Source organism: Grampus griseus (genome assembly GCF_964374135.1).
Source record: "Grampus griseus genome assembly, chromosome: 2".
Taxonomy (NCBI): Eukaryota; Metazoa; Chordata; class Mammalia; order Artiodactyla; family Delphinidae; genus Grampus; species Grampus griseus.
Window position 1 is genome coordinate 124,174,331 of NC_139018.1, and position 288,358 is coordinate 124,462,688.

General features: G+C 39.9%; 1 protein-coding gene across 2 annotated transcripts; it reads right to left on the minus strand.

Annotated features, from left to right (window-relative positions):
* Positions 1–1,107: 1,107 nt before the first annotated feature.
* Positions 1,108–233,431, minus strand: GABRB3 (gamma-aminobutyric acid type A receptor subunit beta3; the record flags this gene model as incomplete). 2 transcript variants are annotated; one of them, XM_082648678.1, is made up of 9 exons in its annotated part: positions 1,108–1,449; positions 9,764–10,008; positions 15,864–16,016; positions 34,017–34,154; positions 36,757–36,839; positions 78,232–78,452; positions 232,120–232,187; positions 232,403–232,494; positions 233,292–233,431. In XM_082648678.1, the coding sequence occupies 9 exons, from the start codon at positions 233,429–233,431 to the stop codon at positions 1,108–1,110; spliced, it is 1,482 nt and encodes a 493-aa protein (XP_082504804.1). The 2 variants fall into 2 exon arrangements, with proteins under 2 accessions (XP_082504804.1, XP_082504805.1); XM_082648679.1 differs by lacking the exon at positions 233,292–233,431 and adding an exon at positions 232,623–232,702.
* Between the last annotated feature and the right edge of the window lie 54,927 nt (positions 233,432–288,358).

Here is a 288,358-nt window from a genome sequence, read left to right on the forward strand (position 1 = left end):
TAGTTACATCACAGAAAGAAAATATGACATTGCATGCTGCCATGATAGCAAGAGTAAGAAAGAAAATCTTGGTAAATATACATATATATGCATATTATGCAAATATATTTGATATTAACATACAATGTTATGAGTGATTGATAACTTAAAGACAAGGGGGAAATTCATCTTAGATGGTTTTACTTTAGAGTAACAAATAACCTGAGACGTCTAAGCTTTCCGTTAGATACCAGGCCTAGAAATCCATAAGAGATGTAGAGCACGTGTTCACTAACTGAAATGTCAACTCAACTTTGCCAAAATGTGCTGCCGTGTCCCACATGATGCGGAAGCTGGATCCACTCCAAGTGAGCAGAGAAATACACTGTACAGCAGAGTACTTACAATGAGATGCCATCCATCCCCGATGGGCTTTCAAAAGATGGACGTGCAGACATCAATGTGGGCTCTACCTATGTTTAAGAAACAGGTGAGCACATACCAGAGGCTCACCCCACCCATGGAACCGTACAGAAAAAGTCTGCCCCACGAAAACAAATCCCATTGCCAAGAAAGCCGAAAAGCCTTCACTTAATAAACTGAAAGAGAGGGTATGAAGTGTGACTGGTTTTAAACTAGCAATACCACTGTATGAGTTTTCGAAGAATAACTAAGTTTCTTCCTGATTTTTAAACTAAAACATCTAACTAATGATAGTAAAAGACACATTTTGGGATGATATTGTGTTTCGCGCCCTCATTCTCAAGGCATAATATTTAGACGATGCTTGTCCCTTTCAATTAAAAAAGAAAAAACTATGACTTTCTTTAATATGCATCCTGTGTTAAATTGTCCATAGCTGCAAAATGTATATATGTATGTGTATTTGTTTGACATACACATGGGTACTTACACCTGTGTGTATAAACATATACACATACATCCTCATATACACGTGTATTTTATATATATGCTGAGAAAGTTCACATATATATACAATTGCGTATGTATATATGTGTGTGTCTGTGTGTGTGTGTGTCTGTGTGTGTACAGGTATAAAAACTTGACAGGCAGAGTAATATTTCACTCAGTGTTAAATGAAGTCTTTGAAAAATCAAGTACAGTCACTCAGTTAACATAGTACAGCCAGTAAACTAAGTTGAAAAGAGAAAAAGTGAATGGAAACACGATCCGGGACCATCTGTCTATGGCATTCACATCGGTTAGATCAGGGATTTTAATTTTGAGCTGTGAAGACCTCCTCCGTAGATGGGTCTTCTTGTGCGGGATGCTTCTGTCCCCCATGTGTCGCCCATGCCCTTCCCGAGGCATGCTCTGTTTCCTGTACTGGATTCCTGAGTTGTCAAAGGATATTGCTGAATTCCTGGTATCACCAATGCCACCTGTGACCTCATTCATTTCATTGTGAACCTCTAGCGATGTTAACAGAATATTTCCATGAGCATCCACCTAATTGGAAGAAAACACACATTGTTAGACAGCTAGCATAGCATGCCAATAAACCTAATTTCTACATACAAACCCAGGACAGACTTACGTCATGCAGCCATGTCACATATAGTATGAGAAATTGCACATCTGTCAAAGCCAGCACTCTAGTTTAGTGGAAAGTGTCATTTTGTGGGCTTAACTGCAGGTTAGAGTTTTGATTTCCTTGATTTAAAAATTCTCATGTAGAAAATTAGATAAAATAAGGGGGCCCTTTTCAAATTGAAATTCCACATTATGGGTACAAGTCCTTATTGAAGACAAAATTAAAGTACAAATGTCTTTCAAGATGTTAACAGGTATTATAACCATTTTTCACAACTATACACTGGATAGAAACTATACTCTCCCATTCTTCTTTGGAAGCTGATTTGTCTCCTTTTCTGATGGTACAAAAATATCCAAATTACCATGAAGAAACAAGCGAGTCCTGTGATGAATGGACACACCTAATGACCTTGGTGGATTAGATAAAGACCCCCACCCAAATACGATCTCCCCACTCAATTCCGCTCCTGGCAGGAGACCTCCTTTTTAAGAGCTATATTTAAGATAGGCTAAAGTCCTTTCTTACATCGGAGCCAAACTTTAAAATAACATTTTATTCTGTGCTAAATACAGCTTCAGACCTTTCATGATGACGCCAATGGTCCATTTTACTTTTTGGTCTGCCACTAAACTTTCATGGAGCATGCCTGAGGCTAGGCCTTAAGGTAGATGTACAGGAGGTGAGGTTGGGAGAGAAGACTCCCAAAGAAGAGTAGGGGCCCGTGCAGATCTCTGAGTGGTGCTTGGACTGCAGGTAGGATGGCCCCAGACACCAAGGTTGTCTAGACACAGGAAGGGCTGCCAACATCCTGGGGCCACTCAGGCTCTGGCACAAAGGCACAAAAAAAGACTCAGAGGTGCCCTCCCCACCCCTCCTTGGTTTGAGAATACCACTCAACTACGCTTGGGGAAGGAAAGGTGTGGTCATCAGGATGTCACCCCTTTCTCCTCAGACCTTTGAGTATGTTATGCAAAAGGGACTTTGCAAACATAATTAAGGTCATGGACCTTAAAATAGAGAGAGTAGCCTAGATTATCCAAGTGGGCCCAATCTAATCACATGAGACCTTAAAAGCAGAGAACTTTCTCCAGCTCGAAGCAGAAGAGAACGTCTGAAAGATGTGGCAGAAATTGAAAGCCAGGAGAATTTGAAGCATGAGGACTGGATTCACCCTTGATTGAGAACTTCAGGGAAGGCCTGAGAAGAAAGGGGCAGCCTCTAGGAGAAAAGATGGGCCCTGGCCAACAGCCAGCAAGGCAATGGGGACCTCAGTCCTACAACCACAAGGAACCATGGTACCCACTGAGTTGGCCCCACTATACCCAGACTTCTGACTGACCCAACTGTGGGATAACATTTGGGTGTTGTTTTAAGTGTTAAGTTTGTGTGGCTGTAATCAAAACTACTACAGGACACAAAAGGGAAGATTTCAGAGGGGTGATGAATTTGAACTGGGCCTCAAGAATGAGTAGAAATTTCTCAGGCAAAAAGCCAGAAAAACATACATACAAAGCCTTGAAGAGTGGCTGAAGTATTTTGAGAAGGGCAAACTAGTGGGACTCAAGTCCTGGAGAGAATGGATGCACACGCTCAACTCCTGGCCCATGCTCAGCTGGAGATAGAGGAGGTGGCTGTCATTCTCATCCCTGTCAGCGTCTACCTATCACCTTATCATTACAGGAAAGAAAACCTGGTGATGAATGGGAAGCAGATGAGAGTCAAGCCATTAAAGGAATTTCACCTTTACCCTTTAGGTAATGAGAAATAAAAGTGATTTCTAAGTGAAATAGTGACACATTTCTGAAACCCAACTTAAGTGGCAGAATAAAGAATAAATGATGGATTTGAAGGGAGAAAGTGAAGAGACAGACCCTAGTTGGTGTGCACCGCACTGGTCTCTGTTCCTTGAGGGCAGTCTGGGAGCGAAATGCCAGGAGGTGGTAACTGCTCCCCGCCAGCCACTGAAACCCATCCCAGCATTTCCTCTAGACCACGCAGGACACTCAGCAATGCTTCACCACCACCTGGTCATTTCTGCATCTCTGCAGTTAAGAAGGTGGGAAAGGAGTGGAGAGAGAGTTACTCATCACCCTACTCCCACCCAGCCTCCTGGCCCTTCCCGAGCTCCCTGAAGAAATACTCGCAATGTGGACTCAGGGTGAAGCAGCTGGCCCACGTTAGCCTGGGTTGGGCTCAATGTTCCTGCGTGATGAATGAGAAGGGCCAAGGTGGGATGGACTGTGGTCTACGGTCTCCTGAGAATGGAAGACAGCCCACCTGGGGGTGCCGGGAGACACGAATAGACCAAGATAATACCATTCGTATTAGGGAGAAGGCTTTTCATGGAGACCCATTCTTGGGGAAGGAGCAGAGCACTGCCAGAAGAAAATTAAAGTTTTATTATTTTTTTATTCTAAAATGGAGGTTAAAATTCTAATGGGGCTTGTATCTCAAAAGTACCAGGAATAGTAGACCTTTGTAAGGACTTGTGTTCTGTATCTGTTCTTTTCATCGTCTCTCCCTGGAATGATTGGCAGTAAAATCCGTACAACAAAAAGTCTATTTTCCTGTTTGGGGGATCAGTGAGGCATCCATCCGGTGGTTTGGAGCTGAGTCATGTGGGAGGAGCAGCCCAACAGGTAAATGAAGGTGTGGCTGAAACAGGAGGAGACAGCAAAGGAAAGGCCAGCAAGGGACTGGGCAGTAGCATGTCCTCCGTAGAAACCACCTAGGAACTGGGGGTGTGCTGGGGCCACCGGAAGACATCACCTTCCCTAAGAAGGGGGTGGTCTGGACCTGCTTCGGAAGTTGTGGGCAGTTGGCCCTAAGGCAACAAGGAGGTGAGGGTGATGGGCAGATTAGCTGGCCTTTACTGAAATGCACGGAGGAGTAAGAGAAGGTCCTTGCCCTCAAGGGGTGGAACAGGTGAGAGCTTCAAATAATCAGCAAATGCATTTTAGAAGGTACTGCCTATTGCCCTTAAAGCACATTTTAAAATACATGCCAACAATTCCATCTCTTTTCTAGTTATCAAAAATGCCATAATATGCAAATCTCCTTTTATCAAAATCTAGGGGATTATGATGAATGACTTTGTAGAACAAAATACCAATAAAGGAATGTCTACTATTAAAGAAGGAAAGGAGTATTCTGTGATACGTTTATTAGGTAGAACTTTGATGGTTCTAATGACGCAGAATTTCACCTGGCTTTAAAGGTATGTTTATGTATTTTATACATAGTAGCGTGAAGTAATAACCTATAAGGGAAAAGAATCTGGAAAAGATTCTTATGTATGTATACATTCATATTTGCATGTATAACTGAATCACTGTACAGTATACCTGAAACTTACACGATATTGTAAATCAACTATACGTCAATAAAATTTTTTAAAAAAGATATAGTTCTAATTAGAAAAAAAAAAAAGGTACATTTATGAACCTTCCCCCCCTTCCCACTAGAAGAGTGAGAAAACATGTGGCTTCAGTGGAACCAAACAGATGACAAACACTACTCATTCATGGACACACATTCCCTGAGCACTTACCACATCCAGCCCCAGTGTCCACCTTTTGGTAGATGCAAAGAATGGGATGCTGTCTAGGACAGAAGGCACAGTGGCCACATGAAATGTGACCTGCTATCTATCTCCGAAGCACAGAGCATGTGCCCTGGAGGTTAGAAGAACAGGGACAAGTCCACCTGCTTGGAGTGGGGATTGTCAGAGGCAGGGTGGGAACAAGTGGTAGACAAAATCAGGAAAACATCATAGAGAAGAGCATCTGGGTTAGGTCTTGAAGGAGGGGAGATGTGGACAAAAAAGAGAGGGATTCTGGGAAGAGGGAATCAAAGGCAAAGAGATAATAAGGTGTATGGTGATTTCAGGAAGCCCACAGGGAGAGTGAAAAAAACATAAGAAGTAAGGTCAACTGGATGTTGAGTTGATTTTTCAAGATTTAATGACAAATCTGTAAGAATCAGTATCCTGTCTTCCCTTATCGCTTGTGGCCAGTTTTGTGCATTTGGAAAAGAACTTCGGAGGGTGGGTCTAAGTCTGCACTCTTGGATTCCAGTGAAGGAAACCCACCCTGAGGGAAGCTGAACCTGATGTTGTCAATGTTTACAAAGTTGGGGTGCCAGGGTGCTCTGACACCGGTGGCTGCCTCAAAGCTGTTTGAGAACCAATATGGTTGCATCGCTCCATTTCAGAGTGGGGTGAACAGCTACAATGGAACAATCATGTCAAAAGGAACTTGAACATATACATGGAATTAATAAGAATTTAGAGTAAATTAGTTTGGCTGCTTTTGACATAGTTTTACATTTGCATAGTTTTCATTTAAACGTGAACCAGTGTGTAGAAAATTTACACTGAAACTACTAGAAGGTATTTTTTTCTGCAAGAATTAAAGGGTTACTAAAATCTTTTAAATCTTAGAAACCAAACATTTTAAACAAATATTTCCAGAAGAGATGCTAATCTTTTCCTATCATCTAGAATTTAAATCTTAAAACAGATGGGATTGTAAAAATGTCCTGTATAGAATGACAGTGATGACTTGTAATTTCTGAAGCATTTCATGAATGCTACTTATTTTGAGGAGTTTGTCTCATATCTACTATAATTAGATTCATTGATTTCAATGTAGTTTTTCTTCCCGCTTCAAAACTTGGACAGGCAGAAACATTCAGAGATGAAAAACATCTCATGTGGAATGTATCCTAGAGGGATTTTCACTTTTTCCATGAATCTGTCACCAGATTGGCACACTGTTGACGTCTCATTCTCTACTAACCTTCAATCTTCAAAATGAGTAAAATACTCTAGTTTCAGGAAAATAAGGAACTATTTATCATGTGAGAAATGAAATCTTGCTCTTTAGTAAGAGGAATGATGTCAAGCCTGCAGCTCTGATTCCTTGGCAAGACTTTCTGCCACTTCATGAAATTCAAATACCGTTTGGTCAACTTGCAAAATATCACAAGGCTTGTAACCATAATACATGCATTACAACCAAAGACTAACTCTTGGGTATAGAAACAACTCAGGAACAAACAGAGGTTAAGCACAAATAAATTAAGGTCAGGATTTTCATTGCACCACTGATCTGAGGATAAACTAAGTGACTATGTGAACACTGCCACTAAGTTAAAATAGAGTTGAATCACTAAATTTAAGGAAAATCTACTCATGGTCCGACATTAGGTTCAATAGCGTCATGGTCACGTTGGTGGCCTGCAGAGCCCCTGAGGACACCACCCTGAGATCTCTTACAGGACACAAGCAAAGACAATGACAGTACAAGTCCTTGTTGTCACCCAGTGTCCATCAGTCCAAGAAAAGCTTCAGCCCCCGAGCCTCTTGGCTCCCAACTATGACAGAGGGGCTCCTTGAGGCCATTGCTGGCCATACTGATAAACAATCCCAAGAGATATCACTGAAAATGAATGAGTGAATAATTGTAATTACAAAGAACTCTTGAAACTGTTGGCCTCTGCATAGTGCCATTTCTGTTTTGCATTAAATTTTTTATTCTTTACTTTAATTCATTCGGATCATGTGATATGAACTTTTGGGAGGTGCATTTCTACTTTAAAATTATCACTAAATTCTTAGGTGTGGTCAGCAACAATATTTTAAAATTGAAGTACAGTTGATTTACAATGTTTCAGTTAGATAGCGAAGTGATTCAGTTTTATATATATATACACATATATATGTATATACATACACTCTTTTCCATTATATGTTATTACAAGCTATTGAATATAGTTCCCTGTGCTATACAGGGTCCTGGTGGTTTATTTATTTTACATATATTAGTGTGTATCTGTTAATCCCAAATTCCCAATTTATCCCTCCCCTCACTTTCCCCTTTGGTATCTGTACGTTTCTTTTCTATGTTTGTGAGTCTATTTCTATTTTGGAAATATGATCATTTTATCATCTTTTTTTTTTTTAGATTCCACATATAAATGATATGATATTTGACTTTATCTGTTTGATTTACTTCACTTAGTATGATACTCTTGGGTCCATCCATGTTGCTGCAAATGGCATTATTTCATTCTTTTTTATGACTGAGTAATATTGCATTGTATATATGTACCACATCTTTATCCATTCATCTGTCGACAGGCACTTGGGTTGTTTTCATGTTTTGGCCATTGTGAATATAGCTGCTATGAACACTTGGGTGCATGTATCTTTTCGAATTAGAGTTTTCATCTTTTCCAAATATATGCCCAGGAGTGGGATTGCAGAATCATATGGTAACTCTATTTTTGGTTTCTTAAGGAACCTCCATACTGTTCATCATAGTGGCTGTACCAATTTACATTCCCACTAGCAGTGTAGCAGGGTTCCCTTTTCTCCACACCTTCTCCAGCATTTGTTGTTTGTAGATTTTTTGATGATGGCCATTCTGACCAGTATGAGGTGATAACTCTTAGTTTTGATTTGTGTTTCTCTAATAATTAGTGATGTTGAGCATCTTTTCATGTGCCTGTTTGCCATCTAGTCAGCAACAGCTTTTAATGCTTACCTTTAAGAGCATCAAATATGCATTTAAAACTAGCATACATACATTTGTATGTCTGAGCTGATGTCTACAATTACAGATTTTTAAAAATATGAACATGCAAAGGCTTTAAGAAAACTGCTGGGAAAACAGATACAAATTTTCAGAAAAGCAAACAGTAAAAATGGACTCATGAATTTTCCTCTGCATCTGATTTATAATATATTATTTCTACAGTCTGCTTAATTTCGTCTGTGGATTTAGAGATTTGGGGGATTTTGTTTCCTTTTGTTTTAAATTTTAAGCTTCACACTCAAAAAGATATTTCTGTAGCAAAACAATTTAACCTTTCTAAAGAGTGTCATTTAGAAGAAAGGAAATAAAATTTAAATCTGTTTAAATTATGAGGGAATTTGGAAAAACAGCATTGTATGTGTCTGCGTGTCTGTGTAATGGAAAAAATAATGATGTGATGAATTCTAGTTTCCTTGGAAACAGTATTACCAAAGTATACTGTGTATGCATAATAGGATGTGGACTAATTTAGAAACACACCAGTATGGTGCTAAGTATAGTTTCCAGTAAGAAATTCAGGGTCATGTTGCCTGTGGAAGCCTGATTTTATTCACAGATCCTAGTTTCTCTGACCAAGTCTATTTATGTGTTGCTGAAAGGATAGGAGCCATTTATAGCCATTTACCTTCATTCATTCATGAACATCCAGGGACCTATTCTGGGCCACTGGTGGGCCACAGGCACAGCACTCCTCCAGGGAGCGTCTGCACCCCTGGGAGAGGCTTGGGCCGGCAATGCACCAAGAACACCAGAAAGAACAAGGAAACCTCACGAGCTTGAGAAATAAGTATGTTTAGTAAGAAGAATTTAAAAGTGAAGAAATATAGGAACAAGTCCAGTATGTAAACGGGTGGAGGTATATTTTTGAGGACTTGAAGGGATGCAAGAGGTAAAAGGATAAAGATAAAAATTTTATAGAAATGACAATGTGCTTTCACTAAAATAGTATTTATAATTGCAATAACATATTCCTTTTATTAAAAAAATAAACCGAAATGACATCTAACTGCAAAGTTTGTAATTGGAAGGATGTAAGCGTGAGATGAGGAGGGCTGGAGAGGGACCTGATTGGTGCCCTCTCTCTGGGTTCAGAGCCCATGGGTCCTAGAGCAGCTCCCTGATTGGCCGCTGCTGTCCTGGGCTGCTTGCCTGGCATTTTGCAGAACACAGCCAGCAGGGCTGGGCCAGGGCAGATGCACGAGAGCCCTGGGACAGTGCACTGCTCCTGCCCTGCACTAGGGACCCTGAACCAGGGCAGATGAGAGAGGGGGCTGTCCACACCGTGCAAAGAACAACAGCATGCTGGCTATCACATTTGTAATTTGACCACTGAAGGAAAACTGCAACATTGTTGAAAATGCTTTTGACTGTCAAGTTTGGGCCCCACACCCCAGAGATCCATTCATTCCTATATCTTTCCTTTTCTTTTCACAGGAAACTGGCAAGTTTTTGGCTTCTCCAACTTCTGCACCAATTTTGCTTTTCTATAAAATTCAGTGACTTGCAGACGCCACCTTTCAGGCTACAATCAACAAGCCTGCATCACTCCTACTCAAAGGCCATGATGCCGCGGGGTCTGCAGGTCTGGGAAAGGCAGAGTGGGGGCGGCCGAGGCCGAGAGGCCTACCCGGTTGCTGTCACCCTTTGAACGGTCATTCTTTGCCTTGGCGGTCTTTTCCGCAAGCTTCTTCTGCCTTTGAGGGCCTCTTCCAAAGAAAATGTAGTTGACAAAGGCATACTCCAGAAGGGCCAGAAACACAAAGACAAAGCAGCCCATGAGGTACATGTCAATGGCTTTGACATAGGGGATTTTGGGCAACGTCTCCCGAAGATGTGTGTTGATGGTCGTCATGGTCAGCACGGTGGTGATCCCTGTAAAAGAAATGGGAGCGTGAGAGGCTGCAGGTCCACCGCTCAGTTCCTCACTTTTCACTTTCCTGCTTTATTTTCTCAAACAGTGTGAAGTAGTTGAAAATCACGGTTGAATATTGTTGGGTGATCGAAACACTACAGAATATAGAACACACAGTTTGGGCGGCAGGTCACACCTCAGGCTGGGGAGTTAACATCTCTTCCCACCCTGCGCCACCTGGGAGGTGCCTCCCACTGCACCTGGCCCGTGGACGGAGGTGGATGGAGAGGGGTTGGGGACAAGGCAGAGGCTGCCCTGCATGAAAGCTGTAAGAAATGAAAATAAACCTGGAATTTATCATAAAACACTAAGTGTCTGGGTGAGAAGCTTCTGGGAAGAAAATGAATCTGGGGAATCTAGGAAGGCCATGTGTGGCCACTAGTGAAGAAAATGATTCTTACCACAAGGCCTTAAAGCAAGGGGAATGAGGCAATGACTTAAAGCTGCTAAGGACGGGAACCAGTCCTTAGCTCAGAGAGGGAATGTTCGAGTGTAGCTCCGGAGAACAGATTACCTCACATAGCAACTTCCCACCCCAGCTAAGAAAGAGGCTAATAAGCTGTGCAGCACATGTTGGCTGTGGGCAAGGGCTAAGATTTTACCCAAAGTATAGGATCTTACCATGCTCTGGGGCAAGTGGCCAGATCTCTGTTGGTATTTTTTTTTTTGTTAAATGTCATTATTTTGTATTCTTTAGATAGTATCAGGTGAAAAATACCATTTTTCCCTAAGGGAGCTCAGTTTAGTCTCTAAAAACATGTAAGGACCATATTTTGTAATTCTCCCATAGCAGTGGGCATGTTCTTGGTGTATAAAGATTCCATATGGGATGATCTGAAGCCACAGAGAGCAGGGGACCCATTGGCTCATGACATGACCAGAGCTGCTGAGCTGAATGAAGCTACATGTGTGGGAATGAACTGCATCACTCACTTCTCAGTGGCACGGGCATTACTGCAGCTGACTTGCTCTCTTTGAGACAGTACTTTTGAAATATTAAGAAGTCTCAAAAAAGTAAGGCAGCTCCAAAGAGCCAACTCTTTTCTACCCATTTGACTGGTACCATGGAATGTGATTACTCATGTGTCTTCCAGGACCCAAAGGAGAGGGTCATTGCCACATGTGGACTTCTCTCAAGGAGACTTGCAAGGTGAGAGCTTCAGTCATGGTCCTTCAGCCGTAGTAACCCAGAAAACCAATGATGTCCCCTAGACCAGCAGGCGGTGCAAGCCCAAGAGGCTGACCACCCAGACACATGGTCCCACCAGACCACTTCTCTGACCCCACTGGACCCCCACTCAACTCTCCGGGGAAGGGGCTGGGTTTGTTAAGCGTTTTAGTCTGATGCCCTCTGGACTCCCATCCCATTCTTGGATGAGTGCCAGAGTGTAGGGCTCCCCTCACTAGTGACTACCTGGAGAAGAGGGAAGAGAGCCCAGGCTTCCATCCCACACATGCTGAGCTGCTGTTAGCAGGAGATGAGGGAAGCGAGGAGCAGAGAACCTATTTTCATGTCTGACTGCAAACAAGAGCTGACGATGAATATATGGAAGTCAAAGATGTCAGGATATTTTAAGACTCGCCTTTAACATAAAATTCAGGTGTACCTGGGGACTTTTAAGATTTGAAAATGGCAATGGGATAATTATAGTTTACAAGGAAGTGCAAAAACACCATGCAGATGCTACAAAATTAGCTGTTCTCACTATTATTCAAAAATTTTGTAATGTTGTTGCCACAACTTATTTTTTTCTTTCCAAATGGACTTTGGAAAGTGCTCTGCTTTAGTCGTTGCTTTGGCTCTCCAGTTGATTATTCTGAGTGGATGTGTATAACATAGGCCTCAGCAGATGTCCCCAGAAAATGGGCTAAAGTAACACAAAACAGGGACGGCCAGCACATGTCAACGAGAACTCAGTCTGGCAAAGGCGAGGAAAATGGGCAAGGACGCTGGCTTCAGGCCCATCAGTGCCAGCTCAAGGAGTCCCTTAAGAGTAAGGTTTTGTGGTGAGTGTTCCCTGGCTTTCCAGCTTGGGATCACATGACCTCTTAGCTTGAAAGGCCATGCATTCTCTAATTCTTTGTATCATTTTCCTTCCTATCAAGATAACCGTGGAGAGTGGTGGATGCGGTGGTTCACGGCCTGGATAGTAGAACCACATGGCGCAGGCCAAAAGCCCTGCTCCACCACGTACCAGCAGCAGGACCTGAATGAGCTTGATAGGTCCACAACTGTTGTCTAAATGTGTTGTGAAGTCTAAACACCACGGTGATGGGATAACAGTAACTGGCATTGTTAACACTCGCCAACAACAGATGTTATCATTATCAGCATCACAGAAAAATACATTTTCTGGTAGCCTCCAGTTTCTTGGCAGGAGACCCAGATCCGGCAGCCTCTCTTTGAACTTCTAATCTCTAAAGGGGACCCCATCCAAAGGCAGAATGGGAGACTGAGTGGTGCCTTCTGTGTTCTTCATACATTTACCAAGCTGTTGTCTTGCTAACTATTAGCCTCAAATTATTTCTCATTTATATTAAGGAAATATTATGCTTGAAAAACTGCATTTATAAAGAAGGTTGTGAAATAAAAATATAATTTATATCATTTAATCAAAAGATATTTAATTTTTCTTCTTTGTGACCTAAATAATGTGACAAATTATTTTAGTGTAAATTTTCACTTTCAGAAGGACCAATACTATTATTCACTGATAAGTGGACTTCAGGATTTTTGAGGATGACCATGTAATTACAACTCCCAACTTTGTAGTCTGGCGGCTTCTAACACTAACAGTTCAACGGATGTGGGGGTCAGATCCTGGGCAGAAGAAGCATAAGATCCTGAAGCACACAGAGCATCTGTGCAGCACAACTGGGTGAAGAACCAGCGTTTCCCTTCTCAGAGGAGACAACCCCTGACAATTCCAGGTCTAACAGTGCCCTGAGCTGGAGGGACATGCCAAGGAGGTCTTCACTGAGCACCCTTCTGTGCAGACCCACACCTCTCAGACCTCATTTAGAAGTGGGGAGAACTCACCACTGTGCAATCATTCAGGATGAAGGCAAACAGCACTCTAAATATTTCAAAGGGTGTAGTTCATGACAAGACACATGAAGTGAGCTGGGGGAGGGGGAGTTCTCCAGTCAAAGCCCCCCAAACCATGGCTATATCCTCTCCAAGAGGCACTGAGCACATTAGTATCTTAAAGGTTCTGAGAGATTCCTTAAAGAATGGTTAATAATAATTCTTGCTGAGCTTTTAAAAAAATCTATATTTTTACAATGTAATAGACCAAAGAACCCTTCTGTGTATTGTCTATTGACACTGTAGAAATCACGTGTAGTGGTTAAGGGCCCTGAAGTCAGACAAACTGGATTAAAATCTTTCTTCTGACACTTAATATTATCTGACTTTGCACCAGTTATGTAGCTTCTCTGCACCTCACTCCCTTCTCTGTAAAATGGGAACGATAACCCTGCCTATCATGCTATGGATCTTCTGCACCATGGATCAGGTAACCACTTTCCAATGACCTTGCACAGAACTTAGAACCTGAGTATTTGGTAAGTTTCAGCCTTAATGATTGTTGTTGTTGTTGCTGTTATTTAGGGTTCATTACCCGATGATACACTTTTCCTTAACCAATTGGAGTTGCCGTGCTGTCACTTCCCAAGTCCTGCAGGCCCAGGCTCAGAGACCATGTCTTATGCAGAAGCTGGGAGACAAGGAGTGAGAGGACTGGGGTCCCACGCTGAGAGCGGGACCTGCTGGACATCAATCTGGCCAGACACTGCAACCTGGAGATCCCAGCTGCCTTCTCGACCTCCAGGCCTCAGGTCCACCCCAACACTGGCAAATGCCTTCAATTCTGCCTCCCAGACTTCTGATATCCATCAGAACCTGCACACCTCCAGTGGTAACGCCTTAGCCAGTCTGGACAGACCACTCCTCTGTCCCAGCAAAACATGAAGCATGTTCATGTTTTCATGAACATGAAAACATCCCAGAAGCATGATTGAGGTTTATAGTAACAATACTGAGTTGACAAGAAAAAGTGGAGTCTACTTTCATATGCTGTAATGAGGCTATGTTGACTCTAATCCACTCCAGATAGATTATCTATTTAATATTGTGGAAGACGATGTTTACAATTTAGGAGCTATAGAATTTGGATCATCCAGAAAATTGAGAAATTTGCATTTTCAGTACACCTCTCTTCTGATGATGCCAGATAATTCTGGTTCTTTGGTACTCATATTTCTCTAATTATCTCAAAAATAACAGAGTCTCTGAGGCAGATTCCCTGGAAGCTCAGGAAGCTTCAGCTTCTGATCTTCTCTAATACAGGCCTCTTACAGGCTCGGGAGGGGTTCCGGAAATTCTGTATTTATGTATTTTATATTCTTTTCCTTAAAGAGAGCTCCTGAAGTTGTATAAGCTAGCAGCTCCACAAAATTTGGATCTGCCCTAGCAAATTCATTTTAGCTGTGAATTTTCCAGGTGAGAAGAGAAAATAGTTTAACAAAGAGCAATCTAGTAACATAACAAAAAAGGCAAAACCTACAGAAAGGACTGATGTTACAGGGTAACCTCTGCAGGTGGTAAAAAATCCTGAAGGTTTTTTCGAGAGATTTTTCCTTTACCAAGCCCATCAGAAATAGATTAACAGCACTTCTGATTTTTTGATACCTTATTCTGCTCAAAGTGTTTTTACATTCACCTAATACTTTAGAGGTAACTACCTAAGTTTCTTAAGTCACTGTTAAATGTTATTTCATTAGAAAAAAATAAGTCACTGTTAAATGTTATTTCATGAGAAAAGAAATCTAATCTTGAATCAGTGAGAGTCACCTGTCTTTGCGTCTAAACCAGACGTCCACTTACACACATGTACACACATTCTCCTGGAAGCATGATGCTAAGCAACTTATATTCCTGGGAAGAGATGGTAAATAGAAAAAGTAAGAAAGAGGGACAACCAGATCCCTGAATTCTTATGCTTCTCTGCAGGCTTACCAGCAGATGTGTTGTAATTCTTTCCCATCAGTTTTGAAAGGTATTATTGATGACTTCACTCCCAGGAATTAAATTCAACCCTACCCAAAGAAGGGATAAACTGGACAATTGCTCTTCAGCTCTAAAAGCTCAGTACTTACCTCAAATGTATTTAAATAATTATTTTGTCCATGCAGTTTCATAATAATTAGTTCAGTAGAAAATAATTTTTCTGAAAATATAAGCCTTCCCTTAATAATTAAAAAATATTAGAAATCATACTGGAACATAAAATGTATATTGTACATCAGCTAATAATCCATTTGTCAAGTGACCAATGGCCAGAAGAGATCACTAGAGTTCTTGGGAACCACTCAGAATTTAATATCACATTTTAATGCTCATTAATTTGTGTAATTCCAATTATATGGTATAACATTTGACTGTTTTTCTAACTTAAAAAAGAATGCACACAATTAATCAAGTCTTCTTTCTGGGCCATAGAATAATTTTGAACAGGAGATGTTAATCCTTGCTTTAAAATTAGTGTCAAAAATAGTTTTATTATGCAAATATTCGGCAAGCATATTTTCCCTTTCATAGGCATGAAAATTCACATTTGAGCCTTATAATTAAATTAACACATCAAGAGAATCATGCATGAAATTAGTGTTTCAAGATAAAAAGTGACTATATGGGCAAGACTGGTGTCATGATGTCAAAAAATTGTAGTTGAACTATAGTCTTTGAACTCCCTTAATATTGTAATGATATGGTGACTTTACATTTTAGGTATCATTTAAAAATAGTACATACCAAGGGCAACTCTAGCCGCAGATGCATCATAATTGATCCAGAAGGACACCCATGAGAGAATTGTAATTAGGATAGAGGGCATGTAGGTCTGGAGAATGAAGTATCCAATGTTTCTCTTCAACCGAAAGCTCAGTGAGAGCCGAGGGTAGGCACCTATAGTAAACAGACAGGAGTTACACTGGAGATCAGACACAGCAAAGAGTTTGCTTTGACTTCTAGGGGTCAACAGCATGCATTTGAAAAGTCCAGAACGGAGGGGTGGTCCACAACCATGTAATCTGCCTCCGTGCGCCTAATGGTACCCATCAAGAACTTGGGAGAGGAATGATTTTCAGTCTATGTATGAGGTCATGACGAGGATACTCTTCTAAGGTTAAATACTCAGCTGAGAACTGTCCCTGAGAAAACTTTGGGGGAAGGCTTTAGCTTAGAACACAGAATAGTGCCAAATATCTCATTTAGTTTTCAACTAATGGTCCCCTTCTTCTCCATTGTAGATAGGGGAGATTTGGCTCAAGGCTTTACTGAGCAAAATGGTTTTTATCAGTCATCCCCTGTCAGTCCATCTAGAGCAACAGTGCACAGATGTTTGAGGCACTGACCCTGGAACACCTGGGATAGCTCAGGGACCCCCACCCGAGAGCTGGAGAGGCACAGAGGGCAGGAGTATACTCTGAGATGCTCTGCTCCAACCACAGGAAAGGCATCAAGGAGAGCTGAGGAGAAGCACCCAGTCTGCTTTCCTGTATTTGAATCCCAGTGCTAACCTCCTGATGTGCACATCCCACTTAGACAGCCTTGAACCCCACCACCACTGCCAGTGCAGAGAAAAAAGTCCACTGCTTATGCCACCTATAGCTATATATTTGCCTTTTCTGTTTGATTTTGTTTTTCTTGGAGCAAGGCAAGTGTGGCTTCCATTTCCTCCTGTCCATTTCAACAGCCCACTTTATCAGTTTCAAACTTCTCAGCTCTTAATTTTCTGGACTCAATTGAGGTCGCTGGAAAGTCAACCTTCTCTAATCATCAACCTTCTCTAATCATCAACTTCCTTCTCTAATCATCAACTTCCCTCCTGCCTTCACTTATGGGTGGTGCTCTGTTCCTGAAATTCTTCCACCCAAAGCTTCAGGAGGCCTCACTTTTCTTGTCTTCCTCCTACTCCAAGCCTGACAGGCTCCTGTTCTCCTCCTGCCTCAAAGTATATGCATTTTCCTGACTTTACTCCACATCCCTTTCTGGTTTTGTCCCTATATTCTATACCTTTTCCAGTTTGATTTATTCGTATGACTGTTCTACGTAGTAGATGAAAGACTTTAACCTCTAGGCTCTTACTTTAGCATCAACCACATTTTCAGCCAAATTATATAAAGGAGAAAAGAAATCGCCTAATGGACCCAGCATTTAAAAGCTGACAATCTGGAAATTTCCTCCAATCTTTTATGTGCCTGTGTGTGTATAGTTTCTTTTATATAACTCTGATCAAATGCATATATTGTATTGTCACCATAGCATAAACACTTTCATCCTTATTACAAATTACTTATAAATACAATTTTAAAGTTCTCCTAATTTTCCATCAAATACATACACATGTATTCTATAGTTTATAAATACATTTTCCTGAATGCAATAAATTTAGGGTACTGCCATTTTTACAAAACGTAAGTAATATTCTTAGGGATACCTTTGAGCAGAGTCCTTTCATTATGTTTAAACTTACTGCCTTAGGATGAATGTGCCAAAAGAGGAATTGCTAAGCCAAGGCTGAAGGCTTTTGATACATATTCCCAAATTACTTTGCAAAAGAACCACACAAGCATACATGCCACTATGAGTATTTTATAGAAGTGCCTATCTCATTTTGTAAACATAACAATATTGCATAATATTTCTTTTCTTTTCTTTTTTTTTTTTTGTGGTACGCGGGCCTCTCACTGTTGTGGTCTTTCCCATTGCGGAACACAGGCTCCGTACACGCAGGCTCAGTGGCCATGGCTTACGGGCCTAGCCGCTCCGCGGCATGTGGGATCTTCCCGGGCCGGGGCACGAACCCATGTCCCCTGCATCGGCAGGCGGACTCTCAACCACTGTGCCACCAGGGAAGCCCCATAATATTTCTTAAAAATAACTTTTGTTAATTTCCTTGGGAAAATGTGTCCTTTCAATCACTTTCTTTAATTGATCACTTCCTAAATGTTTGTTTTTCCCCTGATTTTAACTTTATAAATAATCTAATTACACTATTCATTCATTTTTCCCATTTTTTTGTTCCTCTTACTGTTTTTACCTATTCATTAAAGTTCTTTTAATACTAATACTTGCTTGTATCCTCTGCAAGCATTTTCCCAGTTATTTGTTTAAAAACCTGAATTGGGTAAAGTGGGGGACATATAAAAACAAGTTTTTTATGTAGTTGAGTCTATCCATTTTATTTTTTTCCCTGTGATTTTTAAAACCTGTTTTTAGGTTTAGATAAGTTCACAATAGAGAGCTAACCACAAACTTATTTTGAGGGTTGGCAATTTGATATGAAGTGAACATGCATGTTGTTGGTTTTTGTTCCACAAACAACTAACCAAGTTTTCCAACACCTCTATGAAATAAAGCTTCTGCTGACATAGATTTGATACACTCTGTTGTTTTATAGTACATTCCATGTCTATGGACATGGACATGGACATGTCCATAGACATGATGTGCCCATGAACCAAGTCAGAGCCCTGCCTGGGCTTTAACACCTCTGGGTCCCCGGTCCCATATGTTTCACAAGCACAGTCATCCCGTATTCAACAACTTCTAAGGCTTCACATAAAGGTTAAAATAGTCATCCGGGAATTTTAGCTTCTCCAAAATGTTTTCCCAATTTAACATTAGTTTTATTTTCCACCATGTCTCTGCATTAAGCATAACATTTTCTAGCCAAGAAGTATCCTCATTGCCTCAAAATAATTGTTCATATTTCTTGCCTCTGCTGATTCACACCCACTGTTCTCCCCTTAAGAAATGTCTTCTTTTAACCATACTTCAAGGCCTTGGTCAAATGCCACATCTTCCATAAATCCTTTCTTTTTCTTCACTCCAAGTGTAAGTAATTACCCTCTTATTTTCTTTCCTCTTTAAAGTTATAATTATTAATATTTACCAAGGTAAGATCTTCCTTAGTAAGCTGTACATACCCCTAGGCAGAGTTTGTGAGGTACTGTATTTTTCATATACTGTCATGCCTAGCTAAACGTCTAAACCATCTCTGTCTATTAATAAATGCATCTGTGTACTGAGAGAAAGAAAGCAGGCATATTTGGTTTATTTATGTGACTCTTTAGCAAGTTTAATACTCAAAACAGTCAGTAACTCTATTAAATATTAGTTTGAAATCCCATAGCAACTTCAACATTTTTTTAATAAATTTATTTTATTTATTTATCTATTTATTTTGGCTGCGTTGGGTCTTTGCTGCTGTGCACGGGCTTTCTCTAGTTGCGGTGAGTGGGGGCTACTCTTTGCTGCAGTGTGCGGGCTTCTCATTGCGGTGGCTTCTCTTGCTGTGAAGCACAGTATCCAGGCACACGGGCTTCAGTAGCTGTGGCACATGGGCTCAGTAGTTGTGGCACACGGGCCCTAGAGCACAGGCTCAGTAGTTGTGGCGCACGGGCTTAGATGCTCCTTGGCATGTGGGATCTTCCCGGACCAGAGCTTGAACCCGTGTCCCCTGCATTGGCAGGCAGATTCTTAATCACTGCACCACCAGGGAAGCCCACAACTTCAACATTTTTACTGAAGTAACTTCAAAATCAGATCTTAGTTTGCAGTTTCATGGCAATCTTATGCCTTTACTTGTCATTTGCTATTCTATGCTCCAAATATTTGTCACTATATCCACTCTACTTGGAATTGTTTGATTCCATCAGGATAGACTGGCTCATGTTGTAGTAGCAAAAGACCCCTCAAATCTCAGTAGCTTTACAACAAAGATTGTTTTTTCTTTCTTGTGCTCCATAGTCACTTAGCTTCCTCTATCTGGAAGACAGCTGGACACTGTGGAAGAGGTGCCACACATACTTCCCATCACATTTCATTGTCCAGAGCAAGTCTCACTGTCAATCTTTATGTGTAAGACAGTTCAGTCCTCTCCCAGGGAAGTGCAACAAATATTTTTTGAATGATAATGCAATCTACCATATTCCCCAACTTTCCATTTTCTGAGTCAACTTTCTTAACTTTTTCCAAAATGCATCTTCTTTAGGGAAACTGTTCCCTACAAGGCAAATATTGATACTTATGCAATGAAGTACAACTGATACTCTTTTGAGAATACTTGCCCCAGGCAACATGGGGACCAATGATCCAATTGCATAGTGAAACACTTGGAAGGTCATTAGTGACCCTGAGAAAGGGAATATTACTCAGATTTCAAAACTATGTATTCACCAAGGCACTCATTAACACAGAACATAGAATTAAGAAAATATACTATTTTCTTATGTATTCTTTTAGTAAATACATTCTATTTCTTAAATGTGAAATATACCTTCAAATCAACAAAATTTTTAGGCATTCACCATGTGCTGCCCCCCCAATCCCAATCTCCTAATCCCACAGGTGGGAATGTTAGTGGAGGAAAAACAAAGATGAATAAGAGGATAGTCTATGCTCTCAACTAGCTCCTAATCTGTCAGAGAGACTCATACAGAACTGGCCTCTGTAAACCGCAGGTAAGGGCTACCCTGGATATTCTTAGGCACACGTTTAAGAAAGGTTTCATGGTATCTAAACTGAGATACTACTGGTTGAATAAGAGTCTTTACGGGCAGAGAAGCAGAATAGCCTTCAAGGTAAAAGATCCACCAGGGCCAAATGAAGAAAAGCCTTTCAAGATACCATGAGACAGAGACCTCAGAATGTTAATAAACACAAGAATCTTCAGAGGTGTCAAGACCAATTCTTCTAGGCAAAGACTTTTGCCATTTGGTGTGCATCCTCAAGAACACATATAGTCTTTGTGTAGCTCTGTTAGATAAAGTCCTGACACTGGTACAACAGATGTCCTGATGTATCCTATATGTATGGAGAAACTCCTCAAATGATCATAATAAGTGGCTTTAAAGTTCAGAAGTAGTGAGTCAGCTGCACCAAGACATAACCTTCAAAAGAGCAATAGAAGCTTACAAATTACAACAGAAAGGCACAGAAGCCCTAAAGTCTGTGTGCCAATGCAGATGTGGTCAGGTCCACAAGTAGATGCTGAGTAAAAAGACAAAGGTACAGTCCCTAAATACAAGTGCATTGTTCTGGTTCAGGGCTTCCTTGGTAAAACTATCTATCGAAGATGCTGATCTCAACCCTTTCTCCCCAGATGCACTAAAAGTTGAGGCCAGAAACAAGGCTCTGGATCTCTCATCCAGCCTCAATTAATAGCACTTTCTAAGGCTTTAATATTGTTGAAGAACTCATAAAAATGTGGATGCAGAGTATCATGTCACCTTTGCGGAGTGATAAGAGCCACTCAAATGTATCTATAAAGTAACAAGCTGATTTTTTAGCAACTGCAGCAGAGCTGGCCTATGTACATATACCTGTCCCTCTCCACGGCGGCCACCGTGGGGGCTCTGTCACAATGGCCTAGGAAGCTTTGTGAGCTTGGTGCTGTTCTTGGGGTCTTTATGACGCTGTCTCATTTAATATCTACCTTTTTTACTTTATAATACAACCTAAAGTTCAGAATGGTGTTCCTAACTTTCTCACCTGCATTGCTAGTCACCTTAATTATGTTCAAAAATTCCATAAAGGAAAGGAGATATATGAAATAGGAAAGAGAGAAAGAGGAAAAACAAAACTTTTTCAAAGACTGTCTCAACCAGGCAATGATTCTCTTTCTGATCCTCCACAGTAAAGCCAGAATGTTCTATCCTATGACTCTGAAGCAAAGAGCAGGGGCATCTGAGTGATCCAGTTTCAGGCTCCGGGTTTATTTGGGATATTCCTTTAGGAAGCTGGCTACCCTCTCAGACCCTTAGTTTCCTTGTGTGTAAAATTAGGGCAAGAATATCACAAGTGAAAAAAGAAAAAATATAAATCATACTCCATTGATTATAAACTATTATTCTGCAAAGGAAACCATCAAGAAAATGAAAATACAGTCCACAGAAAGGGAGAAAATATTTGCAAATCATGTATCTGATGAAGAACTTATATCTAGAATATATAAAGAAGGTTTACAAAAAATACAAACAGCCCAATTTAAAAATGGGCAAAGGACTTGAATAGATATATCTCCAAAGAAGAAATTTACAGTGTCTAGTAAGTACATAAAAGATGCTCAGCATCTTACTCATTAAGGGAATGCAAGTCAAAAACACAATGAGATGCCATTTCATACTATTAGGATGACTACAATAAAAAAGAGAGACAATAACACATGTTGGTAAGGATGTGGATAAATTAGAACCCTCATGATTGCTTATAGAACTTAAATGGTACAGCCACTTTAAAAAACAGTTTGGCAGTTCCTCAAAAGCTTAAACATAGTTATCATATGACCCAGCAGTTGCAATCCTAAGTACATATGTAATGCAAATGACAACTTATGTCCACAGAAAAACGTGTGCATGAATGTTCATAGCAGCTTTATTCCTGATGATCAAAAGGTGGAAACAGCCCAACATTCATCAACTTTATGTATGGTTAAACAAAAAATGATATAGTCATACAATGGAATAATATTCAGCAATAAAAAGGAATGAAGTATCGATAAATGCCACAACAAGGATGAACCTTGAAAACATCATGCTGAGTGAAAGAAGCCAGACATATAGGACCATATAGTGTATGATTACATTCACATGAAATGTACAGGATAGGTAAAACCATAGAAACAGAAATTAGATTAGTGGTTACCCAGGGTTAGGGTTGGCAGATTGGGGGAAATGGGGAGTGACTGCTAATGAGTACAGGGTTTCTGGGGTGATTAAAATATTTGGAAATTGATTGTGGTCATGATTACAAAACTCTGTAAATACACTAAAAACAATTGAATTATATACTTTAAATGCTTAAATTTTATGGTATGTAAATTACATTTTAATAACTCTGTCATAAGAAAAAGAATACCTACTATGTGTACTTTACTGGAAATTAAATGCTTAATTCATTTATATCAAGTACCAAACATACTATCTGGCTGCAAATACACACTCAATAAAAGCAAGTTCCTTCTTCCTTTCCTTTCTCTCCTCTGTGGTGACTTCTGTGCTCAAGATTCTGTAATCTAAGCATTTTTACCACTGAGCATATTTTAAAAATTGTGTGGAAGTCTTAAAAGCAATTCCAAAAGATGAAGATAGACGAGAGTTAGTTTTGCAAAGGAGGTGTGGGACAATGAATTTCTGAGGAAATCTGGCTTCTGTAGTGAGACATTTTTCATAGGTCAGGAGCCCTTAAAGGGAAATGATTTCATAGCAATAAGATGAGATAGTTAAGCTCTCCTTTGGCACTGAGAGAATAAGTTTGCTCTAGTTCTGCCATTTTGCACTGAGAGATTAGTAGTATTTGGCTAGTAAGCACAGGTGACTTGTCTCTAAGTATCCTTCTAAAAACAGTCGATGGGGAAAAAAGAATGGGAATTTGTCTCTGGAATTTAAAAGACAATGAGATATAGATGATAATTCCTTCTTCTAACCTTTCATATAATATTGGCTCTAGACCAATAGTAGATGTTATTTAGAGACCCAATGAGTAATAATTTGATCACAGGGCTTTACTTTAGGAAAAAACTAAAGCACAGAGTTCACGAATGGACTCTAGAGAAAATTAAGTGAATGTATTAAGGGTGTGACATGCAGACTTTTAAAAATTTTGTAATTTGTTTCACAATCATAATTGAAAAGCAAAATAGTATTTTGAAAGTTGATTTTTGAAGAATAGAAAATTCAGGTATCTTAACAGAAATGTATCATCATCATTTATTTTTAGATTCTTTTCTTTTTCTTTCTTCTAATCTTGGCAGAAGTATTTTGAAATGAAGTCAGAATGTATCAGTCCAAATGTACCCCGGAAAAAAAGGAGAGAAATAAAAACATCACATAATTAAAGAGGCATATTAAGTAACTTGTTCTCCATGAATTTACCAAAAAATCTCAGTCTTTTGGCTCAAAGAAAATGAAAAAGTTAGGAGTAAATTTCAGATTTGGCAAAAACCATATATACCAAAGTTTGTGGGTCAGCAGAAGTACATTCAAGACGAGTACAAAAGCTGAAGTCCCAATGAAGTGATCCCATGTCCAGAGTGATATTTAAAGGGCTCTTTGATTGTTAGCTGGATATGCTTGTTGAAATAAATTTAACACAGTATTTCTTTTAACCTAATCCTCTTACTATCTGCCATTGAAGTGCTTTGCTCACATTTTCACAGCTTTGTATTGCTGCAACCAAGGACCCAGATCTCCTGACTTTGAGCTTTACAGCACTTTCCTCAGTAGTACACTATTATGGATAAGTGTTTCCTCTCTATAATGTTGTCAGAAAAATACAGAATTAAATGATTTATATTTACTGAATTGTGATTATAAAAAATGTATCCCAAATTTTCTTTTTTACTCTCATGTAATTAATAGTCCAAGCTAAATAAGAATTAAATATTGAAACAACTGTAAATTTTTCTGAAAAAATAAAGAGGAGTGAAAAATAAGCTATGGTGTTTGAGTATTGTGGAATAGGTAACCCTTCTATTGGAAACAACTGGGAAAAATGGACAAAACTTAAATACATCTCCTTAGAGGCACTGGAGTGATAACAAGCCAGTAAGAATCTGGGCTAAGGTTTGGGAGAAAAAGTAAACTGGGAGAGGTGAGCTCCATGGTTCAGATAGCTGTAGTTTCTATAACAGAAAGATGAGAAGCTAAGTAGAACATCTGACAGACTCATGGAACAAAGGGAGCAAAAACGAGATAGACACCATCAAATAGGGATTCCAAAGAGCTCTGTCCAAGATGTAAAGATAAATTACAAGGATTCAAGCATGCACAAGGAATGAATCTGAACTCAGCATTACCCAAATCCCAGAAAGCAAATGAAGCTTGTTCTGGATTGCTAATGCCTCTAGATGCCTGATAGAGGCAAGCATAAATTCTCTCTGAAGAAAGAAAACATCATCATAGATTTTGAATTACATCTATAATTTTCCCATGTACAACACTAGCAGATTAGACACAGATGAAGAAAGAATTGTTGAACTGAAAGATAAACCAGAAGAAAATTTCCAGAGTGAAGCATGAAGAGAAAATAAAAAATTCAGAAAGCAAGGTGAAGATACAGTGACAAGACAGAAGATATAGTGACAAGATCCAATGTTGGAATTGTCAGAATTGAAATTGGAACCCTCGAAGGAGAAAAGCAGAGAGAAAATGGAGGAAAAGCAATCGTGGCTAACAGAGCTCTAAAACTGCTGAAAGACCTCAAGCCAAAGATTCAAGAAGATCTACAAACTCCAAGAAGAATAATTAGAGAGAAAATTATATCTTGGTACATCATAAGTGCCAGTGAAATCAAAACAAAGAGAAAAATTATAAAAGGATCTGGAGGGGGAGGAAAAACAGATTAATTTGAAAGTAGCACCAAGTAGACCAACAACTGTCTTCTCAATGGAAACAACGGACACCAGGGAAAATGAAGTCATATCTTCAAATGGAAAAGGAAAAAATGCAAGCCTATCTTTCTGTAACCAGCAAATTTATCCTATAAGAATAAATATGATATAAAGTCATACACAGGTTTTTTTTTTTAAAAAAAAAAACCCTAGAAGAAATTTGACCAGGAGGCTCATACTAAAGAAAATATTTTAAAAATATTCTTCTTTAGGCAGAAGGAAACATTCACAGATAGACTTGGTGGTAAAGGAAAGAATGAATAACAAAGAAGACAGGATTATTTATAATTACATCTAAGTGAAAATTTCCTGCATCTAATAACAATAATAATATGGTACAGGGTTTAAAATATATATAAAATTATAATACATAATGACAATAGCATATATAAGTCAGAATGAGGAAATATGGAATCCAAATGTACAAAGGCCCCTCCAGTGCTCAGGAATAGGTAAAAATACCATCTCAGATAAATTCATAGAGGTAATAAAACTTTAGCAAGGTTGTTCAATACAAAATCATTGTGTTCTTATATACCAGCAACAAATAAGAAATTATGTTAAGAAAATTTTACCATCTATAATAACATCAGAAAATATCAAACATATAGAAAAGTTTAACAAAGATGTACAAGTTTTCTACACAGAAAACTCTAAATGTTATTGAGACAAATTAAAGAAGACCAAAATGAGAGATAAAATATATACAGATTGAAAGAATTATAACAAGGTCACTTTTCACTAACTTAACTAATACATTCCCAATAAAAAGCCAAAGCATTTTTTAAATGAAAATTAATGATCTGATTATAAAAGTTTTATGGAAATGTAAAGGGCCAAAAATAATCATCAATAGTAAATAAAAAGAAAGGGAAGGAAGGATCTGCTCTACTTAAAAGCTACAGCAATCCACACAGTGAGGGAAGTGTACAAAGATGGATAAATAAACCCATGGCACAGAATACAAAGTCCAAAAACAGATCCATGCACATACAAACAATTTATGACAAAGGTGTTGCTGCAAGCACAATGATGCTGTGGAAGATAATGAAACTTTCACACCTTTCACCAAAAACTGAATTCCAGGTGGACTGTAGGTCTCAATGTAAAAAGTACATTTTTGTAACACATTATAACCTGTATAAGTTTGCATCCAGAATTTATAAATAACTCCAATAAATTATTGACAGGAAATTCACATAAAAAAACTTGCATAGGTAATTCACAAAAGAGGATCTCCAAAGAGCCATTAGGGAAAGGTGCTCAGTCCCACTAGCACTCAGAGGAATGGAAGTTAAAACCACAAGACATCACCCAACACCCGACAGGTGACTTCCATGTGAAATATTAGCAAGGTCGTTGTGGGGCAAAAGGAACACTCAGGCATTACTGCTATGAATGTAAGTTAGTAAAACCACTTTGGAAAACAGGTTGGCATAATCATTAAGCTTGAACATTCACAATTACACTTTTAAGCATATTCTCAACATTTATGTGAGCATTTATTCACAAAAAAACAAGTACAAGAATGTTCACAGTGGCATTACTCATAAATCTCCACCTGCAGTAGACTGGAAAAATAAATTGTGGTGTATTTACACAGTAGTACAGCAAGGAAAATAAATGAACCATAGCGATACTGATGGATTTCACAAACATAATGTTCAATTAAAGAAGGTAGTCACAAAATAATTTAAACTCTACTATCCCATTCAATAAAGTTCAAAAATACAAAATTAACTATACTGTAACAAGATAGTGGTTTCCTTTGAGAAGGAGGGATGTAAAGAAATTAGGAGAGGTCATAGTGTGTATCTTGGGAGTGCCCACAGCATTCTACTTTTTGACCTGATTTTCCTTTTTTACACGATTTTCATTTTCTGATAATTCACTTAGTACTATATTTATATTTTAAATACTTTTCTGTATGTACACATACAGAAAAGTTATAAAGATTATACTTAAAGTCATAAAAATCTATAAGTCTTTGTATTAAAAATAAAGCATGAGAAAAATTCTAAACCTTCCTAGGAGTGTCTTGCTTTAATTAATTACATTCTTTTAGAAGGTCCACCAACTTCTGTTTGACAATTCACGTAAAATTTTCACATATTTCTTAATGAATTGAGATCTGTTTGCTTTAAGGTCATTCAACTTGATATTTCTGGCACATCCCAAGTACTTCAGTAACACATGTATATTTATTATGTTTAACTAAGCAGAAATTAGATAAAAGAATGAAAGTATTTCCTTTATTGAGATTCTGCTTGAGTCACTGGCTTAATTTCAGTAAGCAGAAAATAATGATATAATACTTGCTTTGCTAAGTTTTTCTGAAAGACGTTTTCAAACCCCAACATTTAAATAATTATGGCTTGCCTATCTAGAACAGGTTTAAAAGCTAAGTTCAGTAAAAATTTCTTACACAATTCCCAAAGCTTGTATAGAAGGACAATATCTTTTCAGGTTTCAATCAAAAGATTTCAAAGACTAATCTCAACTTGCACTTATTTTTAAAAATACATTTTCAGTAGTTTCTGAAATTCAACCATAAACCACTAATGAGTCATAGAGAACTAGATCACACTTTAAAGTAGAAATCTGTGAACTGCAGTAAAAACATACTTTATTTGTAGGGTTAAAGCAGAAATGAAACATCAGGTAATCTCACATCTAGGTGACAGCAAGCTGCTCCCTTCTTTCATTATTTCTCTTTAATCTGGTCTCCTTTCTCCTTCTTGGAAAGTCTTCCCCATGTGTGTTTTCAGGTTTGGCTTAATTCTATAGACTGTAGGTGCTAAAGAATGATCTGAGTATTCACTTTATAAACTCTTTTCTTAAAAAATATAGCTCTGAATCAAGAAGGAATATTGGTAATAGATTCAGGACTTTCCAAGAAATCCAGTGGATTTAAATAGTCAATGAGATACCACGGATCTAATGAAAGATTTCTTTTTTCTCTTCTCTGTTTGACTTTCAAGCAGAATCTGTAATTGAGGTTTTGGTATTTTGTGGGAATCCTGAACATATGGTTATGAACAAATGAATTAATTCAGAAGATTTTAAATGAATGCCAGATATATAAGAGAGTGAGAGTAATAACATACGACAATTGATAGAGGAATGATACAGTCAGACTGTGACTCGAAGCTTTTCAAAGGAAAAGGATAATTGGCAGAGATGCTCAAGGAAGGCCAATCAGAGATGTTGGTGTTTCAACTGTCCATTGATGAATGTACTGGATATGAATAGAAAAAAGAGGAAGAGAATACATCAAATGTGGGCTGTAATAGGAGCAAAAGTCTTTAGGCAGCATGCAGGAGTGAGTGGAGGAGAGAAGAAGAGATGACTGCAGCAACTAAAACAAAGCTTTGTGTTGGGGATGTTTATGAGCTAAACTGAAGAGGAGAGGTTAGAGCTAGATGTGGATCCACAGTGAAGGAGACTGGATTCCTTGCTGCTGCAGGCAAAGGCAAGTCATCACAGGTTCTGGAGCTGAAAAGTGGCTTCATGAAAACAGTGTTGCATGACCACTATTTACAATAGCCAAGACATGGAAGCAACCTAAATGTCCATCTGTCCACAGATGAATGGATCAAGAAGACATGGTAATCTATCTATCTATAGATATCTATCTATATATATATATCTACACACACACACACACACACACACACACACACACACACACAATGGAATATTACTCAGCCATAAAGAAGAATGAAATAATGCCATTTTCAGCAACCTAGACCTAGAGATTATCATACTAAATGAAGTCAGACAGAGAAAGGCAAACACCATATGATATAACTTACATGTGGTATCTACAATATGATACAAGTGAACTTATTTACAAAACAGAAATAGACTTACAGACATAGAAAACACACTTATGGTTACTAAAGTGGAAAGGGGGTAAGGGAGGGACTAATTAGGAGTCTGGGATTAACAGATACACACTACTACATACAGTCCTACTGTATAGCACAGGGAACTATATTCAATATCCTGTAATGAGCCATAATGGAAAAAAATATGAAAAAGTATAAATATATAACTGAATCACTTTGCTGTACACCAGAAACTAACACAACATAGTAAATCAACTATACGTCAATAAAAAAAGCAAACAGTGTTGCATGGCTACTAATTTGCCAGCAAAATGCAGGATGGACTGGAAGGCAGAGGCACATTTCTTGCCATGAAGGATTTCTGGACATTGGATGAATCAATTCTAGGTCTCTGGGTTAAGAATTTGGAGGCCTCCAATCCCGACATCCGTTTTAGAAACTTGCATAAAAGCACTGCTCATCAAGAATGTACAGCCCATAGGGACTTCCCTGGTGGCACAGTGGTTAAGAATCCACCTGCCAATGCAGGGCACACGGGTTTGAGTCCTGCTCCGGGAAGATCCCACATGCCGTGGCACAACTAAGCCCATGCACCACAACTACTGAGCCTGCGCTCTAGAGCCCGCGTGCCTAGAGCCTGTGCTCCGCAACAAGAGAAGCCACTGCAATGAGAAGCCCACGCACTGCAACGAAAATAGTCCCCCACTGGCCGCAACTAGAGAAAGCCTGCGTGTAGCAACAAAGACCCAACGCAACCAAAAATAAATAAATAAATTAATTAATTAAATTAAAAAAAAAGAATGTACAGCCCATTAATACTGGAAAGTAAGGGAAGGAATGACACAGATGCCGTGGACAGGCACAGTAGATATTGTTTGTCATCCCAACAGCTACACGCTGTGTAACAACACTTATAACATTAATATATAAAAGTATGGAAAATAATCATTTAAATAAAGCATAAATATATTAGTTTTTAAAATCTTTGTCAAAAAAATATATCAGGGTTTCCTATTTGTCAGGAACCTTGTGGATTAATTTCTGTCCTTTCTAGCTTTACTGTGTAAATTTGGTCAAATCATTATCATTCTTGAACATCAGTTTTCCTATACTTTAACTTGGGCTAATTTGTCAAGTACCAGTCTCCCAGGGACATTAGTGAAAAATCTCGAACACAAGGTGCTATGAATTATAACGTAGCACGCCATTGTTATTGTTAGAAATCACAGTGAGTAATAAAGTTTTACTTCATTTTCTTTTGAGTTGTAAGGGGATCGAAATATTTTTTCCAAATCCTATTTGCTGAGTCATGGCAGAAATGGAATAATTATTATTGAGGTGAATTAACTCAGTTATTTCTTTAAAATGCACTCATGGAACAAAGTTCCCTCCTTCTAGGCAAAGGCATACTTAATTTCCTCCCCAGGTACAAAGAGGTTTTATGTGGATTTTTCTTTTTAAAACATCATATTTTAGTACATTAAATATTTGAACATATAATGTTATTAATTTATATAGTATCTCTTTTGCAGAAACAATTCATTTGATTAGGGTTGAATACATACTTAGTAATGACAGTCAAACTTCCTCTTGTAATTCAACAACCATGCAGTTTTCAAACTATTGAGTGGGCTAGATGCTGGGATATGTATTAGGGATACAAATATGAACCCCAAACAAGCCCTATTCTTAAGAAACCCTCAGACAAGCACTTAGGAGTCAGTTACATCATGCTCAATAATCCAGGAGAATAATGTCATACATTTTCTAATATTTAAAGCTCTGGGCAGCCACTGGAGTGTCTATTCTCAGACTCCTCAAAATATGTCTCATTCCTGGACCCACGCAATTTAATTAATGAAAGCTAATCAGTGCTCACCCTATTCTAGGCTCTTTATTTATACTAACTCATGTAATCCTCTACAATCCTACCAAATAGACATTATCAATGTCCTCTTTTTCTCAGAGAGATCACCATGGGTCACCCTGCTAGAAGGTTCCAGAGTCTGGACTTAAGCTCTGGCAGTTCTGGCTCCAGGGTATGAGTCTTTAAACCTTGTACATACTGTTTCTTGAACTCGAGCTCTCTTATTGTGGTTCAATTCCCGCTAAACACCCCACTAGGTAAGAGGCTACCTGATGTCATCCGGGGCACACTGCTGAATGCTTGCAGGCTGTGAGCAGTCCCACTGGACCAGACACTCCCTGCTCCCTCTCTGACCCAGGGTTCAGTCCCATGCCTAGTTCATGCCAGCCATTGAGTGAATATTCACGACTCCTTTTGTATGTATTCCCTGCCCTGCAGCCTGCAACCTCATGTTACCCAGGAGACGGATTAGGACTCTACGCCTTGGGAAACCACAGCAAGACGCCATTCACAAGGTCCTCAAAGAGGCAGGACAAGGGAGAGGTGGGCCAGCCACAGAATTTCGCTTGCATGACCCTGAGAAGAAGCATCTCCAGAAACCTCCAGAGTGTTGTGTCTTTCCTAATCCCCTTTCTGAGAATCCTCTTTCAGGCTACAGAATCCTTCAGTCCAGTTTACTGATTGAAATCTCATTAACTCAGAACACTTGTGTAAAGGAAAATAAATTAGTATAATATTTAATTTTGAAATAGTTTTGTAACAATGTGGCTTATGACCTTTTTACATAAGTAAGCAAATTAGAATAATTTTAAAGCGCAGGGTCTTTGAAGGATGGGAGGTTTATAACTGACTGATACGGAGCTCCTGGTGACACCCTGCGAATGCAGAAACTCGGTGAGCACAGAAAAGAGGACTCAACACTGCATTCTGAGGGCATGATCTTGTGTATCTTCTCCAGATGTGTTTAGGATATGTTCTGCCATACACATAGTTAAAAGAAAGACAGAGACTGCACCTAGAAAAAAGTGGCTCCAGTGCTTTTGAGCAAGAGGATTCAGGAAGGCCATTCTATGTGGTTGCAGTTTCCCATGGAAGCACCACACCCTCCACAGACGCCTCATCAGGCTTTCAAGGAGGGTGCATGAAAATGCAATAAAAGGGCCTCCTGGCAGTGCCCTAACAGCCCTATCTGCAATCTTCTAGACAAAGGCAGGCATGGGCAGGACTCCTACACCAAGACAAGACTATCCCTGCGTTCTGAGCAGACCTCTGCTCACATCATTTGGAGCATGGAACAGTTTGAAATCCAGTTTTAAAAGCAATAAATCATTTTCTGCAACACATCACAGGGCAATTTTCTTGGTTGTGGAAACTATTCCTTAATGATAAGCCCATGTGCCTTTTGGCCTCACCACCCACCCAAGGTGAGCACCTCCATGCGTACTCTACAGAGACTGCAAGCACATTTGCAGGACGTCTTGCAACACAGGAGAAGGTGGCACCGCCATGAAGATGGACCTTAAACATTCAGGCTTCTGTCTCTACTTGCACGTCCCTTCGTTCTTGAGGCTGAGGTAGAGAGGAGAGAAACTGGCCCAGTGCGGACTGGCTGCATGTCCGCAGCATGGCAGGCATCCCACGAGGAGGGGACGGGGAGTGGGGTCAGCCGTGCCCAGGACAGGCCTCTCTTATGAGAGGGGTCTCCTTGAAGTCGCAGGCACTGGTGGTCAGTGAAGCACTGAAGGAATGCAGAGCTGTCACCTAAGCCAACCTGGGGAGGCAGTGTGTGGGCAGAGCAGGGGCCAAACCTTCACAGAGGAAGAGCATTTCGATTAAGCTGAAGAATGAGTAGAAGGTGGCCAGGTGAAGAGATTCAAGGTTGCCATGGGTCACAGGCATTCAAGCTAGAGGCTACAGGCAGAGAGTGCAGGCCGCAGGCTTCATGAATGCTGGCACAGAACCAGGGCTAACCACCACCCACTTGGTGTGGTTTAAGCTACATTGTCAGGAGAAAGCCAAGATGGGAGATCCCAGCTCTGCCTTCTTGAGAATTCTCCACCCAGAGTTTGTGGTCTTTAGAATACCCTACACTTTACAGAGCGCTTTTGTTTATTCTCTCAGCTACAGCACAGCATTCAGTAAGAACACCGAGAAAGCACTTCCCATTGTGAGAGACATGGTTGGAACTTAATAAAACCTCAGCAAGTTCAGACAGGAGAGTAGAAGATAACTACTCTGTCTTTGGACAGTTGAAACAAAGATGACAATGAAACCCAGGCCAGGACAGCCTCCCAGATGATATTAGGAGCAGATGACCATGTCTGAAGAGGCGTCAGTAACTGCAGGTGCCCAGGTTCCTGGACCAGGGCTGACTGCCAGCCCAGAAGTGGGGAGAAGGTCTCTTACTTTTGACAGCACAGCACTTGCCTCCTCAGGTCTTCCTCCCTCTCCTTCCTTCCTGCCTCCAAGGCCATCAGTGGCCTCTTGTCTGCCCAGAATGAAAGTTGCTTATGTTATCAAACAAGGGTTGGTTAAATTCACCCTCAGTCTTTTAACTTTTCAATAACCAGTACAGAGAGCATCTCCTGGTCAGGTGCTCCTTCCTACCCATCAAAGCTTATCCATCCCCTCTAGATACAGAGAAAAGGGTAGAGAAAATGATGAAATATTGATGATAGTCCTTTTTTGGTTGACTCAGCACTGTGAATCAGCAGCAGGGTATTTCACAATGATAGCATCATGGCCAGGCAGCCAGTATCTTTCCAGGGAGTATGAGGGGATGCAGGACTCACCTGTGGCAAAGACAACATTCCTGGAGACCAGACGATGCTCCACAATGGAGAACTGTGGGAGCTCAATTCTCTCCACTCCAGTAACAGCCTTATCACCACCGCGCCAGTAAAATTCAATGTCATCTGTGGTGTAGCCATCTGCCAGGAGAGAGAAGCAAGGACATGGCAGAAATGAAGCATTAGTTTGTCTAAAGAAACTGTCACTAATAAATGGAAGTAACAGCTTGCCCATGTTTGAAGTAAATTTGTTTGATGTGCTTGTCTATGAAAAGAAGCATCATCAAAGAACTAACTTTCGAATATTCTCATGTTACCTCTGCTGTCCGATTTGAACCAGGCTGAGAAACTGTGGAGGTAGAGTGCTCTGACCAAAGTTCTGTCTGCAAAGCCTAATTGTAGGGCTGGCCTCGACTTTGCACATAAATGAATTAAAAACATATTCATAGCACTGAATAAGATAGTTGGAAGAAAAAGTAAGAACTTGAGTATGAAGAATTCTAGAAAGGCAGCTCTCTCAAAAACTATTAAAAAGTTAAAACACTGAGGGTGAATTTGACCAATCAATGTTTGATAAAGTCAGGCATTTTTGGATGGTGTCATGAGATGTTCCTGGCCATGAGCTTGGCCATCCTTAGAAACGCCTTTTGTAGGGACCCTCTTGGCCCTTAGAGATTTGAGCAGTGGTCTCAGCAGAAAGAGGAGTGGTCATTTGCCAGATTATAGCTCCAAAGCCAACTCTTGGATGGTCTCATGCTCGCTCGGTAATTAATCAATGCTTCCCGAGAATGACTAAATAGGACAATAGTGTCTGATGTTATTTGTAGCACCCAGGAGTCTTCTAAAGAATTAGGTCAACTTTAGCGGTAAGGAAAATTAAAACTCACACCTGTAGAAAAGTAGCCTATGAATATAACAGACTTTTTGATTTGAACATATAACACAACAAGAGGCAGATACTAAATATCTGACGTTAGACAAACAAATAGACCAAAGCTGTGCGGATGACTGCCCCCCACAGCCCCTGCTGGCTCCCTGGTCCTGTCTGCTGTCCTACCTCCAGGATCACGGTGGGCACACCTTTTGTCTCTGCTCTTCCCTCCGACTGCCTTACACTCCATTCTCACCTGGCGGCCACAGCGATCGCTAATAAAACACACATCTTACCAAGTCACTTTTCTGCTTAAAGCACTCAAATGTTTCCCAATGCAATTAGCAAAACAAGTCCAAAGTCCTTAATAGGACCCCAAGAACCCACAGGACTGGTCCCTGTGTGCGTTGTTAAGTACATCCACGCCCACTCCCTTGCCCACCCAGTCCAGTCCCTCTGGCCTTCTGGCTGTAGCTCAGATCAGCATGCTGTGCCCAGTGCTTACATGCCCCACAGCGGGACATCCAGATCTTCAAGTGGCTAACTCTTCCATACATTTGCATCTTGACTTTAATAAAAACTTTTGCACACGTGTGTAGTCAGGTCACCAGAAAACTGGGAGAATCCCTCTTCTGTTCAACTGCTTTAATCGTGAATTCTCTGAGGGGGAGGGACCTCACACACTCTGAGGAAATCTCTTTGACAACGGACCTTCCTGCCCATCCTCCACCTTGGTTAAACATCAAGGAAACAGAATCTACACTCTTCAACGCCACTCACTACAGCTCACAGTTGGAATAGGAGCTGCTTCCTCACTTAGATCCCAAATTTGCCTTGCTGAAACTCTCATCAACTCATTGGAGTTGTGTCCTCTGGCCACACAGAATCTACTTAACTTCCTAAAGTAGCCCTTCAACTATTGGGAAACCATCATCTTTCCCCTGAGCCTTCATACTAAATATACTGTGCATCATGCCACATGATCTCACGTCCCTCACCTTCTGAAAGCACAGCTCTCAGAAAGCAGGGCCATGATGCCGTGTGAAAGTGAGGGGCACAGTGAGGGGTCTAAACACTGGCCTGTCACCAGTGCAGCTTCCCAGTGTGTTCATTCACCAAGGCATTCACTTCTCACTATGCATACATCGAATGTGCTGCAAAGTAAGTCATTTGCCATCCCCCCAAAATTCAATACAAATACCGACAACCTGAAATCCAACTGAGGCTAATGATAAACCAGTCTATGGTGGGTCAGGAGAAGGCACAACGGCAGCAGCCATATCCGGATATGCCAGGGTTGCAGGTCAGGGAGCAGGACATTTTCTTCTTAGACTACGTGGCTGCAGCTCTCGTCCCTCGCAGAGAAGTATCACTCAACACTGAATTATCAATAAGGCATCTGAATACTCTTCAAACTGAAGAAAATTGCCAAGATGTAGAAATAGCTGGCTTGTGAAGCTGAGCTCCTAATGGGAAATGAGGTTTACTCCAACTGCAGAGGGTCCCAGGAGTACAGCCACTTGTGCCTGATGAAGCACATTGAGAGGGACCGCCTCTCGGCGTCTGCTCTCTTCTCACTGAAGGGGTCGAGATGAAGAGCATCTGTCTTCTTTTATTTCAGCATAGCAAACAGACTCTCTTAGATCAGAGTGGAGGATTCTTTTATACTGAGCCTCTGTCTCTGTCTCTCTCTGTCTCTTTCTTTCTCTTGCCCTCTCTCTGTCATGAAAGTGATATTTGCAGAGTGGAGGATTAAACCTCTAATCTTTAGGATAGTTAAAAACTATGTCAAGAAAATTATATATGCCATGCCAAATAATGATAAAAAGGCCTAAAACACAAAGTGGATGAAAAAGAAATACAGATACACACAGCTTTCAATCTCCAGAGTGCAGTTCTGCTCATCCAAAGGGTATCTTCTCAGGTCCATCATGCATGCTGCGGTCGTGGTGATTCTGAAACACACAGAGTGAGGGCAGATATTAAAGATGGGATGAGAAATACAGCAGAAAAACTGCTTCTAGATAAACACTGAGTAACCCTCAGGTAGGACCCCTTCCCCAAAGCACACCTGATTAAACATATTTCATGATATATACTAAATGGACAAGTTTTCATTATACTGTAGGCCAGCTTTATCCAAAAAAGCAGTACATATATAATTACAAAATTATTCATGCAAACTTGTTGACTTTGGATGATCAAGGGAAGAGAAAGGGGCTTCTTAGGAAGCTCTTGTCTTCAATTTTTATTCTGCCTCATTGTCTAGTGACGCTCTAACTTTTGTAGCACAGAGAAAACTTACCTATGGTAACAACATTGATTAGATTACAATTTAATTCTTTGACTTTCAGTGTGAAGTGTTCAAGTAGCTCCCAATCCCCAGGCTGCACTCTGGAAATGTGAGCCAAGCTTCTATTTGATTCTGTTTTATTATAGTTGCCTCTTGGGCTAATGCTCCAGGGCTTTTCACCATAGGATCATCTACCTTTTCAAAGAGAATATTTGGCTTCTATGTTATTGATTATGAATGAAAACTTGGGTTAGCTTCCCTTGAGGTCAGCTGCAGCCATGGAAAGAATTTATATCGTGGCCTAAGGACAGTTAAGCCTCTGCCGTGCAATGGTTAAACCCACTGTACATGGAGATAAAACACTTCCAGAAACGTCAAGTTCATTTCCTACTCTGCCGAAAGCCTCATTTTAGGGAAACCAACCTACCCAAAGCCTCTGTTGAAAATGCAACGATTAGGCTACCATGTTTTATTCTCTTTCTCGAAATCCCACCCCTTCTGCACCACAGTCGAGGCTAACCAGACTGAGCTGGGTCCCTGAATCAAGCACAGCCAACCATTAATGGAACAAGAATATAGGATGTGGCCTGAGTTAAAAGGCAGAATGGAGCTAAAGGGATTCTCTTCCATGAGAATGAATTAAAGATGAGAATGGAGCTAAACTTGCAAGTTCATGAATTAGAGGCTTGTGATGCCATTTTCAAACTGGAGAGTCAGGCATGAGAAAGCATAACAGAGGTGAAGACAATGCAGAGAGTTGATGGTTCAGGAGACAGCAGAGCTAAGCCTGGGCCACAGCACACAGCCTTGCAGGACATGGACGACACATCTCAGGGAGCAGCATCTCAGAGCTGATGTGGAAGACGTGTAAATGGCAGCCCGGGCTGTGCTCATTAAATGGTGAATCTTAAGAAGGAAGAAGTGAGAATGTCTTCTCCTGAGATCCCTAGATTTACCTTGAAATCCCAGCCACATTCTAGACTCCACCCTTCTCGAAGCCCAGTATTGAGCTTTCTATAGACAGCCTTCCATGTGAACATTCACAACAAACCTCCTACCACTCAGGCAACATGAGCAAGTTCTGCTCCAAAACACCCATCAGACACCAGTCATGTGCTAATTATGCTGGGCTTGTCTCACTGAACCTAAGTGCCAGTGCTAAAGGAATAGGAGTAAAGCATGTCCTTCTATTAGCATTGGGTTAAGCAGCAGGTTGAGGAAAGTTCTACTTTTCAATGACTGAGAAGAACAGTGAGGGAAAACGTCAACCCATTTGCCAATCATGGGACAACGCTAATTTTTTCTTTGCAAATAGCATGCAAGTGCCATGCAGACATATGCTATAAGATCCACACCAATGATGAAACTGTGTCCTTTCCAAATGTCATAACACTTCCAATTATCATTCCAAAGAGTGGATTACATTCTATCCAAAGTCAACACATAGCTCTTTGGTATATTTTTCTACATCATCTGACTTCCTAGCCAACTGAAGAACCAGCCTCACACTTTGAAATTCTGGTATGTTTTATGGCAGGTTGTCAACCCAACATCCATACAAGATGCCTACAAGGCAAAATTAGAAGAAAGTTCTGCTAAAATTACAAATTTTTGTAAATAAGAGAAAAAGATCTCTACTGGAAATGTTCAAATTTTTAAATTTTCCTACATGTTTTAGTACCTATTCACTTGAAGACTCAGTAACTGAGATTACCATTTTTTGTTTGTTTTTCCTTATTTATTCCCAATTATCATCATTAAAATACATGCACACAAGTGCACACACATACATCCAAATTGTTTGGAGACTCACATGTATTGTGATATTATGTAGAGTGTTTCATAGGAATCATTGGAACTGGGAAGCATGAAGCTAGTAGAATTGGTGAGTACCTTTAGTACAGCTGTTGTCCTGTCTTCTCATTCTGGTATCATACTGGCTATCATATGGAGCCCTATTCCTATTGACTTGAGGAATAAGGTATAGACATCTATGTGCTACTCTTCTTCCTATGGAAGAAATACACAGAAAACCCTCTTATGGTGGAAAGTAAGTCATAAGAGCCTACTCATGACACAGTGGAAGAAGGAAAGAGGTCTTTTTGCCACTGGGACAGAAAGGCAAGAAAAAAAGAAAGAGGGGAATAAAGAGATCAAGAAGGGGACAGCAGGCCAGAACCCCTCCCCGAGCCACAAGGCCATCATCCACATTGGCTAAACTCATGACAGGTTTGGGGACTGGACCTTCTGAGTGAAATGACCAAATTTTGCACCCCTGGGACTTTGTAGAAACCATAGGAGGGTATTTCATAGTCTGCAGAATGAGAACTCAAGCCTAGTTAATGGAGATGGACCAAGGGCAGGGAAGCCCCAGTGACATTCGAGCTCTAGTTGCATAATCCCCAACACGCATGCGCTCACACACACACCTTTTGTATTTTTTTCTAATCAATTTTATTTGTCCTGAGAAAAGACTTTAACCAACTTCTAGCTCCACTTCCATCTGAAAGCTGATAATTCCACTCCTATTTCTAAGAAATAGTGGTGAAGTCAATAAGAAATATTGCGTGAGGAATTCTCCAGTAGATCCATTGTTTTTAGTCGTAGCATGCAGTCACATCTGAACTTTATGTAAGGCTGGTTGTGAGATGGCTTTGGGCCCAGCTCCGTGCTCAGCAATTGAATACTCATGCATTTAATCTCACAACAACCACATTGTAGAGGTATTGTTATTCTTCCCATTTTGCAGATGAGCAAACCAAGGATCAGAAAGAGTAAGGAGGTCGGCAACATTTACAATGCTACTGGAAGGCACATGTGGCATTCAGATCCAGGCAGCCTGAATCCTGCACTCACTCATCTACCTCCTTGACACCTCTTCTGCCTTAAACTAACAAAATATATTCAACTTTTAAAAGCCTACTCAGGGAATGAGGTTCTCGTTTTCAAAGAAGAGCGAATTCAGTAAAGAAATATGTTATATATATGTGTGTGTGTATATATATATATATATGATATATATGATCACACATATATATACACACAGAGATCATATACATGTATATGTCTCATATGTATGACAAATTGGAAATATACTACGTAAGGGGAGAAAATAAATATTTTAAGGCTACACTTGCTGCAACAGCAGTGATATTTTGCCCATTGTGGAATAGGGTAGAGTTTAGTAGGTAGTCCTGCTATTGTAAGTGATATATCCCTAAAGATATGTTTAAGAGTCAAAAGTATGAAAATTCGAGGAATAAATGTGAAGTTTATAAGGGCAGCAACATCCCAACAAGTTTAAAATCCTATTATGAGACACCTGCCATCTTTGGACACCATCTAGAAACTACTCCTGGGAAGAACAGCTTTTAGCAGGTCAAAGGGTTCTAACTTTGTCTCAATTATATCAAGCTTATGAGATCTACGTTGGTATCAGCACTTCCATTTTAAAATCCACCAATTAAAAAGAATATTAAGGGCCGACGCAAACTCTTTGTGTCATCCCACAAACACAGATTTCTCCACAGACCGCCTGGAGAGGCTGTGGTGGAAATATCGCTTTTGGCTGCTCAGGAACACAGCTACTAGGTGGTGGTAGTATGCCTGCTTGTCAGCCGAGGTACGACACTGCTCTCTCTCTGTCCTTGCTGGGAAAGGGGGACTCTGAACTGAGCCTGGGACCCACACTTACAGTGAATCACAAGGCAATGCACACACTCTCTTCCCCACTTATACAAATATTTTACATTCATAGTAAATACCAGAGAGAACAGAGGTTAAAATGTCCCTGACTAGCTTTCTCAGAGGCCTTGTAGAACTAAAGTATCTCAGCCCTGCTATCTCTCCTTTCATCACTCATTTTAGTATCGTCATTATACTTAGGACCATCTACCCTTGGAATGTCCTTCCATTTGTTGACTTGCAGGCCCCTTGCTTGTCCTCTGGGGAGCCTGGAGCAGGGCTTGGTCCCCTGCAGTCATAAGTGCCTAGAACCGCAGCCACATGCACATGGCAGGTGTCCTGGACTAACAGACATCGTGGAACTCAAGCAAAATGTGGAAAAGAGGTGGCTTGGCCCTTCTTGGTTTCAATCCCCCAAATCGAAGAGACAGAGGGGATACCCACCCTCCTTGCAAGCACTCCCAGCAGGAGATCTGACTTTGAATGTTTACTGACCCTCTGAGAGCCTCCCTGGGCTCACTGGTCAATATGCTTGGATGATTATATTCCAATAAAGATGTTAAGAAAAATACATAAAAATAAAACATTCCATTATGTACGAAAAAAAAGAAAAGGTGCTTGGATGACGCTCTATGTGCTGACATCCTGGTGGTCTCTGAATCCTTCGGCTGCAGAATGAGTCCTTAGCAGGCTGATGTTAATGCCCATAAGCTTTACAGTTTCCATGGCTGTGAGGACTGCAGCAAAATGCAGCCATAGGTGGAGTTCTGGCCCTTTGATCACAATCTTGTCAAACTAGCAGGACCGGGAGCAAGTTAGCAGCACCTCCTGTGTGACTTCTGGCTTGTACTGGGGATGTCCAAATGTCCGAGAACCCTGGGCAATGGTTGTTACCCATGGCCCCAGAACAGCAGCACACCTGGGGTACTGCCTTACAGGTAATCACTTAGCCCTCTGCAACTGCTCTCAGGTAACTTACACTCATCTCCATTCCTGGCTTCACCCCAGGTGCACCAGGCAGTGGAGGCATCTATCATTTATCCACGAATAGAAATTCAGATGCTAGGATTAAGGACCTAATCAAATAATTCAGACTGACCAAGCATCCTTCTAAAGCAAGTGCTTATTATTCAATGTGGAGAGGGCACAGGACATAAACCAACATTGAAGTTGCCCCAGTTTTTGTTTTATTTTACAATAAATATAAGATACACGCACAGAAATGTCCAAAGGCCTCTGCTGTGCAGATTCGTTGAGGATGTTGCTGGGAAAATTGCTGTAGAAAGTTGATTGTGTTGGCAGCCCCATTCCTTCATCTTCCCCAGTATCCACTCTCTTTGCCATGTCATTTGCAGCTCTTCTCACTAAAGAGGAGCTGTCTGCCCGCTTCTGAACATGGGCCAACTTTGTGCCTTGCTTTGTCCGATAGAATGTGTGTACTAACAGTCCCAAGATTAGCCTCCAAGAGACATTCTGTGTTTCTGGTCCCCTTGTACTCCTGTGAGAAAACCACGCTCATGTAAGTCTGCTCGTTCTAGGAGGAGTACGGACATAAGGGGCAGAGACCACCCATCCCTGGGCCTGTGGGTGAACCAGCCAGAATCTGCAGAGGTGCTGATTAATCACCCAGATTCACAAGCAATGAGCACTCATTATCATTTGACATTGAGGCTTTCCAGCTGTTTGTTACGCAGCAATGTTGTGGGCATAGATAACAGATACAACAATCAACGCAAGTAACTACACACATAGAAAAGCATAAATTATCTTATAAATAAATGGACATCACAACCTGATACTTCTCAGGGGTGCCATAAGATAGCAAAGCCCTTAGCAGATAGTATTTTCCTACAACGGGAGCATTTACTTCTAGATTTCAGCATAAATCCACTAGCATTGTAGGAACATAAATCTTGGTGAAATGAGTAGTCACATTAGGCAAATGAGATGCGCCACCTCCTGATTTTCAAACAATATGGTGATAAAGCAATTCAAAGGCCAAAACCAGCAATAATGCTAAAAACCAAAACCAAAAGAAAGCATGTGCCAGATCCTCAAGCACCTGACAGGAACAGAAATGTCAGGGTGGATGACTGAGGGAGTCTCAAGGAAAATACTTAGGTTCAACTCTCTAAGAGGAAGGAAGGAAATATTTTGAAAGAATCAAAAAAGTACTTTGAGATTTTGAATCTCCCCAACCATCTGGATCTAATGATGGTACTTGGGAGGTATGTGTGGGGTTTATGTCTAGAAAGGTAGCCACTAGCCACATGTGCCTATTTATAATTAAATTCTAAATTAATTAAAATGAAATAAAATTAAAAATTTAGTTCCTTTAAGGCACTAGCCAAATTCCAAGTGCTCAATAGTCACCTATGGCTAGTGGCTATTGTACTGGATGGTACAGATTTTAGAACATCTTCATCACCACGGTAAGTTCCATCGGAAAGGGTGAGAAACAGCGTGAGCCAGACAGGGTGACAGACCTGGCCCTGCCTGCTAATGCAGCCTGCCAGCTCTTCTCCCTCCCTAACTCTCTCTCTCCTCTACTTTCCCCTGCCCTCTCCTTCCTGCTCCCCCAGCCTCCTTCTCCCTCCGGCCCCCTCGCCACCATAGCTTTACAGGACACACTCCCTAGTTGAAAGTGGTTGGACGACAAAGTCAAATGCACACAACCTATCACCTCAAAGAAAAGCCACTGCAGCTAGAGGCAGATATCCACAGGGCATGGAAACAAGCAGGCCAGAGTAGAAGGTGTCATTCAAGACTATTCAAAGTATCATACGTTGCATCTGACTTCATGGCTCAGTGGGTTAACCAGCAGTCTGAGGGGAGGACCTACCCTAAAAGAATGGCAATTAGGCATAACAAAGGGAATGCATTAACCCAATCTTCAGATTTGTATCCTAGGGACTAAGGCTTCCAATGTGAGCGTGAGACAGAAGGGGGCCAAGGTCGCCATATCCAAAGTCTCATTAGAATATCACTTAAGTCTCCATGGATCTGCTCATCTAAGGATAAACATTATGAAAAAAACAAAGAGATGTTCTATGAAAAGTATGCAAGCATACAAAATGAAAGTTGAAAACTTGGGAAGATGTTGGTCTGGTTGTCAAAAGGCATGAATTCTCTTTAAAACAAGGATAGGAAGACATAAGGAAAGAAAAGCCTGAGATGAAGGCATAGACAGATGATGTAAAACTGAGAAAAGAATGCAAAGAATCCGAGCGTAAGTGCTGAACTGAAATCTGTACTGAACACAGAGACAGCAGAATTACACAGCTGAAAGTCATTTAATGATGTGAATGACTTCATAAACTAGGAGGGGACACAAGTCACTGAGGGATCTTGTTAAAATGCAGATTCTGAGCAGGACATCTGGGGTAGGTCTGTAGTTCTGAATTTCCCAGATGATGTTGCTGCTGCTGGTCTGGGGACCACAGTCAGAGTGGGAAGGAGAGGGCCAACTTGTAAAACCTTCCTAAGGGCAGAGGAAGAAGACAAAGCTTTGAAAACACAGAGAAGATGATAGGTACAGGACAGAAAATCAGTATGAAACTGAGCTCTATTAAACAGAGCAAAAACAAACAGCATGCAAGTGAACAAAATAGAATTCAATACAAAACAAAGAATTTTTTTAAAGTACAATATGCATAACACGAAATTTACCTTTTTTCACTATTTATAAGTGTACAGGTCAGTGGTATTAACTACATTCACAATCATCACCACTATCCATATTCAGAACTTTTTCATCATCTAAAAAAAACCCCACTATACCCATTAAACAATAACTCCCCATTCTCCCCTCCCCCCAGGACTTGGTGACCTGGCAACATTCTTACTGATACTAGGTATTTCATATAAGTGCAATCACACAACATTTGTTCTTTCGTGTCTGGCTTAGTTCACCTACTATAATGTTTTCATGGTGTAGCATGTACCAGATTTCCAAACCTTTTTTAAGGTTGAATAATATTCCATTGTATGTATATACCTCATTCATGTTTTAATGGACATTTGGGTTGTCCATTTGAGTTTTATACTTTTAGCTCTTATGTACTACATCTTTGATCAACTGCAAGTTCATTTTTGTATATGGTATAAGGTAGGCATCCAACTTTACTTTTACATAAGGATACCCAGCTTTCCCAGCATTATCTGTTGAAAACACACTCCTTTATGCATTGAATAGTCTTGCACCCCTGAAGCAAATCATCTGATCATATACTCAAGAGTTTATTTCTAGGCTCTCTACTTTATTCCATTGGCCTATGTTTCTGTTCTTATGCAAATATAACATTATTTTGATTACCATGGCTTTATAGTAAGTTTTGAAATAAAGAAACATGAAACCTCCAACTTTGTTCTTCTTTTTCAAGATTGCTTTGAATATTTGGGGTCCCGTATGATTACATATGAATTTTAGAATGGAGTTTTCCATTTGAAAAAAATGTGATTAGGATTTTTAAAGGGAATGCATAGCAACTGTAAATCACTTTGGGTAGTATTGTCATCTTAAAAAAATATTAATTCTTCCGATCAATGAACATAAGATGTCTTTCCATTTGCTTATGTATTCCTTCAGCATGTGGCCTCTATCCTCAAGGTCATCTCTTGATTCAAAGTGGCTGCAGCAGCTCCAGCCATTATATCTACCTTCTACACTAGCAGCCAGAAGAAAATGAAGAGCCAAAGCTCTCTTACCCCCTCCCTTTTACAGAGATATCCTGGCAAGAACCCTGCCAAAGTTCCTTTTATAGCTCTTGGGCCAAATCATAGTCACATGGTCATATAGTTTTACTCTTTCTTTTATACTTTTAGTTCATAAGTCTTTTGCCTCTATCATTAAATTTCTTCCTAAGTATTTCATTCTTCTAGATGTTACTGTGAAAGAAATTGCTTAGTTTCCTTTTTGGATTGTTAATTGGTAGTACATAGAAATGCACCTGATTTTTTTTTTTTTAATAAAGGTTGCCTATTATCACTTTTTTCTCCATATCTCTAAGGATGATATTTTTCCATTTTATTTTTTTAACTGAAGCATTTTTGATATATAATATTATATTAGTTTCAGGAGTAAAGCATATTGATTCAGTATTTTTACAGATTATACTCCATTAAAAGTTATTACAAGAAAATGGCTATAATTCCTTGTGCTATACAATATATCCTCATTGCTTATCTATACATAGTAGCCTGTATCTCTTAATCCCATACCCCTAACCTACTCCACCCCCCTACCTTCTCACCACTGGTAACCAGTGGTTTGTTCTCTGTATCTGTGAGTCTATTTCTGTTTTGCTATATATACATCATGGTGTATGTTTTCTTTTTTTTTTTTAACTTTTTCTTTCTGATAGTTTATTAATAGTGTATAGAAAAGAAGCAGATTTATCTAGCAACCTTGCTGAATTCATTTATTAGTTCTAATACTTTTTTCAGTGGAAACTTTAGGTTTTTCTATGTAAAGTATCATGTCATATGCAAATAGTGACAGTTTCACTTCTTCTCTTCCAATTTGGATGCCTTTTATTTATTTGTCTTGTCTGATTCCTGCAGTTAGGACTTTCAATGTTATGTTAAATAGAATAGGCATCCTTGTCTTATTCCTGAACTTAGAGAAAGACTTTCAGATTTTCACTGTTCAGTATGATGTTAGCTGTGGAGTTTTCATAGATGGCATATTTTATGTTGATACATTTTTTATGTTGATACATGTGGAGATACATTCCATCCATACCCACTTCGATGAGAGTTTTTATTATGAACAGATGCTGAATTTTGTCAAATGCCTTTTCTGTGTCTCCTGAGATGATCATGTGATTTTTATCCTTCCTTTTATTAATGTGGTGTATCACATTGATTTGTTAATGTTGAACCATCCTTGTTGCACTGGAATAAACACAACTTTATCATGGTGTATGATATATATATATTGTTGTGATATATTGTTGGATTTTTTATATATTGTTGGATTTGGTTTGCTAATATTTTGTTAAGGATTTTTGCATATATTTTGCATATATATTCATCAAAGATTTGGGTCTGAAATTTTATTTTTTGTAGTGTCTTTGTCTGGTTTTTGTATCAGGGTAATGGTGACCTCATAGAATGAAGCTGGGAATGTTCTTTCCTCTTTAATCTTTTGGTATAGTTTGAGAAGGATAGGTATTAGTTCTTTATATGTTTGGTAGAATTCCCCTATAAAGCCGTCAAATTCTGGACTTTTGTTTGCTGGGAGGTTTTTTTTTTTTAAAATTACAATTCAATTTCGCTTCCAACACTTGGTTTCATTGATCTTTTCTATTGTTTTTTTAATCTCTATTTATTTTCTCTCTGATCTTTATTATTTCCTTCATTCTGCTCACTTTGAGCTTTGTTTGATCTTCTTTTATAATTACTATAGGTGGTAGGGTAGGTTGTTCATTTGAAATTTTTCTTGTATTGCTATAAACTTCCCTGTTAGAACTGCTTTTGCTGCACCTATAGATTTTGGAATGTTGTGTTTCCATTTTCATTAGTCTTGAGGTATTTTCTGACTTCCTCTTTGATTTCTTCACTGATCCATTGGCTCTGTAGTAGCATGTTGTTTTGTCTCCACATTTGTTATTTTCCCATTTTTCTTTCTAAAATTGATTTCTAGTTTCATAATGTTGTGGTTGGAAAAAATGCTTTATATAATTTCTACCCTCTTAAATTTGTTGAAAGTTGTTTTGAGGCTTAGTATGTGACTTATCTTGGAGAAAGTTCCACGTGCACTTGAAAAGAGTATATATTCTGCTGTTTGGGATGTAATGTCCTATAGGTACCATTAAGTTCAACTGGTCTATTGTGTCATTTAAGACTGCTGTTGCCTTACTGATTTTCTCTCTGGATGATCTGTCCATTGACATCAGTGGGGTGTACAAGTCCCCTACTATTATTGCATTTTGTCAGTTTCTCCCTTCATGTCTGTTACTATTTGCTTTATATATTTAGGTGTTCCTGAATTGCATGCATAAATGTTAACAATTGTAACATCCTCTTCTTGTCTGATCCTATTTTCATTATATATTTATATCTTTGTCTTTCATTATAGACTTTGTTTTAAAGTCTATCTTGTCTGATATGAGTATTGCTACCCCCACTTTCTTGCCCTTTGCATTTGCATGAAATATCTTCTTCCATCCCTTCACTTTCAGTCTGTGTGTACCTTTAGCTGTGAAGTGAGTCTCATGAAGGCAGCATATGGAAGGGACTTTTTTTTTTTAATCCAATCATTCATGCTGTGTCTTTTGATTGGAACATTTAGTCCATTGACATTTAAAGAAGTTATTAACAGGAATGTACTTACTGCCATTTTATTACTTGTTTTCTGGTTGTCTTTATAGTTATTCTCTATTCATTTCTTCTTTTTGTTTCTTCCATTGTGGTTTAATGATTTTTTTTTTTTTAGTAGTACGCTTGGGTTCCTTTCTCTTTAGTTTTTTTTTGTATCTACTATAGGTTTTTGATTTGAGATTGCCATGGGGTTCATAGATGTGGACATAAAACTGTATCTACTTGTTTTAAACAGGTAGTCATTTAAGTTCAGGCCCATTCTGAAAGATTTATGTTTTTACTGCTCTCCCCGAAATTTTGTGTTTTTGATGTCATATTTTACATGGTCATGTTTATCCCTTAACTGTTTATTATACTTATAGTTGCTTTTACAATTTTTCATTTTTTAACCTTTTTACTAGGTTAAGTGGTGGATCCTCAGTTCTTACTATACAATTGCCTTTCTTAGTGGGATTTTCCCTTTCCTATAGATTCTAACTTCTTTTCCACTTAGGGAAGACCCTTCACATTTCTTTCAGTGTAGGTTTAGTGTTGATAAACTCTTTTAGTTTTTGTCTGTCTGTCTGAGAAGTTCTCTCTCCTTCTGTTCTAAATGATAATCTTGCTGTCTAGAGTATCCCAGGTTGCAGGTTTTCCCTTTCAGCATGAATATATCATGCCACTCCCTTCTGGCCTGTGAAGTTTCTGCAGAGAAATCAGCTGGTAGCTTGATGGGGATTTGCTGGTATGTGACTTTTTCTCTTGCTGCATTTAGAATTTTCTATCTTTAACTTTTGTGAATTGAAGTATGATATGTCTTGGTGTGGCTCTGTTTGGCTTCATCTAGTTTGAGACCCTCTGTGCTTCCTGTACAGAGGATATCCATTTACTTCTTCATGTTTGATAATTTTTAGCCATCATTTCTTCAAATACATTTTCAATCCCCTTCTCTCTCTCTTTTCTCTCTGGGATCCCCATAATGCAAATGTTGGTATACTTAATATTACCTCAGAAATCTTTTAAATGCTTTCAATATTTAATTTGTGTTACTTTTTGCTGTTCCAATTGGGTGACTTCCATTATTCTATATTCCAGATCACTTACGCCTTCTTCTGTATCACTTAGTCTGCTATTCATTCCTCCTAGTGTTTTTTATTTCAGCTATTGAACTCTTCATTTCTAATTGGGTCTAATTTTCACTGTGTTCATCTCTTCTTTTCCCTAGTTTAGTTAGCCAACTTATTATCAATGCTTTGAATTTTTATATGGTAAATTGTTCATTTCTGTTTCATTTTTATTTTTTCAGTGGTTTTCTCTTGCTCGTTCAATGGAGAGTTAGTAGTTCCTCTGCCTTTTCATTTTGCTTAACTTTCTCTGCCTATATGAATTTAGCGGAAACAGTTACCTATTGCAGTCTTAAACAGGTGTTCTTATGTGAAAGCATCCCTATAAAGACTGTGTACAATGCCTTTGATGGGAGAGTTGGATTTGAGCTGGGTGCAAGGCACATCTTTCCTCTGGGTGTGCTGGCAGCTATCACCTAGGTAGGTGGTGGGGTCAGAGATGGAGGGACTAGAGCTGGCACTGGGTGTGTGGTGGAACTCCCTCTCTGCTCAGCAGTCATCACCACCCTATCAGGGGCCAGCTCAGATCCCAAGTTACTGGAGTGGAAGCCCCAAGGGTCATACCTGAACTAGCTCTGTTTCATTTATGTGTGTGATTTTACCTTTTCTTGCACCAGGACCTTTGCTCCAGAGGCGAGTAGTGCTGAAGCAAGTAGCGCCCGTGCACAGACAGAGGTTCAATATGCTGCCTGTGCTCTGCTCACATGCAGCCTTGTGTGCAAGTCCCCTTTGTCCCTCCCTGCCAATCACTGTCCCTAGCCTCTGCCACCTCCACTCTCTTGTGGAATAGCTCTTCAGGATTAGTAAGGCCCATGTGGATTCTCAGGTGTATGGAGAGGTGAGCTGTGGTACAGGGGCCACCATCAGAGATCTGGGCTGCTTCTGATGCTCTGCTTGAGTAAGTGCTAACAATGGCTGCTGCTGCCCACCCAGGCTCTGCCCTGGGACAGGGTTACCTCTGCATCCCACAGTTGAGTCTTTTCCTGGTCATGGCTGCCCCAGATCCAGTGCCATGCTGCAATATGGAGAGAGTGGAGCCAGAGTGTTCACTCAACTAGGAGCATGTGAGCTCCTCACGAGTGGAATCCAGGCTTCCCACCACTTTCTTGTTAGTCCCAACGGTCCTCCAACCAGCCAAGAGGGCTTGTCTCCCCAGCATAGGGCCCCAGGACTGGGACACTCAATCTGTGGCTTGAGCTGCTCACTCCCCAAGGTGGGTGTCTGCCCATGTAATGTCTTTTTTCCTCTAAGTCCCCTCTCAGGGGCATAGATCCTGACCCAATTGCATTTCTTTCCTTCCTACCTGATTACGTGTGTATCTTTCTTAGTCTTGGTTGTACAAGAGTCCTTCTGCCAGTCTCTAGTTAGTTTTGCGTGAGAATTTTCCACATATAGATGTATTTTTGGTGTGTTCCTGGCGGGAGGTGAGCTCCGCATCCTCTTACTCTGACATCTAGATCCTTCCCCAACCCCCATACTCTGCAACTGATTTTTCACATGTTGATTTTGAAATCTGCAATTTTACTGAATATGTTTTTTAGATGTAACAGTTCTGGGGTGGGGGGGTTGTATGGAATCTTTAGGTTTTCTACATAAGATCATATTATTTGCACACAGACAATTTTACTTTTTACTTTCCAGTTAGAAAAAATATGGCATAAGCAGGAATCCTTGACTTGTTACTGATCTTAGGGGAAACCATTTTACATATTCACAAACGAATATGATTTTGTGAGTTTTTCATATATAGCCTTTATCTTATGAGGAAGTTTCCTTCTATTTCTAGTTCTTGGTACATTTTTGTAATAAAAGGGTGATGAATTTTATCAAATGCTTTTTCTGCTTCAATTGAGATGATCATGTGTTTCCCCCCACTTCATTTTGTTAATGTCCTTTTCCCATATTGAACCATCCTTGCACCCCAGGGTTAAATCCCACTTGGTCATGGTGTATGGGGCTGATTTCATTTTCCTAGTGTTTTGTTGAGGATTTCTAAATTAGTATCTGTAAGAGATACTGGTCTGTGGTTTTCTTTTCTTGTAATATCTTTGGTTTTGGTATCAGGGTAATGTCAGCCTCATAGAATGTGTAAGGAATAATTCTTTCTTCTTCAGTTTTTGTGGAAGAGTTCAAGTTTGCATTAACTGGGGTTAATTATTCTTTACATGTTTGGTTGAATTCACCAGTGAAGCCATTTGGTCCAGTGCTTATTTGTTGGGAGGTTTAATTACTGACTCAACACACTAGTTATAGGTCTGTTCAGATGTTCTACTTTGTCATGATTTAGTTTTGGTAGGTTGTATAATTTCTAGGAAGTTGTCCATTTCATCTAGGTTATCCACTTTTCCAGCATATAATTTTTCATAGTATCCTCTTATAAAGTTTTTTTATTTCTATAAAATTGGTAGAAATGTTCCACTTTTCATTTCTGCTTTTAGTTATTTGCATCTTCTCTCTTTTTTATTCATCCATCTAACTAAAGGTTTGTCTATTTAGTTGATCTTTTCAATGGGCCAAATTTTGGTTTCACTGATCTTTCTACACAGTTCTATTACTTTATGTATCTCTATTCTACTCTTTATTATTTTATTCTTCCTGCTAGCTTTAGGTTTAATTTAGTCTTTTTATTTTTTCAGTTCCTTAAGGTGTAAAGTTGAATTCTTGTTTTTAATGGGTGTGTAGACAGATATAAATTTCCCTCCTTGCACTGTTTCCCAGCATCTCATAAGTTTTGGTATTATTGTAGAACTGTCCATTTCTCCTTTCAATTCTGCAATGTTTGCTTCATGTATTTTGGAGTTCTGACGTTTGGTGCATATATGTTTATAACTGTTTTATCTTCTTGGGGAATTGACTCATCAATATATGATGTTCTTCTTTGTCTCTTTTTAGCCTTTGACTTAAAGGATATTTCTTCCATATTAGTATAGCCACTGCAGCTTTCTTCTGATTACTATTTTTATGGAGTGCATTTTTCCACCCTCTCAGTTTAAATTTATTTGATCTTTAGATTTTTAGATCTAAAGTGAGTCTCTTATAGAGAGCAGAGAGATAGATCCTGTTTTAATTTTTATCCATTATGCCAATCTCTAGCTCTTCTATGAGGAGTTTAATTCATTTACATTTAATTACTGAAAAGCAAAGACTCACTTCTGCCATTTTGCTATTGTTTTCTGTATGTCCTAGAGCCTTTTGTTCCTCCATCTTTGTTTTCTTTTCTGTTTAGTTGATTTTTTTTGTTTTGATTCCCTTTTTATTTCCTTTGTGTATATTCTATAGATATTTTCTTTATGGTTGCCATGGGGATTATATAGAACACCCTAAATTTATAACAATCTAATTTGAATTGATACCAGCTTTACTTTAACCACATATACTCAATTTGCTTTGCACCTTTCATGTTATTAACATTACAAATTGCATCTTTATACATTATGTACCTAATAACATAGATTTATAATTATTTTTATGCACTTGTCTTTGAAATAATGTAGAAAATAAAGAAGTTACAAACAAAAATTAAAATAATACCAGTTTTATTCACCTTTACTGGAGATCTTTATATCTTGACACAACTTCAAGTTACTGTCTAGCATCCTTTCATTTCAACCTGAAAGACTCCCTTCAGCCTTTCTTGTGGGCCATGTCTAGTGGTAATAAAGTCCCTCAGTTTTTGTGTTTGTTTGTTTTTAATTCCTTGCTTGGCCCTTCTTTTTTTTTCTTTCTTTCTTTTTTATTGAAGTATAGTTGATTTACAATGTTGCGAGAGTTTCAGGTGCACCCTTAGGTTTTATCTGATAATTTATGAATTCCTATTTTTTATATTGAAGTATAGTTGCTGTACAAGGTACAGGTATACAATATAGTAATTCACTATTTTTAAAGGTTATACTCAATTTATAGCTATTATAAAATATTGGCTATATTTCTCATGTTGTACAATATAGCCTTGTACCTTATTTTATACCTAAGATATTGTACCTCTTACTCCCCTACCCTGTATTGCCCCTCCCCCACTTCCCCCTCCTCACAGGTAACCACTAGTTTGTTCTCTATATCTCCTCTTCACTTTTGAAGGACACTTTTGCCAGATACAGAATTCTCTCCTGACAGGTTTGGCCTTTCAACAGTTATTAAATATTTAATCATACCACTGCCTTCTGGCCTCCAAGGTTTCATATGAAAAATTGGCTGATAATCTTTTGTGAGGCTCCCTTATATGGGACAAGCTTTTTCGCTCTTGATGGTTAAGATTCTCTCTGTGTCTGCAGCTTTTCACAGTTTGATTTTATGTGTCTTAGTGTGGGCCTCTGGTTTCATCCCACTTGGATTTCACTGGGCTTCTTGGATTTGCAGATTCATGTTTTTCATCAACTTTGGGGAGTTTTTGGCCAATATTTCTTCCAATAATCTCTCTGCCTCTTTCTCACTCTCATCTCTTGGGACTCTCATAATACATATTTTGGTGCCCTTGATGGTTTCTCACAAGCCCCTCAGGCTCTATACACTCTTCTTAAATCTTTTTTTTCCCTCAGACTCAATAATTTTAATTGTCCTATCTTCAAATTTGCTGACTCTTTCTTCTGCCTGTTCATATCTGCTCATAAACCCCTCTAGTGAATTCTTCACTTCAATTATTGTATTTTTCAGAATTTTTGTTCACTTTTGTAATTTCTATCTCTTTATTTTATTTTGTTCATTTTATTCATATATCATTATCCTAATTTCCTTTAGTTCTTTGTCTATGTTTTCCCTTAGCTTCTTTAGCATAATACAGATAGACAATTTAAAGTCTTCATCTAGTAAGTCCAATGTCTGGGCTTACTCAAAAATACTTTCTGTGAACTTATTTTGTTCCTTTGAGTGGGTCTTTTTTTGATTCTTTTCCAGTATAGGCCATTACAGGGTACTGAGTAGAGTTGCCTGTGTTACACAGCAGATTCTTATTAGTTACCTATTTTATATATAGTAGTGTGTATACGTCAATCGCAATCTCCTAATTTATCCTTCTCCACCCCTTATCCCCTGGTAACTATGTTTGTTTTCTACATATATGACTCTACTTCTGTTTTGTAAATAAGTTCATTTGTATGCGTTTTTTTAGATTCCATATATAAGCAATATCATACGATATTTGTCTGTCTGACTTACTTCACTCCATTTGACAATCTCTAGATCTATCCATGTTGCTGCAAATGGCATCATTTTGTTTTTTTCCTTTTTTAAGGCTGAGTAATATTCCATTGTATATATGTACCACCACTTCTTTATCCATTTGTCTGTCCATGGGCATTTATGTTGCTTCCATGTCCAGGCTATTGTAAATAGTGGTGCAATAAACATTGGGTGCATTTATCTTTTTGAATTGTGGTTTTGTCCAGGTACATGCCCAGGAGTGGGATTGCTGGATCATATTGTAGTTCAATTTTTAGTTTTTTAAGGAACCTCCATACTTTTCTCCACAGTGGCCGTACGAATTTACATTCCCACCAACAGTATAGGAGGTTTCCCTTTTCTCCACACCCTCTCCAGCATTTATTGTTTGTAGATTTTTTGATGATGGCCATTCTGACTGGTGTGAGGTGATACCTCATTGTAGTTTTGATTTGCATTTCTCTAATAATTAATGATATTGAGCATCTTTTCATGTGCCTCTTGGTCATCTGCATGTCTTCTTTGGAGAAATGTCTATTAACATCTTCCACCCATTTATTGATTGGGTTATTTGAATATTGAGCTGCATAAGCTGTATATTTTGGAGATTAATCCCTTGTCACTTGCTTTGTTTGCAAATATTTTCTCCCATTCTGAGGGTTGCCTTTTTCTTCTGTTTATGGTTTCCTTTTCTGGGCAAAGACTTTTAAGTTTAATTAGATCCCATTTGTTTATTTTTGTCTTTATTTTCATTACTCTAGGAGATGGATCAAAAAAGATCTTGCTGTGATTTATGTCAAAGAATGTTCTACCTATGTTTTCCTCTAAGAGTTTTATAGTATCCGGCCTTACATTTAGGTCTTTAATCCATTTTGAGTTCGTTTTTGGGTATGGTGTTAGGGAGTGTTCCAACTTCATTCTTTTACATGTAGCTGACCAGTTTCCCCAGCACCACTTACTGAAGAGACTGTCTTTTCTCCATTGTATATTTTTGCCTCCTTTGTCATAGATTAGTTGACCAGAGGTGCGTGGGTTTACCTCTGGGCTTTCTATCCTGTTCCATTGATTTATATTTCTGTTTTTGTGCCAGTGCCATACTGTTGTAATGATTGTAGGTTTGTAGTACAGTCTAAAGTCAGGAAGCCTGATTCCTCCAGCTCCGTATTTCTTTCTCAAAATTGGTATGGCTATTCAGGGTCTTTTGTGTTTCCATGCAAATAGTAAAAATTTTTGTTAGAATTCTGTGAAAATGCCATTGGTAATTTGATAGGAATTGCACTGAATCTGTAGATTGCTTTGGGTAGTATAATCATTTTCACAATATTGATTCTTCCAATCCACAAACATGGTATATCTCTCCATCTATTTGTATCATCTTTGATTTCTTTCATCAGTGTCTTATAGTTTCCTGTACACAGGTCTTTTGCCTCCTTAGGTAGGTTTATTCCTAGGTATTTTATTCTTTTTGTTGCAATGGCAAGTGGGATTGTTTCCTTGATTTCTCTTTCTGATTTTTCATTGTTAATGTATGGAAATGCAAGAGATTTCTGTGCATTAATTTTGTATCCTGAAACTTTATCAAATTCACTGATGAGCTCTAGTCGTTTTCTGGTGGCATATTTAGGATTTTCTATGTAGAGTATCATGTCGTCTGCAAACAGTGACAGTTTTACTTCTCCTTTTCCAATTTGGATTCTTTTATTTCTTTTTCTTCTCTGATTGCCATGGCTAGGACTTCCAAACCTATGTTGAATAAGAGTGGTGAGAGTGGATATCCTTGTCTTGTTCCTGGTCTTAGAGGACATGCTTTCAGTTTTTCACCATTGAGAATGATGTTTGCTGTGGGTTTGTCATATATGGTCTTTATTATGTTGAGCTAGGTTCTCTCTATGCCCACTTTCTGGAGACTTTTTATCATAAATGGGTGTTGAATTTTGTCAAAAGCTTTTCCTGCATTTATTAAGATGATCATATGATTTTTATTCTTCAATTTGTTAATACAGTGTATCACATTGATTGATTTGCATATATTGAAGAATCTTTGCATCCCTGGGATAAATCCCACTTAATCATGGTGTATGATCCTTTTAATGTGTTTGCTAGTATTCTGTTGAGGATTTTTGTGTCTATGTTCATCAGTGATGTTGGCCTGTAACTTTCATTTTTTTGTAGTATCTTTGTCTGGTTTTGGTATCAGGGTGATGGTGGCCTCGTAGAATGAGCTTGGAAGTCTTACTTCCTCTGCAATTTTTTGGAAGAGTTTGAGAAGGATAGGTGTTAGCTCTTCTCTAAATGTTTGATAGAATTCGCCTGTGAAGCCCTCTGGTCCTGGACTTTTGCTTGTTGGAAGATTTTTAATCACAGTTTCAATTGTATTACTTGTGATTGGTCTGTTCGTATTTTCTATTTCTTCCTAGTTCAGTCTTTGAAGGTTGTACCTTTCTAAGAACTTGTCGATTTCTTCCAGGTTGTTCATTTTATTGGCATATAGTTGCTTGTAGTAGTCTCTCATGATCCTTTGTGTTCCTGCAGTGTCAGTTGTTACTTCTCCTTTTTCATTTCTAGTTTTATTAACTTGAGTCTTCTCCCTTTTTTTCTTGATGAGTCTGGCTAAAAGTTTATCTATTTTGTTTATCTTCTCTAAGAACCAACTTTAGTTTCACTGATATTTGCTATTGCTTTCTTCATCTCTATTTCATTTATTTCTGCTTTGATCTTTATGATTTGTTTCCTTCTACTAAATTTGGGTTTTGTTTGTTCTTCTTTCTTTAGTTGCTTTAAGTGTAAGGTTTGGTTGTTTATTTGAGAGTTTTCTTGTTTCTTGAGGTAAGACTATATTGCTGCAAACTTCCCTATTAGAACTGCTTTTGCTTCATCCCATAGATTATGGGTTGTCCTGTTTTAGTTGTCATTTGTTTCTAGGTATTTTTTAATTTCCTCTTTGATTTCTCCAGTGATCTCTTGATTATTTAGTAGCATATTGTTTAGCCTCCATGTGTTTCTGTTTTTTACATTTTTTTCCTGTATCTGATTTCTAATTTAATAGTGCTGTGGTCTGAAAAGATGCTTGATGCGATTTCAGTTTTCTTAAATTTACTGAGGCTTAATTTGTGACCTAAGATTTGATCTATCCTGGAGAATGTTCCATGTGCACTTGAAAGTGTATTCTGCTGCTTTCAGATGGAATGTCCTATAAATAGCAATTAAGTCTTTCTGGTTTAATGTTTTATTTAAGGTTTGCATTTCCTTACTAATTTTCTCTTTTTTAATTTATTTTATTTTTTTATGCAGCAGGTTATTATTGGTTATCCATTTTATACATATTAGTGTATATATGTCAATCCCAAACTCCCAATTCATCACACAGCCACCGTCCCTTCTTATGAATTTTCTGTTCATTGGTGTAAGTGGGGTGTTAAAGTCCCCTACTATTATGGTGTTATTGTCAATTTCCACTTTTATGGCTGTTCACATTTGCCTTATATATTGAGGTGCACCTATGCTGGGTGCATATATATTTACAATTGTTACATATTCTTCTGGGATGGATCCATTGATCATTATGTAGTGTCCTTCCTTGTCTCTTGTAACAGTCTTTATTTTAAAGTCTATTTTGTCTGATATGAGTATTGCTACTCCAGCTTTCTTTTGATTTCCATTTGCATGGAATATCTTTCTCTATCCCCTCAGCTTCAGTCTGTATGTAGCCATAGGTCTGAAATTGGTCTCTTGTAGACAGGATATATACGGGTCTTGTATTTGTATCCATTCAGCCGGTCAACGTCTTTTGGTTGAAGCACTGTATCCATTTACATTTAAGGTAATTATTTATTTATTTTTTAAACATCTTTATTGGAGTATAATTGCTTTACAATGGTGTGTTACTTTCTGCTTTAAAACAAAGTGAATCAGTTATACATATACATATGTCTCTATATACATATACATATACATATCTCTTCCCTCGTGCGTCTCCCTCCCTCCCACCCTCCCTATCTCACCTCTCTAGGTGGTCACAAAGCACCGAGCTGATCTCCCTGTGCTATGCGGCTGCTTCCCACTAGCTATCTATTTTACGTTTGGTAGTGTATATTTGTCCATGCCACTCTCTCACTTTGTCACAGCTTACCCTTCCCCCTCCGCATATCCTGAGGTCCATTCTCTAGTAGGTCTGTGTCTTTATTCCCGTCTTACCCCTAGGTTCTTCAGGACCTTTTTTTTTTCTTTCTTTCTTAAATTCCATATATATGTGTTAGCATATGGTATTTGCTTTTCACTTTCTGACTTACTTCACTCTGTATGACAGACTCTAGGTCCATCCACCTCACAACAAATAACTCAATTTCGTTTCTTTTTAAGGCTGAGAAATATTCCATTGCATACATGTGCCACATCTTCTTTATCCATTCATCTGATGATGGACATTCACGTTGCTTCCATTTCCTGGCTATTATAAATAGAGCTGCAATGAACATTTTGATACATGACTCTTTTTGAATTATGGTTTTCTCAGGGTATATGCCCAGTAGTGGGATTGCTGGGTCATATGGTAGCTCTATTTGTAGGTTTTTAAGGAACCTCCATAGTGTTCTTCATAGTGGCTGTATCAATTTACATTCCCACCAGCAGTGCAAGAGTGTTCCCTTTACTCCACACCCTCTCCAGCATTTATTGTTTTAGATTCTTTGATGATGGCCATTCTGACATGTGTGAGATGATATCTCACTGTAGTTTTGATTTGCATTTTCCTAATGTTAATAGTGTTGAGCATTCTTTCATGTGTTTGTTGGCAGTCTGTATATCTTCTTTGGAGAAATGTCTATTTAGGTCTTCTGCCCATTTTTGGATTGGGTTGTTTGTTTTTTTGTTATTGAGCTGCATGAGCTGCTTGTAAATTTTGGAGATTAATCCTTTCTCAGTTGCTTCATTTGCAAATATTATCTCCCATTCTGAGGGTTGTCTTTTGGTCTTGTTTATGGTTTCCGTTAACGGTGCAAAAACTTTTAAGTTTCATTAGGTCCCATTTGTTTATTTTTGGTTTTATTTCCATTTCTCTAGGAGGGAGGTCAAAAAGGATCTTGCTGTGATTTATGTCATGGAGTGTTCTGCCTATGTTTTCCTCTAAGAGTTTGATCGTTTCTGGCCTTATATTTAGGTCTTTAATCCATTTTGAGCTTATTTTTGTGTATGGTGTTAGGGAGTGTTCTCATCTCATACTTTTACATGTACCTGTCCAGTTTTCCCAGCACCACTTATTGAAGAGGCTGTCTTTTCTCCACTGTATATTCTTGCCTCCTTTATCAAAGACAAGGTGACCATAGGTGCGTGGGTTTATCTCTGGGCTTTCTATGCTGTTCCATTAATTTATATTTTTGTTTTTGTGCCAGTACCATACTGTCTTGATTACTGTAGCTTTGTAGTATAGTCTGAAGTCAGGGAGCCTGATTCCTCCAGCTCCATTTTTCATTCTCAAGATTGCTTTGGCTATTCGGGGTCGTTTGTGTTTCCATACAAATTGTGAAATTGTTTGTTCTAGGTCTGTGAAAAATGCCAGTGGTAGTTTGATAGGGATTGCATTGAATCTGGAGATTGCTTTGGGTAGTAGAGTCATTTTCACAATGTTGATTCTTCCAATCCAAGAACATGGTATGTCACTCCACCTATTTGTATCACCTTTAATATCTTTCATCAGTGTCTTATAATTTTCTGCATACAGGTCTTTTGTCTCCTTAGGTAAGTTTATTCCTAGATATTTTTTTTCCTTTTCTTGCAATGGTAAATGGGAGTGTGTTCTTAATTTCACTTTTAGATTTTTCATCATTAGTGTATGGAATGCCAGAGGTTTCTGTGCATAAATTTTGTATCCTGTTACTTTACCAAATTCATTGATTAGCGCTAGTAGTTTTCTGATAGCAAGTTTAGGATTCTCTATGTAGAGTATCATGTCATCTGCAAACAGTGACAGCTTTACTTCTTCTTTTCTGATTTGGATTCCTTTTATTTCCTTTTCTTCTCTGATTGCGGTGGCTAAAACTTCCAATACTATGTTGAATAAGAGTGGTGAGAGTGGGCAACCTTGTCTTGTTCCTGATCTTAGTGGAAATGCTTGCCATTTTTCACCATTGAGGATGATGTTGGCTGTGGGCTTGTCATATATGGCCTTTATTAAGTTCAGAAAATTTCCCTCTATGCCTACTTTCTGCAGGGTTTTTATCATAAATGGGTGCTGAATTTTGTCGAAAGCTTTCTCTTCACCTATTGAGATGATCATATGGTTTTTCTCCTTCAATTTGTTAATATGGTGTATCACGTTGATTGATTTGTGTATATTGAAGAATCCTTGCATTCCTGGAATAAATCCCACTGGATCATGGTGGATGATCCTTTTAATGTGCTGTTAGATTCTTTTTGCTACTATTTTGTTGAGGATTTTTGCATCTATGTTCATCACTGATATTGGCCTGTAGTTTTCTTACTTAGTGACATCTTTGGTTTTGGTATTAGGGTGATGGTGGCCTCGTAGAACGTGTTTGGGAGTGTTCCTCCCTCTGCTATATTTTGGAAGAGTTTGAGAAGGATAGGAGTTAGCTCTTCTCTAAATGTTTGATAGAATTCGCCTGTGAAGACATCTGGTCCTGGGCTTTTGTTTGTTGGGAAATTTTTAATCACAGTTTCAATTTCAGTGCTTGTGATTGGTCTGTTCACATTTTCTATTTCTTCCTGGTTCAGTCTTGGCAGGTTTTTCATTTCTAAGAATTTGTCCATTTCTTCCAGGTTGTCCATTTTATTGGCATAGGGTTGCTTGTAGTAATCTCTCATGATCTTTTGTATTTCTGCAGTGTCAGTTATTACTTCTCCTTTTTCATTTCTAATTCTATTGATTTGAGTCTTCTCCTTTTTTTTCTTGATGAGTCTGGCTAATGGTTTATCAATTTTGTTTATCTTCTCAAAGAACCAGCTTTTAGTTTTATTGATCTTTGCTATCATTTCCTTCATTTCTTTTTCATTTATTTCTGATCTGATCTTTATGATTTCTTTCCTGCTGCTAACTTTGGGGTTTTTTTGTTCTTCTTTCTCTAATTGATTTAAGTGCAAGGTTAGGTTGTTTATTCGAGATGTTTCCGGTTTCGTAAGGTAGGATTGTATTGCTATAAACTTCCCTCTTAGAACTGCTTTTGCTGCATCCCATAGGTTTTGGGTCACCATGTCTCCATTGTCATTTGTTTGTAGGTATTTTTTGATTTCTTCAGTGATCACTTCGTTATTAAGTAGTGTATTGTTTAGCCTCCATGTGTTTGTATTTTTTACAGATCGTTTCCTGTAATCGATATCTAGTCTCATAGTGTTGTGGTCGGAAAAGATACTTGATACAATTTCAATTTTCTTAAATTTACCAAGGCTTGATTTGTGACCCAAGATATGATCTATCCTGGAGAATGTTCCACGAGCACTTGAGAAAAATGTGTATTCTGTTGTTTTTGCATGGAGTGCCCTATAAATATCAATTAACTCCATCTTGTTTAATGTATAATTTAAAGCTTGTGTTTCCTTATTTATTTTCATTTTGGATGATATGTCCATTCGTGAAAGTGGGGTGTTAAAGTCCCCTACTATGAATGTGTTACTGTCGATTTCCCCTTTTATGGCTGTTAGTATTTGCCGTATGTATTGAGATGCTCCTATGTTGGGTGCATAAATATTTAGAATGGTTATATCTTCTTCTTGGATCGATCCCTTGATCATTATGTAGTGTCTTCCTTTGTCTTTTGTAATAGTCTTTATTTTAAAGACGATTTTGCCTGATATGAGAATTGCTACTCCAGCTTTCTTTTGATTTCCATTTGCATGGCATATCTTTTTCCTATCCCTTACTTTCAATCTGTATGTTTCCCTAGGTCTGAAGTCGGTCTCTTGTAGACAGCGTATATATGGGTCTTGTTTTTGTATCCATTCAGCCAGTCTGTGTCTTTTTTTTTTTTTTTTCCTGCGGTACGCAGGCCTCTCACTGTTGTGGCCTCTTCCATTGCAGAGCACATGCTCCGGACACGCAGGCTTAGTGGCCATGGCTTATGGGCCCAGGCACTCAGCAGCATGTGGGATCTTCCCAGACTGGAGCACAAACCCATGTCCCCTGCATCGACAGGCGGACTGTCAACCACTGTGCTACTAGGGAAGCTCCTACTTTGTCTTTTGGTGGGAGCATTTAATCCATTTACATTTAAGGTAATTATCGATATGTATGTTCCTATTCCCATTTTCTTAATTGTTTTGGGTTTGTTATTGTAGGTCTTTTCCCTCTCTTGTGTTTCTTGCCTAGAGAAGTTCCTTTAGCATTTGTTGTAAAGCTGGTTTGGTGGCGCTGAACTCTCTCAGCTTTTGCTTGTATGTAAAGATCTTAATTTCTCCATCAAATCTGAATGAGATCCTTGCTGGGTAGAATAGTCTTGGTTGCAGGTTTTTCTCCTTCATCACTTTAAATATGTCTTGCCACTCCTTTCTGGGTTGCAGAGTTTCTGATGAAAGATCAGCTGTTAACCTTATGGGGATTCACTTGTGTGTTATTTGGTGTTTTCCCTTGCTGCTTTTAATATGTTTTCTTTGTATTTAGTTACTGATAGTTCGATTAATATGTGTCTTGGCGTGTTTCTTCTTGGATTTATCCTGTATGGGAATCTCTGTGCTTCCTGTTCTTGATTAACTATTTCCTTTCCCATATTAGGGAAGTTTTCAACTATAATCTCTTCAAATATTTTCTCAGTCCCTTTCTTTTTCTCTTCTTCTTCTGGGACGCCTATAATTCGAATGTTGGTGCATTCAATGTTGTCTCAGAAGTCTCTGAGACTGTCCTCAGTTCTTTTCATTCTTTTTTCTTTATTCTGCTCTGCAGTAGTTATTTCCACTATTTTATCTTCTAAGTCACTTATCCGTCTTCTGCCTCAGTTATTCTGCTATTGATCCCATCTAGAGTATTTTTAATTTCATTTATTGTTTTGTTCAACGTTGCTTGTTTCATGTTTAGTTCTTCTAGGTCCTTGTTAAATGTTTCTTGCATTTTCTCTATTCTATTTCCAAGATTTTGGATCAGTTTACTATCATTAACCTGAATTCTTTTTCAGGTAGACTGCCTATTTCCTCTTCATTTGTTAGGTCTTGTGGGTTTTTACCTTGGTCGTTCATCTGCTGTGTGTTTTTCTGTCTTCTCATTTTGCTTATCTTACTGTGTTTGGGGTCTCCTTTTTGCAGGCTGCAGGGTCACAGTTCCCGTTGTTTTTGGTGTCTGTCCCAGTGGCTAAAGTTGGTTCAATGGGTTGTGTAGGCTTCCTGGTGGAGGGGACTAGTGCCTGCGTTCTGGTGGATAAGGCTGGATCTTGTCTTTCTGGTGGGCAGGTCCATGTCTGGTCATGTGTTTTGGGGTGTCTGTGGCCTTATTATGATTTTCAGCAGCCTCTCTGCTAATGGGTGGGGTTGTGTCTTGCTAGTTGTTTGGCATAGGGGGTCCAGCATGTAGCTTGCTGGTCGTTGAGTGAAGCTGGGTCTTGGTGTTGAGATGGAGATCTCTGGGAGATTTTCACCATTTGATATTATGTGGAGCTGGAGGGTCTCTTGTGGACCAGTGTCCTGAAGTTGGCTCTCCCACCCCAGAGGCACAGCACTGACTCCTGGCTGGAGCACCAAGAGCCTTTCATCCACATGGCTCAGAACAAAAGGGAGAAAAAGTTGAAAGAAAAGAAGAAAGAGGATAAAATAACATACAATAAAGTAAGATAAAATAAAATAAAGTTATTAAAGTAAAAAATAATTATTAAGAAAAAAATTTTTAAAAATAAAAATAAATGGACAGACAGAATCCTAGGACAAATGGTGAAAGCAAAGCTATACAGACAAAATCTCACACAGAAGCATACATATACATACTCACAAAAAGAGGAAAAGGGGAAAAAATAATAAATCTTGCTCTCAAAGTCCACCTCCTCAATTTGGGATGATTTGTTGTCTATTCAGGTATTCCACAGATGCAGGGTATATCAACTTGATTGTGGAGGTTTAATCCGCTGCTCCTGAAGCTGCTGGGAGAAATTTCCCTTTCTCTTCTTTGTTCGCGCAGCTCCCCGGGTTCAGCTTTAGATTTGGCCCCGCCTCTGCATGTAGGTCTCCTGAGGCCGCCTGTTCTTTGCTCAGGCAGGACGGGGTTAAAGGAGCCGCTGATTCGGGGGCTCTGGCTCACTCAGGCCGGGGTGGGGGTATAGATGCAGGGCAAGCCTGTGGCGGCAAAGGCTGGCGTGACGTTGCACCAGCCTGAGGCGCACCGTGCGTTCTCCCGGGGAAGTTGTCCCTGGATCATGGGACCCTGGCAGTGGCAGGCTGCACAGGCTCCCGGGAGGGAAGGTGGGTATAGTGACCTGTGCTCGCACACAGGCTTCTTTGTGGCAGCAGTGGCTGCCTTAGCATCTCATGCCCGTCTCTGGTGTCCACGCTGTTAGCCACGGTTTGCACCCATCTTTGGAGCTCCTTTAAGCACTGGTTATTTTGTTTTGTTTTGTTTTTGTGGTACTGGGGCCTTTTACTGCTGTGTCCTCTCCCATTGCGGAGCACAGGCTCCGGATGCGCAGGCTCAACAGCCATGGCTCATGGGCCCAGCCGCTCCGTGGCATGTGGGATCCTCCCAGACTGGGGCATGAACCCGTGTCCCCTGCATTGGCAGGCAGACTCGCAACCACTGAGCCACCAGGGAAGCCCTCTAAGCACTGCTTTTAATCCCCTCTCCTCACGCACCAGCAAACAGAGAGAGAAGAAAAAGTCTCTTGCCTCTTCGGCAGGTCCAGACTTTTTCCCAGACTCCCTCCCGGCTAGCCGTGGTGCACTAACCCCTTCAGGCTGTGTTCTCGCCACCAGTCCTCTCCCTGCGATCCGACCGAAGCCTGAGCCTCAGCTCCCAACCCTCGCCTGTCCCAGTGGGTGAGCAGACAAGCATCTCAGGCTGGTGAGTGCTGGTCACCATCGATCCTCTGTGTGGGAATCTCTCCGCTTTGCCCACCGCATCCCTGTTGCTGTGCTCTCCTCCGCGGCTCTGAAGCTTCCCCCCTCCACCACCCGCAGTCTCCGCCCGCAAAGGGGCTTCCTAGTTTGTGGAAACCTTTCCTCCTTCACAGCTCCCTCACACTGGTGCAGGTCCCATCCCTATTCTTTTGCCTCTGTTTTTCCTTTTGCCCTACCCAGGCACGTGGGGAGTTTCTTGCCTTTTGGGAGGTCTGAGGTCTTCTGCCAGCATTCAGAGGGTGTTCTATAGGAGCAGTTCCACGTGTAGATGTATTTGTGATGTATCTGTGGGGAGGAAGGTGATCTCTGCGTATTACTCTTCCGCCATCTTCCTCAACCCCTCTAAGGTAATTATTAATATGTATGTTCTTACTGCCATTTTCTTAATTGTTTTGGGTTTGTTTTTGTAGGTCTTTTTTCTTCCCTTCCTCTTTTTTCTCTTCACTTATGTTTCTTGCCTCGAGAATTTCCTTTAGTATTTGTCATAAAGCTGGTTTGGTGGTGCTGAATTCTCTTAGCTTTTGCTTGTCTGTAAAGCTTTTGATTTCTCCGTTGAATCTTAATAAGATCCTTGCTGGGTAGCGTATAGGTTTTTCCCTTTCATCACTTTAAATATATCCTGCCACTCCCTTCCGGTCTGCAGAGTTTCTGCTGAAAAATCAGCTTATAACCTTATGGGGATTCCCTTGTATGTTATTTGTTGATTTTCCCTTCTTGCTTTTTATATTTTTTCTTTGTATTTAATTTTTGTTAGCTTGATTAATATGTGTCTTGGTATGTTCCTCCTTGGGTTTATCCTGTATGGGATTATCTGCTCTTCCTGGACTTGCTTGACTATTTCCTTTCCCATGTTAAGGAAGTTTTCCACTATAATATCTTCAAATATTTTCTCAGACCATTTCTGTTTCTCTTCTTCTTCTGGGACCCCTATAATTCGAATGTTGTTGTGCCAGAGGTTGTCCCAGAGGTCTCTGAGACTATCCTCATTTCTTTTCATTTTTTTTTCTTTATTTTGTTCCATGGCAGAGATTTCCACCATTCTGTCTTCCAGGTTACTTATCTGTTCTTTTGCCTCCTTTATTCTGCTATTGATTCCTTCCAGTGTATTTTTCATTTCAGTTATTGTATTGTTCATCTCTGTTTGTTTCTTCTTCAATTCTTCTAGATCTTTGTTAAACTTTTCTTGTATCTTCTCAATCTGTGCCTCCATTCTTTTTCTGAGTCTTGGATTATCTTTATTATAATTACTCTGAATTCTTTTTCAGATAGATTTCTTATCTCCTCTTAATTTAGTTGGTCTTCTAGGTTTTTATCTTGCTTCTTCATCTGTGAAATATTTCTTTGTCATCTCATTTTGTTAAAAATCTGTTGTGGTCTCTTTTCTGCAGGCTGCAGGATTGTAGCTCCTCTTGCTTCTGGTGTCTTCCCCCTGGCAGGTGAGGTTGGTCCAGAGGCTTGTGCCATTATCCCCTTGATAGAGGGTTTGATTTGTGTTGTGATCACAGCCTGCCCTGGATATTGAGCAGGGCTTCCCCTTTTCCCTGTGGTTGTCACTGACCTCTCAGGGGCAGAGTCTGCTCCCTAGCTGTTGGGGTAGATGCCCCCAGATCTGTTTCTTAGCTTTGATTCTGATCTGCAGTGTGAGGTAGGCAGGATTGGAGCACTCTCACTGGGAGAGAATCTACTGTGTGTTCCTCCTCTGGAGCTGTTCACCTGTGAATGTGCTCTGTTGTGTCCCCTTTTGCTCGTTATGTGGGCTCACAAAGTATACTGTTGCTGGCACTGCTCTTGGTCCCACCTTAACTGTGGGTATGCCAGCAATTGGCCCTGGTGACTCTCAGGAATTGTCTTCACCTGGCCACCAGCACAGGTCCACTGAGGTCAGGTCCCAGGACTGCAGTAATCATGCACCTGGACCCTCTGTGGGAACAATGGAGGCAGCTCAGACTCTGCTCTGGCCCAACTGCCATGTGTACATGCCCACAGAGCCCACAGCTGCTAAATCAGGACCCGTCCCAGCTGTAAGAGCATTTGTTGTCCTTTGGATGTTTTGCAGGCACTGAATTTAGGAAGATGTCAGTGGAAGAGTACGTCCACAGTTCACAGCTGAGAGGAGAGATTTCAGCTCTTCTTCATTAGTTACACAGCCCCTGGGGCTCAGCTGTGGTTTCTGTCCCTCTTCTGGGCAGATTTACTAGTGGGGAGAGCTATCTGCACCCTCATAGGACAGCGGGGTGGGTCCCTGCATCCACTGGCAGATTTCCTAGTAGTGAGAGGTTTCTGTGCACTCCCAGCACAACGGGACAGGTCCTGGCACCCACTGATCGATTTCCTAGTTGTGGAAGCTATTCATGCCCTCCCAGGACAGTGTGGGCAGGTCCTGGGGCTTGCTGGCAGAATTCCTAGTGGCTAGACCTGTCTGCGCTCTTCCGGGTCAGCAGGGGCAGGTCCTGAGACTCACTGGCAGTATTCCTTAGTGGGAGAAGCTGTCTGTGCACAACCCGGTCAGCAAGGGTGGGTCCTGTGACCCGCTGGCAGAATTACTAGTGTCGGGAGCTGTAGGTGCCCTTCCAGGTCAGCAGGGGCAGGGCCTGGCATCTGCCTGCAGGCCTGGAAGAGTCAGCCAGTGCCCACCTCTGTAGCCCAAGATGGCAGCAGCGACTTGTGTCTGCCTCTGGAGCTCCTGTAGGCGGTTTCCTGTTACCTGGGAGTGCTCATAGGGAAAGAAGTTCTTATGGTGGGCCTTCCCTTCTTCTTGTGTGCCTCCCAACAATGGTTCCTTGCCTCTCTGGCAGCCCCAGCCTTCTTCCTAGTACACCCTCAGTTGCCGTGGCCCAACCTCTTCAGGCTGTTTCTGCACCTAACCCTGGTCCTCTCTCTGGGACTGAGCTTAGGAGTCTGAGCTTCAGCACTCAATGCCCAACCTCTGACAGAGGAGTATCTCAGGTTGAAGAGTGCAGAGTGGCAGTGCTGACCCTCTGTGCAGTTTACTCTCTGTTTTGCCTTTCACAAACCAGTTGCTGCTCTCCCCCTCTTAGGCTCTGAAACTCCCCCTTTCCAGTCTAATTTCCCCACTGGTTAGGAGCCTTCCCAAGGTGCAGCAACCTTTCCTCCTTCACAGCTCCCTCCCCAGGGTGCAGGCCCCATCATGATTCCTTCTTTTTCTTTTTCCTTTTGTCTTACCCAGTTACATGGAGGTTTTTGTGTCATTTTGGATGTCTGAGGTCTTCTGTTGGCCCTCAGTAGCTGTTCTGTGTGAATCGTTCCACTTGTAGATGTATTTGCAATGTTTCTGTGGAGGGAGGTGAATTCTGCTTCCTACTCCTTGGCCATTTTGATCCTGACTCTGCATGGCTGCTTTTTGAATGACCTAATTTTCCAAAGAGTCTCATCCTAGCTTCTCCTTTGGGCCTCAGATGGTCTATTGTATATTTCCACTCAGAATCTCTTGCCTTAGATATCTGTGGGTCTGTAGACATGTTGAAGTCTTTATGAGTAGTACCTGTCTCTTTTCCTGTCTGCTTTCTGAGTTATGCAAAATAGAGATGAGCATCTTGCTTCAGTCCTTCAGGTATTCTCCAGACAGTTTAGAACAAATGTATATAATGCTTCATAAATAAGGTCTGTTCTGCTTCCTCCAGTGCCAGAGAACCGGTAACTGAGCTGCCACTTGCTCAAGATCAAAACTGCCCCTGCACCAGGGAGGGGGTGGGGAAATGGCAGGGGAAAATGCCACAAAATTTTCCTACTGTTTCAAATTTAGATTTTTCTTTATTTGGCATTTGGTTGGTTGCTGTAAGCCTTGGAATATTTTCTAGAGCTCCTACAAAGTGGTTCAGACAACTTCTGCTTGTTTTTTGATGTTTCTGTGGAGAAATAAGAGCTTGGAGCTTCTCAGTCTGCCATTTTGCTGACATCACTCCCCAACAGAGAGCTTTAAAAGCAAGAGGAGGATGTTTATAAAGATAAGGCAGAAATTAATGAACAGAATTATGATACAAAATTAAAGCCTAGCTCTTTAAAAAATATATATATATAATAGATAAGTATTTCTTGATGCTACTGAACAGAATTATAAATGAAGAAGGGAATGTAACAATGCATTCTAGAAGGCAATGCATACATGCATGCTAATGAATTAGAATGTCTAGATAAAAAGGATGTTTTAAAGAAAAACATGAATTTTCAAGATTGATATAAGAAGAAAATCTAGAGAGACCTTAAGTATAGCAAAAATTAAAGCCATGTGTGCCAGAGTGGAAAATGTCATTCAAGAGCCTATTCAAAGTCCCATGCATCTATAAAAAACATTTTATGTATAGTACAGTTGACCCTTGAACAATATGAGTTTGCAACATACAGGTCCACTTACATGTGGATTTTTTTCAATAAATACATACTATAGTACTGCACGATCCACAGCTGGTTAAATTCACAGATGCTGAACCAAGGATACGGAGGGACAACTGTAAAGGTATATGTGGATTTTTGACTTGTGGAAGGTCAGTGCCCCTAACCCCCCACATTGTTCAAGCGTCAACTGTATATGTCTATAGGTAAATTTTTAAAATACTTACAGGAATATCAACTCATTCTAGAAACAGATATTTACCATATGATATAATCTATTACAGAATATACAAAAACACACAAAAAAGATCAAGAGAAATCTTCTTGATTCATATTATGTCAAAACACAAAGAGATTTAAAGATAGATATAATCTATTAATATATTTAATAGAATCTATATGATATATACCACAATTGTGTAAAAGAGCCCTACATTACCACCTCACCATTGGATAATTTACTAGTGAATTTCATTGAATTGGTTCATGGTTCTTGGAATCTTCAGCCAAGTTGTGAATGTTAATTCAAGTCAGAGTATGAGAGAGAGGGAACTAACTTCAGGATAGAGTTCTTAATAGAGTTTCTAGCCATCACTAAGGGAGATTAACATCTTTCAGCTGGGTCTCTAGGAGGACTGGTGGATGCTTCACACCTGGTGTACAGGTGGCAGCATAGTGGAGACTGAATAGGACTTGGATGTTAGACTAGGAATGCAGGCAGATTTCCTGTGGATCACACACGGGCTCCATGGGAAAATGGAGGACCTGAAGATTTCTTGGATCCTCTATACTAGGGCTGCATGGATGGGTGGAGAGATGGAATGTGTCCATGAAGGACGGAGTCCTAGAGCTAAGGAAATTGTTCCAAGGGACTCCATGGAGAAACATATCCTACTCTCCCACTCTTCCCACCCCCAGTGCTGGTCAAGGGGCCACCTGGAGACAGCTGCCTGATGGTGGAAGCTCTGAGAAGAGCTAATTCTGCATGTCTTTGAGGTCCAGAGAGCATGAAGCCACCAGGAAATGGTACAGTTCAAGTAACACCTTTCTTACTTATTTTCCCTCCACCCCCCAAAATAAACCTTCAAAACCAGAGGAGGTCATATGTAGGCCATCAAGATGGATTGGGAGGGGATAGAGGAGAAGCAGAAGCATAGAAGTTGAGAAGTCAACTACACTTCCTTTGCCATGATGAGCTTCCAGCCTGAAATAGGGCTGGCCTGTGGAAGGGAAAATATTAATTCTGTATCTGCATTTAATATTAGACATTGAACTGAGAATTCCCGTGTAACATAAAAATGGAAAAAGACTACTATTAAAACACTGGCAGAAAACCATGCAATCTGCCCAAATTTTTACCCAAGGCAAAGAAATTTCATATCTCACTTAATAGTGTTTAGGGGGATAGTGGGGGACAAATAAGATTGCATTGACTAGATCACAAGGTATGTTGATTACCAATAAACTGGTTGTCGACAGATTTTTAAAAGAACAATTATAAATTAACTATGAGCAAAACAAACTTAATAATTTCTTAAGAGTATTGCCCACCATGATACAATAGGATTTATCTCAGGAATTCAAGGATAGATTACAGTAGGAAATTAATACATCATAGTTACAGGTTAAAAAAGGAAAACGAATGTATAAAGAGAGGTTGAATCAACAAAATCTATTTCTATTTCTGATATGTAAAAAAAGCCATCTAGGGTCAGTCATCTGATTTATAATTAGTTCCTGAATATAAACTCCATAAATTGGTGATATCTGTTACTCAACTCATGACACAGTTCCCAGAAAATGAGAGTATGTATGTATGTATATATTTAAAGGAAGTAAAAGAATGAGTCACAACTACATTAAACTAAGAGTGCAAATCATCCTTCATGGTGGGGCACAAGAAGCACTCTTACTATAATGAAGAACTACGGGATGCTGTACACTGTTACCCCTACTGTTTTTCATTTCCTGTAAGTTGAAACCGTTGCAATAAAACAGAAAAAAGAAATATGAATAAAACCAATAAAAATGAAGATTAAAAAATCATCATTATAAGCAATACAATTGTAAGACTAAAATCCTCAAGAGTATTAACTAAATTATTAGACATAGTAAGAGAATAGCCTGGCTGGATATGATAGTGGACAAATTCATAAGCAAAGACAGCCATAAACAAATAGATCAATAGCTTCCCCACGTATCAATGAGAGCTAGAAAGATAATGTAAAAATATCCCATTCCTAATGGTACCACACTTATAAAAGACAGGAATAACCTTATCAAGAAATGAGTGGTTGTCTATGAAGAAAATGACAAAACTTTACTAAAAGCCATGACTGAAGGCATGCATGAATGCAGATGTGTCACGGTTATGTAGGAAAGACTGAATATCATATAGCATTTGTTCTTCTCTTAAGTCATATTTTTGAGCAAAACTCCAACCAACATCTTACATTATATTTTTAGGAATTTGATAAAACAAATGTTTCTAAAGCTCATATGGAAGAATAAACTTATGTATTGGAATAAACAGCTAACCATCTGACAAGAAAAACACTGGACAGCTACCTTACATTGTACACCAAGATAAATTCTGATGGATTAAGAATCCAAATGGAAAATAAAGCACTATAGAAATAAGAATTGGAATTTAAACTTAATCCTGATACAATACTTTTTCCTTGTTTTCTACCCAGCACTACTCTAGATTTGGGGGAGGTAATAATAAACAAGAAACAGGTTCTTTTCTCAGAGAATTTATATTCTGATGGTGGCCTCCCCACCATCATGGATGGGAACAGAGTCAGTAAATTAAGAAATGCAATAAAATGACAAGATCATGTCAGATCTGGATAAGTGCTATGACAAAAATAAAACAAGAAGGTATAATAAAAAGGGAATAGGTGATCAGAGCAGGACCAGGTGAACTGTCTTCAATTACATAATTACACTGTGATGCTAAAAACATGAATATCTAGAAACAAAGTATTGCATCCAGCAAAGAGCATGTGCAAAGGCTCTAAAACAGAAAAATCCTTGACTATTTCTGAAGAGCAGAAGGAAGGTATGCATACCAGAAGCATGGTGAGAGAGGAGAACAGTGGTAAACAGAGAGGGGTTAGAATTTCAGGAGCCAAATCCTCAAGTAGAGAGAGGATACCAAGGGGAAGCTGACTCTTGAAATGCTCAGGGACCCACTTTCCACTTTGAGAGAAAAGGCAAAGTATGAGTAGCAGGTATGTGGAATGGTCTCTTTGTAAATAGCAAAATGAAGAAGTTACTGTGTTTTCAATTAAAGTTTAAGGTAATATCATCAAATGACAGTGAAGAGAGATGCCTGAAGTGAAGGTGTGAAAGAGCTCTTAAAAGTATGGGAAGAATGAATGTGACTGGGGAGAATAGAGGATTTTGTGAGCCTGAATTTAAAGTGAGACAGGTGATTTTCTCCAGCCTCAAGGGATGAAGTAAATAGGTTATTTACAGTAGCCTAAAAAATGATGAAGCCCAAAGCAGGTTTCACAACCCTGAAGCTAATATGTAATATATTGCTGTGGGAGTAAACATTGGCATAATCCTTTTGGAAAGCAATTTATCAATATGTTTTTTACTTACATAAAAGTAATTGGGAGGCAGTGACAAAACAAGAGTTTGGGAGTTAAACATACCTGCACTCAAATCATGTGGGCCTTATTAATTCTGTGAGCTTACATCTTTTCTGGGGGAAAAAGGTGTTTGGCCAGAACCAACTTAAAAATACAGTTTTGGAAAAAGATGGCAGCCAGACCAATTAGATGACTTAATTTGAATCTTCTGAATGAAGTTCTAGGTTCATTTTAATATTGCATCAACCGTTTAAGTATGGGAATGGCAACTTTAACAATTTCAAGCCATTTTTGACAGCAAGTGGGAATTTTACAAGATATTTTCCAACAAATTTTGCAGTAAGCTTCTCAGGCACGTTGTTTTGATGAAGATGACTCAACCTCAGACATCCAAGTTCTTTATGGAGCAAATCAAATACTATTTTGTGAACCCATTACCAATTCCTAGCATCAGAAAAAAGGTCCGAAGACACAAAATTCATGGCCTGAAGATCACATTACAAAGTATCCTTAGTGGTGCAGGTAAGATAGTCAATGATATCAGGTGACTGGCTGACTTGAAAAAGAAAGATGGGAAGACAGAATAGGGACAGACAGCACAAAATTTCAGCCTGGCACCAAAGGAAACAGAAAAGCTGTCATGGGAACAGGACCAAGACTTGTGAGCCTCTTAGGCAGCCAAGATCTCCCTAGTTCCTGAAAAGATTTGGCTGCCCAAAGGAAATTTTCAAAGAGCCCAAGTTTTATTTCAAGATGGTGTATATGCCCTATCAAGAGGATTTTCTTACACCACACAGTGACTTGGACCTGTACAAGAAGCTTGGTTCACTGTCTCATTCAGCCGAGCCCAAGCAGGTAACATCAAGCTAGTGTTAGCCCAAGTTTCATACTCAGGGGCTCTAAGAATCATTGAAAAAAGAGTTCATGATTTAAAACTACCTTTTATCACTACGTGAACATGATCCCTCTCCAGCATCTTTGTGAGCAGCCATCAACCACTTCTGCAGAGTCATCAGATTAATGGATTAATGATTTCCCAGAATAAGTCTGAGATGATGTACAAACCTGCATCATGGAGAGCTCATCCCCAGCCAGAGATCCTCATCTACTCTTGATAAAGCAAAAGCCACCATTGATCCTGTACTGAGATGGCTGGACATGCCTGGACAAAGGAGCCCAGAAGAGCTAAATGGTGACTGACGTACCAGTGTGGATGACTGCAGGATACTTGGGGTGAAGGCCAATCCTAGTCTCTAGTGGTGAGAAGAATTCGACCATAAGGTCCCAAGGACACAGCCAGGTCAACTAGCATCTTAAGGATACAGCCAGTAGGAAAGTAATCTCTGTTGAGTTTAGCCATCATGAGCAATACCTTACAAGCAGGAGACTGACAACGACCCCAGTGCTCCATGAACATCCTTGGGGAGTTTAACACACTCAAGCTCTCACCTACACCAGACCCCCTCCAGGCCCAGGCCCTGGTACCTATTTACCAAAAGGATACAATGTATCACTGAGGTTACTAACACTGGCCATCCTTGTCTTGCCCTATCACCAACATGATCCAGCAAGTACAACAGTAAAACAAGAGCAGAGGGAAGGTAGGGTTTGGGGCCAAGGGGAGGGTGGAGGGTGGCACTCATACTTTGTTATCAAAAAACACAATACATATAGTGTGCATGTGTGTATCTTGTGGAATATATATAAATGGTACTTCAGTTCACACAGAATGACACAGAATGTGTATTTATATGAATTTAATAAAATTACCAGTATTTTGAAGCACTAATGTGCTTTTTGTCCAAAAATTCAAATTACTTCAAATTCAAATTAATCTCTATAGTTATATGTGTTTTTTTTTTAAATTTGAAGGCAGAAATTTCTAGAATAGCCAATTTCAAAAGGAATTCAGATGGCACAGTGTAGCTGATAAGCACATGTGGAATATGGTCTGTTTTTTAGATTTCCTTTCTGACAGCTTGTCCAGGTCCAGATGGAAGAATTGTTTAAAAAATATGAGGCTCTTGGGACTTCCCTGGTGGTTCAGTGGTAAAGAATCCGCCTTCCAATGCAGAGGACATGGGTACGATCCCTGGTCAGGGAACTGAGATCCCACACACTGTGGGGCAATTAAGCTCGCATACTACAACTACTGAACCTGAGTGCCTCAACTCGAGAACCCGCATGCCACAAACTACAGAGCCCATGCGCTCTGGAGGCTGCACACCACAACTACAGAGCCCACATGCCCTGGAGCTCTCATGTCACAACTAGAGAGTGAAAACCCGCACACCACAACTAGACAGAAGCCCGTGCACAATGCAAGATCCTGCATGCCACAACTAAGACCCCATGCAGCCAAAAAAAAAAGAAAAAAAATGAGGTTCTAAATAAAGATCTAAGGGGTATATTGAGACTACATTTGGATAAAAACAGCTACTGATTTAGAAATTCACTTACTGATTTAGAGGTTGAGATGTATAATGAATGTAAATTTCATGACAGATTCTTTTTTAGATTATTGTACAAAGTTTATTATTAAAAGTATCCCATAGCTTATTATTACATTATTATTTAACTTCTTTTTTTTTTTTTTTTTGGCGGTACGCGGGCCTCTCACTGTTGTGGCCTCTCCCATTGCGGAACACAGGCTCTGGATGCGCAGGCTCAGGGCCATGGCTCACGGGCCCAGCCGCTTCGCGGCATGTGGGATCCTCCCGGACCGGGACATGAACCCGTGTCCCCTGCGTGGGCAGGCGGACTCTCAACCACTGCGCCACCAGGGAAGCCCCTTATTTAACTCTATATTAAGATTTACAGTCAGAGTAGCTAAGTTATAAAGATACAGTTTTAATCTCTTGGTTTCTCTTATTCTTGCCTGTTTTATGGTATGAAATCCAACACTTTCAAGTGGAGTTTGGAAATTTATTTCAGTTCTTTCATTCATATTGTATATTTTGTCTGCTATGGTCCAAATGTTTAAGTCCTTCCCCAAATTCATATTTGAATATTTGAACCCAAATGTGGTGGTATTGGGAGGTGAGGGCTTAGCTCATGAGGGTGGAACCCCATGAATGGGATTAATTAGTGTTCTAGTAAAAGAGACACCACACAGCTTCCACCATGTGAAGACACAGTGAGAAGGCACCTGCCATGAATAAGGGCGCAGACCCTCCCTGGACAGTAAGTCTGCCGGCACCTTGCTCTTGGACTCCCAGCTTCCAGAGTGTGAGAAATAAGTGTCTGCTGTGGGTTTTTGCTACAGTGGCCCAAGCGGATTCAGATGCTATCCTAACAGAATGAAAGCTCTTTGTCTTAGACAAACTAACATACTTTAACTCTGGTGAGAAAATAAATAATGCAAAGATAAAAAGGGAAGAACCCAAATAGCAAGTTTTGTTTAAAAAGCCAAGAAGGCCTAGCCTAGTTTTTACTGCTAATTGCTTCCTTTTGCTTCACCCCCACTATGCACATGCACACACACACACAAACATACACACATTTCTATTCACTTTTTTTGGGGTGGGTAGGTAAATGAAGGACATGACTTCTCATTTTATGCTCACATGGTCTCTGGATAATCTTTTGAACAACCGATTTTTGTACTTCTCAGGACTCCAGAACTTTTCAACCACATCTCTCACTTCCAGGCAAAAATACAAAATGCTGAAAACATCCCAAGGAAACATCATCTAGATGTTTTTTGGAGTAACACCATGGCTTAGTTGACACGTGCCACTTTTTTTCTCTTACAGTTCAAAAAGTCTGATTTTTGCTAAAATTCCAACTCTCATTCTATATGCTACTGTTTTGAGGAAGTCACTTAACATTTTCCACTTAAGCCAACGTTAAATAATTCCTTTTACTCTCCCTGAAGCACTAAAAGTCACAGTGGTGTGTATTTAAGCTTACATTGTTATGATTACTCTTTAGAACTGTTGGAGTCTCAGTTAAAGATTCACAACATTTTGAGATAAACCTTTTCTCCAAGATATCCACCTGTGCCCCACTCCAGATTGTGAGCCCCTCCTGGAAGGCCTCTGGGCACTCTCAGTCCAGGAGATCAAGAAAGACACAGACATACTTACTCTAAAACTAAACAAAACAAAAACCAGTGCTGAATCAACACAAGAGACAAAGATTGCTAAGGCTGCTGTTCAGTGAAAGTCAAAATCACTAACCACCAGCAGTGGTGGAGCATCACGGGAAGGCCTAGTGGTTTCCAGTGTAACCAGGGAAGCCCAGGGCCTCCTTAGGGTTCCAGACAGCAGTCTGGTTTCCCAATTCGTGTGCCTTCATTATGAGACCTGGTGAGAGATGATTCTCACCAGGAAGCCTCACATTTACTCATTCCCATAAATATTGGTGGCACCACCTCATAAAGCTCCATGGAAACTATACTGTATGTCAGCATAATTAGACATTTTTTCAACTCTGCAAATGGCTTTGGGAAACTTCACTGAAAGCCTCTTAAGTACCAGGATGATATTAATTACAGGCCTTTGTGACTATGATATGGGAAATCCACCCCAAGAGAATCTGTGTTCTTAGATACGGCAACCCAATTATATCAACTCAATCCGAGGAGGCTGTTTTTCACTTGTTTGATGTCTATTTATAGTAACAGTAATGCCCCAAATCTTAGATTTATAAGATTTTTTTTCTGCAGAGCTCCAAGTGTTTCATGGGTGTCTCTTAACTTAATCTGAGGACATGGCCTCACTTACTGTAATCACCTCCAGTGAAAACTCAAGGCCAGTGCACCATGCAACCACAAGCCCAGCCCATAGGGCAGACAGACCTGAGCCCGTAGAGCACCGTCCCGTCGGGGTGGAGGCGGATCATGCGGTTCTTCACTGTCACTCCATGCACAAATGACTTTTTGTCATTTAAGAAATATGTGTCAGGCACCCAGAGCTGGTCAGCCACTCGATTGTCCAGCGTGAGGTTGAGAGGGATCCCAGAATAGGCGAGCCTTTTATCTCTCCAGTATTGTTGAAAATACATGGTCAAGGTGTAATCCTGGGGAATAAAAAAGAAAAGAAAAAAATGAGTTTGTGCTCAGCCAGAGGCCTGTTTCCTCCACAACTGGCCCAATTCAGGTTGGAATCCAGGAGAAATGGATGTTATTTTCAGATAGAGTTAGGAAGCAGTGGTTGCTTTCTTGTAAACACAAATACCAGTTTTAATAGGTGTACATCATGTCTATAAGTTCTCTGTTTTATTTAGGTAAGAAGCAAACTATACAAATTGGCATTTAAGTGATAACCTAGAAATAAAGGCCCCCAAAAAAGTCATCATAAAATCAGGATGCTGGCAGGGAACCCGTGCGCTGGCCTAGGTCCTCCTCCTCTCACCAGGCAAACCTAGGCCTGAGCCGCCCATGACAGGCCAGGCCTGGCTACGAATTCTCTGCAGTCAGACTCCTCCTCTCCTTCTGCCCTCCACACAGCTGTAAATAGAAAACCTCTGGAATAGAAACACCGGTTGGAGACACCATGACCTGTGGGAGGGTCTCTACACCTCATGCATCACATTTTCCTTTCCTTCTAGGTTGCCATTCTACACTACACAGCCATTTCTACACTAACTGGGACATGTCATCACCTCTAGAGGATGACATCTAGAGAAAATGGGACTAAAACCGATGTGGGAAGAGGGAGCCAGGGGCAGTGCAGCCCCACAGGCTTGCCAACAAAGTAAGAAGCAAAGTAGGCAGATGACCCCATGTTTCTGTTTTGCAGAGAAGTTAGTGCAGTAAGAAAGTGGGAAAAAAGACAAATCAGAGGCTGAGCATGGAAATTCTATTTTTAAACTTCTATTCTTTTTGGCAATCACTGTTCAAGTCTAGAACGATCAGGTCTAAATATCTCGTCATAGTCACTGGACATCCTCAACCCTGTCGTGGAAGGATACAAGCTGAAAATCCAAAGGTGAGGCGGTAAACTCTCCAACCAGGGAAGGAGAAATCACTGTTGTTACAGGCAGGAGCGCCTAGGCTCACGCACCGGCAGAGCATGTCTGCAACACCCTTGCTTTGCAGGCAGTGAGAGGCGGGATGACAAATCAGCTAAAGAATCCATCCCAGACAGGCAGACTCTTCTTGCTGCCTCACAGGGCGGTTCTCAGAGCTTGCTAACCCAATAACACCCATCTGTTACTGATTGCAAGAGTGCTGGGGCACAGGAGCCTCCAAAATGACAACGTACACTTGTGCTCCTCTCCAGGTGCTGTCACAGACAAGGAAGTGACAAAACCAATACGTACTAAACAACTACGAACAAAAGAAGTTTTAAGCTATAGGGCCCATAAAAAATCAGAGAGAGAGGGAAGCAAAATATGCAAATGGCCTGGGGAGTCTATTGACATTTTATCTACAACTTGAAGGAGAGGCAGCATTTCAGTGGATGAGAAGAAACGGGAATTTTTTCCTAGTCACCTACACGGCAGAGCTCTATGCCTGGTATTAACTGTGTGAAACCCCCTACACACAAAGAAACCCCACCACCAATTAAAGATTCTCACAAAGCAGGTGGTATTGAAGATAGGCCTTGGTCAGCTAGACACGAGGTAGGGGCATGAAAAGTCATACCAAGACCTTTGTTTTTACTGAATTGACAAGAAACCCCAAGGAGTGCAGTTTTGCTGGAACTTGGTGTGCAAGAGGAGGAAAGTAAAGAGTTGTGGGCAAGGCAGGACCCTGTGGCAGTGACCATAAAGTGGAAACACTCAAACACCAGCTCCAAAGCCAATGAACACTGAAGGTTTCCAAGTAGCAAGTGACAAAACCGTGTGTATTGAACATGTCATTTATTTTCTGATTTCTCATGCTTTAATCTCTGGGCCCTGGAGGGACTGCCTTCTCTCCCTCTAGTTCCTAGAGAGATCAAACAACTCTGCCAAGTGCTGGATTGTACTTTTCATATGCAAACCAACCACCCCAGAGCTCATACCTCGAACTGCCTTCTTTATTAGGTTCTCACACTCCAGGCCAGTACTTCATTCCACGTTCAGGTACCAGGCAACTAAGGATAGACTAGGTCCCAGGGCCTACTTTAATTATTCAAACTAGCCAATCCTAAGCCTGCTTACCCAGCCTGGCCATGCCCATTCTTTCCATGGAAGCTACAATAAAGGCTCACTCTCTGTGGCCTGCCCTGGTGCTTCCCCAGGCATCCCCTCCACCATGGCATGGCATGCCCCCTTCTCTTGGGGTCTGTGGGTGACAAACTCTCTTTTCAATGATAGCTGTCTCCTGACCTGTTGGCCTTGCCATACCTGAATAGTAATAAGACTATGTTTTAAGCACAAAGCTGTAGGTGAGGAAGATCAGTTTTGCAATGGTGAGTTCAATGGGTAAGACAGATGATGAGCAAAGTCCTCAGTGAGTGAGAGAGCTTGTTGATAGGTGATGTGGGAGGACAGAGAAAAGGAGTGCTGGTTAGGAAGTCACAGATAGTAGGCTTGATGTAGACCCTTGGGATGCAAATCGCCTGTAAAGTTCGCAATCATGCCCCCCGCATTACCATTAAGTTAATGTAGGTGATGCATTTTAACTGAAACATGCAAAGTTTTGGTGGCATAACAAGACGGAGATAAATTAGCAGGAGCAGCTAAAGGATTTTCAATTTAAATATAACCCTCCAAATTGCATTCTTATTGAAATAGAAGAGTTTCATCTTTCTCTCCTGGTTTCTAAGCTCTCATCCTACGCCTGAGTTGTGAAGTCTAGCACTGCTCTCCCATCTCCCTTCCAGCTGGCATTCACATGGGCTGCCATGAGGGTGGAGGCACTGCCATGTGTCAGTTGGCCCTGGGAACCCAGCTGTCATTCACAGTCTGCAAGCTCAGGATCAGGGTCTAATTTTGGATTCTGCTGCTCTCTACAGTATCAGCAGCAACTCTCAGTTTTGGTCTTGGGGGTTTGCTGAGTGATTTGAGTGGACTGCAGTAGGGGAGAGCTTAGGTAACAGAGGGAGAAAAAGTAGTAGTACTTAAACCCAAATCTGCTGCATGGGCTATGCCTTGGAAAGCAAGGGCATCATAAAATCAGTGGTACACTAGTCGGTATCCCACTTCATTCTCCTGCAGAGAAAAAAGAGGCAGATGAAGGAAAGGTGACTCTACAGGAACAAGCCCCCTCTGCTCTCTTGTGCAGTTGGGGGACAGCTAATGGGAGACTGTGCGACTGGGGGGCCATGGCGCTGACTCCTGGGAGGGGTAGTGAGGAGCATCGCACACACTACCAGCAGCAGCTAACGTGGGCTGGCAGCAAGTGCCAGGCCTCATGCTATATCATCTTATTTAAATACAAGGCAGAGATTACTGCTGTTCTCATTACCATCCCCAAGCAATGAAGAAAGAAAAATTTAGAGAGCTCAAACACTTTGCCTCCCCACCCCCCATCCCATTAAACACAAGTAACTCGGGGATGTGGGGTCTGAAGTTGAGGCCACCTCCCTCTGGGAGCAGGTCTCAGCCTCACAGCTCTAGGGTGAGGTTTTATGCAGCCAAATAAACCAGCCTGGTGGGCGAGGTCTGCAAAGATGCCCCTGAGAGTGGAGGATGCAGCCACATACAGTAACATATTTTTGAAGGGGAGTAATGAGAAATATGGCACCACCAAAGCCCCTCACCCTTGCAGACACTGAGCACAGCTACTCTGTAGACAGATGCCTTGTGAAGGTCTGTTTCCTCCAAGGAATCCCAGACAAATTGCAGGTTTCCAGGTTTGGAGTGATGTGGCGGGGACCAAGGAACACAGCCATGAAAAGATGCAATCTGTATGGATTGGAGAGTCTGCCAGGGTTGGATTTGAGTCAGTCCTCAGAAAAAGAAGATACCTTGAGATTGTAAAAGTTCCAGGAATCCACAGAGATCTAGATGGCAGTGGACTAGGGGTGGAAAGCAGGAATCCTGGACTCCTCAGGGAACATAAGGTAGAGGTGGGGAAGTAAGCTTTTGGTCTTTGACCTTAGCACTGAGGTGGACTCAGGTGCCGTCTGCATGGATATCTGCTGGTATGAAAAGCAGCAGAGAGATGAGACAGGGCTGTGAGGGGTGGAGCCTCTCAAATAACAGCCAGGCAAAGGCTCTGTGCTGCTGGAGCTCGTGCTGGGGCACTAGACACCAAGATGAGACAGACGGAGTGCTGCTCACAGAATCAGCCACCACACCACCCAGCGCTAGTGAGCCCCAGGATAGCACAAGGGGAGGAAGAGGCAAAGAAGGGGGTGGCCCCATAGGGCCATCTTGAGCCTTCCTTGCCGTCTTCTTTGGGTGTCACCCCCAAACATGGTGCAGCTGAGGGAGACTCGAGAGGAAGAAAGGGGACATGGCAGAGACCTTGAAGTGGCATTTCTTAAATAAAGGGCTTTCGGGGGCTCCAAGGGTCATAGAGATTAGAACCAGGCAGCACTGGTTTGATGGCAATGGCGAGCATCTCCATTCCTGGGCCTTTGTTGAGCTTACTGTGTCCCTTTCATCTTTTCTACTCTGGGTACAGGGAGGAGTCTACAGGTCCATGGCATGGTGAAAGGGACACCAGGTTGAGAGGAACTCGTGCTTGTCCCCTCCTTCCCCACCTCCACCCTTTGCAGAGAGGCTGCAGCTCCAGGAGAGACAGTGGGGAGGAGCAGGGAGTATGGAGGAGAGGCATGGGGGAAGTGGTAGTCTGGGAGGAGCGGGCAGGAGGGGGTAGTGGGCATTGGGAGCAGTGGGTGCTGAGGACCAGCAGGCCCCTCTCTGGTGCCAGGGGCTTACTTAGATTCGCACACACAAAGAAGGGACAGTGGTCTCCATGCACTGATTCTTGGCTGTGGCACACCCAGCCATATCAGCACATCTAGACAGAGCATGTTGGCAGAAGAAAGAGCAGGTACCAGCCCAGAGATCAGGGTTTACAGAAACAGCAGCTGCCAGTGGGGCTGCAGTAACAGGGCCCTGTGTCCCAGAGAAGCAGAATCTCCTCTTTTGCAGGTGGGACCCCCATAACCTCCACTCTGCACACCACCCCCACATTCTTCAGACCTGCTGCAGAATCTAGCTCACAAAGCTCCTTTGGTTATAATCTGATATCATTTGATTTTAGAAGACCGTGCTTTGGGTGAGGGTTGAAATTTGTAGTACTTTAAGCATTTATAAAGTACCCTCCTATAAATTAATTAATTGACATACTGGTTGTGTGTGCACGAATACTGACTCACTCCCATTGTGTTAGCAGATGTGTGAACAGCCCTGGGCACCCTGAGAACACCTGGCTTCCAGTTTAGGTGCAGATCCAACCATGGAATGGGGCTGGCACCGGTAAGTGGGAGGCCCTGAGTAAAAGTGTTGATTTCCTAGGAGATGGGATTCACTGGAGAGAGGTCAGGCAGTGAGAGGGAAAATGCAAGTGTATCTTCATCCAGAATTCTCCAGGCCACTGAGAACTGGGACTTTCTGGGGTATAATGCATAATCGTGAGTTATTCAGTTAGAATTGGTTTGAACTAAGATAGTTCATCAAAATCATTAGGTAAGATAAAATGCCTGGAACACCTCTCTCTCTCTCTCTCTCTCTCTCTCTCTCTCTCTCTCTCTTTCTCTCTCTCTCTTTCTCTCTCTCTGTATTATAAAAGGCTTAGGATGAACTTGGAATCAGCATGAAGAAATATTCAGGAATTGTATTCAAAACAAAGAATCTTTCTTAAAAAGAATCACACAAACAAAAGCATTCAATTAAAGGGCCATTTATTCCTGGGGCTTCTCTTAGGGATGGGAAAGCTCTCTGATTCTTTGATAACTAAATGAACTCAGGGCCCTCTCCACTCTCTCTCTCTGTTTACGTGTGTGTATTAAATCAAACGGCATGAAACCCTGAAGTCCAGTTAGGCCTGTCCCTGAAGGCTTTACACTGCCTTCACAAAGGGACAGCAAATACTAGTAGGTGGGGTTCCATAAGCTTGTAAGTCATTTGTTTAAAATTTGTGTCATATTTTCTCATTGAAAAAACATGACACAAGGGTTGCTAGGTTTTACGCCAGATTACAAAATTCCATTTCATGCAAAAGTCAGATGCCACAGTTTCTGGGTAAGACACCAGCCCAGCCCATAGTCTCCTGTGGTTGGGAGCCAGTGGGCTGAGGTAGCGGAGGATGGGGCAGGGAGAGACGAGGGGCAGGCAGGAAGTCTAAGGGGGCTGGGAACAGGCATCCTTGAATAGGAGGTATTCAGGGGCCAAGCATTTATGCATAGGTGACTGTCCTTTTAAAATCTCCTGAGAATATACGAACAGCAGTGGTAACAACAAATAACAACAAAATAAAACCTTTAGGTGTATAACTCAAGCAGCTCAAATACATTTCAATAAGAGATAAACAATAATGTTTCTTCCTGCTTGCGGAAATTTGTTGGTATTTATCGCATTAAAATGACAAGAATACATATTGGAAAATGGAAACACTGCTCATTATTCTGCAATTAGGTAATTGACTAGATTTCCTCAGCACAGGAAATGAAAAAATTTACTAATCCTGAGAAAGAAATGCAATCTCCAAGCCAAATTTAAATATTTAACTGCAGCTGTGAAAGCCACAGGACACCTGCATTTGCTTCTGGTTCAGCAAGTTTACGAGACAAAAACTCACAGGTAAGTTGTTCTCAGGTCAGGGAGGACAGAAAATTATTTTGAGAAGCTTATATAAGCCCTGGATGGTGGAGGCTTCCTTTGCAGGCATTTCTGCAACTAAAATTAGGCTGAGGGAATCTTGGCACTTCTGTTAACAAGATTTATTTAGAAAATCCTAATCCATTCCTTTTAATGGCCTAAAAATGAGTATCCAACACTGCATCCATCTCCCCTCCCACAACAGACTTCGCTGGTACCTAGGCTTCCATTTGTTGAATTCATGTGGTTGGAACCCAGCAGAACCCTGCAGGCCACCCCCTGTCACACCAAGAACAAAGGCCCCTCCACGACCCCTGCCTTTTGTTTGTAGAAAAACATACATCTCTCAGGCCTCCCTGAGTCACAAAAGAGCAGGCTCAAGCAGTTAATGATCAGGACAATAGAGTCACAGAATCCTTCAGTTTCTGATGTACATTCCTGAGTTGTTGTACAGATACTATAACTGCCACCAGAGGGAACAAGCTAACTGCGTGATGACCAGACTGTAGCCGTGACATAAGCTGCTCCATCTTGAGCAGTACTAAATCTATGGCTAGCACAATTCCAAGAACTGGCCTTAAGAGAATGGGATTAACATTATTGCTCATAATAATCTACATCTTTGTGGGCATCAAAATATCATAGCTTGTTCTGCCCATATATGTAAGCAGGCAACTAAAATTGTCAGTAAAGAGATTGTACAGACCCTTGTCTCTATATCCTCCACTCTAAGAATACAGCACCCTATGTCAACATGAAGAAGTTACAGAAGACAGAACTTCGTCCCTAATCCCATAGAAATGGAATGATGTCTGACAAGTGTAAGCAGCTCTTTTGCTCCTTTCCTGTTTGCCCATTTCTGTTTTCCTCAGGCCTTAATTATAAAAATGAGATCACTAGGTAACATTTAACCTAACTCCTGATTTTGCTCTATTGAAGGTACACAATGCCTTGCCTAATCTGTTGATTACTTTCCTGGATTAAATGGAGTAAGAATGAAGAATTAAGCAGTTAAAGAATGACTGACTCTTTACGTCCAGCTTCCCCCTTAGCAAATTTGCAGGCGGACCATGTGGGCAAGACAGCTTCCACAGGAAAATCAGAAGTCAGCAGCTCTGCACACAGTGGAAAAATGATGAAGAATCTGACCTCCTAACTAGATGATTAACTGTGATTGTTCCCCCTTTTTACCTTTAAAAATTGTCATGACTGAGCAGAATCTTTGGAGTTGGTCTCAGAACATGAGTCCACCTTCTCCCCAGATTGCTGGCTTTTCTGATTAAAGCAACTTTCCTTTCTACCAACACTTGCCTCACAATTATTGGCTTTTGAGTGGCGAGCATCCGGACCTGAGTTTGGTAACATGGTGATCTATGAGAATAAAGCAAGACCACCTCCTTCTGATCACCCCTCCTCCTCCCTCCCTCTGCCTCAAGCCTTCATTGAGTATCTACTACAGGCCAAGAACCTTGCTGGGTGCTATGGACCCAGAGATGAGGAGGATATCATTTGTACCTTTAAGTAGCTCACATTCTGGTGGGGTATTCATCAAATCAAATCAAGTAAAATTAAAGTGATTAAGAGAAGGCACTTTGCACTCAAAAATGCCCAAATCTCAAGTCTACCTCCTGTTGGCTGGGCAAAGGTGGGTTAGCCTTTTCACTATAAGCCCATTTATCCATCTGGGAAGTCTGCCTGTCACACACTCTGAAGTGATTAGCATCACAGAGGGCACACATGAGGAGCCAAGAAGTGTACAACAATGCAAAAGAAGTGTATATTTAAGAAATACCTACTAAGTCTGTAGCTGGCAGGGGAGGAAGCTGGTGTGCAAATGCAGAGGAAGATTGCTGAGGCTTTCTGGTCTTCATATAGCTATTATACCTGCTGAAAGGCTCATAGTCTGCAATTTTTATTCATCCACGTAAATGCTAAATATATTTAGAAGATGAACTAGTCACCTCTGTATGAAATCTGGATGGGCTGCTGAAAATAGTTACAAGTTCCCCAGTCCTCTACAGCCATCTGAAAAACTGGCATAGGACATAAATTATTTTGAAAAGTTGCCTTTCTTTTCAAGTATGAAAAGATACCATAGCTATTTCTCTGGAGTCCAGTAAGTTTGAAATGCAAAATGATTATACTGGCCTACATTCAAAGGACAAAAAACTATGTAGTATCAGAAAAAATCGAGAATTCAACCTAAACCAATGAGAACCAGGAAAATTTAAAAGAGATGTCCTTGGCTAAATAAATCTCCAGCAGGGGCTAGTTTGCAGGAGGTGGTGCAGCAGGACACTTCAGACCACCAGGTCAGCTTCTTGCCCTGTGCCTTGCCTGGAAAAGTTACCTAATCACTCTGAGCCTCAGCAACCTCATGTGGAAAAATGAAACTAAAAATGCTCATTTTACAAAAGTGCTCTAACAATTAATTGAGCTAACAAAGCTTAACACAGTGCTTGGCTCATAATAGGCATTTGGAAAATTATACATTCTCTTCCCTCATCCTAGAGCAGCGCCAGTCATCCTCCCAAAAGCCCCCCAGCACCTGATGAAAAAGGATCCTCTTTATCAGGTGGGCCCCCAGCCCATTGCTCCATGCCAAGTACACGCCAAACTCTAAAAAAATAAAATAAAATAAAAAAACCCTACTGTTCTCTATTATCCCAAGATGCCAGAAAGAAAGACTCAGCCTAATACTTTGGTGTAGAATTCTCAGCACCACCTGAAGCAGGCGTCACTCTTTGCTTCTAAAATCCCAAGTTCCATCTTCTACTCAGTATCCAAATGCAAAAGATGCAAGATTGTTTCCTGAAATGTATCAGGTTACTAGATTTTCCATAAAACATTTTTTCTGCTGTGAAATATGTTGAAATTACAAATTTAAATTAAACACAAATTTGTAAAACAGCTACAGCACTAATAAAAATACCAAACCAGTCACCCTGCCAGGCCTGATCTTCTGTGGCTAATCTGACCTTCAGGTGCCCCAGGGCTTACCTCCCACTACCCCTCTGTATACAAAGAACATTTCACTAAGTGCCCCTGCAGAGCCCCCTTTAACTGTAAAATTGATTCTCCCAAACTGAGCATCAAGGAACCAGGAGCAAGAAGCATCTTCTATTCTTAACTCCAGCCTCCAGGTTTTTGTTCCTCCATCAGTGTCTCTGGCCTATTTCACTTTTCTGAGATGTCCATGTATGGATCCAGCGCCTTCTGAATCTTTCCATCCAGATGCCCCACATGTAAACCAAGTTCAATGTGTCTAAAATTAACTCATTATCTTTCTACCTCAAATCTGTTCCCCATTCTCTGCTAGCATCTACCCATCTTCTGAACCAAACCAAAAACAGGCTATACACCAACCTCTTCTTTCTTTCACATCTGAAATCCAGCATTCATTCAGTCACTGGGTTCTGTTGACCCAATTTCCTAAATACCTTACACATCTAGAACTGGATCATGAGTCAGCAGCAGCAGTAGGAGGGTGGGCTGTGTTTCCACTAGTGTCCCCATGACAATGGATTACAGATGAGCTCCTGGACTCCCAAACTGCACCTCAGAAGAACGCTTACCTATGGTGTCTGGAGTAGGCTGAGTCCAACATCAGACCTCAGATATATTGTGGGTTAAACAGAAGAATATACAAGATGATCAAATGTCTCACACTCCATATGGGAACAGATGTTCGAACTCAGCACAAACATTGTATGAATGAGATTTTGGAATGTATTATAAACTGGGGAGGAGTCATTTCATATTCTGCTTTATTTTAAATGAGTATTTATCTGAATAACATTCATTAAAGACACCAAACTGTTCAGGAAATTATATATATATATAGTCTGCAACATGTATGTGTGTGCATAATCAGATACATAGCTTTATTTTCCAGCAACTATCTTTGATTAATAAGTTTCCAAGGAGGATGCAATGACTCAAATATGTCATTTATGCAAAGGTGCTCCAAGAACTGGCTGTGAGAAACAGCCATATTGCTTGTGCAAGCTGCCTTCAATACCTTTATATTAGAAAGATACTCAAACTGGGAGAATATTACACCTGGAGATGTGAGCGATTTGTCCACGTTCTGGTTGTGTGGCATTTCTCAAGCCTCTGTGCTCTTCCCTTGCTTGAGCACAGTGCCTACAGATGACCATGAGGTTAAGAATTCTACATCCTAAAATAGTCATGGTCATCTCTTGGGTTACATGGCTTATAGAGTTCTCATTATTAGACTTGCTGAACTGAGTGTCACTCTGAATCCCTTCAAGAGAGCAATAAAGCAAAACAAGTGTTTCAACAGAAAGAAGGGTATCTATTTATCATAAAATACAGGATGAATATTTCCATTTTAAACGAAGAACCCCTCCTATAAACTTAAACTGTGGGTATTCAAATGCACTTTGATTTTATACGTGTACCTCTATATCAAGGTTTAACACTGGATTTCCCCTCCTCAAAGACAAGTCATGTGGACTAGTGATGCCACACATTTTAAAGTACTTTCAGTTTCTAAGAAGACACGCTATTTTTAGATAGCAAGTCCATTCATTTCTGAGATCATGTGTATTTCTGGTTTCTACCCAAAACTTGTTAGGTTATTGCTATTAGACAAATCACAATATTAACAACATCATACTTCATATAACTGAAAAATATTGGCTTGATAGTTTTTTTTAATTATTATTAATTTCAACAGAAATATTTGGAAGGACATCTCTGCAAGGAATTACATGAAGCAATCCTATCCTCTGGGATATTATAATCATAGCCTGGGTAGCCAGAAAGAAACCGTAATGCAGGGTTTCATACAATTAATCAAGTATAGTGCCCAAGGAGGGAGAAACCAAGTGCTACCCTTTAGATGGGAGACGAATGACACTTTGTTCCTGCTTTTTTAAAACTTTTTTTAAATTGAGGTATAGTTGATTTATAATATTATATGTTTCAAGTGTACAACATAGTGATTCACAATTTTTAAAGGTTATATTCCATTTGTAGTTATTATAAAATATTGGCTATATTCCCTGTGTTGTACAATATATTCTTGTTGCTTATTTTATACATAATAGTGTGTACCTCTTACTCCCCTACACTTATCTTGCCCCTTCCCACTTCCCTCTCCCAATGGGTAAACACTAGTTTATTCTCTATATCTGTGAGTCTGCTGCTTTTATATATATTGACTAATTTGTTGTATTTTTTAGATTTCACATGTAAGTGATATGATACAGTATTTGCTTTTCTCTATCTGATTTATTTCACTAAGCATAATACCTTCCAAGTCCATCCATGTCACTACAAATGGCAAAATTTCATTCTTGTTTATGGCTGAGTAGTATTACATTGTGTGTGTGTGTGTGTGTGTGTGTGTGTGTGTGTGTGTGTGTGTGTGCGTGCACCACATATACTTTATGCATTTGTGTTCCTGCTTTTTGCACTGGGCCCCACAAATCATGTAGCCGGCCCTAGTTGTGAGCAGTCAACTGTCCTTTGTTTTTGACTTATGAGATTCGTGTCTTCTTCCAGCGTCCATGAAAACTGTGGGCAAAATCCCAGACCCATCACTGCTCTTGACACACACTCTCCTGCTTTTCTTCCTGCCCAACTGGCCTATCTGCTTTGTTACTCCTTCCAATTCTTCCTTTTCTTCCTAATGCTAGAGTGCACAGGACTGCTCTCCCTGTGCCACCATCTACTCACTCACCTGACCACACCCTGGTCCCTTCTCTTCTCTCTGGCACTCACTTCCTTAGTGATCTCTTCTAGCTGCATGGATTTACATTCTACCTATATGCTTAGAATTCCCAAATTTATTCTCCAACCCAATTTTTAAATCAAACTCTAGAATCAAGTCAACACATCCAGCTTTAACTGCTAATGCTACCCTCAAAATGGATCCACTTACAATCTTTCCCATTCCCCTGATGCTATTCTGTCCTTACAGTTACTCGAGTCAAAATCTCCAGTCATTTTCACTCATCTATTCTCTCACATTCTATATCAATCCATATGAAATTCTGTTGACTCCACATGAAAAGCAGACTGTGGTTCAGCCACTCCTCATCACTGCTGTGGCTGCCCCCCGGTCATACACCCTTCCTTGGTAGCCTACAGACCAGTTCCCTGCACCTGTGCTCTCCAATGCTCCAATTCTCAACAGGTGACTTTTTAACAATTTAAGTCAGATAATTTGCTCCTGTGTTCAAAACCATACAATGGCTCCTTATTTTATGGAAGTAAAGTCCAAGTAGTTGTGCTCTGGCCCACTTACCACCTTTCTGACCTCATCTCCTTTGCTAACTTCACCTCAGCAACAATACCCTCTTGGCTGTTCCTCAAACAACCCAGGCGCTATCCCGCTGTAGGCCCTTTCATTAGCTGTTCCTTCTGCCTGGGACTCTCTCTCCCCAGATAACCTTCTGGCTGACTTCCTCACCTTAGTCAAGTCTTTACTCAAATTCACATTTTTAATGAGCCTTCTCTGACAATGGCAACCTTCATCCCTTGCACCCTCCCTTCCTGTCAACCCTGATTACATTCTATTTGATATATTTATTTATTATGCTTACTTCCTTTCTCCCATGCTAGAATGTACGCTGCATGAGAACAGGAATGTTTGTCTGTTTTGTTCAACGATCTATTCCCAGAGCAGTGCTAGGACAGTGCCCAGCACATAAGAGAAATTTCATAAACATTTGCTGAATAATAAGCAGAAGTTCTATGTAAACTGGGTTGCCAGTGTGTCCCTTTATAAAAGATCTGCATGTGCTTTCATCCAGTGTTCCAGATTGGTTGATAACTTTGGATCACTTTCAGTGAAAATTTCTCCACAGTTTTAAGTCAAACCCCAAATCGAGATTAGTACAGGTATACGATACAAATTCTCAGGGAAGATGTTTTCCATGCTACCTAAGGCCCAGGTGAGACAGACATTTTCTTATCACCCTTTGATGGTTGGGGAATTTTTTTCTAGACCACCCTTCCAATGGGTGTGTAGCCCCTGAGTGTGCTGCTCTATAAAGACTCAATTTTAACTCTCTGCTTTGTGGAATTCTTTAGTCTCTCTGTTTCTGCCTGACCACTAACCTCAAGCCACTTGGTTACATGGGGCAAATGACCCCAGGTCTTCAAGTGCAGCTTACAACACTTTCATCCTCAGCTTTCTCTCCAAATTGAATCTCTGTCCTTTTCTGTGGCTCCTGGGGCTTTCTCTTATTTTTCTGTGAATTAAGTGACACATTTAAATGATGTTTATTATGATTTGTTCACCCTTTCTAATGGTTTTATACTGAGAGTTCTTTAGAATTTATCCCTCATCATTCACCTGGGACTTGCTTCCATCTCCAGCCCGGGCCCAGCAAGGTTGCCTAATGACCTCCAGAGGGCACTCTTTTGCCCTCATCTGACGCCATCTAAGCAGCTTGCAGCAGGGCTGCAGCCCATTCTCAGGACACTGCTCAGCCTCTGAGACACTCTCCTGCCCTTTCTACTGCACTGGCTGTGGGCTCAGGGCTCCAGTCCAGCCCCCCTCATCCAGGTCTCAAGGCTCGCCTGCCTAGGCTCATCCCTGCCCTGCCCCCTTCCTCCTCTCTTCCAGGGTGAGATCATTCATTCCTAAGATGTTTAACTCTTCATTTTTACCTACAGGCCGGGTATTCCTCTGAGCACTGACTTTCTCCTCAGCCACCTGAGGAGACTGCTTCATCTGGTTGTACCTTGCCATCTTTATTCTTTCTCTTTCCTTATGCCCCATCCAATTCCAGGGCCCACCCCAGCTACACTGAATCAGAATTGCAGGAGGTAAGACCCAGTGCTGGTAATTTTAAAAAGCTCCTTATGCAATTCTTATTTTTGCATGTTCATATTCTGATCATTATTTTGACTTAAAATTATACTGAACCTTTTAATTTCATTAAAATCAGGAAACACTACTTCTATATTTAGAAAGCAGGCACATGTGTACCGAAAGGCAGCATGTGGACAGCTCTAGCCATGCACTGCCGTGGAGAGCAGAGTCTGTGCTGGGCCAACTGCAAGAACACAATCTTCCCACGTGCTTTCAGATTCAGGTGGATGCTAGGACAGTCTCACTGCAAACCACTTCAAGAAGCTCTGAACAAAACCCAGCAACTCCATGGCAACAGCTGACATGACAACGGGGAGACGTGGGTCAGGGCCTTAGAACCACAGGTCTCTGACGGGGCTGCAGCGTGGGTGTCTGAGGGCTGCCTCAGAGCCTGGATGTTCTGCCTTGTTCCAGGCCCTGATGCCATAAATAACTACAGCCATCAACCCAACATGTGCCATTACCTTCAAACACCACACTGGCGGGCTGTTCAGTAAATTAATAATAGAAATGAATATTCCCCAATACTTATTTAGTACATGTTAAATTTGCTTGCTATTTATATCTTTTAATGAAAGATCTTTTTATGTCATATAGTGTATTCACATAGTGATGCATTCATATAGTATATTTATATAGAAGTTTATATGGCACTCTCATGGTATTCAGACATTCTCGTATATTGAGTTTTTTAAGCTGTTTTGTGATGATTATGCTTATTTTAATTCCTTTAATATCTGCTCCTGGTAAATGTAAACAGATGTTTCTAATTATTCCCTTTCAATGCTCATGCACACAACCCAGGCATGCATGTGGAAGATTTAGAATTAATGAAGAGAAGGTGAAGTGTCTATGGTGCCAACAGGAATCGTGAAAGGGTGGTTTTGATTGTTAAAATGCCCATGTTTTGCTTTGGAAGTTGGTAAATAAAGAGTAAATAAATAAGAACTCTTAAAGTATTCCTAAGGAAGAACATTGTTTGAAGAAAGCAAGTGCTCTCCCTCCACTGGCAGTGTGATCCTGTTAAACATAATATCTGACACTATTCATATTCAAATGAGTCCAAAGGAGTCATGACACAGAGCTGTGTACCAGCCAACCTGACTCTAGCCATTGAAAGCAAATTTTTTTGTAGCAGCCAGATGGAGATTTAAAGTAGCAAAAGGTCTCTGTTCACCAAGGTGCCGGTTAGAACATCAACTGTCAAGTTAATTGTACATTTTCCTGATTTTGTGAGTAATGTTGGATATTAAAATACAGGTTTTCCATATGTGACTTGCACATGTTGGATAGCAGCTAGACTATTTTTAGTGCAAGACAATAATTCTAAGTGTCCTTTATGTTTCTCGTTCCTCTGCAGGCTTTCTCAGAAATCCCACAACTAGGATTCAGCCACTATGTTACACAGCTTGTAGAGACATTTTTCCTTCCCAGGAGTTTGGAATTGTGAGTGCCCAATTCAGTTATAATGTAACTAAAGATGTCGATCAATTAGTTGCTGTGTTAATCAGAATTCGAGTTTATAATTTATAACTGGCAATATAATTAACAGCTGGTAATTTAATCAGTTGTGATCCACTTGCTTTACATTCACCTTTAAAGCTGTGAAATTGTTGTCACTTAAAATGTACAGGGTGTGATGTCACAAAAGCTACTCTCCTTTTGGTTTTCTCCTGCTATGTTCTAATTCAAAATTCAACCCCACAACCCAGAGAGGCCATCTGCACCAAGTTAACCAGAACAGTACTGTGACCTAAAAGATCCTTAGACTTACTTCTCAGCCCATTATCAAATTTACCTTTACAAATGACTACTCTGATGATCTGAGTGCCTTCCAGTGAGGACAGGAGCCAGAGAACTAATGTCTGAACTTGGTCTCTGCACAGGATGACTTCCCAGAACTGCAGCGGGTGTCAGGAGGTTCTGTGGAGCATCTTGACAGAGCCATCCAGCGACCTCACTTTTCAGGGGTTCCTTCCCTCTGGGTCTGGCCAGATGAGGGTAAGAGAGTAAAGAAGGAGGAAAGGAAATGGGCATAGCTGAGGTTCAAAGATTATGCCAAAGGACAAGGGCACTGGGGTAGAGGGCCAGAATGTCCTGTGGAATGCAAACTGTTGGTCGGAATTAAGGTTTCCAGAATTATAGTTTTCTCCCTCAACTGCCCATGACCAAAGCCACTGGATCTGTGAGGGAGCTCACCTCCCCTTCTGGTCAGTTTCATCAGCCCAGGCTGGGAGCCACACCTGAAAAGCCCAAGGGTGGGCGGCGATTTCTTCATCCTACTTGTCCACCAGTTCATGGCAGGGCCGGTGCCAGCTGAACTTAGCCTCCCTGGCTGACAGAGGACAGCTGACAGCAAGACGCACATACAAAAGGAATGAGAAACATAAAGGACACTTTGGATCACTATCTCACACTAAAAATAGCCTAGTTGTTATTCTATATCTATTTACATATATATGGATATGTCCCCCAAAACAGTAATAGATAGCCATACCAATATGTAATTTTTAAATATTGTGGGTTATTTGCAAGAAAGATTATCAGTTAGTCAGTGGACAGGCATTTATTAAATCAATTCATTTATTCATGGAATTATTCAGTCACTGTATTCATTCATTCATCATTTTATATTCATTTATTACATTTGCCTCACCAAGCTTATAAAAATAAATAGTTGTTATGGATTCAGTTCACAAGACATGTAGCATTTTTATTTAGAGTCTCTGTTCAAGCCCCATCTTTTCTCTCATCAAAATCTTTCAAAGGTCTGTCTTTCCTTTTCTATCCTTTAATAAGAGATGGCCAGCCCATTGTGAGCACATCCACCAAGCAACCCTAAATCCTTAAGCACAGAATCACTCATTAGAGCAAACTCCGAAAACAGCAGCTTTAGGACTCAGCCGAAGTATAGTCTTCAGCTGTGGGCAGGAGTAATTTTCTTCCCATGGTGTTTTCTAACTCCCTCACAGTACACCGAGGTCAGTGCTGTTGCCATTGCACTACTGCTGAGCATGGGGACATGCTGGACCCAACAAGGGACCCAACAAGGGACCCAACACACATCCCCTGGGTCTAATGATGACAAGCAAGTGTGCTGCGGAGGTCCACTCGCAGGGATGAACAGCCTGTGACATGAACAGGCTGTGGGCTGGGAGCAGCATGTGGGTAACTTGGTCTGGACTCCAAGGTACAACTTTCTCACTCCTTTGTTACTTTTTCATGTATTTATCCAACAAACATTCCTGTATGACATTGCCCATACACAGGAGAGGGAATTCAAAAGGATAATAAGACACTGTCAGTGTCTAATATAACTGGTGCCCTTATAAAAGGGGAAACTTGGACACAGACACTACACAGGGGGAACAGCTGTGACCATGAAGGTAGAGACTGCAGATTCTTCTACAAACCAAGGAACACCAAAGATTGCCAGCAAACCATGAGGAGCTAGGAGCAGGGCATGGAACAGATTCTCCCTAACAGCCCTCAGAAGGAACCAATCCTGCTGACACCTTAATCTTGGACTTCCAGCCTCCAGAACTGTGAGACAATACATTTCTGTTGTTTAAGCCACCCTGGTCTGTGGTGCTTTGTAATGGCAGCCCAAGCCATTACAAGCAGACAAACATACTGCCACAGTCCATGAAGGGTGGTGGTGATGGCAAGAGAAAATTGTGAATGCTGGTAGAATACCTATTATTAAAAAAAATGAGATAACAAATGCTAGCAAGGATGTGGAGAAAAGAGAACCCTGGTGCACTGTTTGTGGGAATGTAAACTGGTACAGTCACTATTGAGAACAGTATAAAGGTTCCTCAAAAAATTAAAAGTACAACTACCATATAATCAAGCAATCTTACTTCTGGGTATATACCTGAAGAAGATGAAATCACTATCTCAAAGAGAGATCTGCACGCCCATGTTCACTGAAGCATTATTTATTTTATAACAGCCAAGATATGGAAACAACTTAAGATTGAAAGATGAATGGATAAAGAAAATGCGGTGCACACACACGTGTGCACACACACACAGGGTAGAATATTATTCAGCCATAAAGGAGGAAATCCTGTCATTTGCAACAACATCATGGACCTTGAGAGCATTATGCTAAGTGAAATAATTCAAGACAGAGAAAGACAAATACTATATGGTCTCACTTATACGTGGAATCTAAAAACTTTGAACTCATAGAAACAGAGAGAACAGACTGATGGTTGCCAGGGGCTGAGGGATGGAGCAAATGAGGAGATGTTGGTCCAAGGGTACAAGCTTCCCGTTATAAGATGAATAAGTTCCAGGGATCTAATGTACAGCATCGTGATTTTAATGAATAATAGTTAATAACACTATACTGTGTACTTGAAAATTGCTATGAGAGTAGAGTTTTAATAGTTTCACCACCACAACAAGAGAATGGTAACTATGTGAGGTGAAAGATGTATTAACTAACCTTATTGTGGTAAACATTTCCCAATATATATGTGTATCAAATCATCACATCGTACACCTTAAACTTACATGATGTTATATGGGAAGGAAAAAGTAAATATTCCCTGGCCATTTTAAATACACTTTTAAGTAAACAAAATGCCTCCCCCCTGCAAAAAAAAAAAAAAAAAAAAAAAAAAAAAAGGAAAGAAGTGAATGTGTTTGGGAGAAATTTAGGCAATAAAACAACAGCATCTTCGTGATGGTTTGTATGGGGCGGGGGTGGGGTGGTGAAGGAAGCATTAAGTAGAAGGCAGGCCAACAATGAAAGGCAATTCTATCTAATCAGCTTGTGACGGTATCTGCAAGACAATTTTAATCTATAGATTTATAGTAAAACTAGAAAATGAGCTAAAAAGAAAAAATTTAAAACACCTCCGATATCTCCAATCAAATGTCACCCTTGGTCACAACATTTTCATCAAACAAGGAATACATAACTTAGCTTTATGTGTGTTTCTGTTTTCTCTTAATTTCTATTTTATATTGGGGTATAGTTGATTAACAATGTGGTGTTAATTTCAGGTGTACAGCAAAGTGTTGTGACCAGAGGTTTGCAGGTACCTAACCTCTATTTCCTTTAGGATCAGTGGTTCAATATTCACTAATTCAGTGTTTGTGGCAACCTTATAGAAGATAACTACTGTGAATAATGAGAAGTGATTGCATTTTCTTTTTCTACTTCATTTCTCCAATAAAACATAAACTTATGAGGACAAGAATAAAAGTCAACCTTGTTTCTCTTCTGAGGCACAGACTCTGTCATTCTTCTGCTCTGGAGTGTGTGTGTGTCTGTGTGTGCGCGTACGCGCGCACACGCACGCACATGCAAGGATGTGTGTACCCAAAGATAATTACTTGTTAACAGAAACTAAACCACGTTTACACGCCTGATATTTTCATTAAGAATTTATTTAAAGTTTTTTTTCACATTTCAATATTACCCTACCAAATAATGAGATCTAGTTTAATAGCTTTAAGTGAGATATAATTTACATACCAAAAAATGCACTTGTTTTAGGGTACGATGAAATATTTTTAAGTAAATTCACAAAGTGCACCACAGTCCAATTCTACAACAGGTCTGTCATTCCCAAAATAAACCATGTGCCCATGTGTAGTGGCTCTCTATTCACAGTCTGTTACCCTAAGCAGGCAATAATCTACCATCTCTATAGATGTGCCTGTTCTGGACATTTCATATAAATGGAACCATGCAATGTGTAGTATTTCTGCCAGGCTTCTTTCACTCTTCATGGTGTTTTTGAGGAGCATCTATGTGTAGCATGTATCAGTGCTTCATTTCTTTTTAGTGCAAATATTTATTATAAGTATGGATAAGCCAATTTGTTCATACATTTATCAGTGAATGTTTGGGTTATTTCCACTTTTGGTTTATTATGACTAGTGATGCTATGAACATTCATGTACAAGCGTCTGTGGACAAATATTTTCATTTCTCTTGGGTATATACCTTGCAGTGGAACTCTTGCATCATATGGTAACTGACATGGGAAACTGCCCAACTGTTTTTCCAAAGTAGCCACATTGGTTTACAGTCACCCCAGCAATGCAGGAGGGTACCAATTTCTCCACATCCTTGCAAACATCTGCTATTTTCTTTTTTAAAATTATTGCCATCCTAGTAGGTACAGAACAGCATGTCACTGTGATTTTAATTTGCATACCCCTAAAGATTAATGTTGCTGACTGTCTCTTCTTTGGCTTATTGGCCATTCACTAACTTCTTTCAGAGAGGTCTGTTCAGAATCTTTGCCAATTTTTTAAAATTTGCTTTTCTTCTTCTCATTAGGATGTAAAAATTCTTTATGTAGTCTAGATATAAGTTCTATGTCACTTACATGCTTTGCAAACATTTTTTCCCTGGCTGTGGATTGTCTTCCGTTCTTGCTGTAGTATTTCAAAGAGTGGAAGTTTTAAATTTTGACAAAGTACAAATTATCAGTGTTTTCTTTTATCACTTGGATTTTTTATGTCACATCTAAGAAATCTTTACTGAACCCAATATCAGGATGATATAGTCCTATGGGTTTTTTTTTTCCTCTAAATGTTTTATAGTTTTACCTCCTACATTTAGGTCTAGAATCCACTTGAGCCCATTTTGTATGCAAATCATATTTGTACAAATTTGCTTATCAAAGAAAGGAGAAAGGGCACTCATTCCTGGTAAAGAGAAGTGCAGGTGCAAAGCCTGGGCATTCTACAGAAGTAGTATAATTTGAATTTGGGGGCTGCAATGTATAGGGCAGAGATGAAACCGAGACCCAGGCAGGAGCAACAAGGCTGTAAGGAAAAGCAGGACACACTGTGCTGGCTGGGCCAGCAGTGGAGCCACGTGAAGGAACCTAGGAGCTCAGCTGCCTCCACGGTGCTAGCTGGGGAGACTGGGCAGCTGCTTACTCAACATGGAGACCAAAGGAGGCTTCACCACTCTGGAAGTGGGTAAATCAGAAGAACAAGATCCCACAGAGAGTCCAGGTGCACGAGAACTGCAGTCCTGTGACCTGACCTCAGTGGACCTCCGCCAGTGGCTGGGTGAAAACAATGCCTGAAGGTCACCAGGGCTAATCACTGGCATACCCACAGTTAAGGCAGGACCGAGAGCAGTGTCAACAACAGTGTACTTTGTGAGCCCACACAGTGGGTGAAAGGGGACACAACTGAGCACATTCACAGGTCAACAGCTCCAGAGCAGGAACACTCAGTAGATTCTCTCCTACTGGGAGTGCTCCAATACTGCCTAACTTGCAGCACAGATCAGAATCACAGCTAAGAAACAGATTTGGGGGCCTCTACTCCAAAAACTAGGGGGCAGATGCCACCCCTGACAGGGCAGTGACAACCACAGGAAAAAGGGGAAACCCCGCTCAATATCCAGGGCAGGCTCTGATCACCACAATGCCAATCAACCCCCCTATCAAGGGGATAATGGCACAAGCCTCTGGACCAACCTCACCCACCAGGGGGCAGACACCAGAAGAAAGAGGAACTATGATCCTACAGCCTGCGGAAAGAAGACCACAAACACAGTAAATATGACAAAATGAGACAACAAAGAAATATGCTGCAGATGAAGAAGCAAGATAAAAATCTAGAACAGTTAAATTAAGAGGAGATAAGCAATCTATCTGAAAAAGAATTGAGTGATGATAGTGAAGATGATCCAAGATCTCAGAGAAAGAATGAAGGCACAGATTTAGAAGATACAAGAAAAGTTTAACAAAGACCCAGAAGAACTAAAGAACAAACAAACAGAAATGAACAAGACAATAACTGAAATGAAAAATACACTGGAAGGAATCAACAGCAGAATAACGGAGGCAGAGAACAGATAAGTGACCTGGAAGACAGGATGGTGGAAATCTCTGCTGTGGAACAGAATAAAGAAAAAAGAATGAAAAGAAATGAGGACAGTCTCTCAGAGATTTCTGGGACAACATTAAACATACAAACATTCAAATTATAGGGGTCCCAGAAGAAGAAGAAAAAGAGAAAGGGCCTGAGAAAATATTTGAAGAGATAATAGCTGGAAACATCCCTAACATGGGAAAGGAAATAGTCAAGCATGTCCAGAAAGTGCAGGCAATCCCATACAGGATAAACCCAAGTAGGAACACACCAAGACACATACTAATCAAACTAACAAAAATTAAATACAAAGAAAAAATATTAAAAGCAATAAGGGAAAAGCAACAAATAACAAACAAGGGAATCCCCATAAGGTTATCAGCTGATTTTTCAGCAGAAACTCTGCAGGCCAGAAGGGAGTGGCAGGATATATTTAAAGTGATGAAAGGGAAAAAGCTACAACCAAGAATACTCTACCCAGCAAGACTCTCATTCAGATTCGACAGAGAAGTCAAAAGCTTTACAGACAAGCAAAAGCTAAGAGAATTCAAAACCACCAAACCAGCTTTACAACAAATGCTAAAGCAACTTTTCTAGGCAAGAAACACAAGTGAAGAAAACAAAAAAGAGAAGTAAAAAGACCTACAAAAACAAACCCAAAACAATTAAGAAAATGGCAGGAGGAACATACATATTGATAATTACCTTAAATGTCAATGGATTAAATGCTACAACCAAAAGACGCACACTGGCTAAATGGATACAAAAACAAGACCCATATATATGTTGTCTACAAGAGACCCACTTCAGACCTAGGGACACATTACAGACTGAAAGTGAGGGAATGGAAAAAGATATTCCATGCAAATGGAAATCAAAAGAAAGTTGGAGTAGCAATACTCATATCAGACAAAATAGACTTTAAAATAAAGACTGTTACAAGAGACAAAGAAGGACACTACATAATGACCAAGGGATCCATCCCAGAAGAAGATGTAACAATTGCAAATGTATATGCACCCAACATAGGTGCACCTCAATATATAAGGCAAATGCGAACAGCCATAAAAGGGGAAATCGACAATAACACAATAACAGTAGGGGACTTTAACACCTCACTTACACCAGTGAACAGAAAATTAATAAGGAAACACAAACCTTAAATGACACATTAGACCAGATAGACTTAATTGATATTTGTAGAACATTCTATCCGAAAGCAGCAGAATATACTTTTTTCTCAAGTGTACATGGAACATTCTCCAGGATAGATCACAATTTGGGTCACAAATCAAGTAAATCTAAGAAAATTGAAATCATATCAAGCATCTTTTCCGACCACAATGCTTGAGATTAGAAATCAAATACAGGAAAAAAACTAAAAAAACAGAAGAGGAGGAAAAGATGTTCTGGGTTGTTTTTCTAAATCATGGTATAATAAACTTAACATAAAATTTACCAGCTTAATTTCACAATATATACATGTATCAAATCATCACAATGTATACCTTAAACTGACACAATGTTATGTGTCAATTATATCTCAATAAAGTTGGAAAAAATTTTACCTGCTGACCCATTTTTAAGTTCAGTAGCATTAAGTATATTCATACTGTTGTGAAACCATAACCACCCACCATCTCCAGAACTCTTCATCTTGCAAAATACATTAAACACTAACTCCCCATTCACCCCTCCCCTCAGCCTCTGGCAAATACCATTCTGCTTTCTGTCTCTATGAATCTGACTCCTTGGGACCTCCTATAAGTAGATGCGTGCAGTATGTGTCCTTTTGTGACTGGTTTATTTCATTCAGCATAATGTCCTCCAGGCTCATCCATGTTATAGCACACGTCAGAATGTTCTTCCTTTTTTAAGGCAGAATAATATTCCATTGTAAGGACATTCTGTTTTGCTCATAGGAATCTGGAAGTGCTAGTGGGGCAAGGTGGTGAGAAGCAGTTAATATGTCATGGAAGAAAGTGTCTAAAGCTTAAACATTAAAGCAGGTGGAGATTTTGAAGTAGATGAAATAACTAAAGACAGGGTGTGAAGTGAGAGCTTTCTGATCCCTAAGAAAGGGGCAGAGGATAATCAATCAATTAGAAAGTATGAAAAAGACGCTCTAAGAAAGCAGCAGGAAAGCCAGGAGGTGGAACTTGCAGGTAGTCAGGAGTTTATATAGCGGCAGAGAATGTGAGGCAAGGTGGTCTGGAAAGAGGCCATGGGTGTGGGGAGCCCAGAGAACATGGGTCACCACAATGATAACAGCTTCTGCAGAACCGTTAGGCAGAAGTCCAAATGTGCCCTGGCAGTTTGAGGATGGAGCGAGACCATGGTTCCTCTCTGGGCAGGAAGGGAAGGACAGTGGCTGGTGGGTGGAAAGAAGCGGGGAGCCTTCAGAATGAAGGCAATTGATGGGAGGTACCAGAGAAGACAGGAGCTGTTTCCTGGAGAAAGAAAGAATGGAAACAGAGCAGAGTGAAAGAGCTAAGAGGCAGGAGAAGATACAGGAGTCTAGATGGCAGCGAGGTGGCAGAACTGTCAACTTCTCTCTCTGTATCTTCTCAGGGGCCTTTTGATAAGATGAGAAGCATGAAAGGAGGTGGCTTAAAGAGTGAGGTTCCCCAATGGTCACTATAGCAAAAGGTCGTGAGGAGAAAGGGAAATTTGCTGAGTCCACAGAAGGAAGAAAGATAAAAGCCTGTATGTATGAAAACTACAGCTAGATACATACATATAGACATAGATATATATACATACGTACAGAGACAGAGATAGATACATACATAGATATACAGATATAGATACATACATACCTAGATATACAGATATAGATACATACATACCTATAGAGATATAGAGATAGATCAATCAATAGATATGAGATAGAGACATACATACATGTATACATATATACATATAGAGATAGATAGAGATAGCTAATACACTAAAAATATACTAAAATGCAGAAATATCAGAGTATAGCTATCTCTGGGGGGGTGGGATCACAGGTTTCTAATAATGTTCTATAATTCCTAATTTTTCTATAAGGGGTTACTTTATTAGCAAGATAAAACAGTCCAATTCTATGTTTAGAGATAACTGGGCACAAAACCAAAACAAAATGCTGAGCAGTTTGGAGGATCCAACAGAGACTAAAACTACACATTTGTCGTAGAGCCAGTCAGCAGGTTTCTACGGCTTTTTTCAGCTACCCTCAGCAGTCCAACAGTGATGAACTTGGAATAATAATTCCACCATGACTGCACATTTCTGAGACACTCATCATTTCAGTTACTTTCCAAGGCTCACACTGTTGTCATGCCAACTCTCAAAGAAAACTGAGGCCTGGGTTAATGAATCTGCTTAATCCTAATTAATTAAAAGGCAGAGCCAAGTAGGTCCAACCCCAACACCATGCCCTTTAACCCTACCAGACAGACAGGGAAGGAGAGGATGGAGGGAGTGAGGTCAAGGGAGAGACTGAACCTGGGAGGAGGGAGAGGTCAAGCCTGAAGATACAGCGGGATTGAGGGAGAGATAAAGGTGGAAGAGAATGGAGAACACAGAGATGCCAGAATTCCTGATTCAAGACTACAGAGCAGCGTCCTGTGTTTCTGGGGTATCTGATTGTTCTCATGGTTCAAAATGAAGTATATAAAGCCTTTATCTGTATTTCAAGCCTAATTAATATATTTATGTTGTATTCATGCTTATAGTCATGCTTAGTTTTCTTAAAATACTATCATTATTACAGGACTTCCTAAAGTCACCCCTACTGTTTATCAAGTCCAAACCAGTACAGTATATACTAACACAATATTGTAAAGCAACTATACTCCAATAAAAAAAATAGAGCTTAAAAAAATCATTTATTTAAGATACACTCAGGTTTAAGTCGAGTCTTCAGTTCTTCATTTATTTCTATACAAGCCTTTTCTCCCTCGGGACTCACACTGGATAGAGGTTCTCCATGGTGGGGAGAGACTAACGCTAGGCAAGCACCACGGGAACTGGGGTAACTCATCGGTTGATTAGAGCAGAATAAATGGGGGCGCTCTGGGCATGGCTCCTTGCCCTCTCTCCTTTGAAGCCAGTTTCTGAAGCCTGCAGTTTCCCAGTGCTGCTGTGGCTGGGAGGAGCATGAGGAAACCATGAAACATGCCTGCAATTCAAAGACATATTCTCAATGCCAGGTCTCACCAGTAATAAACCTGATATTTTTATTTCTACCCCGTTGATTTTATTTCTTTCTCAATTGGTTTCAAGAGGGGAAAGGGGGATGTTTTACTGACCTCTTAATCCCTTGGTAATATCTGAACCACCAATTTAGCACGGCTCATACATTTCCTTACATCATTACTCAGTGTGTGTGTGTATGTGGGGGGGTGCATTGCTTTTATCCTCACTATTACTTTCTCTTCTCTGTTTCCTCTCTTCCTTAATATATGCCTTTTTCCTTATTGCTCAAAGTGATATTTAAGAAGTCAACTTGGGGAGAAAATCTATGCAAATGCAAATGGACTCAATACACAATCCTAAAGAACTCTTGGCCACTGTCCTAGAAATGATAATCCTGTATTTACTCAACATCTCCCCAAGAGCCCGGGCTCTGGGGTTAGATCACATGTCATGATTTCATCACCTATAAGTCAGGAAACTTGAAACATCTACCTCTATTTGGATGCCTCCAACTGCAAGCCACATTAAAACCTATCTCCACTGGCTTGTTACATAATTAGGAAAATGATATCCTTTGGTAGACTGTGCTGTTGCTCCCAATTTTTCACCCCTCAGTGCATCCATATCCTTCGTCATATGACTCTGCAGAGACTTTCACCAGGCTTCACCTGCCAATGGATGGTGGGCTTGGCCATGGCTTGTTTTGGCCAGTGTGACACTAGGGACTTGGCATAAGCAAAGACGTGAAATGTGTTTGCATGGCTGGGCTTGCTCCCAGGCACTTCTGTCCTCACGTGCCCCAGCAAGTACACTTGCCCAGAGGATGAAAGATACATGGTGTAACTCTGGACCAAATTTGCTGATTGAAGCCAAACCCATCTAAGCACAGTCCAGATCAGTCAATACCCAGAGGACCTGTAGACATGCAAAGTTGAAATAATGATTGTGGTTTTGAGCCACTGCACTTCAGCATTTAAAAAAATTGAAATATAGTTAATTTACCATGTTGTGTTAGTTTGTATAGCAAAGTGATTCAGTTATAAATATATATATATATATATTCTTTTTCAGATTATTTTCCATTATAGGTTATTATAAGACACTGAGTACAGTTCCCTGTGCTATACAGTAGGTCCTTGTTGATTATTTTATATATAGTAGTGTGTATACGTTAATCCCAAATTCCTAATTTATCCTTCACCCCCACCTTTCCCCTTTGGTAACCATAAATTTGTTTTCTATGTCTGTGAGTCTACTTCTGTTTTGTAAATAAGTTCATTAGTATCATTTTTTAGATTCCACATATAAGTGACACCATATGATATTTGTCTTTCTCTGACTTAGTTCATTTAGTGCGAGTTCATTTAATGCGATAATCTCTAGGTCCATCCATGTTGCTGCAAATGGCATTATTTCATTCTTTTTTATAGAGCTGCTACTGCATTTTAGGCAGATTGTTATGCAGCATAATAGTGGCAAAAGCTAACTGATACATCTCCAAAAGAAGCCTTGAAGTAGGACTGCTTCAAAATTTTTTCATTTAGTGGCTCAATGATATCATGAAAAAACCTGAGATCATTTTTTCCCATAAGTTGCCTCAGGCTAGCATCCCTTGGTTGCAATATGGCCATGGAGAGCCAGACATCACACCACATATGACACACAACAGCTTCCGGTACAGTATGGTATCTTCTTCGTGACTCATGTTAAAAAGACAGACAAATTTCCCAGGTCGCCCATCAGACTGCTCACCTCTCTGGTCAAAACTGGATTATGTGGTCACCATCGAACCAAACACCAGCAAGGGGAATGGGGTGCCATTACTTCAGAATTTATACTTGAGGTGAAGACAGAGTTTCTTCATCCAAGGGGATGATATGAACAAAACTGGGATTCTATGAACAAATTAGAAGGGGAGGGAGATGCTGCTGGGTAGGAGCCAACAATGACACCTTCACATAGATATTGTGAGAATAATACATGCTGAATGCTTAGAAAAGTAGCTTGCACAAAGTAAGCACATACTACAAGCCATTTTTAGTCCTTTCGTTAATTCTAACAATGAAATATGAGATAGAGAGGGCACGTAAAGACTAGACATATAGTAAAGGGAGCTATAATGGGCAAGAGAGCTTGTGTAATCCTTGAGTTGCACTGACTGCCTTGACAACCAGCTGCCTTACAGTCCTACATTTCGTGCTGTACAATTTGATATACAGTCACAAGACACCAGGGGATATATGCATCAAAAAGCATGTTACTTTTGATACATGTATCTCTGTGTGTGTGTGTGTGTGTGTGTGTGTGTGTGTGTGTGTGTGTGTGTGCGCGCGCTGGTAGGTACACACATATGGAATACATATTTATATATAATATTATATATTTTATATATAAATATTAAGTACCTTCCAAAGAAACCTGTGACATGATTTTGTGACTTAATGTACACAAAGCATATATTATATGTATACATAAATACATATAAATTAATATATATTATATAATAAAATATACAAGTATATATGCTTATATAAAGTAGCATATAATATAATAATACATAATATAATATTGTATATAGGAGATCAGCTCGGTGCTTTGTGACCACCTAGAGGGGTGGGATAGGGAGGGTGGGAGGGAGGGAGACACAAGAGGGAAGAGATATGGGAACATATGTATATGTATAACTGACTCACTTTGTTATAAAGCAGAAACTAACACACCATTGTAAACCAATTATACTCCAATAAAGATGTAAAAAAAAATACTGTATATAAATTAATATAATATAATAATATAATATACAAGTATATATGCTTATATACAATTTTAATGTACAATATAGATTATCATATTTTATACTATTTAATACTTTATGTTTATAATATGTATAATATTTTATACGTATTTACATACATATTCATTTATATATAAATGTTGTATATTATATAAATATGTGTTTATACATATAAATACATACATATATACATGTAAATATATAAATATAGATTTATGCATATATCAGTTTTTTTTTTTTTTTTGTGGTACGCGGGCCTCTCACTGCTGTGGCCTCTCCCGTTGCGGAGAACAGGCTCCGGACGCGCAGGCTCAGCGGCCATGGCTCACGAGCCCAGCCGCTCTGTGGCATGCGGGATCTTCCCGGACTGGGGCAAGAACCCGTGTCCCCTGCATCGGCAGGCGGACTCTCAACCACTGTGCCACCAGGGAAGCCCCATATATCAGTTTTTTTAAAGCTACTTACAGGTTGCTTTGGAAGGTTTTCTTAATTTCACAGTGGAAGTAATCACAGATGCGAATTGATGCTTAATTCTGCTCTTTATTGATAGTTCTCAAAATCCAAACATGAAGTTAATACATGAAATTAATATCATCAGCGGCTAGTTTAGTTGTCATACTGGTGAAGAAGTAAGGCCCTGGGAGTAAAAGACTCTGTTCTGGGCTGCTGTTCTCATAGCCATATTAATTCAGCAACTGTACAGGTATACTCTCCTAGTTCACCACGGCACCTGTCTGCAGGGAAGACAAATCCCATCACCCCCCGGAGCACCTGTGTGGACAAACTACAGAGCACAGAGCCAACCCACGTGCAAGATGTCCAGGGGCCCAACTCCTGAATCAAAGCAACCCCGGTCTCCTTGCGTTCAGAACATCTCCTGGCTGATTCTGAGCCCCTAGGGGAGACCCCACACAGCCCCCCACAGAGCAAGCTTGGTGCTTGGAGGAGTCTGGCCAGGACCAAGCCACATGCACAGAGGAAACTGGGGCTGAGGCTGGAAAGGAGCCCAGAGTGAAACCAAGAGGAAACAGAGCCACTCTGGGTGGAGAGAACTCTGACCACAAAGGCATCAGGGAGAATGCTGGGCTGTGAACAGGCACAGGGGCAAGGCCGCCACGGGCATCACTGTCCCAGCAAGTAGCTTCGTGTGGCCAGGTGGAAATCAACCAAGCCAGGTGAACCGTGCCTGAGGATGCAAGGCATCGGCCAGCCGGAGCCGCACAGGAGAATGAAAATCAGGTGCAAAGGGGTAGTGGCCCCAGCGGTGACCAAGAACAGGCCATGTCCAGCCTTATCCTCAGAGATGTATCCCGCTGTGGTCTTGCCATTTGGCTGGTGTCCTGCTTAGAAAGGCAGCGAAGGACTGATTCAACGCTGGAGGTAAAGGCCTGTACTTCTCAAACTAGGGTGCCAGCCAAGTTGCCCCTGTGCCTTCCTCACTCACTTCTCACACCTGCACAGCTTGAGTCTGGCCTCCTATGTGCTCCTCCACAGAGATCATGAACTCCACAGCCCCAAGTCCACAGAGTGAGTTTCTGTTGTTCCCTCACTGGTCTTCTTGGATGCATTTTACTGCTGCCCACACTCTCCGTAGTATCAGGTCTCCATCAGGCTCTGCGACCTCTCTCCACTACCTCTCTGCCTCTTCTCAGAGACCTCATCTCTCTAAGTGCCCTTAAAGATGGATGTTGCCCAAATACATTGCGTCCTCAATGCTGTGCTTGGATCATCAGTTCAGGACCCCACAATACCCCGTATTAACAGACACTTATAACAAGTCCACACTGACCTCTTCCGAGAGTTGGGCTTCCCATCCCCAGTAGACACGAAGATACATATTTGGATGAGCTAGATACACTTAAAACACAACCTCACCAGAAATGAAGCCACTGCTTGCCCTGCTGAGTTAACTATTTTCATTAGTTAACTATTTTCGTTAGTGGGATACCACTTGCTTCAACCACAGTTTCAAACAACTAATTCCCATGAATTTTCCCCTTTTCATTTAATCCAATCAAGTCCTTCCCTTCCGTACTTCCTCTGCGCAGGCCCCTGCCATTTTCACCTGGACCACTCCCAGAGCATTCCAATTCACTGCCTGAAACAACATCCACCCTCCACACCATGTCACCATGAGCTTTCTCAAACAATAGTTGAACCCTTTCACAGTTCCTTATTGACCAAGCTCTACATCTGTACCTGCTGCAAGTTTCTGAAAACCCACCTTCTTTTCCAACTGGAAACCTTCACTTGTACTCTGCCTTCTGCAGGAATGGCTCCTGGCTTAACTCTGCATAGCTAACTCCCGTATCTCCTGTGTGCCCCAGCACCTCTTCAAGATCATTCCTAAATCTCCAGTTCAGTTAGGACCCTGTTGTTACCTCTGGCAGCCCATGAGTTTTGGACCCCTTTCCCAGCTGGTGATTATACAGGGCACTTTGAATGATGCAGGTACCTCAGCTCCCACTGTCCACGCTGCTGGACACCCAGTCTGTTCCTTGGCTTTGTTACCTCCCAATCGTCCTGAAGCAGCCCAGCATCTTCACCCCCAGGACTGTTTTCCCAAAATCCCAGGTTGGACTCAAGGGCCTCTTTCCTTTCACTTTTCTAGAAACCAGGAAACATCCTATGCATATCTCGATTATTGCATTTGGCACGTCCTTTGAACTCATCTGTTTGAGGAGTCCCTGAACTGTGAATTCCTCCAGGAAGTAACTGTGTATTCTTCCTTTTAGGAAGCTAGACCTAGCACAGTGGTCAAAAAATGTTTGTTGGACTCAAATGATACTCATGGGAGCAGCAGTCCTCAGTTTCATATCATATTTTGGTGGTGGCCCAGGCATGTCACTGGTTACAAGATGAACCCTGGAAGAATCCCACATTCTCAGATGCCTGCAGAAAAGCTCCAGGTTAGACCTTCAAGTCACAAATGTCTTCTTGGTGTCTGGCACACAATTTGTCTGACACACAATTTTCACCTCTGCTAAAATAACTAATTCTGCCCAACAAAGAGGACAGGGCAGCAGGCACATCATACTCTCCAGGATGAAGGCACTTCAGGAGGGGTCACATCAGATAAGGGTCAGGTGGGGGGATACACCTGAGGTGTGAAGGTTAGGAAAGGATTGCTTCAATCAAATCAGCATTCCCAGAGATTGATAAATCTGAATTAGTGTTGAGTAGGTGGTGCTTGCAGCTCCAAGGATGGGGGGTGGGGGGTGGTTATAGGTGTCATAGATAGTATATGCTGGTAGAAGAAGAGAGCTGAAATGGAAATGGTATAGATTCCTTTTTCATTAAAGCTCCTCTTTCCCACTGTTTCCAGAATGTAGCCACAGTATTAATAGTGATCTCATTTATTGGTTATGAGCCATTTACATATATTATCTTTAATTTTTATAACACTCTGCAAGGCGAGTCTTATTATTATCCTCATTTGCAGAAGAGAAAACCAACTATGACGGTCACATAATTTGCTCAGGGTGGCCCAGTCGGTCACCACCAGAGCCAGAATTGAACCCCACTCTCCAAACTTCCTGTTCTTTCTGTTCCAAGATGCTCCCCATTCACAAAGTCTGAATGGCTACAGCATCCATGTGCAGAGCGGAAGGAACTGTGGCCATAATTTTTTCTCAAAGCAAAGGAGGGACATGGTCCCAGTGTATTTCAAAGTTAAGTGTGAAGATGTGGCTAAGAATCTACCCTAATCATATTCAGACAAGCAGCACAATAGGCCACAGTAACTAAAAACAAACACAGATACAGAAAACAACTCAAATGCCATCCCACACTACTCACAAGGCAAGAAAGACTTTGGGATAGGAAAACAAATGTAAATATTCAAGTTTAATGAATATTCCTGTGATGAAAAGAGAGCACTTTCAGAAAGTAAAACTGACCTCTACTGGGCTAAGGGCACATATAGGAATGATGCTGAAACACGGCAAAACCAAGAAAGAGGCAACAACAAGTTCACTGCCAAATTCCTGCAAAGCCTCAATCAGTCCAAATAAGTAGTGGCCATAATATAAACTTTTATCTTTTATGTCAACAAACTGCCTTTAATAACTACAAATGCCTCATGACTTGCCTCCTTCTAATCTTTCTTGAGACTTGGAGTACGTAATGAGGTCTATGACATTAGGACTCTTTAAAGCGTTTTATTGAGGTATAACTGACATAACAATAAAAATGAACAGTTTGATGAGTTTTGGCATATATATATCATATATATCATATATATATATATGTATATATTGACCATAAAATTATCACTACAGTCAAGTTAATGACCTTATCTAAAATCTCCAAGTGCTTCCTCATCCCCCTTTGTAATAACCCTGCTCCCACCCTGTATCCAGTTTCCCATGATGGTTACATTTGGCAAAACTATAATTTCACAACCTGGATATTGACACTTATACAGTCAAGATCATTTAGCATCTTTACTTAAATAACTCCCAGTATACATCCAGTCTACCTTACTTTCATCACACAAGGATGTCTCACATCAAGCCCTTTGATAGCTTTCCATGCCTCAATCCCCCCACCCCTCTGTCATTCAGTAATCTGTTCTCCAAATCTATAATTTTGTCATATAAAGAATATTATATAAACAGATTCATGCAATATATAATCTTTTGAGATAAACATTTTTCACTCAGACTGATTCCCATGAGATCCATCCAAGATATGCATATGTCAGTCGCTTCCTCCTTTTTATTGCTAAGTAGCATTCCAAAGTATGGTTACATCAGAATTTATTTAGCCATACTCTCACTGAAGTGCATTTAGGTCGTTTCTACTTTTTAAAGCTATGATGAATAAAGCTGCTATGAACTGGTTTCTTTGTGAACATAATTTTTAATTCCTCTGAAATAAATGCCCCTAAATGCAATTGCTGGGTCATATGGTAAGTGCATGTTTAGTTATTATTATAAGAAACTTCAAAATTATTTTACAAAGTGGCTATATCATTTTACATTCCCACCAGCAATGTATGTGTGATCCAGTTTCTCCATATCCTTGCTAGCATTTACAGTTATCATTATTTTTCATTTTAGCCATTCTTATAGGTGTAGTGGTATCTCATTTTGGTTTTCATTTACCTTTTCCTAATGGCTAACATTGCTGAACATCTTTTCATGGGCTGACTTGCAACCTATATATCCTCTTCAGTGAAATGTCTGTACATGTCTTTTGCCCATTCTGTAATGAGGTTTTTTATTACACACACACACACACACACACACACACACACACACACACACACACATCTTTTGCTAGATATTTGAATAGCAATGTTTTTCTCTTGGTCTATAGTTTATAATTTCATCCTCTTCACAAAGTCCTTCATAGAGCAAAATTTTGAATTTTGATGAGGTCCAATTTATCATTTTTTTTCCTTTTATGGATTGCACTTTGGTTTCAAATATAAGAACTTTTTGTCTAGCTCTGTCTCTGAAGACTTTCCCCTTTGCTTTTTTTTCTAAAGTTTTACAGTTTCACATTTAAGTCTGTGAATGTGAAATGTGAGATACTGTTTGTAGAAGGCATGATATTTAAGCAGATTTTTTTAAGTTTATGGATATTCAATTGCTCCAGCACCATTTGTTGAAAAAAGCTGTCAATCTTCCATTGAATGGTTTTTGTACCTTTGTGAAGAAAGTCGGGCACATTTGTGTGGGTCTGTTTCTGGGTTCTCTACTCTGTCAAAGATCTGTGTGTTAATTCCTCTGCCAATACCACACAATCATGATTACTGTAGTGTGTGGCAGGCCTTAATATTGGGTAAAGTAATTCTACCACATTATTTTCTTTTTAAAGAAAGTCCTGTGCATTTCCATATAAATTTTATTATAAATTTATCTATGTCCACAAAATACCTTGCTGATAGGAAATGTTTTAAACCTATAGAATAATTTGAATGGAGTTTACATAGTCACTGTGTTAACTAATTCATGAAGACAGTATGTCTTACCATTTATTTGGATCATCTTTGGTTTCTTTCATCAGCATTTTGGAACTTTCAGCTACAGATCCTGTATGTGTTTTGTTAAGCTATACATATTCTGCTTTTTTTTGAGTAATGAAATCCAAATGATATTCTGATTTTATTTGCAGTTTCCATGTTAGTTAATATACAGAAATGAGATTGATTTTGGATGTTGTATCCTGTGACTTGCCAAACTCACTTATTAGTTGTAACAGAATTTTTATAGATTCCTTGGGATCTTCTACATATACAATCATGTCATTTTCAAATGGTGACAGTTTTATTTTGTCCTTTCCAACCTGTATGACTTTTCTTTCCTTTTGTTATTTTATTGCAGTGGCTAGAACTTTCAATAGTATGTTATAAAAGAGTAGTAGGACTAGATATCTTTGACTTGTTCCCAATCTTAATAGGAAATCATTCAGTCTTTTACCTTTAAATATGAAGTAACCTGTAGGTATTTTGTAGATGCACTTTATCAAGTTAAGAAGTTTCCCCTTGATTCCTAGTTGGCTGAAAGATTTTATCATGAATGAGTGTAGAATTTTGTCAAATGATTTTTTTTAACATCATATTATATGATGTTATGACTTTTCTTCTATACCCTGTTGATATGGCAGATTACATTGATTTATTTTTGAATATTAAACCAGCCTCGCATAGTAGGAATAAACCCTACTTCATCATGGTGTCTAATCTTTTTTATATATTGCTGGATTAAATTGGCTAATATTTTCTTGAGAATTTTACATGAGAGTTCATGAGAGATATTGGTGTCTAATTTTCCATTTCTCTCTCTCTCTCTCTCTATCTCACACACACACAAACACACACACACACACTTTTTCTGGTTTGGGTATCAAGTCAATACTACTCTCATAAAATGAGTTGGGAATGAATTAGATATGTTCCCTCCTCTTCTATTTTCTGGAAGAGATTGTATAGAAGCGATGTTAAATTTTCTTTAAAGTTTGGTAGAATCCTCCAACGAAAGCATCTGGACCTGACAATTGAGGGGTGTACTCTTTACTACATATTAAGTTTCGTTAGTATTTATAGGAGTATTGGGTTGTATATTTCACTTCAGCTGAGTTTTGGTAGTTTCTGGTTTTCAAGGAAAGTAAAGTTGCTTGTATTATTCCTTTATCATCCTTTTAATAGTAGCAGGATCTATAGTGATATTTCCTTTTCATTTATGATATTGATGGTGTGTGCCTTCTCCTTTGTATGTTGGTCAGTCCTGTTTATCAATTTAATTGATTTTTTCAAAGAAATACCTTTCTATTTCATTGATTTTTCTCTATTTCTTGTTCTCTATTTCATTGGTTTTTGCTCTTACCTTTATTATTCCTTTCCTTTTGCTTGTTTTGGGTTTATTTTTACTTTTTTTTTTTTTTTTTTTTAGTTTCCTGAAGTAGGAACTTACATGCTTTTGTGATGTAAGCATTTAGTGCTATAAATTTCATTCTTAACACTGCTTTAGCTGCCTCCTACATATGTCAATATATTGTTTCATTTTTATTCAGTTCTATGCTTTATATTTCTTTTGAGACTTTCTTTTTGACCCATGGATTATTTAGAAGTATGCTGATAAATTTACAATTTGAAGATTTCCCCATTATTGTTATTGGTTTCTAGTTTGTGGTCAGAGAACATACTCCGTATGATTTCAATTCTTTTAACTTTGCTGAGGTTTGTTTTATGACCAAGAATATGATCTATCTTGTTGAATGTTCTGTAGGCACTAGAAAAGAGTGAGCATTCTACTTCTTCTGGGTGGAATGTTGTATATATGACAACAACCATGATCATGTTGTTCAGTTCTTCTGTATCCTTGCCAATTCTCTGTCTAGTAGTTCTACCAACTATTGAGAGTGAGGTGTTGAAGTCCCCAGCAATAATTGTGGATTTGTCTATTTCTCCTTTTTGTTCTGTCATTTTCTGCTTCTTATATTTGAGGCACACACATTTAAGAGTGTTGCATCTTTCTGGAGGATTGATTTTCTAATAGCCTTCTTTGTTTCCGATAGTTTCTTTCCTCTAAAGTATACTTTTTATTATATTAGTATAGCAAATCCTGTTTTCTTTCTTTATTAATGTCTGCATCATATATCTTTTCCATCCTTTTACTTTCAACCTAGCAATGTAACTGTATATAGGAAACTGTGAGTTTCCTGTATAGAGCATATTATTGAACCATATATTTTTAAAATCCATCCTGTCAATTTCTGTCTTTTAATTGGTTTATTCAGACAATTTACATTTAAAGTAATTATTGATATGTTAGAGCTTAAGTCTGCCATTTTATTATTTGTTTTCTGTTTCCTGTTTCTCTTTTTTTATTCTCCTTTGAGTTATTTGAATTTTTCTAGGATTCTATATTGATTTATTTATAACATTCTTGAGAATATCACTTTGTATTATTTTGCTAGTAGTCGTTCTAGATATTAATATGTAAATGGAACTCATCACAGCCTACTGGTGTCAACATTTTACCACCTCAGGCTGAGTGCAGAAACTTCAGTTTCATTTAGGTGCCATTATTCTCCCACTTTTAAAATATAATTTTCTTCAGTGTTTCCTCTATATATATTGAGCATCATATCAAATGATTTATATTTTTTTGCTTCAGCTATCTAATATGATTTAAGATAGTAATGACAGATGGGATAGTCTATGTTCTCTTCCTTCTGAATTTCTATGACTTCTGTTATCATTTCCTTTTTATTTCAAGAATTTCCTTTAATCATTCTCAAAGGCTAGGTTTGCTAGCAACATATTCTCTTTGTTTTACTTGGTCTAAGAATGCATTTATTTCTCCTTCACTACTAAAGGATATTTTCACTGGGTATAAAATTCACAGTTGACAGTTTTTCTTTCAGTACCTAAAAACTGTTGTACCACTTCCTACTGGCCTACAGGGTTTCATATAAGAAATTTACTGTCATTCAAATTGGTGTTCCCTTATAAGTAAGATGACATTTCTCTCCAGCTGCTTCAAGATTTATTTATTATCTCTAGTTTTCAGAAGTTTAATTATGATGTGTTTTAGCCTGGATTTCTTTGGGATTGTTCTATTTGGAGTTGACTTAGCTTCTTGAATATATACATTTATACCTTTTGCCAAATTTGGGAAGTTACAGCCATTATGTCGTCAAATACGTTTCACTTTCTCTCCTCTCCTCTTTTGCAATTCCAATGATATGAATGTCAGTTCCTTTGTCATTGTTTCACAGGTCCCTGAGATGCTGCTCAATCTTTTTTCTAGTATAGTTTCTCTTTGTTGCTAAAGCTAGGTAAGTTCTGTTGAATTATCCTTGGATTCACTGATTCTATCTTTGTCATTCCCACTCTACTACTGAGCCATCTAGCAAGTCTTTACATTTCAGTTATTATATTTGCCATTTCTGTAATTTCTATATTTTAATCATGTGTTTCTTTGGTTAGCCTGTCTATTTTCTCATTTGTTTTAGAGTGTCTGTCATTGCTCCCTGAAGCACTCTTATGATAGCTGCTCTAAAATCCTTTTTGGTTCATCTCACTATTTTATCCGTCTCACTATTGGCAACTGTTGATTGTCTTTTCTCACTTAAGTTGTGATTGTCCTGGTTCTCAGAATGATGAGTGATTTTTCCATTATATCCTGGATATTTAGTGCATTATGTTGGGAGACTCTGGATCCCATCTAATCTTTTTTAGCAGGTAGTCCCCATGTACACATATAGCTTGAAGCCCAGGTGGGTGTGAATGTTCAGGCTCCCACTGGCCCCACCTACAGCATCCCAACAAAGGTACTGAGTCACACTGCCTCATCAAGAGTGGATCATGGTAGATGTTCAGCTCCCTCCTTGGTCCCACTAAAACCTTCCTGGGGGAAGGGGGAAATGGAGTCATACCACCTCATCACTTCTTAGTTGGGGTGTAAAATCAGAGTCCTGCTAGGACCCAATGACACTAGGTAGAGGGAAAGCAGAAGGCTCCTCAGTCTGCTTTATTGCTATAGGGTGGATGTGGAAGCCTCAGCTCTCTAAGCTGAGAGCTTAGGGGCCACACTGGCACAGTGTGGGGAAGAACAAGCAACAGAGTGGCTACTAGCCTTTACTCCCATGATCTTGTTCTGTCTCATTGATGGTCTCTAGCAGTCCAGTCTCTTCCTTCTACCTTTCAGAGCCTTCCTAGGTGTCTTACAACCAGAGACTTTTAGTTGTGATGGGGAGAACCTGAGAGGAATGGGGCTGCTCCATCTTGGTCAGAACCAGAAGGCCTATTAATAACTGTTTTAATGTACTTGTTTGCTGATTCTAACATCTGTCTCAATTTTGATGGATCAGTTTCTGTCCTTATTACAGCTCTTATTATCAGGCTTTTGTCTATTAAACTGATTGGATTCCAGACACTACAAATTTTAGCTTGCTGGGTGCTGGGCATTTTTGCTTTCCTATAAATATTCTTGAGCTTTGTTTTGGAATGCTGTTTAGTTATTTGGAAAAAGTTTGAGGCTTCTGGATCTTGCTTTTATTATTTACTAGATGAGACCAGAGTTGGGTTCATTCTGTGGCTAACCCAGTCAACATTGTTGAAAGTGAAAGCCTCATCGACTTGATAGTACTGTTCCTGACACCCCATAAGTCATGAGGTTTCCAGTCTGGCTGTACGAACAGGCAGCTCCCAGCCCTAAGTGAGTTGGGAGGCTCCTTTTAGGCTATTCCTCCTCCAGCCTCAGGTAGTTTCCTCACATGCATGCACTATTCTGAACACTCTGTTGAATGTTTGAGGGGGATCTTCTGTAGATTTCTGGGCTTCTCTCTGTGCAGCTCTCTCCTCACTGGTACCATGTCTTGCGAACTCTAGTCACCTTGGTCTCCTGCCCATTCTGCCTCCAGGCTCTACCTGGGCTCCCATCCCTGCGTCAAATCCTGCAGGCTCCCAAGACAGCAAGCTGGGGCAACTACAGGGCTCCCTCCTTTGCTTCTCATCTCTCGGGATCACAGTCTTCTATTGTTTGACGTCCAGTGTCTTGACTTCAAAATATTGTCTTACGTATTTTATTTTTTGGTTTTTGTGGTAATGAAGGACACAAAAATATTTATTTCAGATGGAATGGTAAATCTTATCCTTGTTACCCCATCTTGTCTATAACCAGAATCATTATAATTTAATTATGTTTTTCCTATTTTTAGCAGATTCTGCATTTTCTCCAAACAGTTCTCTATTTTCCATCTGATCTGACTCCCATTATCACCTGTGAGGCTGGTTAAGCAAGTGTTTCACAAATGGACCATGCCATGTCTTGCCCCCCATTTCACAGTCCTAAGGGGGCAGTCTTCACTTTCCTGCCCAGAACACAGTCATCATCAATGCTGTCTCTGTACTGTTTGATCACTGTTTATAAAATGTAAGTAACTGTTTTATACTTTTTATACTTTTCCTCAATCCTCTAACTGGATCTTAGTATTTCCAAGTTTTTCACCAAGTGACTTACTCATTAATTTATCCTGCTAGGCTCACGTGAGCACTCATTGCACTCATTTTGTCTTTCAAGTGTATATTATAGACGAACAACAAAAGGCACTCTCTACAGTAAGTCCTATATTTCTAGGTATGGAAGTTACCCTGTTTAGAGGAAACTAAGCATCTCTAGGAGAGAAGAGTTGGGAGAGGACTGGCTGGTCTACCCCATTCCCTCACATGCCCCACATAAATGGACAAGCTGATAATCACATTTCCATAATCATCTATTTACTTCAGGCAAACACACTATTTAACATTCTGTTTAGTACTAACGATCTGAAATCACCTGGCTTATTTATTCAAGTCATTTATTACTGGCCAATTTATATTAGGCCAAATATGTACACTATCCCTTGAATTTGGAATTATATGATTATCTCTGAAAATCACTACTCAACTTATTTGGGTGTTGAGTAAACACAACCATTCTCAGCTTGCTTTTTCTTTTTGAAATAATTGTTTTCAATCTTTATGTATTCTTTTTTTTTAACATCTTTATTGGAGTATAATTGCTTTACAATGGTGTGTTAGTTTCTGCTTTATAACAAAGTGAATCAGTTATACATATACATATGTTCCCATATCTCTTCCCTCTTGCGTCTCCCTCCCTCCCATTCTCCTTTTCCCACCCCTCTAGTGGTCACAAAGCACCGAGCTGATCTCCCTTTGCTATGCAGCTGCTTCCCACTAGTTATCTATTTTACATTTGGTAGGGTATATATGTCCATGCCACTCTCTCACTTTGTCCCAGCTTACCCTTTCCCCTCCCCATGTCCTCAAGTCCACTTTCTAGTAGGTGTGTGCCTTTATTCCCATCCTGCCCCTAGGTTCTTCAAGACCTTTGTTTTTTTTTTTAGATTCCATATATATGTGTTAGCATACGGTATTGTTTTTCTCTTTCTGACTTACTTCACTCTGTATGACACACTCTAGGTCTATCCACCTCACTACAAATAACTCAATTTCATTTCTTTTTATGGCTGAGTAATATTCCATTGTATTCATGTGCCACATCTTCTTTATCCATTCATCTGTCAATGGACACTTAGGTTGCTTCCATGTCCTGGATATTGTAAATAGAGCTGCAATGAACATTGTGGTACATGATTCTTTTTGAATTATGGTTTTCTCTGGGTATATGCCCAGTAGTGGGATTGCTGGGTCATATGGTAGTTCTATTTTTAGTTTTTTAAGGACTCTCCATACTGTTCTCCATAGTGGCTGTATCAATTTACATTCCCACCAACAGTGCAAGAGGGTTCCCTTTTCTCCACACCCTCTCCAGCATTTATTGTTTGTAGATTTTTTGATGATGGCCATTCTGACCGGTGTGAGGTGATACATCATTGTAGTTTTGATTTGCATTTCTCTAATGATTAATGATGTTGAGCATTCTTTCATCTGTTTGTTGGTAATCTGTATATCTTCTTTGGAGAAATGTCTATTTGGGACTTCTGCCCATTTTTGGATTGGGTTGTTTGTTTTGTTGATATTGAGCTGCATGAGCTGTTTGTATATTTTGGACATTAATCCTTTGTCAGTTGCTTCATTTGCAAATATTTTCTCCCATCCTGAGTGTTGTCTTTTCATCTTGTTTATGGTTTCCTTTGCTGTGCAAAAGCTTGTAAGTTTTAGGTCCCATTTGTTTATTTTCATTTTTATTTCCATTTCTCTAGGAGGTGGGTCAAAAAGGATCTCGCTGTGATTTATGTCATAGTGTGTTCTATGTTTTCCTCTAAGAGTTTTACAGTGTCTGGCCTTATATTTAGGTCTTTAATCCACTTTGAGTTCATGTTTGTGTATGGTGTTAGTGTTCTAATTTCATTCTTTTAAATGTAGCTGTCCAGTTTTCCCAGCACCACTTATTGAAGAGACTGTCTTTTCTGCATTGTATATCTTTGCCTCCTTTTTCATAGATTAGTTGACCACAGGTGTATGCGTTTATCTCTGGGCTTTCTACCTTGTTCCATTGATCTATGTTTCTGTTTTTGTGCCAGTACCATACTGTCTTGATTACTGTAGGTTTGTAGTATAGTCTGAAGTCAGGGAGTCTGATTCCTCTAGCTCCATTTTTCTTTCTCAGCCAAAGATTGCTTTGTCTCTTCAGGGTCTTTTGTGTTTCCATACAGATTGTGAAATTTTTTGTTCTAGTTCTGTGAAAAATGCCAGTGGTAGTTTGATAGGGATTCCACTGAATCTCCAGATTGCTTTGGGTAGTATTCAAAAGCGGGAAAACTGGAAGCAGATGAGCGTCAATTCCTTGGGATGGGAGACCTCTAACTAAGAATTCCTTCATAAGTTGGTATAGGAAAGTTAAAGAACTAAAAAGATGTTCCTTAATTCCTGTTTGTTGAGAGTGATTGCAAATATATGCAGGTTTACGGATCGTTTTTATTCACTTCTTTAGGAAGATTATGTAAGAAAGAGAACTAATTATTAATTATTTTTCACATCAGAATATGTAAAGATTCTTAATCTTTACATAATTAATAATGCAAAAATATTCACATTGCAATTCTCTTTCTTACATAATCTACCTAAAGAAGTGAATAAAAACGATCCGTAAACCTGCATATATTTGCAATCACTCTCAACAAACAGGAATTAAGGAACATCTTTTTAGTTCTTTAACTTTCCTATACCAACTTATGAAGGAATTCTTAGTTAGAGGTCTCCCATCCCAAGGAATTGACGCTCATCTGCTTCCAGTTTTCCCGCTTTCGAATTGCCAGCATACAACTGGGCAATTTTTTCCCCTCACTGCACTGGAGAGAGGGAGGTGGCGGAATCCAGAGCCCTGGAGCATCAGGTGTTATATCTAAATTTCTGTAACACACCTCATAGGTATGATTTTTTTTAATTCAATATTCAAAATAAACTTTTTTTATCAAAAAAAAGGAGGAGAGCACATCAGTGGAGACACATCCCTCCTGGTCTCATTGTGTGGAGCTCCAACCAGGAGCACATATCTGATCCATTCTGGAATCTCATTATCAATGTTCCTACAATTGACACAATTTGTGTCACACAATCAAACGCTGTAAACCAGAGACAGGCTCGAGCTTGTCGTGGAAGGACTTGTGCTCAGCCTCTCCACTGACCCAGCCAGAAATTCAACCTGAAATGTACCCGTACCAAGTCATCATTTTCCTTGTGAATCCACAGGCGTGTGTATCTGGAGTTGGCAACTAGAGGTCTGAAACCTATACAGGCACCTGGCCTCACTCCTCTGGGTCCCAGTGGCTCAGGCTCCCCAGGGCCCCTTGGGAGCCTCACGGGGGGAAAGCCATTCCTTGCCGAGCTGACCGTCTCCTGGTGCTGGGTCCCTGTCCTGCATGGCGACTGACGTCACCTGGGAACAGAATGACCCTGGTTCAGGTCATCACCTTCCAGGTGTCTCCAGACCTTCCCCGGGCACCTCGCCCCCTGGAGCCTCCTTCCCTCGCTCTGCACCCCCCAGTTGGTATCCCACCCAGAGGTGCACACCTTGGGCACTCAGTCCCCCCCCAGGGCCCACACACGACAGCACACACCTTCCTCTGTTTTGACTGTGGAACGCCACACAACTGTCGTGGATGGAATTAGCAGGGAGTTTTTATGAAAAATGATTTTAAGAGTTAGACACAGGCTCCTTCACAAGGATGGTAAACCTGGGCAGATGCTAACCAGGGCGGGGGTAAGCAGGCCTGCGAGATCTGCATGAGGCACCTGCCGAGTGAGGGGCTCCCTGTGCTGACGTGTCTTTCCTGCTTCCATCACGAAGGCACCAAAGCTCCTTGCACGGGACTCCCTTCCATGGCCTTTGCCAAGTGTAAAACTGTTCATCTGTGTAACTGGAGCAATGTCTTTTCACTGTAACCTTCGGCCTCACTCCACTGAGCTTGTAGCTGTCAGATCCTCATGTCAAGCTTTCTGGGACACAGGCAGCCATAGCATCGCCTCAATCAGGACCCCAAATATCTTATCTGCCACACAAAACCCCAGAGGTGAAATGTTTTGGGAGGAGAAGAGAATGAATGAAATAATAAATACATTTTTTCTGATTCTATACAAATGAAAGCAGATCATTTCATTTTTATTAAATACAAAAAATAGGTTCCCCTCCTATATGCAAAAAAATAAAACAGTTGAGTCACAATGCACATAATATTTTAAGAGACTTTCATATAATATTGCTCATCTATTCATTATAAACTAAAATATTTCTGTGGATATTTAAAAATCTTCCATGAGGCAATGTTTCAGAAGACTCAAGATCATTGTTTTCAGTCTAAAACAGATATTCAGATGTTACAAAGAGGGAACTCAGAGGAGATTAAAGGGTCTGCTAATGTATAAAAATAATGAATTTAAAGTCAAGTGTTCTGTCACTTAAAACACAGGACTGAATGAACAACAAAAACATCTACAACATATATACAACTTATCTAAACACTTCAAAACAGAATCAGGAAAAAGGGTCATATTTCTTTCATCAAGTCATGGTTATTCCAAAGCACATTCTCAAACAGAATCCTTACTGCTCTGTTCAAACCACCACATGATACTCAGGAGCTCTATGGAATCCCTCAGCCTGTGTGAATTGCAGAGGATGGCTCTGTCTGTTTCCTTAGCTTCCTTCCAAAATCTCACAGCTACTTATTTGAGCAGAACCATATAGACCTTTACTTCCTCAAATATGTGTCCCTGCATCCCTTAAGTACCAAAGAACCACTTCATATAAAATCACTTTACATACCATTTCCTTTTTCAACAAAACTATCACTAGTAATACACATACACACAGACACAGACTGTAACATTTCCTAGGTTTCTACCATAGTCGATTACATTTTAACTATCTAATCTGGCTTTATAGTGGATTCTTGAAAGGATATTTAGGAACTAAAATATCTGATTCTGGAAGCTGCTTACTATCCTTTCTGGAACAATTAGACACACACCCATGAATAAAATAATCCCAGAAGACAGTCTTTGATAAGCATGTACTGAGGGCTGCCATTTACTGACCATCCATTCTGAGCTCACAAGTTCGTGGGGTGAGAGTCTTAAATATCTGAAATATTTAAGACAGACTAGGACCAGTGCTGAAGGGAGGAGCAATTCATGACTTTTTAAATGAGTTTTGAAAGGTCAGGAAAAGACAAAAACTGTGTGGGGATGGGTAGTTCAGAATGCTCCAGAGAAGAGAAATCAAGCTCAACCAGCTTGTGGGTGTTTATTCAAAGAAAATGAAAATACTAACTGGAAAAGAATCTGTACCCCCATGTGTACTGTAGCATTATTTACAATAGCCAAGACATGGAAACAATCTAAGTGTCCACTGATGTATGAATATATAAATAAGTTGTGGTATACACACACACACACACACACACACAATGGAATCTTTTTCAGTCATAAAAAGAATGAAACCTTGCCATTTGTGACAACATGGATGAATCTTGAAAGCGTTATACTAAGTGAAATGAGTCAGGCACAGAAAGACAAATACTGCATGATCTCACTTATATGTGGAATCTAAAACAAAACAAAAAAGCTCATAGATACAGAGAGCAGACTGGTGATTGCCAAAGGCTGGGAGTGGGGGGATGAAATAGGTGAAGAGGGTCAAAAGGTGAAAACTTCCAGTTATAATAAGTAAGTCCTAAAGATGAAAAAAAACATTTTAATGAGTTTTGAAAGGTCAGCAAAAGAGAAAAACAGTGTGGACATGGGTAGTTCTGAATGCTCCAGAGAGGGGGCAGAAATCAAGCTGGATTTTGAAGTAAACGAGTTAGTGGCTCCATCATCAAGGCGCCCTTGTGCAGAGGACACCCATAATTATAAGACAAGCCAGGAAGGGAAAAGTGCTCTGAGTGAGGGTGACCTGGGATAGAGGAGATGGGGGCCGAGAAGGGCATGCATCTGGGGAGAGCCGTCAGGAGCCTTCTGAAGTGGGTAGGCTGAGCCTGAAGGACAGCTGACTGTTTTGACAGAGCAGATGAGGACTGAAGGAGAAGACCAGGCAAAGCATGGGGACTGAACAAACAGAGAACACCTATTTGTCATCCACAAGCTGTCTACCTCCACATCAAGCATGAAAGTGGGGCACAAGGGAGGGGCAGGCACTACTAAAGGAAGACCTGGAGACAGGAAGACCATGCCCTCTGCTCCTGACACCTCCTCTGGTAGCTTCCATGCCTCCCCTCTACTGACTTCTTCCCTCTATCTGCAAACACCCTCAGATCCCTCCATCCAAAGATGAAGTCAGCACTCTCCCCTGGTGAGGCATCATGGTGCATCTCAGCATTTTCAGGCACACTGAGAAACTCCTAAGGAACGGAGGGGATTGGACAACTAGGGATTGGGCCTGCGTCAGTAGAGGAATCAGAAAAAGGTGCCCTGGAACTTGGTAGTAGCAGAAACAAAGATGAGAAGATGGTCCAACTGGACAGTGTAAACTACAAAGCAACAGAGGACCCTGAACCCATGCATGTCTGCAAGCCACTTGGTCAGCCTCCTGTGGAGCCTGTCAGGGAAAAGGCAACAAAATGGCAAAAAAGTGGTTACTTACATCCAGGAGAGCCAGGCAGAAATGAGTTAAGAAGAAGGTACAAATGCAATTTTTAAAGAAAATTGATGACACATAATGTAGAGAAGACATTATAATTCATTTAGCTACTAGTTTATGGAGACTTCCCCTTGACCATCTACTGCTGTAAGAGCGGTACAAACACAGCACAATGAAGACCCTCGTCGGGGGCACACAGACAATTAGAAGCAAATGAAGAATTGCAAGACATGCCAGGTGCTTCAAAGAAAAATCAAGTGGATTGAAGGAATAGAGAGTAATGGTGCAGAAGAATGCTATTTTTGATGGAATGGAGAGAAAAACTCTCTGAAAAGGAGACAATGAAGGACAGACCAGAGTGATGTGATGACGGGCTCTCAGGTGGTGCTAGAGGGGAATGTCCCAGGCAGAGAGATGAGGACAAGTCAGGGGCCCAGGTAGGCGCAGAGTTAGATGCACCAGACCAATTAAGAAGACAAGAGTCAGTGAGCCTGGAGAGAGGGCAGGAGGGTGGCAGATGCAATAGGTTAGGCCAATTGTGTGAGCTTGGGAAGCCGACATGGGCATTTACTCTGAGACGGCCATCCCTGAGAAACAGAGTAAAGGTCTGGTAGGTTGCTGGAGGGCAGGGAGGACTAAGAGGAGAGACTCATGGATCTGGATTTGAAGGTGAGGGTGAGGGTGAGGGGTAGAATTTCTACACGAGGAAGGAAAGCAGATTAGAAGAAACTGAAGAAAAAGCAGATGTAAGGGGAATTCCCAGAGACGTAAAATCCAGTGAAAGCTGTGCCCTCAGTGCCCTCAGTGCTGCCAAGAGCTGTCAGCATCTTGGAGCTTATACATTTTTGTCCACGGATTTTCTCCCACAACTGTGGAAGTGGGGATGGCAGGCTCCCCCATGGGCTGTCCTAGTATTCAGGAGCTATCTCCTTACTGGAGGAAACCAAGGCAGTAAGGGGGACAAAGCCTGAGCTCAAAACTCCAGTCTTCTTCCCAGGGCACATCCACCTGAGTCTGTGTCCCCTGGCCTGCTCTCGCAGCGCTTCCTGGATCTGGGGGAAGTCTTGCCCCTATAATGACCCATGCTCAGCCAGAGAAGGGGTTCAGAGCAAGTCACTCCGAAATGTACCCCTCTGTACCAGGGTTATTTTGAGCTGAACGCAACTAAGAAAGAGCAGACACAGCAAGAGCTCTCTGCCCTTCCTCTACTCACCCGAAACAGAACACACAGTCCCCTTTTGAAGGTGTCCACTTCCCACCACGTTCAGAACCAGAAAGAGAATCAACCTTATCGTGGGAGATGAGATGGCACCAAGAAAGTGTCTATACAAGCAACCTAGCTAGCCCTTATCTACCATTAGTGTCCCACATATTTGCCCACAACTTGCCATCCCTAGAAACCCTTTCCCTTATCTTACCCGGTAGACCTAATGGCATGTGTATGCTTATAGTATTGACTATATTCAACAGCACAGCCTGACTTTTGCAGATGAAAGTGAAATTTCTTGATTAAAATTTTTTTAAAACTCCTTGATTATGTAAGCTGTTAGACAAACTGGAATGAATGCTGCCTTTCTGAAAATAAAATCTAATCAAATGCAAAAAAAAATTCTCTACAAATTTATTGTTCTTTTGTTAAGATGCTATATGAGCCCAAATTCCAACCACCTTTTTGAGTTACTCATCACTGAGATTCGAAGCATGCACTAATATACCTCTGCTTGTTTTTCTGTTGCTAATCTGTCTTTTGCCAGGCTAATTTGCAGATCCCTAGACACTGACTCCAAGGTGGTTAGAGGAAAAATGAAAAAGAATTTTTTCTCCCTTACATTAGGTACTGCAATCTCACTCCAGCAACCCCCAGTTTTCAAACACTTAAGATTCCTACTCAAGCATTATTTGGTCATATAATTTTCCTTTCCAGAGCCTGAGATATTGTGGAAAAGTCCATGCTGAGGAAAATTCACCTACCAAGAAAATACGGCAGTGTTGTCATAAAACAATATTTTATAATGTGTTCTTGTAACAAAGGAATTATTTTATCCCTTTATTTATTATCCCCAAAGAATAATTTGATTAACTTCAAAAATAGGAGGCAATACTACACCATCTCAAAGTTTTATTCAACAGAACAATTGCTTAATAGTGAAGCATTTTATATTTATCAAAGATGAAGACCTTCGGAGCAAAAAGATCCTTTGCTTCAGCATCCTTTTAAAAGAAAATTACTGAGTCATTCAAAATCCTGCGAGAATCAGAATTCTCAAAGAGGAACCATATTCAGTATGCCCAATTAGAACATGTAGGTTAAAAGCAAATAATGATCTTTCCACGTAAAAACTAACACCCTCCAGGCAAGTATAACTTAGCAAAATTGCTCTAAATCATGCTGACTGATTCGGCTCCAGTACCGGCTCCTACTACATCAAAATCCTAAAAGGACTTTGCAGGGCTAAAAGGAAAAAAACAAAAAGAGTAGGAGAACCATTTTCCTTTGTTCTGCATAGTGAACACTGGTATTTTCCAAACAACTCTTCATGCAACAAAAATCAGGTTATTTGAAATGATTCAATTATTTCTCAGTAATAGCATTAGAAGTATAATTAGTCTTAGTCTCTCGCTCAGTGCACTCATTTTGCAGACTGGGGAAACTGAGGCCTCAGCAACACCTTCTGGGTAGACCCCTGTTCCGCCTCTAGCCCTGGATCCTTCCACGCTGCCATCAGAGAGGGCTGGCACTCCAGAGGAAGCCTGTCTCAGGTGATCAAAGTGAGCATGCAGGATCTGTCAGCAAAGCCTGGCAAATCTGCTTACAATCTAATATCCCGTGAAGGAGCTTGAAAATCCCAGTGGAGAGCCAGAGGGCTTGAGACAAGCCAAATATATATCTGATAAATCAGATCCAAGTGTGAAAACTGTCACCTGTTCCTTATACGTGCTTTTCTCTAGAGCCATTTTTATTTTCTTGTTCATTGCCTCACCATTTCATCCTAGAGGCATCTGTTCCCTTGCTTTATTTCAGTCAGGTGCTCCCTAGGTGCCCTTCCCCCAAAGCTGCTAATGGGGGTTTGGTCTTGAGCAAGCCTACCTGCAGGGCGAGGGCCTCGGCCTGTCCCCGCTTCCCCAGCCTGCTGCAGTCACCCCAGGCAACACAGTTCACAGGTGGACTGTCTCCCACACCCTCAGGAGGCTCAGTTCCTGAGGCACTATCTCTTTTCTTGGCCTTAGTAGTTTTCCCCTCCCAACTCCCAGCCCTGGAGAATCTTCCCAAACCTACCTGGACCCTTGGAAGTGCATTTTTCTATATTACCCAGCTATGATAGTCTGCTTTTAAATGACTGCAGCACATCACATCACAATGAATTTCAAAGGAGGGTAAGGTCACAAAATTAATTTGCAGAAGGAAAGGATCTAGTAGCTTTCTTAGCACCACAGTCCTCAACTCTATCAACACACAAATCAGTTCCACGAGGAGGCGCTGTCAATTTTTAGGACATTTGATGAGGAAGCTGCAGCCACAAAAAAATAATAAATAAAGACATGGATTCCAACTTGAAAAGCAGAAGCTGTGCTATGGGTAACTGCTCCCCCAACCCATGGGAGTTATATTGTTACCTAATTAAGTTCTATGGACCCTGCTAGGTCCCCAGCCCAGCCAAGGCTCTCGGCCTCGGCATGGGAAGATTCTTTTTCCACTGGGGTTTGAGCAGCCAAATAACGAAACTGAAGCTGAGATGGATACAACACAAGCTTTATGCAGTGGCCAAAGAATGGAGAAGGGAAACTAAGTTCACAGATCAGGATTTAATTTTTAAAAGTAAAGACAAAGGCAGGAAGAGTGAGGCTAATGATGCGGAAGCATATTCATTAGTCTACCAGGGAAGGGACAGGGCTTTTTTGAGGAAATTGGGGGCCACTCCCTTTTTATCCTTTTTTTGGTCCTTATTGCCTTGGCCTTGGCCACCAGTAGGTGTGTCATTTAATATGCTAATGGAGTAAGATCAGTATATAATGAGACCCAGGGTCTGTTGGAGGTCAGATTCGTGGCCGTCTTGGTCCCAGGTGGTTCCACTGGTTCTGGGTTTTTTTTTTGTTTGTTTGTTTGTTTTTTCAGTTTGTAGCCTCCTTTCTTATTTCTGGACCCTTTAACTTAAAGATTTATGTTAACTCTTGCTAAAGGTGGGGGTTGGCGGGTTTTGAGCAAAGAGCTGAGCAGCTCCGGAAACAACGTGAACATACTTTTCTACGATCAGTGCATTTAATTAAAAACCTATCAGCAAATAGGGGTTTGCACTTCACCTAATTTTACTACCATCTGTATACTGCTTTTGTATGATGATGTAAGGGAAGAAGTGAACTGTAAGAGGATTCCTCTGTCTTCAGAAATAAATGAAAATAGTTCCTTTAATAGCAGGATGAGTATTAGCCCTCTGTATTCAGCTATTGTTGATAAAAATCAGAGAGTGTATTGACTTGTGAAAACATTTAAATATATTCAGAACTATGCAAAAATCTTATTTAAAAATCCCCTTTATTTGTGGTTTCCAACTAAAGAAATGTTGGCAATTAGAGCCCATTCATAACTGCTGAGGAAGATAATGGCAAGTAATCATAAATGAAAATAATTCTTACACATGGTGTTACTGCTCCCAAGGCTGGTACCTTCCCAGAGACAAAGAAAATGACCCATTCAAAAAAGAAAAGAAAATCACCAGAATTTTCACTGGGTGATACCATAGAAATAGATGTCCCCATAATCCCATAAAAATATAAATTTATATCTAATGTAAACATATTAAAATATAAGCATATTAATGAAAATATAGATAGAAGCCATAAGACTTTTTTGGCAACAGTCAACAGAAAGGTGAACATTAGCCTAGATGAAAGTTCTTAACCATCTCCAGTCGATGGGTTGAAAACCCAAGGCATGCAGCTTCACAATTTCCTAGGCCGTTGAGTTGGACCCTAAATGAAGGGCAAATCTAATCATTGTACAGTGACAATTGAAATATTTTCTTACACTTATTTATTCTAGGTCCAGGATACAGAAACTTGGAAATGAATGGCATGAAGCATGAAAGAGAGGGAGAGCCAGCCCAAAGAATAAACCTCTTGTGGCTGCTTTCCTCAACTTTAAAATAGGATCACATGAGAACTAAATAAAACCACGTATGTAAACACTGAATAACTGTTAGTCATCGGTCTTTTTTTTTATAAGAAATATGTAGAAGTTGAGAAGGAATAAACTGTGATATCTGAATATTTAGGTAAGTTCCTTTTTTCAAGGATTATGGAAAATTTGGGAAGAAGCTGGGAAAAGTACTCAATCAGATCATGACTATAATATTTATTAGAACTAATAAACTGTTTGAATGTTCAAACAGTAGATCCCAGATGCAGAGAACACCTTGTAATTATACCATTATGAGGTATGAGAGAGCCATTTCATGTGATCTGCAGAAGATGAGCCATGAACATATGGGGTTTGAAAATGCCAACATTTTTAAATTTATGGCTAATCAAAACATCCTTAAAATGGGTTTAATTTAACTTTGTAAATTACTTTTAAATAAGTGTATTCCTCTTTCTCGTTATAAAAATAATCCCTATTAATTGTAGAACATTCGAAAAAAATAAAGACAAAACGCCTTCTATCTTGAGATAACCACTGTTAACATTTGGGTGAACTGTCTTATATTTCTATGGTGTACATGTGGATTAATTTAATATAATCGAGATCATGCTTATATTGAATTTTGTGTTATGTGTTTCATTTCACATAAAACTGCATTTTGAACATCTTTCTGTAACCAAGCAGGACTCTATGGGGCCTTTCTAGGACAGACACCTCCCCCATTTCCTCTGCTGTAGCTCCTCTCTTAAGTACCCAGATAATAGTATCTTATGTACACTTCCATAGTTGTTTTACAGATGCTAAAACCACCCAAACGGAAGAAATTAACTACTTGATGATCATGAGCCCACAGACCTTCTGGTGCCTAAGGATTCATAATGCTAACCCCTGTGACCTCAAAATCTATCAATCAGAGAATTGTGCAGGAGCTGATCATGTACCCTGGGATGGCCCTCCTTCACTTTGCTTTTAAAAATGCTTTGCTGAAATCCTTCAGGGAGTTCAGGGTATTCTGAGCACAAGCCACCCATGTCCTTGCTTGGCCCTGCAATAAACCTTTCTCTGATCCAAACTCTGACGTTTCAGTTTGTTCAGTAAAATTTCTACATTCAAAATTCTTTGAAGATCACTTTATTACATTCATAAACTATTATATGGAAGTATCATAATTTATTTAACCTGCCCTCCTTGTTAAGTGTTATAAATAATATGGTGATGAATACCTTCGTAGACACAGAGATAAGTTTCCACTCTATTGACTGTTTTGTGAGATACACAACAGTCTGAGGTGAATGTACGTTTTCCAGTTACACTCATGTGGATAAACCCACCAAGCGTGGGTGCTTATGTACCTGTTGGGCCCCTGCTGTGAAGCCTGGTCTCACCACTCAGGCACCTGCATTTTTAGTTGGTTTATTAGACAGACCCAAATAAAGCTCAATATTGTTTTTATTTGCAATTTGTGGATTATCAGTTATACGTAAGTTGCGTTACCAGTATTTCTTCTTTTGCAAGTAGACAAAATGTGCCCTTTGCCAAGATTCCTTTTCAGATTTGGGGTTATTCTTATCATGGCAATATTTGTCTATTACAGTTATTCAACCTCTGACTGACATATCCTGGCAAGTCAGTTTTCTATTTGTGGTGTCTTCCTTTCATCTTTTTGACATGCATGTTTCAGCAGACATCAAATACAGCAGCCTGTTGAAGTAGTATGGCATAGGGGACAGCCCAAGCTAAGCGTCTACTGTGCCATCACTATGTGACTCACCCACTTGAGTTGCAGCTTCCTCATCTGTAAAATGAGGGAGCTAGCTGTCCACCTCTCTTATCACTTCCAGCTCCAAAAGTATAAATTGTGTCATGGCTTTAGTACAAGAAGCAAGACTCAGTTCATCCTTCCTAAAAAACAAATATTGTCTATAAGAATTAAATGACTCATAAAAGCAGATCCCTCAGAAAATCTCAGAGGCATGATTACGTCTGCTTCAAACTTAAGATTTTTCTTTAAGTACCTTAAGCATGGTTAACATTTGTTAATTTTACTCTGAATAATCTAGAGCACAGGATTTTCAGAAAGAATCATCTGGGCTTTGAGATCCTTGTGATCTGGGTCCCAGCACCAGATGTGCTATGACAAACACTGATAATGATACTGTTACCCAGGAGCATTGGTCTCAAAGCAGGAAGCAACACCCTCCCTTTTGTATTTAGATAGAAGGGAAATACAACCCACTATTTGGGGGACTTATAGCCTTTGGTGTATTCTTAAGCTCTTTCACTGTGGTCTTTGGGAAGCAATTATTTCTCTCTTCATCTGAACTCACACCAGAAGTGCTGAGTTTGCTGTGGGCAAGAGCAGCCCTATGACCAGCTGAACTTCATTTGTGGTCGACCTTCTGTCCTCTGTGGATAGGCATATCTTCCTCCCCTTTGTAGTTTAGTATCCAATGGTAAGTGGCCTCTCTTTCCTCACTACTTTTCAGACGATTTCAGAGAAAACTGGTAGTCACTGGTTTGTAACTCTCCAACTTGAATCCCAATTGTGGAATGGAATCCAAAGTGATTTTGACAATGAAATGTAGCCTTTTAATAACTTGCCCTAGTTTAGTAATTGAGACCTGTCTGGGAAAAACTGGGAATAGATGTTAGGTAACAAGCTAGCCACTCATAGATCCAACTGTGAGTAAAATCCCAGATGAAGACAGTGAGCTATCGGCCAGAAAAGGGAATATTAATGACAACAAGATATGTCCCAGACACCGTTAGTTACTTATACAGGGATCTCATTAAATTTCCACAGCAAACGTATGAAGAACAGAGGATATCATCTCTAGTTCATAGATATTTGAGTTTCAAGGAGCTTTTTAACTTACTTACAATACAGCAATAATAAATGCTCAAACCACTGTGTGTCTGTCTCATTCCAAAGCCCATATTCTTTACATTTCATGATGTTGCCTCTTTAGGTACGCACACATCTGTGAACTAATGCTAAGACTTCCTTCCTCTCCTAGTATTGATTAGCATCTGAGTGGAAATTGGCTGTTTTGCTCTCAAACATCCCCAGGAGTGCTATGTTGCCAACTGAAATGAAACACTCCAAACTAGAATTCAACAACACAGAAAGTCATAGGATACCCATTTGGACAACAGGTCATCAGTGAGAATAACTACACTAAAATAAACTGATCAAACTGTTCCTACAAGCAATTCCATTTCTGCCCCAAAATACATTTTTACTTTCCCATTTAGCCAAATTAACATCCGCTGTACTTTGCTCATAAGACTTGGCGGGTAGGGACTTCCCTGGTGGCACAGTGGTTAAGAATCTGCCTGCCAACGCACGGGATTTAATCCCTGGTCTGGGAAGATCCCACATGCCATGGAGCAACTAAGCCTCTGTGCCACAACTACTGAGCCCGTGTGCTACAACTACTGAAGCCCACACACCTAGAGCTCATGCTCCGCAACAAGAGAAGCCACCACAATGAGAAGTCTGCGCACCACAAAGAAGAATAGCTCCCACTTGCTGCAATTAGAGGAAGCCCGTGCACAGCAACAACAAAGACCCAGCGCAGCCAAAAATAAATAAAAATTTTTTTAAAAAGACTTGGAGGGTGGGATTTATCATACTTTAAAAAGCCTGAGATTCAGGGAAAGGTGAGTCTGGGAGGACCACTGCTAGATGGAGTGATCCAAGGGGTCCAGTGTTACATGTTTCAAACGATACACTATTCTTTAGTTTAAGGCACTGCTATATTTAAAATAGATAACCATCAAGGACCTACTGTATAGCACAGGGAACTCTGCTCAATAATCTGTAATAACCTAAATGGGAAAAGAATTTGAAAAAGAATAGATACATGTATATGGGTAACTGAATCACTTTGCTGTGCACCTGAAACTAACACAACATTGTTAATCAACTATGCTCCAATATAAAATAAAAATTAAAGAAAAAGAAAATTTAACAACCAAAAATAAATAAATAAAATAAAAACAATTTCAGTATCACGATGATGGTGAAATGAAAAGCTGATCATCTTCAAACTTAATTGTTAACAAAACTGATTCAAGTGTCACATCTTCCATCATGGTCACCTGGTGGTTTGAATAGAGAAAGAGTGGAAAGAGGAAGCTGGAAATGAGGGAGGAATAAATCCCCTATGTCAAGAGAATGGTTCATCAGCAAAGAAGACACCATGGGCTTCTACATATAACCCAGGTACCCCCTGAAGGAAAGTGCCACAGCCATGGGCATCAGCCTGCATTCAGGAGACCGACAGGGAGGGCAGCAAGTGTCTTTTGCCAGCCTTGTGGGGAAAGATGAGGGAATCCCTTTGAAATGCACACTTCAGGGAGCAGCAACTGACAGGAAACTTGACGCTCAGGAGGGAAAATGTACATGTGAATAAGTGAGTGGAGCTAGGACCCTCCCAACATCTAGCTGATTACAAGACATGTGATTATGTCCATAGCAACTGAAAATTTGTAATAAACAGTTTTGTTATATTGTAGTGAAAGCCACCTGACCTCAGATGGTGAGGGAGTTCTGAAATCCCTCGTCAATTTCCTCATTTCTCTCTTCTGAACTATAAAGAGGATAAATATATCAGAGTTAATAGTTGCCAAATTTAGAATGGAAATCAACTGGCAACTGCCCAAAATGCTTTGACAGTGAGACCTATTCTCAACATCTGGCAAAATTCCAAGCAGCAGTCAAATTCTGTGGAATATTTGGAAGAAAGCACCCAGTACTGAGACCACCTGAGTTCTAGGTCTAGCTCTAGCCATAAAAGTTCTAGGTCTAGTTCTAGCCATAGAAGTCACCACTCTTGTGAGCATCAGTTTCCTAACTTGCAAAGTGAAACAAAGCCTGTGACACCCACCATGCACATCTGTTATGATGTCAAGATGAAATGCCGGCACGACCGCACTACCTGAATGGTAAAGAACTCTAAAAGCATTTAGGGGAATATTACCACACTGACAATTAGTGCAGGTAAAAAACAGGTAGACTGAGTAGTCTAAGGTTATCACAGTTAAGGAAACTTGTGGTTCCTGATTATCAGCTGAATCATCAAGCAGTGAGATGCTCAGAAGAAAACTATCGTACACACACACATACATGCATGCATGTGCACACGGAAACACTTAACTGTTTGCATCATCCTGATACATTTTAAGTAAGACACAGGGTAAAATGATACCTAAGATCCAAACCAAATTAAGGTTTCTTTTTCATCCTGAGCACCTGTATGCAAGAGCCCTCTAGACATCCACACAGGGCAACCTACTCACAGTCAGTCAGCGTTGTTTATTGAGCACTCATTCTGGGCCAGGCACACTGCAAGGCATTTGGGCAATGCAGAAGGAAACAGCACACATGTGCTCACACAGCAGTCATGGCAATAAGAGGAAAGGTTCACACGCCCAAGGTGTGGCAAGGGAAATGCACACAGGATGCAGAGAAGATGAGGGTGGGGATGGAAGAGGGCCACTCCATGAAGACAGAACAAATACCAAAGGAAAAGGCGCTGTTCATCCGTCAGACTGGAGAAGATCACAGAGGTGTGAGCCTAGACCTGCACAGAGCAGCCTGAAATGTACCCCCCAGGTTCTCCTGCCAAAGTATTGGCTGGGAAAGTATTTAGCTATTTACTTTGGTGCTAAGCTCTTAATATAGTTGTCACACCTAACATGTAATCACTGACTGCCACAAGTTACATGAAAAACATTTTAGCATATAATAGATGTTGAGTTTTCAAGTAAATTCAGACAAGTTAGTCAAACTGATTAATATATACCCCCAAATCATGTCTCCTTTTTAACAACATTGATGTTTTAAATCAATAACCTATGTAGTCATTCATCTCCATTGTTTCTTAACTTCAATCAGAAGTCATCTTTACTATTTATCAAAACATGACCCATTTTGATGAGCAGAGGTTTTAGAACTTGTAAAGTACATAAAAGGATGTGTATTCATTAGAAATATATCTCCCAGGTGATTTACTTATGCCTTTTAATCTTTATCCACACTTCACAACCAAAATACACACTTCTATTACCATAGAAAAGCATTAATAATATAATTTTTAAAGATCTGCAGCTTTCACAGATAGCTCTGAAAAAGAGCTAATCATATATAAATGGTTAACTTTCTGTTTGGTTGGACATATAAGAATTTTTTATCCAAGTGGGGAGGTTTGGCCACAGCCACATCCATCAGTAGATGTGTCCAACCAGAGGGTCTTCCTCACCAGGCTTGGCTCCCCTTTCACAGCCAGAGCATTTCCCCAGATGTTACACCTGCATCAGGAAATAAATGCCCTATTTTTAACTTCTGATGCTTGGAGTAAACCTGACAACAATTAGGCTTAATTACTATGTGCAGCACTGTTGCCATGGTATCTCTCTCCAGATGGGCTGGGAGGGCCCCGGCCTCAGGTCCCAGGTGCCCCATGGCCTGCTCCCCACACATGCAGCATTGCCTCTGCAATCACAAAAGAAGGGCATCTATTTTCAATTCACAACACAGATGAACATATTTCAGGGGCAGAGTCATTACAAACCCAATCCAAATCAGGTCAAGAAACAGGAATATATTTGATGACAGCAAAAGGATGAACGCAAGTATAGACGCAACTCCAACAAACCCACGGGCATACAGTGGTGTTACCATTCTTATTCATTTATTTTTTTAAAGTTATTTTGAAATAATTATAGAGTCACAGGAAGTTGGAAAAAAATGTAGGGAAGTTCCACATGCACTACACCCAGTTCTGCCAAATGCTATACCATCTTGCATAATTCAAGTACAATATCAACAGCAGGAAATTGACCCTGGTAAAATACACAGAGTTTAATCAGATTTCACCACTTTTACATGCAAGCATTTGTGTGTGTGGAGTTCCAAGCAATCTTACCACACATGTAGATTTGTGTAACAACCAACACAAGCCAGATACAGAACTTCCTCAAGAACTCTTTATAGCTACACTAACCTCACCCCACTCCATTCATAACCCTGGCAACCACTAATGTTTTCTCCAATTTTGTAATCTTGTTTAGGAACATTACATGATTTTCTGCCTAGTTGTTCTACAAGTTGCTGAGAGTGGGGTGCTAAGGTTCCCAATGATAACTGTAGATTTGTCTATTTCTCCTTCCAGCTCTATTAGTTTGGATTCACGTGTTCCATGTTTTTAGTGCACGCACATTTGGGATTGCTTTATCTTCTTGGTAGACTGCACTTTTAATTGTTATGTAATATTCCAATTTTCTTTGTTCTTTCATCTACTTTATCTGATTAAATATAGTCAAGTCTGCTTCTTTATCATTATTGCTTGCATAAGGGAGTGGCCTAGATGGAGGAGTAGGAAGATCCTGAGCTCACCTCCTCCCATGGGCAAAACAAAATTACAATTATTTACAGAGTAATTACCAATGAGAATAACCTAAAGACTAGAAGAAAAGATTTTCCACAACTAAAGATATAATGAAGGAACCACAACAAGACAGGCAGGAGGGACAGAGACACGGTATAGTCAAGATCCACACCCCTAAGAGGATTATCCTCCACAACCAGGAGGATAATCACAACAGCAGAGGTTCTCCCCAATGAGCAAGGGGTCTGAGTCCCACATTGGGCTCTCCAGCCCAGAGGTCCTGCACCAGAAAGACAAGCCCTTAGAACAGCTGGTTTGAAGGCCAGTGGTGCTTGCATACTGGAGAGTCAGACGGCTTCAGGAAATAGAGACTCCACTCTTAAAAGGGCGCACACAAAATCTCACACACTCCAATACACAGCACAGAGGGAGTAATTTGAAAGGAGCCTGGGTCAAACCCACTTGCTGACCTTCGCCTCCCAGAGAGGCAGCAGGTAGCTGGGACTACCCCTGGGGACACAGACACTGCAATAAGAGCTTGTTCTACCACGAGGACACTGGTGCTGGCAACTGCCATTTTGGAGTCCTCCCTCTAGACTACTACAACCAGGACCAACCCAACCCACCAGATGGTTGGCCCAAGTCCCAGGAACCCCATCCCCCAGGCCAAACAGCCAGTTTCATGGGAACCCAGCTTCACCCACCAGTGAGCTGACACCAGATCCAGCCTACCCCAGGCCTCCACAGCAAAGCAGCCCTGGGACCCAGCACCACCCAACAGCAGGCAATAGCCTCTGCACAAGGCACGGCCTGGCAGTCAACATACCTGGGGACCAGCCCTGCCTACCAGCACTCCCACGGTAGTCAGCCCACCACAACAGCAGGGGCCACAGAGCCCACATAAGGACATGTCTAGATCATACAGGTCTGGTGAAGTCCTAGCCACATCAATCAGACAAGAAAAACAAGTAAAAGGAATCCAAACTGGAAAGGAAGAAGTAAAAGTACCACTGTTTACAGATGACATGATACTACATTATAAAATCCTAAAAACACCACCAAAAAAACTATTTTAACTGATAAATGAGTTCAGTAAAGTTGTAGGACACAAAATTGATAATACAGAAATCAGTTTTGTTTCTATACAATAATAATGAACTATCAGAAAAAAAATTAAGAAAACAATCCTATTTACAATTGCATCAAAAAGAATAAAATACCTAGAAATAAATCTAAGGAGGCAAAAGACCTGTTCTTGGACACAAGCAAATGGAAAGATACGTCATGTTCACAGATTAGAAAAATTAACATTGTTAAAATGACCATACTCCCGGGCTTCCCTGGTGGCGCAGTGGTTGAGAGTCCGCCTGCTGATGCAGGGGACGTGGGTTCGTGCCCCGATCCGGGAAGATCCCGCATGCCGCGGAGTGTCTGGGCCCATGGGCCATGGCTGCTGGGCCTGTGCGTCCGGAGCCTGTGCTCCGCAACAGGAGAGGCCACAACAGTGAGAGGCCCGCGTACCGCAAAAAAAAAAAAAAAAAAAATGACCATACTCCCCAAGGCAACTTACAGAATCAATGCAATCCCTACCAAAATACAAATGACATTTTTCAGAGAAACAGAACAAAAAATTCTAAAATTTGTATGGAAACACAAACACCCAAATAGCCTTTTTTCTCTTATTGAGAAAGCAGAACAAAGCTGGAGGTATCATGCTCCCTGACCTCACACTAGACTACAAAGCTACAGTCAGCAAAACAGTATGGTACTACCACAAAAAAGACACATAGATCAACGGAACAGAATAGACAGCCCAGAAATGAACTAACACTTATATGGGCAATTAATCTACAATAAAGGAGGCAAGAATATACAATGGGCAAAAGATAGTCTCTTCAACAAATGGTGCTGGGAAAACTGGACAGTTACACGTAAAAGAATGAAATTAGAACATTTTCTCACACCATACAAAAATCAACTCAAAATAAATTAAAGAACTAAATGTAACACCTGAAACCATAAAACTCCTAGGAGAAAATATAGACAGTACACTCTTTGACATCAGTCTTAACAATATTTTTTTGGTTATATCTCCTCAGGCAAAGGAAACAGAATAAAAAAAAAGAGGGGGGGGAACTACAACAAACTAAAAAGTTTTCAGACAGCAAAGGGAACTATCAACAAAACAAAAAGGGAGGCTACTGAATGGGATAAGATATTTGCAAATGATATATCTGATAAGGGGTTAATATCCAAAATACACAAAGAACCCATACAACTCAATATCAAAAAAACAAACAACCCAATTAAAAAATGGACAGAGGACCTGAATAGACATTTTTTTCAAAGAGGACATACAGATGGCCAACAGACACATGAAAAGATGCTCAACATCACCAATCATTAGGGAAATGGAAATCAAAACCACAATGAGATATCACCTCACACATGTCAGAATGGCTATTATCAAAAGACTACAAATAATAATTGTTGGGGAGGATGGGAAGAAAGGGGAACGCTTGTACACTGCTGCAGAGAATATAAATTGGTGCAGCCACTATGGAAAACAGTATGGAGGTTCCTCAAAAATTTAAAAACAGAACTACCATACAATCCAGCAATTCTACTCCTGGGTATTTTTCCAAAGAAAACAAAAGACCTAATTCCAAAAGATATATACACCCTTATGTCCATTGTACAATATTTCACAATATCCAAGACATGGAAGTAACCTACATCAGTGCCCATAAATGTATGAATGGATATATATATATATATATATGTATACACACACACACAATGTAATAATACTTAGCCATGAAAAAAGAATGAAATCTTGCCATTTGTAACAACATGGATGGACCTAAGTGTATTATGATAAGTGAAATAAGCCAGGCAGAGAAAAACAAATGTCTTATGACTTCACTTATATTTGGAATCTAGAAAACAAAACAAATGAACAAATGTAACAAAAAAGAAACAGTGTCATAGACACAGAAAACAAGTGGTTGCCAGAAGGGAGAGGGGTAGGGTGATGAGTGAAACAGACAAGTAAAAGTAAGAGATACAAACTAGGGGGATGAGTGAAGCAGACAAGTGAAAGTAAGAGATACAAACTTCCAGTTCCAAAATAAATGAGTAATGCGGAATACAGTCAATAATATAATATTGTTTATGGTGACAGATGGTGACTAGACTTATCCTGGAGATCATTTTGTAATATAAAGAAATACTGAATCGCTATGTTGTGCACCAATAAGTTCATAGTGTTGTAGGTTATACTACATAAAACTTATGGAAAAAGCAATCAGATTTGTGGTTACCAGAGGTGGGGTGAGGGGAGTGGGGGAGTGGTCAAAAGGTACAAACTTCCAGTTATAAGATAGATAAATACTATAGATGTAATGTACAACATGATAAGTATAATTAACACTGCTGTATGTTATAATCAATATTTTTAATTGAAGTATAGTTGATTTACATTGTGTTAATTTCTGCTGTATAGCAAAGTGATTCAGTTATACATATATGTATACATTCTTTTTTTATATTCTTTTTCATTATGGTTTATCATAGGATATTGAATATAGTTCCCTGTGCTATACAGTAGGACCCTGTTGTTTATCCATTCTATATATAAAAGCTTACATCTGCTAACCCCAACCTGCCACTCCATCCCTCCCCTGAACCCCTCCCCCTTGGCAACCACCAGTCTGATCTCTATGTCTGTCATTCTGTTTCTGTTTCACAGGTTCATTTGTGTCATATTTTAGATTCCACATATAAGTGATATCATTTGGTATTTGTCTTTCTCTTTTTGACTTATTTCACTTAATATGATAATCTCTAGTTGCATCCATGTTGCTGCAAATGGCATTATTTTGTTCTTTTCTTATGGCTATGTAGTATTCCATTATATATATGTATATATATATATACCACATCTTCTTTATGCATTCATCTGTCAATGGACATTTAGGTTGTTTCCATGTCTTGACTATTGTGAACAGTGCTGCTATGAACTACTCACAATAGGAGTGCATGTATCTTTCTGAATTATAGTTTTATCTGGATACATGCCCAGGAGTGGGATTGATGGATCATGTGCTAATTCTATTTCTAGTTTTCTGAGGAAACTCCATATTGTTTTCCACAGTGGCTGCACCAACTTACATTTCCACCAACAGTGTAGGAGGTTTTCCTTTAATCCACACCCTCTCCAGCATTTTTTATTTGTAGACTTTTTAATGGTGGCCATTCTGACAGGTGAGGTGGTACCTCATTGTAGTTTTGACTTGCGTTTCTCTAACAATTAGCAATGTTGAGCATCTTTTCATGCTCATGCTTTTCATACAGATGCCTACTGGCCATCTGTATTTTTTCCTTGGGGAAATGTCTATTTAGGTCTTCTACCCATTTTTCGATTGGGTTGTTTGTTTTTTTGTTCTTGAGTTGTATGAGCTGTTTGTATATTTTGGAAATTAAGCCTTGTCAGTCACATCATTTGCAAATATTTTCTCCCATTGCATAGGCTGTCTTTTCAGTTTCTTTTGCTGTGCAAAAGCTTGTAAGTTTGATTAGGTCCCATTTTTTTGCTATATGTTATATATGGAAGTTGTTGAGAGGTAAACCTGAAGAGTTCTCACCAGAAGGAAAATAATATCTTTTTCTTTTCTTTTGTATCTATATGAGATGATGGATATTCAATAAACTTACTGTGGTAATCATTTCATGATATATGTAAATCAAATGATTATGCTATACACCTTAAACTATACAGTGCTATATGTCAAATATATCTCAATAAAACTGGAAGAAAAACAGACTTTAGAATAAGTAAATGGTAAACATAAACCTATAAAAATAAATGTGTACCATTAAAAAAAGTTAATAAAAATAAATAAAATTAATGCTTGCATGATATGTATATTTTTTACGGTTTTGTGAATTTTTTATTAGAGTACAGTTGATTTATAATATTGTGTTAGTTTCTGCTATACAGCAAACTGTATCAGTTATACATATACATATATACTCTTTTTTAGATTCTTTTCCCATATAGGTCATTACAGAGTACTGAGAAGAGTTCCCTGTGCTATACAGTATGTTCTTATTAGGGCACGTTCTTATTCGTTATCTATTTTATGTATAGTAATGTGTATTTGTCAATCCCAGTCTCCCAATTTATCCCCCTCACAAAGCATGATATATTTTTTTCTGTCATTTTACTTTCAACCTACCTATGTTGCTATGTTTGAAGTGAACTTCTTGTAGAGAGCATATACCGTATTTGGATTATTTTTTTCATTCACTTTGACAATCCTTGTCTTTTGATTGGTATGTTTAGACCTTTCATATTTTAGATAAATACTGATAGGTTAGGGCTAAAGTCTGCCAATTTATTTCTTGTTTTCTATTTGTTCTGTTTTTTTATTCCTGTTTCCCTTTTCTTGCCCTCTTATGTCTTATGTTTTAGAAGTCTACTTTGATTTATCTATCATGCTTTTGATTATTTTTCTCAGTATAGTAATTTAGTGTTTACTTTGGGGTTTTTTCATATATGTAAGTAACACATCAGAGTCTACTGGCATCAGTATTTTACCACTTTTGAGCAAAGTATAAACATCTTACATATTTTTGTGTCCTTTCACTCTTCTACCATTTTTTTAGAAATATCAAGAATTTTCTCTCCATTCATTGAGCACCACATCAGATGATCTTATAGTTTTTGCTTCGATCTTCAAACACAGTTTTAAAACCTCATGAAGAGAAGAACAGCCTGTTATATTTACCACTAATTTACTCCATCCATTACTCTACCTTCCTGATGCATCAGGCTCCTTCTGTTTCCATTTCTTCATTGTCTAGAGAATTTCTTTTAGGTATTCTTTGTGGGTAGGTCTTCTGAGGACAGATTCTCTTATCTCTTTGCTTTAGAACAGCGGTCCCCAACCTTTATGGCACCAGGGACTGGTTTCATGGAAGACAATTTTTCCACGGACCGGGGGTGGGGAGGAAGGTTTCAGGATGATTCAAGCGCATTACATTTATTGTGCACTTTATTTCTATTATTATTACATTGTAATATATAATGAAATAATCATACAACTCACCATAATGCTGACAGGAGGCGGAGCTCAGGCGGTAACGAGAGTGATGGGAAGCGGCTGTAAATACAGATGAAGCTTCCCTTGCTTGCCCGCCACTCACCTCCTGCTATGCGGTCTGGTTCCTAACAGGCCATGGACCAATACTGGTCCATGGCCCAGGATTTGGGGAGTCCTGCTTTAGAGTATCTTCATTTTCTCTTCATTAAGGATATTTTTGCTGGATATAGAATTTACAGTTGATATTTCCTTCAGCACTTGAAAAATGTTGTGATATGTCCTTATGTCTTCCATGGTTTCAAATGAGAAATTCATTGTCATTCATTGTCAAAATGCTGTTTTCCTGTAGGTAAAGTTTCATTTCTCTCTGGCTGCTTTTAAGACTTTTGTTTTTCCTTTGGAAGTTTGATTATGACATTTTTTGGCATGGATTTCTTTGGGTTTATCCTGTCATGATTCACGAAGCTTCCTGAATCAAATCTGTAAGTGTATGCCTTTTGCCAAATTTGGGGAAACTTCCAGCTATTATATTTTTGAATTTTACAGCCCCACACTCTTTCTCATTTCTTCTGGGACTCTGGTGATACAAATATTAGATTTTTTGTGATTACCACACATGGTTCTGGGTTTTTTTCAGTCTATTTTTTCTCTATTATCAGATTGGGTAATATCTATTGATTTGTCTTTCAGTTCATTGATTCTGCTCTCTGTCATCTCCAATCTCCCATTTAGTGAGATATTTTTTATTTCGCTTATTGTACTATTGTACTTTTCAGTTCTACAATTTTTCTTTGAGTATTTTTGTATCTTCTATTTAATTGCTGAGAGTCTCTATTTTTTTTTTTTTGCTGTATGCGGGCCTCTCACTGCTGTGGCCTCTCCCGTTGCGGAGCACAGGCTCCGGATGCGCAGGCTCAGCGGCCATGGCTCACGGGCCCAGCCGCTCCGCGGCATGTGGGATCTTCCCGGACCGGGGCACGAACCCGTGTCCCCTGCATCGGCAGGCGGACTCTCAACCACTGCGCCACCAGGGAAGCCCGAGAGTCTCTATTTTTCATTTGTTTCAAGACTGATTATAAGTGCTCATCGAAGCATTTTTTTTATGACTGATTTAAAATCATTGTCAGAAAATCACAACATCTGATTTGTCTTAGCATCGGCATCCGCTGACTGTCTCTTTTCATTCGAGTTGTGATTTTCCTGGTGTCTTTCAATTGTATGCTGTGCATTTTGGACATTATATTGTGAAACTCTGGGCTCCACTCTATTTTAGTTTTTAGCAAGCAGTCACCCTGTTTAGGTGTGGCATGCCAAGTGGAATGAATGTTCAACTCCTCAGGGAGCCCCACTGACCCTACCCCAACAAAGTTTCCACCTAGTCTGATTATCTGACTCACGACACCTCACTGCAGATGCGGGGTGTAAATTCAGCTTCCTCCTAGACCTGCCAACATATTCCCAGTAAAAGCAGTGCACCCACTCCTTGCTGGGCACACTGACTCCAGAGAGAGAGAGAAACAGAGGGCTGGCTAAGTCACTTCACTGCTGTAAGGTAGGGGTGAAAACTCATTTCCCGGTAAGCCCCACTGACCCTGGGGGTCACGGGTAGAAAGACTAGCCCCACGTTGTACCATGTTCCACGTTGCCAGTGCAGGGATGGGTGGAGGCTCAGCTCTCTGCAGGCCGCTTCAAAACCCAGTGTGGCATGGGGCAAGTGAAATGCTGACTAGTCTTGCCTCACTCAATCTGTTGTTGAGTGGAGTTGAAGACCCAGCTAATGTCTGGGGCTGGGAAGCAGAGTGCCGGTCAATCCCAATTTACAGCTCCTGTCCAGTCCTGTCGCTACTCCGTGCTCAGGTCCCACTGATGCCAGCTTCCCCTGGAAGCAGCAGCGTGCAGATCAGCCCCCTCACCCTGGTTGCTCCTGGGTCAGGGTGCAGGTTTAGTTCCCTGTTTGAGTTTGCTGTCACTGCCCCACTGGGGGAATCTGGGATTGAACTCTGCTGAGCCCATCCACAGCATCCTGGCAAGGAGCACTCAGTTTGCTCTACAGGCAAGGGATGGTGGGCCAGCTTGCTCATCAGCATCTGGGAGGAATCGGAGTTGTGCTTCTGCTGCCCTAGCCCCTGTGTAACCGTGAGTGAGAGAGGCAGTTTTCCCACTGGTGTTTGGTTGGATGACGGCAAATGCTGTCAAAAAAGTTTTCTGTTCTGTTAGGCCACCCTTTTTCTGGTCCTCTGCCTGGGGAACAGACTTGGGTTGTATTTCTCTGTCTGTTGGTACTTCTGGGTTGCAGCCTTCTCCAGCACTGTATTCGGGACATAGAGGAGACAGAATAACCCAGGGAACTCACCACTGTGTCGTTAGCCAGTTCTGAGGTCAAAGGCCGTCTGCCTTCTTTCTCTGCCTTTCAAGTCTTTTCATGCTTCGTTGTGTTATGTTTGGTGTTTTTGTTGTAAGAGACAGGAGTTGGAGGAATGGGGCTGCTCCACCTTGGCCGAAATTGGTCTTCATTTATATATTTGTTCAATCTGGGTAGTGTACCACTCAGTGTGAGAAGAAATCTTACAGATCATGGAATTAAGTCCTCTAATTTTATAAACAGAAAATAGAAACATAACAGAAAATTGTAAAGGTAGTATAGGTCAGTCAAACTGCTACTCAGAGGCAGGATGTACATATAAAATTAGAGAACTAGGATCAGAGGACTAAAAGCATCTTTTAAGTAGCAGCACTTATAGTAGTAAAGTGAGTGTTTTCATTTTGATAGTTACGCTATATTCCACCTAAAGTGACCTTCCATTTCCCACGCATAGCAAAAGGAAGAATAGGAAATAAGGTGTTGGAAGGGGAAGGTGTCAGATCAAAGAGGACCCTTAACATTCATGCAAATACCCACCTGAAGGGGCTGGGGACTTCTGACAGGTCCTTTAGTCTTTCTGGGCCATAGTTTCCTAATCTTCAAAACCTTCTCTGACTGCTGCACAAGGGTTTTTTCTTTTTGAAAGTGCCGGTAAGCTACTTTATGTGAACAGCATTAGGATAAATTGCAAAGTTGTATACACTAAAAAACATAAAACATATTTTCAATGGATGAGAATAATAACAGGTATGTGTGGGTGTTAAAATGTTATAGCATCACAGGTACAGTAAACCCTGTGACAAGCAGGTTTACGAATACAAAACCTTTCCCTATTTCAGTTAATTCAAAGTTGAAACTCTCTGACCTTAAGACTGTTATTTTATCAAGTGCATGCGTGCCCACACGCACACACACACACATTCACGCAGTGTTGCTTTTCAGACTGAAGCCACTGCCTAACAGAAAGCATGCTTACGTAAGGACACAGTACTGAAAAATGGCCTCTGTGAAACTCCTCAATCATCTATCCAAGTGTGATGCTATTTTTAGGCTTCAGGGGAAAATGAATTGTTCAGAGAAAAGCATGACTCCTCAACTCCACCCAAGTACCATATTACTTATGGTCAAACCATTTTTAAGGCACCAACTGAGTAGTTTATTTCTATTACTTGGCAGATGGGAAGCAAGAACTGAATATTTTTATTGGGACTCTTTTTGAAAAGTAAAGTGTTAGAGGTGATGTGTTCTCCACCCGCCAGCAGCACACTGGGCTTCTCATGTGTGCAGGGCTGAAGGCACTCAGGCTTGCAGAGGAGGGGGAGGCTGAGGGATGCACTAACCCTTACGGTTTTTCAAGGGTCACTTGCTGAACTACAGGAGGCAGTTCAGAAGCAACAGGCAAATGTGCAAGGATGTGAAATGATCTGTGAGACTCAGAGAGCCTGAAAGTTATTTACACATGTCAAAGATGGTACCAGGAGGCAGAAACTAGGGAAGCAACCCAGTTTCTTCTTGGGGATTCCTTAGACTACCCACAAGACTTGAAGTATCTGTGGGACTGCACACCTATGGGGTTGAGACACCTACGTGACCCTAAGCCAAGGGTGCCCCATTCCCCTGAAGGAGAAAGGGTTTTGGCAGAGACAGTATTCCATGGTCCTAGAAAAGATTTAGACGCCAGCCTGCCCTCAAAGGAAAGACATGTCAGGAAGAAGAAACACAGGGCTGGTCACTTCATCACCCAGAAAGCAGCAGGCAAGAGGACCAGGGCTCACCATTTCCAGTACAGTCACTGCCAGTTCAGAACACGCATCTCAGCCCTCTCCCCGGGAAGCCAAAGATAGTCCACTTCCTTTGAAAATGACCTTAGCAGGATAAGGATGCATGCTTTTCTCCCCTCCCCAGCACACTGTTTGTGGATTTTAGATGCTTTCAGTGTGAAAATAATGGGATAATTTTTACTGAAGGCACACTGTTCTGTTTCATGAACATTCCCTTACATCACCCTCCTAAAACATCATGTATTACTATTTCCATTTTATAATGGAAGAAAATGGAGGGTCAGAGTTGCAGGTTTCACACTAGGTCAGAACAGAGGCAGGGTTTGAGCCAAAGCCTCCAATGCTAGAGTCAGAGGAGTGAACCACTAAGCAGAACCAGCTCCCAGGGTTTTAGGAGACCAGGGGTGTTTGCAGCAGGGTCCTCACATCTCTTGGAGGCTCTGGGGTATGTCACACTCCAGGCCTTTCACCTGTCTCCTTGTGTCATAACTGCTCTGACTAGTGCGGTGGCTGGACGGAGCCCAGAGTCCCCATGAGGGACCTGCTCAGGATGGTAAATTCCTGACACACATCACAGACACCGCTGGAATGTGTGGATGCCCATGACAGGGCGTCAGCACTGGCTGTTTTAAACTGCATTATTCCTCTAAAAAAGGTATGATTTCATCAGGTTTATTTCAAATTCTTAAATCTACAATATATTCTCTTTAGTATTAAAAATGTGACCTCCACTAACCATTTAGTTAAACAGTCTTTTTTTAATTCTTTGTGCTATGGTCTAAGACAGTGATTCTCAACATGGATTCATTGGCTGTACATTCCCTAGGTAGGTGACATCCCCAAACTTAAATTTCCTTGTTGATTTACTGTGAGCGTTAAATTACATAACCCACCCAAAGCACCTCCCTCGCTGTCTGCCATGGGGCAAGTGTTCAATAAAGGTTGAATATTATCATGTGACTTCCTTAATTATTGAGGAACCACAACCTGTCTTTCCCTGGAGAAGGCAGTGGTCATGGCCTCTTTCCAAGACTTTCTGCAGAGTACTCTCTTTCTGTTTATTTCAGACTTGTATTCCCTCCATATTCCTATTCAGACATGAAAATTTCCCTCACTTTGACATTTTATCTTCTTAAATCTTGGCCCAAGACTTCTTTTCTGTTTTCACACCATATCTGCCATCTTTCCTACAACCACGCATCACTGGGTCCCTGTAAGAGTTCTGACTTGTCCTGAGACTCTCCGTTCTTCATCCTGACCCCCTCTCTCCCCTGGGTCAAGAACCTTTCCTGTGACTCCCCTCCTCAGGTCGGCTGCCATTCTCCCCAGAGTGTCCTGGTGCCACATGAGGCACCGTTGGCATGAATGTCCAAACCCAATGCAGTGCTTCCCTGGAGGGCTGCTCAGCCTCTGCTGCATCTCTTCACCCTGTGCAAGAGGAACCAGGGCCCAGAGCAGAGACAGATGCCAGGGCCACACAGCTACAGCTAACCAGGGTCCAGAAAGAATACATGAGGGACTGAAGCAAGTTTATGTTCAATATTAAATCAATGTGTTATTGGAGTTTTGTTACATTTGGAAGCAGGGTAACATTTAGACTCTCCTGCAGCCCAACTCTCCCCTCATTAGAGAGTTCCTAGGTGCAATGGGCATTTGGAAATACTTCAAAATGCCATCTAAATTGAATTTAAGTAGACTTCTGCAAGCTTATCATAAAACACGATATTAAAACTTCCAACCTAATGTAACCTCACTCTTAAATGCCTAATCTTTTTTAAAGGATTTATGTGAGTCAGAAAGATTAAGTTTGTGTTGATTTTCCATACACAGTTTTGTGATAACCTACCTAAATTTCTAGGTTGACTGTGCAAACTTATTACAAAGCATAGAAAAAGCAAAGTAAGTTGTTATACAAACAGAAGCAAATGATAATCCAACAATTGTCATTTGCCAACATTGAACCCCTGAACAGAGGTGGATTGGAGCCTTTACTGATGATAATAGATACAAGAAAATCTCAAATAAAACTTTCCTATACGTTTTGGTGCCAACTGAAGATGGTCTGGCTGATTCCAAGCACCCTGAGGAGAGAATTGATTTTCTCTCTCTTCAACCTCATTAGATATCATGCAGCACGTGCTTCTCATACAGCCAGTGTTCGGAAAATATAGGCAACTCTTGCACGAAGAAATATTTGAAAAAATCTCAGTCAAGAATGACCACCTTTCCTTTAATTTTTATTTTCCTGCCTATGCAGGGAACACGGGTTTGTGCCCTGGTCCAGGAAGATCCCACATGCTGCAGAGTGGCTGGGCCCATGAGCCATGGCCTCTGGGCCTGTGCGTCCGGAGCCTGTGCTCTGCAACGGGACAGGCCACAACAGTGAGAGGCCCGCGTACCACAATAAAAAACACTAATTTTTATTTTAATAACTAAAAGACTAACTTCAGTCATTCCTACCGCTGGAAAGCAGAGTAGGGAGAGGCCAGCAGGAAGAAGACAGGCAGAGGTGCCCAGGAGGAGAATCTCCTTCGGGAAGAGGAGGTGGGCGGGGAGGGAGCCCTGCGATGGAGCCCACAGCAGAGGGAGCAGCGAGGCAAAGGGGATGGACCCCGTCTGGGGCACTTGCCAATCCCTACAGGAGGCTCCGGCAAAGCAGGTTTGGAGGAAGTCACCAGAAAACAGAGAAGGGCAGAGGGCTGGAGAGAAGCCCTGTCATGCAGTGGCACCTTGGGGCCCAAGTAATTACACCAGTGCCCCAAACTGTGTGGCAGTAGTAAGGACTGATTCTGTGGCTGCTTTTTCTACACCCCCACCTCCAGCTTTTCCAATAAATATGGACATAAAACAGTAAAATTCTGAGATTTAAAAGGATAATAATATTGATACTGAGAAAATTATGAAGAGTGACTATTTTGAGAAATTTGATGTAATCAGTACGTGTATAATCAAGGCACAGCATAACTTTTAAAACTTGTGTGGAGGGCTTCCCTGGTGGTGCAGTGGTTGAGAGTCCGCCTGCTGATGCAGGGGACACCGTTCGTGCCCTGGTCTGGGAAGATCCCACGTGCCGCGCAGCGGCTGGGCCCGTGAGCCATGGCCTCTGAGCCTGCGCGTCTGGAGCCTGTGCTCTGCAACGGGAGAGGCCAAAACAGTGAGGGGCCCGCGTACCGCAAAAAAAAAACAACTTGTGTGGATTCCCAGAGACTGTGGGTGTTTGCATCAAGTTCTCCTGTCTCCATGCGGCCTTCCCTTTTTACTTTCAAGCCTTGCTTTTTCCTCTGAAGACCATTCACTACTAAGATCCCTCTCCGGCAGTTACTCTATGAGATATATGACTGCTGAGGGATGAGGCCAAGGCCACATAATGAAGGAAGAAATGGAGCAATGCATAAAGAAAAGACAACAAAAATTTTCCCAAATCATACTCATCAAGAAAAATAAGGGCCTTTATTTTCAAAAATGTCCCCAGAACAAGATGCAAATAACCAATCATTTTCCTTTCAGGTTCTTGATGTCTCTTAAAATTTTTCCATAATAAAATAAATTACACAACACAGAAACAGACTCACAGACATAGAGAACAGACTTGTGGTTGCCAAGGGGAAGGGGAGTGTGGGAGGGATGGATTGGGAGTTTGGGGTGAGCAGACGCAAACTATTACATATAGAATGGATAAACAACAAGGTTTTACTGTACAGCACAACAAACTATATTATATCCTATGATAAAGTATAATGCAAAAAAATATAAAAAAGAATGTATGTCTGGGTCACTTTGCTGGGCAGCATACATTGACACAACATTGTAAATCAACTATACTTCAATAAAAAAATAAAACAGATTAGAAAAAATTCCATCACTAAGTGGTTTGAAATAAACAGAATTCATTATGCTACACAAAGCATCTCACAAATTCATAGTAAAATCCAGATTCATTTTCCAAATACATCTAAGGAAAAATGCTATATCAAGAGACTTCAGAGGTCGTCTCTGTGTTGTATCTGGGAGACAAGAGAGGCGTCGAATTAACGTTGAATCGGGGACACATTCCTCCGAGTTCAGAGACTGAACCAATACTGCTGAAAAGACACTCTCAATGAGGGCTGCACCTTTTCTTTGCTGTTTTTAGGGTGCTTTAAACATTCATCAAGAGATCAGCAGATTTTGTAACAGAGATGTGTGCTTTACAAATGTTGGGGCTGCTTTATGGATGAGTCATATAAAAGAATTATACATTTCTTATTTGATTAATTTGGGTTGGTTTTACAGCTAGAATCTCAGAATGGCTTTATTGTGTCTCATCAATTTTATGGTTGACATGTTTTCGATTTACTTTTTACTATTAAAAAACTGAAATGAGTTTTTGAAAGGAGATGCTCAGTTCTCCACCCCCCGCACCCCCCTGCCCAATGCCACTGGGACAGGTGGGGAACGTTCTGAGAAGATCCTGTGCCAGGAGCTTTGTTTGTTTTCACAGTGACTTTCTAGAACAGTTTGATTTTATCTCGTCTAAGGGAAAATGTTAGTTTTCATTTTCACATGTACACATTTCTTAATTCACTTTGATACATATCAACCAATGTTTCCACTGTGGGAAGTATGGATAATACCAAGAAAATTTTGGAATAATTACCCTGCATCCCGCTTGTTACTAATCTTTTTTCTCCTTTTCTGTAGTTTTCTTTTCCCTTCCTCCTTTTCTTTGGATGCTTTATATATAGGCTGTCCAATACCACTTAATTTTTTTTTGGCGTAACTCTCCATTTTACACAAGTGAAGTTTTCACAGTGAGAAGAATCCTTGGCCCTACAGCATGATCAGGGATGTTTATGAAGACAGATGAAAAATATGTGATTGGAGGAGGAAAGATAAAATGGGCTTAAAGAAGAAAGAAAAACACTCAAGGAAAAAGAGGGAGAAAGAAAATGGCGGTTCTCTTAGAATTCAACAAAATGATTTCATGGTGTCATAAACTCTATTTCACACACAAAAAAATTATAAGTGATTGTCATATTTACATCTCTAAAAATACACAAAATGATAGAATCTGCATTTTAAGCAAAGATCAGAGTATGTCATAATTGAGCTGAAAATTGACTTCCTATGGTGTTTTCCTGGGGCAGCCCTCCCTGAGATTAATTTCTCAAACTCAACATCCATAATATTGCCAGAAAAAAGTTCAAATTGTAACTGTGTCTTTTCTTTTTCATTGGATGGGTGCAGGAAAATTGGTGACAAGGTTCTTTTAAACCATTAGAAGAGTGAGTAGAAGATTTCAGGCTACAATTGTGAAGCCTGAACTCTTCACATTGTCTCTTAGGGAAGTGAGTTCTTGTAGCTACCTCATTTATCTCAGTTACTTACAGCCTTTACCTGTTCACCTAAAACGCTGCTTCATCTCCTAAGGCACTTGGAGTATTAAGATGATCTGAGCTGAATGATGCCCAGGGCCACCATCAGCCTCATACACCACTGGAGGAGAGAATTACCCTTCGACTCTTAGGAAAAGTGGCAGCAAAGACCCTACTCAGGATGTGCATATAAGCAGAGACTATGAAGGTCACAGGAAACATCCTCATTCAGAGCAAATCAGACAGCTTTGTGCACCACGCCAAGACCACGGGTCCCAGGCAGGAGGGGCCAGTCTGCCCCACACACTGTTTTTAGCTGACACCCAGCACATAGGAATCAATCTAGAAATGCACCAAAGTATTACACTGTGTCCAAAGCTTTACTTCTCAGGACAGAAGACAGAATGTGACAAGTTAATTAATGACCCATTACAGTGAAAACTCCAATTAAAGCATATTTTTCTGTCTTTATCTTTTGCCTTCACAATAGTTTTCTGTAAGTCCTCTCTCAAAGACACATATTCATAACACCATTAATATATAAAATATGTTACCTGGCAGCAAAAGGCAAATCAGGTTTCAGGAGTGGATATATTAATATATTAATTCCCTCAATCATTCATTCAGTTTAGCATTTTTGTTTGACAGTATCTCCTGAGACACTGTTTTAGATCCTGTGAGCATGGCAGAAAGGAATATCTTTCAGCTCTTCTGGGATTGAAATTCTGAAAAACTAAAAATCCATACACCTACAATGCAGTGACGGAGACCGGTTAAGTGTTGTGAAGAAAACCAGAGCCCTGGGAAGGGACAGTGATGTGACAAGGCCTCTCTGGGGAGAAGACTTCAAGCAGAGAAATGACAAAATGTACTCAAGTGAGGACCTAAAATAGTGAAATTAGAACCAGGGTGTAGCTGCAAAATTATGGGCAGGGATTTCACTGGAAGATTACCAGCTTCAAGAAGGGCGAGACTTAACAGGACCAATACTACTCTCCTGCACAACAGAGGAAGTGGCTGGCTTTTAGACCATGCACTGTTTCTCCTAGAGGTCAAGGGTATAACATATTAAATGGAACCAAGTTGCCTCAAAGAGTTAACTGCATGCAGTCCACACCTCTGCCTTCCTTCTCACTGGGATAGGCAGGAACCAACTTACCAAGCCTTCTTGTGAAATAATTACTTGTTGTTTCAGAAATCTCAGGAGTCCCTGGGTCTCTTAATGAGGCACTGAATATTAAATTACAACGGAGAGCCCTGGGTCCAGTTGCGATGAAGGACTTGATTTCTCATGGTACCAAAATTTCTTTTTCCCAATTTTCTGAACAACAACAACAAATGTTACAGATCCTTTGCAGCTTATAAAACCAAAGTTTTGGTTTGATTCAGTGCCTTGCCCTATTCAAGAGCAGAAAGTTGGTCCCAAAGAAGCTGCACCCGGATCGCTTCACCTCGCCATCACACTGGGCCTCCAGGAAGATGCTGTTCATCAGGAAGCAGTCCTGAACCCCTTCACCTCCTCCTGTGCTTGCCTGTGTGCCTCTGTGTGTGTGTGTGGGGGGGGTGGGGGGTGTTTTACAGGAGGTCAGCATAAGCAGAAATAGTATGGAAAGCATCTTTGAGAAAAAAAAATCAAGACAATTAACTACACCACTTACGGAGTCACTATGAGACAAACATGGAGCCCACCTCTCAAAGCTGCCAGGTTGGTAAGTAATGAATCCTTTAGCACCTGCTCCCACCCATTCTGTTTCAACAGACCTTTAGTTCTCTTTGTGACTGGTACTTAAGTTACACGAAATCCAATTTCTAAAGATCCTCCCAGGTTTCACTGCTCTCCTCTCATTTCTGAGTCTGTTCCTGGCTTGCCTGTGATGGTGGAAGCCTGACTCACAGCCATTGGCTGTCCATTTGATGAGACTGGAGTGGACAGGCTGCCCCAGGGCCACCTGCCTAGAACTAGCAGAGGCAACCCTGCAACCATGCAGAACCTGGGGGAACCAAAACTACTGGACACACCAGAGAGACTCAAGGCACTGTGTCTGAGTGCGTGTGCGCGCGCGCGCACACACACACACACACCTGCCATTCCCTTACAAGTGTGAAATTCATTACCAGAAATGGGTCTTAAGCTCAATCTATTAAAATAAAAATAAAGCAAACTTATTCTTGGTGAGCTATTCAATCTTGGCATATTGAGTTTCAATTTCTTAGGCATACCCTCCCAAAATCTCCATGGTTGAATACCTCTAACAAATTAAAATAAATAAAACTTGTTAATATCATCATTTACCTTTCATGTTCATGCTTTACTAATAAATGTAGGCACAACTTGCATTAATCAAATAATAATAATTAAAAGATGAAATAACTTTAAGATTTCCACATTATACCACACTATATTTAAATATTTTTCTTCTAATAAGATGGGTTATTTTTCTCTCAGAAATATCTTTTACATTTATATAGTGACTTTGGTTAAAGATACACTTTATTTATTTATTTATTTATTTATTTATTTATTTATTTATTTATTTTTGCAGTATGCGGTCCTCTCACTGTTGTGGCCTCTCCCGTTGTGGAGCACAGGCTCCAGATGCGCAGGTTCAGTGGCCATGGCTCACGGATCTAGCCACTCCGCGGCATGTGGGATCTTCCCGGACCGGGGCACGAACCCATGTCCCCTACATTGGCAGGCGGACTCTCAACCACTGAGCCACCAGGGAAGCCCAAAGATACATTTTAGTACCTAAATAACATTAACTAGATAATTGGCTCACACCCATTACAGTTAGGCTTGCCTCCTTGAGCACACATGGAGTTATAGGTCCAGCCCTGCTCTGGGAAGGACTCTGCCCTAACTGGGCCAGCAATGCAGGGAATAATAGTCATTCATTTTAGCCCAGTTGGCTCTTTGGCCTCTAGATTACTTTTTCTTCAGCCCCACCTAAAACATATAAAAGTGAAGACATTTCCTTCAAAGGGCTTGGTAGGAAATAGCCATGATTTCAGGGATAGAAAGGCCATCCTGCCCTCCAAATATCGCCACTATCCCCACTACTTAGCTGGAAGATGCTCCAATTCCCCAGTTAGAGTCCCATTCCTTTAGCTAATTTCAAACATGGACTATTTAAATGCAAGTATCCATAGAAAGGATAATACAAACACTGCTCATTTATTTAGAATTGATAACTTTTTACTTCTTCTTATTCACTGACATGTTAGTGACAGTGCATTTATCAGAGCCTTTCCTAAAAGTGTGTTTTCTGGGATAAAGGAAAATACCCCAAAACATGAAGCCACATGCTCCGGCCTCCTAACCATTCCTCAGCCCAGGGAAAGGGGCTTTCTCCCCAAAACTTCAGAGATACCACTAACACACTTACCTGAATTCCAAGGCTCAAACTGTAAGTTAAAACACCCACCTAATCTCTTGGGATCCAGAAGAAGGAAGTAAAGGTAGAACAGTTTTCTTTCTTTATTCCAAGGAAGGAAAAAGACAATTTATAGTAAAGTGAACCAAAATGGAAATGGCACATTAATATGGAATATAATGTTTTTCTGAGCTGTCCCTTTGCTCTTTGCTTATTTACTTTGAAGTTGACTCATGAAACTGCTTTAATAATTAATAGTTTGTGTTCTTTTCTTGTTAGTATTTGAGGGTTATAATGAGGTTCTCAGAAGCATTTGAAACAGGGAAATAAGGTCCTCCAACTTTCACCCAGGTATCAGCACATAGGAGGGCGACTAGGGCGTCAGGAAAAGTATCTACCAGCCTAAACCACCATCAGTACATGGGTAGGTCAAGAATTTATTTTCCAGTTAAGCACTAGGGTTTGCTCTCACTGAGCATCCCAGCAATTTGATCAGATGGTGTTATTAACATATCTAAAGAAAAAAACAAAAGAGGTCTCGAACCAAGGAAAACGAAAGCGTAGTCCAAAACAAAAGTGAGAGCAGAGTTCAGCAGGGGTTGGCAAAGCCACCCCTGGAACGGACAGTCCCTGCAAACTCTGACTCTCGTAAAACTTCTTCACGAGATCCACTCAATTCCTTTGGTTGTTTCACCAACAAAGCAACGGTCTCATCATGATCCAGCTTCTTGGAACGTTGATCACAGGGAGAGAACCAGCTGGCCATGTGGACTTCTAGGCTTAGTCTACCAACAACTTCTTATTTTAAATTAACTGGCTCACAGTGTGGTACCCCATTCAGGCTCCAGGGAATGTTACTGTATCCAGCGTTAAGATCTCACGGTGTTGACAATGAAGTGACTGCAGAGTGGAGAGATCTCGGCAACATCCTGCCCAGGCTTCTCCAGGCCCTCATTTTATTTGAGAAGGAGAGGACAAGAGAGACAGACAGAGACAGCTGGGGGAGGGGAGAGAGAGAGGGAAACATCGAAGAACTACATTCCCCCACACAGTGGGTCCTGCAGCAGCGCCAGGGTGTGCACTCTGGGGAAATGGCTTTTCAGGAGCCCTGGTTCCTGGAAGCAAAGGGCCAGTTCCAGGGCACTTGGGCATTCGTGCTGCTCTCTATCCCAAATGGAACTGCGCCTTGCTGAGGCCAAGATCAAGAACCGGATGAGCCCAGGGTTTATAGAATTTCCCTAAGTGGAAACCAATATGAAATGCTGGTGTGACAGGAATAGTGGCATGAGTGTCGGCTTGGAAGCAGAGGAGGGCAGCTCCGCTGAGTCTGTTTTATCCGCTGCAGCATGATCCCACACAGAGGACCCACACGGAGGCCAGCATCCACCCTTGCCGGGCCAGCACCTCTGCATCCTTAGCAATGCAGCCAACGCCACTGCACAGGACATGGGGTGTGATTACTGATCTCGTTACATGGTCTAAACAACAGAAATGAACACAAAAACTCTTTCACCTGGGAAAGTTCCCTGCTTTCCGGTAACTGCTTCTAAGACCCTTACTCACTGATCACTGTGGCTACAGCGTCCACTGCAATCTCATTTTCTGACCTCATTAGGATAAGTACTGGCTGATATCACATTTCTAAAATAACCTCTCTGAACTTTCAGAAGAAAATGAGAATCGCACTCCCTGGCTCTTGAGAATTCACACATACACATCAGAATCTCACTCTGATCTGGTTAAGCATACTGCCATACGACGTAGCCTCTATTGTACATTCACCCTGTTTGCCCCCAACTAACCTCGCCTAGCCATTTTCAAATCCAGGTTTGACCTATTTATCGTCTTTGCATTTTTGGTACACTGACTCAAGTTTGTTTTGGAAAGACACCATTGAATCTCAAGCAAAATATTTTCAAACAGTAGAACTGGATCCAGGACCATCCAGAGCCACAAACAGTTCCCTCCACAAAAGCCCAAAGCTAACCTCACTGTTTCCAGAAAGCTTCCCAAGCTGAGAACAACACCCTGTCCAGGGCACAGGGCAGCGAGCCCTCTCTGACCTCGGACCAACATCTGCCCCTGTGGTCGGCACCCATCATGCCTGGTTCTTTACCCCAGAGCCCCACAGCACAAACAGAGCTCCCCGTCTCTTAAGATGCACGTCAAACGTGTGGAGGAAACAGATCCTGCCCCAGCGGCCAGCCCATCTCATTCTACAGGGTAACCTTCTTAGCCTCCTCCCTCCATTCCTTTGATAACATGGTGTGATGACTGATTCTGTGTCAACCTGGCTAAACTGCCCAGATTTGTGGTCAAACACCAGTCTTGATGTTGCAATGAAGGTATTTTTCAGATGAGATTAACATTTCAATCAGTAGACCTTGAGTAAAGCAGATGACCCCCCCATAACATGGGTGGGCCTTGTGAAATTAGTTGAAGACCAAAGACAAAAGACAGAGGTCTCCTGAAGAGAAAGGAATTCTGCCTCCAGAAGGCCTTGGGACTGGAGTTGCAGCTGGCAGAGAGGATGTTTCCTTTCCAGAGTGAAACACCCTGCATTTGTTCTTTTCCTCATTTACAGCATGGTGGTTAAAAGCAAGGCCTTAGTGGTCAGGCTGAGTGGAGAACAAACCATGTAATAGCAGCTGACCATTTTTAGCAACTGACTCAAACCTTCCCTACAAATGGACATGGGGAATGTTCAAGAAGCCGTCATTATGATCATCACCATCAATGTCGTGAGGACAGGATTTCCTGCCTCGGAAGCTGGGGCAGTGAGGTGTGGAGGCGCGGCAGGCTGGCCTCTTTAAGGGTTCCCACAGAGGGCTTCCTCAGGCTTCCAAGAATCCACAGTCTTACGGAGTAGCTGGCCTGTCTTCTCTGTGCTGCTCGTTAAAAAGAACACAGCCAAATGCCTGTCCTTCCTCCTGTACCTGTGGCAGCATGAACGCATGTGGGTTTACAATCAGTCTCCCCCTTGGCTTCATATCACTCTTCCTACCCTTGCTTTCCTTTACACCCAAATTTTTGTAAGCTGCCTTAAATCTTTTGGAGGCAATCAAAATCAATCAACAGCCAACCATCAGCATTTCTAATATTAGCCTACTTGAATCCAATCATCCTGATTCATTCATCACTTGGTCCAGAAATTAGACTTTTAAGATGCATGCACCCTAAGTGAATTAAGGTGACAGGAGGATATTTTGCCTTCCATTTCATCTTCACGGAGAAAATCAATGTAAGTTTCTAAATGCCCATTTCTCCTCAAAATCAGATTCTTAAAAACATAAATAATATCCCAAGTGATATTCTGACTCCCTATATGGGAAATGTGAGCATATTATCAGATCCAAGTTGTTACATCTGAGCAGCAATGTGATTCCACTTATTTTGGGTCCACAGTGAGCATATGTGAAGTCAGAACATCTAACAGTCCTTTTGTCTCAACTATCCCAGAGCACGGATTACCATCCATGTTTATGTTTCCAAGTGTCAGGATACAGGTACTGTTCTACATTACAAAACAGAAACCATTAAGTTTATGTTGGTTCTAATTATTGTCAGACACTCCCAGGCCTTGCAAATTGGGAAACATATTTCTACTAAAGTAAGTTTTAAAATCATCACAGCATCTGGGGAAATATCTACCATCAAAATTACTTTCTACCTCACTTTGGTTTTTCCTGAACACATTCTGAGTACTTGTGCTTTTCTTGGAAAGGCATACTAAATCACTGGCTCAAATATTTTACCCTTAGGTTTGTCTGTATAATGTATGATGCTAATGTCTAATCTCTGGTTTCTAACATTCCTCTCCTATTGCTCAGGTGGTAGTGACTCATCTGTAGTATATGAAAGCCTGCCACCACTGCCATTATACTGACAACGTTCTCAGGAAGGTTTGTATTAAATCCTGGAATGAGTGTTTCCATACCCTCCTCCCACTTCCCACTCCCAGGAAAACTGACCATTTTCCCGTTATTTTGGAGAAAATGCCTAGGTGGGTTCCCATAAGCTTCCCCATTATTTGCTGGCAGAAAGCAGATAAAGTCTTTTTTAACATCTTTATTGGAGTATAATTGCTTTACAATGGTGTTACTTTCTGCTGTATAACAAAGTGAATCAGCTATACATATACATATATCCCTATCCCCATATCTCCTCCCTCTTGCGTCTCCCTCCCACCCTCCCTTTCCCACCCCTCTAGGTGGTCACAAAGCACCGAGCTGATCTCCCTGTGCTATGCAGCTGCTTCATACTAGCTATCTATTTTACATTTGGTAGTGTATATATGCCCGTGCCACTCTCTCACTTCGTCCCAGCTTACCCTTCTCCCTCCCTGTGTCTTCAAGTCCATTCTCTACATCTGTGTCTTTATTCCTATCCTGCCCCTAGGTTCATCAGAACCTTTTTTTTTTTTTTAGATTCCATATATATATGTCTTAGCATACTGTATTTGGTTTTCTCTTTCTGACTTACTTCACTCTGTATGACAGACTCTAGGTCCATCCACCTCACTACAAATAAGTCGATTTCGTTCCTTTTTATGGCTGAGTAATATTCTATTGTATATATGTGCCACATCTTCTTTATCCATTCATCTGTCGATGGACACTTAGGTTGCTTCCATGTCCTGGCTATTGTAAATAGAGCTGTAATGAACATTGTGGTACATGACTCTTTTTGAATTATGGCTTTCTCAGGGTGTATGCCCAGTAGTGGGATTGCTGGGTCGTATAGTAGTTCTATTTTTAGTTTTTTAAGGAACCTCCATACTGTTCTCCATAGTGGCTGTATCAATTTACATTCCCACCAACAGTGCAAGAGGGTTCCCTTTTCTCCACACCCTCTCCAGCATTTATTGTTTCTAGACTTTTTGACGATGGCCATTCTGACCGGTGTGAGGTGATACCTCATTGTAGTTTTCATTTGCATTTCCCTAATGATTAATGATGTTGAGCATTCTTTCATGTGTTTGTTGGAAATCTGTACATCTTCTTTGGAGAAATGTCTATTTAGGTCTTCTGCCCATTTTTGGATTGGGTTCTTTGTTTTTTTGATATTGAGCTGCATGAGCCGCTTGTATATTTTGGAGATTAATCCTTTGTCAGTTGCTTCATTTGCAAATATTTTCTCCCATTCTGAGGGTTGTCTTTTGGTCTTGTTTATGGTTTCCTTTGCTGTGCAAAAGCTTTTAAGTTTCATTAGGTCCCATTTGTTTATTTTTGTTTTAATTTCCATTTCTCTAGGAGGTGGGTCAAAAAGGATCTTGCTATGATTTATGTCATAGAGTGTTCTGCCTACGTTTTCCTCTAAGAGTTTTTTTTGTGTCTGGCCTTACATTTAGGTCTTTAATCCATTTTGAGTTTATTTTTGTGTATGGTGTTAGGGAAGGTTATAATTTCATTCTTGCATAATTCATCGCCTCTGCTTTGACAATGTGCAATTCATCCTTTGCACCAGCCCCTGAACTGACCATTCTTAAAGATAACTGGTGCTCATTTTCATCATTACCCACCTTAAAGTGATAATCTTTGTCGGCCTTTAGTTCACAACAGAAAAGATAGTTCTGGGGCCTCAGGGCACTCATGTCTATGTCCATCGAATCTTCCATGGGTTGGTGGCACGCACCTAGGTGGGGGGAGAAGGTGGACAGAGATAAAAGACTGCTGTTCCGGGCTTCCCTGGTGGCACAGTGGTTGAGAGTCCGCCTGCCGATGCAGGGAACGCAGGTTCGTGCCCCAGTCCGGGAGGATCCCACGTGCTGTGTAGCAGCTGGGCCCGTGAGCCATGGCCGCTGGGCCTGCGCGTCCGGAACCTGTGCTCCGCGACGGGAGAGGGCACGGCAGTGAGAGGCCCACGTACCGCAAAAAAAAAGAGAAAAGACTACTGTTTCAGGGAACAGTTGCGCAGGACGGAATCACAACAGGGGAGATAAAGTCTTATAATGGTGCAAGATGAAATATGGGCAGGGACTGGGACAAAAGCAGGATGAACTTGACCTACAATGTGACCTCCTGATGCTGACTGCCTCACAGGAGACTCCCAGCTCCCACCTAAATGAAGGAGCATAAACTCCATGTTCTAGAAACTGCCCACAGGAGCATGAAGCTGCAGGGGGCTGTGAGGTCTGGGTCCCAGTTTCACCCCTAACTAGCAGGGAAATCTGGGGCGGGTCCCATCTTGTACCTTAGTGTATGTGATTCAAATGTTAATCTCAACCACAAACACCGGCACAGACACACCCAAAATAATGTCTGACCAAGTATCTGGGCACCTTGTGACCCAGTTATGTTGACACATAAAGTTAACCATCGCAGCAGGGTTTATAAAAGACCTTTAATAATCTGTCCCGAACTTAACACTCTTCTGCAGAACCGGCAACACAACTCACAGGGCTTAGTGAAAATTGAAATACAGTTCAAAAATTATGAAGAATTTCAGGATGGTGAGAGCAGAACAGTAAAACCAAGTGTGGAGCCCTTCTGAGCACAGGGCTCCGGTGACGTCACAGGTGGCACGCCCTTGAGGCCGGCCCTTTTCTTCAGCTTTCTAAATTCACGGCTCAATGATAAAAGCTGTTTTTCCCACACTTCCACATTTGTTCTGCAGTCTTCTCAGCCCAGTGTGCCCTTCCACCTGGGAAGTCTTGAGCCCAGGTCTATATGAGGCCCTCAGTCCTCACTCAGACAGAATGCTCGTCCCCTTCCTGCTCGTGTCCTGGCACTCCCCACTCTGCTCTCTTCACATGCCTGTCTCCCTACTATACTGTAGGTTCAGTGAGACCATGGAGCTAGCCTCTGGGGTTATCCTAAGATGGAATGGAGTGTCAGCCTACAGTTGCCATTCAGTAAACTTGTACTGCTCTTAGAAATAGCTATCATACAACTTCATAGTAAATCATCAGAATCGCTAGCAGATACCAAGTGCTTTACCATGTGCCAGGCCCTATTGACTCAAAGTATTTCCCACACGATGATGCTTTTATTCCTTATGACAACCTTACTGTAGACAACTGTCAGTGCCTCACTGTATACTGTGCATCTCCCATTTCTCTTGGGTGAGGTAATGCTGAAGTGTGTGTTTTATGCCTTTTCCCCCCATTTACCATGGAATTAAGCTCCAGCCACTCTCAGTAGTTAGTGGATTAATAACAAAGCTTATGGGCTTCCTTCCCCACCCTAAATCACTGCCCCAACTCCTCTGCCAACTTTCAAGGCCCTCCCCACGTAAAAGCACTTTCTCTTGGATTCAGGGTCTGCTTCTAGGGAAGCCAAAGTAAGACAGTTAATATTAATGGAAACTTGAGACCCAGAAGTTAACTGATCCTCTGATGGGATAATGGTAGTGATGAAGGAACGGACACATGAATGATTTTTGAATAGAATGGTGGACGACAGGAGGTTATGATCCAGGTCCATAAGAGCACTATTTGCAAGGGAAACATGAATTTGGGTTTGTTTTCTACATTCTGAAAAATAACTGACTATGTGTTACCCCTGAGTATGAGTTTACAAGATATAATTTAGGGAAAATGATAAGCAGTATTAGGTAATGAGCAGGTGAAGTTATCTCAAGAGGTAATTCAGAATGAAACAAGAAATTAGGTTCAAGAATAGTTAAAATAAGTTTCTGAAATAATTTATCCAAAATAAATTATTAAAGGAAGCTCAAGATAATAGGAATAGACTTCTAACTTGTCAAGGTCATTGCTATGAAAGACTCACAAATGTTGGCTGTTGGCTAGGATACTGGGCTGGACCCACCATTTCTCAGTAAGTATAGTGGTTCTCATGTTCCTAAAATATGGGTGAACGCCACAAAAAAGAAAGATTATCAGCTATTTTGAAAAAGGACAGGATGTAAAAACAGCAGATTTTCAACAACAAGCGAGGATGGATGCCACTGGAGTCTTCAGACCATTCTCACCTTCACACTGTTGTTAAGAATATTCCAGTCCCCTCAGCAAGACTGTTTATATTGATAAATAACAAAGTAGGATGTCTACTACTATACCTAAAGCTCTACAAAACATACAACTTTGATTAGAATTCAAGAATAGATGTTGACAGCTCCAAAACATTTGGATGGTCACACTTTGGCTTTAACATTTAATTTGAAAATAGCTGAATAGCTCATGAAAATATCCAGAGATCAAAAGATTTTCATAAAGTTAAGATAAAATGTCAGCAGTGCCTTGTCAATACCCCAGGAAAAGTGCTGAAACAGCACGAGCTCCCGTGTCATTAGGGCACTAACACGGTTACGCCCCTGGACTCAGGGTGCTTTGCCTGCGTACCATCGAGGAGTTACTGTCCATCAGAACTCGCATGAAGCCTACTTTGGAAGTTTAATAAAGCTCTGCCTAGAGTGTTATACTTCACCAAGTGGAAGTTCTTTTCTCCACAGTAGTGCATCTGGGAAAGTGCTGAGGTGGAACCGACAACCTCAGCAAAAGAGGCATAAACTTGATGACCAGGCAGCTCTCCCGCACCTGCGGCACCACACAGCTCTACCCCACGGGGCACAGCAGGACCACGTGGCTGGGCCTGTGGGCAGTTCCCCTGCGGGGCTGAGTTCGTGAAGGTAAAGGCTCCTGGGTATGTGGCTGTCCCAGCCATGTCATGGCACTCACCTTCCCCCTTCATCTTAACTTTCATCATTTACTTTGAAGATATTTCACGAGAAATGTATCGATGCCACCTTTTGAAAGAGCAAGATTTTATATGTGTATGTGGGACTTAGAATTCAGGAAGGATTTTCAAATTTCAAAGGGCTTTGTTAAATGAATTCGTTCATACAAACGGCTAACTGCTAACAGAAGCAACTCCCTATTTACAAAAGGAAAAAATAAATAAAGGGTGCTGCCAGAAAAAGAAAAAAGTTCAAACACCATGTCCCATGTAGGAGTGACCTGGAGCACCATGGCATCATTTCTCCTTTAATCTTTGCATTTTCTCTCCTTCCATCCTCTCCCTTCCATTCCTCTTTTCTTTCTTCCCAATTTTTTTATCAGAATGATGGAAAATTATATGACATAAAACATTTACAACCATCATATCCTATTTTTTTGTTTTTCATTTAACCAATAGTCTGACAGACAAGAGCAAAATGTGGCATGTATTACATTTTCCATACAGATTTGTCTCTACTGCCCTGTAGGATGTCTCGTTCTGTCTAACTGCACCTGCTGACTGTGAATTTAAATAACTATTTCCATGATGAATGTTCTTTTCACATCATTAGAGAATGTATATTTAAAAAGGAGCCCTGCTTCAAACCAAATAATTACCTAGAATAAACACATATTATTTTAGTATTTATTAGGTTATAAGTTGCTGAATCTTTTTTTTTATTGGAGTATAGTTACTTTACAATAATGTGTTAGTTTACACTGTACAGCAAAGTGAATCAGCTATACATATACATATATCCCCTCTTTTGTGGATTTCCTTCTCATTTAGGTCACCACAGAGCACTGAGTAAAGTTCCCTGTGCTTACAGTAAATTTTCATTAGTTATCTACTTTATACATAGCATCAGTAGTGTATATATGTAAATTCCAATCTCCCAATTCATCCCACCACCACCCCCTTTCCCCCTTGGTATGTGGTACATATATACAATGGAATATTACTCAGCCATAAAAAGGAACGAAATTGGGTCATTTGTAGAGACATGGATGGACCTAGAGACTGTCATATAGAGTGAAGTAAGTCAGAAAAAGAAAAACAAATATTGTATATTAACACATATATGTGTAACTGAAAAAATTGGTATAGATGATCTTATTTACAAAACAGAAATAGAGACACAGATGTCAAGAACAAGTTGTTGAATCTTAAAATCACTTTCATCTTCACAGAACATTCTTTTTGTGTCCAATGGGCAACCCACTACTGAGGAGGAGATGTGGACTTTATGACATGTCATCTTTAGACAAAAAATAAAAGAAACTGAAATTGGTAATGACATTTTCTCTAATTACATAATGACCACAAGACTTTCCCTTTGAGTTAAAAACTCAAAATCAGCAATTAATTCTCATAAACTAAAACAGACACAGGGCATAGTTTAAAGACAAAGATAAATGCACCCAATACCTATTTTTCCCTGAAAATCTTGTTGTCAAACAAACTATAGTGCTGGGCACAGGGCAAATATCAGCCACATGTCAAGTAGCCGGGCATGATGAACGCCTGCCTGCCATGTGCACTAAGTTGCCAGAAATGCAGCCATGCCCCCAAGCCTCGGCTCCCCCTGCAAACCTCAGTTGTCATGCTTATCTGAAGTGAAGTGCTATACTAGCGGCTGTCTCACATAGCCCTTTGTGGATTAAGCTTCCAAGGCTCCATACCAATGCTAGTTTTTCTTGTTGTTGTTTGTTTTCATCTTACGTTTCTTTGGAGAATGGGCATGAGACAATCAGAGAAGTGGAAGATGCTTCTAATGGCATTAACTGACTATGTGTGCCAGAGGTGTGCCACTGATGTCAGTTATGGAGTTTCTGTGACTGAGCTTCCAAGTTACTGCGTATTTCAGTCCAGATTTTAGTCATAACAGTTAAAATCTGTAGTGAGCCATGCTCACTGTATGTGTTCAACAGGTCGGGAATTACACCAGTCCCTTTCAAGGAGCTGAAAAATTCTGATGATATGTAAAAGCCACTGGTGGTTGGCCACTGATGCTGAACATTTTAATACTCAAAGAATCCTAAAAAGGTTTACAAAGACAATTTAAACTGTCTAGATAGTTTAAAGACAATTTAAACTGTCTAGATAGTCTAAAGTCCCATTACCTTAGGATCTAGCTAAGCTGCTGATAAGACTTTCAAGCACAAGCATGTAATAAAACTTTAGTTGCTTCTTTATTTTCAGGTTTATCTAAGCCTCGTTTTCTTATCACATCCTAAAGTAGGAATCACACTCCTAGAATTTTCTTTCTTTAAAAAAATTCACAGAGATTTCAACTCCTATTTGTTCTCACAATGTTCCTGTAGAAAGTGAGACCATCAACTGAAATTCTTGTACAAAAGCAACTACAAAGACCTGGGGACAATCAACTGGAAGAAAAGCTAATCGTTTTCATTCTACGCAAGTAAGAAAAAAAATGGTTTCTTGAGGAATAATAAGGTTACGACTTGAGCCAACTACAAATCATCCTTTGAGCCTGGCATTGGTCTGCTGGTGTCAGCACAAACCCTGGGACACAATGCTGACCAAACTTTCCCTGGAGACGAGCAAAGGGGATGAGCATTTTGACCTCTGGTGTGAGGCATCACACAAAACCTCTCATTGTCACACACAGGATCACATCAGAAATAACACCAGAGTTCTGACCAATTGTGTTTGTTCTGAAGACCCTCTCAAACTCCAGCATCATCTAGCCCCCTCCTCCACTCTCCATCTGCCTTTTCTCTGAGTATCTTTACTTCCCCCTTCCACTCTTTACCCCTCCTCCCTCCCTTCCTTCTTTCTCCAGAAATGTTTTAGCACTGGTTAGATAACAAGCACCTTTTCAGCGGGTACTGAGACCCTAAGATTCTGGCCTTACTCTTTCGATTTGCCCTTCTTTTCTATTTTCTCACACAAGCTTTGTGTTCCTGTCACTGGTTTGTTTTTTCCTCTTTTCTCCTTTGTCTTACGTATGAGTTTTATGACAACAAAGGGCAAGGGGTGATTTAGTTACACGTGTCCCTAATAGGGAAGGAAAGAGCACATGAAAAAGGCAAAGAGGGGGAAAGGAGGACAGAAGCCAGAACTACAGAAACCGAAAGGGACAAGCAGAATCCACATGGATGAATCCCCAAAATGTGGCCCAGGGCACCTGTGGCCCCATCAGGAGTCACCGCATATAGGCAGCTATCTCAGCAGGGCAGGAGCCTCCCAGAATGAAGAGAACCTCAGAAGTAAATGACCCTTGGTGCTTCAGGGGAGAGGATGAAGAATGAAGCTAAGCACAGATTGTTTAATGACCGAAACTCTAGGAGAAAGAAATTACAAGGAATAAGGTTACTTATCTGCCTAAGGTTATGTGTCAGTCCAAATGGCTACAATTAGAACCTACTGATTCTTCCCAGTAGTTTGTTGTAAATGAGTCCAGAGTAAATTGAGCTAAAGAAAATGTAATTATAAAAATGAGAGTTGGAAATAACTCAGGAGATCATTCTGTTCCAACCTCTGCTTGAACACCTTCCTCACCGAGCAGCTCCAGATGACTGGACTGAAGTCCCAGGTAGCTCCCTTGCCTTCCTCTCAGAGAGAATTCCTTTCTGGTTTATCACAGTGCAGGTGAGAGAATATCCAACCGGAATACATTTTAACACTAACGAGAAATAAGAGCTCAAGTGGATGGAGAGCAGGAGGAAGGTTATAATGGGGAATTAAACACCTTTTCTCATTGGCTAGTGTGACCATTGATTTCTATTCTCAGAGGCCATGAAGACCTAAGGATTCCCTGTTCCTATCACAAGTTTACCACAAGGAAATGAAATAATCACATTAGTATCTGAGCAAGCATTTTTTTCATGAAAAAATAACAAACATGTCATAAAATGGAGTATATCTTATTAAGTATATACTGCCTGGTTTATATCCATTTTTTAAATTCCACTGTTAATTTACGACAAAACACTGCCATTTGCTCAACAAGGGTGTGATGGAAGGATGCTGCACTGGGCTCTCACTGGCCCTCACTGGTACCCAGACCATTGGGCTATTCACTGTGCCCCACAGAAGCCCACGGCCTCATCTAAAAGAGTGGCAACTGCATGCAATCCACACATCAAGGCAATGGGCTGGAGCAAAGGATCAAGTGATAGTGAGAAAAGCAAAAATCTTTTCAGATATAATAGTTCCCATGCCTAAATATCACCAAGCTCTCTTCTACATTTCTTTGAAATATTTAGGGAAAAGTATTTGGTGAAACAACAAATCCTTATAATCCAAACATTGCTTTCTATCCCTCCAAGACTATAGTCAACTCAGAAGAGTGTTTGACTCCAGCTCAGAGCAGGATGGTATTAATTTATGATTATTAATTCCCTACTTTTGCACTTGAAGCAGTTGAAGGCTTATGTTCTGCATCATACAAGGAGGATGGTTATGTAGGGCCATTGCTAAGGATACATGCATATTTACTTTAGTCACCAGGTTTACATGTAATAATGGCAACAGCTTTTTCAATGAAGGCATAGAAAAAAACCTTGAAGATCTTTTCCAGATTGTCTACACTGTTTTGATAGTGGTAAAGTATAAATGTACATACACTAAGGTGCTTTGTGAATCACAGCTATACATGATCAAAGTAAGAAACCTCATGTTATTTAATCCATTTCAAATGTTTCCAATTTTGAGTAATGCCCATTTCTTTTTATCTTCTTTTGGCTAAAATTTTCCCTATGGAGCAAAGGATTTAGACTGAAACTTTAAGAAAAACTATTACGTCACAGGAGAATATGTAATACAAAGGGAGACTAAGAAGACCAGGGCTGCACAGGGAAGTTTGCTTGTCCCCAAATGCACATACATTTCAAATGTTTAGGAGCTAATGCCATGATAGTTCCAGCTGCCAAAATAAATCAGCACAGAAAATTCCACAGCCTAACATTTCCCATTTTATTTTATTTATTTTTTTAACATCTTTATTGGAGTAAATTTGCTTTACAATGGTGTGTTAGTTTCTGCTTTATAACAAAGTGATTCAGTTATACATATACATATGTTCCCATATCTCTTCCCTCTTACATCTCCCTCCCTCCCACCCTCCCTATCCCACCCCTCTAGGTGGTCACAAACCACCGAGCTGATCTGCCTGTGCTAGGCGGCTGCTTCCCACTAGCTATCTATTTTACGTTTGGTAGTGTGTATATGTCCATGCCTCTCTCTCACTTTGTCACAGCTTACCCTTCCCCCTCCCCATATCCTCAAGTCCATTCTCTAGTAGGTCTGTGTCTTTATTCCCGTCTTACCCCTAGGTTCTTCATGACCTTCTTTTTTTCTTAGATTCCATATATATGTGTTAGCATACAGTATTTGTTTTTCTCTTTCTGACTTACTTCACTCTGTATGACAGACTCTAGGTCCATCCACCTCACTACAAATATCTCAATTTCGTTTCTTTTTATGGCTGAGTAATATTCCATTGTATATATGTGCCACTTCTTCTTTATCCATTCATCCGATGATGGACACTTAGGTTGCTTCCATGTCCTGGCTATTGTAAACAGAGCTGCAATGAACATTTTGGTACATGACTCTTTTTGAATTATGGTTTTCTCACGGTATATGCACAGTAGTGGGATTGCTGGGCCGTACGGTAGTTCTATTTTTAGTTTTTTAAAGGAATCTCCATAGTGGCTGTATCAATTTACATTCCCACCAACAGTGCAAGAGTGTTCCCTTTTCTCCACACCCTCTCCAGCATTTATTATTTCTAGATTTTTTGATGATGGCCATTCTGACCAGTGTGAGCTGATATCTCATTGTAGTTTTGATTTGCATTTCTCTAATGGTTAATGATGTTGAGCATTCTTTCATGTGTTTGTTGGAAATCTGTACATCTTCTGTGGAGAAATGTCTATTTAGGTCTTCTGCCCATTTTTGGATTGGGTTGTTTGTTTTTTTGATATTGAGCTGCATGAGCTGCTTGTAAATCTTGGAGATTAATCTTTTGTCAGTTGTTTCAGTTGCAAATATTTTCTCCCATTCTGCGGGTTGTCTTTTTGACTTGTTTATGGTTTCCTTTGCTGTGCAAAAGGTTTTAAGTTTCATTAGGTCCCATTTGTTTATTTTTGTTTTAATTTCCATTTCTCTAGGAGGTGGGTCAAAAAGGATATTGCTGTGACTTATGTCATAGAGTGTTCTGCCTATGTTTTCCTCTAAGAGTTTGATAGTGTCTGGCCTTACATTTAGGTCTTTAATCCATTTGAGTTTATTTTTCTGTATGGTGTTAGGGAGTGCTCTAATCTCATACTTTACATGTACCTGTCCAGTTTTCCCAGCACCACTTACTGAAGAGGCTGTCTTTTCTTCACTGTATATTCTTGCCTCCTTTATCAAAGATAAGGTGACCATATGTGCGTGGGTTTATCTCTGAGCTTTCTATCCTGTTCCATTGATCTATATTTCTGTTTTTGTGCCAGTACCATACTGTCTTGACCAGATGGCTTCACAGGCGAATTCTATCAAACATTTAGAGAAGAGCTAACACCTATCCTTCTCAAACTCTTCCAAAATATAGCAGAGGGAGGAACACTCCCAAACTCCTTCTACGAGGCCACCATCACCCTGATACCAAAAACAGGCAAATATGTCACAAAGAAAGAAAACTACAGGCCAATATCACTGATGAACATAGATGCGATGCAAAAATCCCCAACAAAATACTAGCAAACAGAATCCAACAGCACATTAAAAGGATCATACACCATGATCAAGTGGGGTTTATTCCAGGAATGCAAGGATTCTTCAATACAGGCAAATCAATCAACGTGATACACCGTATTAACAAACTGAAGGAGAAAAACCATATGATCATCTCAATAGATGCAGATAAAGCTTTTGACAAAATTCAACACCGATTTATGATAAAAACCCTCCAGAAAGTAGGCATAGAGGGAACTTTCCTCAACATAATAAAGGCGATATATGACAAACCCACAGCCAACATCATCCTCAATAGTGAAAAACTGAAACCATTTCCACTAAGATCAGGAACAAGACAAGGTTGCCCACTCTCACCACTCTTATTCAACATAGTTTTGGAAGTTTTAGCCACAGCAATCAGAGAAGAAAAAGAAATAAAAGGAATCCAAATCAGAAAAGAAGAAGTAAAGCTGTCACTGTTTGCAGATGACATGATACTTTACATAGAGAATCCTAAAGATGCTATCAGAAAACTACTAGAGCTAATCAATGAATTTGGTAAAGTAATAGGATACAAAATTAATGCACAGAAATCTCTGGCATTCCTATACACTAATGATGAAAAATCTGAAAGTGAAATCAAGAAAACACTCCCATTTACCATTTCAACAAAAAGAAAAAAAATATCTAGGAATAAACCTACCTAAGGAGACAAAAGACCTGTATGCAGAAAATTATAAGACACTGATGAGAGAAATTAAAGATGATACAAATAGATGGAGAGACATACAATGTTCTTGAATTGGAAGAATCAACATTATGAAAATGACTCTACTATCCAAAGCAATGTACAGATTCAATGCAATCCCTATCAAACTACCACTGGCATTTTTCACAGAACTAGAACAAAAAATTTCACAATTTGTATGGAAACACAAAAGACCCCGAATAGCGAAAACAATCTTGAGAACGAAAAATGGAGCTGGAGGAATCAGGCTCCCTGACTTCAGACTATACTACAAAGCTACAGTAATCAAGATTTCCCATTTTAAAAAGCATCAGTACACTGGGTTTTCTTCCTTTTTTTGCTCCTCACAACAATCAGGAGAACACATGTATCGTTAACTGTTTCCACAGTTGAGGAAACCAAAAGCACAGATTGATTACCAAATTGCCCCAATTCACTCAACCAATTAGTGGCAGAGATAGGCCTAGAACTCCAAGCTGACCTGGCATTCTAAACGTTCTGAAGAAAACTGAAATAGGAACAGAAAACACACAAAAGGAAATGGAAGTTCATTTCTCCTATTTGGATCATGCTAAATACACAGGCTCTTCTGGTGCCCTTGTAGGCATGGGAAGGGGAGGTCCACTGGAGTCACATGACTACAACAGAAGGCTGTGTTTTGCATCCCTGGGGGAGGAGACTCTAGAACCTACAGGGAGCTTTTGGTTTCCACTCCAACATTAAAGAGCTTAGAAGTTGTCCCTCCTGTTATCACAATGAGAAAAAAGCTGACCACACTGAAATTCAACAATTCTTCCATCTGAGAGTTGAGGTCACAGGACAAGCTACTGCTTGAAAACTGGAGAGACAGAAAGTTAGAAACACAGAATCACAGCTCATTGGAGTAAAAGCTACTGTTGTAGCCAGCAACGAGGTAATGGACTAATTGCTAGAGGTTGGGCATAGACTACCTCGAGCATGAAAAATTCTTGGGGACCCACTCTTAGGAGTGCTCCCACACTTTTGTGAGTTTTTACCATCAGGAGCTCCAATCAGGCTCTCAGTGTGAAGACTATAGAAAAATTCCCTTGTGCTTTTAGTAAGGGGAGGAGAATAGAAACCATTTTGAAATATGCAGAGTGCCCCTTTCCCCTTAACAAAGGCCTGTCCTCAAGGAAAACTCTTTTACCAGAGCATAGCCAATGTGAGGGAGGGGTAAAATACCCAACTCTAGCCCCTCCAGCCTTCCTGTCTTACTTAAAGTGGAGAAAAAGGCTAAGAAGCACTTAAGAAGGTCACAGCCCAGGGGCACAGGCCACTAAAAGACTGAGAGTTAATCAAAGGACTATGGAATGCTTCTTTTTCCCCATGCCTCACCATCACAGCAGCAGGACTCATATATTAATGAGAGACTACAACTCAAAGAACTGAAAATCTGAGACTCAGTCTAAGAAGGAGTCCCTAGGGAAACCCAGACAGTGGACAAAAACAAGGACACTACATGAAATTTTATCCTCAGAAAGCTACAGGAAAGAGTAAACATAGCTTAACTCCTAACCAGATAAACATAAAACCTCACACTACAGACCAGTTTACCTTAGTTCCCTTTACCAACACATCATGTTTAGCTTACAACAAGAAATTACAAGACATGTTAAAGGCCAAAAACACAGTGTGAAGAGATAAAGCAAGCATTAGAATCAAACTCAGACATTTTGGGATTATCAGACAGGAAATCTAAAATAACTATGACTAATATGCTAAGGGTTCTAAAAGGAAAAGTGGACAATATGCAAGAAAATATGGGTAACATAAGCAGAGAAATGGAAACAAAGAATCAAAAGAAAAATGCTAGAAACTAAAAACATAACAACAGAAAGAAAGAATGCTTTTGATGGGTCCATTCGTAGACTAAACAGAGTTGAGGAAAGAATCACTGAGCTTAAAGAAATGTCAGTAGAGACATCTCGAACTGAAAAGCCAAGAGGAAAAGAGTGAAAGAAACAGAACAGACTATCCAAGGACTGTGAGATAATTACAAAGTGTATACAATACCTGAAGTGGGAAAGAAATATAATATTAAATAATGGTTGAGAATTTTCCAAAGTTAGTAACAGACACCAAACCACAGATATAAGAAGCTCAGAGAACGCAAAGCAGAAAAAATAGGAAAATATATATATATGTATGTATATATATTTACACTTAGGCATGCCCTATTAAAATTGCAGAAAACCAAAGACAAAGGGAAGATGCAGAAAGAAGCCAGAGGAAAAGACACCTTACCTATAGAAGAACAAGAATAAGAATTACATCTGACTTTGTTTCAGAGACCACAAAAGCAAAACTAGAATGGAGTGAAATATTTAAATTGTTGAAGGAAAAAAACCCACTAACTTAGAATTTTCTATCTAGTGAAAATTATCCTTCAAAAGTGAAGGAGAAATAGACATTCTCAGACAAATGTAAATGCAGGGAATTTGTTGACAATAGACCTGATTTGCAAAAAGTATTAATACTTCAGAGAAGAAAATTGATATAGATCAGAAACTCAGATCTACACAAAGAAAGGAAGAAAGAATAAGAGAATAAAATCTTTTATTTTTCTTATTCTTAATTGATCTAACAGATAACTTTTTGTTCAAAATAATAGCAGCAATAGAATTGGGGATTATAGCTTATAGATGAGGGAAATAGATAAAACATCCTGTGTCCTAGACCCAAACAGCAGAGTTTGATTCTGAGACAGCAAATCCAAGGAACCCATCTTCAGTCACTGAAAGGCAATTTTTCTTTTCATGGTACTTACTAAAACTCTCGATAGTCTTTGCTTTCATGGTAGTTTAAATAAGAAAGTAAGAAGTAAATTCTACATCAGGAACCACAAAACAAAACAAAAACAAAAATGAAATGCAATGGTGTTTGAGCTTACATTATTTCTCCCTGAAGTGGAAATTTTATACTATCTGAGGTTTCTTCCCACAGCAAATTTTCAGGAGTCTAAGATATTGACATCCCTCCTTCCCTCAATCCCCAAACTCCTTTCCACGGGCTAATACATTCTGATTAAGTAAATGGTGCATTCTTTGGCAGTTTGTTATGGGTTCATCATGGAGCAACCACATGTACTTAATCAGAATGGACTCTCACCTCGGCCCTGGATCAGCTATTACCTGAATCCACCTGGGGACCTGTCTTTGCAAGGCTCTAGACAATCTGACTCTTACCTCCCCAGCAACCTGCAGACCCACACTGCTCTGTGACAAGTCAGCCCATTTGTCACACTCAGCGTGAACCTTACAGAGGGTCCCGCCAGAGTTCCTGACCACCACTGATGGTGGGAGCCTTAGATATCAAAACACTCTCAAGAAAAGCCTGCACATGGAGTATCTGACCATGGACATCTCTGTTGAAGTTCTATTGGACTAACTCTGACAATGCAATATTGCACCCCAGAAACTGGCCAACGAGTAATGAATTTGAGGGAATGTTGACATAAGTAATAAAACCAAATTTGGGGGATTGGAATAGAGATGACACAACAAAACATGCTTAAAACACATTCCTATCCAAACCCACATACATTTTTAAGACTCCTTGTAACATACAAGGCTCTTCTGGAAGCAGATGGCCTTGCAGTTTTCAGATCACCATAGATTCTTCAGAGTGCTAACTGCATGGGAAGTATAATTCTATTGATAAAAATTCAATTGTGTAAGCACAAGGTTGGGAAAAATACTTCCGAAGAACTGTTATCCTACTTAAATAGGATAAATAATGGTCTATTCTAAAAGTGTAAGCATTTATTATTATTAAAATAATGTGATTCTCCTTTGAATTCCTTGGAAATAAACATTACTTACATATGCTGCTTTTTTTTTTTTTTGCTGTACGCAGGCCTCTCACTGTTGTGGCCTCTCCCGTTGTGGAGCACAGGCTCTGGACGCGCAGGCTCAGCGGCCATGGCTCATGGGCCCAGCCGCTCCGCGGCATGTGGGATCTTCCCGGACTGGGGCACGAACCCATGTCCCCTGCATCGGCAGGCGGACGCTCAACCACTGCACCACCAGGGAAGCCCCACATATGCTTCTTTTTAAAAACTCACACTATTGGACTTCTGCTTGAGAATGAAAGTCTTGGGAAAGATGCAAAGTCTATACAGCATGATCCACTCAGCAACCAACTAAGTTTTCAATGCCTGAGCCTAAAAAGTGGCCTGTCTCCCTCTGTATTTCCACTCGGAAATATACTGGCTGTCTAGCACACTTTCCCATGCACTTTCCAAATCCTACAGGGAAGCAGGAACTCAGACAAAACAGGAAACTGGGAGCAAACATGTCAGCTTTAACTTTCATTCCGGGATTCTCCACTCCCCCAACCCAGAGTTTCAGAGAGGGCATACAGAAAGTTCCGTCAATTCCCTTGGATTGCAAACAGAGACTGAACTATCTCACCCCACTTCCATGACAAGCACTTTTCAAGCGACTGACTAGTAAATCACACAAACACTAGCTAAAGAAAACTGGCCCTAAATATAAGCTCCTTGAAGACCGAGTAACAATGCTCTCCTCACATTTTATCTCCACACCCACCATTACTCCTGTCAGGTTCAGGGCCTTGATCAAGGTAGGAGCCATCAAATGCTTTTATTTTTCTTTGAATGACAGATCTAGGAAAAGACTTGGATATCATCTGCCATTTCATTCACCCCACCTCCCTCATCACCTTAGTGCTGATCAAGAGTCCCAGCTCATCAGCTAAGCAAGCCTCTATGAATCACACCTAGCAGGGGATGAAACAGCTCCATGCAATCTGCACAAAGGACAGATGCAAAACAGGCTGCCAGGTTAGCCTCTCTGACTGCCAAAGAAATGTCAACTGATTATATTCCAATAGGAAAAGGGGACAGATGGATTGACGTGACTAATGTCTTTAGGCTATTTGCCTCTGGGAATTAGAAACGGAGAAAACACAAGAGTATGTACCCATATGCTTCACAAAGGTAAGGACTGGGAATATTTCAGCTTGTTTCTTGGTTAAAAGAAGTATTTATTCTCTATTACTTACTCTTCCATGTCTCTCACAACCTGGCTATGACTGTCAGAGTGAAATCTATTAGAATTCAATTGGTCACCATATGACAACACTCAGGGAATCACAATTATAACACATTTATGGGGGACTGTTCTCTGAACATAAAAGCATAGTGAGAAGCAACCCACAATAAGAAAAAGGCTTAAGAGAGTCTTGTCCAAAAGGATAAAAATGGAATACAGAAAACTTTTTTAACTGACGAAAAATATACATATTCAAGAGAGAAGAGGTAAATAGAAGGAGAATGAAAGGGAAGGGAAGAGAAAGGTGAAGAGAGGGCCTAATGGGAAGAGAAAAAATATATTTATGGGGCTAATTCTCCCTCTTTCAAGCTCATTATTGCCTTTCCCCTCTATCTCCCCCCAAACTCCCGCTTCACTTGTGTTCAACAGATGCATGTTTATCCTCCCGACACTCAGCTGTCAGAAACTTCATCTGTTAAAACATTAGTTTTGAGGACTGTGAAAAAGAGAGCTGATATAGTAAATCTGATTCAACAACCACCACCACCATAACAAAAAAAATAACATTTATCTTTGAGTAAGGTGTATTGAACCTCTACAATAGAACATAATTGCCAAATTTAGATTAAATAAACAAAATTTTAATAAAGTGACAGGAAAAAAGAATGTCATTCTTTATACAGTATGATGAGTTTCTGAGTTTACATTAAACTAATATATCAAAATAGTAAAAAAAAGTAAAAGCAGATTCAAAAGCCAGTTGAGAAGCAGGAATACAAATATTCAGATGAACATTTGTCAGGGTTTAAAAAGAAACTAGGAATGAGTTTCTTTTTAAATTCCATGGCTAGGAATGAACAGTGCCTACTCCACCAGAGCAAGATTCCACAGGGCATGAGGTGATGCACTCACAAGGCCTTACTACCGTAGTGGGGAATAATTAACCTTAGACTGAACTGTGCTCCAATCCTGCCTAATCAATAGTAAAAGCAAGACTCTGAAGGATAAAGCTGTTTTCAAAGAACTTAACTGTGTCCCAGAACAAAGCCCAAGAATATTTATAGAAAGACAAAAATATCAAGCACTCAGCAAGTTAAAATTCATAATGTTCTGAATCCAATGATTACTGGGCATGTAAAAAAAGTATGAAAATACAACCCATAATGAGGAAGTATCAATGAATCAAAAGGAGATAGACCCAGAACTTACAAAAATGCTAGGATTAGCAGAAAATGACGTTTAAAAAGTTATTATAGGGCTTCCCTGGTGGCGCAGTGGTTGAGGGTCCGCCTGCCGATGCAGGGGACATAGGTACATGCCCCAGTCCTGGAGGATCCCACATGCCGCGGAGCGGCTGGGCCCGTGAGCCATGGCCGCTGGGCCTGCGTGTCTGGAGCCTGTGCTCCGCAGCAGAAGGGGCCACGACAGTGGAAGGCCTGCGTCCCACAAAAAAAAAAAAAAAAAAAAAAAAGTCATTATAACACTACTGTATATGCTCAAAAAGTTAGAGATATGAAAGATATAAAAAGTACTGCGCTTTCTGAAATGAAAACTACAATATCTGGGATTAAATATATATAGATGGGAATAACAACAGCCTACACACTGCAGGAGAAAAGATTAGTGAGTTTGAGGACATAGCAATAGAAACTACACAGCGAAAAGTTAGAGAAAAAGTAAAAAGTATAATAAAGCTTTTTGAACTGAATGAAAATTTAACATATTAGAATTTGGGTGCTACTAAAGAAGTACTTAAAAAATTATAACATGAAGGTCTATTTTTAGAAAATAAGTTTTCAAATCAATGACCTTTGCTTCTACCATAAAACTGGGAAAAAGAACGATTAACTGAGATTACTCTCTCAAAGTAAGTAGAAGAAAGAGAATAATAAAGATTAGACTAGAAATCAGTGAAATAGAAAACAAAAAAGAAAAATCAATGAAACAAAAAGCTGGTTCTTTAAGAAGTTCAGTAAGTCTTTACCAGACTAATAAGGAAAAACTAACAAACAAACAGAGAAAGCAATGATTATCAATATTAGGAATGAGAGAAGTGACATCATTTCAGGGTCTACACATGTTTATTAAAAATAAGGGAATGTTATGAACAAATTCATGCTGATACATTCTACAACTCAGATGAAATGGTCAAATTCTTCAAAGACACAAACCATCAAAGCTCACTCAAGAAACAATAGATAACATGAAAAACCCTACACCTATTAAGGAAATTAAATTTTAGTTAAAACTTTCCCACAAAGATTGTTGTTTCAATTGTGAACTCTACCAAACATAAAAGGAAGGAGTAATATGAATACTATGCAAACTCTTCCAGAAAACTGACAAGTAGGGAATGCTTCCCAGCTTATTTTCTGAGGTCAGAATTACCCTGATACCCAAATCTGACAGAGAAATCACAAGAAAAGAAAACTACAGATCAATATCCATGTTGAAACTTCATGTGACATTTTCAACCAAATTTTTAACAAATCAAATCCAACTACATATGAAAAGGGAAATACACCTTGACCAAGTTGAGCTTATCTCAGCAATCCAAGGTAAGTTTAATATCTTTTTAAATTAATCAATGTAATCCAACATATTAACAAAAGATAAATCCTATTATCATCCCAACAGATACAGCGGAAAAAATTTTAACAAATTTCAACATCCATGTTTCATTGAAAAAACTCAGCAAACTAAGAATAGAGGAGAACTTCTTCAACCTAATAAACAGCATCTATGAATGCTTACTATAAACATCATAATTAATTGTAAAAAGACCAACCACCTTCCTTCTAAAGTCAGGAACAAGATAAGGATAGTATTGTTACCACTTACCAACACTGAACAAGAGATTCTAGCCAGTGTAACAAGGCAAGAAAAAGAAATAAAATGCATCCAGATTGGAAAGGATAAGGTAACATTTTTTTTATCTGCAGATAACATGATTGTCTCTGTAGAAAATCCAATAGGATCTACAAAAAAGCTACTAGGGGCCTCCCTGGTGGCGCAGTGGTTGAGAGTCCGCCTGCCGATGCAGGGGACACAGGTTCGTGCCCCGGTCCGGGAAGATCCCATATGCCGTGGAGCGGCTGGGCCCGTGAGCCATGGCCACTGAGCCTGCACGTCCGGAGCCCGTGCTCCACAACGGGAGAGGCCACAACAGTGAGAGGCCCACGTACCGCAAAAAAAAAAAAAAAAAGCTACTAGAACTAAGAAATGAGTTTAACAAGACTGCAGCATACAAGATCAATACACAGAAACCAGTTTTATTTCTACATAATAGCAACAATCAACTGGAAATTGCAGTTAAAAAACCTCCATTAATGACAGCATCCAAAAATAAGGAACAGAGATGAATATGACAAAAGATGTGAAAGCTCTGAACAATGGAAACTACCAAACATTGCTAAAAGAAACTTTTTAAAACCTAAATATATGGATAGATATACAACATTCATGGGTTGGAAAACTTAACATGGCTAATATATCCATTCTCCCAAATGGGATCTTCATATTCAAAGCAATTCCAGTCAAAATCTCAGCATTTTTGTAGAAACTGACAAATATATTATAAAATTCATATAGAAATACAAAAGACCTAGCAAAGCCAAAATAACTTTTAAAAAAGGACAAAGTCATAGGACTATCACTATCTTATTTCAACATTATAAAACTACAGTAATTGTGATAGTGTGGTATTGTCATAAAGATATACAAAAGAGCAGTGAAACAGAATATCCAGAAATAGAACCAAACACAACTGATTTTGACAAAGGTACAAAGGTAATTCAGTAGAGAAGAAACTTCTCAACAAATGGTGCTATAACAACTGGATATCCACAGACAAAAAATCCATTTGCAAAAAAAGAACTTGAATCCCTATCTTGTACTATATACAAAAATTAAGTGAAAATAGATCATAGACCTAGATGTAAACCTAAAACTCTAAATTCCCAAAAGTAAACATAGGAGAAAACTTTGTGCCCTGAGGTTAGGCAAATATTTCTTAAATTCAACACCAAAAGCACAATCCAAAAAAGAAAAAACTGACAAATAGGACTTGACTGGAGTGAAAAACTTTATGAAAATTTTTTGAAAGATACTGTTACGCTGATAAGAGGATGAAAAAAACAGACTGGGAGAAAGGCCACAGATCAGAAGAAAACATTTGAAAGCATATATCTGATAAAAAACTTAAAACCAAATCATATAGGGAACTCTCAAAACTCAGCAATAAGAAAATAAACAACTCAATAAGATAATAGGCAAAATATCTGAACAGATGCTTCACCAAAGATGATATCCATCTAGAAAATAATCACATAAACACATGCTCACCATTATTTGTCATTAGAGACATGCAAACTAAAAAGCACTGCACATCTAGTAGAATGGCTAACATTAAAATGACTGCCCATACACATATAGAGTGTTGCCAGAGATAAGAGGAACTGAAACACTCACATTGCTGATGGGAATATAAAACAGCACTACCAATGTGGGAAATATTCTGGTTATTTCAGAAGAAGTTAAATGTTCACCTACCATAAGTTCCAGCCAATATGCTCCCAGGTATTTACCCACAAGAAGTGAAAGCTTATGTACATACAAAGACTTGTGAGTGAATGTTCGTATCAGCCTTTTTTATTAATAATCAAACCCGGAAAGAACCAAAATAGCCATCAACAAGTGAATGGATAAAAACACTCTGGTATATCCATACAATACTATTCACCAATAAAACAGAAGAAACTATTGATACACATTTTACTATGGATAAATCTCAAAAAACTATACTGAGTAATAAAATCCAGATAAATAAGAATACACATTATATGATTTATGTATATAACATTCTAGAAAATGTCCATCAGTGCAGACAGGAAATGGGGGTGCAAGCGTGGGAGGAGGGAATTACCAAGGAGCCCAAAGGAACTTTTGGGGGTGATGGACATGTTCATTTCCTTAACTGTGGTGATGGTTCCACAAGTATGTGCAAGTCAGAATTCATCACGTCGTATAATTTAAACATGTGCCATCATATAGGTCAATTCTACTCTCAGTGGAGTTATTACAAGCACACCAAAAAAAGGAAGAGAAAGTGAGAGATAAAGTACTTGGTTTCCCCACAACAAAAAAGATGTTAAAAAAAAAAACAAACCAAAACAAAACAAAAATACCCTCCTACACTCAATGTTAGTGTATTTCGATCAAAAAAATGTTTCAGATGTCACTCAGGCTTTTCTAACCACCTTCACACCTCATGGGGTCTCAGCTCAAAAAGTGAGCCAGGCACCGCCTCTAAAGAAACATCCACTGTATGCGAAGAAGCCACTCAAACCTCACAGATCTACTTATTCACTAGATCTCCCCACCAGAGTTCTTCACAGGGAAGTGTTACAAAAGCCTAGAAAATTTTCCTTGGAAATTCATACTTAGCTGTTATTTTTCAAGAAGCCAGATAATATTCATTTATGGCTTTTTCTCTTGTTCCTTTTTATTTTAAGGCACAGTATCATTTGTTAACATGTTCACCCCTTCACCAAGCATTCATTTAGCATCTACTGTGCCCAAAGAAATGTACTAACTGCAGTTAGGAAGAAAAAAGGTTCGCTCCCTTTCTGGTGACACCTGTGTTCATTTTTTTTTTTTAAAACAACCCAAATTAAAACAAGTAGAAAATAAGAACAAAGGCATGAGGAGAGGAAACATAAATATCAAGCGCAAAGAGACCTGAAAGTAAGAGCAATGAGTGAGGTGGAGTCATCAGCAAGGGTTTTCTGGGAAGAAGAGAGTGCCGGGTTCATTCATTCATTCATCAAGATTCTTGAAGCCAGATCTCTGCATGAAACTAAAAGGGATTCTTAGTCTCCCACCCACCCTCCTTTACCTTCAGTGAGTCTGTGAGGAGGGGATGTGGGGGTGCAAGTTCAGAGGGGAAAGAGAATTCACATCTGAGAATCAGTGCTTAGGCTACGGCTCTGCCGTGGGTGATGTGTCACATGTTACAAGTGCCTAGAAAGATGGGAATGTGGTTTCCATCCAAGAGGCATTCATAATTTCAAGGAGAAATGAGCACAGAAATGCATGAGTACACACATATGAAAAATATTTTAACAAAAATGTAGCAGATGCTATGAGCCCATGGAAGAAAGTATCTGTGGAAGCCAGAGGGGCTTCTTGGAGAAAATATTTGCACTGAATATTGTGGATGAGGCTCTTATTAGAGAAGCAGGACAGGCATACTTCTAGCAAATATTTTGTACGGAAGTTATAAGATTTATAATAAATGAATATCATATTGTCAGCATAGAGGATCGATGGTAAGATCAGATGCAAGGAAACCAGTTAGGAAGTGACTACAAAGATCCAAGTAAGAAATGGCAAGATGTTGAATTAAAACAGTGGCAGGATGAAAAAGAGTATGGAGACTTAAGTATCAAGGATACTGAGTCCATCAGAGTGAATGACTGATTAGAGGTGCAGGTTGAGGGGGAGCTGGAGTCAAGGATGAACCTGAGCCTGTCCTGGGTGATGGAAATGGCAGGGGTATTGTTTCCCTCATGGTTTCATTCATTTCAGAGACGCGTTCATTATTGGGAATGGTGAATTTGAGATGTTTCAGACACAGCCACATGGAGAAAGACACATTTTTCCACTGCAGATGGAATCGGGGTTCAGTGCCACAGACTGAGGTGTCAAGTGAGTATTGAGAAGGCACTTGCCCAGTGCAGACGGGGAACGAGGAGTGAGAAGACAAGTGCAAGGCCTGAGGGAGACAGAGCAGAATGCATGGGTGGAACATCAGAATGGCCAGAAGATCAGAGTCCTGGGCCTGAGGAGGAGGTGGGCAGTAGGACAGGACAGGAAGCGGGACAGAGAGCAGGGCCAGGAAGACATAAAGGATCAGAGGATTTAAAGTAGGGAACGTAATGCTTGACTGCCAATAGTCACTCTGGCTACCATGTGAGGAGAGGGAACAAGAGGGGAGGCAAAGAGGTCGAGTCCAGATGGAGATGATGAAGTTGTGGGGGAGGATGGATTGGCAGAAGACCTAATCTGTACAGATGTGGCAGCAGCACTCTGAGGAGTCTCTGTTGATCAAGGAACAGAGTATGTGGAAGCCAGGAGCCAATGACTCAAGAGCTCTGCTCCAGACATTTCATACTTGCAAAGCTCAACCCCCAGTAGTTGTTGAGAATGGGGATCTGGCCCTTGGGAGAAGGGTGGACTTGCACTATACATTAGTGGTGTTATCAGAGTGCCTATGACATTGGAAAGCCTGGGAGGGAAGCAGAGGGCAGGCACCAACTTTAGAAAGGTTAGGGGGAGGCTCCTTTCATGCACAGAGGTGTAGGAGGTGGGCAGCGGGGTGGTGGAGTTCAGTCTTCAGAGGAAGCCAGGCCCTGCAGGCTATACTCCAGGGGCTGGCTGGGACACACAAAGGAAGTCACACCAAGGCCACAGACACAGCAGGAGACCACGGAGAGCTACATGGGATAGGCGTGGGGTAGGGATAGAGAAAGGGCTCTGCTGGTAGAGGTGAACTGGCCTTGAGGGCGTGAGTGGGGAAAGGTCCAGAAGGACTCTGGTGGAAGACGGTGGTCCTCAGTCCCGAGAGCAGCTGAGGGAGGGATGCAGCAGTGAGAGGGGGAGCAGTGCTGGGGTGAAGGCATGTTTGTGGAGGACATGATGCTGTGAGGACAGCCAAGTAGATACCCTCTTGAAACCCTTTTTATTATTTGTCCAAATGTGAGACGAGAGGCCATCTATTGAGGCCGTGGCCAGGAAGGAGGTTCTGAGCACAGAGGTGGAGGGTGGGAAAGCAAGTGGGTGGTTATGGATTGGAGGTGAGACAATGCCCAGTCCACGGCACTGGCAGCCGGATCACCGTGGACAGCTCCTCATCTCCCATGGCCCTGAAATGTGGTGCTATGGGTCCCAAGTGTGGAAGGAGGAGGCCACGGGCAGGCTCTGGCCAGGGGTCTGTAGGGTGCGGGGGGGTGGATAGCAGAGGGGCAAATCAAAAAGTTTCTCCAAGAGAGGGATCCACGTGATGGCCACTTCAGGAAAGAACTAGTCCTGGAGGCAGGGGTGCAGAAGCTCCGGGAAAAGCCACGCAATCTGCCCTTTCCATCAGTGTGGGGGCTGGGGCTGAGAATACTCCCTCTTTGACGGAACCCTGGTGACAGGAGCTTCTGTGTATGTGACCATTTGTCAAGCTGCACACTTGATGTGTGCACCTCACCCTGTTTACTGCAGGTATGCTATACCTTAAAAAAATCAGATGAATTGGCCAAAAAAGGAGAGAAGCACAGCAGAAAAGTACGAGTGTCTGTTGATGACAAGTTCTGAAGTCCCCTCCCAGGCTGGCTTGCTGCGGTGGGGCCAGTGTAGGGGGGAGGGGGGCATCTGTTGACAGGCCCGCTGGCCCAGAAGGAAACTCTGACACAGGTCAGCAAGGCGACTGCGCCAGGGAGCATGTGCTTGCCTTCCATGCAACACATGAGAACTCTGTCAAGGGAGATGCATGACCTTGGGCAGCTTATGTAACCTTCAAGCCTCAGCTCCTTCACATGCAGAACAGGCTTCAGAACAGTCCTGCCCACAGTCCTAACACGTCTCATTATGACAATTAAATGAGACGATACATGCAAACTGCTGTTTGCAGTGTACTGTGTGTCCAGTGTTGGACACACAATAATCCCTCAATATCTATCTACTCTTATTCTTGTTGTTGCTGTTAGTCATGATGACACCTGTGTTTGAAATCACTTGAGACTGCTGCTGGTTCACAGGAGAAGTTCGACACACACTTACTTGTCAAAGACAAATCTGAACCCATGTAGAACAGGAAGATCTTACAGGACACACCAAGAACAGAGAAAAGGAACCATCACCTGCCTCAAGGGGAGATAAAACACATCCCAAAAAAGCAGCATGCAAAAAAGTACAAAGCCTCACAGTTAAGTATAAAAACAAAGTCCTGGTTAAATGTAGATGAGCTAAAGGTGTGCAGAAAAGAGAGCAGACAGCGGGTGGAGGAGACCAAGTGTGAGTGACCTGAAGGATAAGGCGCATGTGGCCTGGGGAGAGGCTATTGCTCTCCAGGACCAGCCACTGATGGACGCAGGCAGGATAGAATGTGGGGGACTTGGGCCAATTAATAGACAGGAGGTCAGCAAGGTCTGAGGAAGGGCAGAAAAAACAATTTCTTGAAGCCACCACTTCTGAGCTGCTGAGGGGATTCAGAAAAATAAACACCAGAATATGCCACTTTAGCCACTTTGGTGGATTATTTTGAGCTGAAGACAGTCAAGACCCAGAAGACTCAGGAAAAGCTTTTTACCTCCCCTTTAACCACCTAAAAGAAATCAGAAGGGGGCCTGCACCAGGAAGAGAGCTATTGCCAGAGATAACTCTCCTCTGAGAGACTTATCTGCATGGCAGGGCAACTCTACTTACCAAACATTTGTTCTTCTCACCTCCCAATGAAGGCCCTCCTTCCCTTTGAAGCCCCAGAGCCCTATCCCTTTCCTTAGCTCAGATGGCACATAAGCCTCAATCATCTGGCTGCTTTTGAGTCTCATTTCTTTGTAGGAATTCTGTACATATGAAGTTAAATTTGTTTTTCTCCCGTTAATCTATCTATGTCAATTTAATTATTAAACCAGCCACAGAACTTACAAGAAGGGAAATTTTTTCATCCCCTACACTGCAAAGTCAACTTTGATTGTGGAAGGTCCTCAGAAGCTTCTCTAAGAACCAAGCAGAGAACAGGGCAACAGATATGATGGTCAGAGAGGATTTTCCTGCAGCCGTGTGTGGGATGTGCTACATCCCCAAAGACAGAGGCAAGAAAACCCACACGATGTAATAAGACTCTCACAAAGATGCCACATGATGGAAGTAAGCCAAGTCAGGAACTAGGAGGATATGACTTACCATCGGTAGTTATGTTGACCAAATGGTGAAACAATTACTATTATAAGCTCAATTCTCTTACCCATCTTGAGCATACACAATATGTTCTTGATAGTGAAATGTTGGAAAATGTTGTTAAAGTGCATGAGTTGGTGCACTGGTCCTGTGATAATATGAAATATACTAACAGCAGGTATGAAATATACTAACAGCTGCTGTCTTCATTGCCTGAATCTCATCTGCTGCCTTGTGTGCACAATGGGTCCTTTGACAGTGAACTATGGGTCCTTTGACAGTGAACAATGGGTCCTTTGACAGTGAACTATTAAAAAGGTCCATGGCCTGGCATACAGGCTTGCTTTATTGCCGATCACTTATAACCTATAGAACGTGACCTTGACGTTCCAGAGATCGCTCTTTATAAATGTCCAGAGTTGCTGTTTCTTCCAGACATTAAAAGCAAAATACCCAGGGAGCAAGCCACGGTAAGAACACAAACTAAACCACTGTGAAAACAGAGGCTGGTTTTCAGATAGAATGGGAAACAGTCTTGCGGGAATTCCCCACACCTCCCAATGGAAGTCCACCCAACTCATGCTACATGAGTAGCTACTCAATACCCTTACTCTCAGAAGGAAACAGAAGTCTCATCTTCAAAACATATGATTGTGATTGATTTTTCTCCCAGAGTCCCAGAGGATACAAACTGCAGAATAGCTTTCAGCAACTGAATGCCCCAGGCTGACCCTCTTCCCCTGAATGTGCGGGGGTGTGAGGGAGTGCATGTTGGAGTGGAGGTGGAAACCACCCCAGGAATTAAAAACAGGTAGGATGATGATCATGATGCGGCAGCAATGGTGTGATGCTATTTATAGAGCCAGAGGCACCTAGAACCCAACGTCTGCACCACCGCACACCCAGGCCCCCCCTCCTTCCATCTCCTGGGGATCCACCTCCCAGGTGCGGCACTTGGTCCTTTCTGCATCCTCCCTGCATGTACCACACTGGCTCTGGACAGCACAAACTTTGCTCTGGATTGTAGTTATTCTTGCTGCCTGCACAACAGCCCATGGTCTTTGCTCTGGGTACATGGAGGCAGCACAGAGCTGGGGGAGAAGCAGGCTGGACCACAGGGGAGCCGAGGAACAACCCACTCAGTGTGGACTATTCTAGGACAACCACACCCAAACGGACAAGTACGGGGACCTTTCTAGGAACTCAGGTTGCCACCCCCCACACAGTGAATGTGCTTTCTTCCAATTTTACACTTCTAATCAGGCATGAAAACATTCTATGAAAATCCATGGCATGGGGATTCAAGCAATTGTCGATAATTATTAAAACTGCTCATATAAAATTTTATTCATACTTTAATATGCTCCATTTTGCAACATTGCTAGTAAAAGCTAAATTTAAAATATTCCAACCTTGAATTGACTGACAACATTAGATAACGTATATTTACTATCTTTCAAACACTATGTTTTAAATTGCCTGAAAGTGTGAACATACGATTCCTATATTGCATCTTATGACCCCAAACTGACAGCTGTTTCTGTCATGAAATACGTCAGGTTATCAGTCTGGACACAGCTATTCTCAGGAAGGCGAGTCCTGATTACTAACTTCACAAACTAGTTCAGGAAATGAGGATGGTCAGAATGAGAAGGGAAAGGGTTAAAAGCAAAATCTAACCTAACAGTTAATATCATAACCCAAATCAGCAATCCCCAAACCCGGCAGATCATCAGACTCTGTGTTATCTGTACCCCATACCAGCTGCCGTCAGTCATTACTGATCTCCTAGCTATCAGATCACCTTCACTCACATGGATGGTAGACTCGGGGGTCTTAAATAACCGTGTGATGAGACACAGGGCACTGTGACTCAGAGCCCAGACGGCAAGCAGGCATTTAGTTCAGAGTACTGAGGGACCCACAGAGAAATATTTATAAAAACTAGCAACTGTTCAATCTCCTTTCCCCTCCCCCATCAAAAGGTACCAGGTTTCCCTTAAACCACAAATATTTTTTCTTAAGAATGAGAGTTCTCCAATTCATGAATTTTTTACATTATTTCTTTCCAAACTATTTTACACACATACAGATAGCTAACTATACAGTCCCAGAGATTTTTCTAGTTATTTCAAAAGGAAGAAAAATTCCTCAAATTGAAAACTGAAATAGAAGCTGGGAAATGGAGATAAAGCCTAAGACTGAAACATGAAACCTATAAATCCAGTGAGTCAAGCCCTGCTGATATTTCAAAGATTCTATTTGCTTTCTTTTATCATAAAGAGTTCACAGAATTTCAATTTCATCACTGAGTCAAATAAAGCACTCAAAAGTGGGCTTCAAACTGGATCCACCAGGAAAAATTTTAAAAACATGCCAACATTTGAAATGTTGAGCGAGGAGCAAGCATGTCATTTTGCAAGGGCTTCATCCTCCTTCCATCCACCAGAAAGTCTCCACCAGCTTTCCCGAGGCCACATGTCCGTGTGGCCTTCCAGCAACCGAAGGCCTGGAGAGCTGCTGGATTCAGCAGGTAGGGCCAGAAAAATCTAACCCTCCTGAAAGATGCTCGAGGGCCCACACCCCAAATGCCCACAGAGACCCTGCTCCCCAGTCTGATTACTCAAGGCTCCTTGGTGAGTCTGCTGAGACGCCAAGGAAGAGCCAAACTGGCAGATTTCGGCTGCACCCTCCATGTCCTGGAGGATTTTGCAGGAATATCTCAGAACGCTGCAGAAGACTGGTGTCCACAGCAGTGGTTCAATTAGTGCTTCCTGCATAACCACAGGTGATCTCTCCAACTACAACTCCACCCCAAGCTCCGGCTACTCAATCTTACTCGGAAAAGAAGTTTGCATTCTTTAAATTAGAATGCAGTATTTTTTAATGAGCTCCCCAGTGTATGCAGGCCCTAGGCAATACTTCCATACTCACCCCATAGAACTTCATTTTCCCTTGGCTCAATTTGCTCCATCTAGGAAAGAAGTCCTCAACAGGTGTAGCAGGCCAGCTTTCAATCAGGTCAAGGTCCCACCTCAGACTTTACTCAGTTGGGTTGGGAGAAGGGATAAATGGGGCTGCTGGGATTAGTTCTAAGACAGTTTGGGGAGCTGCAGAACTAGCCCACAAAACAGAGACTTAAGAGCCACTTTATGAAATCTCTGGGTGACTATTTGGATTACTCGTTTATAAGAGACAGAATTTGAGAACATGGTGTTGCAGAAAAAAATGGGGTGCAACAGTGGTTAAGAATCCGCCTGCCAATGCTGACGACACGGGTTCGAGCCCTGGTCCAGGAAGATCCCACATGCTGCAGAGCAACAAGCCCATGAACCACAACTACTGAGCCTGCACTCTAGAGCCCGTGAGTCACAACTACTGAGCCTGTGGCCATAACTACTGAAGCCCACGTGCCTAGAGCCTGTGCTCTGCAACAAGAGAACCCACTGCAATGAGAAGCCCGTGCACCACAGTGAAGAACAGCCCCCGCTCACCGCAACTAGAGAAAGCCCGCGTGCAGCAACAAAGACTGGACACAGCCAAAAAATAATTAATTAATTTTTAAAAGATGGAATAGTTTCTGGTTCAAAAGATAAAGTGCATATACAAAGCTTTAAAAAAAATGGGGTGCAAGAGGATGGTCATGTCCCAGGTCTCATGGAGTCCCTGGGACAGTACATCAAATGAGGGTCCTTGGCTTCATGCAGGAAGGAATTCAAGAGCTAAACAGAATAAAGTGAAAGCAGGTTTATTTAGAGAGATACACATTTCCATAGACAGAATTCAGTCCGTCTCAGAAAGTGAGAGCAGCCCTGGGAGAAACACAGTCCACAGACAGATGTGTGGGCCATCTCAGAAGGTGAGAGGCCTGGAAATATGGGATGGTTAGTTTTTATGGGCTGGGTAACTTCATAGGCTAATGAGTGAGAGGATTATTCCAACTATTTTGGGGAAGGGGCAGGGATTTCCAGGAATTGGACCACTACCCACTTTTTGACTTTTTGGTCAGCCTCAGAACCGTCATGGCGCCTGTGGGTGTGTCATTTAGCTGATGTATTACAATAAGCGTATAATGAGGCTCAAGGTCTAGTGGAAGTTGACTCATCTGCCATCTTGGACCTAGTTGGTTCTAACCAGTTTATGTCGTGTCCTCAATGGCTATGTCATTCTTTTAAAGGTTCCCTGTCCCCTTCAAAGGGACTCAAAGATTTCAGGGACTCTGAGGCCTTCTGGTTGGTTATCTTTCTGGGTCACTTAGGGTCTTGGTGAAAAAGGCTCTCAGGTAGCAATAAACCACAGGATGAGCCGTGAAAATTTCAACTGGCTTCTCACCTTCACTTCTTACATGTGATTTGGGTTGAAGAGGAAAATTCTAAGGCAATTTATTCCTTAGACTTTAACATTCAGCCCTGATATCTGACAGAATTTCAAGGCTGGCAGCAACTTTACACATCATCTTCACACATCATCTTCGCAAACGTTTTGATTTTATAGGTGGGGAAACTGAAGCCCAAGGCAGAGTTATTCATTCAGAAATACTGGGTTGGCGCAAAAGTTTGTTCGGAAAAAACCCAAAAGAACTTTTGGGCCAACCCAATTCAATGGCTAACTAGAGAAAAAGTCACAGAACTCAGGATTTCTGCCTCCATTCAAATGCAGTCTGTGGATCCAAAAGGCCTGCCTTTGATACTCTGCCTGTGTGTGTCAGAACTGGCCTGGCCCCATGGGGCTCCCCGCTCAGAGGTAATCTTACTGACTTTCTCTGCCCACTGCTTTGCCTCAGGGACCTATCAGCTTCATACTATTTTAGATTTTAGCATTCATCTCCCAGGGAAATGACTTCATTTTAATAATAATATAAAAGCTCTCAACACTGAGACTTTCAGTGTAGGTTCCAAAATGTCACTCAAAAGGGCCTTAGTACTTCCATCAAGAACATTTCAAGTTCTGCCCAGGATAAGCACATTAATAAGGGGAGGAAGGGATCTTGAAGTGACACAAATCAGAGAAAACTCATAAGAAAATCCTACTCAATTTGCAGAAGAAATCTGTCACACTAATATTATCATTAGCGTCTTTACAAGGTCACAGTATAAAACTATGTGTGCTTTGAACAGGCTTATACACATCATTTACCTTTTCCTATGATAAAATAATTTGAGTCTTTGGAATGTTGTATCCTGCTTTGCTGTAGACATTTTTTATAATTCTATATCCTGATAAGTATAGACTATCTTAGAATATAATCCCCGCCTAGGGTAGCTGTTCTCACACTAAGAAATCCCACGTTTTGGCATTCATCAGCTATAATTTTGCAAAGAATGAGCTTCTCAGGTTTAATTTAAGCAAGTACTTATCTCTACACACATGGAGACAGTGCCTGTGAGTGCAGACACAGGGCATGGAAGCGGCCGATGTGGACACACACACCTGGCCTCCAGCCATGGTCCCTGTCCCCATGACTTTGGGGACTGAGGTTATCACTGCCTCCCTCTCTTTCTTCCTGCCCATTAGGTAAACCAGCGCCCACAACTCCTAAAGCTCCACTGGTTATTCGCAAAAAGAAAAGAAATTGATCTCAAACACTGTACCAGTGTTCCTCCCTGCATTTCTTTTCAATAAGAAAGAATGTCAGAAACAGACTCGTTAGCCACAAGGAACGAGCAGATTCCTTAGCGGCACATCTTGCAATCGGGAAACACCCTTTCTGTGTTTTTGTTTTATTCACGTTGTCCTCTGTTGCCACGCCCACATGTTCGTCACTCAGTTCTCCTGGCTATTCTCCAATAAGCCAAGCTTTCGTATTTGTTTGTCTTTACTCATGCAGAGCTCTTTTATTTTTTATTATTTTGGCTGCGTTTGGCCTTCACTGCTGCGCGCAGGCTTTCTCTAGTTGCAGCGAGTGGGGGCTACTCTTCGCTGCAGTGAGCGGGCTTCTCATTGTGGTGGCTTCTCTTCTTGCGGAGCACGGCTCTAGGTGCGCAGTCTTCAGTAGTTGTGGCACGTGGGCTCAGCAGTTGTGGCTCATGGGCTTAGTTGCTCTGTGGCATGTGGGATCTTCCCGAACCAGGGATTGAACCCGGGTCCCCTGCGTTGGCAGGCAGGTTCTTAACCACTTTATGCAGAGCTGTTGACTGAGAACACTCTTCTTCCAGGGAACATTCTGCCCATCTTCCTGAAATGTCACTTGTTCTTCAATCCTTTCTCTTCTGCTTGCAAAACGAATCTGGTAACATCAGTGGCTCCCCCCACTCCCTTCAGGGCTATCCCAGAACAGGTAGCACACAACACACTGTGATGAAGTTGGCCGTGACCTGACAAATGCAACTGGGAACAGGTAACCTCCTTGGACAGATGCCATTCCTTATTCATCCCTGTCCCTTACAGAGCTGTGCCTGGTACAAACATTCAACAGATATCTGTAGAATGAATTCGTTCTTAGGAAGAGGCGTCTGGAGCACACACAAGAATAAGTCTGGATTCTTGTAGGCTTGTGAAGCATTTCAATGGGTCGTATATTTTCCTGGGAAAGTTTAAATGGCTGTAACTTCAGCTGTCTTCCCAGGTACCATGCAAGACGTTCAGATAAGTTCATGCCTCCAAAGTGAAAAAGAGCCTTTACCTCATAGCAAGCAACGGGTAATGATGCTTACATGTGAATTATTTCTAATTTCTTTATGTTTTGAATTCTTTATTTGAAATAGTTTCAAAATTGCAAAAGTAGTACAAAATACTTCCCATATAACATTTGTCCAGCTTCCTCTGTTAACATCATACAAAACCAGAGTAAAACGATCAAAACCATGAAGTCAACAATGGTATTCTCACTTACAGACCTTATTCACGTTTCATCTACAGATCCTCTAATATCCCTTTCTGGGCCAGGATCCAAACCAGGATCACATGTTGCATTTTGTTGTCTTGGCCCCTTAGTCTTGGAATCTTGAACCCTTCATTGATCTTTCTTTGCCTTTCAGATCTTGATACTTTGAGGAGTACTAGCAAGGTATCTTGTAGACTATCTGCAGTTTGGGTTTGTCTGAAGTTTCCTTGTGATTCAGTTCAGGCTCTGTGTTTGGGGCGAGAACATCACAGAAGCAGAATGGTGCCCTTCTCAGTGCATCATATCAGAAGATGTAGGATGTCTATCTGTGCCAAGGCTAGAAAGGTAACTTTCATCACTTGGTTAACCTGGTGTCTGCAGAGTTTCTACACTGTAAACTCACTATTATTTCCTTTTATAATTAATACATATCTTGTAGGGAGACACTTTGAAACTATGCAAATACTGTTTCCTATCAAAATTTCACCCACTAATTTTAAATTCACAGGTCACTCTTGCCTGAACCAATTGTCGCTATGATGCCTACCAAATGGTGATTCTCTAAATCCATCATCGTACAGTGTTGGAGGGTTGTCCTTTCTTGCTTATTTACTTACTTATTTACATTTTTATTTACTAAATTATTTATTTGAACCTGTGTGAACTCATGGATACCTTATTCTGTGGGTTACTTTTATTCTCTAGGTTATATCCATTACTGTCCTTCTTTCTTGCTCAAATTGTCCCAGACTTGGCCACTTCAACGTGGTTCCCATGTTTTTGCAATAGGTTCCCATCACTTTTCAGCACTTTCTTACTCTCCGATACAGAAAGATATTCTAGGTTCATCTTGTTTTTTCCTGCCCCAGCCCTGCAATCAGTCCAAGGAACACTGGTTTTTATTGGAGAATATTTAGAAACCAAGATCTGGAAGCTGGGTGTGCTCATTGCTACTGAGGTGACACTGTCTCCTGGGCTTTCAGTGGACAGGACTAGGACATCCAAGTGTATGTACATACAACCACATCTCGCTCATCTGCATCCATTCCTGTATCTCTCTCTGTGTCTGTACATTAAAAACCCAAGAGCTCACAGATCACAGGTTCATTCTAGTCTTCATCATCCTCATTTGTCATTCCTTTCTCTGACAACAAGAAATGTGGCCTTCATTACCCACAATATATTTACCTATTTGTTCAAAATTATAATACACATAGTCTCAAAAATTCTAACCTATACATGTGTGAGAAACTAAAGTACAATACTTGTACTAACGAAAATACCATCTTCGAGTAGAGTCGTTAAGTCTATGGTCAAAACACAAAGTTACCCAGATTGATTCTTACCCCCCTCAACCACATACCTAAAGATAAGACTTAAATAGAAAAGAGAGACATTCTTATGAGGGAGAAGCTGAGGGGTGCTCTGTCAAATGGTTTATCATACCTTGCTTATATTAGGTTAGGCTAATTAGTTAGGTTAGCTGTATTAATGAGACCCCAAACCCTAACACCATCAAAGCTTAATTCTTCCTATGTGACTGCACTAGGCAAGTGGTCCCCTCCACTCATTTGGGTCCCCAAGTATAAGGAGACTCTGTCACCTTCAACACACAGCTTCCAAGGTTAGCCTGGGCACTGTCTCCATACAGCATGTACACAGGGTGTATATATACAGGCCACAGCTAGAAGGGGCTCACTTCCAAGGGACTCAAGCACAAGGTCACATCTGACTCCATGAGAGGCTGGGGAATGTAGTCTACTGCAGGTCCAGGAGAGAAGAGACGGTGGATTTTATGAGCAGGTAACCACCTTAGCCACACTGCACATACTGGCAATGCAAGATATTCATAAGGGAGAGATTAGTTCATACTACCAAAAATTTCCAAAAAGGCTCTGATATAGTAATCTAGAAGAGTCATCATTAATTTATTTCAGATCTCATCACACAGGTACTTTAGGACTGTTCCCAATCTTTCAAATTCAAAGAACTCTCATGTTTCCATTTGTGTGCCATTTTTCAGAATATCTCAGACCTTCCTAGACATATTAGCCCATATCACACCAGCAGGTGACTTTTATTTTAGCTCTTTACACAGGCCAGGTTTTGTGCTAAGCAATTTAAATACATCTGGTTATGTAAATTTGCTCACATGACACCGAAATATGCAGTGAAAATGTAGCTTCCTGTGTGATTATCCTCAAGAAGGTTCACACTTCAGGTATCACTAATACTGAGTATGCATGAGTAAAAGAAGTCTGATTCAATAATCTACCTATAAGATACATACTTATAGTCTTTTCTAAAAAAATCTAGTCTTTTAGATCTCACCTGCCTTTCCAGGTCCTCTCCAAGATGGCATCTGTTGGCTTAGCAGTAGAGGGGAGGCAGTGATGGGACAGCACGGGGCCCCTGCCTTCTCAGTGGGTGGGGGGCAGTGATCGGACAGCACGGGGCCCCTGCCTTCTCAGTGGTCCCAGCTGCACAGTGTTCAGACTGCTCTACTCCCCATCCTGGAGACTGCAGAGCATAACTCCCTACAACTGGCCTTCAGAAGTGATGTGTAGGCAACAACCCTGGAGCCCCCAGTCTCACAGTTCTGCCCACCACCCCAGTCCAGAGGGCCCCTCCTCCGCATTCCCCTCCTTGGGATACACAGACCTGGGGAGGCCAGGGAGCAGGACAGTGTACCATCGACGGCCACCTGGCCCCATCTTTCCAATGCCCCATTAGACAAAAGCACAGAGCTATACGGCCGGGGTTCCCGGAGGCCTGCAGCCTTTGTGCATGGCTCCAGTGGAAGAACCGTCAAGGTAACTGGGGGTTTCTAAAGCCTCCAGGGACAAGGCCCCAAAGTGCCCTGTTGCATGACTGGGGTACTTCCCACTTTCTCCGCATCTCATTTCTCCCCACAACCCCTTGGGCCAAAAATGGATCTGATGGTTTCTGCTTTCTTTCCTCAAGCAAAATTTTATACTCTCCATCCCCTCTACCCAAAGTGTCCTTCCTCCAGGCATACCTGCTCCCTCACGTCCTCCAGGTGCACACCCAAATTCCGGCCTCGAAGCGGGGCCTCCCTGACTGCTGCCCCCAGGCCCTTACTCCTGCTCTGCTCAGCTTCTCCAAGCTCCAGAGCAGTTGTCCTCATAGGACACACAGGGCTGTACTCACATGCTTGCTTATTGTCTGTCTCTCCAAAGGCTGTCAGCTCCAGCATAGCAGGGACTTGACTCTCTTCCCTGATATAACCCTAGATGTAAACCTAGAATGAGGCCTGTAGCATAAAGGCATTCACTAAATATTATAAAATGGATGTGTAAACTGAACACATAAATGGCCTAGCCATGTAAAGCAAAAGGAGTATTTTCTCTGTCATTATGGAAGGAACACCAAGATACCCAAAAGGAAATTAGAAAAACCTGGTTTCAAATCCACTGAATTCCTGAAAAGCCTAGTAAACATCTGCTTTGACAGTCCAAGCTGAGAAAATGTATTTTTCTTCTGTTGGTGATGTCCCATTTCCTGAAACCCTAATACCCACTGACTCGGTGATGAGGAACATGTGGAAAAATAAGATTTACAGAATGAAAGCTACAGTTTCCTAGTGTACACACACATACACACACACACACACACACAGCATCCCACTGTACAGAGAAGGACACTAAGCTGAACGGCTAGAGAGCCTGGTCTGAGGCCATGGGGGGCAGGGAGGGGGTGCAAATGGCAGGGGTGGGGCTGAGCCCACCTTCATCTCACTCACAGTCAACAGGACACTCATGGACATTGCTCTTCCCTTACATTTTAAGGCCATTTTATTTTTTTGTGATTTTTGCCTGGGTTTTACACACATATTAATGACTGACTTAATGAGAATTATGATCCAGAAGGTAAGAAGAAAAATTCAGAGCTCAGAATTTCTGAGCTCAAATCCTCATTTACTTTTTGCTGGCTGTATGACATGGCAAAAATTACTCAATCCAATTGCACCTCTGTCTCCTCATCAATAAAAAAGAGTTAATACAAAAAAACAAACAACCGAAGGAAAAAATGGGCAGAAGACCTAAATAGACATTTCTCCAAAGAAGACAGATGGCCAACAGGCACATGAAAAGATGTTCAACATCCCTAATTATTAGAGAAATGCAAATCAAAACTACAATGAGGTACCACCACAGATGGCCAACAGGCACATGAAAAGATGCTCAACATCCCTAATTATTAGAGAAATGCAAATCAAAACTACAATGAGGTACCACCACACACTGGCCAGAACGGCCATCATTAAAAAGTCTACAATTAACAAATGCTGGAGAGGATGTGGAGAAAAGGGAACCCTCCTACACAGTTGGTGGGAATGTAAGTTGGTGCAGCCACTACAGAAAACAGTATGGAGGTTCCTCAGAAAACTAAAAATAGAACTACCATGTCATCCGGCAATCCCGCTCCTGGGCATATATACAAACAAAGTCTATTCGAAAAGATATGTTCACCCCTTTATTCAGAGCAGCGCTATTCACAATAGCCAAGACATGGAAACAACCTAAATGTCCATGGACAGAAAAAGAAGATGTGGTATACATGTATAATGGAATACTACTCAGCCATTAAAAAGAATGAAATAATGTCATTTGCAGCAACATGGATTGACCTATAGATTATCATACTAAGTGAAGTCAGACAAAGAAAGACAAATACCATATGATATCACTTACATGTGGAATCTAAAATGACACAAATGAACTTATCTGCAAAACAGACTCACGGACATAGAGAACAGACTTGTGGTTGCCAAGGGGGGAGGGGAGGGGAGGGAAGGATTGGGAGTGTGGGGTTAGCAGATGCAAACTATTATATAGAGAATGGATAAACAACAAGGCCCTACTGTATAGCACAGGGAACTATATTCAGTATCCTGTGATAAACCATAATGGAAAAGAATATGAAAAGAATGTATATATATGTATAACTGAATCACTTTGCTATACAGCAGAAATTAACACAACATTGTAAATCAACTATCCTTGGATAAAATAAAATATTTTTAAGGGTTAATAATAATATACTTTCCTCATAGGACCTTTGTAAGCAGTAAATGAATTCACACATGCACCACACTCACAAAAGAAACTGGTAAATAACTCTTGTCAAGCAATCATGAATAAAATTTGGGTACAACATTTAGCCTTATTGACATCATTCTTTTATTCTCAGCAACACTAATATGAATGATGCAATCTCTCTTTTTTAAACTTTTTAACAAATCAATAATACTATTTACATCCAAAAATTATGTTTGTGATCGACACTGATTTTGCAATTCTACTTGTTTTAAAAATGTAATTATTTGCAGGAAATATGTGACCTATTAAATAAAAAATAACAGAAATCACCAAACAATAATAAATCAAAAATATAGCATAAAAAAAAACCAGTAGACACATACATATAAGCACCGCTTACTACAGCAAGCCTTTCATTTCAACTCAAGTTTTCAAAAGACTTCTTCCCACCAGTGAGAGAATGATTTTTCACTGTTCACAACTCTCACCAGGATAATATCCTTGTTGAATTCTCAAGTTGAATAAAACTTTGAGCTTTGCTGGCTCCCTGGACTTCACTCTGGAATTTAGACAGGGGCTTATTTTAATTTCACAGTTAAATAAGTTCTTTCTGGGGACACACATGGGAAGCAGGGTAGACACAAGCCCACACTTGCATTCAAAGACATGCAGACCAGGCCAGCAGGAGGACTATTTCTACACCTGCCTGTGAAATAGCTCATAACATCATATCCTTTTTCTCCCCATATTGATATCTTGACACTCTGTATTTCAATTTCTGCATGAAATGTTACACACAATAATACTAACTGCAAACAATTAATGTGAAAATTCAGTAAATAAGCAGAAGACACAAGCGGGAGGGCTGTGAATAGGGGAAGGAGAGCCAGCACACCACTTAGGGCTGTTCTTACAGAGATGCACAAAAGTGGCTAAAATGGGTAGTTAATGATATTTGTGTGTTGGGAACGAGGTCAACACTGAATTTTAGTTGGTTATAAGGAAAAATCAACTTCTGATAGATTGATCAATAGATAGATAAATAGATCTAATTATTCATTAACACAAAGACTTCCATCATGTTTGAAGGCCCTTCAAAAACAGAAGCTACTGGGCTTCCCTGGTGGTGCAGTGGTTAAGAATCCTCCTGCCAGTGCAGGGGACACAGTTTCGAGCCCTGGTCCGGGAAGATCCCACATGCCCAGGAGCAACTAACCCCATGTACCACAACTACTGAGCCTGCGCTCTAGAGCCCGTGAGTCACAACTACTGAGCCCGCGTGTTACAACTGCTGAAGTCTGCACGCCTAGAGCCTGTGCTCCGCAACAAAGAAGCCACCACAATGAGAAGCCCGCACACAACAAAAAGGAGTAGCCCCCACTCACCACAACTAGAGAAAGCCCGTGCAGCAATGAAGACCAAAATGCAGCCAAAAAAAATAATAAATTAAAAAAAAAATTTTTTTAAGTAGAAGCTACTTACATAAGCCAGTATCCTTGGTGGAATTACAGAAAATTATTTCTTCATTAGTATAAAGCAGAAGAGAAATATACTATCCAGCCACATGATAAAATTACAAGGCAACTCTTATACTTTGTTTTAAAGTGAGGTATAATGGAATTTCCTTTATCAACAGTTTATCAGGAAGGAAATAATAAAACATGATGGGAATTGCTGTCTTGAGGATTACTCCCTCTGAAATTGTTAGCTACATGTTTCTACCAGAAATCTTCCACCGAGAGTGTGATGAAAACACCATACCACCTTCATTATGCTTGGGAAAGCCCCAGGCCTCCAGGAGGAAGGCTGATTCCTCCAGGGAAAGGCCAACAGCTAAGGGCTGTGGGTCAGAAGCACAGGGTAGCTCTGGAACCTAGAGCAAAGTAATTAACTAGTTAGCATGTTTTTCCATTTGAACATCACACGGTTCCTGTGAGGACTGGCAGGTAGCAGGTGAATACTGACTGAAGGACCGGATAACAAGATAACAACAGGCCTCGATCTGGAGGGAGGATCGGTCTGAAGATGCTGGGTGCCTGAGACACCCCCAGACACACAGACGCGGTCGCCAGTGTTCGCCAGGTTTGGTCTGAAGAGAGTGCATTTTCCAGGAAGGACAACAACTGGCAAAGCACACTCTTTTCCCTTTGGGTTTGACCTTCTTGATTTCCTCAGTTAGCCTCCTGTGTCACCACCAGGCCTCCAGGGGCCGTCACTGCCCTCTGACATTCTGGGTCATGTCAATGTGCTCACTCCAGGAGGAGCAAAGAAACGCTGGACATTTATTACCATTAACACAGCTGAGGCAATGGGCGCTTCCTTGTGGAATGTTTGACTATAAAAATAATCCGTGTCTGTGTGGTTTCTGCTGTCTGCTTCAAAAGGCTGGGAACTCCAATGCAGTGATGACGTGACAGCCCAGGGGAAGAAGAACGCACTACGCAAAACAGGACTGGATATGGAAAATAAGAGTATAGCAAGATCAATCATTAAATGTTCTGAAATACAGATAAATTTTATTTCTTTGGCTAGGTCAATGTAAACATTTTCATCAAGATAGAAGCTGAAAGCATAGATGAATTTTGCAAGCCAACAGGAAGAGATTCTTCTGGTCAGTTCTCATGTACCTGCTAACATAAATATTTTGATTTACTGAAGAATAAAGATAGATAGATGATAGATAGATAATCTAAAATTGGGATCAGTTAGCACAAGGAAGAGTTAACTTTTTAAAAAATCAAAATAGCTTTATCCTTATTTCTTTTTTGTGGTATGCGGGCCTCTCACTGTTGTGGCCTCTCCCGTTGCAGAGCACAGGCTCCGGACGCGCAGGCTCAGCAGCCATGGCTCACGGGCCCAGCCGCTCCGCGGCATGCGGGATCCTCCCAGACCGGGGCACGAACCCATGTCCCCCGCATCGGCAGGCGGACTCTCAACCACTGAGCCACCAAGGAAGCCCGCTTTATCCTTATTGAAAGAAATTCCTTGTTTACAGTATTTGGTTGTTCCAACATTTTTTTGGGAAATCAGAAATCTATTATAGGGTCAGCAGGTGTTCAATCAATATTTGTTGAGAAAATTAATGCATTAGTTCATTCACTTTCTATACCAACCAGACAGGCAGGATGTAGGGGAGGTGTGAGCACCAGGATGGACAGAGCTTCCTTTTCTCACCGACCAGGTACTTCTCAATAATAAATACTTGGTGTGTGTAGACCGTAAGTTGGGAAAAGTAGTATATGGGGATTTATTTGGAAAAGATTAATAGAAATTTATAAAATAGAAAGGGGGAAATTGAGGTTAAAATAAGATCTATTCTTTATCTTCAGAAAATAGAAGGGGATGTACACAAGAGCAGTCGTCCAGTGGTTCATCTGAATACAGACCCTGCTGCCAACTGCTTCCACACCTGCACAGGAGGCTCACCTGTCTCTGTCCCCAGAGCAGCCTTGGCTCACTCTTGCTTGTCCCATAATGGTTACTAACAATGCCCTCTCCCCCTTTCAAAGCCTCCCAGTTGGATGATAAGCTATAAGGAATCTTCCCAGTTCCTGAACATGCACACGTGCATTCCCGGAGGTACTTGGAGGGTAGAGGTAGTGGGAGAAGCAAACAGCCAAGGTAAGGAGTACAGACTCCCAGTCGAATTCCAGCTGGCTATGGGTCTGCAGCAATAAAAATCTCATGGATGCCTCAGTTTCTTCACCTGTGAAATGGCATGATGACAACAGTACTTACTTCATAGGGCTGAGGGCAGGGTGAGTGTGTGGACTCCAGTACGTTATACGAGTACCTGGCACATAGCAAGCACTACATATATGGTCTTCATTTCTTGCTACTTTTTTATCTTTTATTCTTTGCATTTCCAAGCTTAGGGTCAGAACGAAAAATACATAAGCCTTGGGTGAACTGACATGAATTCCCTGTAACACAATGAATACTTGCTTTCAGTGATTTCCATGTATTCTTATCAGAGAAAGAAGGAGAATAAATATTGCAGACATTCCACTGGGCACAAGTGCTGTTACCAAATACTGAGACATAAGACCCACCAGTCTGCTGTCCAGTACTTCTAATCTCCACTCAGAAAACACGTCATTCAGCCATAAAACTAAAAAAAAAAAAAATTATAAATGAAATTATCCTATTAACCCATCTCCTTGACATTCTCCAAAAATGTTAAATAAAACACAGTATAATTGATGAATATCCTTCCTGACCATGTCCAATGCATATACATATCTCTTCCAAATTTATGTTCATACTATGCACACTGTTTTGCAAGTAATTGCAGACCACATCATGTGTATGCACCTCGTTCTTTGAGGAGTCTTACAGTATTCAACTGTCTGAAAGTATCCACCCTTATTTAACAACCTCCCCCACTGGGGCATTTAGTTACTTACCAGTTTCTCACTGTTGTAAAGAATGGTACAACTATCATTGTAACAATTATACAAATGTTTCCAGAGGAAAACTCTCATGATGCAATTTCTCAGTTAAAAGTATGCAAGTTTTAAAATACACTATTTCATGTCAAACTGGCCGTTATCTAACATACCATCATGTACTCCTACAAGTGCTCAGAAGTGCTCTTCCCTACAGCCTTAGTAATGCTGGATTAATAATGATCTGTCCCTCCTGCTTCCCTGTGTTTCCCTAAGCATTTTACCCATATTGCCTGCCTCTCCACTACACTATTGACACCCATGTTTCTTCTATAGCTTGTCTGTTGGGTCATTTACCAAAATCAGCTCTCTGATGTCTTCTAAGTCTAGGAGTCCTTTTACTACAATGGATATTTACTGTTTGCCATGGGTATTGTACATACTTTATCCAATTTTTAGTTTCAACTCTTTCCTCTTTATAGTGTGGGGTCTTGATGTATTGCTTAAAAAAAAAAAAAACTTTTCTACCCTAGGATTATAACTTAAATTCACAAATGCAGTCCAAATATACTCTTATATTTTTCCCAAGTTTTTAAACATGTGCAAGATTTTATAAGGAAAGTATTTTATAAATGGCATGAGGTAGAAAATCGAGTAAAGTTTTTACAGCAAGCCTTTTGCCTCTGGTTTGAAACATCATTTTCCATATATGAACGTGTCTCCTACTGGACTTTCTCTTCTCTTCCATGATTTACTACATCATCCTTGCTGCAATTTACCTTTTAAATACCTGGGAAGGAAAGTTCCCATAATTAATCTTTTTCTCCCAATCTGTTATTGTTATTCTCACCCATTTATTCTGCTACATAAACTTTATCAATTTATCATGTTCTTATCCAAAATTCAGATAATTGAGATTTTATTTCAATTATATATTAATTTGAGAATAACTAACATCTATAAAATATTAAGCTTTTCCATCACCATTACATTGTCATTGGACTTTATTTTCCTCAAAAACAGATGGTACACATGGAATGGATATCCTTTCCTCTTTCCTCCCATCTCCACTCCTTCCAAAATCCTTAACCCAAGCTCTGTACCCGAAAGGCATTCAGTTCCATAGTAGAAAGATTTCAGGTTGGGGTTGAATCTTGGCTCCATGCAAGCTATGTGGGTTGGAGAAATTAAACTCTCAGTTTTCTTCTATGTCAGCTGGCTATTAAAGTTTATCTGTACAATCTTTTACCTATTAGAATTGCAGGTGCTCGATTATTGGTATTATTATAAATGTTTTCTGATTCAGAAAGATGCCAGTATATAATTTGGCATTCCTATAAAATTTCATTAGCTCCATGAATATTCTATGCTAGAACAAAAAAGTTCAAAATTGTGGGAAAAGTGAACATCATTTTAGTTTTTCTGTCTGTTTCATTACTAAGCAAAATGCAACATGACAGCCTGAACAGGAAATGGCCATTTTCTGGCATGACAATGATTCTCTGCCAATTCACTCCTCCCTATGAACATCTATGTTGTACCGTCTTAACAAGCAACTGGATTTTCACCAGAGATGAATGACAAAGCACACTCACATCAACAGGAATGTGGACACACTGAGCACTCATCTCTAGTACATTTCAGGTGTCTTTGAAAGAAAGTCCTTTCTCGGCTCTTCCCACTAAGTAGGAAGGAGGTTACATTTACAAATTAGGAAGTTGAGGGGAAAGAACAGTGCTAGTCACCAAAAGTAAAGTCCTGTGTACTTAATTCCCCTTCTCGTGTGCCTGAGATCGTCTCCCATTTAAAAAACCAGCAAAGCTCAGCACAACCTGAAGAGAAAGGTTTCTACGCAGGTGAGGTTTTCTGAATGAGGCATATAAAAATAGCACAGTCTGCGTGCTCTTCTCCACTCAACTTACTACAGCTCAGGGCCTCACCATTTAGTAACCACATTTGATACTAAGATTAAGCATGAAAATTCTCAGATATTTCACTTAGAAAATTAGATAAGCTGTATAGACAGATGACGACTTTTGTTATTCCCATTTCTTTTCACTTTTTTTAAAATTTAAACTATGCTTCCTTACTGAGATACAGTTATCAGCTAGAGTGGAAATTATTTTCAACATAACTCAACAATAACAGAAACTTTGATTAAAACTTGAATAACCAGTATCAAGCTCACGACTTTGAAACTCATACTTTCAATTCTCAAGTTATATTCTCAAGAAACATTTCACTTAATAAATAAAAGAAACATTTCACTTATTTATATTTACATATGTATATTTATATGTGTACATATATACACATAGTCTTCAGAATTTTTAAAATTTTTATTTTGAGATAATTATAGATTTATAGGAAATTGAAAAAAATGTACAAGGAGGTTCCATGTACCCTTCAACTAGTTTCCCCCAGCAGTAACATCTGGCATAACTGTGGTGTAACAGCAAAACCAGGAAATTGATATCAGTACAATCCACAGACCTCACTGAGATTTCACCAGGCTCACATGCACTCATTTGTATATGTGTGTATTGTGGGGTTGGGGTGTGGCGGTTATAGTTCTCTGCAATTGTATCACATGTGGAGACTTGTGTAACCACAATCAAGATACAGATGTGTTCCATCATTACATACCACCCTCCCATCCCCCTTTGTAACTGCACGCACCACCACTCTTCCCTCTCCATCACTAACCACTGGCAACCACTAATCTGCCCTCTTTGTCTACAATTTGTTTCAAAATTGTTATGTAAATGGAATCAGTGTATAACCTTTGGAGATTAGGCTTTTCAAAAGCATAACTCCATGAGATCCATCCAAGTTGTGTGCATCAACAGTTCATTCCTTTTTATTGCTGAGTAGTATTCCAAGGTGTGGATAGAGCACAGTTTGTTTAACCACTCACCCATTGCAGTCTATTTGGTGTGTTTCCCATTTGGGGTTATTACATTATAAAGCTGCTATGAATATTCATTTACAGGTTTTTGCGTGACAGGTTTTCATTCCTCTGGAATATAAATGCTGAAGAGTGTAACTGTTGGGTTATGTCGTTACTGCTTATTTAATTTTACAATAAACTGTCAACTTACTTTCTGGAGTGGCTTTACCACTTTACAGTCCCACCAGCAATGTATGAGTTATCCAGTTTCTCCACACATTCTAGTCAGTATTGAATGTTGCCACCTTTTTTTTATTATAGCCATCCTGATAGGTGCTTAGACATTGAACATCTTTTCATGTGCTTATTTTATGGCTTGTCATCTCTTTTGCCCATTTTCTAATTTCTAATTTATATACTCTAGATCCAAGTCCTTCGTCAAATATAGTTGGCAGATATTTTCTCGGAGTACATAACTTGTCCTTCCATCTTCTTCACAGAATCTTTTGGAGAGCAAATGTTTTAATTTTGCTTAGGTCCAATTTACCAATTTTTCCTTTTATGAATCATGCCTTTGGTGTCAAGTCTAAGAACTCTTTCCCTCACCCTAGGTCCTAAGGATATTCTGTGTTTTCTTCTAAAGTCGATTTTGTGTGAATTTTTATATATATCTGATGTTTAGGTCAAAGTTCATCTGCTCCATCACCATTGTTGGAAAGGCCATCTTTCCTCCACTAAATTGCTTCTGAATCTTGTTAAAAATCATTTGGGCATATGTGTGTGGGTCTATTTCCAGATTCACTATTCTATTCCACTGATCTATAGGTCTATCCTTCCACCAAAACCCACCGACTTGTGGTTACATAGTAATCACAAATATTGTAGAGAGTGTTCCCTCCCACTATTTTCTTCTTTTTTGAAGATAATTTTATTTAGCTCTCCTTGCCCCTGTGCCTTTCCATATGTGGTTTAGAATAAATTTATCTATGTCAACAAAAGTCTTTCTGGGATTTTGATAGCAATTGCATAAAACCTATACATCAATTTGAATCAATGTCTTACTATGGTGAGTCTTCTAATTTATCAAACAGTAGTTTTCCCCATTTATTTAGGTCTTTTATTTCTTTCATCAGTATTTTATAATTTTCAGCATTCAGGTTCTGTGCCTGTTTTATTAAGTTTATACCTAAGTATTTAACTTTCTTGGAGTGAGTTTGAAAGTTTTTATTTTAATCTCAGTTTCCATATGTTTGCTGTTACTATATAGATATGTGACTGATTTTTGTGCTGACCTCATATCCTAAGACCTAGAACTAATAAGTTCTAGGACTTTCTATGTAGATTTCTTGGGATTTTCTACATAGACAATGGTGTCATCTAGTAATAGGGACATTTGCATTTTTTCCTTTTCAATCTGTATGCCCTTTCCTTCTTTCATGGTTTACTGAAGTAGCTAGAATAAGAAAGGTGAGAGTGGACATCCTTGCCTCATTCTCAATTTCAGGGGGGGAGCAGTCAGTCCTTCACCATTAAGCATGATGACAACTGTAGGTTTTTTGTAGATTCTCTCTACAGGTTAAGGAAATATTCTATTCTTAGTTTGCTGAAAACTTTTATCATGAATGAGTGTTGTATTTTTCAAATGCCTCTTCTGTCTCTATTGATATAACATGTGATTTTTTTTTTCTTATTTAGCCAACTGACAAGGTAGTTACTAATTGATTTGTGATTACTGAACCTGTCTTACATACGTAGAATAAATGACACCAGGTCATGGTGTAGAATTCCTTTTATACATTGCTGGATTTGATGTGCAAATATTTTGTTCAGGATTTTTGTGCCAATATTCTTGAGAGATTTTGTTCTTTAGTTTCTCCTTGTGTGCTGTCTTTCTCTGGGTTGGTATCAGGGCAATACTGGCTTTATAAAATGAGTCAGGACCTGTTCCCTCCTCTCCTGTTTTCTAGAGAAGATTGTGTATTACCAATATTTAATTCTTCTTTAAATGTACTCCAGAATTCTCCAGTGAAATTATTTGGGCCCAGAGATTTCTTGTTCAGGAACCTCTACTTACAAATTCAATTTATTTAGTCACTAATGGAATATTCATATCTCGTTCATTTGGGGTATGTCTTAGTAATTTATGATTTTTAAGAAATTGGTCCGTTTTTTGCTAGGTTGTTGAACTTATATGTGTAAAGCTGTTCATTCATACTATTCCCTTATTTTCCTTTAAATGAGCGCAGGACATGGAATGATAATTCCCATTTCATTCCTGACATTGGTGATTTGTGTTTTCTCGTTATTCCTGTCTAAGATTTAGCAATTTAATTGACTTTTTTGAAAATCCAACTTTATATTTGATCAATTTTTCTCTCCTGTTTTCTTGTTTTCAATTTCATTTATTTCTGCTCTTATCTTTACAATGCCCTCATATCTGCTTGGTTTGGGTTTATTTTGATCTGCCTTTTCTTGTTTTTAAGGACTTAGATTTGAGATCTCTCCTTGCTTTAATGTAAGCATTTAGTGCTATAACTTTCCATCTTAGCACTGCTTTAACTGTGTCCCACAAATTTTGATATGCTGCATTTTTGTTTTCATTCAGCATTATGTATCTTTTTATTTCCTTTGAGACATCCTCTTGGACTCGCAGATTGTTTAAAAGTTTATTGTTTAATTTCCAAGTATTTGGAGATTTTCCTGTTGATTTTCTGTACTGATTTCTAGTCTGATTCCATTATGGTTAGAAAACATAAACTGTATGATATGAATTCTTTGCCTTATGACTCAGAACATGATTTATACTGGGGAAAGCTCTGTGGGCACTTGAATGTGTATTCTGCTGGGTGAAGTGTTCCTTAAATGTCAATCAGATCCTATTGACTGAGGTGATGTTCAGTTCTTCTTTATCCTGTTTTACTGGGTAGCAGGTAGATGATTAGCTCCCTGTTTGACCCTGCTGAAATCATGGGGAGGGAGGTATGTCCTTTTTTGATTGGTGTTTGGCTGAAATAGGATAGGTATTATCAAAAAGTTTCTGTTTCTGTTAGGTCATCCTTCTCCTGATCATTTGGCTAAGAAGCTTTTTTGGAGTTTCTTTTCTCTGTTGTTGGCAGTTCTAGGCAGTAGGCTTTCCAGTATACTCTCTGGAACCCATGAAAGGCAAAAAGAAGACCTAGGGAACTCAATACCAAGTCACTGCCCATGTCCTGAGGTCCACAGGCAATCATCCTTCTTCTTTCAACCTTCAGAATCTTTCTGTTTTTGGATTATGACCCGGTTTTTCAGTCGCAAGAGGGAAGACTAGGAGGAATGAGGCTACTCCATCTTGGTTGGAATTAGAAATCTGTTTAGAGGTTTTTAAAAAAACAGTTTCATTTAATTCTTCCCTTCTGTCTTCACGCCTTTTAGTTGCATTTTTGCTTATTAGCACCTCTACCAGAAAGAAGGCAAGGAAATAGAAGGAGCTAGAATTCAAAATCAATCCATTTGCTACTCATTAGCAACTCTGGAAGAGGTCCAGTGAAAGAACTTGAAACTCCTTACTAACATGAGGTTTTCAGTAATCTATGGATGGGGCTTCCCTGGTGATACAGTGGTTAAGAATCCACCTGCCAATGTCGGGGACACAGGTTCGAGCCCTGGTCCAGGAAGATCCCACATGCCACAGAGCAACTAAGCCCGTGCACCACAACTACTAAGCCTGCGCGCTAGAGCCTGCGTGCCACAACTACTGAGCCCGCATGCCATAACTACTGAAGGCTGCACACCTAGAGCCTGTGCTCTGCAACAAGAGAAGACACCGCAATGAGAAGGCCGCGCACCACAATGAAGAGTAGCCCCCACTCACCACAACTACAGAAAGCCCATGCACAGCAACGAAGACCCAACACAGCCAAAAATAAATAAATAAATTTATTAAAAAAATAATAATCTATGGATGTAGATTATTCATTCAACCCAAGCCGTCAGTTAGCAGTGGTAGAACACTAAGGCTTAGACCTCATTCACTGCCCTTTAAATTCTTTCTAAATGAAATTTCTCAGAGAACAATAAGGTACTGCCAACACAGACTGAGAAACTACATGACAAAATGGGAATGTGAATTTATTTTCTTATGAAAAATATAAACTATACCTTTAAAAATTGCTTTGCTTTCTACCAAGTGAAGGAACCAGCTGGCATGGTACCTATCTTTGCAGCATCCCAGTTAGATAATAAGAGGCAGGCTGAACACACAGAGACAAGTGAATTCAAGATTAACTAAAATATGGAATTTACATTAGATTTAAGTAAGCTATTGTTGATTATGAAGAGAAAAGTTAACATAAGGAGCTGTTTTAGAGTAAAATGACTCTATTAAGTTGAAGAAATAGAATTTCATGAAATGCTTACCTCGTGAATGGGAGAAAACTGCCAGAGATGTGACAACCTATATTTTTGCTAAGAATATACTGAAGCTCAGAAATATTATGAATTATAAATGTTTTCCAAAGCTTTTTTATTTTCAGATTTCATTACAATAGATCAACTTTTTTCTTAAGTTCTACTCATAACAATGAAGCATTTTGCTCTTTTTTTCCGCAAAAATTATGTTTTATAAAATGTAATTAGTATCTGGGAATAGTGAAATCTCTAGTTGTTCAAAATCTTTCTAGATTATGGAAAATTCATGAACTACTAATGTTGAAAGTTATACAATGCATTTTGTAAGAGTTCTCCAAAATCTGAGCATTTGTATTCATTCTAGCAAATTCAAAAAAAAAGTGTTTGATGATAAAGTTATCCAGAATTCATGGGATTCCTTCCTTTCTTTCCTTAACAAACCATAGTTTATAATTCATGTTAATCAAATATTTAAAATATCACAATAACCTTTTAAATATCAACTGACAACACTGGCAACAATGTAGAAATACAAACTAGAAATGCACCGGAATGTGTCCAGAACAATTGCAGATGGAAAGGCGCATTGTTCCAAAGTCTATGGTTTCCAACTCCTGGAACAAGGCCCAACAGTAATAATAGAGCAGTGATGAGATTCCCTTCAGTGTGAAAGAGCTCTCTAGACATAGAAGGTCATGAGATAAAGGATCTTAAACTAACCACCTCTCCACCTCCTCCTCCTAATTTGGAATTTGATGTTTGGCTCCTAATTTTCATCATATCCCAATATTATCCAAGTTCCCTGAAAAAATAATCACTGATATATCGAACTCCTTACTTCTTAAGGGTCTGTTCTGCTGTTGATTCAGCATCCCAGTAAATGAAATTTGGCTAGAGCACTAATCTCACCACCACTTCTCTAGATTTTAAACTGTCAAATTTGTTCCTTTTCTAGCTAATTTCAGCTTTTTACTTTTTTAGAAATAAAAACTATGTTTTTACACCACACTCAGAAAGCCTTATCTCCATCTCTAATTGACTGATAGGCTATGTAACCTGATTTCTAATTGGTACTTGGCAAGAAGAGAGAGTACACACTAAATGTGGACTTTTAGCAGAGATAGCACCCCTGCTCCTCCTAAGAAATACAATTTTCTGTATAAAACAGCATGCTTTGAAATATTTTTTTAAATTCAACAACACAGTGTTACTTAACTAGCAGACCAAGAACCTCTTTCTAACACCCACTCTTTCTTTCCATCTCTTATTTCTGAGATTCTCCTTTTTAACCGTGTAGTTACCCAGGGTAAAAGTGATGATTTAAGGGGGAGAAGAGTCCATGGACTGTGTCCTGCTGACTCACGATTTCACAATTACTCCCTCCCACTCATTGTGTGCTCTCTGTAATGAGTGTTTTTAATAGTTCCATGTTTGCCCCACAGCATTCTTTATGGTGTTGGTATCCTTGGAGAGAATAGGTCCTTGTCTGACTCTGGCCATCTCCACAATCAGAATAGAATCACTATCAATACTCACTTTTTTTTTTAATAGCTCTTTATTGGAGTATAAAAAACTCAGTTTTAAAACATCTATTTATGGCTGACAGTATGGAATATATGGAAGTAAAGGGATACATAACATGGCAAAGGGAGGAAGTCTACAAGTGAAACAATTTGAGACCAATACGTTAACATTGTGCTAAGGATTAGAATAAACTGAAGTTGAGTAAACATAGGGCTAATCGGGCTTATCAAGGTAAGAGCTTTGCTCTTCAACTCTGTGAGGCCCCAGTGTCAAGTCCATACTCAACACAGTCATCCAGGGCCATCACTTCTTTTGTTCTTACACTTTCTCAGGAAGAACCCTAAATCCTGCCCCTTGTACTAACCAAATGGCAAAGGCTCTGATATGTACTGAGAACCTCAAAACAGCTCCAATCTCTTCCCTTGAGGCTGAGAAGATGTCCATTGACACAGCCCACAGGAACTTTCCCCCAGATCCTGGAGCTTGTTCTTAATCTTGGCATCCCAGCCACGGTGGACATTAACTCTAGTCACCCCATTCTACCACACCCAGCAGGCACTCTGGAGCAATTAGGGGCTCCCATCCTGGAAAGGACAGGAAGAACCAAGTAGTCATACTGCACAAGTGGAACCAGAACAGAGGATAATAACAGACTTAAGACAGAGCAGAGATCCCTGCATTTAAGGGCTCCAAACTAGGGTCATGGGAAAAAAGGAGTCTTCAATACATTATCAAAATTACTGTGCAAGACTTGATGAATAATTAGATACTAGAGAAAGAGAAAAAAGATGAAAATTATCTTCAGGATTTAATGACAAGGTAGAAAATCACAATTCACGAGGCCTAGCTGACCAAGATTTGATATGCAGGAGAGTAATCCCTGATCACCACATTTACACACACAGCCCCCAGCACCCACCAGCGAGGACACAGGCAAGGGCTACAGGTTGATACTCATCCCAGAAACAGTGTCCAGAAACATATGGTTGAGGAAAATATCTGTAAAAGAGAATTCAACAGTTAGGGGCAGCACAGTCAAGGAAGGGGCTTGGAGTGTCTCTTTTATATACAGATACTTTCTTTTTCCCATAGGAAGACTACAGGAAAGAGCCTAATGAAGAGGGAGATATGTTGCAAAGGAGACAGCGAATGTGGACACAGGAAAAGCCAAAACGCAGAGCACAGAGAGCAAGAATAATTTCTGATGGGAGGAGAAACATCTTCCTCTGAGAAAGACACGGGGGAAGGGCCCCTGCATCCTGCAAGCCCACACTGTAATCTTCTGAGGGAAACAAAATTTGAGTTCAACAGCAAGGAAAGATGGGAAGTGAGAATGGAGGCCTTAAGGGGAGAGAACGCTCTGCATAGAGAGGACAATGCATTAAATAATAAAATTACTGGGAGACTTCTTGTGGTCAGAGACATTTCTGCTAGTGGACAGGCTTGTAACACTTTGACCAACATCGTTTTGAAGGCTGGGCAAGAGCTAAACACAACCATCATGTTAAAGGGCTAGAGAAACTTGAAATAGATTTCTTTGGTGTCTAGGATGAGAGGTAGAACCAGTGCTTAAGGACGAATAAAACTAAAATTGCTGACAGGGCAGAAGAATGGGAAAGAAAGACAAGTGGACAGTGAAAAGAGTCTTCTCAAAAGCAGATGGCTCCTTTGGTCAAACGTGTGACCTTCATGTAAAAAGAAGATTAAAAAAAAAATAGAGCTCGGGGTAGGTGAAAATTTTTATAAATTTTTATAAATATGGGGCTGTTCCTGAATGACTTTCACTGAGATGCTATTTCTGGGCATGATGGCAGGATTCAAATCAGAGCAGTGAGGAAAAATGGTTATGCATTCATCTCATAATCGATGTGGAAAAATCCAAATATAATTTGGATTTAAATTCTCTTCCGATTAAATGTTAATGATCACTTAAATTTTTTTCTCTGCATCAGTAGAGCAAACTTTGGATCAGATTGAATTTTATCTGATTTTTTCCTCATTAACTATGAAAAATAGTCCCCTAAAAATGTTACCCATGTAGGTAAAGTTAATACTTCATTGAACAAAACCTCAGATTAAACAGCTGTGCCCTTCGGATCAGCCTCACGCACTCTGCACACACAAGGCCCCACCCACACCACGCCAGCCCCGCCCACACGAGGCCCCTCAACTTCCCCACACTTGCCAGGGGCCCCACATATTCTAACACCCAAAGGATCAAGGTTCTGCCCGGTTACTGAGATTAATTATGGGGCTATGTTGAATTTTAAATGTTGTGGTAAAATCTGATAATGTGGGCTTCCAGGTAAAAATGGTCAACTGTGACCTCAAAACCCCTAAAAATAATTTTTTTTTCCAATTTCTTAGGCATGATTTCTGAGAAAATTCTAGTATTCAAATGTAAAAGTTATTTGGGGAATTAGAATTTATTCTATTTCATTCAAAACAGTGACCTGAACTTGTGCTGTTCCTTACATATACATCAGAATACCAAATATAAAATTAAGATAAAGTCAATTTTAATATAAAGCCAAATTATTTGTATATTTTTCTTGTTAGATGACGTTGTGTTGGAGTCATGGTAAAGTTAAGAATAGTTTTGGGGTTTAACTCAATTTTGTGAGCTATTATTCTCTTTCCATTTACCAAAAGATACACTTATTCTAGAATATTAGCTATAAAACATTTTTTAGGCAAATCAGTGGGACCCCAAACCAGCAGATCCTTTCTTGAAAGCTACTCAGTTATGTGTCTCAAACACCTTAAAAATATTCATACTATTTGACTTAGTAATCCTACTTAATGAAATGTTTCTCAAGGAAAATATGCATAATAATTCATGCACAAGGATATTCATCAAAATACTATTTAGTCTAGCAAGTAGCCTAAATATTCAATAGGAAAATATTAAGTATATTATTCATCCATGCAAGGAAATACCATACAGTTTTTAAAATATCAGTAAAATATGTTCAGTAGCATGGAAGTCTCTATAACATAGTTACATGGAAAAGCATGATAATAACTTATGCATACAGTGTGTAAAAAATAGTACATACATATCATATGTGCATGAAAAAAAAACAAAAGAAATACATCCAAATGTATTTTTCTATCTGTTCTAAATTTTCTTAGTGGGCAACTAATTTTTTTTTTAATTTTGGAAAACAGTGGACACTATTTTGTGAAAGCAGTAAAGGTACAGTGAGAACCTAAGTTCTCAACAGGCAGTCATACTGACATCTCCAGCCATGTGGGCCTTCTTTTCACAATATAAAGTCAGAGAACACTCCTGCACCTGACCCAATGTTAAAGAACATGGAACGCAAACACAAAGTCACCTGTGTTATGTATAAAAATCCATGGGTGTTCTGATCATTTACAGCTGGATAAGGGAGAATTTCTGCCTTCCTCCCATCACACCTGAAAAGAACATGCATCAAAGTATCTGGTAAGGCCTGCAGCTCTGAAAACACCTGGGGTTTCGGCACAGGTTCTGAGTAGATTGTAAACCCTCTTAGTGACTCTGTACCTTAGGCGGCTGCCCCCCAGGAGGATGATGGGCTCCAATTCAGGAACTCAAACACCCCCAGTGGTTCCAATTTTTCAAAGGAAAATGTAAGAAGAGCAGAAGTAAACAATTTAATTTTTCTTTTGCACAGTACAAACTGGCATATATCTACTCTTTAATTAAACATGACTAAATGTCCCAGTATCTCAAGTATTTAAAGAATCAAAAATCCAGTTTCTTGTAACACTTTTACCATGTTTTGCTATTTCAATACCACCCATAGCTCCCTTATGTCTTTTCCATGCCATCTAGTCCTATTCACTTTCCTCCAAACTGCTTTTCAGAACACTCTCAGCATTTCCTCTTTCCTCATCCCCACCTTCACTGTCACTGTCCTCCCACGTCTGCACAGGTTGATGATTATTGAGTGACTCACTCCTGAGCTCCAGGCAAGCACCCTCTCCTCCTGAGCTTCTGCACAACTTCATGTGGTGCTGAGTGCCTGCCAGAGTTTCAAGTCTGAAGTGCCAGAGGCAACATGTGAAAAGATGTGCTAAACTGGAGACACGTGGAAAAGCCCAAACTATTATCATTTGGATCTATGATGCTGAGTGTTTCTTTGGCATATGAAAGCAGTTATACACTAGTTAAGTCACCTCTTAAATATGAAGTATTTAGAGTGAAGGAGACAGCACAAGAATATGCTCATCAGCACAGAACAGGTGAACCAAAAAGCCATGAAAGACAACACAAGAGGAATTATTAAGTTATATTAGTTATTTTGAGAATTAAAAAAGGAAAAGTTCATTGCATTGCCTCTCCCCAACTAGTTCCAGAGTTGACTTATGAATGCAAGGTGCTTTGATAAGCCTGGAACTTTAAAAATCTATACATACAGCTTATTTTGGACTAACCTATTAGAATAAGTGTAAATTAGATATAGCACTTCACTCTGAAGCAACAAAAGTAGTGTTCTGCCATAAATATTCACAAAATCGGCCCCTTACACTCCTCTTTTCTACCATCGCAACAGGCTCTACTGTCAGTGTGATAGAATTCTACGATGTTTTCTATTTCAGGGTTTTGTCATGATTATTGGTCTCACCACTTCTATTACAATGTAGATAATCACACAAAAAAAATCTCTATAGAAGTGTGATCTAGAAACACTCACACTTACCTGACAGAAAATATTGTGTTGGCCAAAAAGTTCATTCGGGTTTTTCCATAACATCTAACAACGTAAGATGTTATGGAAAAACCCGAACGAACTTTTGGCCAACCCAATAGTTCAGTAACATGTGAAACTGATGTGTGAGTCCTTCCCCTGGGTAACTGACAGTTTCTATTAATACTATAGCATGAGTAAATTCCGATTTTCTGTTTGCACATTATTGCATAATCAAGTACAGTCTTGGGCAAAGGTTGGCATATCAGGAAATTGGATGTCAATTAATAGATGCTTGCTTTCCTGTCAGCCTTTGTTTAACAAATTTCATTCCGCTTTCTTCTGAAGTATGTTGGAGAAAAAAAAGAGGCTTTTCCTTAGTGGTTTTAGAAACTGAAAGGTATGATAAAAGGAGAGAAATTACTGAGCCAATTTGATGCTTGGGGTACTGAAATTTTTCATTCAAAATCCCAGAAAGATAAATGGAGAGAAAAACTGGCAGGTAAGACCCCCATTTCTTATCTCATCAGGGGAGATGTCATTCAGATAAGTAGCCAAGAGACTAGGAAGGACATCTACCCCCCTTATTTGACCTTTTCACCTTAATCTCAGTAAACCAGCTGATGCCCAGGACCTGTACCCACACTGGTCCTCAGAGTTGGTGCTACCCAAAGTGCACTAACTCAATTACACTTGGAACAAAGTGTCTCCCCTTTTAATGTCTGAACTTTGCTAGTCCAGACTAGCTGCCATACCCCTCTTGCTCTGGGAGAGAAAGAAAGGAAAAAAAAAAACTTTGAGGAACATCTATGCATGGGGCTACCACTGTAGATAAATTATTTCTAAGTGCTAAGTTAGGAAATCGGTTATTTACTGTCTTTACTGTGCTACAATTTCTCCTAACCAGATACTACAATCCATTATTAGCAGGATTTCACCTACAGTAAATAAATATGAAGTAAACACTTTGAAAATTATTAACATTTTTTTGGTCATTGATTACATCCAAGTTTGAGTCACATCCAAGTTTGAGTCACACTATACATTCTGATCTATATAATTCTAAATAGGTAATTTCCTAGTTATATAATAATTTGCACATCCACATTTTTCCTCTTTCAGAATAAAATTAAACAATTTTACATATCTCATTTTGCAATCTCTAGTTCAGGCAAGCCCAAGTCTTTATCCCTATATCCACACAGGTTTTCTTGCTTGGATTTTATGTATAATAATTTTGCTTTAAATGAGGCAAGGAATCAAGAAAGAGGTAGAACATGGTAAAAACTTTATTTTTTGTAGAGAGGCCACAATATGCAACTACCTTTGAGGTCTAAGCTTACAGTTATCTTCACGAAATGCTAGCTAATCATCCCAAACTGACTGAGGGCAGTACAGGTAACTCTGACTCAGCCCACACCCTCTTCCTTTCCGACTGACTACGAACTCAAGCAATATTAAAATTATGTCACAGAAATACCACAGAAGACTCAAAACTGTTGCATGAATTACATTCATGTAGAATTTTTGAAAAATCTGAATATGGACAATTTGGTACCCAGTAGCATTAACTGACATTTCCAAATTGAGTTATTTTTCTTAGATGATAATGGAAAGGTCATGGTTTGGATAAAACAGAAGCATTTTAACAGCCCGCTAGTTTTCACTCATAAATTAGTGACTCTGAATTCAAACCAAAAACTAAACATCACCATGTTTGAAACACAAAAATTAATGACCATGGGTACAGACTGTAAATCCCACTGTTTCTGTATGACATGTCCCAGGCTTGCAGTGCACAGCACAGGTAACTTGGGGAAAATGGGCCATGCTTTGACTATAAGGCTGCAAGCTGCCAGATGACCACCACTAGGATACCCAATTAAACTACACACAGTATCAAATGATAAGAAGCAGCGGTCTGTGCAATGCAAACAGAAGGTCCCTTAGGTTTTTAACTGCTCACAGACTCTAAGAAACCACAGAAATCAGAGCTAGAAGGCAAGTTAAAGAATCAATTTTAATATACTTGTTAAAAAAGAAATGATCAGATCGAGGACCACTGAGTCTGAATGACTTGCCAAAGTTAACACAAACCCTTCTGGAATCTGAGAGTTTGGATGACCAACTCTTTTCCACTGCCAAGGGCAATCTTGAGAGTTAGACCCCCTGTGGTCTCTAAAGGTAAAATAGCGTGGAGTACTGAGGAAATTACCTAGATAATTAAATTTCCAAAGAGCTTGCTCAAGCTTTGAGACTAGCTTTTCAATCATAAACACAAGCTTTGGGGCAATAAAGTGTAATGATAAATAAAGCACGACTTAGGGGGGAAAAAAATCTGTAGATATATAATATTTCCAAAACAAGAGCCCTCCTTTTTTAAACCAGCTCCCTATGCTTCTAAATGCCAGAAACAAACAAACAAACAAACAAAACCTATTATCCTTATAATCAATTAGCACTTTTGCATCTCTACATTTCTGGATCTACTTTGGTTTCTTCACCCATTATTACCAGTCAAGCCCAGATCCCCAGTGGGGTCTCCTCAGTGCCGACTGAGCAATACTGTCCTCTTATAATATTCCTGTGGTTCTGGAACAGTCCAGAAGATACATCTGCCCTCTGGGCTATTGTCACTGACTATTCATGAACAGGTATAGACTCTTCATAGAACTATAGAGAATTAGTCATACAGGGAATTTTAGCGATGTCTTACTCCAGGGGATGTTAAAATGTTTATCACCAGAACCTTTCAACCAAAGAGAATCTTATTTTTAAAGAGAATCTTACTTTACATATAAATATGAATAACATAAATTATATAGTATACAGTATACTATATAATTTCATTATACATAATATATATTGTAGATTATAATAAATATCTGTTTATGCAATATGTAGATTATAATAAATATCTATTTATGTAATATATTCAAACATACATGTCAACCCTCCCTAGTGGAATGCAGAATCACAGCACTGCCTGTTCTTCCTGCCCCAAGAAGGAATCTCCAGCCTTCCAAGAAAGCACTGGTCAAGCCCAACAGCCTCAAAGAGACATATTTTGTTCTCAAAATTAACCTACTATTGTTGTCCCAAGAGCCTTTTTTGCATCCTCTCTTGCTCAACACAACTCTCTCTGCTTCTAAATCATTTACTCCTATAATATTTACAAGAAAACAAGAAGGCTTGAAACACAGATCTACCTTCAATGTGACAGAGAGTATTATTATAGAAGAAAATCTTTGTGTTTTTTATCAATCTAATTATGAAATGCTTAAGCTTCATTTCCAGAAAATATTACCCATTCCCATATGCAATGATACATTTTTTGTCAGAATTGTATCTTCTGTGCTGTTTGGACATGGGCACCAAAAGAGGCTTTGTTAATGCAGTAATTTCCTCAGTTATCATTCCTGGGGACTGGCCATATTAAAGCTCATTCTAATTCAATCGGTTAGACCCACATTTCCTAAACTGTGTTCTACAGAAGACTTCATGAATAAGTGTTAATAAGGTCCACCATCCCCTCACAAAGAAAAAAATCCCCAAACATATATTTTAAATATTGAATTCTTCGCCCCTCTCATTGAAGATTTACAAAAATCATTAGCATATTAAAGGGCTTGACAGTTCCTACAATAAAGAAACCTATTTTACATCTCTCTAACATAATTTCCAATATTATTTGAGCAGAAACACTGATTATGGGGCACACATGTACACTCTATATAACAGCGTTCTCTTAAGCAACCATTATTTTAGCCCATACCACAAGAAATTACATTCTCACAGGGAATTTTGGTGCCCAGGGCCAAAGGAAAAATTCAGAAATGAAAACTCATTCAATGGCACAATCAAATATAGCCTCACACCAATGAATTATCCACAGAATGTTTAACAGCATAAAAAGGAATACAGCACAATCAGTCCTGCTCCTCATACACTCAGTTATTACCAGCCTCTTTCTAGTATGTACACTGCTTTGGAAAGGCAAAGCACAGACTACACCAATGATGAGAAATTTTGCTTGGAGGGCACTTATCTGTGTCAACCCCTGTAATCAATCTAACACCACAGAGGGCTTCTTGGTCTATACCTTTCGAACCACTAGTCTAGACCATAGGAATGGCACTGTTTTCCATAATTCAGATGTCTTTTCTGTGACAAGTTCACAGGAATCCTTCTGTGTAAAGCTACGGCTAATTTTATGTGCTTGACAAACATACAAATAAGGGAATCTCTCCGATAAAACAAACACAACATACAGCTTTACCACAAGGGTCGTGTGCTACACAAATGCATTTAACAAGTATTTACCAAGCATATTCTACACGACAGGCACTGCGCTTGGTGACCAGTTTAGTCTTTCAACCTGATATATGGATGTATCTCTCAGATGGATTTTTAGAGTCACCAGGATTGGAAAAAAATCAATGATATTACAATGAATTACTCAAATTGTTGTTTCTTTTTAAAATAATTTTTGGTTTGCATGGACTCATAGATTCACACACACAAACAACTTGTAATGATGGGTGACCCAGAAAAGTTGTTCCCTCTACTGATTAAAGTTATCAATTGTAAAATCTAATTCAAAAAATTAAATTTTAAAAGAAGAGTGATGTGATGTTGAATTAAGTAACAAACATTTTATACATATGTATCAAACAGAGTTATATAGCTTTAAACCAGTAAATTTTGTTATCCTTTTAAGTCAATTCAAAATAAAACAAATGTATTTCATGTCATGAATGATAGCATGAGGATTTAGCAAATATTTTACATAAAAGGAATTCTTTCATTGTAGAACTGAGGTAAAATATGATGATGTTGTAATCATTAGAATCCATATCCTGGGCTTCCCTGGTGGCGCAGTGGTTGAGAATCTGCCTGCCAATGCAGGGGACACGGGTTCGAGCCCTGGTCTGGGAAGATCCCACATGCCACGGAGCAACTAAGCCCGTGAGCCATAACTACTGAGTCTGCATGTCTGGAGCCTGTGCTCCGCAACAAGAGAGGCCGCGACAGTGAGAGGCCCGCGCACCGCGATGAAGAGTGGCCCACACTCGCGCAACTAGAGAAAGCCCTCGCACAGAAACAAAGACCCAACACAGCCAAAAATAAATAAATAAATTTATGGAAAAAAAAAAAAAAAAAAAAAGAATCCATATCCTCTCTTAGTTTGAATGGACAAGCACAAATTAGAGTTTTTAAAGAACTATGACATTCTCATATCTTAATCTTATTCCTATTCATCTGAAACATTAGTTCCATGCATGCTAAGGTTTTTGTTAATTATATTAACGCTTCTGTGTGATACTTAAGTTCAATGGAAAAATGTAAAAAGGGATACATGCATTAATGCTTACAAATGGCTTCTATTTCTTAATGCAGTCTCTGGGTAACCAAGGGAATAAGAGAATTCTATCAATACATCCCCCACCACAGAGATCGGAGGCTAGCTCTCCGTCTTGAATTGACAGGACTGAGCAAAATGCCAAGAGATGAAACCTATTTTAGTCCTAGTCTTCCCAATTTTGCAGCTAGAGAATCTTCTTAATGGCTGGCATAAATGGCCCAGAAGTAAACTGTGCTGGAAAGCTAGCAAACGAATGAAAACCAATGCAGTTCCACTGCACTGCTGAGCGGCCATCAGAAAGTGAATGCAGAGCCCAATGAATCCCAATATAAGAACCACCAAAACTTCCCTATCATATAGAAAAGCTCGAACCACATATATTTCCAATTAGACACAAAACTTTGAGTGTACAAAGGCACTAGTGACTGGTGTTTGAAATATACACACTAACCCTTACACAGGCTGTATATCACAGAACCACCGCAATACTTCCCTCTTTTCTGCTTTGAAATCAGTGTAAAACCTCTCCAGTGAAGGGGGTGACCGCTATAGAACATTTGACAGCTTGACAAGCTGTCACTTGACAGCACTTGACACTTGACAGTATTATACTGTGTACAATTATACAAATTCTGATCAAATTAAGTCCCCTAAAGTAAAAACTATATACATCACATTTAGCCTATAAAAGGTTCTTCTTGGTCATTAGCCCAAATTCTAGGTTATAAAAATATTTCATTGGAAAGCTACCTGCCTATTTATTCATGCACTTACATATTTATTCATTCATTCATTCTTCATTCATATATTTTCTTTCAACCAATATCTAATAATACTATATATATATATATAGACACTAGTGTATATTAGATATTGGTTGAAAGAAAATATATGAATGAAGAATGATACCTATCATGTGTCAGGCACTATGCAAGGGCTGTTCTTAGACACAGATCTGCCTGATGGAGCTTACAGTCTTAAGGGGGAGAAAAATGCAGAAGAAAGCCTCTAAGCAAACAAGCACAACAGAATCATATTTAACACTCTGATAGTGTTACAAGGAAAGACTAAGAGTTCATGGAAAAGTTAATTGGAAGATCCACTTTAGATGGCAATGAAGGTCATGGAAAAAGGTAAAATCTCATGAGGGCCTAACAGAGCATTTTTTTTATTGCTCTGTAGCATAATGAGGTAGAAAGAACAAAGAAATAGGACCAAGTCCCAGCTTTGCCTTTGTAGTAAGTCAGTGCTATTCCTGAGGCTATTTTCTCACCTGAACAATGGAGATGAGATTAACACCTACCTATAAGATACACTTCACTAAGCTGATCATGTTTGATGATCAAATACGACAAAATACCTGAAGTATTTCATCAACTGCATAATGACATAAAACTATTGTTAGCTGTCATCTCCCTAAATTACACCTCAACATGTATTATAAGAAAATTTTAAAGGTTCCAAATGGTCAATAGGCTTCATTTATTTAAAACAAACGTTCAGTAGGCTTCAAAGCACAATGACAGTATATATGATATGATTCAGAACCCGTAGGAGAAAGAAGGGTTCTGCTACCAATGGAAGAAAAGGAGAGCTATTACAGATAACAGATTGTACAAAGTCAAATGTTGAATTCATACTGCTTTACTGGTAAGAACATAAAGTTTTTAATATGTAAATAAGCAGATTTACGCCATTAATTCAAACGAAATACTTACTTCTATGTGCAGTACAACATAGGATCCCTCAGCCTGGCACAGGCTCTAGGAAGAGGTTGCTCACAACAAGGAAAGATCCATCTTTTAAGAGATGCAGCAATGTAAGCTTTACAACTTCCCTGAGGGGAAAGACAAGAAGCATTCTCTTTGCTCCCCATACCATTCCTTCTAATATTAAACACAAACCTCCCTTCATAAAGAGTGTATTATGTAAGGGTTATTCTCATCCACCTCTGAAGTTCATTATATGCTTTCTTATCAGTGCCCCAGCATTGATGTTTGATCGTAACTTAGGCACAAACACACTTCCAGGGAAAAGTAATGTCCTCAATAAATAATCTTACCTCCTAAATGCAGCAACCCGTAACCAAATGCCAACATGCTCATTGTACCTTACCCATGGAGTGCCTTTCATGTAAGCAGTTTTCCAAACCCAACTGGGTCAGAGAAACACTTTTTCCTTTCTGCTGAGTCATCCCCCAGCTTACTTGGTAATAAGAGCATTAGCACATTTCCAACCTTTAAAATGCTAGTAAGAGGGACTTCCCTGGTGGTCCAGTGGCTAAGACTCCGTGCTCCCAAGGAGGGGGCCTAGGTTCAGTCCCTGGTCAGGGAACTAGGTCCCATGTGCTGCAACTAACAGTGCAACTAAGACCCGACGCAACCATATAAATAAATAAATATTTTTTTAAAAAATGCTAGTAACAATTCATATGCAAACTCTGAATGCAGCCAGAGCCTCTCTAGAGAAATCAGTAAAGGACAGTTCTCTAACGTGTTTGTTTGGCTGTGATCTTGTGGATGTCTTTACCTCAATTTTCTGTGTAGAGTTAAGCCCTTTGTGCTATTACTTTGGCAATTTTGTGGGGATGCCATGGGCATCTGGGAAGCCTGAGACTGAATTACTGAGTGTTAAATGACTTGCCTAAGGCTAGATGTTCCCATAAACCTGGAAACAGGACCAGAAACTCCCAATCCCATTAGGCTCTTTTCAGCACACAGCTGGACTCCTGGGATTCAGCTCCTCTGCCTGAGGACCTGGCCAGGTACTGGGCACTGGGTACCCCTTCAGCATTCACTAGGGGCAGAGCAACCCTAGATTCTGCAGCACGAGGAGGGGAGTTGATTAACATAAGTTTGATCGAAAACGCCTAAAGCTGAATTCTCCAGGTGATCCCAGCTCACTCTATCCAAGGAAACCCTCTCCTCTTTCCCACTCTTCTGAAAAGGGGAAAGACAAAATGAGTGCAAATGTTTATGTGTTGTGTTCATGAGTAAGACTGCACCCATTTTACAGTGATGCAGTGCCAAAGCTGCTTGCTGAGATGTGCTAAAACCATATTCTTATGTACCACACTTATTTTACACTGAGACATTAGAAAACAAGTGGATTTTCTAAGAGGAAAATACAACAAATGACAAAGGAATACAATACAACAAGCATAAGGGACAAATCTACTTCTCATAATAACTAAAGACACATTTATATGTCACCTAAAAGGAGCTCACAACTAAAAAAAAAAAGAGACAATAATTTATGATTTATATGCATTAAATCAGAAAAAATAATCCTGTAGTTACATTTTCATTGGGATGAGCTTTTTTTTTTTTTTTTTTGGCTGCATTGGGTCTTCGTTGCTGCACGTGGGCTTTTCTCTAGTTGCGGTGAATGGGGCTACTCTTTGTTGCAGTGCACGGGCTTCTCATTGCAGTGACTTCTCTTGTTGCGGACCACGGGCTCTAGGCACACGGGCTTCAGTAGTTGTGGCACACGGGCTCAGGAGTTGTGGCTCACAGGCTCTAGAGTGCAGGCTCAGTAGTTGTGGCGCATGGGCTTAGTTGCTCCACAGCATGTGGGATCTTCCCGGACAAGGGCTCAAACCCATGTCCCCTGCATTGGCAGGCGGATTCTTAACCACTGCACCACCAGGGAAGTCCCAGGATGAGCTAATTTTAATAGACGAATTAAGTACAGAATAATAACAAAATACAAGTTAAATCATAGAAAATTAGTATTTATATTACTAGAGTTTGAGTCTAGCTTTATATTCTCAGTACTTTATAGTTAATTAAGTAGAAATCAAGTATGTGTAGTTTCTTTCTGAATTAACAAATCAAACAGTGGCTTCTTCTAATTATTCAAATTAAAAAAGAACTCATATGACTTACTTTAAAATATTGTTTTTATTTTTTAACTAATTGATTTTTTAAAGAGTTCTAGACCTGCTTCACTCTCTCAGTAAAAAGTACTATTTTTAAATTAAAATTTCCTAGTTGTTTTATATTTTTAGTATTTCCTTATATTTCCTATATTTTCAATAATTTTTGTCCACTTATTCATCCCTCCATCTATCTATTCAACACACACTTGGACCAGTGCTAAGCACCAGAATTATAACACATGCATATAAAAGTTTTCAGTAGACAGTGTTCTTCCATAAGTACAATCTCTCTTAATCCGCCTGCCAGTGCAGGGGAAACGGGTTTGAGCCTCCTCCGGGAGGATCCCACATGCCGCTGAGCAACTCAACCCGTGCACCACAACTACTGAGCCTGTGCTCTAGAGCCCACAAGCCACAACTACTGAGCCCGTGCACCACAACTACTGAAGCCCTCATGCCTAGAGCCTGTGCTCCGTAACAAGAGAAGCCACTGCAGTGAGAAGCCTACACACCGCAACAAAGAGTAGCTCCCACTTGCCACAACTAGAGAAAGCCTGCACACAGCAACGAAAACCCAAAAATAAATAAATAAATAATAAATAAACTTAAAAGAAAAGAAAGTAATATGTAAACTAAATCCCAATAATTACTTAACCATGTATAGTTTTAAAAGATTGTCTGAAATTTTAAAACAAGAGCTAGAGAACAAGGGAAGTTATGTAAAAGAAAATGGTTTTTTGTTTGACTTCTGTCAAGTCAGCTAACTAAAAAGTAAGAAGTGGCAAATTAGGAGTTTGGGATTATCATATACACGTTACTATATATAAAATAGATAAACAACAAGGACCTACTGTATAGCACAGGGAACTATACTCAATATCTTGTAATAACCTATAATGGAAAAGAATCTGAAAAAGAATATATATATGTATGTATGTATATACATGTATACATATACATATATAACTGAGTCACTTTGCTGTACACTAGAAACTAACACAACATTGTAAATTAACTATATCAATTTTAAAAAAGTACGTGAAAAGAAAAATTAGAAGATTAGGAACAATGGAAATGTAGACTATCTCCTTTATCAGTGAAACATGTTATGGTAAAATAATGTTAAGTATTAAAATATTAAAATCCATTTTTAGATTGTTAATACAAAACACCAAAATGCACAATGACATATACATGTATATGCATAATGTATCTAATTATTTAATTCTTTGAGGTCAGAGGCATTATTTGGAGGCATTATCTATATGCACCATCAACAGATAAAGACTGTGCTTTATAATAGTTTAAAGAGAAAAGTAACAATATTCTTTATATTCACCCCCAACATGCTCACTGACAAGCACATATCTGTCCCATCTTGAGATATACATGTTTTGCATATCTTTATTTCAGATATTAATGAATCTTTATTTCACTAAATATGTTTTCAAAAGCATATCTATGAAATTTTGAGAAGAAAATTTCAAAGAACAACTTTCCATGATCATTTACCCTGAATTTTCTAGTGAACTTTGCTCTTCTAACTCGTCATTCTCACTCCTCTATCTAAATTAACATTTTGGCCAAAATATTCATTCTAAACCACATCTTAAATCATGTCAATCACCTGCTTAAAAACATTTACAGGCTCCTTAATTTTTGAAAATTAACATCTGAAACCCTTGGCAAGGCAGAGAAGGGCCTAGGTGAACAGGGGTTTGTCCTACTTTTCCAATTTCATCTTTTGAGTCTCCTTCACAATCTCCTATCCTGCAGATCTATCCATCAGTAGTTTTGCCAATTTCTTCCCTAACCCAGAACATCCTCTTCTATCTATGCCAGTCACAATTCTATTCCCCACTATTCACCCACCCAATTTAGATATCATTTCTTAAGTTCTTTCATTAGGCTTTCCATGTCAGAAGTAATCTCAATATATCTCTCTCTCCCCCTCCCTCTTTCTGCCTCCTTCCCTCCCTTCTTCCTTCCCTCTCTCTCTTAGGCCATACCCCTTTCTTTTGTTCCTCTAAATGGGACTCACCTACTTTTGTTACAACTATTTGACATATCTCCTCTACTAGCTGTACCATCCTTAAAGCAAGACCATTTCTTATTTAGTTTCATAAGCTAACAACACTTAGTTTTGTGAAACTAGTAAGGTGATTAAGGAAGCTCATAAATATAATTCATTGTTTTTAAGCAACATGATTGAGTGATGGGTTTAATCTTATGCTCACATACTCTCTGTTCTTTCCCTATAAAATGTTACCTCCAAAATGATACTTAATCATTGCTATATTTGAAGTTCCTTCAATTAAAAAAAATCAAATATCATAGCTATGATCATGAGCTATGATCCTGATCACGAGTTAAGGGAAATCAGATTTTTCTAGCGAATGGTTTTACCAATCCACTTGTGGAAGATATTTCAGATGCCAGTCAGTACATCTGTCCAATGGCCTTCAATCTCCCATCCCATCAATCCCCAGTTTTTCTTTATAATAAACTTAGTGTAGAGAACCACAAAAATTTCCATCATGAGAATGCAAAAAAAAAAGCATACAAGTATACTATGGCTACATTATGCATAATTACTGGCTTTGGGATATGCGCTTAAAGATTATCCAATATAATGGTTTGTATCCTCGATTTGTCTTTCTATTATTGGTTCCAGAGAAAATTGGGACACCTCAATTCATAGTGCATGAATTAGGCAATTACTTATGAAGTTTTTAAGGTACTAAGTATCAGCATGATGTCTAAACTAGTGGATAACTAAGTTTAAAAATTAATTTAAAGAAAATTTGCAATGATCTACAACAAGACATTCTCCCCATTCCCCTGGTTGTTTTAGTAATATACAGAGTTCTTAAAGCGCCACATCAGTATATTCTCTCCATCATTTGACATCCAATATAATTTTTGACATAAAAATCCACTAAATAACTCGATTAACTTCTGTACAAAACTGTCTTCTCTATAGAATGTGCAGTTGCCAATAAAGGAAATCACAGACTACAGAGTAAATCTTGAATATATTAACTTGTTTCCTTAAGGTCATAAAACAAAACATATTTTGACAGAATTATTTTTACAAAATTACAGAAAGTAAAATATATGTGATGTTTTTAGTGTAATGTATGTAAAGTCTGTTTCTTGCTAACGCTTTTATTATTAACACTTTATTTATTTATTTATTTACTATTAACACTTGTATATAAATGTCCTTAGTGATATACATTGAAAGAAAGGTACTTTTTTTTAAAATCACACATTATAATTTTAAAATCTTTAGGTTAAGAGTGAAAAATTGATAAAAAATATAGTTTCGTGTAGTCAGATTTCTTTCTACAAAATCCATACTAGGATATATTTTTAAATATATCTTGTTAAACAGTCTATTTAAAAATCATGGTTTTAGTTTATTTGTAAACAACCACATTTCTATGTTATTGCAATGTTTCTCAAAATATTGTTCACAAAACACCTGCTTAAAAAAAATCTGGAGCACTAGTTTTAAATGCAGAGACCCCCAGATTCCACTCCACACCACTGGATCAGAATCAGAGCCTGGGAGTATGCATTTAAAACAAGTTTGCCCATGTGGCTCTGATGTCCACCAGACTGGAGAAATCTATCGAGTCTATCTCATGCCTCATTATATTCTCGGTGTTATATTTTAGAAAAAAAGTTGCCAAACGATTTCTTCAAAAAAATATATTTTTTCCAAATTCTCATTCTTATAATTTCTAAAGTGTCACTCAACAGAAACTTAAACCCGTTTCCAAATCCCCTGGTATTTCAGCTCAATTAACAAATGAAAGGGGTCGTTTTTCTCCTTATTGTCTGTTGTCTTAAAGGATTCTGAGCAAAAGCCCGTGACACCCACTTCGCACCTCGGGACACGGACCTCCACTTTCCACAGGTCAGAATACTGAATTCCGTCACCGTTAACACCGTTAACATAGCCCTAAGGGACACTTGGTTCCCTCGCCTTCGACTCTCCGGGCAGAGAAAGCCCGTAAGCTGCCCAGGTCCTCCAGTTCTCAGAGCCGCCCGGGCCGTCAGCACCTCTGACAGAGCCTGGTGGATGGGGACCGGGTTTCACTGTCACGAGCCTGCCCTCGGAAAAGCCACTGACACCAAGGAAACTGACCCGAGACAGCCAGGAACACACAGACCCACCGCCCACCGCGCTTTCCGGCGGCCAGTACCTCTTTCCAAAAGACAACAAAGGAACCCTTAAGCAGCTCTTACCTAGTATACGAGCCACCCCCACAACTCTCCTCTCCTCCCCCGCTCCCCGGCGCCTGTTGCTAAGGAGGCGAGAAGGCACTGGGGCAGCCTCAGGACCAGGGGACCGACGGCGGGAGGAGCTGGCAGTACCAGGGCGGCGGTGAAAGCCCAGCCTCGGGTGAGCCCAGGACCCCTTCCTATGGCGGGAAGGGTGCGCCCTCCGCGCGGCTCTGACGCCAACGACTACCCCCGCGCACTCAGGCGGGCGGAGGGAGCCTCGAGAACAGGAGACCTGCGCCCGGGAGCGCCGCTCCCTCTGCGGGCCCGGGAAGCTCGGCCCGGGAAGCTCAGCCCGGCAGAGGAGGCCTCTGGCCCGGTACTGTGGACGCCTGTGGGCCCAGACAGCGGGGCAGGGGCTCGGGGACAGCCCTGGGGAGGGCAGGCACTCACCATGTTGACTTCGGAAACCATGTCTATGCTGGCGATGTCGATGTTCATCCCCACGCAGACCGGGGGACCTGCGGGAAGCGCACGACACGGTGATCAGCCTGGCTCGGGCACCGGCTGCAGCTGCTCTGAGGATGGGGGGCTATCCGAGGAGGGGGCGCAGGCGAAGTGCCCCCCTCCCCACCCCGCCGCAGCTCGGCGGAAGCGGCCCCCGCCTCCCTCCTCCACCCAGGCCGCCAGCGCGGTGGGTCGCGCTGCCCGCAGCGGCCGCGCACACCCTACTTACCCCCGAAGTCGGGTCTTAGGCGAATGTCGTAGCCTTTCAACAGCTTGTCCACCGTCTCCTTCACAAAGGACATGTTCCCAGGATCGTTCACGCTGCGGGAGGGACGGGGGCCAGAGAGAGCGGGGTCAGGCGGCGGCTCACCCGCCAGCGCCCAGCGCGCACACCCGCGCGCCCTGCCCGGCGCCCGGCCCGCTTCCCGTCAACCCACCCGCGACCCTACCTCTGGGCGCAGCACACCACCGCCACCAGCACTGGGGCCGAGAAGATGCCGAAAAGCCTTCCTCCCGCAAAGCCCCACATCCCTCCGCCGCGCCCCGGCACGGGGGAGGGGGCGCCCCGCCGCCGTCGCGACCCGCAGCCGGGGCTGCTCCTGCTGCTGCCGCCGCCGCCGAGCTGGCCCGGAGCGGAGGAGGGCGCAGGGGGAGGGGGAGGGGAGGAGGAGGAGGAGCGGGCGCGGGGAGAGGAGGAGCAGCGGGCGCGGGAGCTAGGGGAGGGGGGAGGAGAGAGAGCGAGCCGGAGGCCGAGCCGGAGGCCGAGCGCTGCCTCCTGCCTCGGCGGCTGCGGAGCGAGACCCGAAGCCCGGCCGGGGACAGCAAGCCGGAGCCGCGGCTGCGCGGCGCAGGGCAGGGCTGGCGCTGCCAGCTCCTCTGGGCTCCGTGAGACCCAGGAAGGAGAGGATCATCGGCGACGGCGACGTGGGCAGAGACCGCGAAGGAAACGCTCTCCGCTTCCCCCCGCCCCCTCCCCGGCCCGACCCCTACGCTACGACCCCCGCCCAGCTGCGGCTCAGGCCGAGCCCACGAGTGCAGCGGAGCGCCTCTGCCCGCGGGACTGCGAGCTACGGAGCAGAGAGGGAGGCTGAGTGGCCCGGGGGAAGCCCCTACCTCACCTGCGGGGCTCTGAGCCTCGCGTCCCCAGGGTCCAGGAGAGCCAGATGGGCAGCAGGAGAGCCGGGAGCCCGGAGCACATGGCGCTGCTCCTCTGACCTAACCTGGGTGGGATCCGCTCTCCCCCACAGTCACCGAGCATTCTAACAGCGATGCGGGGATCCCCGCCCCTGCCCCCACCCACGGGCTTTCCCGCCTGACCCGTCATCCAGCCCCTTGCATGGCGGCCCGATTAATTATTTATGCAATATAAAACCATTTTTTAAATTGGTTCTTTAAACTATTACTCTCACCCCCTGAACATTTCATGTGAGCCCTGTGCCCTCCCTACTTAACATAAATACATTTATAATGAGTGTTAAAGAGAGGCCTGGATATGCACGTTTGCTTTATTAACAGGAAGCTGGAGTCCGAATCAGACGTGGAGACCCTGGACTATCATCCCAGGAATGGGAAAATAATGTGCCTTTTCTGGTGCAGCCTGGAGCTGTCCGTGGTTCTTAGTATAAGGCAAGGAACCTCGTTTTCGCTATGACTGGCCCCCATCCTTTGGTTCTCATCTCAGAAGAGAACCTCCTGCGCCTTGGCCAAGAAACAGACCGATGTGCACCACGGTCCACCCTGCCCTGTATGTCACCACTGTGTACCTGAGGAATGTCTGCTCACCCAGAGTCATAGGTCATATATTTTTCTTTACTGAATGGTCCTCTGTGCTTCACACTTCTAATACTGAAGAAGATGATTACACATTCCTACTTGTGGTCAACCAAAAACACTTACAAATCAAGTCCATTTTCTGCTTGATAGGCTACCTTGGGCCATTCCAGGACCTAATGAATGGTTAATTATACGTAACTGCTTCTCTGTATTAATTACTTTTTCTACAAAGCTTAAGGTTTTCTTTTCTATTGTCAAGACTTTATATGGGTAAATATCTAAATCTAGGCCCTGGTTCTCAAGTTGGCATGTCTCTGACATTAATTTTAAATATCATTGCCTTTTTTAAAAAAATCAAAAATTTTATTTTTGGAACAGAAAATGTAACCACAGAAGTTGAATGGTTGGTATTAAGATAAGGTTAAGAGATAAATTTAGCTCCCTAATTATTTTCTGGAAAAGTCTATTTACAACTACTTGTATTCTGTGTCCTGTTCATGTGCAATGGAATTATCAGGAAACTTAGATTTGCATTATCATACCTTCCCCTCCACATTCATGTTTCAGTCTCTTTCTCCTGTTTGCATGTACCTCTTTTAGAGAAATGCCCTGTTGGGGATCATGGCTATAGAAAACAAACAGTGAGAATAAGGTGCTTGAGAAAAACCAACAACATAGCAAGAATGATCCCCCTTTCTACTATTTTATATGTTCTAAAACTTGAAAACAACATTACAAATGTTATTGTCATCCAACCATGTAACACCTCAGATCTTGGCTTCAACAAGTCTCTGAGTATCTTGGCCTTATTTTTCATTCCAGTTCCTGCTTCACCATGCAGTTCTACAAGAGCTCTGATCAGCTTTACATGGGAACAAATCCACAACCCTCACCACCTGTCCACATTGCTTGTCTCTCACCTCCCACCTTCAGGCTTCTCAGTTAGCAATGAGGTCCAAATGCAACAGGACCTACTCAGTACTCACAAATGTGCAATCTGAAATTACTGTAGCATTTGCCATCCATGGGGTGGACCTTAGATAAACAGAAGATGGGAGCCAGGGGGTAAATGATTCTCCATTTCTCCCTATGAAATGTCCTGAGATGCCATAGTAACTCCTTTCTTTTCCCTTTCCTTCCATGCCTGGATCCCCTTTTCCTTCACTCCTGTTTTCATCAGTATTACACACCCTAGAAAAGCAATAGCACTTCAATTTTGCCTCAGGATATGTTTTCTGGTGAACACAGGCTAAGTCATAAACCCATTGGCAAATCACTAAAAGTGTCACCTAAAATGCAGTCTTTGTTAAAACGAAGGCAAAATCTAAGAGAAACATTGCAGTAAGTGTACACTGGTATAATCAAGATACACTGGTCCATGAAGCTCATCACAGTTGCTGGCCAACTTACACCTACATGAGCAACAAAGTTTGGGCGTGCAACCCTTGGTTGCCCTCCTGTCTCAGCTCCTCCCACAGCCTTCTTGGAGGATTGGATGTGCCCTGAACCCCAGGTAACCCCATCCTTCCACTCTCTTGCCAGGATTCCTGAAACCAAGAGTATTTTCATATCTTTACTAGATGGTGCTAACATATTAGCCAAATCAGCTGGAAATAACTGATGCAGTTCTTTATTTTCTACAGAAAGAGAAAAAGGCTTTAAGGGTCTTACAAAGGATAAATTTTCATGTCAGAAGAAAAAGGAGATGAATGCAATTTTGTTCATAGTAAAGTGGTTTTAAACAGGCTAGAATAACATTTCGGGGTCCTTAAGGTAGGAAGCAGGAAAGGGGGAAAATAGATGAAGAGCATCACATGATCACTTTACCTAGTCCATGTTTGTGCATTTGGGCTTACCAAAAGGCCTTCACCAAACTGTGTTTTGCCCCTTACATATAGAATGTCAAGTTGTCTTTTTAAACAGTATCAAAGTTTCTGATAATATATTTTAAAGCTCTTTAAAATAACTCAATCAATTTGAAGTATGACATGTGAAATTAAAAGTTAAATATATAATTAGATGATTTTTGAAAAATGTGTAGACCAGTGTACATTTCTATCATCCCCAAAATTCCAGCTCAACCCTTTAGCATACATGCCATTCCGGATCCAGATAAGCACTGACCTAACTTCTGTCATTATAGATTTTTTTTTTTTTTTTTTGCCTGTTCCAGCATGCCATATAAGTGGCATTACACAGTATATGTTATTTTATGGCTGGCTTCTTTCTTTCAGTATAATGTTTCTGACATCCATCGTCCTTGTTGCAGATCCATAGTTTGTTTTACTGCTGGGTAGCATTCCATTGTGTGTTTATTCCACAATTTGTTTATCCATTCATCTGTTGATGGACCTTTCTAGTTTGGGCCATTATGAATACAAAGTCATGTACAAGTCTTTGTGTGGACATATGGTTTCATTTCTCTTAGGTAAGGAACTGCTAAAATATTTTCCAAAGTAATTGAAGAATTTTACATTTCACCAGCAATGCATAAGTGGCTCTTCCACATCCCCCCCATCAATCCTGGTGGGCATGCAGTGGTATTTCATGAGGTTTGAATTTGTACTTTCCTGATGACATGTAAACGTATTTCATTTGCCTACTGGCCATTCTTATCTTCTTTTAGAATATATAAAATTTTTCCCATTTTTAAATTGCATTCTTAGTCTTTTTTATTGAGATATGAGTTCTCTATATATTTTAGATACAAATCCTTTATAAAATATATGTAATGAGAATATTTTCTGCTATTCTGTGGCCTTTCTGTTTGCTTTCTTTGATAGTGTCTTTCAAAGAAAAGAAGAATTTAATTTAGATGAAGTTCAGTTTATCAATCTTTATCTATTATGGGTCAGACTTTTGGTATCCCACCTAAGAAAACTTTACCTAATTAGAAGTTAAGAGTTTCTCTGGGTTTTCTTTAAAAAGTTAGCATTCATATTTACACCTTTGATATACTTAGAGCTAAATTTTTGTGGATAATGTGAGTAAGGGTCAAGGTTCTTTTCTTCCACGTGGATGTCCACTTGTTTCAACACAATTTGTTGAAAATATTATTCTTTCTTCCATTGAGTTACTTCTACATTTTTGTTGAGAATCAATAGACCTTGTATATGTGGGTGTATTTTGGGGGCTTTATTTCATTTACTCTGTTTCATTGACTTACACATGTATTCTTTCACCGATTCCATGTTGTTCTGATTAATGTAGCTGTAAAGTAAATTATCCAACTTTGATCTTCTTCTTAAAAAATGTTTTTGACTATTTGAAGTTTTTTGCATTTCATAGACATTTTAGAATGATCTTTTCAATTTCTATAAAGAAGCTTCATGGGATTTTAATTCATATTACATAAAATCTATAGATGAATTCAGGGAAAATTGGGTTTTTTTTGTTTTGTTTTGTTTTTTTGTGGTACGCGGGCCTCTCACTGTTGTGGCCTCTCCCATTGCGGAGCACAGGCTCCGGATGCGCAGGCTCAGTGTCCATGGCTCACAGGCCCAGCCGCTCCGCGGCATGTGGGATCCTCCCTGACCGGGGCACGAACCCGCGTCCCCTGCATCGGCAGGCAGACTCTCAACCACTACGTCACAGGGAAGTCCAAAATTGGTATCTTAACAGTATTGAATCCTCCAATCTGTGAAAACTCTGCATCTCTCTATTTATTTATAATAGATCATATTTAATTTTTCTCAGAAATACTTTGTAGATTTCCGTGCAAAGTCTTGCATTTGATTCAGTAAATATATCCCTAATTATTTCATATTTTATGCTGTTATTAATGCTATTTTTAATACTTCATTGTCCAGTTGTTTGTTGGTAGTATATAGAAATATAATTGATTTTAATATATTCACATTGCATCCTATAACCTTGCTCAATGCACTATTATTTTGATAAAAATTTTTGTAGATTCCTTAGGATTACATCAAAAAAGTCAATCATATAATCTCTGAATATAGATAGTTTTACTTCTTCCTCTCCTTTCTGGATGCTTTTTATTTCTTTTTCTTGCCTTACAGCCCTGACAGAGACCTCCAGGGCAATGTGGAATAGAAGTGGTGAGAGTGGATACCCTTGCTTTATTCCAATATTAAGGGAAAATGTTCAGGTGTTGTTGTTGTTGTTTTTACCGTTAAGTATGATGTTAACATCTTCCTCTTATTTTTCCTCTGTTCTCTCTACCCTTTACTCTTTGCCCCCTTTTGCACCTCTCTGAAAATTTCAGTCTTAAGGGTAGGGCAGTACAAGATACGCATCTGGCATGGAATGAGGAGCCCAGGCAGTGTGAGGAGAGCATGAGGGTTCATAGCTCAAGTGGATGAAAAAAGACATCTTTTTGGGTGGAAAGGTGAGTTTGGATGTCACAGCCAAAGCAAAAGTAAGGAGGGTATCACTGGGGACAGACAGCCTGGCATGGGTGTCAGAGCGCATGGGAGATGAGGAAGGCATTGATGTGGACAAAGCAGCCTGTGTTTGACATCAGAGCCAAGGCAAAGTGAAGCCACGTCCCAATGACAGGAGGCCTCATGTGGCAGTAAGGGTCTCAGAGGGTAGGAGAATATCCAGACATGGGGACTACCCTGAGTGTGGGTCTAAGCCCAGGCAGGATGAGAAAGGCATCCACTAATGTGGGTCAGCCTGGAATAAGGAATTGGAGCCCAAGCAGCATTAGGAAGGCATCCTAACACTGTGCAAGGGGAGAAGATGTGGGCATCCATGTGTTGGGGTGACCTGTCATGGAAACTCAGAACTCGAGAAGAGTAAGGATGGCATCCACATTCTGGGATGGCCCAAAATGAGATTCAGAACCTGAACAGGGAGAGCAGAAAGTGTGGAGGGTAGTGGCAGCAGCAAGAGATTGGATATACAGTGGGGCACTTATCAAATGAGTAAGTACATTAAAGATAATGGAAGCCAGATTTCTCTCTTTGGAGATGGGAGTTACAAATGCTAAAAGACAGAGAAATAATCCCTGTGGTGTGAGATTGTGGTCAAAAATATTTGTGTGAATTAATGATTTTCAAAATGTATAGATAAGTACAAATATGTACATACACATATATATGCATATACTGTATGTATATTTTTCTGTACACCTACATATATACACATATGTACATATATTCTCAAGTTCTATCTACCAAGAATGCCTAAGAACAATGACAGCCCAATAGCAATCAGCTATTGCACCCCTGCACCCAGATCATGAATTCTCTGTATGATTTTCTAACTAAAAGGAGCCATGGCTCTTTGGGAAAAGGGTTGATTCTTGAGATGGGCCAGGAAAGTACAAGGTAAGATTGAAATACCTTGTGCCAGAGAACAGGAAGTGTTTAAAGAATGATGGGGACATGTCAAAGAGACACAGAATCCAGCTTGAATGTGTTTGCGCTGCCCAATTTTGGAAAAAAATTTGAGCATAAAAATTAATAATGACAATAATGAGCTACAACCCATAGAAAAAGAACAGGAAAATATGAGTTAATGCATAATAATCAATTAGCTAATGAAATGTTTAATCACAAATGGCATATTTACATAGCTTTTAATTACATTCCCCACAAAATACTAATTATGAAGAAGAAACTTTACAGTATAGCTGGCAAACACCACCATAATCAAGTGATCAATACAAATAAATTAAAGAATGAAATAAATCAAAATAATGTGTCCCATGATATAATACATTGAGAAGAATACTGTATCAGTTCTATGACATGCCTAACAAAGATGTATAACCTGAATGTAATCATGAGAAAACATCAAACAAATTTCAATTGAGAGACCAAATACAACCCAACTGCCCTGTAATATTTAAAAGTGCCAACATCATCAAAGTCAGGAAAGACTGAGGAACTACCCCAAACTGAAGGAAACTGAAGAGTCAGGGATTCTTAATGCATGTATGATTCTGAACTGTAAGAGATATTAGTGGGGCAATTGGTGGATCTTGAATGGGATCTGAAGATTGCAGAGTAGTAATTTAGTATCTATTTCCTGATTTTAATGATTGTATTGTAATAACATAGGAAAGTCTCCTTGCATGTGTGAAAAACACTCAGCTCTTTGAGGATGATAGTCATCAGCTTGGCTTCTTATGCACAAATGGTTCAGGGTAAAGTGCATTGTGAAGTCCTTCAAACTTCTCTGTAAGTTTATGATGGCTTTACATTTTTTTAAAAAAATCAAAAAACAAAAACAAAAAGTTTTCTCTAGGTACCCTTCAACAGATTAAGAAATATGCCTTCCGTTCGCAGTTTGTGGGAAATTTTATCAAGAATGAAGTGGAATTTTGTCAGATGCTTTTGTTGTTGTTGTATATCTATGGAGTAAATCATACGGATTTTCTTCTTTATGGTTTTGATGTGGTAGATGACATTGATCTTCAAATGTTAAGCAATCTTTGCATTCCCAGGATAAACATTACTTGGTCATGTTGCTTACATTTTTAATATATCTGTGGATTTGACTTCCTAATATTTTTGATGAGGATTTCTGTCTAGGTTCATGAGTGTTTGCTGTATAATGTCCTTTTCTTGTTTGGTCTTAGTTTCAGTGCACAATGAGGCTACAACACGCTCCCTCATTCTCTAAGTTTTGAAGGATTTTTTTGTAGGGTAATTATCATTTCTTACTTAATTATTTTCTAGAATTCATCAAAGAAGCCATCTGCCCTTGAAGTTTCCCTTAGATTTTAATGATAAATATAATTTCTTTAACAGGCATAAGGCTATTTAGATTTCTACTTCTTCTCATGACAGTTTTGCTAATTTATGTATTTTAAGAAGTTTGTCCATTTCACCTAAGTTGTCAAATTTAGTAACAAAAATGCCTACAATGTTCCCTTACTATAATTTTGAAGTCTGTAGTATATGTAGTTATGCTCCATCTTTCTCCTGATATTGGTAGTTTGTGTCTTTTTGTCTTTTTTTTTTTTGCGGTACGCGGGCCTCTCACTGTTGTGGCCTCTCCCATTGCGGAGTGCAGGCTCAGCGGCCATGGCTCATGGGCCCAGCCACTCTGCGGCACGTGGGATCTTCCCGGACCGGGGCACGAACCTGTGTCCCATCGGCAGGCGGACTGTCAACCACTGCGCCACCAGGGAAGCCCCCTTTTTGTCTTTTCTTAATAAGTCTACAAAGAGGTTGATTGCTTTTACTGATATTTTCAAAGAATCTGTTTTTGGTTTTATTTATTTTTCTTTATCATTTGTCTGTTTTCTATTTTATTAATTTCTGCTCTCACCCTAATTATTTTCTTTACTTACTTTAGGTTTACTTTACTCTTCTTTTTCTAGCTTCTTAAGATAGAATCTTAGATTATTGTGTTTTTTGTCAATAAATAATACATTTATTGTTGTCCACATGCACCTGAAACCTTTCACTACTTAAGTTTACCAGAAGTATTCTACTTATACCATAAATGCCAAATGGAAAGAACTTAAACTAGGGATGATGTATGTGCATTCTGAGGTATCACTGTAGAGAATAATACATTCAATAACAATGTCTCTAAAAATCTATCAATTACTTGTATTTCACAAAAGTACCATAAATTTCTTCATGTGAATCACCTTCCTAACCTTGACTGTGTAACAGTGCTGACTGAACGTATGAAAGAGATGGCAAAATACTCACTAGACTAAATTGGGTGCAATAAGAGACTAGGTAAAATGAAGAATTGTTTTAAGACCATAAAATAGGAAATTGGTATAGTTTCTCCTGTTAAAACCCAAAGTAGTATTATTATCGTACTATTGTCAATTTCTCTCTTCATGTTTGTTAGTATTTGGGTTTTTAAAAAAATTTTATTTATTTATTTATTTATTTATTTATTTATTTATTTATTTTTGGCTGTGCTGGATCTTCATTTCTGTGCATGGGCTTTCTCTAGTTGCGGTGAACAGGGCCACTCTTCATCGCGGTGCATGGGCTTCTCACTGTCACAGCCTTTCTTGTTGTGGAGCACAAGCTCCAGACGTGCAGGCTCAGTAGTTGTGGCTCATGGGCCTAGTTGCTCCGTGGCATGTGGGATCTTCCCAGACCAGGGCTTGAACCCGTGTCCCCTGCCTTGGCAGGCAGATTCTCAACCACTGCGTCACCAGGGAAGCCCTAGTATTTGTTTTATATATTTAAGTGTTCCTGAATTGGGTGCATATATGTTAACAAGTGTCATGTCCTCTTCTTGTATTGATCCCTTTTACATCATGTAATGTCCTTCTTTGTCTTTCATTATAGCCTTTGTTTTAAAGTCTGTCTTGTCTGATATGAGTATTGCTCCCCTGCTTTCTTGTCCTTTGCATTTGCGTGAAATATCTTTTTCCATCCCCTCACTTTCAGTCTGTGTATGTCTCTAGCTCTGAAGGGAGTCCCTTGTAGGCAGCATATGGAAGGGTCCTGTTTTTTATCCAATCAGCCAGGCTATGTCTTTTGATTGGAGCCTTTAGTCCATTGACATTTAAAGAAATGATTGTAGCATGTACTTATTGTCATTTTAGTACATGTTTTCCAGTTGTTTTTGTCATTCTTCTCTCTTCATTTCTTTTTCTTTTTGTTTCTACCGTTGCAGTTTGATGATTTTCTTTAGTAGTATGTTTGGATTCCATGCTTTTGGGGTTTCATGTATCTATTGTAGGTTTTTGATTTGTGGTTATCATGAGGTTCACATATATTGACCTATAACCATATCTACTTTTTTTAAACTCGTAGCCATTTAAGTTCAAACATATTCTAAACAATCTACATTTTTTACTCCCTTCCACCACATTTTGTGTTTTTGATGTCATATTTTACATCTTCATGTTTATCCCTTATTTGTTTACTGTCAGTATAATTACTTTTACAACTTTTTGTCTTTTAATTACATGCTGGCTTATTTAAGTGGTTGATCCTCTGTCTTTACTATGCAATTGCCTTTCTTAGTGGAATTTTCCCTTTCCTATAGATTCTTAATTCTTTTCCACTTTGACATTTTTTTAAAGATAGGTTTAGCATTGATGAACTCTCTTAGATTTGCTTATCTGAGAAGTCTTTATCATTCCTTCTATTCTAAATGATAATATTGCTGGATAGAGTATCCTAGGCTGCAGGTTTTTCCCTTTTGGGACTTTGAATATATCTTGTTACTTCCTTCTGGCCTTCGAAGTTTCCATAGAGAAATCAGCTGATGGCCTTATAGGGGTTCCTTTATATATGACTCTTTGTTTTTCTCTTGCTGGCTTTAGAGTTCTCTCTTTATCTTTAGCCTTTATCATTTTAATTATATGTCTTAGCGTGGCCTTTTTGCATTCATCTTGTTTGGGATCCTCTGTGCTTCCTGTGTCTGAATGTCTGTGTCCTTCTACAGGCTTGGGAAATTTTTAGCCATAATTTCTTCAAATACATCTTTTATCCCCTTTTCTCTCTCTTCTCCTTCTGAGAGCCCTATAATACAAATGGTGGTATGTCTAATGTTATCCTAAAGATCTCTTAAACTGTTTTCATTTTTTTTAATTTGCTTTTCTTTTTGCTGTTCTGATTGGATGATTTCCATTATTCTATATTCCAGATCATGTATAGCTTCTTCTGTATCATTTAGTCTGCTATTCATTCCTTCTAATGTGTTTTTTTATTTCAGCTACTGAATTCTTCTTTTATGATAGTTTTTTAATATTTTCTAGATCCTTGTTAAAATATTCACTGTTTATATCAATTCTTTTCACTAATCCATTTAAAATTTTTATAAACAATGCTTTGAATTCTTTACCTGGTAAACTGTTTATTTCTGTTTCATTATTTATTTTTTCATGAGTATTCTCTTGCTCTTTCAATTGAGAGCAGTTTCTCTGCTTTTTCATTTTACTTAACTTTCTCTGCCTCTATGAATTTAGGTGAAACAGTTGCTTACTGTGGTCTTAAGGGTGAAACAGTTGCTTACTGTGTCTCTGGTGGGGCTGCTGGATTTGATGTGGATGCCAGTCATGTCTTTCCTCAGGGTGTGCTGGCAGCTATCACTTTGGTAGGGGTGGGGCTGGAGTTGGAGCAACTAGAGCAGGCTCCTGGTGTGAGGCAGGACTTCCTCTCTGGTCAGTGGCCATCTCCACCCTATTGGGTGTCTGGTCCAATCCCACATTACTGGAGTGGAAACGCTGAGGGTCAGGCTTGAGCTGGCTCTGTTCCATTTATTTGTTTGTTTATTTATTTATTTATTTATAACCTAAGAATATTACCCTGGGGGTTCACAGTGAATGTGTCCCCCTTAAATGTGTGTTTTTCCCTCTTCCTGCACTGAGACCTTCCCCCCAAACAAGGGGAGTGCTGAATCAAGTGTGGCTTGTGCACTCACCGAGGTCCTATGCTCTGCCTATGTTTGATTCTCCAGCTGTACTCAGACACAGCCCACAGTTTCATCCTTTTCTGGGATGTGGTTGCCCCAGATCTAGTGTGGTGCTGTGCTATGAAGTGAGCAGGTTGGAGCCTTTGCTCAGCTTGGATATACAACAAGGCAGTCATGGTAAACCCAGCAGCCATACTGCTGTCGGAGATTTGAGCTGATTCAGGGGTGCTGCTTGAGTAAACAACAGTGGCCACTGTCATCCCACCAGGGCTCTGCTTCAACTGGGTCAACTCTGGGTCAACACGGCTTCTAAAGAGTCTTTTTCCACGTTCTGGCCGTCTTAGATCCAGTGCCACCTGTGGCATGAAGTGAGCAGGGCCATGGCATTTGCTCAGCTCAGGCTGCGGAACATGGTGGTTGTAGGAAGGTGGTTGTAGGAAACCCAGCAGCCACCAGGGCAGCCCCCGACCCCCCACCCTGCCTAGGGTCAAGCCATCACCTGCACAGTCCTCATGAGTGGAGTCTAGGCTTCTCCAGCCTTTCTGTCTTTCCCGGTGGTCTCCAAGGCACAGAGGGGGCTGTTCTCCTATATGTAGAATGTCCAGTCTGTGGCTTGACCTACTCTCTCCCTAGGGTGAGAGTCCACCTATGTGATCTCCCTTTTCCTCTGAGACTCTTCAAAGGAAATTGGTCCCAACCCAATCACTTTTCTTCCCTTCCTACCCAGTTACATGTGTAACTTTCTTATAGCCTTGGTTGTACAGGAGTCCTCTGCCAATTTCCAGTTAGTTTTCATTGAGAACTGTCCACATGTAGATGTGTTTTTGATGTGTTCATTGGGGAGGTAAGTTCCACATCTTTTTACTTGGAATATTCCTCCCCAAGTTTCCTTCTTTTAAAGAGAATATCCTTTAGCCTTTTTTTTTTTTTTCAAATAGATCTGCTAGTGACAAATTCCCTTACTTTTCCTTCATCTGAGATTGTCTTGATTTCTTCTTCATTCCTGAAGGGTTTTTTTTTTTTTTTACCAGATATAGAATTCACAGTTGATAGTTCTTTCAGCACTTGGAAGTACTGCACCATTTTCTTATGGCCTCCATCATTTCTAATGAGAGATTTTCTGTCACTTGAATTGTTTTTCCTTTATTCATAGTGTGTCACTTCTCTCTGGGTGCTTCCAAATTTTTTTCTTTGTCTTTTGTTTTCAGAAGTTTGATTATGATGTACCTTTCTATGGATTTCTTTGGGTTTATCCTATTTTGAATTTGCTCAGATTCATGAATGTCAGTTCATGTGTTTTGTAAAATTGGGGGATATTTCAGCCACTAGTTTTGAAATACTTTTCAGCCCCAACTTCTTTCTCTGGGTCTCTGGAGTTTTGGAACTCTGATTGCATGAATGCTAGGTCTTTTGTTATAGCTCCACAGGTCACTGAGGCTGTGTTCAGTACTCTTTCTTTCAGTTTATTTTCTCTCTGCTGTTCAAATTGAGTGATTTCCATTTTCAAGTCACTGCTTCTTTCCTCTGTCACCTCCACTCTGCTGTTGAGCCCATCCATTGAGTCTTTTATTTTGGTTATTGTATTTTGCAACTCCAAAATTTCCATTTATCAACAGTTTTTCCCTATATCTTCTATTTCTTTGCTGAGACTATTGTTTTCATATATTTCAAGTGTGTTCATAATTCTTATTGAATTTTTATAATGGCTGCTTTAAAAATCTTTGTTTGATGATTCTAATATCTCTGTTATCTTAGTGCTGGCATCTATTTATTTATTTTTTATTCCTTGTCTTGGTATGATAAATTGTTTTCTATCAAAACCTGGATGTTCTGTGTATTATGTTGCAAATATCTGGATCTCCTTTAACTCTTCTGTTTTATCTAGCACCCTCCAATTCCATTCTGGTAGGGAAAAGGGCCTGCTTCGTTACTGCCAGATAAGGGTGGAAGTCGGGTTTGTCTGCTCTGTTTTCATTGACTCCCAGGGAGGGAGAGACCCCCTGCTGGTTGACGTGGGGGTTCAGGACCCCCAGTAGGCCTCCGCTGATTATACTTGGGAGAGAGAGAGAGAGCAGTGTCTCATTACTGATCCTCATATGTCCTCCACTGTCACTGCAGGAGGGTGGTTTCATTACCTCTGGGTCTTGGTAAAAGACTTTTCGACTAAACCTCCTCTGGCACCACGCCTGTGGGGAATGAGGGCTCCTCATTACTCTGAGAGGAGAAAAGGCCACGCTTCCCACATGGTCTCCAACGAGTAGGTCTAGGAGCTTCTGTTACCATCCACTAAGGATGAAAGTCCTGCCTATACACTCTGCCTGCTTTGGCACCACCCCTGGGGGGTACTGAGTTCCTCTTACAGCCGGACGGAGCTGTTGTTAGTCTAGGCACCGCTTAGCCTTGAAGTGGCTAAAGAGTGGGACAGGCCACAGTATTTTCAGTGGTGTTTGGCAGGAGTAAAGATGTTATTGTCTAAAACTTTTCTTGGTCTTTGGCTAGAAAGGGCAGACTTTTCTTGGGGTTCCTTTTTTTCTGTTTGTACTTGCTGGCATTTCCAGATTGCTGGCTTCTATAGTACTCAGTCTGAGATATATGAGATATAAAGAAAGTCCAGGTAATTCACTGCTATGGCACTCCCATCTCCCTCGGCCATCTGCATTTTTCTCCCCACCTTTCAATGTCTTCTTATGTTTGTAATTTTCAAATATATAACTTCTAGTGTTTTTAGCTATACTTAGCAGAAGGAATAGGAAATAGCACATTTACCCTTTCCCCTTATTCTTTCTGTACAACACTAAAAAATTTTTTTGTCAACAGAAGACAATAAAGAGGAAAGATAAATGATTAGATTTAATCTGCCATGTTTAATCCTCAGCCCATTAATAAATTTCCCAATGTTATATTATTCTTTCATTCCTGAAATAATTGTTCAGTCCTTATTTTAATCTGTGCCTCATATATCAGTGTAAGTTTCATTATTATTAATATTAAAGACTGTTGAGAATTACTGCAATGTTTAACAATTTCTTTTTTGTCATGTTTCTTGCATTTCCATTCTGTTCTCACTGCTCTTCCTGATTTTGTTTTCTTTTCAGTGAGACCCTGTGAGTGGTAAACTCTTTCATTTCTATTTATTTGAAAATTGTATTTATTTTGTGCTTACTGTAGGGCCTTGCCTAGCTAAATATAGACTTCCAGTGTTCTGGAGTGTCAAGTTGGAAACAAAGGCTTTGGCCCCAAGATGGCAAAAATGAGACTTATTTATAATATTGAAGATTACATGTGACATGGCTGGTCTAATGTCTCAATAGTTAACATTTTCTATTAGTATTTTGATGAAAATAGCTCATTGTCTTCGGGCCTCATTTTTGTTTCTGTGAAAACTGATATCAATTTCATTGTTCTTTCTCTTTGTGTCTTTCCAAGGATTTCTTTGAGTTTATCCTATTTGGAATTTGCTCAGATCCATGGAAATTGTGATGCTCTACATAGTTACCATGAAGAGCCTGGCTATGGATTTTTTTGTTTATCATTACTTTTGTGAATATTCAATCTGAGAATTCATGCATGAAGTTCTAGAAATTGTATCACTTAGACTGTTCACCTGCCTGCCCTCTTTGATGCTCTTCTCTGTAGCTTCTCCTTGTAGGACTCTTACATTGGACATCAGGGTTTACAGTAATCATTTCTTAAAGTAACATTGACTGTGAAAATCCCATACTTTCCACCTCATTTTCTCTCTGTGCTGAATCAGGAGTAATTTTCTAGATCTAATCTCTAGTTCATCAATTATTTGGGTATAAAATAACATGTTTTACCATTTGACCTAGTAACCATTCAATAAATAGTCACTGAATGAATCCATGAGTTAATAAGTTCCGCTAATCATCCAGATATAGGCATCTCCTATTTCAGGTCAGTAACCTGTTCCTGAATTTTAAATGTTTGGCTAGAGCATCATAACCAGAAGGCTCTTTCTTATTAATTTAAACAGGGTAGATTGTACTGTAGTACCTATCCACCTGAAACTCCCGATTAATTTCCTAACCATCTCCATGATTATAACATTGCTTCCTGTGCACCAAATGAGTGTGTTTTTTAACTACAGCTGCTTTGCACTCAGTCACATGGCATCTCTCTAACGTCCACCCCTTTTTGATTCTTGGCACTTGTTTCAAAACATCTCCATAGGATTTTAGTGTTCTGCCCATCGTGAGTGGAATGTTACTTAAAAGTTTTGACCACCTATCATTTTGTTAAAAATACATACTGTCCTTGGGAACATAAACATATTTTTCCTATGCAAACAGCAACAGGAAAGTTGTCTTTTAATAGATACACATATTGGGGACTCCAGCTCCAGGCCAGAATTCCATGTGTGATTTTTCAGGCCCGACCACAGGTAGTTACAAAATTCAGAAAGCAAGCCTCCCAGGAAGCTTCTCTCCCCATACCAGCGGTGCTGACAGCCAGCGTGTTGCAGTCTCTGGGGGGCTCTGTCCAGGACTCAGGCCCTACTGAACATGCTCTCTGGCGTAGCAGCGTTCCCAGCCCAGGGATCTCCACTTGGAGGCCTTCCCTAGGGGCCTCCCCTGATCATCAGGAGTGGGTGACTTTGAGAACACTTCTTCACCCCGACTCAGGGCTCAGTACTTTCCCACTTCTAGCCCTTCCTGCCTCCATCTTCTTGGCCTCTGTGTACATACACAAAATGTCAGGAGCCACTTATTTGGGGGTCCTTGGGCAGAGATGATCCACCCATCCGAGCTGATCTACCCAGCCCTCACTTGGCACTTCTGCAGGGAAAACAAAACTTGGGGGGCTGGTACTTCTCCTCTATTGCCTCTTGCTTTATGATCAATCTCAGTTTGTTGTTCAAGACTTGACGGTTACTTTCACTGTGACTTGTCTTAATCAACTGCTTGTCTTAATCAGCTGCTTCCAAAACTAGCCACCCAGCTCTCTCTAGCTCTGCTTAGCTCTTGACATATATCCTGTAAAGATAAGATATTAAAAACCAAATGGCCTTCTACTAAGAAAATGTTAGCTGTCAAGACATTAGACAAGGCATGTCATATTTAATATTGTAAGTAAGTCTCATATCTGATATCTTGGGGCCAAAACCTTTGTTTCCATTTTGACACTTTCCTTTTGAAACATCTCAAGAAATTGAATTACTTAGTCAAATGGTATGTACATAGTTGGGGAAAAAAAAATCTCTGCAAATATCATCAATTCTTTTTCCCAAAAGATACAACAGTTTTCTTCACATGAGCAGAGTATGAGAGTGGCCAATTCAGAACACCAACATAAATGTTAGTTATATTTTCTAATCTGTGAGCATTTGGTGAGTTAAAAATATTGTCAGTTGTTTTTTAAATACAATACGTTTATTAAGGTAAAATGTTTCATAAATGTTGTGAGACATTTCTAATTTTTTCTTAAATTATCTAGTCATGGTTTTAAATTGACAGAACAATTTTATAAAGGATGTAGACAGTTCCAATGTAAACCACACCAAGTTTCTCCTATTATTAACATCTTACATAGTAGGTATATTTGTTACAATTAATGAGCCAACATTGATTCATCATATAAGTAAAGTCCACCCTTTGCTCGGATTGTCATAGTTTCATCTATGTTCTCTTTCTGTCCCAGGCTTCTGTTCAGAATACCACATGATGTTTAGTCCTCATGTTTCCATAGACTGTTCTTGGCTCTAAAGGCGGGGAGTGTTATGTCTTGGAAAACTGACCTCTTTATCATTGTATAATCCCCCTCTTTATCCATGATAATTGTCCTTCTTCTGAAGTCTACTTGCCTGAAATTACTATAGCTCCTCTAGGTATATTTTAATGATGGTTAGCACATGTATCAGTTTCCTAGGGATGCTGTAACAAATTACTACAAGCTGGTGGTTTCAAACAACAGAAATGTATTCTCCCACAGTTCTAGAGGCCAAGAGTCTGAGATCAAGATGTCAGCAGGACTGTGCTCACTTTACTGGTGCGGTTGGCAATCCGTGGGGCTCCTTGGCTTATAGCTGCTTCGCTCCCCTCTGCCTCCATCTTCACAGGGTATTCTCTGTTAGTCCCTGTGGCCTGTGCATCCACATGTTCTTATGAAGATACCAGTCTTTGGATTTAGGGGCCACCTAATCCAGTATAGCCTCATCTTAATCAATTACATCTGCGAAGACTATTTCCAAGCAAGGTCATATTCTGAGGTTCAGAGTGGATATGAATTTTGGGGGGACACTATTCAACTCAGTACAACATGATATATTTTTCTCCATCCCTATACTTTAATCTGTGCCTTTATGGGGTTTTTATTAATTTTGGTAGTCAACATACAGTTGTGTGTTTTGTTTTGTTTTTGTTTGTTTGTTTTTATTTTTTACTTATTTAGCTGCACTGGGCCTTAGTTGCAGCACACAGGATCTTCGTTGCAGCATGTGGGATCTTTAGTTGTGGCATGTGGGATCTTTATTTGCAGCATGCAGGATCTTTTAGTTGCAGCATGTGGGATCTAGTTCCCTGACCAGGGATGGAATCTGGCCCCCTGCATTGGGAGCATGGAGTCTTAACCACTGGACCACGAGGGAAGTCCCAGTTGTGTGTGTGTTTTTTTTAAATATCTTTATTGGAGTATAACTGCTTTACAATGATGTGTTAGTTTCTGCTTTATAACAAAGCTATACATATACATATATCACCATATCTCCTCCCTCTGGCATCTCCCTCCCACCCTCCCTATCCCACCCCTCTAGGTGGTCACAAATCACCAAGCTGATCTCCTTGTGCTATGCAGCTGCTTCCCACTAGCTATATATTTTACATTTGGTAGTATATATTAGTCCATGCCACTCTCACTTTGTCCCAGCTTACCCTTCTCCCTCCCCGTGTCCTCAAGTCCACTCTTTACATCTGCATCATTATTCCTGTCCAGCCCCTAGGTTCTTCATAACCATTTTTTTTTTAGATTCCATATATATGTGTTAGCATATGATATTTGTTTTTCTCTTTCTGACTTACTTCACTCTGTATGACAGACTCTAGGTCCATCCACCTCACTACAAATAACTCAATTTCATTTCTTTTTATGGCTGAGTAATATTCCATTGTATATATGTGCCACATCTTCTTTATCCATTCATCTGTTGATGGACACTTAGGTTGCTTCCATGTCCTGGCTATTATAAATAGAGCTGCAATGAACATTGTGGTACATGACTCTTTTTGAATTATGGTTTTCTCAGGGTATATGCCCAGTACTGGGATTGCTGGGTCATATGGTAGTTCTATTTTTAGTTTTTTAGGGAACCTCCATACTGTTCTCCATAGTGGCTGTATCAATTTACATTCCCACCAACAGTGCAAGAGGGTTCCCTTTTCTCCACACCCTCTCCAGCATTTATTGTTTGTAGATTTTTTGATGATGGCCATTCTGACTGGTGTGAGGTGATACCTCATTGTAGTTTTGATTTGCATTTCTCTAATGACTAGTGATGTTCAGCATTCTTTCATGTGTTTATTGGCTGTCTGTATATCTTCTTTGGAGAAATGCGTATTGCTTTTTAATCCAACCTGCTTTTCCTTGTCTTTTACTTGGTATATTTATACTATTCCCATTTAAAGTGATTAATGACATATTTGGATTAATATATCTATGATCTTTGTAACTATTTTCTGTTCATTGCATTTGTTCTTTCTTTTTTTTCTCTCTTCTGCTTTTTGTGCTTTGAGCATTTTATATAATTCCATTTGTCTCCTTTCTTAGCATATCAATTATATTTCTTTTAAAATATTTTTAAGGTTTTCTTTAAAGTTTAATATATATTTTGACTAATATAAATAAATTCATCTTCAAATATCAATATATTGCTTCAGAAATAATGCAGGTATCTTATAACTTAATATTTCTAATTTCCTTATGACATTGCTTTCATCCACTTCATTTATTCATGTGCTATAATCATTCAATACATTGCTACTGTTATTACTTTAAAGAAATAGTTATCTTTTAGATCAATTAAGGATAAGAAAAATAAAATATTTTATCTTCATTTATAACTTCCTTGATGCTTTTCTTTTCTTCTTGTCACTCCAAATTTCTGACCTATATAATTTTCCTTTTCCCTAAAGAATTTTGTTTAACATTTCTGGCATGGCAGGCCTGTTGTTGATAAATTTCCTCAGTTTTTGTTTAGCTCAAAAGCATATTATTTCTCCTTCACATTTGAATGATAATTTCACTGCATGTAGAATTCCAGGGTAATGAGGTTTCTTCTCTCAGAATGTTAAATAGTTCACTCCACCCTCTTCTTGCTTACATGATATCTGACAGAAGTATCCTTGTTCCTCTATGGGAAAGAGTTTTTCTCTTCCTCTGCCTTCTTTCAAGATTTTTCTCTTTGTTTGTTTGTTTTTGCTGCAGTTTGAATATGATATGCCCACATACAGTTTGCCTTTGGTTTTTTGGTGTTTATCCTTCTTGATGTTCTCTGAGCTTCCTGGATCTGTTATGTGTTATGTCTTTCATTAATGTTGGAAACTTCTCATTCTCACTTCAGATATTTCTTCTGCTCTGTGTTCTCTTCCTTCTCTCTCTGGTATTTCAATTATGTGTATGTTACACTTTTTGAAATGGTCCCACTGTTTATTTTCATTCTCTTTACATTTCAGTTTGGGAGGCTTCTGTTGTCCTCTCTTCAAGCTCACTGATCCTTTCCTTGACCATGCCTAGGGTGATAATAAACCCATTAAAAGTGCTCTTCAATTTTGTTCTTATTTTTAGATTTCTAGCATTTCCTTTTGATTCTTTCTTAGAAATTCCACTTTTCTGCTTACAGTCCATCTGGGCTTACATGTTTCTACTTTTTCTGTTAGAGCCCTTAAACATATTAATCATAGTTATTTTAAATGCCCTCTCTGATAATTCCGACATCTGTGTCATACCTGAGCCTGTGTCTGTTGCTTTTATTCCTACCTTTTGGCATTCCTTGTACTTTTTTGTTGAAAGCTAGACTTCTGTCAGGTAATAGGAGCTGAGGTAGCTAGGCCTTGGGTGTGAGAATTTATATTAAACTGGATGGAAGTTGGCCAGTATTTAATGTGTGCTCTTGCCAGTGGTGGTGGTGGTGGGGTCAAGGGTTTCAAATTCCTCTAGTGTCCTTGGTTTTGTCTCCTCTCTTGATTTTGGGCTTCCTGTTTAAGATTCTTCGAAAAGTCTGTGTTTTTCAGATTTTTCCACTGTAATTCACTGTTGTTCTACAGAAGCCCTATTGTTGTAGTGGTCAGGTATGGGGAAGGAAAGCATTTTATGATATCATGATTAAATCTCAGTGTTTTACCAGCCTGTGTCTCTGGGCTATGATCTGCACAGTTGTCTTTTTTTCTTTTTCCAATGACAAAGCCTGTTTTGTTTGTTTGTTTCGCTTTGTTTTAACCCCTTTATTGTGATACAGGAAGGCTAGACGGATCTACAGTGGGAGGAACACTTTTCACCAGCTGGGATAAGGCCCAGGTAAAATCTTCCTTGGAGAGTAGGCCTTCCTTTGTCAGAGACAGGGCTCTGGGAGTAATTCATCACAATTAATACCCCCAAACAGACCTTCCACTAGAACCTCTAGGGAATCTTTCTCAGATCTTTATCATGAATATCAGGTGATGTTTCTGGAGGTAAAATGTACAAAAGTATGAGTCACTCCAAGATGGCATCTCCCTCAACAGTCCCTTGATTTCCTGCTATTCCACACTCAGCCTCCAGCAATTTGTCAAAAGTACCCTTTGAGTGTTCTGACCAGTTTATGGCTCCAGCAGCTTCTGCTATTGAAAGTATAACTCAGGTGTTTCTCTCCATATTCTCCTGTATCTCCAGACTTTGGGGTAGCTTGTCCTGTGACTTCAGTTCTCTGATGTGTCCAAAAGAAGCTGTTAACTTTCACTTTGTTCAGATTTTTCTTCTTGTAAGGATAGCAGTGATTACTTCCAAGCTCCTTTACAAGTCAGGGCTGAAATCAGAAGCCTGACATTTTTTAATTAAAAGTAATCTGCAAATTTGCTTATATGTCTAAAGATATCCTTCTCAATTTTTTCTTTCTTTTTTTTTTTTGGCCAAGCTGTATCGCTTTCAGGATATTAGTTCCCTGACCAGTGATCGAACCTGGACCCCCAGCCGTGAAAGCCCAGAATCCTAACCACTGGACTGCCAGGGAATTCCCTCCCCACATTTTTATATATTAGTATAATTCCAAGTGAGGTCCTTAAATCATTTATTATTAATATAAGTCATTAATCCACTGATGTTGATCATTATGTTTTGGGGAATGGTAATCAAGAATGAACTATCCAAATATTTTTAGAACAATATGACAATTTGTTGTTACTGTAGTTAGTCATCATGTATTTTATGCCAGTGATGTAAGCGTGATAAAAATTTAAAACATGTATCATTTTGCTGATAATTGAAAGACAAGTAATGAAATGCAAATATTGTATATTGAAACCAATAATTAACAATGTGTATAGATCTCCTATCTTTTTTTTTTTTAGGCTTTTAAAGATGGGCTTTGAAACTGCACCTTCTTTTTTATATATATAAATTTATTTATTTTATTTTTAGCTATGTTGGGTCTTCATTGCTGTATGCAGGCTTTCTCTAGTTGCGGCAATCAGGGGCTACTCTTTGTTGTGGTGTGCGGGCTTCTCACTGCAGTTGCTTCTCTTGTTGTGGAGCACGGACTCTAGGTGCGTGGCCTTCAGTAGTTGTGGCTTGCGGGCTCTAGAGCGCAGACTCAGTAGTTGTGGTTCACAGGCTTAGTTGCTCCACAGCGTGTGGGATCTTCCTGGACCAGGGCTCGAACCCATGTCCCCTGCATTGGCAGGCAGATTCCTAACCACTGCGCCACCAGGGAAGCCCCTCCTCTATCCTTTTATATAATCTTTTCCTTATTTAGTCTTTTTAAAATTATACAAATGATAAATATCACTGTAGAAAAAAAAAAGAATACAAAATTGCCCTTATTCCCAACACAAGAAAAGAATATATAATATTTAAATATGTTGCTGTCTCTTAAAGCATTTTAACCTCAGTCTCCTATCTTTGTCATCCACATGAATTCTGGCCACCACATCTTTGAACCCAACAAGAGGCCCTAGACACTTCCTGTGGACCATTTCTTATCTGGGAAAGTCTGTTTTTGCAGAGATGGTGAGAGTATAGAGTCACAGGAGAGGAAGAAGTCATGTATATGAAGAATAAGGCTTTACTTTGTAGACTGTTTGTTGTTGTTGCCCAAGTATTCCCAAACACCTTCTTGAATTATTTTTAATACAATACATGAAAATGAGCAAAAGTGCATGTTATTCCATTTTCACATGAGTTTACACACCTAGAAGTCTCAAGCTGCCTGTCAAAGGATATATTAGGAGGTATCTTAGCACCAAGGGACAGAAAGTAGTACTTCTTAATAAATGTGTGGAGCTTAATATTGATTAGAGTTGCCATCGAAGTAAAAAGTATATAAACTATTTTTCCTTCTAGTTTAGTTTATGATTAAGCTAACCTAATTACCCCCCAACCCAAATATGAAACTCTGCCAAAGAAGCCAAGATTTCTGTGTTTCAGAGGATAAAATAAGAACCAAGATTCACTTTTTCTGAATTAAAATGCCGTGGAGATTTGAGTTCTCTTGACTGTAATTGTAGTTTTAATTTTTTTGTTGTAACATTATTTATTTGTTTATTCACTTATTTGTTATTACATGTTTATTATGTACACATTTCTCCATATGCTTATACTCAATTTGTCCTTCATTTTTGAATTGTCATTCATTTGCTCATTTTTCTTTGATGTGTTTGTATATTTTTAATTGACTTGTAAGAACCTTTTAAGACAATTAAGTCTTTATCATAAATGCTTTGCATCGTTTATAGGATTGATGATTAACACTTATTAAGCGCTTCCTTTTGTCCAGGACTGAGATTATGCTCTTCATGCAGTCTCCCATCTCACATGAACCTTCTAATGATGTATAAAGGGGCTGCATTTATAATACCACAGTACATGTGAAGAAACTGAGGTTTAAAGAGGTGAAAGCTTCCAGTGCAACCACTCAGTACCCAGACTGGCTCTCCTAATCAGCAAATTACATCTTCTCTTCTGATAGTCAATATCTTAACTACTTATATCCATGTTCTCTTTGTGCTATGTGTCTGGAGAAAAGTAAATTTTTAACACTTATGAAAAGTAAAAGTAGACTATGAAATTTTGCTAACTCTCTCTCTCTCTCTATATATATATATATATACACACACACACACACACACACACGCACACACACACTCACACATGCACATATATTTCACTCTTTTAGTTGTGACCATTTTGCTTCATGGTTTATTTATAAATTTTAATACTTTTTTAATTTGGATAATTGATGCCTTGTTTCCAAGATCAGTAAGAGTTTATCTAAAAAATAAGCTCTCTCTTTATAGATAGATAGATATAGATACCGATATAGATGTAGATATATCGTGGAAATGAGTAATTTGCAGCATGCTCTTGTAAAATAGATTCTATTTTCTCTTTTATTTTTCTAATGATGTTAATACAGTGTGTGTATAAAACAAATAATAAAGATGAATAGAGATGCAAGGAAAAATTGACAAATCCACAAAATTAGTGGGAGACATTAACACCATTCTCTCAGAATAAATATGATATAGGAGATTTGAATAACAAATTTAAGTATATTGGAGAAAATAAAACATAATATATGCATATATGTATGCATAACTAACATAATCTTTGCAAACACATACAGACCAGTCACAGAAATTGATTATGTAAAAGGAAAATGTCAAGAAAATGTTTAAAAGTGGAAATCAGTATGCAGCAGTGTAATAAAATTCCAAATTACAAACTAAAGTCAAAATATCTCTTCACGTAAATATTAAATCACTAGGAGAAATTAAAACTAAAATAACCATATATTTAGAAACATGAGAATATCATAAAATTATGCCCCCCAAAACTTTCCCACTTATATAGAAGTTGTTGCCTTAAATTAATTTATCAGAAAAAAGAAAGAATAAAATTTGGGAACTAAATATTCAAGTCAGTAATTTTTTTAAAAGAACAATAAAACTAAATTAAATGAGGTGGAAGGAAGGAAGGAAAAAAGAAGGAAAGTAGTTACATTAAAAAGTCAATCGAGGGGGAGTAGTCAAGATAGAAGAATAGGAGGACATGGAATTCGTTTTGCCTCACAAATACATCAAGAATACATCAACGAATGGAACAATTATCAAAGAGCATCTGCTGAACATTAGTGAAAGACTTTGGACACCTAGAAGGATAAGAAAAATCCCCTCACCACTGGGTAGGATGAAAGAAAGAAAAAAAGAAAAGAGGACTCAATAAAGGGACCAGAAACCCTGGTACAAAACTGAAGGTGAGGAGAGGTTCCCACAATCAGAAAACCCCCCTCATGGCTGGGAAATCAGCTGGGACAGAAAGGGATCTTCAGGGGATCAAAAGAGAATGCAGCAGATGGTCTGTGGAAGGCAGGACAAAGTAAGAACTGTGCATGGTCTGTGCCACAGCCCTGTGGACCCCAGGCTGAGTTGTGTGTCTCCTGTTGCAGAGGGGAGCTGGGTGCTGGAAAGTGGGGTTTGGAGCATGGACCCAGGGAGGGGAAAGCTGTTGGCTGTAAAAAGACAGCCTGAAGGTACAGCAGTAAGGAGCTCCACAACTGAGAAAGTTTGCAGAAAAAGCCCAAGACGCCATAGAAGCAAGGTGTCATTTTTGAGTGGTGTACAAGGGGTGGGGGCACCATTGTAACCCTCTTCCCCACCCACAGGCTTTGGCCTCCACAGGCACTGGGAAGGGAACCCATCTGAGCAGGCTCACTGGTGCCTCAAGCTAAGACCTCCTCCTCCCCTGTAGGCTCCAGGGGTCCTGAGTGCCACCCATCCCAAAGCCGCCTCAGGAATCAGCCCTGGGCCCCCCTGCCTAAGACAGGAATCTGCCAATGCTGGTGGGGGCTGGGTGCTAAAGTGTGGGGTTAAAAGAGCAGATCCAGGGAGAGGACCACTGTTGGCTGCACGGGTACAACAGAGGAGATGGGAGTGAGGGGTTCCATGGCTAGGAATGCTCCTAGAGGAAGCAGGATCTGTCTAGGAAAGGAGATACCATTGTTGAGTGATGTGCAAGGGACAGGGCTGCCACCACCCACACACACCAGCCCCTGCCTCCGCAGGCACTGGGAGGGACTTCCACCAGAGTGAGCACAACCCAATCTGTTGCAACTCCATGCTGGTCTCCTCCACCTTCGTGCACACCCCAGTTGGGCCATTGTACCCTTCCCTGGCTTGAGTGAGTAAATGTGCCCCAATCAACTGCTGCTTTGGCTCTCTCTCGCCTGGGCAGGGAACAGATGCTTGAGGGTGACACACACACAGAGGTGGGGCCAAAACCAAAGCTGAGCCCCAGGGGCAGTGCGACTAAGGAAGAGGAATGGAAATCTCTCTGTGCAGCTGCATAAGCTGCATATTAAATCTCCATGATTGGCTTGGTAAATCCTGCATATGTGTAATATCTGAATAGACAACAAGTGTTCCCACAACTGAGGTTGGTCTAAGTTTAGCAGCTGTGGACTTTGGGGGCAAGTACACATAGGACTTGGGCCAGGTCAGAACTTGAGCTGGCCCTACAGTGCCCACAGCATGTCCAGAGACCTACCTAGAGGTATTGAAGGGCCTCCTGGGGAGGCAGGGGTTGGCTCTGGCTCACTATATCAAGGATACTGACAGATAAGGCCCCAGGAAAAGATTCTTATTACTATTATCCTTTTTGTTTGCTTAATTTTGTTCAGTTGTTGTTTTTATCATGTTTTTTTTATTATTTTTAAAATATTTTTTTGTTTCTACTTTACTTTTTTGTTGTTTTGTGTTTTTTTCTTGTTTTTATTCTTTTTAATAATTTTATGTCTTTGCTTTATGTTTTCTTTGCTCCTTTTTTTTTTAGTTTGCTTTCTGTTTTTGTTTTGTTTTTCATTTCTTCTTTTGTTAGTTTAGTCCTTATTGATTATTTTCATTTCTGTGTTCTTCATTTGTTCTCTTGTTTTTTGTTTTCTTTGTTTTTTTTTTCCTTTCTTTTCTGACTGCTTCTTTGTTTCTGTTTGATTTTGTTTTTATCATTTGTCTTGGATTTGGTTTGTCTGTTTTCTTTCTTCTTTTTTTTTTTCTGGCTGTGCTGCATGGCTTGGAGGCTTTTGTTTCCCTGGCAAGGGATCAGGCCTGGGCCTCCAGGGTGCGACCATGAAATCCAGTCTGCTGGAGTGCCAAAGAATTCCTTGGCTAAGGGAATATTAATCAGCGTGTGCACACCCAGAGGTATCCATCTCAACACTAAGACCTGGCTCCATGAACTGCCTGCAGGCTCCAGTGCTGGACACCTCACGCCAAACAACCCGCAAGACAGGAACACCACCACACCCATCAGCAGACAGACTGCCTAAAGTCATACTAGGTTCACAGACACCCCAAAACACACCACTTGATGCGGCCCTACCCATCAGAGGGAAAAGACTCAGCTCCACCCACCAGAGTGCAGGCACGAGTCCCTCTCACCAGGAAGCTTACACAAGCCCCTGGACCAACCTCACCCACCAGGGGGGAGACAGCAGAAGCAAGAAAAACTATGACCCTGTAGCCTGCAGAAAGGAGACCATAAACACAGTAAGTTAGACAAAATGAGACAACAGAGAAATATATTGTGGATGAAGGAGCAAAGGAAAAACTCACAAGACCAAATAAATGAAGAGGAAATAGGCAATCTACCTGAAAAAGAGTTCAGAGTAATGATAGTAAAGATGATCCAAGATCTTGGAAATAGAATGGAGGCACAGATCGAGAAGATACAAGAGATGTTTAACAAGGACCTAGAAGAACTAAAGAACAAACAGTCATGAACAAAATGATACCTGAAATGAAAAATACCCTTGGAGGAATCAATAGCAGAATAACTGAGGCAGAAGAATGGATAACTGAGCTGGAAGATAGAATGGTGGAAATACCAGCTCTGGAACACAATAAAGAAAAAAGAATGAAAAGAAATGAAGACTGTCTTAGAGACCTGGGACAATATTAAATGCACAAACATTTGAATTATAGGGGTCTCAGAAGAGGAAGAGAAAGAGAACAGGTCTGAGAAAATATTTGAAGAGATTATAGTCAAAACTTTCCCTAACATGGGAAAGGAAATAGTCAAACAAGTCCAGGAAATGCAGAGTCCCATACAGGATAAATCGAAGGAGAAACATGCTGAGACAAATATTAATCAAACTAACAAAAATTAAATGCAAAGAAATAAATACTAAAAGCAGCAAGGGAAAAGCAACAAATAACATAAAAGGGAATCCCCATAACGTTATCAGCTGATTTTTCAGCAGAAACTCTGCAGGCCAGAAGGGAGTGTCAGGATACATGTAAAGTGATGAAAAGGAAAAACCTACAACCAAGATTACTCTACCCGGCAAGGATCTCCTTCAGATTCATTGGAAAAATCAAAAGCTTTACAGATAAGCAAAAGCTAAGAGAATGCAGTACCACCAAATCAACTTTACAACAAATGCCAAAGGAACTTCTCTACACAGGAAGCACAAGAGAAGAAAAAGACTCACAAAAAAAACCCCAAAACAATTAAGAAAATGGTAATAGGAACATAAATATCAATAATTACCTTAAATGTAAATGGATTATATTCCAACGAAAAGACACAGACCAGCTGAATAGATACATGAACAAGACCCATATATATGCTATCTAAAAGAGACTCACTTCAGACCTATGGACACATACAGACTGAAAGTGAGGGAGTAGACAAAGATATTTCATGCAAATTGAAAGCAAAAGAAGCAGGAGTAGCAATACTCATATCAGACAAAATAGACTTAAAAATAAAGACTATTACAAGAGACAGAAAAGGACACTACATAATGATCAAGGGATCAATCTTAGAAGAAGACACAACAATTGTAAATATTTATGCACCCAACATAGGAGCACATCAATATATAAGGCAAATGCTAACAGCCATAAAGTGGGAAATTGATAGTAACACAATAATAGTGGGGGACTTTAACACTCCACTTACACCAATGAATAGATCATCCAGACAGAAAATTAATAAGAAAACACAAGTCTTAAATGACACATTAGACCATATAGACTTAATTGATGTTTATAGGACATTTCATCCAAAAGCAGCAGAATACACTTTCTTCTCAAGTGCACACGAAACATTCTCCAGGAGAGATCACATCTTGGGTCACAAATCAAGCCTCCATAAATTTAAGAAAATTTAAATCATATCAAGCATCTTTTCCGACCACAATGTTATGAGATTAGAAATCAGTTATAGGAAAGAAACTGTAAAAAACACAAACATGTGGAGGCTGCACAATAGCTACTAAATAACCAAGAGATCACCAAAGAAATCAGAGGAAATCAAAAAATACCTAGAAACAAATGACAACAAAAACACGACAACCCAAAACCTATGGGATGCAACAAAAGCAGTTCTAAGAGGAAAGTTTATAGCAATACAATCCTACCTCAAGAAACAAGAAAAATCTCAAATAAACAACCTAACCTTACACCTAAAGCCACTAGAGAAAGAAGAACAAGAAAAACCCAGTTATTGAAAGGAAAGAAATCATAAAGATCAGAGCAGAAATAAATGAAATAGAAATGAAGAAAACAATAGAAAAGATCAATGAAACTAAAAGCTGGTACTTAGCAAAGATAAACAAGATTGATAAACTCTTAGACAGACACTTCAAGAAAAAAAGGGAGAGGACTCAAATTGATAAAATTAGAAATGGAAAAGGAGAAGTTACAACTGACACTGCAGAAATACACAGGATCATAAAAGACTACTACAAGCAACTCTATGCCAATAAAATGGACAACCTGGAAGAAACGGACAAATTCTTAGAAAAAGTACAACTTTCCAAGCGTGAACCAGGAAGAAATAGAAAATGTGAACAGAGCAATCACAAGTAATGAAATTGAAACTGTGATTAAAAATCTTCCAACAAACAAAATTCCAGGGCCAGATGGCTTCACAGGGGAGTTCTACTGAACATTTAGAGAAGAGCTAACACCTATCCTTCACAAAAGCTTCCAAAAAGTTGCAGAGGGAGGAGCACTCTGTAGCTCATTCTACGAGGCCACCATCACCCTGATACCAAAACCAGACAAAAATATCACAAAAAATAAAATTACAGGCCAATAGCACTGATGAACATACATGTAAAAATCCTCAACAAAATACTAGCAAACAGAATCCAGCAACACATTAAAGGGATCATACACCATGATCAAGTGGTATTTATCCCAGTGATGCAAGGATTCTTTAATATACGCAAATCAACCAATGTGATACACCGTATTAACAAACTGAAGGATAAAAACCATATGATCATCTCAATAGATGCAGAAAAAGCCTTTGAGAAAATTCAACACCGATTTATGATAAAAACTCTCCAGAGAGTGGGCATAGAGGGAACTACCTCAACATAATATAGACTATATATGACAAACCCACAGCAAACATCATTCTCAATGGTGAAAAACTGAAGCACTTCCTTTAAGATCAGGAGCAAGACAAGGGTGTCCACTGTCACCAGTATTATTCAACATAGTTTTGGAAGTCCTGGCCACAGCAAACAGAGAAGAAAAGGATATAAAATGAATCCAAATTGGAAAAGAGAAGTAAAACTGTCACTGTTTGCAGATGACATTATACTCTATGTAGAAAATCCTAAAGATGCCACCAGAAAACTACTAGAGCTAATCAATGAATTTGGTAAAGTAGCAGGATACAAAATTAATGCACAGAAATCTCTTGCATTCCTATACACTAAGGATGAAAAATCTGAAAGAGAAATTAAGGAAACACTCCCATTTACCATTGCAACAAAAAGAATAAAATTCCTAGGAATAAACCTACTTACAGATGCAAAAGACCTGTATGCAGAAAACTATAAGGTACTAATGAAAGAATAAAACACAACAGCAATAGATGGAGAGATATACCATGTTCTTGGTTAGGAAGAATCAATATTGTGAAAATGGCTATACTACGCAAAGCAATCTACATATTCAGTGAAATCCCTATAAAATTTCCAATGGCATTTTTCACAGAATTAGAACAAAAAATTTTACAATTTGTGTGGAAACACAAAAGACCCTGAATAGCCAAAGCAATTTTGAGAAAGAAAAATGGAGCTGGAGGAAGCAGGCTCCCTGACTTCAGACTATACTGCAAATCTACAGTAATCAAGACAGTATGGTATCGGCACAAAAACAGAAATATAGATCAATGGAACAGGATAGAAAACCCAGAGATAAACCCATGCACCTATAGTCACCTAATGCCTGACAAAGGAGGGAAGAATATACAGTGGAGAAAAGGTTGTCTCTTCAATAAGTGGTGTTGGGAAAAGTGGACCGCTACATGTAAAAGAATGAAAGTAGAACACTCCCTAATACCATACATAAAAATAAACTCAAAATGGTTTAAAGACCTAAATGTAAGGCCAGAAACTATAAAACACTTAGAAGAAAACATAGGCAGAACACTCTTTGACATAAATTGCAGCAAGATCTTTTTTGATTCATCTCCTAGGGTAATGAAAATAAAGACAAAAATAACCAAATGGGATGTAACGATATTTAAAAGCTGTTGTACAGCAAAGAAAACCATAAACAAGATGATAAGACAACCCTCAGAATGGAAGAAAATATTTGCAAACAAAGCAACTGACAACAGATTAATCTCCAAAATATACAAACAGCTCATGCAGCTCAATATAAAAAAAAACCCAAATAACCCAATCAAAAAATTGGTGGAAGGCCTAAACAGACATTTCTCCAAAGAAGATACACAGATGGCCAACAAACACATGAAAAGATGCTCATCATCACTAATTATTAGAGAAATGCAAATCAAAACAACAATGAGGTACCACCTCACATCAGTCAGAATGGCCATCATCAAAAAATCTACAAAGCATAAATGCTTGAGAAGGTGTGCAGAAAAGGGAACCCTCCTACACTGTTGGTGTGAATGTAAATTGGTAGAACCACTATAGAGAACAGTAAGGAAGTTCCTTAAAAAACTAAAAATTGAACTACATTATGACCCAGTAATCCCACTACTGGGCTTATAACAGAGAAAACCACAATTCAAAAAGATACATGCACCCCAGTTTCCATTGCAGCACTTTTTACAATATCCAGGACATGGAAGCAACTGAAATGTCCATCAACAGAAGAATAGATAAAGAAGATGTGGTACATATATACAATGGAATATTACTCAGCTATAAAAAGGAACAAAATCGGGTCATTTGTAGTGATGTGGATGAACTTAGAGTCTATCATACAGAGTAAATTAAGCAGAAAGAGAAAAACAAATATTGTATATTAATGCATATATGTAGAATCTAGAAAAATGGTGAAGATGATCTTATTTGCAAAGAAGAAATTGAGACAGACTTAGTGAACAAACATATAGATACGAAGGTGACAGGGTAGGATGAATTGGGAGATTGAGATTGACATATACACTACTATGTATAAAATAGGTAACTAATGAGAACCTACTGTATTGCAGGGGTAACTCTACTCGGTGCTTTGTGGTGACCTAAATGAGAAGGAAATCCAAAAAAGAGTGGATATATATATACGTATGGCTGATTCACTTTGCTGTACAGCAGAAACTGACACAGCAGTATAAAGCAACTATACTCCAACAAAAAAAGTCAACTTAAAAAATTATTCCTATATACCTTTAGAAAGTGTAATAGAAAACAATGTCACTAACTATAACTATGAAAACTATAAAATTCCTTGGAATAAAACTAACTACAATTTTTAAACTTATATAAGGGAAAAGCTAAAAGAAAGGAAATAAAATGACATGTAATATTCCTAAGAAGATTCAATAATATAAAGATGTTAATTTTCCCCCATAGTTTATCCATTTCCTTACAGAAGGAAGGTTAAGTTTTTTAAAGAAAATTTATTCACTACTTTCACTATTAAATACTGCTGAAATAAACTATATATAAATTTCTTTAGAAATGGAATCACTGAGTGTGTGTATCTCTAAATTTACTTATTTATACTCTCACCAGCTCTATATAAGATATCTCATTTCCCCACATCATTATCACTCTTGGCATATAAGAGTTATTAATTTCTAAAAATATAATGTGTATGAACTTATAATACATTACTTCTCAACTTGTACTTACCTTATTATGATGAAATTTTAATTATTTTTATATGCTTTTTAGCTATTAAGATGTTTTCTTAAATTCATGGACTCATCATACATATCCATTGCTCATTTTAATATAAAGGAGTTTTTTTAAATGTATGCTGGATACTATTATCTATGTTTTAGTAAAGGTTGCACATTTCTTCTTCCAATTTAGGGCTTGCCTTTTGCATTTGTTATAATGTTTTCATTTAATGTTTTACCATTAAATTTAAATTAATAGTAAATTAACTAATATTCATTAAATTAAAATAAACATTAAATTCAAATTTATCCATTTCTTATAATTTGTGCTTTTTGTGTGTGTCTAGTTTAACAAATTCATATCTTCCACCACTATCATCAAGATAGTCTCCTGAATTTGTTCTACTTAAGATTTAAGTAAAATTTTTCCCTCATTTTTCTGTCTTTAGTTCATCGATACTAATTTTGAATTAGGTGTGAGATAAAGATCTAGCTTTATTGTTTTCCACATGTATAGACAGTTGTCTCTAGCATTGTGTGTTAGTAAGTCCAAATTTTCCTCTCTGATTTGTAATACCACTTTTCTCTGGTTCCATATTCATATATTCTTGTTCCTTCATTTTTAGTATTTCCAGCCTGGTCCATTGACTGATCTGCCTTCCCTGTACCACATTTTTATTTACCATAGCTTTGCTGTAACATCTGGTATAGGGTAGGACGGGTCCTTCCTTATTACTCTTCTTCTTCAGTTATCTTTTCCTGGTTCTGAACTTCTCCATATAAACTTTAGTATTGCCAGGTCAAGTTTCATAAAGATTTCTGTTAAGTATCTAGAATTATGTTGAATTTATATATCATTTTGAGGAGAAATACCAGTTTCATATTGCCAACTGTGAACATATCTTCACATTTATTTAGGTCTTCCTTTAAGCCTTTTAGTAAAATTTTAACTTTTTCCTCAAGGTTTTCATGTTTGCTTAATAAAATGTATTCCTCAGTACTTCCTCAGCACAAAGCTTGGTGGGGTTTTGGTTACTATAAATTGTAGCTTTAAAAAAATTATATTTCCTAATAAACTGTTGCTACAGAGTTTAAATACTCTGGAGTTAAACTCTTGAGTTTGAATCCCTGATTTGCTCTTATTAATGTGTGACTTTACATGTACACAGCGATTATGGGTGAAAAACGAGAGTTTTAATTTTTTGTCTTATGTCCTGTTAACTTTAGTTTCTTTCTATTATCTTACTGTGGTGGTTAGGAATTCTAGTATTCTATTAAATATGAATGCTGATAGGAGGTATTAATTACTTAATGGGAATGTGTCTAATGCTTCATTATTAACTGCAATGTTGGTAGAAATATATGATCCATTATCAAGTTTAGGAAGCTATCTATCTCCTATTACCAGATTGCTAATTTTTTTTAATCAGCTAGTATTAAATTTTACAATTTTTTTTATCTGTTAAGAAAAATATAAAGAAAGACTTTACTTCTTTCTTGAAGTCAATTTTTATTGAGGTATAATTTACATACAGCAAAATACCACATTGTGAATTTTTCATTTTTGAGTTCTAGCTTTGTTATATTCCAATAAATATTGCTGTACTTTGTTCTGGCTGGCTTCGGTGTATATATTTGATGCTTTCAAGACTTGCTTTTAAGCTTTTAAATGATGGATCTAGGGTAGAATTTCTCCTAGGTTCAATTTAGCTCAATAACTAAGACATTATCTTTTTGGAGTCTACTGAATATCTTGTGTATTCAAGGAGTTTTCTCCACTCTGGATATTGGGGATTCAAATGATTCTTGACCGTGTGTGATCTCTGAGGATTGTTTGAGTAATTAATCTTTTCTGCAAGTTTTTCTTTGCCCGGCCATGAGGAGTTTTACCCTATGAATATGCAGAATGATGTTCAACCAAAGACTCAGATGCACCCCTATCCACATCTCTGAAGCTCTTTTTCTATGTACCTGCCTCTGCTCTGAGACTCTTATCTCAGTTATCACAGTTAATAATGAAGCATTAGACACATTTCCATTAAGTAATTAATATCTCCTATCAGCATTCATAGTTAATAGAATGCTAGAATTCCTAACCACCACAATAAGATAATAGAAAGAAATTAAAGCTCACAGTTACAGTCACACCTTAGCCTCTCAGAACTCCAATTCCTCTTCCTCAGCTCAGTATGCCTGTCAGACTCTCTTTGGATTATCCTTTCCTACACCAATGTCTGGAAATCACCTGCAGGCAGAAACTTGGGTGATGATAGGTGCCTCCTTGTTTGCTTCTTCTCTCAGGGATCTCACCTCTGAGCCCATTAAAGCTCATTTGGTGGAATGTACAGACAAACTGCTATTCACACAGCCCTGGCTGCCACTGTGTGGAAAGCTCTCCCTCCATTGTTCCCATATATTCCTGAGATGATACAGACCAGGTGATTAGGGGAGACTGACTATGAGACCACAAAACACCTTACATCTTTGTGACTAGTTTCCTAATGTTCTTAATATATGACCTAAACAGAACTTTTATTTTCAAACTTTTTGGCGCAAAATTTACAGTTGGACAGGTAATGGGGAAAAGCCAGGTAAGAAAATGAGGGTAATTACAAACTTTTTTGCTTAATTTGAACAACAATCACATGCAAACTTTCAAGTTAGGAATAAGCAAACATCTTAGGATAAAATACATACCTCTAAGGTTGAGACCAGACATTCACCTGAATCTTGTCATGGTTTTTGAAACACACAAAAGCCTGGAATAGAGCTGAGGCTATTTTCTCAATGTCCCGGCACCCTTGTTTGAGGATAACTGTAAGTGTTCTCATTCTAGGATCTTGGTGATATCAAATTATCAGGAGTATGGTATTAATAGATAAGCACCAACAATAAAGATAAATGAGTCAGAAGCTACCTGGAGCTCTCCATTCATTTAATGAGAAAACAGTGCACCGCTGTGCTTCTCATCTTCATGGATATTTACAAGGATCCTTGGTAAATACAGGGATGCTCACTGGATTCTGCATGTGGTCAAAAGGACCACAAGTATTGGTGGCTCCTTCACAGTGTTAGTCTTGTTGTTACTATTGATGCCAACGTGGATCATATGAGAACTGGATAGGAGAAGCTTAAGAACAAACTTCCTTTGGAAATCTGAGATAGTAGTTATAACTACCATCAATAGCTTTATTTTTCTTCCAATGTAACATTAACTGCAAAAGTCTATATCAGATTTTGACTCATCCAGTCTGAACAATGTGATCTGAAGTCATATCATACCTCATTTCTGCTCTAAGTAAAATTAGATTGAATTGCATCACAGCAGATAGAAAATTTACCCTTACATTGTTGGGTGTTGTACAACACATGCAAATACCTCTGCAGAGCCAAAGATATATTGCATGTAAGGTTTTGAAGGCAAAGAAACTCTCAGTACAAGCTCAGGATTTCTTTGGATTTGCTCACTGGAAACTATACTAATTCTCTAAATATTCCACTTCAGTTCAAAGCTGCTCATTAAGTATTCTGCTTACAGGGCTTAGTTAAGCTCCTCTGAAATTGGATTCTGTCCTGGGGGAAGCTAGGACAGAATCAATGATCACGTCCTATGGAATTTGTCACACACTGGTCTCTGCTTGTTGTCACTTTTACCCAAGGACTGACCTTGGGCTGCCCTTGCAATGGCACTCTTTTAGTTACAGTGTCTTCAGGTTTCCCAGTACCTGGTTTTCTTCTTGTCCATATTAATGGTTCCACAGGAAGTCAACAAGATGCTCCACTGCAGGAAGGGAATTAGAGGTTTCATTGACATTAAGAAAACCTCATCTGCATTAATACATTTTATAAAGAGCTTAATGTGTATATGGGCTGTATTGAATTATTTTTACTTTTAGTATGTGTGATCAGAAATGCGTGGTGACAGCTCCATCCTTAACCCACATTCCCTGAACTTGCCATGATAGCTGCTCATCTGGCTGCATGCTAGCCCTTAACAGTCCACAGAAACTCTGTTTTGAGTCCCTGATTGGCATCCTATTGTTGGGCATGCTCTGTGCTGCTAACATTGTGTCAGGTGGTGAGCAGCTTTCCTGGGGAACAGGGAAGTAGCTGAGTGGCAAGAGTCAGTGACAAGTGAAGATGTACCTTGACACTTGTCACTCACTGGCAAAACTCAGCCATGACGAGGAAATGCTTCATGGAGCATAAGAACTGACACCAAAAGCAGTACCAGAAAGAGAAAGTGAACTCTCAGCAAGTTAGAGGCCAGGATCCTTCAACAACAGGGCACTACTGTGGTCTGGAATCTAGCCTGGGAACATTAGATTTCTGCAAACATAAACAATAAAGATGAGGGGAAAACCTTCCTCTTACTTAGCATTTTCCATTTTGCTTTCAAAGTAATTCTATCAATGAATCGTGTGGAAAGATGATATTGAAGAAGAAGCTTACTCTCTTTAATCTTTCATGTATAATCACTTATGAAAAATAACAAGCAAATATAGAACAAGATCATTTTAACTGGAAAGAACATACATTAAATATATCACTCAAATAAGGAAATGAGTTGCCACTAGATCCATGTTTGTTGAAAATTGTTTGACTTTTTAAAAAAAACCTCAATTTAACTGGTACAAATTGAATAACAGTTATCTACCTCCCAAATCAATAAAAAGATATTTTAGTGACAAGACCCATAAATCATTCAGTAAAATACTTTTTAGCATCCAAACATAATAACCTAGATTTTTCACTGTCAGCTATGATTGACTAGCTTTTGGGAGACCAATCCCCCTACTTAGAACAAGCAGGAAAAAATGGATAAAAATAGAAAAAAAAATATGAAGTGGTATTAAAAGGCTATTAAGGTAGCCAGAATTTGAGGGTCCAAAATCCTGGGAAGAAAACAAATTCACTGAAGTGAATGTGACCTTCTATGTCATGTTTGTTCTGCTCTGTTCATCAGCCGTTTCATTTTCTACAGCAGACATCCAATTGCCTGTGTGTGCATTTCCAAGTCTGATAACCTGTTTTATTTTCTGGAAGCTCAGAAGGCTGCTCCAAAAGGTGTCAGGCTATATACTGTGGGGAGGATGTGTTACTGACTCTGCCTCCCTCCCAAAGCATCCCTTGGGAGTTGGTATAAAAACATTTCAGAGCTCTCAACTGCTGGGTCAGTATATCTGAGATATGTGTTTTGCACCGTTTTTGAGGCTTTCCCTGAAGGATTCAGACCCAGTTGCCTAGTATGGTAACCGGCTTAATAACTTGACTTTTATTTGCTGCTTTCCTTTCTCTGTGTCACTTCCCCATGGCACTAATAGTGTCCCCTGAACTCCCCAAATAACTCACTTTTACTCTAACACTTATCTCAGGGTCTGATTCTAAGGCAACCCAATTAATGATTCATAAACGGTGTGCAGGCAGAGGCTGTGAAGTTGAACAGAAATCAGCTGCTATGAGGCAGAGAAACTGAAAAGAGATTTCAGACATCTCACAAGGCTAATGAGATAAAAATTGAGGTTCAGAGCTACCAAAGAGTCAGGACATGAGAGGTTCCTGGAAAAAAGAGAAACACAGAAAAGTGATCCCAAGAGTTTGACCTACTATTGTCCTAAGGCATTCACCAATTCCTTAGCACAGGAGAAGCAAGAGGAAGAGAGGCTGAGCAGAAAGTAGGTAATAGCAGGTTGGAAAGCTAAGGAGAGCTACCAGCACTTTCCCTGGTCTGAGGAGACAAAAATTGGAACTCAGAGCCAGCCAAGATGGAGAGGCCCAGGTAAATACACTAGACTCTCATTTGTGCCACTTGAGAACTGCAAACTAAAAGGAAGGGTGAACCAGAAATAGAGCAACAACTTAGTGACACATAACCTTATGCCTGATTGCATTAAAGTGAGCTCCTTCTACTCTAGCTACTCACGAGGAGCTGAAGAAGAAATAGAAGAAATAGCAAGTGAAAGAAATATCAGATAGAGAACTTGCAACATTGAATACACAGTGCCAGGCAAGAAACTTTATCTAGAACTGTGCTGTTCAATATGTTAGTCACAAGCCACATGTGGCTATTTACATTTATTAAAAGTAATTAAAGTAACATATTACTTCACTAGTCCTATTTCAAGTGCTCAGAAACTGCACGTGACTAGCAGCAATCATACTGCACAGTACACATACAAAATATTTCCATATTCACAGAAAGTTCTATTGAACACTGCTGATGCAGAGCTTTTACATTTTAAAACACGTCTGGCATTTAATCAAATTTAAAAGGCATATCAAGATCCAGAACAAACAAAAAACAAACAATAAAAATATAGCCATAGTGATCCAGATATTGGAGCTATCAGATACTTAAGAAATAGATGACAAGATAGAGAAATACTTCAAAGAATTGAAATCAATATAAGAGAATTAAATGGAAATTCTAGAACTGAAAAATATAATGACGTATTAAGAATGAGTCAAACAGCAGAGGAGATACAACCAAAGAGATGAATCATTACCTGGAAGATATGTCATTTGGAAATAACCAGACCAAAGCACAAGTATGGGAAAGGCAGAAAAGAGAGTAAAAGATATCAGAGAACAGTAGAAAGGTGTAACATAATAGTAATAAAAGTTATGGAAGGGGACAATAGATATAATGGTGTGGAAATAATATTTGTATAGATTATGGCTGAGATGTTTCTAAAATTGGTAAAAAGAGATTAAGCCACAGATTCACAAAAACTATGAAACCAAAGTGAGATAAACAAAAAGAAAACTGCACTTAAATACATCATAATAAAACTTTTGGAAATTAGAATCAGAGAAAAATATCTTAAATGCTTGTCCAAAAATGTAAAAATCAACTTCAAAAAGCAATAAGACTGAGAATAGATTTCTTAATAGAAACCAGAAAATAAAGAAGACAGTTAATGACATTTTAAAGTGATGAAAGAAAATAGTTACCAACAAAGAATTCTATACTCATTGTAAACATTCTTCACTTTTGAAGGAAAAATAAAGAAATATAAGACAAAAAAACCTTAGAGAAATTGGTGCCAGCACACTTGCACTGAGGGATATATACTAAAAGGAGTCCTTCCAGTAGATAGAACATAATTGCTAAAGAAACATGGCAAGGTGGTACTGAACATAGAGCTACATTAGTAGTAAATATGTAAGTAAATATGAATTAATATTGAATGCATAAAATGCACTGCTTATACTAATAGTAATATAATAATAACTTGTGGGGTTAAAATGTATATAAAGTTTAAATTGAGGATAACAATAATTGTCTGGGATGTGGAAAATAATAATTCATGTTAGACACTAATGAAAGAATGCCTATTGCAATTTCTATGGTAACCAAAAAGAATAGCATACCTAAAAAACTATTAGGTAATTAGCATAAAAATTGAGATACTTAAGGATAAATCTAACAAAATATGTACAAGATCTGTGTGAGGAAAACTACAAAACTACAACTCTGATGAAGGAAATCAAAAGATCTAAATAAATGGAGAGATAGTCCATGTGCATGAATAAGAAAACTCAATATTGTCAAGATGTCAGTTCTTCCCAAATTGATCTATGGCGTCAATGCAATCCTAATCAAAATCTAAGAAAATTACTTCATAGATACTGAAAAAACTGATTTTAAGCTTATATAGAAAGGTAAAAGTCACAGAAGAGCCAACAGAGTATTGAATGAGAAGAATAAAGTCAGAGAGCAAACACTACCTGACTTCAAGACTAAATATAAAGCTACAGTAATGAAGATGGTGTGGAACTGGTGGAAGAATGGATGTACAGATCTATGGAATAGAATAGAGAATGCAGAAATACTCACATAAATGTAATCAACTCTCTTAGACAAAAGAGTAAAGGCAATTCAATGAAAAAAGGATGGTCTTTTCAACAAAAAATGCTGAAACAATTTGGTATCTATGACGCCAAAAAATACAAAGGTTTTACACATTTCACAAACATTAACTTGAAATGGATCACAGAGTTAAATGTGAAATGTAAAGTTAAAAAATTGTGGAAGATAGCATAGGAGGAAACCTAGGTAACCTTGAGTGTTGACTTTTTAGATACAATACAAAAATTCATGAAAGAAAAAAATTGGACTTGATTAAAATTAAAAATTTCTGCCGTACAAAAAAAAACTGTTAAGAAAATGAAAGACAAGCCACTGACTGGCAAAACACATGTTTGATAAAGTACTGGTATCCAATTACACACGAAGAACAGTTAAAACTCAACAATAAGAAAACAAACAACCTGATTAAACAATAAGCAAAGATTTGAACAGACACTTAACTACAGAAGATATGCAGATGACAAATAAGCATGCAGAAAGATACTCAAAATCATATGTCATCAGGGAATTTATGAAATTAATTAAAACAACAATGAGGCACCACTATGTAACTATTAGATTGTCTAAAATCCAAAACACTGACAACACCAAATGTTAGAAAGAATGTGAAGCAACAGGAATTCTCATTCCTTCCAGGTTAGAGTGCAAAATGGTACAGCTACTTTGGAAGACAGTTTGATGGTTTCTTACGAATCTAAACATACTCTTACCAAATGATCCATAAGTTAGGGAGGAATAAATAGGTGGAAAAAGGGGGATTTTTAGGGCAGTGAAACTCCTCTGTATGATACTGTACTGGTGGATACATGCCATTATAAGTTTGTCAAAACCCATAGAATTTATAGCACTAACAGTAAACTATAATATAAACCATGGACTTTTTTTTTCTATAACTTTATAATAGCTTTACAATAGCGTGTTAGTTTCTGCTTTATAACAAAGTGAATCAGTTATACATATACATATGTTCCCATATCTCTTCCCTCTTGTATCTCCCTCCCTCCCACCCTCCCTATCCCACCCCTCCAGGTGGTCACAAAGCACCGAGCTGATCTCCCTGTGCTATGAGGCTGCTTCCCACTAGCTATCTATTTTACGTTTGGTAGTGTATATGTCCATGCCAATCTATCACTTTCTCACAGCTTACCCTTCCCCCTCCCCATATCCTCAAGTCCATTCTCTAGTAGGTCTGTGTCTTTATTCCCGTCTTACCCCTAGGTTCTTCATGACTTTTTTTTCTTAGATTCCATAAATATGTGTTATCATACGGTATTTGTTTTTCTCTTTCTGACTTACTTCACTCTTTATGACAGACTCTAGGTCATTCCACCTCACTACAAATAGCTCAATTTCATTTATTTTTATGGCTGAGTAATATTCCATTGTATATATGGGCCATAACTTCTTTATCCATTCATCTGATGATGGACACGTAGGTTGCTTCCATGTCCTGGCTATTGTAAATAGAGCTACAATGAACATGTTGGTACATGACTCTCTTTGAATTATGGTTTTCTCAGGGTATACACCTAGTAGTGGGATTGCTGGGTCGTATGGTAGTTCTATTTGTCGTTTTTTAACGAACCTCCATATTGTTCTCCATAGTGGCTGTATCAATTTACATTCCCACCAGCAGTGCAAGAGTGTTCCCTTTTCTCCACACCCTCTCCAGCATTTATTGTTTGTAGATTTTTTGATGATGGCCATTCTGACTGGTATGCGATGATATCTCATTGTAGGTTTAATATGCATTTCTCTAATGCTTAATGATGTTGAGCATTCTTTCATGTGTTTGTTGGCAATCTGTATATCTTCTTTGGAGAAATGTCTATTTAGGTCTTCTACCCACTTTTGGATTGGGTTGTTTGTTTTTCTGTTATTGAGCTGCATGAGCTGCTTGTAAATTTTGGAGACTAATCCTTTGTCAGTTGCTTCGTTTGCAAATATTTTCTCCCATTATGAGGGTTGTCTTTTGGTCTTGTTTATGGTTTCCTTTGCTTTGCAAAAGCTTTGAAGTTTCATTAGGTCCCATTTGTTTATTTTTGTTTTATTTCCATTTCTCTAGGAGGTGGGTCAAAAAGGATCTTGCTGTGATTTATGTCATAGAGTGTTCTGCCTATGTTTTCCTCTAAGAGTTTGATAGTTTCTGGCCTTACATTTAGGTCTTTAATCCATTTGAGCTTATTTTTGTGTATGGCATTAGGGAGTGTTCTAATCTCATACTTTTACATGTACCTGTCCAGTTTTCCCAGCACCACTTATTGAAGAGGCTGCCTTTTCTCCACTGCATATTCTTGCATCCTTTATCAAAGATAAGGTGACAATATGTGCATGGGTTTATCTCTGGACTTTCTATCCTGTTCCATTGAACTATATTTCTGTTTTTCTGCCAGTACCATACTGTCTTGATTACTGTAGCTTTGTAGTATAGTCTGAAATCAGGGAGCCTGATTCCTCCAGCTCCGTTTTTCGTTCTCAAGATTGCTTTGGCTATTTGGAGTCGTTTGTGTTTCCATACAAATTGTGAAATTTTTTGTTGTAGTTCTGTGAAAATTTCCATTGGTAGTTTGATAGGGATTGCACTGAATACGTAGATTGCTTTAGGTAGTATAGTCATTTTCACAATGTTGATTCTTCCAATCCAAGAACATGGTAAATCTCTCCATCTATTTGTGTCATCTTTAATTTCTTTCATCAGTGTCTTATAATTTTCTGCATACAGGTCTTTTGTCTCCTTAGGTAGGTTTATTCCTAGATATTTTATTCTTTTTGTTGTGGTAAATGGGAGTGTTTTCCTAATTTCACTTTCAGATTTTTCAACATTAGTGTATAGGAATGCCAGAGATTTCTGTGCAGTAATTGTGTATCCTGCTACTTTACCAAATTCAATGATTAGCTCTGGTAGTTTTCTGGTAGCATCCTTAGGATTCTGTATGTAGAGTATCATGTCATCTGCAAACAGTGACAGCTTTACTTCTTCTTTTCCAATTTCAATTCCTTTTATTTCTTTTTCTTCTCTAATTGCTATGGGTAAAACTTCCAAAACTATGTTGAATAATAGTGGTGAGAGTGGGCAACCTTGTCTTCTTCCTGACCTTAGTGGAAATGGTTTCAGTTTTTCACCATTGAGGACAATGTTGGCTGTGGTTTTGTCGTATATGGCCTTTATTATGTTGAGGAAAGTTCCCTCTCTGCCTACTTTCTGCAGGGTTTTTTTATCATAAATGGGTGTCGAATTTTGTCGAAAGCTTTCTCTGCATCTATTGAGATAACCATATGGTTTTTCTCCTTCAATTTGTTAATATGGTGTATCACATTGATTGATTTGCATATATTCAAGAATCCTTGCATTCCTGGGACAAACCCAACTTTATCATGGTGTATGATCCTTTAAATGTGCTGTTGGATTATGTTTGTTGGTATTTTATTGAGGATTTTTGCATCTATATTCATCAGTGATATTGGCCTGTAGTTTTCTTTCTTTGTGACATCTTTGTCTGCTTTTGGTATCAGGCTGATGGTGGCCTCATAGAATGAGTTTGGGAGTGTTCCTCCCCCTGCTATATTTTGGAAGAATTTGAGAAGGATAGGTGTTAGCTGTTCTATAAATGTTTGATAGAATTCGCCTGTGAAGCCATCTGGTCCTGGGCTTTTGTTTGTTAGAAGATTTTTAATGACAGTTTCATTCTCAGTGCTTGTGATTGGTCTGTTCATATTTTCTATTTCTTCCTGGTTCAGTCTCAGCAGGTTGTGCATTTCTAAGAATTTTTCCATTTCTTTCAGGTTGTCCATTTTATTGGCATAGAATTGCTTTTAGTAATCTCTCATGATCCTTTGTATTTCTGCACTGTCAGTTGTTACTTCTCCTTTTTCATTTCTAATTCTATTGATTTGAATCTTCTCCCTTTTTTTCTTGATGAGTCTGGCTAATGGTTTATCAATTTTGTTTATCTTCTCAAAGAACCAGCTTTAAGTTTCATTGATCTTTACTATCGTTTCCTTCATTTCTTTTTCATTTATTTCTGATCTGATATTTATGATTTCTTTCCTTCTGCTAACTTTGGGGTCTTTTTGTTCTTCTTTCTCTAATTGCTTTAGGTACAAGGTTAGGTTGTTTATTTCAGATGCTTCCTGTTTCTTAAGGTAGGATTGTATTGCTATAGACTTCCCTCTTAGAACTGCTTTTGCTGCATCCCATAGGTTTTGGGTCATCTTGTCTCCATTGTCATTTGTTTCTAGGTATTTTTTGATTTCCTCTTTGATTTCTTCAGTGATCATTTCATTATTAAGTAGTGTATTGTTTCGTGTCCATTTGTTTGTATTTTTTACAGATCTTTTCCTGTAATATCAAGTCTATCTATTTCCTTTTCCTGCAATATCTAGTCTCATAGCACTGTGGTTGGAAAAGATACTTGATACGATTTCAATTTTCCTAAATTTACCAAGGCTTGATTTGTGACCCAATATATGATGCATTCTGGAGAATGTTCCATGAGCACTTGAGAAAAATGTGTATTCTGTTGTTTTTGGATGGAGTGCCCTATAAATACCAATTAAGTCCATCTTGTTTAATGTATCATTTAAAGCTTGTGTTTCCTTATTTATTTTCATTTTGGATGATCTGTCCATTGGTGAAAGTGTGGTGTTAAAGTTCCCTACTATGAATGTGTTACTGTCGATTTCCCCTTTTATGGCTGTTAGTATTTGCCTTATGTATTGAGGTTTGCCTATGTTGGGTGCATAAATATTTACAATTGTTATATCTTCTTCTTGGATCAATCCCTTGATCATTATGTAGTGTCCTTCTTTGTCTCTTCTAATAGTCTTTATTTTAAAGTCTATTTTGTCTGATATGAGAATTGCTACTCCAGCTTTCTTTTGGTTTCCATTTGCATGGAATATCTTTTTCCATGCCCTTACTTTCAGTCTGTATATGTCTCTAGGTCTGAAGTGGGTTTCTTGTAGACAGCATATATATGGGTCTTGTTTTTGTATCCATTCAGCCAATCTGTGTCTTTTCGTGGGAGCATTTAGTCCACTTACATTTAAGGTAATTATCAATATGTATGTTCCTATTCCCATTTTCTAAATTGTTTTGGGTTCGTTATTGTAGGTCTTTTCCTTCTCTTGTGTTTCTTGCCTGAGAAGTTCATTTAGCATTTGTTGTACAGCTGGTTTGGTGGTGCTGAACTCTCTCAACTTTTGCTTGTCTGTAAAAGTTTTAATTTCTCCATCAAATCTGAATGAGATCCTTGCTGGGTAGAGTAATCTTGGATGCAGGTTTTGTCCTTCATCACTTTAAATATGTCCGGCCACTCCCTTCTGGCTTGCAGAGTTTCTGCTGAAAGATCAGCTGTTAACCTTATGGGGATTCCCTTGTGTGTTATTTGTTGTTTTTCCCTTGCTGCTTTTAATATGCTTTCTTTGTATTTAATTTTTGACAGTTTGATTAATGTGTGTCTTGACGTGTTTCTCTTTGTATTTATCCTGTATGGGACTCTCTGTGCTTCCTGGACTTTAACTATTTCCTTTCCCATATTAGGGAAGTTTTGAATTATAATCTCTTCAAATATTTTCTCAGTCCATTTCTTTTTCTCTTCTTTTTCTGCGACCCCTATTATTCTAATGTTGGTGCGTTTAATGTTGTCCCAGAGGTCTCTGAGACTGTCCTCAGTTCTTTTCATTCTTTTTTATTTATTCTGCTCTGCAGTAGTTATTTCCACTATTTCATCTTCCAGGTCACTTATCCGTTCTTCTGCCTCAGTTATTCTGCTATTGATCCCTTCTAGAGTATTTTTAATTTCATTTATTGTGTTGTTCATTGTTGCTTGTTTCCTCTTTAGTTCTTCTAGGTCCTTGTTAAATGTTTCTTGCATTTTCTCTATTCTATTCCCAAGATTTTGGATATCTTTACTATCATTATTCTGAATTCTTTTTCAGGTAGACTGCCTATTTCCTCTTCATTAGTTAGGTCTGGTGTGTTTTTACCTTGATCCTTCATCTGCTGTGTGTTTTTCTGTCTTCTCATTTTGCTTATCTTACTGTGTTTGGGGTCTCCTTTTTGCAGGCTGCACGTTCATAGTTTCCATTGTTTTTGGTGTCTGTCCCCAGTGGCTAAAGGTGGTTCAGTGGGTTATGTAGGCTTCCTGGTGGAGGGGACTAGTGCCTGTGTTCTGGTGGTTGAGGCTGGATCTTGTCTTTTTGGTGGGCAGGTCCACGTCTGGTGGTGTGTCTTGGGGTGTCTGTGGACTTATTATGATTTTAGGCAGCCTCTCTGCTAATGGGTTGGGTTGTGCTCCTGTCTTGCTAGTTGTTTGGCATAGGGCATCCAGCACTGTAGCTTGCTGATCGTTGAGTGAAGCTGGGTCTTGGTGTTGAGATGGAGGTCTCTGGGAGATTTTCGCTGTTTGATATTACTTGGAGCTGGGAGGTCTCTTGCGGACCAGTGTCCTGAAGTTGGCTCTCCCACCACAGAGGCACAGCACTGACTCCTGGCTGCAGCACCAAGAGTGTTTCATCCACATGGCTGAGAATAAAAGGGAGAAAAAGTAGAAAGCAAGCAAGAAAGAGGATAAAATAAAATAATATAAAGATAAAATAAAGTTATTAAAATAAAAAATAATTATTAAAAAAATTTTTTTACAACGTAAAGAAAAACGGAACAAAACAAAACAAAAATGGACAGACAGAACCCTAGGACAAATGGTGAAAGCCAAGCTCTACAGACAAAATTTCACACAGAAGCATAGACATACACACTCACAAAAAGAGGAAAAGGGGAAAAAATAATAAATCTTGCTCTCAAAGTCCACCTCCTCAATTTGGGATGATTCGTTGTCTATTCAGGTATTCCACAGATGCAAGGTACATCAAGTTGATTGTGGTGATTTAATCCTATGCTCCTGAGGCTGCTGGGAGAAATTTCCGTTTCTCTTCTTTGTTTGCACAGTTCCCGGGGTTTAGCTTTGGATTTGGCCCCGCCTCTGTGCGTAGGTCGCCTGAGGGCTTCTGTTCTTCGCTCAGACAGGATGGGGTTAAAGGAGCAGCTGCTTCGAGGGCTCTGGCTCACTCAGACCGGGAGGAGGGAGGGGTCCGGATACAGGGCGAGCCTGCATCGGCAGAGGCCAGCGTGATGTTGTACCAGCCTGAGGTGCACTGTGCCTTCTCCCAGGAAATTTGTCCCTGGATTATGGGACCCTGACAGTGGCGGGCTGCACAGGCTCCCAGGAGGGGAGGTGTGGATAGTGGCCTGTGTTTGCTCACAGGCTTCTTGGTGGCTGCAGCAACAGCGTTAGCGTCTCATGGCCGTCTCTGAGGTCTGCACTGATAGCCGAGGCTCGTGCCTTTCTCTGGAGCTCCTTTAAGCGGCGCTCTGAATCCCCTCTCCTCGTGCACCAGGAAACAAACAGGCAAGAAAAAGTCTCTTGCCTCTTCGGCAGGTCCAGACTTTTCCTCGGGCTCCCTCCTGGCTAGCCGTGGTGCACTAACCCCATCAGGCTGCGTTCACGCAGCTATCCCTGGTCCTCTCCTTGCGATCCGACCTAAGCCCGAGCCTCAGCTCCCATCCACTGCCCGCCCCAGTGGGTGAGCAGAGAAACCTCTCAGGCTGGTGAGTGCCTGTCGGCACCGATCCTCTGCGTAGGAATCTCTCCGCTTTGCCCTCCGCACCCCTGTTGATGTGCTCTCCTCCGTGGCTCCGAAGCTTCCCCCCTCCGCCACCCACAGTCTCCGCCCATGAAGGGGCTTCTAGTGTGTGGAAACCTTTCCTCCTTCACAGCTCCCTCCCACTGGTGCAGGTCCCATCCCTATTCTTTTGTCTCTGTTTTTTCTTTTTACTTTTGCCCTACCCAGGTATGTGGGGAGTTTCTTGCCTTTTGGGAGGTCTGAGGTCTTCTGCCAGCGTTCAGTGGGTGTTCTATATGAGCAGTTCCACATGTAGATGTATTTCTGATGTATCTGTGGGGAGGAAGGTGATCTCCACGTCTTACTCTTCCGTCATCTTCCTCAACTCTCCTAAATCGTGGACTTTTGTTAATAGTTTATAATAAAGTGGATCAGCATTGAGCATCTACATGTCCTTGTTTCCAGAGACACTTCCACAAGTAGATATAGTAGGAACGTCATTAAACATAAAGCTATGGTTGTTGCCTAATCACTTTGTTATCCTCTTGCCAGTAAATTAACTGCCTAAAAAAGAAGTTGCCATATTGGCAGGGCAATTTACCCATACCATGAAGAGGAAGAATACAGATAAGGAATTAATTTCAAGTGTACAACCTAATGACTCTAATGTTCTAATGTTCCCCAATCTGATCGGTGGTTACATGGGTGTGTTTACTTGTGAATACTTACGTTCTATACTTACAATTTATCAAACTCTGTACAAACTTATACAAAAATTGAAAGTTTTAAGTGTGCCTACGCTTTCATCATACAATTCTGCTTTTTTTTTTTTTTTTTTTTTTTTGCGGTATGTGGGCCTCTCACTGCTGTGGCCTCTCTCGTTGCAGAGCACAGGCTCCGGATGCGCAGGCTTAGCAGCCATGGCTCACAGGCCCAGCCGCTCCGCAGCATGTGGGATCCTCCCGGACTGGGGCACAAACCCGTGTCCCCTGCATCAGCAGGTGGACTCTCAACCACTGTGCCACCAGGGAAGCCCTACAATTCTGCTTTTAAGTATTTGTCCTAAGAAAGTATTTGAATGAGTAAATAAAATTATATGTACACCTAGAGGCATTCTTTGCACACTTGCACAAAGAGACATGCACAAGAAAATTCACAGAAGTACAAATTATAATTGCAAAAACCTGATAATAACTCAAGTGCCCATCAACAAGAGAATAAATTAATTGTATTATACTCAATCAATGGAAAATTATGACAGTAAAAATGAACCCCAACTACGAAATTCTACAAAGATAAATCTCACAAACATGTTGAACAACAAATGCAAATTGCCAGATTAACTGCAGAGTGACACTATTTGCATAATGTTCAAAACCAATAGTATAATATGTTATATTAAGGCATTAATTGTAGTTACTAGGTCTAGGGATACATAGCAAGCCTAATACAGGCCCTGCCATCAAGAAGTACACACCCTAGGTATAGCAATAGAAATTGATCCAATAATCATATAATTAAATAGATAATTACAAAGTATGATAACTGCTATGGAAAAAATACAGAGAGTTAGGAGACTGATGGAGGAGGACCACCTCACCTACTTTTGCCTAAGTCAGAAATAAACCTTTGTTGTGTTAAAAAATTATATGTACATGATAAATAACAAACTGAAATGATGTCTAATAAGAAATTATTACTTCTACCAAAAATATTGAACAACTACCATAGTTCAAATTACAGTATTTAGAATCTGGATACATGGAAAGAAGGAAGGAAGGAAGGAAGGAAGGAAGGAAAAAAGGAAGGAAGGGGGAAGGAAGGAGGGAGGAGGTAGGAAGGAAGGAAAGGAGGAAGGAAGGATTTATTAGCCCCTTACACAGAAAGGCTTTAACCATTAACAAATAGTGGGCCCAAAAGAAGATGAACTTTGCCTGGAATGCTGATTGAGTTTGGAGGTTGGGGGTGGTTGATAACCAGAGAAGTTTTAACTGTGAAGTTATGTTGTAGCTGAATTTTTAAAGATAAACAAGAAATCACCAAATGATTAGTTTCCATTAAATATCTGTCTTCAAAAGTTTTGCTAAAAAATTTTGTTGTCAGAGCCCATTTCTTTCCAAGAGACTATCAGCTGGAGAATACACTTTTTTTTTAAACATCTTTATTGGAGTATAATTGCTTCACAATGGTGTGCTAGTTTCTGCTCCATAACAAAGTGTATCAGCTATACATACACATATATCCCCATATCTCCTCCCTCTTGCATCTCCCTCCCACCCTCCCTATCCCAGTTCTCTAGGTGGTCACAAAGCACTGAGCTGATCTCCCTGAGCTCTGAGGCTGCTTCCCATTAGCTATTTTACATTTGGTAGTGCATATATGTCCATGCCACTCTCTCACTTCATCCCAGCTTACTCTTCCCACTCCCTGTGTCATTTTCATTCTCTGCGTCTGTGTCTTTATTCCTGTCCTGTCCCTACGTTCTTCAGAACGATTTTTTTTTTTTAGATTCCATATATATGTGTTAGCATATGGTATTTGTTTTTCTCTTTCTGACTTACTTCATTCTGTATGACAGACTCTAGGTCCATCCAACTCACTACAAATAATTTTATTTCTTTTTATGGCTGAGTAATATTCCATTGTATATATGTGCCACATCTTCTTTACCCATTCATCTGTCGATGGACACTTAAGCTGCTTCCATCTCCTGACTATTGTAAATAGAGCTGCAATGAACATTGTGGTACATGACTTTTTGTGAATTATGGTTTTCTCAAGGTATATGCCCAGTAGTGGGATTGCTGTGTCTTATGGTAGTTCTATTTTAAGTTTTTTAAGGAATCTCCATACTGTTCTGAATAGTGGCTGTATCAATTTATATTCCTACCAACAGAGCAAGAGTGTTCCCTTTTCTCCACACCCTCTCCAGCACTTATTGTTTATAGATTTTTTGATGTTGGCCATTCTGACTGGTGTGAGGTGATACCACATTTTGATTTGCATTTCTCTAATGATGAGTGATGTTGAGCATCCTTTAATGTGTTTGTTGGCAATCTGTATATCTTCTTTGGAGAAATGTCTATTTAGGTCTTCCACCCATTTTTTGATTGGGTTGTTTGTTTTTTTTGATATTGAGCTGCATGAGCTGCTTGTATATTCTAGAGATTAATCCTTTGTCCATTGCTTCATTTGCAAATATTTTCTCTCATTCTGAGGGCTGTCTTTTTGTCTTGTTTATGGTTTCCTTTGCTGTGCAAAAGCTTTTAAATTTCATTAGGTCCCATTTGTTTATTTTTGTTTTTATTTTCATTTCTCTAGGAGGTGGGTCATAAAGGATCTTGCTGTGATTTATGTCATAGAGTGTTCTGCCTATGTTTTCCTCTAAGAGTTTTACAGTGTCTGGCCTTACCTTTAGGTCTTTAATCCTTTTTTTTTTTTTTTTTTTTTTTTGCGGTACGTGGGCCTCTCACTGTTGTGGCCTCTCCCGTTGCGGAGCACAGGCTCCGGACGTGCAGGCTCAGCGGCCACGGCTCACGGGCTCAGCCGCTCCACGGCATGTGGGATCTTCCCGGACCGGGGCACGAACCTGTGTCCACTGCATCGGCAGGCAGACTCTCAACCACTGTGCCACCAGGGAAGCCCTTTAATCCATTTTGAGTTTATTTTTGTGTATGGTGTTAGGGAGTGTTCTAATTTCATTCTTTTACATGTAACTGTCCAGTTTTGCACCACTTATTGAAGAGGCTGTCTTTTCTCCACTGTATATTCTTGCATCCTTTATCAAAGATAAGGTGACCATATGTGTGTGGGTTTATCTCTGGGCTTTCTATCCTGTTCCATTGATCTATATTTTTGTTTTTGTGCCATTACCATACTGTCTTGATTACTGTAGCTTTGTAGTATAGTCTGAAGTCAGGAAGCCTGGTTCCTCCAGCTCCATTTTTCTTTCTCAAGATTGCTTTTGCTATTTGGGGTCTTTTGTGTTTCCATCAAATTGTGAAATTTTTTGTTCTAGTTCTGTGAAAAATGTCAGTGATAGTTTGATAAGAATTGCATTGAATCTGTAGATTGCTTTGGGTAGTAGAGTCATTTTCACAATGTTGATTCTTCCAATCCAAGAACATGGTATATCTCTCCATCTGTTGGTATTATCTTTAATTTCTTGGAGAACACACTTTTATTCACACAAAATTGTTAGGGATTATTTTCCCCAGGCATTGTGGAGCAATCTAAAAGCATGGTGATGAAAGTAAGCAATATATTTTATTTTCCTAATTCTGCTTCTGAATAGCTGTGTGACCTTAGGCAAGTCTAACCTATCTGGGCTACCTTTCCAAATATGTAAAATGATGATGTTTGACGTTCTTTCTAGTGCTAAAACACTCTATTTTTAAACCTGGATGTACTTAGTGCTAAAATCCCTAGGCAGCTAGGTGCCTTATTAAAATACAATGAAAATTTTTTTAAAAATTATTGCAAAATTACATAAGATAAATTAAGGTGATGCTATTTCATTATTATTATTGTTTTATTATTTAGTTTCTTTGTATGCTTTACAATAACTCTGGTAGATGTTTCAAACACAAAATACATGGAGCAAGATAAGTCCTATACTGCAATGATTTTTAATACTTGTATCACTGGTGAAAAGTGGAAGCCTTTAATAGATAAATTGAAGATATCATGGACTCACCTGCGTTCATAAATGCTGTATAGTTTTCTGTGTTCTTTGACTGCATTCCTGAAAAAAAATAAAAGAAGGATAAAATATAAGCTTTAAATTTATGGCTAAGATCCGAAATTCCTTCAATAAGCATGTTCTCAGACTGTATCTACTTGGTGATGAAATACCTACACTAGTTTTTTGGTGAATTTCAAGAGATAATATTTAAAGAAATGTGCACACACTTTAAAAGCAATACACATTACATTAGATAAACTTAAACGGTTACCAAACCACTGCTTAAATTTTAGTGAAGACAGAAAACAAACAATAAAAAAGTAACATAATTTCACATACTGGTGTGTGCTGTAATAAAAATAAAACAAAGTAGGGCTTCCCTGGTGGCACAGTGGTTGAGAGTCCACCTGCCAATGCAGGGGACATGAGTGCGTTCCCCAGTCCGGGAAGATCCCACACGCCACGGAGCAGCTGGGCCTGTGAGCCATGGCCGCTGAGCCTGCGCGTCTGGAGCCTGTGCTCTGCAACGGGAGAGGCCACAACAGTGAGAGGCCCATGTACCACAAAAAATAAATAAAAATAAATAAATAAATAAATAAAATAAAACAAAACAAAGTAATATAATAGAAAATGATGTGAGAGAAGCCATATTACAAAGGATGGCAAGAAAACCTTCTTTGAGGAAATGAATTTTCAGTTGAAATCTGAATCATGGAGGAAGTTAACCATGACATTTGCAGAAAAACAGAAGCAATATAAAATAATAGCTATATATATTGATTGCTATGTAAAACACACTGTATTTCACATGCTGAAAGAGTCACTGAAAACAAAAATAATTGAAGTAAACCAATGGAGGTAAAACCAAAATGCAAGGCAGCAGAACTGTAACTGACAGTGAAAAAGTACAGTCAGTGAAGTGGAAGGATGAGTTTTTCCCAGTGCCTCTCACCAGCCTGGTCACCTGCCAGCTCAGTAGACAAAACTACTGTACATTCAAGAAATACATACAGAATTAAGAAGACAAAGCAGGGCAGCAAGTTCCACATGAAGTGAAATTATTTAAAAAGTTGGAAAATTGCAAAGCAAAAAAAAAAAAAAAAATGGAGCGAGAAAATAAAATAAGCAAAATAAAAATCTCAAGGAGGCAAGAGAACATTAGTTTCATGGTAAAGGAACAAGATGAAAAAAAGGATTTGGTAAATTGTTAGTTATGAAGCATATAACTGTTTTAAGAAAGAACATGTTTAAAGGGATAAATAAAATTTGAATGGATGAAGAAAAAATTTAGTGAGCTGGAAGATTGTATTGAAGGACTTTCAAAGGCAGGATTTAAAGATAAGGAGATAGCTATGTAAGGGAATAGTAAACATAAGTAGAATACATAAGTACAGGCACCAACCTCTGTATAACAGGACGTACCAGAAATAGAGAATAAATAAGATCATGAAATAAATTATTTGATTAAATGAGAACAAATTTCCAAGAATTAAATAAATATTTTAGATTAAATAAGAGAAGTTCAACTACATTTTTAGGATGATTATAAAGTCACAGTAATCTAATCTAGACAATATTTTACTGGCAAAGGTATAGACACATAGATCAATTGAACAGAATAGAAAATCCAGAAATATATATTAAACAATCGGATCAAATTACCAAAGACAAGCTTTCCAGCAAATAGTATTTGAACAACTGGGCATTCATATGTAAAATTAAACTTCAATCTAAACTTCATACCTTACATGAAAACAAAAACTATCTCAAAATGAATCATATATCTAAATTTTCATATATCTAAAATTGTCCATTTTAGAAACTTAGGAAAAAAATATAGGAAATAATCTTCATGACCTGAGATTAGGCAAAGTCTTTTTAGGCATAGCATCAAAAGCACAGTCCATTATAAAATGGCAAATCGTGCTTAATAAAAATTTAAGCATTAGTTTAAGAAATAAAATGTTTAAATAAGTGAAAAGACTTTACAGATTTGCAGAAAATATTTGTCAATCACATATACAACAAAGCATTTCAATCCAGAATATATAAAGGACTCTCAAAATTATTACATAAGAAATCAAACAACTTGATTTAAACTGAGCAAAAGACAGTCACTTCAGCAAATAGGATATTCAGACAGTACGTGAAGAGGTGTGCAACAAAATTAACCATTAGAGAAGTGCAAATTAAAACCATATTATGATTATATTAAACAACAATTAGAAACTCTAAAATTTTTTTAAAATCAGTAATGGAACTTCCTTGGCGGTCTGGTGGTTAAGACTCGGCGCTTCCACTGCAGGAGGCACTGAGTTTCTTATGAAGTAAAATTTTAAAAATTGAACAACATCAAATACTGGCAAGGATGCAGAGAAACTCGATCACTTACCAATTGCTGACTAAAATGTGGTCTCTCTAGGAAACAGTTTCAAGAAAAACTAAGCATGCAAATACCATACAACCTGCCAATTGTATTCCTGGCATTTATTTCAGAGAAATCAAAGTTTATGTTTACACAGGGGTCCGTGCAAAATTGTATGTAGCAGCTTTGTTCATGGGGGCCCATATGGAATGGCCCAGATGCCCTTCAA